Genomic DNA, 288358 nt, shown 5'->3' with positions numbered 1-288358 from the left:
TTTACAATATGTTTCACCTTCTATCTCCATCTGTATACGTAAAATTGCACTATTTCTTTACCTTTTTTATCAAGCCATCCCCTTTCTAACTACTTATTTATATCTATGCTTTTGGTTTACACATTTATTTACTGGTGTCAGAATCTCTAGATTGGAAGCCCTGGATCCCACTCCTAGTCTTTATCTTGCTTAATCTTTTAATAAATTGTATAAAATAACCTAAAGAGCTGTTAATAACATATGTGGAGAGGAAAACAGATGGGAGAGTGTGGTAGCAAGAAGAGATTGATGTGAATTCAAGTCACAGTCCACATTCAAATCTAGAAGGAGCTGTAAAAGTGAGTAGAAGGATGGATGCACTAATAAGAGGCATACATGGATAGGTAGCATATCACAGTGTGTGTTATAGAATAAGCCTCAAATATGTGAAAAAAAAAATAACTTACTTAACTTCCTACATCACCTAGCCTGAGATACCAAGCGGGGAGAACTGCCTTTGCTAATCTCCTACTGATGAAGGTATAAAGGTCCTAGTGCTACCCAAGCCCTAATTTTCAGATTTCCCCTCATTTCTGCCATCCTAGGAGTAAGAATCACCTACCTACTCCACACAAAACAAAAAGATACATTGAAAAACCAAAAAACCAATGACAGGATATATTGTCCTGCCTCATCAGTGGATTTCCTACAGACTTAATTTCCTTATCAGTAAACTGAAGACACTGGATAAAATAATGTGGAAGGCTCACCCTCACCTTGATATGCTGATTCTCTGGGCTTCTGGCTGTGACTCAGCTGTTAGTGAATCTTTTTGCTAGTGTAGCTTCCACTAGATCGACCTCAGAGTATCATGAATCACTTACTGAGTGGGTAGGATGGGTTTCAGTAGATCACCTGCATCTATCCGAGCTTCCCTTGGGTAGCCCACCTCTCCGCTTCGTTTCTATTGCTGGTTTGGTCCCCTACGACAGAGACTAACGTTCCAGGAACTTTATTATGGAGCTCTCTTGGGATCATCACCAGTGGAAGGATAGGGAAGGAAGCAGGATTGAATAGATGGAGAAGTCAAGCGCACTGTAGTCTCAACAAAGGATTTCAGGGACTTCATGAGGAGCTCTGAAACTTGAAAGTTGGAATAGAGAAACAGGCCTTTAAAACACTGTATCAACCAGACCCTGGTTACAGGTTGGTCCAGGTGAGAAAGGCAGTACTCTTCAGCCAAGACACTTCCAGAAGAGGGCTGACTGCTGAGAACTATCTGCCGGTGGCACTTTCAGCAGCTGGGTAATACGCTCTTTACTTCTAAAAGAGGGTCTGGATGGCCCACGATAATGATGGATTCTGTTCCCAGGTAAAACATGGTGTCTGGAAATCAATAATGCCTGGTAAAGACATAGGTAGGCTTCGTGCGGGCAGAGGCATCTTAGAGAGTGGTTGGAATCCTTGTGCCTTTCTCACTGTGGAGAGAATGCTCTGGCACTAGTTACAGCTATTTACAAATCCTTCAATATGTTCATTGTCATTGCCATAGGTAGAATCATTTATTGGCTGGCCTGTAACCACTTTTTCCCAATCTTTTATTGCCTGGCTACTTTTATTCTCCAATTCTCAATTCACATTTTGGCCAGGTGACATCATTTTTCACTCTTCTCTGAATTAGGTACCCATTGCTCTTTTGGATGGGTTGATTAAAATAGTTTGAATCATATAAGGGTGGCTTTATGGGTAAACAATTTGATGGGATAAATGGGGAAAATGGATGGATTTATGGATGAGTGAATGGATATACAGGTATCCTCCACCTTTTGAGAATTTGCATTATGTCATTTTAGTTTTATGAAAGTGCTACATTAGTACCTGTTCTGCTAACTGAAAGAAAACTGAAAACAGCATTCAGCATTTGCTTTGCAGCGGACTGTTATGGAAGCAGCACACCTCGAGCAGTGAGATGGCACCGCCAAGCTCTTTCCCCGGGAACCACACTCAGCATCTCGGCATCCAGCCACCAGAGCCTTGAATTGTGTCTGTGAGCATCTGTGCTTTATATCAATTTATTTTGTATATCCATTGTCAAGCTGTGTCTTAAGGTATCATAAAAGCCTAAGAGAGTTATTTTTTGGGTCTGGGAATGCTAAAACTTTTTCCATATGGATTAGTGGTAATTACTCCCTTGCTTCACGCCATTTTGGCTTATGAAGGATGTCACAGGAAATCTCTACTTTCAGATACTATGGGATACTTTCATTTGATGAAAAACAGTACTCTCTGGCCAATTATCATGAATTCCTCCCACTCTCCTTCACTTGCAATATCTGGGAGAAAGAATGAGGTTGAAACTGGAACTTTGGTTGGAAAGAAGAGAAGAAAGTAAAATAAGGTACACCCATGCCAAAGGGGATCAATCCTGCTGATGTCAAGTGCACCACGGTCAGGTACGTCTGTTTCTCGGCGTATGCAGTTCTCTCCACCTCTGATTTCCTAGCCTCTGCTCTTGTTCCATTCAAATCCCATCCAACCTTCCTGATCCAAAAGAATTCCCCTATACTACTCTGTCTTTCAACAATCTACCTTATTCTCTGAACCAATTTAATACTCTCTGCCTTAAATAACAGAATTCTAGGGAAGAAAAATTCATTGATCACATATTCTGAGGGGGGGAGCAAGTTATGCCTTCAAGATTATAGAAAAATGACCCAAATTCAGTTCTTCTCTTAAGAAATTTGTTTTCCTTGGGGCAGCTGGGTGGCTCAGTCAGTGGAGCATCCGACTCTTTGTTTCGGCTCAGGTCATGATCTCAGGGCCCTGGGATGAAGCCCTGCATTGAGCCCCACATCAGGCTCTGATCTCAGCAGGGAATCTGCCTGAGGATTCTCTCCCTCTGCCCCTCCCCCACTCTCTCTAAAATAAATAAATAAATCTTTAAAAAAAAGAAGTTTGTTTTCCTCTTTTACATATTCAATAACAGTACTATAAGATATTACTGTAGAAAGTGCAAGACATGTTCACAGCAGGTGTAAAGTAAATGCTCACTAAATTTCTTAAAATAAATGAATGAATAAAAAGGCTTGCATTTTTTTTTTGATATATAATATTATCTTTAATCATGCTAAAAAGGCTTGCATTTTAACAAACCATCTGGGATGGATGGATAAAGTTAGATGAGGAAGACCAGGTTGCCTGACATGAGATCCTGAACTAGGATAATGGCAGAGAAGTCAGAGAACTAGCTGGATAGTCAAGAAAATAGTCCCCTACTTAGGGCCACACACAGCAGCCGTATCAGGAATCTGTCATCAGAGCTTGTTGGGTCAATGAATGAATGATGACAAGGTTTGCACCCTGTCACATCCAAAGTAATAAATTCACATATCTAAAGAGTTTATTTTCTTTTTCTCACTATTTTAAGTTTTCATCTTGAATTTTCACATTTCTCCTTTTCCCTCAGTTTGTAGCAAATGCATGTATACTTCAGTTTAAGTAACAGAGCATTTTTATAGTGATCTTTTCACATTTAGATAATCACTCAGTTGTTTTCCCCAAACATATTTATATTAAGACATTTTCGAAGCAAATTTGTAATTAGCCAAATACCAAACACATATGAAAGGTGAATTTTAGCAATTTACCAATGAAATAAAACAGGTTGAAATCTGAGTTGTCAAATTGTCATTTTTGGTTCAGGAATGACCAACTGAGGAAGTACAGGCCTTCACCTAAGCTCAGTGCTATAGCATTAAGCACCTCATTTCTTGCCAATGTGTTTCATACACATAGTTTAAAATTTTGGATTTTGAAACAATTATGTCTCTTACCCTTACCCCCACCACACAAGCATATGTTCACTGGGCTCAGGTTATAAAAGACAACTCATTTCCTCCCAAAACACTTGTGTTTTTTTTCATTTGTTGTGCTTTTGTTCATAGGCTTCTTCAGTGACAAATGCTTTCTGTAACACTTCTTTCCCTATTGCTTAACTCCCAGATTTCCACTGTGAGAATTAGCCATTGTCTTCTCTGTCTAGCATAGATCATATTAATACATGTTATTATTAATGTTTGGCACAAAGGATATGTTTGACAAACATCTATTGAATTAAATAAATGCAGAGATCAGAAGAGAAAATAAAAGACCAGGAAAGAAATGCATTTATAAAATTTCAATGAATGTGCACTTCAGATTTTTGCATTTCATTGTATATAAATCTTGACATGAAAAAATAATTTAAATAAATATTAAACTCTAGTTAGTAATGTGCATACTGAAGTGGTTATGGGAGGTATATAGGTATTTACCATCTGCTTGAAAATATGTAAAGAAATAGATGGATTGATGATGGACAGAGGGATGGATAGATGGACAGATATGTGATTTACAAAACAAGTAAAATGATCATGGTGGAAATTAGGTGGTTTGTATGTGCGTGGTGACTATAAAATTCATTCAACTTTGCTATATACTTAAAAATTTTTATAACAAAATGTTGGGGATAAAAAGAAAGGTGAAAATGAAAGATTAACCAAAGAATGCACAAACACAAACTAAGTAATCAGTATGATCCCTGCTGACTCTGACAATAATCAGCATTAACTCAATTTTTTTCATTAACTTATTTTTAAGCATTCACTATGGTTCACATAACAATGTTGTGCCACAAGATAGGAAGAAAAGAATCTTTGCAAAATATTTTCATGGGAGAAAGAAACCATGAAAGGTCACCCAGGTGGTCTCTGTCTTCATGCACACTTACCCAAAAATTTATGCATCAATCTGAGATGATAATACAACTCATAAGTTGAGAGACTGATGATGGCTTATGTGTGTTTTTGAGGCATGGGCAGGGACATTTTATGGAAACAATCCACCCAAGATTTGTAGTCAGATCACAGGGAACTCTGGCCTGAAGCCATTATATCATTCATATATAGTATTTTATTTATCTGGATTTCAAGGAAATAAATTAAGGATACATTTGAGGGGTGAGAATGAAGCTCTGGAAGTCACATATATCTTTCTTCCAACTTCAGAATTTAGAACAGATTGATAAATAAAAGGCTGTGGCTTGGTTAGATCTAAGGGAAATGGAGAAAACACTGCATTATTGGGAACCCAGATTGAAAGCCAAAGGCAGCTAGTCCCTTGGGAAAAACACCTAATTCACAAGCTAATTCACTGACCTCATACCTTAAGTATGCTACAAACTCCCCTTAATTGCCTCCTCTGTGAAATGGAGCAATAGGTTCTATCTGTACTTTTTAAGGACTTCCTGCTGAACATGGTGGACCAAAAGTGTTGGTTGCTTCTGATCCCTAGTAGTTCACTAAAATCAGTAAAACTAAAAAAGGCTCAAGCCTAAAAGGGCAAGGAGAACAAAGGAGGAAATAAAAAAAAAAAAAGGAAACAAGTTTGGAAGGCAGAAAACACATGGAAGAGTGAAAACTAACTAGAATGCGGATAGCAGGGGGAGCCAATGGAAGCAAGCCACACTGTGTCTGAGAATGTGAGCAGGTTCCAAAAATGGACGCTGCATTTGTCTCAGAAGATGGAACAAGTTGCAAGACAGAACTTAGGAGGGCTTCTTGAATGTCTTTAGGAGGTTGCTCAGATCCTCAGGTAACCTCTTTCACACTGTGGGACCAGAGAGCCACCATTCCCCAACTCCAGTAGAAGACTGTGAGGTTAATATTTAAAGAAAGGGAATCAAAAATGCCAGCCTCAGGCCACGAGACCCAGATGATGATTTAAATGAGACAACATAACAAAAAAAAGAGAGATTAAGTGATTGTCTACAGACTGACAAGTGGGGCTCCACCTCAAACCCCCTTGCTTTTTTTTGACTTCTGTAATTCTCCTGAGTAATTTTAGGATTGTAGGAGATGTGAAGGTTCTTCACTGGGAAGACTTACCAGTTCAACATAAAGGGAAAAATAAATATATTAATAGATGGATGGATAGGTGGATGGAGGGAGGGAGGGATGGAGGGAGGGAGGGAGGAAGGGGGGTAGAAGAGAGGGAGGGGTGAATGGAAGGAGGGAGGGGGAACACAAAGAGAAATATATAAAGATTGTTTCGGAATATGGAGAGAGGGAGAGGGAAATGGGATGTTTGACGAGGGGAAACTGGATATAAAAGAACTGGATCTCATCTTCATCCTAGGAAGTCAACCTAAAGATGAAAAAGAGACAACTTAAGCAAGAGCATATTATTTAGAAGTATAAAGGTGAATACTTCATGAAAACAACCAAGGGATTTGAGAGCATTTTTTCTGGGAAGAAGATACAAATTTGGGGAGACTTTGGGTAAAAAATTCCTAATTTTTGTTATCTATGTTATAGAACTATGTGATTTTGTAGAAACTATGCAGACTTTTACAAAAATCTATTTAGCATAAGCATTAGGGCTTATCAGTAACAGATTATTGCATATGGGGAGAGTGGGGTCCTAGTGGTTAAGATGTAATCACTGAGCTAGGTTGTCTGGATTCTTAGTCTGACTCTATTCCTTACAAGATGTGTGGCCTTGGGCAACTTATATACATTCTCATTGCCTTAATTCTCCCATTTGTAAAATGAAAACAACTTAATAATAAAATGCAGGATGTATATTATAGCTTTGTTTTGGGAATTAGAGAAAATAATTTTGGTGGATTAGGATAGTTTCCAGCAAGTAGGAAGTATAGTGTCATTATTATGTAGAGCCTTTTAAGAATGATGTTTACATGTAAAAAGGTATAGTAATTAATAAAAGGATACTAAGGTCTATATAGATGTTTGTTACATTTTTAAAAAATGGGATAATCCTGGAAATACAGCAACATGTAAACAATGATTTTCTGTCATGAAGTTTTCTGAACTTTCAAGATTTTCTATAGTGAACATATCTCACTTTTATAATCAGAAATAAAACCTTGATTTTAAAATGCAAATGAGCTTTGGAAGATAAATCTGGCTGTCGTAGGGAGAAATGATGTGAAGATTAAAAGAGAAATGGTAACATCTGGCACATCCAGACAAGATATTGGCTTTGTCCAAAGGTAATATTCTGAAAACAAGGTGACTTAACTGGCTTTGTCCAATCTGAGTTCCAGCTGTGGTCTGGGGTCCTGGCAACAAATATACCCATCTCTACCAATATCTGGAGCAATTCCTTTATTCATATGCGTGCAAGAGTGATAAAATGTTTAGTCAAAAATTACTTAGGGGCTCCTGGGTGTCTCCATTGGTTGGAACATCAGGCTCTTGGTTTCAGCTCAGGTCCTGATCTCAGGGTCATGGGATCAAGCCCCACAACTGGCTGCACACTCAGCTCAGAGTTTGCTTGTCCCTCTCCTTCCCCCTCTGCCCCTCCTCCTGCTGGAGCGTTCATGCACACTCTCTCTCTCTCTCTCATATAAATTAATTGATTAAATCTTTTAAAAAATTACTTAAAACATTAGTCTTAAGCACTGCTATATACCCATGTTTAACAGGTAGAAAACAATTTAAAAATATTTATTGATTGGACAGTTAAAGACTATTGAGATAAGAACTACATACAGCTTACTATATCATTATCTAAAGTGCAATTATGTAAAACACCCTAAGAGTTGCTGATTGTATTCCTGATAGAATCTTTTCATTCCCTATTCATTAGGTAACAATTCAACCCTGTTAACAACACTGTCACGGGGCAATTGTATTTGTTGAAATTTCTTCTGGCCTTCTTTTTTAAAAATAAGTTTCACGTGTACAGCTTTATAATTTGACATCTGTATGCACTACAAGGTGATCACCACCAAGTCTAGTTACTACCCACCACTGTAGTTTACTCCCTTCAACCATTATGCCCACCCTCCAACCACCTTCTCCTCTGGTAACCACTAGTCTGTATCTATGAGTTTGATTTTATTGTTTGTTCTGATTTTTTTAGATTCCACATATGAGTGAAATTATATGGTATTTGTCCTTCTCCATCTGACTTATTTGGCTTAGCCTAATACCCTCAAGGTCCATCCATGGTGTCACAAATGACAAGATTTCACTCTCTTTTATGGCTGAGTAATACTCCATTGCATAAATATACTACATCTTTATCCATTCATATATTGATGGATATCCAGGTTGTTTCCATACCTTGGCTACTACAAATAATGCTGCAATGAACAGATGGGTACATATATCTTTCCAAACTGGTGCTTTTGTACGCTTTGGATAAATATCCAGAAGTGGAATAGCTGGATTATATAGTTCTATTCTTAATTTTTTGAGGAATCTCCATACTGTTTTCCATAGTGGCTGCATCAATTTACAATCCCACCAGCAGTATGAGGGTCCCCTTCTCTCCACATCCTTGCCAGTACATGTTCTCATTCTTTTGACAATAGGCATTCTAACAGGTGTTAGGTGATATTTCACTGTGGTTTTGCTTTGTATTTACCTAATAATCAGTGATGCTGAGCATCTTTTCATCTTCCTGTTGGCCATCTGTGTGTCTTCTATGGAGAAATGTCTATCCAGATCCTCTGTCCATTTTTCAAACATGCTGTTCGTTTTTTTGTCATTGGGTTGTAGGAGTTCTTTATATATTTTGAATATTAACACCTCATTGGATATATGGCTTGCAAATATCTTCTCCCTTTTCATTTTGATGATGGTTTCCTTTCCTGTGCAGAAGCTTTTTAGTTTGATGTAGTCCTATTAATTTTTGTTTTTGTTTCCCTTGCCTTTGGAGTCAGATCCACAAAGACATCACGAAGACCAAGGTCAAGGAGCTTACTACTTATGTTTTCTTCTAGGAATTTTACGGTTTCAGGTCTTAACGTTGAAGTCTTTAATTCATTTTGAGGTAATTTTTTATGCGGTGTAAGATGGGGAAGTATATTACCTTCTGTCCCACCTCTCTAAGCGGAATGCTTTTCATTGTTCCCAACTCATGCTACATTTTAGCCCTCTGTTCTTTCTGGGACAGGCACAGTTTTCTGATGCTAATGTGAGTTATAAATGGATCTTCCATTGGTCTGAAAAATGATCTTCCTAACACATCAGTATCGTCAAATAAGCCCTACATTTATAACAATTCAGGGTCTTCTGTTTAACTGTTTCTCATTCAATTATTCTAAGCAAAATTTTGATTTCCATAAGGGCTTACAAGCAAATCTGTCTTAATGTTTTAACACAAGTGTTCACACTATTTCTCACACAGTAGGTATTCCATGAATATTGGTTTAATGAGTAAATAAATGAATGGACCATATAAGATAGTCAATGTTCATTCATCTTCCAAATGAAAGGGCTGGATGAAGTAATTGCCAAGTCCTATTTTAGCTCAGGAATGCTTTAGTTACATGTCAAGTGAATCTTTTCAGAAGAATGTTGGACCCTCTGGGCTTTCCTTCAACTTGCCATCAGGTGCTTCAAAGAAAATACTTCAAACAAAAAATCAAGGGGTTTAGAACCAAATGCTTATAAACCAAAGGTATGGCAGAATGGACATAGGCCCTGAGTCAGACAGACCTGGGTTCTGATCCTGATGCTGCCAATTACTAATTGTAAAGTCCAGGATCAATTCAGACCCATTCTCTGGCTTTAGCTTGTATCATTTTCAAAAGAGAGATAGCAATGTGTGCATGATATATAGAAGGCACTCAATAAACTCTTGTTGAATAATAAACTCCACAGAAAAACTAAATGAAATAACCTATCTATATCACCTGATATAAATGTTCAAGTGTTCAATTCCTCCTTCCATGCATTTTACAATCAAATACAAGTAAATAGGATAATGGCAGGAATGATGAGTCCTCTGACCTTGAAAAAAAAGGTATGCATCATGTCAAATTTTTAAAGGAATGAAACCACAAGACTTTCCTACTTTCCCACAGAATTTAAATAAAAAAGAACAAGTGAAACGAGACAAGCAATTTATTAATCCATTTCACAATGGGCCCATATTACATTGTCTTTAGGGTCCTTTAACAAACAAAAATTAATTTCTAGACCCACAAGTTGTTGGCACATGGATAGACTCCTTAATTACAGAGTCTTTGGTTTAGAAAATAATGATTGATTATTTTAAACTGTATTTCACTTAGTTATGGATGAGACCCTGAATATTTGCACAGAGAAATTATTTCAAAGTTATTATGATTAATAAGTGTTATAGACAGGATGTCTGAGTTATTGTAAAATCTGAGACAATGAAAATAATTTTCCAGAGTATCTGAAAGGGTTTTTCTGAGGTAGATGACAGGAAATTGGGAAAATGAATTGTGCTTCTAAACAATTTATTCCACAAATATTTACTTGATAATTTCTAAATACCAAACCTTGTGTTGGACACGGAAGATACAAAGTTAGACAAGGTATGATTCCTGCCCCAAAGAGGATCAGAGTAGAATGGAGGAAACCAAATCCCAAACAAATAAATGCAATGTGGTGATGGAAGTGCCCTGATAGAGTTTAGAGAGTGGTATCCAATGTGCAATTTTATCTGATGTCCTAAACAAACAAACACCACCTCACAAAGATGACATGAGCTGATGCTGGAGAGATGAAGAGGGCCTTCCTGGGTAGTGAACAAGGGCAAGAAAGATGTGCCAGATTGATGAAATAGCATGAGTAAACCTATTGTTATGCTTAGAGAACACTTCCAGGGACTTGGCTATGGAGTAGAAGATACCAACCAGTGAATGGCAAGGATGAGGCTAGGGAGATAAATTGTCCAGTGGAGGTTTGCAAACAAGCAAGGAAAATAATCACATCACATTTTAAAGAGACCATTCTGTGTCAACAAGAAGCCTGAAAATGGCTAAAACTGGCTCCATGAGGCTCTTTGAGAAGGAACATGGATAAAAAGGGGAAGGACAATGCTGGGGTCCAAACTGGCAGTGGGATGCAGTAAAGGTAAGATGACCCTCAGGTTTCTGACTAAGGGTACCTGGTGTGGGGTAGGGAGTGAGGTCATTCATAGAGGTATGGAACTCAGAGACAGAAATATATTTGATGGGCTGGATAGATTTCAAAAAAAATCACAGGGATCTGAACTACAGGTGTTTTTTGTTCACTTGAGATATATTCTTAACTAGATGTGATAAAGTATTTAATATAGAAAAGTCTTTGTTTTCAAAGTAGGGATTCAGGCTCTCTCAACCCTCTTGTTATTATAATGCTAAGCAATGTGAAATGCTTGATGTTTTAACCTTGCCAATGGAATATGAGAGGAAAGCAATTCACAGTAATTTTTGTGGTGATTGTTCTTTCTTTGAGATTCATCACATGTTGTAAGGAGGAGAGAGACTCCTACCTGATTCACAAGGCAAGGATATCAAGAAGGTATGGCCAGGTGTGAAGAAAAATATAGAAACTCATGGCTTCTCTTAAGCTTGGTTCCAAGACCATGATTGTGTGTTTAGTTACATAGGAATAAAAATTATAGGAGAGTACAATCTAACTCCAGGGTGACTTATGTGACTTCCATCTTCTCTCTACAAGTAATCCTTGAGATGTGGTTCTGTCTGTATTTTGTCTGTCCCTTTTGTGTTCATCTGTATCAAATCCCTTGGCAGGAGGAGCTCAAGGAAGCAGTGGGGATAAGAGAAATAAGATGTCGCTGGATGGCCAGCTAAGAGAGCACCAAGACAAATACCATGAAAACCAGTTTAACTTCTATGTGTATAGATAATATAAATGGGAATTGTTCCAGGAATTGAAAAAAGCAAAAATTCAGAGAACGGAATATAATGCCCTGGGCAGACAGAGTCTTGTTATTTTCACTTCCAACTTTTCGGTGCAATACCCCTTAGACCAAATTCTCCTGGAGAAGCAGCCTTGTGTACTGGGACCCCCCCCTCAAATGGGTTGGAACGCTGGCTAAACCACTTGCTACCTATACAATCTGGGGACAAATTATTAAATCTCTCTGATTTTTACTCAGTAATACATTCATTCATTCATGGAGGCAGGGCAATACAATTGTCATGTATTAGGCAGTGATTAAATGAAAGTGAATTCACATTTTATAAGTGAGGAGACTAAAATATATAGAGAGGTTACAGGGGGTTCACAGTAAAGACTTGATCCTGAGTCTACTGACAGTGACCACAAGTATTTTCCATAGGAGATGGTAAAGGAAAACATTATTCTGCTTCATAGGAACTCGATTTGGGTTCTTTGGAATCATATCAGCATTTTCCCTCTGTTCTCAGATCTATTTAGGGTTGTGGGTCTAACTTGAGCAAAAATATTTGAGTAATTTATCAACTCTCCACTTTGCTTAGGCTGTGCAGCTCTGGCCTAAGGGAGTCAAACCAGGAGCCTCGCTCACCAATGAAGCCCATCAATCATTCAATCCATCCTTGTCCCCAACCCACAGAGAAGAGCTGGAGTTGCTAAAGGGAAGTTTGCTATCATTTAGGGAACAGCCAGCACATAAATATGGTCATTCAAGATGCATACCTTTAAAAAAGAAATTGTTTTGCAATAAAAAGAAGTAATGATTATCAGGGCAAGAACCATGAAATAGCAGATTGGAAATAAAATATGCTTTTATTAAGTCTCCATTTCTATGTGGCGGAAAGGGAAATAAAGAACAGAATACAGAGCTAGGGGCTGAGAAAATACTGCCAAGGGTGGAGTCTAGTGACTTGACTGTGGAACAAAGACCCAGCTCTGGAGAGAGTTGAATATGTTGGTGAAATCAGAACGGATTTTCAAGTTCTCCACTGACCTTACATGCAATGCTTCTTCATTTCCTGACTTTCAAGCTCAAGATGGACCCTTTCTTTTTTCTTTTTTTCTTTTTTCTAATCTCTCTTGATTTCATTTTAAGAAGTACTTAGCCATTGTCAGGCTCAAATAAATCCTCTGATTCATTAGGATTCATTGAGATTTAATAATATGGTATTTTAAATAATACCGCAATTAACATTCTTTGTGCTCTGTGTTTTTATTCTCTGATAATCTTTCTTTTGTCTCACCTCCATGTGCTGTCTTGAAGCTATCATAGTCAGTTTCATATATATGACATTATATACACACACACACACACACACACACACACACAAACACACACACAGTTTTGCTGGTAGGTTGTCCAGGCTAGATTCTGACTGCTTTTATTTTGTAGGTCACTGCAATGTCATATTCATATTGAAGTCTTTAGTAAATTGTGCTTTGTGCTAGGAGAAAAGTACAAAAATGTTAATTTTCCTTCTCTCCTATCATTAGAAAAAAAAAACCCCTCATTTTTAGCATCTTGATGAATTTATAAATCAGGCTTTAAGGTTTTATTAAGTTTCAGGTAACAGTAAATTAAAATCTCATTCACAGATGCTTCATTAATTTCATTTGTTACCAATAAATGCATTTACATTTCTTGATACATTTGAATGTGTCCTATAAATATATATTAACAATGAATTCCCAGCAAGAAATATAACACATTGTTGTGTAAAGCGTATTATAATGACAAGTATTTTTAAAGTATGTGTTTAATACATAATTCAAATTACCAAAATGTGGGTGTATAAATCACAGCAGAGTTTAGAAATGAACTTTTCAAATTTGTATATGTAAATTTCTAGCAAGAATCTTCCTATTTTTCTTGTGAATGTGTGGGTTTGAATAATTACTTGATAGGCATCCACACATATTAATGGTTTCTAAGCATGTCATAATTAATCTGTCTTCCTAAATGTAGTGTGGAGATATTTTTTCTTTAAACTGCCTTAGCAGCTGCAGTAAAAATGCCCCAGCTTATGTTTACCCGATAGAATATCCTAGCTCTAGACCAAATATTCTCCTCTTGGTTCAATGAGCAGTTCAAACACTAGATAGGGTGGGTCAGTATTTTTGCTTTTGTGTGATTCAGACTGAGCGCTCAAGAACTTGGAATTAAAACTGAAGAATTAAAGAGCCAGAACCATCCAAGCCATCTTCTCTCCCTGGATGCTGTTACTTCAAATATTTATCCCGAGGGTGTCAAAAATAAGAATCATCTGCAGGGAAGGGGGCTGGCACTGGCTCTGAGTAGACGACATGAGCTCAGTCTAGTCACAGAGGATTAAATTTGAACCTCTGGGTGAGTGGGATTGGCCCAACTTGAGAAGGAACATCTGACCAGCTCAAAGTATCCTACCATGAGGAAGACAGCCTAGTGGGAATGAGTTCCCTGCTACTGGAAGTACTGATGCAAAGGCAAGAAAACGACTTGACAGGGAAGGCGATTTCCTCTAGTTGGCCATGAAAGGTTCTTTCAATTGGGTCATTTTATGATTCTTCCTGAGGCCAAAGTCTTCAGAGGGAGAACAGTAACTCTCGTGGATTCTTAAATCAACAGGTCAAATAGTTTTTTGGTCACCTGGGTTTTATCTTCTGTGAAATACATGTGGAGTCTGGTACCTCAAGATCTTAGAATCTTAGAGAGTGCTTCCAGACATTTTCTGGCAAAGAGAGGTCAAGTTAAAGAAACTGGTGTTGAAGGATAGAGAGTAAAAACGATTTAATTAAAATTACAAAGCAAACTAAGGTAAAGCCTTGTTATGGGTTGAACTGTGTCCCCAGAGAGTCACATGTTGAAGTCATAACCCTCAGCACCTCGGAATGTCACTTTATTTGGAAACAGGGTCACTGTAGACATAATTAGTTAAGATGAAGTCATTAGGGTGGGTCTAATCCAATTTGACTGATGTCCTTTTTAAACAAAAAAAGAAATTTTGGAGACAGAGATTTAAGTGCACACCAGGAGAAGATTGAAGGTATGTTGCCACAAACTAGAGAACTACCAGAAACCAGGAAAAAGTCCTAGAATACATCCTTTCCTAGCATCTTGAGATAGAGCATGGCCCTGCCGAATCTTGATTCAGACCTAATGGTTAGACCTCTACTTTAAAATATATCCAGTTCCCACTCAAGTCTAGAGACAGATCAAGAACAGACTTCCTTTTCACCTAAAATGATATCCTTTTTTAATATTTGGAAATCTCTTTTTTTTTAGTTTTTTTATTAACATATAATGTATTATTTGTTTCAGGGGTACAGGTCTGTGATTCATCTGTCTTACACAATTCACAGCGCTCACCATAGTACATACCTTCCCCAATGTTCATCACCCAGCCACTCCATCCCTCCCACCCCCCTCCACTCCAGCAACTCTCAGTTTGTTTCCTGAGATTAAGAGTCTCTTATGGTTTGTCTCCCTCTCTGGTTTTGTCTTATTTCATTTTTCCCTCCCTTCCCTATGATCCTCTGTCTTGTTTCTCAAATTCCTCATATCAGTGAGATCATATGATACTTATCTTTCTCTGATTGACTTATTTCGCTTAGCATAATACCCTCTAGTTCCATCCACATTGTTGCAAATGGCAAGATTTCATTTTTTTAATGGCTGTGTAATATTCCAGTGTGTGTGTGCGCGTGTGTGTGTGTGTGTGTGTGTGTGTGTGTGTATCTTCTTTATCCATTCATCTGTTGATGGACATCTAGGCTCTTTCCATAGTTTGGCTATTGTGGACATTGCTGCTATAAACATGGGGGTGCAGGTGCCCCTATGGATCACTACATTTGTATCTTTGGGGTAAGTACCCAGTAGTGCAATTGCTGGGTCATAGGGTAGCTCTATTTTCAACTTTTTGAGGAACCTCCATACTGTTTTCCAGAGTTTGCATTCCCACCAACAGTGTGGGAAGGTTCCCTTTCTCTGCATCCTCGCCAACATCTGTCGTTTCCTGACTTGCTAATTTTAGCCATTCTGACTGATGTGAGGTGGTATCTCATTGAGGTTTTGATTTGTATTTCCCTGATGCCGAGTGATATTGAGCACTTTTTCATGTGTCTGTTGGCCATTTGGATGTCTTTGGAAAATGTCTGTTCATGTCTTCTGCCCATTTCTTGATTGGATCATTTGTTTTTTGGGTGTTGAGTTTGATAAGTTCTTTATAGATTTTGGATACTAGTCCTTTATCTGATATGTCATTTGCAAATACCTTCTCCCATTCTGTCGGTTGTCTTTTGGTTTCATCCACTGTTTCCGTTGCTGTGCAGAAGCTTTTTATCTTGATGAAGTCCCAATAGTTCATTTTTGCCCTTGCTTCCCTTGCCTTTGGCAATGTTTCTAGGAAGAAGTTGCTGCGGCTGAGGTCCAAGATGTTGCTGCCTGTGTTTTCCTCAAGAATTTTGAGGGATTCCTGTTTCACATGTAGGTCTTTCATCCATTTTGAGTCTATTTTTGTGTGTGGTATAAGGAAATGGTCCAGTTTCATTCTTCTGCATGTGGCTGTCCAATTTTCCCAACACCATTTGTTGAAGAGACTGTCTTTTTTCCATTGGACATTCTTTCCTGCTTTGTCAAAGATTAGTTGGCCATAGAGTTGAGGGTCCATTTCTGGGTTCTCTATTCTGTTCCATTGATCTATGTGTCTGTTTTTGTGCCAGTATCATACTGTCTTGATGATTACAGCTTTGTAATAGAGCTTGAAGTCCAGAATTGTGATGCCGCCAGCTTTGCTTTTTTTTTGCAACATTCCTCTGGCTATTCGGGGTCTTTTCTGGTTCCATACAAATTTTAGGATTATTTGTTCCATTTATTTGAAAAAAGTGGATGGTATTTTGATAGGGATTGCACTGAATGTGTAGATTGCTCTAGGTAGCATTGACATTTTCACAATATTTGTTCTTCCAATCCATGAGCATGAAACGTTTTTCCATTTCTTTGCGTCTTCCTCAATTTCTTTCATGAGTATTCTATAGTTTTCTGAGTACAGATTCTTTGCCTCTTTGGTTAGATTTATTCCCAGGTATCTTATGGTTTTGGGTGCAATTGTAAATGGGATCGACTCCTTAATTTCTCTTTCTTCTGTCTTGTTGTTGGTGTATAGAAATGCAATAGATTTCTGTGCATTAATTTTATATCCTGAATATTTGGACATCTCTTGAAAACAATACCGTTTATTAGTACTTTCCCAAGATATAAAGGATGAAGTATGTCTTTCCTTCTTTTCTTGCTCCATGTTGCAGACACTGCCAGGTTATGGAATATAGGCTCTCTCCATTTAGAACAACTCCTGACTTGTGGGGTGAAAAAACAATGGTGGCATCTGATACCTGGGTCCCTCTGAACTTTTATTTATTTATGTTTTGGATGATTTGCAAAACACTTTGACACTTCAGTGACCTAATCCCTTCCTATTATCAATTCCAGAAAGTAGGCAAGGGGGCTGGTATTTCTATTTTATATTAAAAATGGCCTCACTCATAGAAATATTAAGTGGACTGCTTATGATCCCACAGCAAACTAATGACACATTAGGGATGAGAGTATTGGCATTTTGTGCCACATGATTTTCATCCAGTAGATGTCTGCACATGTTTTAATCTTCTCCTCTAATTCTTCAAGATGTTTGCTTTCTTTGATACAGGATTTTCCAATACCTATTGTGTCTGCCTTGGAGAGGGTTTAATATCTTGGCCTCATTGCCCTCTGGTCTGGCTGTGTGATTCACATGGTGAATGAAATTATGAGTGGAAATAACATATGCACATGAAAGCAGAAACTTTTTTTTTTTAAAAGATTTATTTTATTTTAGAGAGAGGGTAGGGAGGGGCACAGGGAGAGGGAAGAAGACTCCCCACTGAGCACAGAGCCTGACACTGGGCTTGATCTCACAACCCTGAGATCATGATCTGAGCCAAAATCAAGAGTTGGACGCCCAACCAACTGAGCCACCCAGACGCCCCTGCAAGCAGAAACTTCTAAGTCACTGGGTGGTCATAACATGCATGGTTCCTCTGGCATAAGAGTGGCAATATTCCCAAGAAAAACCTCTCTCAGCTTGAGGTCTGGCATAAAAGTGGTATGGGGCAGGCCACATCCAACACAGGATGGTCATGTTGAGTGGATGAGAATAATCCTTGGTTGCAAACTACTGAGATTTGAGGGTACTTCCTTAGCATAACCTAATGTGAGCTACCTGACTAATACAGACTTCAAAGAAGTTGCCTTCTCTATCCTGCCTCTAGAGGGAAGAAAAGGTTTTACTGTTATTCAAAAATCAATATAGTAAAAATAGATATTGAATGTATTATGCAAGCTTTTAATTTATGATGTGCTCTAATATATTAATACAGATAGATTAAATCCCTGTGTGTGATAAGACCTAAAATCAATTGAGTATCTACTATGTTTCTAAGTACTTTATGCCTCATTTTCTCTAATACTCTCACATCAACCCTGAGATGTGGTGTGGCAGATGATAGAAAGGTTGATAAATTCTTCCCCTTCCTACACCACGCCTTCGCAATGTAACACAGCAGGTCCTACATATGATGTAAGAACTAGGAAGTTTTTTTTTTTTCATCATGTTTCCTTCTTTTGAAAATGTAAGAATTAAATCTCAAAGAGAGGAGGATGTTTATTTAATATTCCTTATTGAAGGTGTGATAGAGGCAGTACTAAAACCCAGTATTTTCTACATCCATGTTGCATAACCAACTACTTCAGGAGAAAGAACTTTTTAGAGAAGTACTGGGTTTGTGTTATTTCCCTCTCATCTTTAACAGTATTTATCTCAAGTTTCTCCAGGTCTGGAATGCTGAATTTCTCCCACTTTGCACAAAAAAATTTACTTTTAAACCATTTTCATGATTGGTATCATCAGGGCCTAAATTACAGACCCATTTTATGATATGCAAACAAGAAGGAGCCCAGGACCTTAAACCAAAGTTGGAGTAGAAAAGTTTGAGACAGGATTCTAGTGAATTCTCAGTCGTAAGTGTATCTGTGAAGATAAGTATGTACGTGTGGAACTAGGCCAAAAAAACCAAAAACCAAAAAACAAAAAAGTATACAAGGCCAGAGACAAAGGTGGAAGGTAAAATCTGGTGGAGTTCCCTGAGGACCCAGAGGGTCATCACACTCTATTTTTTTTCAAAAAATCCTTTTCTGTGGATGTGGACACAGGTGCTGACCTGGCCCCACCAGCCAGAGGTGGGAGATGTGACATCAGCAATTCAGGGGTAAGGGAAGTGCAGGGGGCTGTGGATTTGTAGTGGTGGCAATTTAAAGGTCACTAGAGAAGATGGTCTCTTGCAACATGCCTCATAGAAAACTACAAAATAATCCAAGAAGTGAGTGCAAGATATAGCAATGTCATCACTGCAGCTTTGAGCACAGAGATGATGAGGAGCACCTGTCCTCACATCTCACAGAGGGAAAAACAGTACTTGTGAAAACATGAGAGGCCTGTAAAAAAGTGCCCGGAGCAACTCCATAAGTGGTAAGACATCAATCACTGTTGATATCTTTTTGGGGGAGGGAGGGCATCAATGTAAAACTTGAACTATTTCAACAAGAATGAAAAGCAAACAACAGGGAAAACCTGTAATGACCAGGAGAGAAGGAGGAGGAAATTCAGGAGAGCAATATAAATGTCTTAGGTTTAAGAACAACATGGATGAGCATATGTGTATTCTGGCATACAGGTGAACAGGAATGCTTGTGACGGCACGGGGCGCCAGAGGATGGGGAAGGACGTGCAAATATTTTAGTACCATTCAGCCCATGGCCTGGTGATTATCACCACTTGCCTCTGCACCCCTTCTTGCTAAAATCACAGTTCTTTCTAGACCAGCCACTCTAGAAGATCTGTATGATCTCATATAATGAAAAAAAGAGGCATTTGCAGGAATCCTTTCTGCCTCCTGTGGTTTCTCATTCTAATGAAGCTCACCCACAGTCCCTAAGTAAAATCCTAATGACTGAGGCCTTTTGACTCTCTCTTTGAACATTTAAAGCTTTGCTGAACTGTCTGAAAATTCATTATACTTTATTTGACTTCCTTTTATTGTACAGAAATAAGGAGTCCCTGATGGAATTCTGGAATCAACATGTTTCAGGAATTGCACACAGCAAAGGAGAGGAGAATCTTTAAAAAAATGATGCTGTCTGGAAGGCAGTTAAGCTTTTATATACACTTCTATGTTCATACACATGTACAAGCATATGCATCACACACTCATGTGTGTATCACTCGTGACACAGTTACATATTTCCAGGGAAGCCAACATAGCACACCTTGAAAATGAAGTCTACTCATCTTTAAAATAAAGCATGCATGTGGCAAATTACATGGGAAAAGAAAAAAAAAACAAAAAAAGTCAAAAAGAAAGCAATTCAAAAGGGCGATAGAATAGAAAGTAGTGGTTAATTATGATTTATAAATTTATTAACTTGCTAAGCATTGTAATGAACCAAAGAACAAATTTAATTTTAAATAATGTTAAAGAAGCAAAGTTGCCTAGATGAAAACACAAACCAAGGAAATGTACTTCAAGACTAAGAAATCACATTTTTTAAGAAAATAGCCCAAATGTCACCTTTTAATTCAGCTTTCATCCATTTAACATGAACACAACTAGAACTAATAAAGAATAATAACGACTCAACATTTCCTAGATAATTATTAAGTGTAATAATGTGGTTTTTTCTTCCTTTGACACAAGTTAGATAATATTTGCAAAAACAAATTACCACGGCAGTTTATAGTTTTGAATTCTAATGTTCTTTGTGTACCTACTCTGTACAAAGCATGGTCTATCAGTCTCTATATAATACATGTATAATTAAGCAGAAGAAAGCATCATATCCTCTACTTTGGAAGCAAAAAAATCCCAGTAAAATAATATAGGTATTTTGACATTATAGAAATCACTTGCATAATATGTAACGGCAAAGGTAACTTAGTTACATTTGATTACATAATATCATACCTAAGTTGCATTATAACTTTGAACTTCCCTGTGTTTGCCCACTAGCATGTGAAACCAGAAGAAAATTATAGTAGAAAATAAGACAAAATGTACTTCTTTAGGCATAACCCACTTGCCAGTGCTCTAGCACCTGGGAAGAGATTCTTTTTCTACACCATTCACTCCAATTTTAATGTGGATTGATGATCAGAGATAAAGAGAATAATGATGTCTCTCTATATACTTCATAGTTTTAAGGGACTAAAAACTTAACATACTCTCACCCTTTATTTAAGGATGAATACTTTTGTACGAAGCACCAGAGTTTTAGGTTCATTTCCTCTTTGTTTTTTTCTGAACTCCCCAGGCAGAGCTAATCTGTGACCGCATTGAATCTAGCTCTTTCCTTTTGTTTACATAATAAAATTGGACATGTGTATATTGAGCACTTATTCTGTCAGGCACTGTGTAAAGGGTTTTATAGAGACAATCTAATTCCTCAAAAAAAAAAAAAAAATAAAACCCCAAAAACTATTCACTGATGGAGAAACTAAGTATTAGAAACTTTAAGAAGCCTTCCTAAACTCATCAGGTTGTACTAGTAGGAGCTGAGAGTGGATCTCAAGCAGCCTAATTCCATATGGTGTTCTTAAATCTCATGCTATTGCTGCAGTGGGACCCATTTGGTGGATGGGTGGATAGCTGCTGAATTAGTCAGTTGGTTGCTTTGTCCATTGGTTTACATGCTGTTCCCAATAGACTGGGAACTTCCTGAAAGTACAGATGATAATTTATTGATTTATTCTGGAAGCAGCGATTATCTACTACATACTAGACACTTTTCTGCCCAATCAAGGTATAAAGAGGAATAAAATAGAAAAAACACCACAGCCTATTGGAGCCTGCTTTCTGGTAGGCGAAGAAAGACAAATACAACTTTATAAAAAGATAGTGTGCTTGGTATTATAAAGGGCTATGGAGAAAAATAACCCATGACATGGGATAGAGAGTACTAGTGATTAGAAGGCAGAAGACCTATCTTATAAATGGTTGTTAAGGATGGCTTCATAATAATGTGTTACTAACTGCAGACAAAAGATAAGTTATTGCAAAGACCATGAAGCACTATGAACTATGAACTGTGAATATGAACTATATAAAAGAAACCCCAAAAAGAGCAGGTGGTAGCAGGTGAGGTCAGCAATTGAAAATGAAGGAGGGCTCCATTAGATAGAACCTGAAGGCCATTTTAAAAACTTTGGTTTATGTATACAGCACCTGATACAGTTACCGTTCAATAGGTTTTACTTTATAATAAAAACAAAAAAAGACTTGACCTTGACCTTGACCAATAGGTCATTCCTTGTCTCATTGATGTAGAATCATCATCAGATAAATGAGAGGGCTGGCAATGGATTCCTCGACCTCTGCAAATATGATTTTCAAGTTTCATAAGTAAATTCATGTTAGTATAAAAATTTCTTCTTTAATGACTTAATAAAATAAGTAATTTTTAATCAAGATCAATAAAGTCCTATGAGAGAGATGACCCTAGACCAATCATAGATGAACTATACTGTGCTCAGGACTATGGTTTATAAGAATCTGGCTATTTATGGGATAATTTAAAGTGTTATATGAGGAATTAAGCTTAACTAATTGGCATAGGTTATTACACATTCAGAGCAAAAGTATACGTGAGGAAGAGAGAGAAGTAAAAGGAAGAGAGGAGAAGGAGGAAAAGAAAAATGGTAAGAAATGATTTTCCTAAGGACAGAACCTGGACTTTGGAATCAGTCAAATCTGGGTTTAAATCCCAGTCCCTTCATTTGGACATAAGATGATGGGCTGCTACAACAGACACTCCCATCCCCCTTCTTCCTTGCTTACCTTGATCTTGTCTTTTTTTTTTTTTTTTAAGATTTTATTTATTTATTTGACAGAGAGAGACACAGCGAGAGAGGGAACACAAGCAGGGGGAGTGGGAGAGGGAGAAGCAGGCTTCCCGATGAGCAGAGAGCCCGATGCGGGGCTCAATCCCAGGACCCTGGGATCATGACCTGAGCTGAGGGCAGACGCTTAATGACTGAGCCACCCAGGCGCCCCATTGATCTTGTCTTTATTACCCACTAAATGGACATGTCCTTAGGGAGACTGAGCCCGTCTCAACTTCATGATCTGAATCTTTCTTGGTCTAAGGTCATATCAGGATGGTCTCACTTATCTTGCCAATTCAAATGTTTAGGTGTGTCTAGGTATAAGATCTATATGAATCTATAGTCAGGATCTCGGAGAGCTCCTAGAAAAGTTTTCCTTGATCTTAAAGAGATATAAGACAGGAATGTTCGCTTAGTTCAGCCTCCAAACAGGGCCAGCTTCATGTGCCAAGCTGCCTTATTTGGACAAGCTACAAGTTAAGGGTAGCAAAATGTGAAACTGGTGGAAACCGAGCCCACTCGGCTGGATGATGCCGAGTCATTGAACTAAACTCTCTTGGACTTGAAACAACAGTAGCGTCATTAAGCCACTTTCAGATGGGTTTTTTGTTTGTTGCAACTGAACTAAATTCACAAGATATCTACTAAATTTCATCCACCAAATACTTAGCCCGATTAACCATACTAGAAGTGGGGGTACAATGGTAATAAAGTTTCTTAGTCTGGTTGAGCCTTAATTTGCTAATTTTAAAGTAGTATTACCAATACTGACCTTATGAACTTGCTATGGACATTAGGTTACTACTTTTAATCTTGAGCTTTAGAAAGTTTAGGAAAATCAGCTAAAGGATTACTATTGTACAAGTGGAAAGGTTTAGCGGATGCCTCTAGCCAATAAAAATAGTTCCAATATGAACTTCAGTAATCGAGTGATAACCTCTCTTCAGAATATTAACAGAAACGAGGATGTCTATAATGTAGGTAAGTTTTAGCTTTGTTTTGCTTTTTTACCTGAAGATTAGGCAACACCATTGCAGTGTGTCATGGAAAGAACCCAGTTTGGAATCTGCAATCCAGAGGTCTCTATGATTTATTGCTATGTGACTTGGGAAAATAACATAATTTCCCTTGATTCACTGAGAAAATAGAAGCTATATCAGAAGAGAAAGTTCCACCTGCATTCATCACCAATTACACCCAAGTCCCTGCACCTAAATCCACAAGGGCATGTGTTTGCTCTTGTTATGATGAGTGAACTCAACTTGCTTCACACACCAACTTCTCCCCCCAGCCAAGGACATCTCTTTTGCTGTTATCTTCTTCCTTTCTTGGATTTTGAAGTTTCCCCTATTCATTCAATCATTCCCATCATCCTACAAAAACACTGCAGTATTTCCCATCTCACCAAAAGCTTTCTCTTTATCCCCAAATCTCCTTAAACTGTTGTCCAATATCTCTGTTTCCCTTTACAGGAGAGCTCCTAGAACAAGATGGACATTCACTGTGTTGAAGTCTTCCCTTCCCATTTCACCTTGTATCAACTCCAGTTAGGCTTTTTTTTTTTTTTTTCCATCTTTGTTGACCATTGCTTCAGGTCATTATAATTTATTTTTTTTAATTTTATTTTATTTACATTTATTTACACTCAACATATTATTAGTTTCAGTGATTCATCACTTGTATATAACACCCACTGCTCATCACATCACGTGCCCTCCTTAATGCCCATCACCCAGTTACCCCATCCATTATCTCCCTCCCCTCCAGCAACCCTCAGTTTGTTTCCTATAGTTAAGAGTCTCTTTTGGTTTTTCTCCCTCTCTGATTTCGTCTTGTTTTATTTTTCCCTCCCTTCCTCTATGCTCCTCTGTTTTGTTTCTTAAATTCCACATGAGTGAAATCATATGATAATTGTCTTTCTCTGATTGGTTTATTTCAACTTAGCACAATACCCTCTAGTTTCATCCACGTCATTGCAAATGGCAAGATTTCATTTTTTGATGGCTGAGTAATATTCCATTGTGTGTGTGTGTGTGTGTGTGTGTGTGTGTGTGTGTATACACACACTACATCTTCTTTATGCATTCATCTGACAATGGACATCTGGGCTGTTTCCATAGTTTGGCTATTGTGGACATTGCTGTTATAAACATTGGGGTGCAGGTGCCAATTAGGCTTTTAATCTGACCTCTCTGCTGGAACCACTGTCAATTATTTGTCCCCAAATACAATGGCCATTTATTAGTTCTCTTTCCACATGTCACATCAACAGCCATTGACATAAACTCCCTTCATCTTTAAATCCTTAACTTGGCTTTTGAGACAACACCCACCCAGTTCTCTTCCTGCCTCACTGGTCATCACCTTTCAGTTTCCTTTTTCCCTTTCCCCTCCTCTTCTCCAGCTCTAAGTAGTACTGAAGTGCCCCACGACTGAGTCCTGGAACCCTTTTCTTAGCTAACTATACTTAACCCTTAGGTTATCTCATTCAGCTGATGCTGAACTCATGTATTTATTTGCCTATTTGACTAAATATCTCAAAATTAATCCATCCCCAACCAAACTCCTGATTTCTTCCCATCCCATGCCCAAAGAGGCTCTTCTACAATCTTCTTTCAATACATGGCAATTCTATCTTCCCAGTTTCTCAGTGCACAAACCTGAATGTCATGACTGAGTCTTCTTCTCCCTTCACATCCCATTTCCAATTCATAAGTAAACACTGTCAGATTTGTTTCCGGAGTATTTTAAATCAGAACATTCTTCATTTTTCCTGCTGCTATCTCCAAGTCCAAGCTACTGATTTCTTATCTCATTTTGTTTGGGCTACCTTGCTTTCAAACTACTCCCCTCACTGCAGCCAGAATGACCCTTTTACAATAGATCATACCACACCTTAGACCAGAATCCTCCAATAGCTTTTTATCTCTTTCAGAAGAGCCACAGTCTTGACAACTGTCTATGAGGCTTACAGGAATCCCCCTGCCACCAACTAACCCCCCACTGGCTGCCTCTCTTCATACTCCCCTCTTCCTTACTTCATTCAGATCATAGTTGCTTCCCTTTTTCCTGAAAGACTCCAAGTATCCCTAGGGTCTTTGTGTCTGGTGTTCTTTCTGCCCAAATATTTGTCCCCACTTACCCACCTGGATAGCTTCCCCACTTTGTTCAGGCCTCCACACAAATATCATCTTTTCAAGAGACCTCCCATGATCAACATATGTGAACTAATCCCTCATCAACAGCACTGTATTCCTTTATTTTATGTAGGTTTTCCCAAAGGGTTTTCACCAACTAACATACAATGTGTTTATTTTTCACATGCCCTGTTCTTCATTATAAGGAGGACAAGGTAGCAATTTGGTTGATTTTGTCCACTCCTGTGCCTAGAACTATATCAACAATATTGTAGTCTCTCCACAATGTCTACTGGGAGAATAAATGAAAGAAGATACTAATAATCTATGGTCATACAGACTACATGCACAAATAGTTTTGTCATATATGAGCAGATTTAACATTTGTATGTATTTCTGTATTATCTTTTCCTACATATTCATGCATCTTTTTCTTTCTTTTTTTTTTTATTTGACATAGAGAGAGAGAGAGAGAGGAAGAGAGTGCACGTAAGCCCAGGAAGCGACAGGGAGAGGGAGAAGCAGGCTCCCTGTGGAGCAAGGAGCCCAGTGTGAGACTTGATCCCAGGACCCTGGGATCATGACCTGAGCCGAAGGCAGACGTTTAACCAACTGAGCCACCCAGGCATCCCTATTTGTTTTTCTATTCATTTGTCTTACAGAGGGGAGATACTATAATATACTCCATTTTATATTCTAATTGTTTCACTTAACATGAAAGCCAAATCATCTTTACACGTGATTTTGAACTTTGTGTACATGAGTCAGATTTTACTTATCTATCTGCCCATTACCGGACATTCAGGTTCTTTCCACATTTTCTTCACGCTTCTTTTTAATAAGATGAAAAGCATCCGTACCAAGTAATTTTTTTACTATTTCAAATAACGTCCTTGGCATCGGATGAAAACAGAATGGGGGTGGGGTTGAGTTCTCTGAGTGAGATATCCAAGACTGGTTGTACAGCCTCCCAGAAGGGTTAAACTTACTTGTACTCCAACAGTGGTTTCCTTGGCCAGCCTTTAACTTTATGCTGATGTAAATGCATTGTCTTGGTAAACTCTTTTCTTATATTATTACTGAACTGATTGATTTCTCCATTTCTACCCATTTCTAGAATAACATGTTTTGGTCTTATTTCTGATGCTCCAGAAATAGTGATTTAAAATAAATATATTTCTTAAAAGAGTTGGATCACCCATATTTTGTCGGTCAGTGAGACTCACATTTTTCCCTACGGAAAAGGCATAATGTGGAGTAACTTTGCTATTTTTAGTACCATTCTGCTTCTAAAAGAATTTAACCATTTATATCAGTCTTTCCATGCGCTGCTTTCTATCTGCTGAATCAGTTAATATGAGTGTTCATATTGGGTCATGTTATTTAAAAAAGTGACTTGCACAATAGGGTTTTTGGGCTTCGCTTTGTCCACATGTGAATGTGGGAGTCACTACGCTGTCTTGGGGGTAGCGCAGACTTTGAGTTAGCTGGACACAGATGCAAACACCAGCTCTAATACACAATAACTCTGTAACTTCAGGTAGGTTACTGAGTCGGCCTGAACCCAGCTTCCTCAGCTATAACAAAAGTAGAACGATATGTATCTCATAGGTTGTGGTCAAGATGTAATGACAGCTAAATGAGAAAGCATATAAAGTTCCTGGTAAACTGTAGAGATATTCACTCTCCTTCTCTTTCTTCAACCACCTGCAGAGTATTTCTCTTTGCCAACAATTCCAGTTTCTTGTTGTCATTATGGGGGCCCTCTCTAAAAGAAGACTATGCAAAACTACACTGTCAAACTTGAGGGGACATATGAATTGCTTTTGCCAATGAAATGTGGACAAAGTGATGAGTCGTTTCTGAGCAAGAGCAGCTTGGTCCCTCATGCTTTGCCGTATTCTAGGTCATGACAATGATAAGACCTCACCACTAGCATGGGGCCCAGAGTGAAAATGACAGAGGACGGAGCTACACCTGACCTTCAGTGAACATGCAGTACATAAGAGAGCAATTTTTTGAGTCATTGGGGTTGGGGTACATTTATTACCACAGTCTACCCTGATTACCCACCGCACCAAAAAAAAAGAAAAAAGAAAGAAAAGAAAAAAAGAAGCATCTGGTATATTCAGATGAGGGAAAAGGTAAAAAACAAACAAACAAACAAAAAAGCTATACTTAGAAGCTAAGTAAGAACAAAGCTCTTTGTGAGTAATTAAAATTATTTATAGATGCTATTTGCCCTCAAAGAGATCACAGTCCATTATTCAGCATATGTTGTTATAAATTATCTCTTTTCCATTCACATAAGGGAAGATGTTCTCTGACCTGGAAACATGAAGGAGATGTCAAAAAATGTCCTGCCAAAAGGGTGTGGAATGAAGAGAGATTTTTCTCATTGTATCCACATCTTTTTCTACATATAGCCCAAAGTAACTAGCTTGCTGCAGTGTCTGTTATTGTAGAAAGACAAAAAGCAATTCCACGAGCTATTTTAGTTTTCCTAATGGAAAAACTAGATGCTACAGATGAAAGAGTTATTAGAAAAATAAGTCTTAGCTTTTCTATAAAAGCATCCGAAATGCGCGGCACGTCTCGGCCAGTCCATCAGCACTGTGAAGGTGTACATTAACAGACAGGATCTCTAATCAAAATCTATCTTATATTTAAATACCTCTTTTTCCCTAGAAAGTAGTCTAAGAAGAAAAAGAGACAGAAAAGACACTTAATGTTGAATGAACATGTTTCAGCCCAATTTCTGATGCACCCTGTTCCCAATGAGAAGCCTTGTGGCTGGAAGTCCCCCAAGCCACTCACCCTACTCCGTTTTCTCTCCTCCCATTCCTGCCATTACGGCTCCTCATCTCCATTCTCAAGTTCTGCTTTTGATCATGTGCTTCTCTATCCCTGATCCTTGTCATTTCTTCTTTTGTCCAAGTTTAATGGTGATAAAACACATGTAACATAAAATTTACTGTCTTAATAATTTTTAAGTGTACAGATTAGTGGTGTTAAGTGTATTTACATTGTTGTGCAACCAATCTCCAGAACCTTTTCATCTTGCAAAACTGAAACTCTGTACCCATTAAATAACAACTCCCCATTCCCTCTCTCCGTTCCCTGGCAATTGCCATTCTTACTTTCTGTCTCTTTGACTTTGGCGACTCTTGACATGGTGTGTAAGGGAAATCACACAGTATTTGTCTTTCTGTGACTGATTTCACTTAGTATGATGTCCTCAATTTCTATCCATATTACAGCATGTGTCAGACTTTCCTTCCTTTTTAAGACTGAATAATATTCTTGTGTGTGTGTGTGTACACACACCACATTTGGCTTACCTAGTCATCAGCTGATGGACATTTGGGTTGCTTCCATCTTTTGGCTACTGTAAATAATGCCACTATGTACATGGATATGCCATCTCTTCTTACTTTCCACTTTGTGCAGAACCTCAGCACAAGATAAAATGAGTTTTCTTTTCTACCTCCAGTTGCATTTGGGCAGGAATAAAACAGCAGAGCTGGGAGTAGAAGTAGCTGGGACATGTGTCTTGGGGATAAAGTTTAAAGGACTCCAAAAAAAATCTCAGCAATCAAGGGCCATGGTATTTCAATGTACTCTTTTTAAAATATCAAAATTAATGCAAAAAATCCATGATAGACAAAGTATAAAAATTTTAAGTAAAGAAGGGAACAAGAATGGTACATCCGCAAACTGTCTACAGCCGTAGTAGAATCAAAGGCAAAAGAAAAAATTAGAAACACTGATCCTGCCTTTACTTAAAATTCGCCATTATTTTCATAATGGAAATTTGCATTATTTTTTAATTATGCATCAAAACATTATTTACCTTGATTACTGAGCTCTTTGGAACCTCCTTTAGATAGTGTGACACTGGTGACAAGAGCCTCACTTTCCCCACCCTAGTCCCATCCCTTTGACAGGTGCTTATGTTCCCCATTGGCTTTATAAAACCAGATCAGGCCAAGCAATTGCTCCTTTATTATTATCTTTCTAAATCTGAGAAACGGGTCAGGCTCCATAGTGTAAGTTATCATCAATCTGGCCCATGATCCTGTCAAATATATAATTTTTTGAAACACACCTTTTGGTGAAAATAAATTTTTCACGGCCAAATTAGTTTTGTAAATGATCAAACAGAGCAAAACAGATATTACTTGAGAATGTCTAGGAATACATATGCTGGACGTGCCAATGTATACTGATGTGACATACATAGTATGAATCTCAGAGGTAGGTGGAACCTGCAGTATTTTCATATTTGAGTAAGAAAGCACCATTTTTAAGGGCAATCCAACTTGGACATCCAGGGAAATGCCTCCGCAATCTTGGGAAAGGGATCTCAATAAGCTCTCTTGGAGAAGAAGCACACAGCTTATGAAAAGGGAAATTGATAACAGGCATGCTGACACCACCTAAGAATGGTGTCACAACAGAAAGTTGAAAATAGCTCACTTGCCACTCTGGGAAAATAAAGTTTACGTTACATGATTTAACATCCTTCTGTTAGATAACACGCAGCTTCATGTAGAATAGAATAGGAGAAATGTGAGTTATTATTCACAACCCTTTTATAGCTGACATACTTTCATTGACAGAAAAGCACCATTTTGCTAATTTCATTTTAACTTTCATAAGATCATCATTTAGAGTTGAAAGACAGGGTCATAGCCAGCTTTCCAACAAGGTAGGAAAAGAATTGAAAGTGATTAATTTGAAGGCATGGAAAAAGGCTTCTCTTTCAGCATTGCAATGGTGAAATCCATTTCTCTGGGTGAGACAATGCAGAGGAGTTTCCTTTTATTAGATACTGGCAGATCAGTGGTCTTAAAGACATCCCATTATAAAGAGCAGACAAAGTTTATTGGTTGCTCTCCATATGCCAGACCCTATACTAAGCACTTATGTGGTTATCATTTTTAACACGTATGACACTCTCATGAGGTAGAAACTATAATTACCCCCATTTGAGTCAAGAGGAAGTTATGTTCAGTGAGGTTAAGTCATTTGCCAAACTCACATACTTAGTAAATGATGGAGCTTGGATCAGAAGCCAGGCTGGATCAGAAGCCAGGCTGATTCAAGTTGGTCCATAACCACTAGAGGCTAGAACCTTAAAATCTTTGCCTTCAAAGTATCAGCTGACATTAAACTGGCATCCAGCTGCAGCAAGTTCAGGTGGGAATACAACCATTCTGGCTAGGAGCAATGTAAATAATGCTATCTTGAAGGAATGAAGGAGCAACCAAGGGAAGTGGTGGCAGGACTGTCAGCATAATATAATAGCTTCTCACTTTTCATGAGCACAGTAGTCAAAGACAAGGAAAAGTACTCCATGCCAAGGTAGAGATATCATGGTAAAGGTATTACTTCTTAGGAAATCAGAAGATTAAATCTACTTCAACTGCATCAAATCCACAAACTTCTAGAGAAGGAAACATAAAGGAGAATGATTCTCAAAATTTGTCTGTGACAAAGACATTGACTCTACTCGGAAAACCTCTGTTCTCCTCCATGTTTTTCCATTCCCTTCCAAGAGGGTCATGTGATTCGTTCTGACCAATGAATTTGGCAAAGATTTAAGAGCTAGAGCATGACCTTCAGCTTTTCTTGCCTCCTGCAAGGACGTAAACATTTCAACGACAGAGCCAAAGATAGAGTATCTTAGATTGTTACTGCAAAGAGGACATTTTCTGAATAATATTCCATTGTATGTATATACCACATCTTCTTTATCCATTCAGCCACTGATGGATACTTAGTTGTTTCCATATCTTGACTATTGTGACTAATGCTGCAATAAACATGGTAGTGCAGCTATCTCTTCGAGATCCTGTTTTCATTTCCTTTGGATAAATTTCCAGAAGTGGAATTGCTGAATCATATAATAGTTCTATTTTTAATTTTTTGAGGAAAACTCCATACTGTTTTCCAAAGTGGCTGGACCAATTACACTCCCACCACCAGGCACAAGAGTTCTCTACATCCTCATGAAATCTAAAAAAGCCAAACTCATAGAAATGGAGAGTAGAATAGTGGTTACCAGAGGCTGGGAGGTAGGGGAAATGGGGGGAGGGGGGGCAGTTGGTCAAAGGATACACACTTCCAAGTTATAAGATAAATAAGTTCTGGAGATCTAATGATTACAGTGATTAGAGCTAATAATACTGTATTATATTCTTAAAAGTTGCTGAGAGTAGATGTTAAATGTTCTCACCACACACACACACACACACACACAGATCATAGGTCTACACTCCAGTCTACTAAATCAAACTTCCAAAGGTGGAGCTTGAATCTCTGTCCTTACAAAGCTAGGATATTCTAATGATTATCAGTTTTGAAAAACAGTGTCAGAAACATTGTTAGACATAATTCCACTCAGCCTTCCAATCTGTTTTCTCTCCAAAAGCATACCATTATCAATATAAAAAGAAACAAAAGGAAATCCACAGATGCTGAAGCTAAGTCTTGGGTGCCCCAGCATTGTGTGGCAAGGAGCATGGGTTTGATGACCAACTTTGCTATTTACTACTGGTGTGACACTGGCAAATTATTTAACTCTTCTAAATTTCCTTTTTTTTTTTCATCTGGAAATTGTAACTAAAAATGGCATAGTTTTCTTCTTTTTTTTTTTACAACATTTTCTATCACATTTATATTTTGTGAGTATGTGGTTAATTCAGCAACATTTTCTTTTTTTTTTTTTTTTAAGATTTTATCTATTTATTTGACAGAGAGATAGAAGAGCACAAGCAGAGGGAATGGCAGAGGGAGAAGGAGAAGCAGGCTCTGCACTGAGCAGGGAGCCTGATGCAGGACTCGATCCTAGGACCCTGGGATCATGACCTGAGCCGAAGGCAGACGCTTAACCATCTGAGCCACCCAGGCGCCCACAACAACATTTTCTATCACATTTATATTTTGTTAAGTATGTGGGGTTTTTTTTATAATTATTTTTTATTATTATGTTGTTAGCGAGCATATAGTACATCATTAGTTTTTGACGCAGTGTTCAATGATTCATTAGTTGCCTATAATACCCAGTGCTCATCACCACATGTACCCTACTTAATACCCATCAGCTGGTTACTGCATCCCCCTCTCCCCCTCCCCTCTGTAACCCTCAGTTTGGTTCATAGCAGCAATGACCACAATAGCCAAACTGTGGAAGGAGGAGAGAAGCCCTTCAACAGATGAATAGATAAAGAAGATGTGGTTCATACATACAATGGAATATTACTCAGACATCAGAAAGGATGAATACCCACTATTTGCATGGATGGAACTGGAGGGGATTATGCTAAGTGAAATAAATCAAGCAGGGAAAGACAATTATCATATGGTTTCACTCATATGTGGAACATAAGAAATAGCACAGAGGACCACAGGGGAAGGGCAAGAAAACTGAATGGGAAGAAATCAGAGAAGGAGACAAACCATGAGAGATTCTGGACTCCGGGAAGCATGGGTATCTTCTTGATTGAAGTATTAGCTACACAAATGCGTACATTTGCCAAAACTTATGAAATAATACACCTAAGATGTGTACATTATGGAATGTAAGTTTTACCATAATAAATAGTAATAGTAACAATAAATACAGCACCTACTTAGCAGAGACATTGTGAGAATTATATCAGATAGCCACAGAGAACACTTAACACGGTATCTGGCATCTTTTGGATGTCTGGTTACTATTAGAAAATGTGTTTTATATTATTTATTATGTACCATTATCAGAATATCTTCCAAAGCTACACATACCTAAAGCATGGCAGATTTGGTTAAGTTGGGAGGAGAACTCCGACTATGTTAGATTGTGAATTGCGTTATCAAGGTATATTTCTTCATGTTTTAAGTGCATAAATTCTCTTTACCAAAACTATTTCATGAAACAAATTTCATACTTACTGTGTGAGTTTCTTACAGAATGTTTTGGATTCCAACCTCAGCTTATTCATGATTTATAATTTTGCAAATGGTGCATGCTCCAACACACAATATATATTTTGTTATGCCTTTGCTATAATTAATCAAGCAAAAAATGAGTATTATATTTCCTAATGACAACTTTGTGCCTGCAAAGAAAAACCCTGCCACAATGTTAATACATCTATATGGTCGCCTGCATAAAAATGTACAATCCTTAATTCTAATTTCAAGCTTTAATTGCTATAGGCCATAATAATAAAGGATTTTTGTAAAAAATTACACTTCGTGTAGGCTTTCTCTTTAAGAAGTGCAACACAGTATAATGATAGATGACACACAGAAAACCACAGGATATTCCTAATATCAAGCATTGCAAATGTGTTTGGAGAGAGAGATTAAGTTGCTACAAATTTTAATTTACTGGAACCCAAGAAAATACACTTAACAATGAGAGACTTTAAGGCACAAGTTTTTGTTGTAAGAAATGTGTAAAATGTAATATAAGCTCTTCCATTAAGAGGACCCCAGGAAATATCTGACTGTTTATTGAGCTTCTATCCTGTGCCTTGTTCTGTGCTAGAAATTCTAGGGATGATATCACTGGAAAAAGCAGGATGCCTTGCCCAAGAAATGTATACTTTGTATAGGAAATGTTGCCTATAGTTGGGGTTTTGATAAATTGCCAGTGTCCTGTCTCTGGAACTCAGAACAAAAGCAACAAGAACAACAAGCTGAGATTAAAAACCTTAAAATAAAACAAATGATAAATATGATCATCACAAAGAGACAAATGACTCCTGAACAACAGAATCACCTGGCTGTAGCAAGATTGCTTATATTAACATATCTGAAGAAATGTATGGCTATCAAAAGCAAGAAGAGCAGGAGATGAGACAGATTTACAGTGTATCCCAGCAAGGTATGGGGCGGGAGGTGGGAAAGAGAGGCCAGACATGCTTCTTTCCCCTTTGACAGGGCTAGTCCTATTACAGGAAAGGCAAACAGGCTACAAGTGTGAGGCCACTGACAAGTTGGCTGGATCATCCCTGTGCTCTCCTTCATTTGTGAGGCTTCCCAAATCAGTAATTTAACAAGTCTTTTCAGTCAATTCCCAACACACATGCACACATGCACACACACGCACACACTTCCTAGTCTTCTCATTGTTACCAACTTCATTCACACGTTTAGTTTCTTATGAGCACTTGATATAAGTTGGCTTCCCCATAAGAAGATAGAAAATACATGTTGAGTATGTACTATTTCCATATAGTTTACATTTTGTTTTTGTTTAATCCTCTTAACAGCCCCAAAAGCTAGGTATCATTACCCCATAGTTACATGTAACCTAAATGTCCTCTCCTTCTTTAGTTTATAAGGTGCAGGGAAAGTACCAGACTCATAGCTCACTCAGTCCCTTTAAATACCCCACCCCCCAAAAAATAATCCAGTGTCATAAAAGCATTATCAAACATGATAAACCTTACTGAAGGTGTTCGGCAGGAAAATAAGAGGACTTACATTGCATCTATAGTGGGAAAAAAATCTCCATTACACATTCCTCTTCTCCATAGTCACTTCCTAGTTTTGATATCAGTGGTACACCTGCATGTGAGATGTAGCAGCCAGGTACAATTTATATCTACCTTGACTCTGACTCCCAATTTTATACCTCTCAACAATTCAAGATGCTTAATCAAAACCAAAAAAATATGGAGCTATCCTGTCCTTGAGAAAGTAATTTGGGAACCATTCTTCTCCACCTGAACGTTTTCTTTCTGCTCACTATTCATTCCACATATTATTTATTTGTTCGGAACATATATGGGACTCCTCTTAGGAGAAATTCTGGTGAATGAAGTTGTCTTCATTGCTTTTCAAGTAATTGGGATTGTGAGCATCTGTTTTGTCCAGATCTCCTCCACTTAACATTGAGATAACTCAAGTGTTAGGAAAGTACAATAAATGTTCTGATCAATCATCTCTGGGACTCAGACAAGACTGAATTCTTGGACTTGCAAAGCTAAAGGTTAAAGTCAAAGTTAGTTTACCCCGTGAAGTCATCTGAAGATCTACAGTTAGCATTTCCCCAGTGATACTGCAAACTGCTATGTGCATCTCCTCCCACTTGCATGGAAAAGAAAAGTAGACACATAGAACATGATTCTGAATCTAATTTTGTGATGCAGAGGATAGCTTCTTTAGAAGCTTGAAAGAAAACCCTAGGAATCAGAGAAGTGAATACAGACCTCATAGTGGTGGTAGCTCTTGAAAGATGGTGAGCAAAAGGATGACACATGTGAGAAAATAGGCACAAGCACTTGTTATATGCTTTCCATACATTGATCCCAATGAGGCTGGCTGTTTGTCTGAATCAGCTCATCCACCATAGGTTCTTTAAGTACCTTGGGGGGAAGAAACTCTCAAAATTGCTTAGTACCATTTGTCTTTGGATACATGCTTAATTTTGTTATTCTTGATACACTGATAATATCTCAAAATCTTATCTTTGATCTTCCAATCCTATTCAAATTCTTCTTCTTACCCTACCTAAGTCCCTCTTGATTTACCCTTTTGAGAAGATGTGTATGAGCCACACACATAAATTGATCTGTTCTCATGCAATTGTGAGGCAGCTCCTCCTATGAAAGTGGCCACAGAATCCAATGGATTCATTAGAAAAAGAATTAAAAAATGAATCTGTCACTGATAATTGCAATCTATGCAACCAGCAATGTACAGCTAGACCACACAAGAAATTAGAACATTTCAGGAGCAGAGTATCATCTTTTCCCAAAATAAATCTGACTCAAACCTAGAATTACTATATATTTTTCCCCTCCTTTGATCTCCTCTCTTCTCCTGTACTTTCCTCTTTTTTCTTCTCCCCTACCTAAAACAGAGAGACAATTGAGTTTATGGTCAGACACACACTGGTTGGAGTGTTATTATCTGGCCAACCCTGTAAAGATTGCTTCATCTCCTAGAGCCTCAGCGCCCTACAACTGCAAAATGAAATTGATAACACTGCCCATTCAGGATTGCTATGCAAGTTAAGTGACATGGTGTATGCAAAATGCAAAGTGTCTAGCACAGGGACTATGCACCTGTTACATAGTAGCTACTCTCCAAAGGGCACCTATTATATGACTATTAATAGTAATTGCAACAGTAGTAGTAGTTTTAACATTAATAGAAACAAACTTTTGTTCAAGGCATATGGTACTCTAACTAGACCTGTTAAAATTTCTATGAAAAACTGTACTGAAAAGAGATGGTGGTGCTGTAATACCCGCTCCCACCCCCGCCATTTACAGCACAAGACCCCTGTGAAATGTGAGGATATCTGCCAGATGGACATACAGTCTGGGTTCCTCTGCCTGAAATGAACCAAAGCTCTCTATTCCGAGGAGCACAACATCTAGTGGCAGAGACATTTTCTGGCCAGAAATTCTTCCGGAAACTGAGCAGCATTCGCTTTCCCTCTCCAAAGCCTCCATCCATTAGTCTCAGTTTTGTACCCCTTGGGGCCAAGCAAAATAAAGCTAATCATTCTTCTTTATGACAGCCCTTCAGATATGTGAACAAAGTGATCATGTACCCCCAGAGCATTCTCTACTCCAAACTATACATTCTCAAATCATTTCTCGATGTGGCTCACATTCCAGGCCCTTCAATGTCCTGATTGTCATTGTGACATCCAGGACCAAAAACTCTGAACAGCCTGTGGCAGAACACAGAGGGCAAAGAAGCACCTGTTATCTGTGCTGGGTGTTTATCAATGTGGTGGCAGTCTCTTTGTGTTAAAACTTATCAAGTGTATGATTAAGTAAAATATCCAGATCTATGATGTGTGAATGTTTGCATAGGTAAGCTGTATATGTATTTTTGTACACATTCCTCTCCCCCCCCATACCTTCCTCCCTCCCTACCTCTTGTAGAAAAGATCCTTTTCAATAGTTTCAATCTCACATTCGTGCTATGAGAATTAGATGAGTCTACATGTAAACTACTTAGAACAGTGCCTGATCTATGTAAGCACTAAATGAATGCTAGATATTATTCTTATTTTATCCTCACATGCACTGTGACCGGCTCTAAGGATATGTATATATCTGGGGATATCTATCCCCAAATTATGTATAAAAAATGGCTGCTACCCTTAATGAATAAGAGCCTTGGGAAGATTTTTTTTTTTTTTTTAATAAATGACCAGTCAAATGCTATATCTGAATTAGGCACATGGTGCACAGAACATAAAGGAAGGATATTAAATTAATACTGTTGGCAGGAGAGAGGAAAGGGCAAGGAGAATCCGGAAAATATTTCTGGAGGACAGGACACCTGAGCAGAAAGTTTTCAAAGAATATATTGGAATTAGCTGGAGCACGCATGGGAAAGCTTATTCCAAGCATACCAAGTGGGTATGCAGAGACTACGATGCTATGGGCATTTGGAGACAGAGTTTGACAGGTTTGGCATTCAGGATATAGATGCATTATAAGATGTTAAATGTCCAGTTTCTAGGAAGTGTTCATCCTATCAGACTGAATGCTTGTCAGTTTACATCTGAGAAATACCCACATGAACTGGAATGAGAAAGCTATGTGAAGACACCCACGCTCCACAATGTCTAAGTTGTACAAACTTAGACATACAGCTTATCACCTAGCATTGTAGTTTCCCAAAATGGGGGTAATAAGATTGAGCAATAATATGGGGAAGGCACCTCCCTTCTCCTAACTGATTAGGATGCTGCTGCCTTTGCTACCTTTCCATTTAAAACATGATATTTAAAACAGATACTGGCCAAATAAAACATGTAAGTATTCTAGGAGCCACACTGTTAACAAAAGAAAAGTAAAAAATGTTTATCATGGAAAAGCAATTACTGGGTGTTGGCATGAGGGTGAGGGATAGGGTTAGGAGGAAGAGGATAGAGAGAGGACTACTATTTTCAGCAGCTTTCCTGCTTTGAAATCATACCCCCATTTAAGTGATGGTTTGGCTAAATCTCTCCGCGCCTTCTACCAGAATCTTTTGTAAATACACAAACTTTTAGCTGAGAAAAGATAGCCGTACTTCATTTTATACATCTGCCACATCCAAAACAGTTTTATCTGATGATTGATTATTTTGTAGCACATCTTCCCATGTTTGCTTCCGTGACTCATCTGACTTAAAGAAATTAGACGGCCGGTGCATTTTCCCCCTTCCGTTGATGTAAGCAAAGCTATAGGAGGAGAGCACTTCACGCTGTAAATACACATGGTAAATTTTGCTTCTTTTGATAAACATTTCTTAGTCAATCAAGACTTGCTTGTACTAAAGACTAAATGATGAGTATATGTCACAAAGGAGAGAACTGTTAATGCAATTTGGGCCGGTTAATGGATTCTGCTTTTTACCATTTTTCCTTGATACTCTATACCAAAATCTCTTTTGAGGAGTTGGCATGACATGTGGGATTTTTTTTTCCTCTTCTCTGTCATCCCTCTTCCCAGCCATCCTTCTTAAAACATCTTCTTTGGCAGTAAAGGTTAGCCCACGTTTATTGAACACCTACCATATGCTTGTATGCTTGAGATACAGTGATGAAGTATCAATAATTATTGGTCTCTAGATATCTCTCACAGAGAGATGGGAGTGAGACAAGGAAACGGGATAATATGCTGTGGCAAGATCAAATTATACACAAGATTCTCTGTGGCAGGGAAAGGTCAGGGGATATTTTCTGAAATGTTTGATCCCTTAGCTCAGTTCTGAAAAATGTAAGATAATAAGGAAGAGAAGGCAAAGGAGGGAGGAGCGGAGGGAGAACCACATTCACTGAATATTTACTATTTTTCAGGCACTGTGAATTGTCACCTTTCTAACTTAAAACACTTCTCTGAAGTAGGTACAGACGTCATTACAACTTTATAGATGTGGAAACTGACGCTCACAGAGGTAAGATTTGCCCACAGCCAGGAAGGGTCATAACCAGGAATCAGACTTGGGCAGCTCAGTTTCCAAGCCCACTCTCTGTGCCGAGGAATTCTGCTCCCTCCCCTGAGAAGAGCAGAGAAGGAGGAAACTGGAGGGAGCAAAGGTGTGGACACTTTAGGTAGGAAAAAAAGCTGCTGAAAATCCTTGGATGCCATGAATAGCAAAGAATTGTTGACAAATGGCCCTACATGGTGACATGAGGGAATCTGACTGACCTCTGCCCTGAGCTCTGGGGTAACATGAATGCCTCTGTGTATCTTCTGGCCATTACCACTGCCCCACGTCCTATTTCACCTATATCTCAGGACAGGCTTTCAACTGCACAGAGTCAATATAAATGTATCCTTCAGACATAGTTTTGAAAAACTGTGCCTGGACTGACCATCATCAGTAATCATGGGCTTTTATAGAGAAACAGGAATGTAGACATCTTTTGGGCAAGCCTCCTCATTCTGGACAAAAAAGAAGTGGCTCAGAGTGAGGCAAGTATTTATCCAAAGCCAGAGTTCAGAACCCAGGCCTTCTGCTCACAGCAGAGTGATTTATATTTTTAGCTAATTAAACATCAGGTGACACTGCCTTCCTGACCCAGGAGGATATTTGTGGGCACAGGAAAGGAGAGCAGCCTAGTACCCAAAATGGGTTCATAAAACTGCAGGTTGGGGAATCTTACTTCCCACACCTGGTCTCATACTCACACACCTGGTCATCCTGCAGACTTTTAGTCAATAATAAGCACCTATATCCACTCAACTGGTTGAGTCACTCACATAAGAATGATCCTTGACATCTTTCTCTCTCTCATCTGCCAATACCAATTCAACATAAAGTCCTGCTTCCATTTCCAAAACACACGTAGGGCATGCATCCCTCTTTGCTGCCATTGCATCTTCCAAGCCAGCAGCCCTCTCTCCTGTTTAACTGCAATGGATTGCCATGCATCCATTCTTGCTTTCACTGGCTCACAGCCAAAATATTCTTTGTCAATAAATACAATCAGATCACTCCTGCTTTAAAAAAAAAAAAAATCACATTGCCCATTGCATTTGGGGTACAATTTCCGTGTCCTACAAAGCCCTGGATTATTCGTCTCTGTGTACTTCCTCAGAGTACATTAAGCATCAGGGTTATGAATCTTTTTTAGGTCCTCAAATGCCCCAAATCCCATCTTGCCTCAATGCTCTTACACAATCTACTCCTTCTATGCAATGTTCTCTCCCTATACTTATCTTAACTCTTCTGCATATTTTAATTCTCAGCTGAAAAAGAATACCTTTAACGAAAGCTTCACTCACCTCCCCTTACAATCTCTCCCATATAAATCATTCCCCAATGATATTCCCTTGCAGACTCTGAGCAATTACGTCACATTTAATTATTCATTTATTAGCAAACTGTTTGACTTTGAGTAAGCCGTTCAATTCTCCGAAATTTCTCGCCCTCGCCGATAAAATGGGCATACTTTGTAGAACAGTTGTAAGGACCGGAATTAAAGCACTTAATAGGCATTCAATGAATAGCTATGTTATTCTTAAATTCCATCCATAGCCCAAAACAATACTCTGTACAATGGAAAATCAATCATGGCTTAAGACCCAGAACTAAGGTGACTATCAGTCAGAATAGAGAGACTTTTCTGGAATACTGTCTCCAAGAAGAAAGCTCTGGGAACCACCTGTACATTCCAGTCTGACCTATGGAAACACCCCTATTAGCTCTCAGCCATGAAAGGGGCCACTGAAGAGGGAGAGGAACATACACAACTGGGGAAAACACTGAAATACAGCTTATGCTGTGTAAGTTCAGCTGTCTTAAGCTGAGGACACTAAAGAAAGATTTTTGTAAAAAGCTTTCTGCATTGGGTAACAATGATTTCTGCCTTTTCCCTCTCAACACAGTCAATGTTCCAACGTTCATAAAAATTGGAACACAGAGCTCTCTTAAATCCTGTTGTCCAAACCATAGACTATTTGCAAAGCAAGCCAGTACCAATCTTGAATAACATTTCCAATGGTTCTCCTAGAGCACAAACACATTTAAATGTGCCTATTCACAAGTTTAAAAGAGAATGTAAATGTATGCACATAGGAACATTGAAATAGCCTTCTGTGAGGCCATTTAATAAGCCAGTCTCTTAGCCCACACAGCAAACAAACTAGAATTAGAAATCAGAAGCAGAACTGTCATTATGCATACCTGTAATTAATTTTAGGAAGTTCATACGTTCCAGAAAAGTTGTCTGCATACCACCATTTTGTAAATTGGATTATATTTTTAAAAGCACTAAAGGAGGTAGCTGTTTTAACTAGCATTCAAATGAAACCTTCAGTAACGTGAAGAATCATTTTTTGTAATATGAATAATTGGCATCATTAAATTCACTTTGTAAACAAGGGACACTTGTACCATGTTTAGATTCAAGCAGATGATCCATCTGCTCTTGGTTTTGGGATTCATTCATTCAGTTAGCATTTTTCATGCATTTGCTATTCATGTATTCATTCTACAAATATTTACTGAGTGCTTACCATATGCCTGGCACTGTATTAGATGCTGAAGATTCAGGAATGAACAAGAGAGACGATATCCTTTGCCCTCCTGAAGCTTGTACCCTAATGGGGCAAGGTGATGATAAACACAGATAAATAAAAATATACAATACAATCTCAAGTAGATATATATGTTACAAATAAGAACAGAGCAGTCTCAGGGGAAAGGGATGGACTGCAGGGGACTGGAAGGTTGGGTGGGTGCTTCTGCTGATGGAAGAGCCAGGGAAGTCCTGGTTAAACAGGCAAAACGAGGGAGCAAGCCAGGAGAAAGACTTGGGGCAGGGTGCTTCAGGCAGAAGGAACAGCAAATGCAAAGGTCCTGAATCTGGAGTATGTTTATGTTTGAACAATAGCAGAAAGTAAAATGTGGCTTGAGTGATCCAGGGAGTGGTGGGAAGATCAGCAAGGTACTCAGAAATCACCTCATGATGGACCTTCTGGCCTATGGATGGAGGTAAGCATGAGGCAACTGTTCTCAGTACCAGTAGGCAAGGAACAGAAGACTCAGAATCCCCAGATTTCTGCCCACCATGGGAGGGATGGTTTTCCAAATAAATTAACACGCTTATATCTTTTTTCTTGTATCCTCCTAATTCTGCTCTTACCTCCTCTGCCTCTATTGCCCTTCCCTCCCTTCCTTCCTTTCACCATTTTATAAATATTTATTTTGTACGTATTGTGTTTCAGGCAATGTGCCTAGGGATCTGATGGATGCCCTCTGCCCTGGGCATAGAGAAAATTCTCCCTTTTCCCCCACACACTTCCCATTCATATCAAAACTAGAATCTGTTCCATGAGCTTCTCCACTGGTATAACTTGTGACTCAAACACACATAGGTTGGAATCCCAGCTCCAATACTTACCTGCTGTATTATATTAGGCAGTGCATATAATTTTCCTGTTGTCTCAATTCTCTCATCTGCAAAACAGGAATAATAATACACACTTTGATGGAATGTTTTAATAATTTCTAGTTTTATCTATAAGCCAGTGATTATCATTATTACATTACTATTTCTGCTTGTTTCTTCCTTTACAACTTGAGCCTCAAAGTTAAAGGAAGGACATAGTTATGAGGTTTGGTATGAGGCTGAAACTGTCTTCTAATCCTGTCTCCTCTAATGTTCTAGAATACTGTATTCCTGATTATAGGATATAACCCATGGGATCTGACAACCCAAGATGACCCAGCATGGAAGCAGGCTGGAAAGCCGTGCCTGTGGGAGATTGTGTTAACGGCCTCAACTCTTCATCCTTCCCTGTATCTATACCCCTTGCCATACAACTCTGAAGTTCCTCTCACTAAAAAAGCAGATTATATTTTTCCACCCCTTATCTTTTGATCTGGCTATGTAGTATGCTTTGGCCAACAAAAGTGTGAGGTAGAAGGGACAGTTTCCAGTCCTAAGCCTGCACCCCAAGAGGCCATGCATATTTCTGCATGACATCTTGTGTAACTGCCATTGCCATGAGAATATGTCCAAACTGGTCCCAGGAGGAGGATGGGAAATACAGGGAGCTGAGCAGTTACCCTGGCCTAGCTCAGTCTGGACCAGGCAACCCCAGCCAACCCACGGAGGAGAGCAAATAATTGTTATTTTAAGCCACTGGATGCTGGAGTCATTCATAACCTATTATTATTATGGAGATATTTGAATTACTGTCTTAATTTAATAAAAATACTTATTAATAAACATTATCATTTAATCAAACATATTTATTGGACTTCTATATTTAATACACCAGGTGCTGAGGATACAGGCATAAATCAGAAGGATATCATCCCTGCCCTTGGGGAACTTACAGTTTAGGTGAGGGAGGAAAACAAAGAAATGCTACTGGTCAGAGTTGAAAAGGGTCTGTTTCAGAGAAGGGGGTTGCCTGAGATGACTGGCTGACTACTCCTAGTGGTGGAAAGGGGAACTGCATCTAAGAGATGCTCTCACTCTAATTAAGAGTAGGACTTAAAAACCCCAGAATGTCAGCTTTGGAAGGATCCCTCCCTGAACTTATCTTGGGTGAGCTCTCATTTACAGCTAGGCTCAGAGAAAGGGAATGAGTTATTCAGGGTGACTCAGGGAATCTGTGGCAAATCTAGGACAGGCCACCTGTCCCCATAGTAGACACATCTAACTCTAATACGACCTCAAATGGGTCTTACAGTGTTAGTAAACTTTGAACTGCCATAAAATTCTTGGCCAGAAGTTTTATTACTAACACCATTTAAAATAAGATTAATCTCCACAATTATTATAATTCATAATTGTAACATGACTCCTTTCTTGCTCAGGGCATTTAAGGTATGATAATAACTAGACCTCATAATTAGTAATAGTAATTAATAGCTTTCATTTATTGAGCCTCTGCTCTAAGCACAGTTTTGATGGCTTTAGATATGTAGGCACATTTAATCCCTGCAACAATCTAGGCACAGATAATAATCTCCATTTTATAGAATTGGAAACTGAATCTCATGGAGATAAAGTCTTTGTCAAGTCACACAGCTAATAAGAGGCAGAACCAGGAATCAGACACAGATCAAAGGGCTGTGGTTTTTCTACTTTGCTCTGCAGACCCAGCTGTGGCAACCTTTATCTGAAATGCTGGTTCACAAATGGCATTCCTGTTCCATCTTTCTCAATGGTTTCCCTCTGCCTAGAGAAGGCATGATTGAAACCCACTGCAATGTGATAAAACCATCTTCCTGCTTGGATCTTGCCTCACTTTTTACACCTTATACCAAAGGATACCTCTGGAGCAGGAAGCTTTGAGAAGACCTGGGGGAGCCTGGAGCTTCTAAGTGGAAACAAGGAACTGACTCAGCAGGGCCTGGCTATCTTCAGAGTCTGAGGAGAGGCTCATCAAAGGGAGGACAGCCTGGTACCTTTGATGAAGGAACCAACAGGAAATTATTAGCCTCATGCTGACAAGGACAAAGACAAGAAAAGGGCCATTTGGGCCTCATCTCTGTCTGGACTGGAAGAGGCAGGAAGCATAAGGGGTTGTTTAATCCTGGCTCCAGAGCAACGTGAACCCTGGTTTCCTCCCTTGAAGAACAAGGTGAAGGAAAGGTGAAGCAAGTTAAGATAAACACCCAAACTTCTGGCTGCCTGGATGAACTGAATCTTTTAATTTAAGCTGTCAGTGGGTTCTTTCTTCTCTCTTTTCCTTTTTTAATCTAAACTGTAATCACACAATACTCCACCCAAGTGCTTGATATGGATTTCTAAGACAGATCCTAACATAGTCATAAAAAAAAAAAAATCCCCTCTGAAATGTGCACTTTGTACTGTGTCTATGTGTAGGTGTGTTTAAAATGTCACGAACTGGAATACCTAACTCTAGTTCCCAGGAATTAATCACTTAGAAGAGTGAAAGGGGGAAATTAACTTGCTTTAACACTTACAAGACTCTCCAAAGCAGGCGCCAAAATAGAACTTACTGAGTAGACGTATGGTTATCTTTCTATAAGAACTAAAACTCTTAAAAAAAAAAAATTTTTTTTTTCTCTAAAATTGCCTTGCAAAATCCCCCCTCACCCCCCGCCAAGTTAGGGCTCAAATGCAGGTCACAGACTCTCACAGATTCCTCATAGGGAATAAAGGTGTAAAAAGTTTTTTGGGGGATGGGGGGGTGGCCTTTTTTAAAGTAACAATTCAATGAATTTTAGCTAAATGTGTAAATTTGTGCAACTACCACCACCATCTGATTTTAGAACATTTTCAACACCAAACAAAGTTCCCTCATGCCCATCTGTAGTCAATTCCTATTTATACGCTGAGCCAGGACAACCACTGATACGCTTTCTGTCTCTATAAATTTGCATTTTCTGGACATTTATATAAAAGCATCATACAATATGTGGTTTTGTATCTGGCTTTTAGCATGTTTTTAAGATTCATTCATAATGTAACATGCATCAGTATTTCTTTTCTTTTTAATGCTGAATACTACTCCATTTTGTGGATATACCACATTTGTTTATTTGGCAGTTGATGGATATATGGTTTATTTCCAAATTCTGGCTGTTAGGGATAATGCTGCTATGAACTTTCAGATACATGGCTTTGTGTGGGTATGTTTTCCACTCTCTTGAGTAGAATCAGAGGCACAGAATTGCTGGGTTGGGCAAAGGGCTATTGACCACTGTTAGACACTAGGTTTCATCTGATTCAGATATGCCATGTCAGTGGAAATCTACCAAACAATTCTTAACTTATCTTTAAAATCAGCTGATACTATCTTTCATGAGTGGGATGGTCTAAAAAAAAGTCCCAAGAAACAAATAACAACCAACCAACCAGCCAACCAACCAAACAAAAAAACCCCAACTGCTCTCATTTGATGTATTCTGAACAGAAAGTGGAGGGCAAATTCCAACTAATATCAGATCACATGTGCCCAGGCTCCGTCTGTGGACATGCCTCCAAAACGGAATTAATTGAAATTTTTCTCATGGATCAAGAGATGCCCTCGCCATCACAGATGCTGGACATCTTTGTGTATGTGTAATTAGACTGACGATGGCTTCACGGTCCCTTTTATGCCCACGCGGAAAGGATGAGACAATCCTGACAATAGTAGCGGAAGAAGCGCAAAATCCAGGTATCTCTGAAGGAGAGTATAACTTCTCTCCGGTGTAACTTCATTCCCGGACGAAGGGGCGCAGTGTGAGCACCCCATCATCGCCGCTACGCCCCGCCGGTGTGAGCGGACTTGCGGCGGCGGCCTAGGACACACTGAAAGTTTTAGGGCTTAGGGCACACGGGAGTGGCAGATGAAAAGACAGCACCAAAGGAGTTGAGAAGAAGCTAGAGTATGGAGGGGCTAGGGTCAGGGCCCAACCTGAGGAGGCGGCAGAGACTGGTACCGCGTGCGACTCACCCGCGCGCTCCGGAGAAGCGCTGGGCCTCCTTGGCCTCGCCAGTCGCTCGCACCTGGGGTGAGTGAGGCGGGGGAGCGCGGCGTCCAGGGTCCAGAGGCCTGTCACCTTGAGGCCTCTGGGACGTGGGGGTCGGGGGGGAGCAGTGGAGCAAAGGAACCGGGCAGCGTAAACCTAGCGCCCCCTCCCCCAGCCGAGGAATACGCAGTCTAAAGGCCACCGCCCCACGAAAGGCGCGGGACGCGCGCTGGTGGGGCGGGGGGATCCCGGAGGCCGCGAGGACGGCGGGCGCGCCGAGGGGGAGGGGCGGCGTGCCGGGAGAGCCCGCCCCGCCCGCTGCCCCCGCGCACGCTGCAGCGCGCGGATCAAACCCACCGAGCCTCGCGCGCTCGCAGCCCTCGGTGTGGCCGTGGCCTTTAGACTGCCAATTCCTCCGCTGGGCGGGCTTCGGCCGCCCTTTCGCTCCGCGCGGCGTTCCGCTACCTTCCCCTTTCGTGGGCCGTCCGAGTCTTTCTTTTTCTTACTCGTCCTCGTTTTCCGTTAACTCCTCGGCTCCTCTCCGCCCCGTCGCCCCGCTCTCCCTCCGCGCCCTGCTTCCCCTTCTCCTACGCGGGCCCGTCACCTCTACCCCAGTTTCCCATCCTGATCCCCGTCCCTCCTCGGGATTCCTTTCCCCCGTTTTCCCTTTGCTTCTTCACCGTCCTTCCGCCTCTTCTTTTTGCGCCACCCCCCACCCTGGAAACTTGTTCCAGACAGGGATCCCCACCAGGTCATAGTCGTTCCCCTCCACCACCAGGCCCGCGGAGTGTGTGGATCCCCACACCGCTTCGGGTACCACAAACGCCCCGCCCAGTCCCCGGCGTGATTCCGAGGCCCCGACCTCGGCTGCCTTTTCTTGCCGCGGCTCCGCGAGGGCAGCAAGCGGCCCGGGGCTCCCTCCCTCTAGCGGGTCCTCCCCGAGGGATAAAAGAGAGGACTGAGGGAGGATGCGGGCCCTGCACCCTCGGGCCGTCTCCCCCGCAGAGCCGCACTTCCCGCAGAGCGGTGGTGGGTGTGCGGCGAGGGGGCCCTGGGGCAACAAGTGAGGCTGCCTGAGGCGGGGGCCGCCGGTACCCGCCTGAGGCGGGGGCCCAGGCACCCTCGGAGGTGGGTGGCGGGCGCGAGGCCCACTCTGGCGAAACGTTCCCTGAGCCCCCCTCCGCACACGAAGCAAGGCGGGGGTGGGGGGACGGAGAGAGAACAGAGAGACTTGGCTCTTCCCAAGTCCGAAGTCTCCCTCCCCAGGTTTCCCTACCCGTGCCCAAGCAGAGTTTGCGAGAAATGGGGGAGGCACAGGGCAGAAGCCGCCGACGTGGAGGGATTTTCGGAAGGTGGGGTGGTAGAGTGAGGAAAGACAATTCCCGATTGCCTCCCCCGCTTGGGCGATGCTTTCCTCCAACCCACCATCCAGGCCTCCCGGGCAAGGGCCCAGCCTGGCCAGCTGGAGCGGATTTGGGCGAAGGAGGAAAAAGGGGCTCCCAACCCCTCCCCGGTTTCCCTCCGCCGCCCTCCCTGATTGGCTGTGCGTCCCTGGAGCCCAACTTCAGTCGCTCCAGACTCTGTCTGAGCCCCAAGGGAGCCGGAGTGCAGCGACCGGGGGCAGGCCACGAATCCAGGGGTCGGCATCTGTGGGGCCCCCAGGGGGAGGGGTGCGGACAGAGTCGGCCCCCGCAGCCTCCGCCAGGCCCAGCTCGCCGCGTCTCGCGTCCTCGGCTTCTCTCCGCCCCCCGCCCTTTCCTTTCCCTCCCAGGAGCGGCCTCCCTCCTCCTCCGGCCCCCCCACCCCGCCCGACACCTCCCCCCGGTTTCTCATTCCTGCCACTAGCGCGCTCGGCGGCTCATTCCGCGGCCGCCGCCAGCCGAGGGGAGCGTCGCGAGCAGATGCCGCGGGGGCCGCTCGCAGCCGCCGCCGACTTGTGAATGGGACCCGGACTGGGGTCGGGGCTGACACCGCTGCCCTCGTCTTGTGCCAGGGACCGACGGCCCGTAGCTCGCGCCCACCCTCCAGGGCCCCAGGTGAGGCTCGCCGCCAGTCCCTTCCTCTCGACTGGATGGGGCTTCTTGGGGGGGGGGGGTCTCTGGAGGAGCATGTCTAGGGGTGGGGGAAGGAGGTCTGACTGGAGAAGGTTTCACTAATGCAACGCAGAAACGGGGGGGAGGGCGGAGGTAAGAGATTTGTTTAAAAATCAAAAAGGGAGACGGGAGCCAGCTGTGGGCGCGGGCGGCGCGGAGCGCAGAGGCGCCAGATGTGCGCTCCAACCTCTCCCCCGCTCGGGCCTCCTCTGGGGTCTGCGCGGAGGCCGCGGGAGAGGGGCTTTGCGCCGGGCTGGGGTAGAGGCTGCAGAGCTGCGCCCCGGACGCGCCGACTGCCCGCGGTCGGGTCTCGGGGGAAAGTCGCCCCCGGCGCGGGGCCGGCCCGCCTGCCGGCGCTGCACCTCTTTCCGAAAGCGGCGACGTGACCGCGCTCTGCAGGGTTCCTACCCCTTCCTCCAGGTCCCCGCCGAATGCTCCCGGGGCTCAGCCCTCCTTGCGGGACCGCCGGGGAAGCCCCGGAAAGCGGAAGGAACCCGGGTCGGGTCGGCTGTGGTCCCGCACTTTAATAGCCGGTCTTTGGGTCCGCTGACTGCGGCTGAGGGGCGGCCGACTGCGGTGCGCGCTCCAGACCTCCAGCCGGAGTCTGCTCGGGAGCTCGGGGGGCCGCCTGTTACCTCCCGCCAGCCCAAGGGGAGGTCTGCAAGCGGCTCAGACTCAGGCTCGGCTTGCCTGGGGCTTGCGAAGCCTGCCAGGGTCAACGTTAACTTTGCGAACCAAGCCGTGCCCTAAGCCTGCGCCTCCTCCCAGAGCGCGCCAAGCCTCTCCCGCTCCCCGCACGCACGGCCCTCCTCCCCTAGCTTTGCCCCGGAACGCGAGCCGGCAGGATGGGAAGGGCGGCGACGAGAGCACCCTTTCTCCCCTCAAGCCGGACAGAGCTGTAAGGAGGGCCCGCTTCGCTCTGTGAAGAAAAGAGTCCCCAGAGAAAGTGGGGTCGGGGAGTCCCCCCCGGTCGCACTTCCTTATCCCTTTCTCGCCAAGGCCCTTCTTTCGCGGGAGCGGGAGGGTGTGTGTGGGGGGGTGGGGCTGGGGGTGCTCCACACGCCTCCCTCTCCCGAGTGAAAGGTTTTCTAGGTGCTAGAAAAAGCCCTGTTGCTTTTGCTGATAATGCAGCAAGAATTTCATGGGCCATCGCACTGCTATTAAGAAATTGCATCTTTTAATTATTTAATAATGCCATCCCTGCATGACGACGGATTGTCCCTAAGGGATGGAGATGGAGGGTTGTTCCTGAAACCCTGCTGTAGGGGGTATAGATCTGTCTAAAGTCTTCCCTCCCGTTTCCCCCTAAAGAAATCTTGTTCGGGTGGTTCTGAAATCTTTCCTTGTTTTCCTCTTCGGATCTTTCCTATCAGGTTAATATGAGGCAGGGAGTAAGTTTTCGGTTTAATCAGAGGGAAGACAACGATAATTAATCTGGCAAGAGGATGGATCAATTCTTTATCACTTGGGCTTGCAGCAGACATCGATGGTTTTGCGGGGTGTCTGGCTTTCTGGGGAATGGGAATGCAGAAGCATTCTCAGGAGCGAGGATCAACCAGCATCGCATCAGCACATTTTGCCAGGCTGGGCTCCGAGCGCTAGAGCTTAACACCATGGGAGAGTTGAAGAGAAGGGGCTGAGCTTCATTTCATTAATCCAGGAATTATTTTTCCTATATACGTGAGATGCAGACACCAGAACACAGAAGTAGTCCCAGCCCAACCCTAGCTGCAGGGAGCCTGGTCTTCTTCTAACAGAACAAAGGAATAAAAGTTGCAAAACAAAGGGACAGAGTTGTGGTCAATACCAGAAGGATCCTGAAGCTCCTGGTCACTAGATTTCTTTACTCCTGAGCTCTGATTCCAAGTTTTAGAGTTGGCAAGTGGGCCCTGGAATTCGAACCTCCCTGCAAAACTGAAATCCTGCCTAGTACAAAGAAATGTAAGTAGTTTTCAAGTATAGACCAGGGAAGGGCATCTGAGAAGCCAGGAAACTTTGCTTGGGTGAGAATTATCTTTACATCTTAGTTTTGAAACATTGCAAATTAATGCATTAAAAATGTGTTGCAGCCAGGCTTTATTGTTAATAACAACTATTACTATCATTTTTGTTGTAATTTCAGCATAAGCTGGCCATTTTATTACATTGTTCGAAAAAAAAGGAATAACCCCCCCAACACACACACACACCCACATCCCTGGAGTGGGGGGTGGGAGGGAGAATGAAGAGGACAGAGATTCGATCATCTGTTGAGGCCCAAACATGTAGATTTACTCAAACTGGGTTTATTGCTTACTAGAAAAAAATAGGCTTTTAAAATAGTTCTAATTGAAGCATTGGACCATCTTGATAGCACTTCAGAACTTCCATTATGTTCAGCATTCTTATCAGAACACCAGACAGTAAAATTACTAGAAACCTAAATTCTGTTTTCAATTAAGATGCAATCTTTTGTTAATTTGAGAATTAAAAAAAAAAAGTCACGGCTCTATTTTTTTATGTCCCAGAACTCTTCTTTCCTCTTTGCAGGGGTGGCAGTGGATGTATATGTTTGTTTGTTTATTTGTGAGAGGAGAGGGGGTAGGGTTGGAGAGCCATGCCATGATTTGGGGGAATACAGATCAATTTCATGCTCCTTTAATGCACTTGTCTTCATAATTCATGGCTTTTCTTCCTCCTTGAATAGAATTACATGGCTGCCTTGTAAAGATTCTGGTTTTGGGGACCCTCTATGGGAAACGCCATGACTTTGACCTCAAGGCTTGATTTACAATGCCAGAGCTAAACTCCCATGAGCATAGTGTGTCTCAGAACCTTGCCCATGAATGTCTGTGACTTATGAAGTTGACAGTTCACATAAACTTTGATCTGTGATATTCAGATCTATTTTCAGAACCATCCAAAGGAGATCTGCAGGTCTGATTTTAGTTTTCTTCCATTTTCAATACATTTATATAGGCAAATGTTCAAGAAGCATAACCATTTTGTTTGTTTATTTTCAATATTTTTTTTTCACTTTGATCATAGGCATACCTAATCATTAATAATGGTAAAACACTGGTCTATGGAGTTTGAAAGTAGGTAACAAACATTTTCTCTTAAACTATCAAGTTTGCAGAATGACTGTGAATTCCTCAATGTTTTTCCTAGAAAATCTGAGCACTGTGTAAATTCATATTTCAATTTAAGGGATTGAAATGTGGTTGGGATGTTCCCCCCCCCCCTTATGAAATTGGTCATTGTTTCAGGAAAAGTTACCTAGTTTGTCAGGAGCCCCCATTCTAGATCTCCCAAGCATTTGGGTTGTCAACCTTTCCAATCCAATGTTATTGCCCCTAAAATATGTAAAGATCTTTGGTCTATGTGGGCTAGGGGAGAGACATCAACAGATATGTTAAAAAGAAAAAAAAACAAACAAACGTAAAGCTAGAGAAAGTTGGACAAATTCTGGCACACCAGTAGTACTAAGAATCCATGAGGATTCCATCAGGATTACTCTGATAGCCATCCACAGCCTCTTCTATGGGCAGGAAAGACTAAAGAAAACACTCGAGGAGGATAATTAGACATCTTTCTGCTATAATTTTACCCTGACATTGAGAGCCTTGTGCATCTCTGGAAATGGGCTCCTTCGCGGAAGATTGCACTTCTGGCCACTAGAGGGCAATGGCGCCCTTCTCCAGCTTTCTGCATGGGGCCCATCTGCTTTTGAGGGCACCATGAAAAGCGGTTTTGTTAGCACCAGCCTTGTCTGGCCCTCTCAGGAGAGACCGAATTCAATCTAGCTATGGTTCAGGCTACCGCCTGAGCAGTTTGTCAGGATTAACATCTTTCTAGTCGGTGGATCCGTTACCTTCAGCCTCTTCTTCCCATCTTGGAGTTTACTAGAAAGTTGGAAAATCTTTTGTAACTTGAGATTGTCTGAGCAGGAGATGCGTGGGGGCTGGGCTGCATGATACACCAGGTCAGCGCTCAGTGAGGCTGTGATCTGGGAGAATTTCTGGCCTTTTTTTTTTTCCTGCCAGAAAGAGCATCATTTGAGACTCCGAGGGGAAGCGAATGAATAAAGAAGAGAAATAAATATTAGTGAGATTGCCGTGGTATCATTGCCTATTCTTTCAGGAGGTTTTGAAGAGGTCTGCAAGACATTTCTAATTTGCAAAAAAAAGAATAGCAGTTGATCTTTGGTAAACACTTTGGGGCATGGAGTTTTAATATAACTGTAAATGTTTTACTATTACCTTTAAACCATTCTTGATATTGCTGTAAAAAACCCTAAATTTAGCAGAGAGTAAAATTTAATTCAAGATTGGTCCTCACGTACTGGAGTTTAATCATTTGACTTCTTTTTTCCCTCAGTGATATGGAAATTACTGCTTATGATTAAATTGCTTATTTCGGGCTGCACAAATTTATATTTGTTACTGTTTGATAGTGTCATTATGAAAGTTCAGAAGAATAATGTAAAAAAAACACTAACGCTATATTATAATTAAGAGGAAAGCTCTATTAAAAAAAATAAGTACTGTCTTAAGTGGATTCTTGTTTGTATTTTTTTTAACTGAATACAATTGCCTCCCTGGTGAGTCAGCAGTGCAGTTCCTTGCAGCTCTGAGTGTGTTGGAATGCAAAGGCCGTTGATGAAGAAGGAATCAATGCAAATGGATTATGGGAAGGAGTATTAAGTAACTCAGTGGAAAATAAGACAAAGTGTTTTGTAAACCAATGCTCACTCACCACCGGACAGTTTATTTAACTGAAAAAAAGAAAGTGCTTTTAAATTTTAAGTGCTTGTGAATAATGCATGTTTGTTAGAACTGGAGGCAAAATTTTATTGTTATTTGGTTTAATTAGTTATCAGACTGTTGCAGAGTTCCAGAATTCTTATTGAGATAAATCATTGTTCTCATGGTCTGTCCGGTTTAAGTTTCAGCTCAGGCAGAGAATCTGGTACCCCAGGATAGTAAGTGAGATAGGCGGATGAGAGAGAAAGGAGGAAAGAGGTAAGGGAGGGAAAAAAAAAAAGTGTGAGAGAGACTAATGGTGCTGTTGCTCACGGTGGGCCAAATACTGGTGTCCCCCTCCCTTTCTCTCCACTCCTTGAGACTCATGTGAGGTCCTGAATCCAGAAAGCTGGCATAAACAGGTTTATAGTCCACAGTAAACAGTGGCCAGGGTCTTATTCTATTGCTTTCTGGCACTGAGAACGTCTCACAGGATACTGTGAATTTTTCTCGAATTTTTCTGGTTTTTTGCCGGTGAGGAAAAACCTACATTCACTTCCTCCACGAATTCCCTTCTTTGCCAGAAATCCGCATGACGTGGTCCTCTGCACTCGCATGATTTCACTAATTAAGAATTTGTAGGAATTTCTGGAAGATACTGGCTTTCGGTGCAGTGCCTTCCACACTGATGATTACCTAACATAGCAACAGGAGTGGTGGAGGCTGCTCCCTGGTTTTAGTATAAGACGCATGAGATCTCTTTTCAGCCATCATTAGGCTCCATCAGTGAGTGCAAACAGTGAAAATTTGGAGTAGCATCCCCGCCACCAGTGGTGTTTATCCTCAGTAAGAACCAGTGTGGATGCAGGCAGGGATAGACGTTCAGATATCATACAGTGCAAACCACCCCCACCACGGATCTCTGGGAAAGCATTACCTGTTATCACATCCTAAACGCTCAGGCTACTTCCATCATCCCCGAGGCTGAGGCTTGGACCTGTTATTCAGACAGCAAGAAATTAGGATGAGGAGTGTGAGGCCAAGGTGTGCAAGGGCAGAATAAGATCCCTGTCTTTGTTTAACATTTTGATATTTTGTTCATCATGGACTTTCTCCATTCAACATGATTTTTAAAATATCGCATTACAATATTATTCATCTTGATTACTGAGTTTTTTGGCAAGCCCTTATATTTTGTGCCCAAGGACAGTGCCTCACCTGACTCACCCTAATTCCAGCCCTGCCTAGTACTTTGATCCTTCTCAGCTCCAGCCCCAGTGCTTTGAGGGTATGTGACTGAGATTAAGCAACATAACATCTCTAAGACTCAGATGCCTCGATCTGTTAAAATAGAAACCGTAATAATACTCATGTCCTAGAATTTTTGTGACGATAAAATGAGAATGGAGTGCAGTGCCTGATTCATGATAAGCACTCACTAAACACTCAGTCCTTTTGTCCTCTCAGACCTGGGATTCGGTTTTATAGAATAATAGTGGCAGGTGGCAGTTCTTCCTTATAATTACTAGGCCAAAATCCTGCACTGAACGTTCTACTTTAGATTGAGGCCTCTCCCAATTAGGGATGAATTGTTTATTAGTGCCTCCCTTTTTCTGAATTATTTCATAAGTTTAAGTGACCCATCCCTCTTCCATTTAAAATATTCAAGAGGCAGTTGTGATTTTAGATATAATTACAGCTTTTGAAAAGTGCCTGCCTCCTTCTCCTACCTTTGCATTTTCTCTCTGTTCATTTTACATACAGTTTGCCGTGGTTAAGTTGCCCTGAAGTAATATCTTACTGGGAAAGTTTGCTAAGCATGTGATGTTGAGATATTCATCATAAGGTTTGCTTTCATTTAAAAGGGGCTCATTACTATTCCAGACTAGCTTAAATGATAATTAGCCCCATGATAAATCATCTCCATTTCAAGCATATTCCTCTTTGTTTTTCAGGTAAATGTAGTTTGGGAATTTAAGGGGGTTGAGCAGTGACCATTTTGACCGATGGAGAGACCACAGCTGAATAAGCTCGTGCCCTGCTTCTGGTCTTCCTCAGGTCCAGGCAAAGGCACAGTGATTTGGTACAGCATTGAAAATAACAGGAGCCCTTACCACCTCACCCGCACCCCCCGCCCCAGCCCTTAATGGTTTTCCAACTGTTTTCACACTCAAGGGCACAGTCAGCCTGTGCTTTCCAAGGCTCCTGGACCTTCCGGGTTGTCCTGCTATGGCCCTTCTGCAGCTTTCTTGTGTCATGTGTTTCTACCTCAGGCCCAAAGTCCCTCCTGAGTGCCCCTTGCAAGGAAAGGAAATATCTCCCTGTGTTTGCCTGTAAAAAGGAAGGAAGAAGAGCCAAGTGTTCATATCCTACCATGTGCAAGGTGCTGTACCTGGCACCTCATTTACTCTATGCCCTCACCTTGTGGGGAGGGTATGAGCATCTCCGTTGTACAAACGGGGAAACTGACTCTTGGGAGGATTCTGGACCCTTGTCTAAGCTCCTGGGGCTTGAGGAAGGAAAGCCGGATTTCCCAGTATGTCCTGAATCCACATGCCCAGAAGCTTTCTACTGTGTGTGCAAGCTGGGGCCTCCCTAGATTTCTAGAGAAAAATAGCTGGACCGAGAACTGAGCTGACTGCTCAGACCCCGTGCCCCTGTAAGATCCCAAACCTTATCTATAAAAGAAGCTTCTGAGATCTTCTGGTCTGACTATTCTTTCCACATGTTTTCTGTTTGCCATTAATCCTGCAGCTTCTTACATGTCCTGATGACAGCCTGCTAACTACCTCTCAGGGAACCCATCACACTAGCCATGACCCATTAACTCTGTTCATTAAAATTCCCCATCATAGGAGGACCTAAAATACCCCTCTTTTGTAACTTTCTCCCAATAGTTATTCTTTGTCCCTGCTCTCCATCACTTCTTCCTCCTCCTGACAGTCCTGCAAATCTTTGAAAATCAGTATCAGATAATAGTTAAAATCTAGCATTTATTGAGCATTTAGCTAGTTTCAGGCACTGGGCTAGGAATATTCTATATGAGACTTACCCATAGTAACTCTATGAACTGGTAAAGATTATTGCTAGGCTCTTACAAAGAAAAACAAAAAACCTGAAGAAAAAAAAAAAAAACCAGAATTCCCCATGTTCCACAACTGGTAACTGAAAAATGCAAGCCCAGAGCCTTCCATTAAAGTAGGTGACAGAGAGCTTGGACCTGCTACTTCCTGAGTAAGGAGTGGACATTCCACTTTATCAAGGAGGAATCAGATGTGTGAAGTCATTAATGGAATTATCAGCTATTCCAGTCAACCTTCAGTTAGAGATGAGGGTCCAGAGACCCAGAGAGGAGCCACGACTTGCCTGAGATCACATGCTCATTTAGGGCAGATAAAGCAAGAACTGGGCAATCTTGGCTCTTAACTCAGTCTCTCACCAGTGCCTATAAGCAAATTTATTTTTTGTTGTTTTTTTTAGACTAGATTTACTGGTGTTCTGATTTTTATTTAAACCTATCACTAGCTCCGTTATCTATCTATCTATCTTTCTATCCACACAAAGATATAACCTGTTACATCATTAGGCAGTTAAGTTGTGACAGCTATATATGGGGCTTTCTGTGAATCTCTATTTGGAAGTCATAGTCAGCCAATGCAATGTCATTTGATAATATTTTGAAAACTGTACCATTTGACCTTGGCCTTCAGGTCTGTTACCTTATAGTCACTATCATTAATATCTCCATTCCATGTTTGCCTAGATAACAGAGTAGAGTGGCATCTCACCTTGCCACCTCTTGCAAGCTTTCACAGGGCTCGCTGGCAGGGTTTGGTTTGAACTCGATTTCAAACCCATTTCTTTGTCACCTGCTTTAATGAAAGGCTCTGGACTGGGCACACAGAAATAGTCAAATCATAAGGCCTTCCCTCAGGGAGCTGTTATATCAATGGTGCAGGACATACTATGTCTGTAAAAACTCAAGGTTGCAAACAGTTAGTGCAGCAAAGGAAGTACAAATAAATGAGGCCACAGGACTGATGAGTCACAACCAGTGCAGTGATCAAGGATGGTCTGGGGAAGGAAGGCATTTGTGGCTACCATGTACTGATGATGGCTGGGCATCATTAGTGATATGGGGTGCATTTCCCCTGATGCATATCATCTCGGCATTGAGAACTTTCCTTACCAGAAATACTTCCTTCCTTAGGCAGAGCCAAACTGTCTCTCCAGAGGTCACATTCTTTGATTCAAGGCTTTGGTGCCATACAGAACGGATGTAGTTCTTCTTCCACATTTGTTACTCAGTATTTATTGTCTTCCAGGATGCCTTCTCCCCAGGCTTAACATCTCCAGAGTGAACACCTCATTCATTTTTGCTCCAGCCCTCCACAGAGGGAAGGACTGAAGACAAAAATCTAGGCAGCTAAACACTAGACTATCCCCTCCTTTCCACACACTTCTTTTATTGCAGCCTGAGGCTACATTACATTAGCTTTTATTGCCAGTCACATCACCCAGAGGACTTATGCTCCACAGTTTATTTGTTTATTTGTTTTTCCTTATGTGTTGCTGTTAAGTCACATTTCCCCACCTGTCCCTGGCACGTAAGACATGACAGGCACCTTTAGTGGTTGTTACCACAGGCTCTGGAGTCAGACTGCCCTGCTGCAAATTTTGGCCTTGTCACTTCTTAGCTGTGCAAATCACTTTAACCATTTCTCCCCTTCCCCATACATAAGCTGGGTTAGTAATATGTACCTTATAGGGTGGCTCTGATATTAAACACTATTAATATATAAACATGCTTAAACCAGTGCACAGAATGGGATTGCTGTTACTATCGTCTCCGTTCTATTTCATATTGTTAGGTTCAGTCCACGGATCCAGTCTCCCAAAACATTTTTAAGTTTAAATCTTTAGTCTCTTGTCCAGAATCTCTGTCATCCCTCATAGCCTCATGCTATGAGTTGCTTTACTTAGTTACCAACCTTGCTTGGTAAAAACAAAACAACAATAGCAATAAAAATAACCAGAAAAGGAGCAGGGGCAGAATCTTATTAAACAAGACACTTCCTTTCTAGTAATTCAACAGTTTGGAATACACTATACTACATGTTAGTCATTCCTGGTATTGCATATTTGTCATCTTGTTTGCTTGTTTGTTTGTTTGGCTGCATAGCAGTGGGACCCCCTCCTGTGTTTGGAGAATAGCTCACAATAAGTTTCTCAGTAGAGAGAAGAACCCTCTCTCTACTCCAGAAGCTTGAAGGGCCGGAGAGTTGTTTCCCTAGCCCTCCTGGAAACTAGAACATGGACTCAGCACCAACTTCCCAGTGTGCTTTAAATTTGGATTCAGTATCTTATATATATGCAGACATGAACACACACATAAGCATAACCACTGGCCATGAAGCACTCATTCTGGCCATTGTGGCTGTGGTTGTCCCAGCATCTGATTTCTGAGGCCACCGGGGTGGTAGAGTGAAGCTGTGAGTGCCCATGTCCAGCACAGACTGCTGTGGTGCCCTCACCCAGCTGTTCCATGGAAGTGTCTGGTCTGTGGCTCTGAGTGTCCCAGACTCCTGACATCCCTCTCCAGTTTCCGAGCCTGCTTCTCTAGCCTTCCTGGCAGAACTGTGCTACCCTAGGTCTGTTTCTGTTGCTCTGAACTAAGAAACCCAAAAGACTTCATTTCCCTGCATATTTTTGCAAGACTACTGTGAGAAATCTTATCTACTGCAACACTGAGTGGGGTATCTGGCTTTTGAGCTCCTTTTGAATGCTGAAGAGAATGTTGATAATTAGATGCTAGGGTGTGAGGGTAGAACAGAGGGAGCCTTTATGAAACATTGAATAGTTTAATTTGGGCAAGAAGTAGGCAAAACGTCAAGACCTAGGCTGAAGCCTACTGATATAGCTTAGTAAGATGTGGTGGGATTTCCATGGGAAGCTATGGCAGACAGCGTAATAGCTAGTCATGTGGATGGCAAATGATCTGTTGGAAGGGACAGGGCAGGTTGTGTGGGCAAGTGGCCATGGATACTGGCCAAAGAGCCAATGCAAAATTCCCAAAAATATTATCCAGAGGAAGCTAAGGCCAGACTTAGGGACAAGAATCCAAATTAGGTGGCACCTGGGTGGCTCAGTTGTTAAGCGTCTGCTTTCAGCTCAGGTCATAATCCCAGGCTGCTGGGATCAAGCCCCATGTCGTCAGGCTCCCGGCTCAGCAGGGAGCCTGCTTCTCCCTGTCCTCCCAGCTTCTGCTCTCTCTCGCTATCTCTGTCTCTCTCTCTCAAATAAATAAATAAAATCTTAAAAAAACAAAAAAAGAAAGAAATCAGCATTACCCTTCCAGAGAGGGAAGCCTTCGGGGCAAGCTCAGAATTTCATAACTGTCTAATGGGCCAGGTAGTTGAACATAGAATGGCTTTGATTTTGTGGCTGATGAAGCCCCTTGCCCACACCTGACGCTGTTATTACCAAGCTGCCTGGGACTCTTGGAGCCATGCATTTCAATTTCTGTGTGATACTCCCTGACTGGTCACCATGGACACAAATCCAGACCACAAACCACAGATGACTAACTAAACAGGTGGAGCTGGGTGGGCAACTGTGTTAGTAGGTATCAACTTTCTTTCTTTCTTTTTTTTTTTTAAAGATTTTTATTTATTTATTTGACAGAGAGAGAGAGAGTTAGCGAGAGCAGGAACACAAGTGGGGGAGTGGGAGAGGGAGAAGCAGGCCTCCCGCTGAGCAGGGAGCCGGATGCGGGGCTCGATCCAAGGACCCTGGGATCATGACCTGAGCCGAAGGCAGACTTTTAACGACTGAGCTACCCAGGCGCCCCCCTCAACTTTCTATTAGCTATTAAAGCATGCATACTTAAAGGTTTTAAATATTTAAAAACATATTTAAAGATTTTATAAAATATTTCATTGACAATAATAGCAAAACTGTATTTAAAATCCAAACCAAGCTGAAAAATCAGAGGTTATTTCTGGCAACAATTCCAATTCACAACACTTTGACCTCAAGTATCCCAATGGTGACAGGAGATTGCTCTTGAACTGGCTTACTCCCCTATATACTTCACATATAGACACGGCTGTACTATAAGATATAGTTTTCATTGTTCTATTATTCTTGGGAACCTAAGGAGCAGTATATAAATGAAGTGTCACTATAAGTATTATTATCCTAGAGTAAAAATTGCAATGTAGCAGTTAAAGCTGGGCACACTTGCCTTTGAAATAATGCATTGGTGATTCTTGTGTTTTATTCATCGCCGCTCCTACTGCAAACATCGCAAAGAATCTTCAACTTCAGCAAATCTCAGCAGTGCATTTGGGAGCATTAGTCAGGAGACTAATGCAGCCGGAGAGGATGTGTCTTTGAAGTGAGGGATGGGTCCTATGGAATTATTTCAGTTGCCCTCTCCCCATCAACCCCATTGCTGTCGTGCCCTGCATTACAAGACAGAGAAGCAACCAGTTTTCACTTAGAGAATCATGCCTTGTGTCCTTTTCTTATTGGCTGCATAACATCTCATTTCTCATGAACGGAGAAAGATCACCTGTCAGCAAGCTTGCCGCCAATTGCTGACGAATTTTCCCTAATAGGCTGCCAGGTGATTCCCTCCCTCAAGGAGGACTAGCCTAGTACCGCCCTGACATTGCTGATAAATAGCTGTGTGGCCTTGGGCAAGCCAATTAACCTCAGTCTTCTCATCTGTAAAGTGGCCTTTGTGGTCCTTTCCAGCTCTAAAATAGTCTGGCACACAAATCTTCCACAAATCCCTTGGCATGGTGCTTTTCGACTGTCACATCTCAGCATTCTATAGAAAGCCACGCGAACAGAAACACCAGGAGGGGAAGGCACAGACTGGGTTTGCCTGAGCAGAGCATGCCAGCAAGTGATAGTGGACAGAGTATGCCTGCAGGGTAATAAGTTTAGGACTCTGTGGAGTACACTGAATGCCAAATTCAGGGCTTTGGACTTCAATCCCTAGGCCCTAGGGAAACTTTGAAGGGTTTGGAGTAGGGGTGTGAGGTGTGGAATGCATTATTAAATGATTTCTGGAACAGCATTGAGGATTACTGATAGAAAGAATAGAGACCCTAAACAGGGAAGCCAGCAGGAAGGGGATTACAGCAGAGATGATGAAGCAGGGACTAGGGTAGCAGCATTCTCACAATAGCTGATGTGCACTGAGCATTTACTATATGCACACCTGTGCACAGTGCTTCCCATAAATTATCTCAGTCCAACCTCATTACAACCTCAGGGAGGTAGAAGCTATAATTATCCCCATTTATAAAACATAGAAACCAAGACTCGGGGTACTTAAGCAACTTTCCCCAGTGTTGTGCGGTTAATAAGTGGACAAGCAGGAATTTGAACAGAGATTCCATGTTCTCCAATGCTCTGTTGTAGGTACACAGAGGTAAGAGGTTTTGAGGGGTTCATGAGACTTGCTACTGATCGTCAATGAGGAGTGGGGATGGATATTTGGTGAGGTGCATATGGAGTGCCCTGGACTTGACCTTCCAGGCATTACCTCATCCCATCTTCCCAACCTCATAAACAGGAGCCCCAAGGGATCACACAGATAAATTGTTGCAAAGGATTTGAACTCAGGACTGAAAGATCTAGAAAGCATTTCCTGTGGCTCTTCTAATGTTTCTAGGATTGATGGGTTCTTGGCTTTCTCCCTACCCAGGATGATTTGAAGATGACACCGGATGGTTGAAGATGCAAACACCAACATGACAAAGTCTTGTTCAGAGAGACAAAGGCCTCAAGGCCTCTGTGCTTGGCATTTCTTTATCTGATCTAATATTCTTGGAACATTTTCATTTCTATATCCCCTTCATCTATCCTTTTTACCCATTCCTTCTTTGTTAACCAACTCACTGTGAGACAAGAGATGGAAACTTGCTTCCTTTGCCTGGACTCAAGTTTCCTCTTTGGTAGAAGAAGAGGGTTAGAATGGAAAATCGCCTTGCCACAGGAGGGATCTGGGAAGAACAGCTGAGTTCTATTTTAAAAGTCAAAAAAAAAAAAAAGCTCTGGGTACCCAGCTTGACCCAGAGAATACATGTATTATTCTCTTAACCCAGCTCCTGTGGTTCAGATTTTTATTTGGACAATAGAAACCAAATTGATGATAGGCTGTTGGGAACTTAGGACTTAGTTCTCAGTTCTGGCCAAGAGCCTCCAAAACCTGTCCCCTGACTCATTTAAATTAATAGATGTAAAAACAAAGGCAAGTAAGAAAAGCTTTGTGGATAAGAATGTGAATTGATTAAATTCATGGAAATAGCATCACTCTTCAAGGATTGCCTGTCTTTGCTTAATGTTGAAAATATCGATACCATCTCCAGTATTGTTTCCCCTATTTTTACATTTGCATGGGAAACGATTTGATTAACATTTTCTCTGAAGATGGTTTCCTTCTGAGAAAGTTACATTGATTGTATCAGCTTGGCCCACTGAGCCTGCCTTCCCAGGCAGGGCTGATTTGGATGCAAAACAGAGCTATTTTGGAAACAGTAACTTTACCTGTATTGTTGAACCTCTTTTCAAGGCTCAGTTGGGTTTGCTACAGTAGGGCATTGAGGATGCTTTTCACGTGGCACACATTGTGCTAATACAGCTTTAATTTTCATATCAAATTGGACAAGAAATGAGTTTGTCAGAAATAATCAAGCCTATTACAGAGGTGCTGGGTTGGATAGTTACTGAGATGTGACTGTTACTCCGTGAAGTGACCTTGTGTTGTGGGATCTGTAGATGGAGGTCACTGGGCAGGCTGGATCCAGTTACACCCCTTGGGAAACTCCTAGGGGCCATTCCTGGCAGTGGTTCGGTGAGTTAGGAATATTCCCTAATCTTTCACTATTACTTGGCTCTGCCTCTGTCTCATTCCCAGTGCCCTGCTGGGCTCCTTACAGAAACAAAACCAAAACAAAATGCTTTATGTAAATAGTTCAGTCTCTGTGAAATGTATGCTCTACCTTTAATAAAAGATATTGTGACTTGATGCTAGGTCCACATAAGTGGACCCAGAAATCCAACAGAGTGTGAGGAAGAACTGGGAAGAAAACATACAAGTGATTCCTTATACTGAGCATGTAGGAACTGATTTTAAGCCTTTTAGTTATCTATCCTGTTGACTTCATATTTCACAGGTGAACTTTGGAATCTATTTCCCCAGAACACTCAACAATTCTTACAGGCTCCAGGATACTACCAACCTATCAGAGTTTTCAGAGTCCACTTAGGTTCCTCTTCATCTCTTTGGGTGTTTCGTTTGAGCTGATGGGGCACAGAATGACTTGAATACTATATCCTGTCAGTGCTCTGTTGTGCCTTTCAACAATAGACATGGATGTTTCCCATGGCTTTGGCATGTGCTTTAAATTCATTGTCTCAGGGGCTCCTGGATGGCTTAGTCGGTTAAGCAGCTGACTCTTGATTTCAGCCCAGGTCATGATCTCAGGGTCTTGGGATGGAGCCTCAGGTCCTGCTCCACGCTCAGTGGGGAGTTTGCTTGAGATTATCCCTCTCCTTCTGCCCCTCCCCCAACTTGCTCGCTTGCTCTCTCTCAAATAAATAATCTTTAAAAAAAATCCCTTTGAAAAAATTCATTGTCTCACTCAGGTCTCATGACAGCAGTGAAACCTGATCTGAGTGATTAAAAGCTCAAAAGCGGGGCACCTGGATGGCTCAGTCGTTAAGTGTCTGCCTTCGGCTCAGATCATGATCCCAGGGTCCTGGGATCGAGCCCCACGTCAGGTTCTCTGCTCAGCGGGAAGCCGGCTTCTCCCTCTGCCTCTCCCCCTGCTTGTGCGCTCTCTCTCTCTCTCTCTCTCTCTCTGTCAAATAAATAAATAAAATCTTTAAAAAAATAAAAATAAAAAAATAAAAGCTCAAAAGCTGAAGGGGTTCAGACTAAAAGCTTTCGGATTCCACCGCCACCAGTTTTGAGCAGCGTGGCCAGGCATATATGAGTTCTTTCTGCTTCAGTTTCCTTATCTGCACCATTGGTATGACAAGGACCTGTGCAAAGCCAAGGGAGTACTTGATAAATGCCAGCGACAACCCTGTGAGTTAGACGTGTATTGTTACTTCTTCTCTGCAGAGAGGAAGCGAAGGTGCAGTGAGCTTGCACATCTTACTCGGGTTATATAGCCAGCAGTGACAATGTGGACTTTGTATCCAAGTTCAATGGCTCCAAACCCATTTTCTCTGCTCTGTTCCTTCCACTCAAGTTTGCTAAGCTATTGTAAAACCTCCCCCCTTTTTTTTAAGATTTTATTTATTTTAGAAAGATAGAGGGTACATGAGCAGGGGGAAGGGAGGGGAGCAGAGGGAGAGTGACAAGCTGATCAGAGCCCGATTGGGGCTCAATCCCACAACCTCGAGACCATGACCTGAGCCAAAATCAGGAGTCAGGTGCTCAATGGACTGAGTCCCCAGGTGCCCCAAGCCTCCCCTGGATTAGATGAGAGCTAGCTTTCAATCACTTGTGAAGGTTTCATGCTTTCCTTTTAAAGAAATTGACATAAATAGTGGTCTCTTTCCCAGGATGAATCATATTTGTGTAACTGTGAAGATGTTAAGAACTCAATTTTCTCCAACAAATCCTTTGTTTTTAAGCTTTTACATGTTTATAATTGAAATTCTAGGAGGATAGCTCTCCAAGCAAATGTTGTCCTTGAGACATGTGACACAAGTCTCAAATGTGAGCCATATATGCAATTTTTAATTTTCCAATAGTCTAGTCAAAAAAAGTAAAAAAGGAAATAGGTGACAATGTTAATGATGCAGTTTATTTAAGCCAATATATCCAAAATATTATGAGAGGCAATCAATATAAAATTATTAATGTGCTATTTCTCATTCTTGTTTCATACTAAGTCTTTGAAATCTGGTGTGTGTGTATATGTGTAACACATCTCAGTTGGGACTAGGCGCATTTCAAGTGCTCAGTAGCCACATGCACCTAGTCGATACTGTATAGATAGTGCAAGTCATGATTTTTCAAAGGACAATTTATACAACAATTTTTTTAAAGATTTATTTATTTATTTTAGAGAGAGGGGAGAGGGAGGGACAAAGGGAGAGAGAGAGAATCTCCAGCCGACTCTGAGCTGAGCACAGAGCGGTGCTCGATTCCAGGACTGCAAGATCATGAGCTGAGCAGAAACCAAGAGTGGGATGCTTAACTGACTGAGCCACCCAGGTGCCCCCGTCTCAGGACCTTTTAAACCACAGCTGCAGAAGCCACCTTCTTAGCTTTATCGCAGCTTTCCTGAATCTCCACCCCAAAGCTGGATCTAACAGAAGGATCCATAGAAAGGGGATGACCAAAATAGGGTCATTCTTATCTACAATCAGAGATAATCATGACTTTCAAAGGTATGAGTGAGCTAACAGTGACATAAGCTTTAGACCTTGCAACCTGACTTTAAGATGTGGGATACCTGTGAGTATAGGTGGCCCTGAAGCAAAACACGTTACACTAAAAATGTGTCATCCATCCATCCACTAAGCAAATATTCATGAGACACTGATAAATTAATTAGGCTGGAGATACAAGGGTGGCCACGGTAGAGAGTTTCCACTCTCGTAGACCTTATATTTTAGTTTGAGGGAGCAGAAAATAAAATATAAACAAATGAACAAAATATTTTTCAGTAGTGGTAAGTGTGATCAGTAAAACATGACAATGCTTTGTGATGTATTAGGAAGTAACTGACATTTGAGAATGATAGCCACCGTCTCTGACCATCCCAGCTGAGTACTGCTGGTACAAATGAGGAAGACAATTGTGAGGATATTTACCATTATTGGGGGCCTACAAAGTGATGACCAGGAAGGGAAGAAGGAAGAAGGAAAAAAGAAAAAAAAAGAGGAAAGAAATGACAAGGAAAGAAGGAAGGGAGAGATGGGGGAGGGAGAAAAGGAGGACAAGGTATTAGTATCATGGCTGATACTTTTCGTAAGTGATGACAGGAAATCCTAACAACTATACTGAGAGCTGGATTCCCTAAAATTGAAGGGGAGCCCCACAGAGGGAAAGGACCTTGACCAGCATCACATGTGAGTTTAGGGCTCTTCCAAGAGCAGAATCTGGGCCTCTATGTCATGGCATCTGCTTGTTCACGCTCATGTCTCCTGGTGGGCGTTCATTGCCTTTATTCCAGGGAAAGTCCTTCTTAGTGAGAATGTATTAGGAGAGTAGTATGCATCTCTCGGGGGTTCTGAGAAATCAGTGAATGTGTAGAACAAGCTTGTATAAGTAAATGGTTGGAATGGATAAAATTACTAGAACATAATTCCTTTGGTTAATGGATAGAAGCTTGGAGATGATGCCTGATAGAATATAGCCCACACATATCTGAGGGATTGCTTTTGGGGAGAAAGTGATCAGATTTTCACCTGTGACAAGAAAAAAAAAAGTGACTAAACATCCATCTGAAGAAGAGATATTTACATGAAATCCCTTGATAAGAGGTATAGGCTGTAAGTGGAAGGACAGGAGATGGTTTTCTCAGGGGGCATTAAACATAGCAATTTGCCTACCCATCTTGGGTCTCCCAATAGATGCCACTGTGGTGGGAGATCCCTCTCGTTGTCCTCTCACTTCAGCCTCCCCCAAATTCAGTCTCTTAATTTTTCTTAAGATGCTTCTCTGTCTCAGAAAAAGAGAAACTTTTTCTGATTTACCTTGGTTGGACACCCATCTCAGCCTTTTCTGTTAAATATTGGAGATTCTTAGTGCTTCTTTCTTCAGTATTTTATTCCAGACATCTTTTCTTCTCCTATCACACTTGTTCACTGGGATGATTCACAGACTTCATAGCTTCACCTACCGTCCTAACACTGGCGAATCCCCAGAATGCATACCAAACTTAACTTAGCAAACCTTTAAATGTGATCATTTTCCTGTATTCCATATTCCAGTGATATCAATATTATCCACCAAGGTATCCAAGCAGAGGCAAATGAAAATACAGACATAAATCTCAAGGGGCCTCATTTCTGAGACCTCACATCTAGTCTATGGCCAATTACTATTGATTTGATTTCTGACTCCTCTCACAATATGGCCATTTTTCTGATTTTGCTCTTGTCCCGATTTCATCCTTTGTCATTTCTCTTGTGACATTTAAGATTCATCCTTCTTCTCTTTCCTCCTTGCTTCCTGCCTTTGGTCAGAGCCCTCTGAACTTCTTTAGCTCCAACACTCATGGCTTCTTTAGTATTTGGCACATAGCAGGTTGCAGGGGCTACAGGTTACAGACATCTAGCTCAGAAGAGTTTAATAGGAGAAGTTTGGGGCTGTGTAAATGGGAAGTTCATGAGAGGTCTAGCTTCTGGCTGGACTAGATACAGGGCTTCACAATCTCGAGAAATCTGTCCTACATTTCCACACGGTGACCTCTTCATCTCCTTATCTCTGCTTCTCTTTGAGTGTTAGTCTCAGACTGTCTTGCCACTGAAAGGTTTTCCTATGTGACATAAACAAGGACACCATGACCACTGGCAGGCTCAGAACATGTTTATACTTGAAGTTTGCAGGAGCAGGAAAGAGCTGTCTCTCTGCCTCTGTATCAGAAAATTCCAAAGAAGGACTGAGATTGCCTTGCTTGAGCCGCATGCCCATTTCTGAGGCCATTTTCTATTTTCTGTGAATATGCTTAAGGACCCAACTTGGGCCATGTGTTCATCCTTGTGGTTGACAGTGGGGTTGGGACAGAACACAAAACCCCTTTAACACATAGATGCTCAAAATTGTTACTGGATAGATGGACAGATGAATGGATCAATGAAATGGTATTTGGCTTCCCTAAACCTTTACTGTATTTTAGTCAGTTTATGTCTGCATTTGTGCTATTTACTCTCTTTGAGAGAAGATTCGTGTCATCTTCCAATATGGAGTTCATTATGGTATAGCTGTCTATGTGTTGTTTCTCAGTGGCTGTGGATTCCATGAAGCCTAAACCAGGATACCATCTCACAATTCATGGTACCCATAGATGGTTGAGTAAAAGAGTAAGTTACTGAAAGTATAAATGAGTGAATGAGAAAATAGATGGTTATAAGGCATTTCTGTAATGTTGGGAATTCTGCTCAATATATCCTTTAGAATCAAAGCTCTGAAAGTGACCTTGAAGGGCATTTGATTCATTTACATTTGATACTACATTTTACATTTTCAAACAGATTTAGGTGCTAATATTTAGAGAGATTGGAGGATTACCCCTAAAATCACATGACATGATGATGGTGGAGTCAAGAACAGGGCATCAGCACTTTTAACTTCCAGTGAGATGCACTTTCTATTACATAATTTCTTTTTTCAACTAATACACATTAGATAAGCACCTACCACAGCCCAGGCCCAATAGGAGATGCTCTAGGGGATAGTAAAAATGAAAAGACAGAGCCCCAATTCTCCAGCAGCTCCCAGATGAATGAGGGCAATTTGGTAAATGCCCAACAGCATGACTATTATATATCCAGAGAAGGAGTGTCATTCTGGCCTGCTGCCTCGATATTTTCTTGCTGAGTAGGACTTGAATAGCTCATGTAACTGGACGACAAAAGTGGTTTCACAGAGCATCCGAAGTTACGTCAACTCTAGTATGTTTGTCTGCCAGTCCCTTGCATCCAGGGAACTCAGGCAAACAAGAAGACTGTCATAACACCCGAGGACACATCGCATTTCTCAGATGCTCTGAAGAAACCACATTGGCCAGTTTGGTTCTCCCCATCTTACGATCCTCTCTTCTCCATTGATCTCTTTTGACAAAATTTCTTTTCTCCAATTCAGACAAGCTGAATTTTCAGGTTGGGAGGAGAAAACCGTAAGGGTTGCCATTCTTCTACCAATATTCCCGGAAATCCTCCTCTGGGTTCGGGTGGCTTACCTGCCATTTTGTGATGATTTCTAGTTAGATGATTATTCTAGCACAGCTTTGTTACCTCGGAAAAATCACATAGGAAACCAGTTTACAGACTCACATTCTGAATTTCCGCTTACGATTTAAAATTTATGCCTCAATTTCACTGACCCAAAGTCCCCAGTAGTTACAAAAGGAGAGCACGTCAGGGGCTTCCTGTGGAGGGTGGAGGAGCTCGCAGCGTTTTGTTCTTTGTTATAGGGCTGATAACAGGGTCATGTTCCCTTAGTGCAAATTCATAGAACTATGCTCTTCTATATATATTCGATATTTAAATTTTTAAGAAAAATTTAAAAAGCAAAAGCAAAAAAAAAAAAAAAATAATAGTAATAATTGCTCCCCTAGAGAGCAGTAGTTATCAACCTGGGATGATTTTTCCACCAGGGGACATTTTTCAAGGTCTGAGACATCTTTGGTTGTCACCACGGGGTAGGGGTGTGCTACTGGTATCTAGTGGGTAGAGGCCAGGGATGCTGCTAAACATCCTATAATAATACACAGAGCAACAGCCCCTCCCCCCAACAAATAATTATCTGGCCCAATAGTGCTGACATTCAGAAGCCCTGCCCTAGAGAATGGAGATCAATCTGAAAGATTAATTTTTGAAGGGCCATAGTAAGCACCATTCATAGAAACTTGTATGGTAGATCATATCTTTATTTCACAGTCGGGGAAACTGAGGCTCATAGAAACTAATCCATCCAGAGTCATTCATTTAAGAACCCATGAAGCTCAAACCCTTACCCTTTACACCAATATATTCTCTTGCCTATTATCACTTCTCCAGTGCAAAAAATCATAATTTGAAAACTGACACATATTTTTCTCCATAACTAAAATGCTTTTTGTGTAGAACAACCAGATAAAGGCATTAATGAAAAGAGGCTTTACAGAGATATCATCCATATGATCTTCTGCAACAATGGCTTTGTAATAAACTACTATGAATTACTTTTTCCAAGAACTCGTAAAAAAAAATGTGCAAACTGGAAAGCATAGCGTTCTTGTTATTGAACCAGTTGAAATTTGACCTTTGGACATAAGTAAGAAGACTGTCATTCAGGGGAATTAGAATGCATTCCTGGCTGCTATCGGGAGATTGCAGAGCCTCTTCCATTCCCTTGAGTATGAAGTTGTTTGAAGTTTCCTATCTGTAAATGCTGATGGACACATCGTGTATCAGTAAGGATACACTGAGGGTAATAGAACCAGTAGGATACACGTATATTAGGAGATTTATTGGAAGTAACTGACTCAAGCAATTGCAAGGGTTGACAAAGCAAGTCTGAGGTCCTACGGGACAGGTGGCAGGAAGGGCAGACTGGAGCCCGAGGATGGGAGCTGTAGCTACAGTCCACAGGTGAACTTTTCTCTTCATTAGAGTAACTTCAGTTCTGTTTGGAAGGGTTTTCAGCTGGTTGAGTCAGGCCCACCCAGACTATCGAGAATAATCTTTACTTAACGTAAACTGATTATAGACTTTAATGACATCTACCAAATATCTCAATTAGCGTTGATGTAACAAACCTAGCCAAGTTTACACATAAAGCTGACCACCACGCACAGTAAGTGTAATTTTTTTCTAAGCCAGAAGTTATTTTAGATGGTGTAGTTCAGATATGAGAAAGTATAATGAGTGTGAAGTAATGTAAACTACACTATTTCTCTTAACAGCTTGAGGATATGGTTGGCCCTCCCCATTTCGCTATATCTCAACTATTCTCCATATGGAGACATCTTTGTGTACAACCAATTACTTGTGATTTGGTCTTGAGACTCACTATGATGTCCCATTGAGAAGAAATACGGCAGACTGGAAAGAGCTGGGAGTACGGCAGATGTGGACTCGTACCCCAGCTCTGCTCTGTAAGAGCTCTGTGAATGTGTGTATTACTTAACTGCACTACAGATAATAATAATAGACTGCCTCACATGTTCTGGGGAGATTTTCTTGAGAGACTGTAGTGGATGGCAATATAGGTACATGCATGCATAAATATATATGTATATGTGTACAGACATGCACACATTTGTGCTGTAGTTATTTTAGTAAGCATCCATTTATCCAACAAAATATCTACCATGTAATAAATAGCCACAGTGGTAGGTACTAGGCACACAAAGATAAAACTCTCATAGTCCTTACCTTCAAAGTCCTAATAGTCTGGAGGAGAAGGATATAATTAAATTGGTAATTTTAATGTGTTCTGATACATGCTATAATGCGCACATTTAGAAACATTAAAAAGGCCTCTTGAATGTTGAATAACTGAAAGCAAAATTAATTAGTTAGAAGACTGTTCTTTGAATATATGCTCCTTGGATGGATGTTAGGACCAACTCTTCCTTAATAAGGAATTACTGTTTGTTAGGGTTTAACTAAAGCTCTGGGCAGAGTGCCAGGAGAAAGGTGATTGGATTCCCAGCAGTTGGCCATGTGAAGAGCTCAAACAGTATGGCCTATTTACTTGTCCATTTATTTATGGCCTTTCCGGTTCTCAGGAGGTGTTGAAGTGGCCTTCATAAATACCAGAAATGTGCTAAGATTTCAACAAAGGAAAGTTTTAAAGAAATTAGGATGAAGGGAAAGTAAGAGTAAGGTTGAAAGAACAAAGGACTTCATTGAAGACCATACCATAATTTATGACATAGAGCATTGTTTCCTAGTAACTAAGTAACTGGAGAAACAATACAACCACCACAAAATAATAATACGGTAGTGTCCAGGTGAGACAAAACATTTCTTGACACTGAGGCCAGTAGAATTCCTCCCAAAGAACCTTATAAAGAGACCAGTGCCTTTAACAATTACCCAAGCATAAACAAAATGCTACACGTGCACATGGTGCATATGTATTTCCATACAGATGCATGGATGTATATACATGGTGCATGGTGTATATACATGGTGCATCTCTAGGGTTGCTTAGTTCAAATAGGGGCCCGGGTACACGAGTCCAGCTCAGTGGTCAAGATCCTTAGATAGTGACACTTCTGTGGGATTTGTAGGGTCATGTCTCAGCCCAGGCTCTCCCCTGTCTTCCTCTCCATGTTCCTTAGGCGCACTGCCCCACGGCTTTCTGCCAGAAGGAGCCAAGGTGATACGGAGTAGAAATAGAATAATATAACCCAGTGAACCAGAGCTCTGCTGAATGTTCCAGAACCACACCACTCTCAGATCCACTGAGAGCCCTGAGTTCGGGGAACCTGTCACTTGCCTCCTGTAGTAACTTCAGAAAGGCCATTCTCCTTTGTGGTCTCAGTGTTCACTTACCTGGGAGTGGGTCACTGGGCTTCTAAGAGTCTTAGGGTCTCAGAAATAAATACTGAACAGGTACAGCATCTGAGATGGGCTTTGGCCTTAGGCCTCCCATGAACCCTTGATAAAAGAGAAACAGTTTTCTGCTGTCATTACTGGAAGTTTGATGAATCTGTTAAAAAAATACATCACATCACTACAGAAATGACAGTAACACAGGGTTCTTTTTTATTTCTTTCCTTCTAATTAAATTCTCTCAAGGTGAGAAGAAACCACTGTCCACTGCCAAATCACGGTTCATGGGTTTGTGCATGAATGAGAAAAGGAGTCTGTGATTTGAACTGGTACAAGAGAACTCAGGAGATGCACTTTTGGACTTGGTGAATGGATACCTGGCACCCGGTCTGGGCGTGGTCACATGGGTATGGCCATGTTTCTTAGCTCCTTTGTGTCCCGGGTGTCTCTATCAGTAGGAAGAAGACAGTAATAGCTGCGCCATCTTTATTAAGGTTGATGTGCTAATGGTTGTATAAAGACACTATTATACTTAGATAGGGGTTGGATAGTGCCAAAGACAAAGAAGAGAGATCCTGTCACTTTGGTTCAAAGCATGGTTTTCTCTGTGGGCTCAGTGGGAGTGAGGGCCTCCTTCTCTGCTCCGGGCTTGGAGATGGCCATCATTGGGCAGCTTGGTAGGAACCCTGGCCTGGGAATTGGGAATTGTAAATTCACATTCGGATTCTGTCATTTTACATAAACCTTGGACAAATAATTATCCCTCTTGGGGTATCTGTTTACATATATTTTTTTTAAATAACGGAGCTAAACTTGGTGACCTCTAAGAACCTTTCCAATTCTGAGGGGCTACAGTGTACCATTTACAGTGCTGTGGAATAGAGACTTATGAATGAATAGGACAGACCCTGACATCTGTGAGAGCTCTGTTGGAAGAGGCAGAGAGCATCTGTGATGGGACAGTCTCAGATTGGAGTAGTTGTAAGGAAATAAACAGAGTTGTGTAATAGAAAAAGAGGTGAAATGGGTCTTTCTTGCTAAAGAGAGGTGAAATGGGTCATTCTCCCAGGAATACTTCTCTGAGGAGGTGACATTATTTGATCTTCTGCTTTATTCTTGCAGAGTAAACAGGTAAAATGACATCTGAAAAAACAGCTTTGTCCTTTGCAAATCCATCTCAGCATTAGCAGTAGAAGACAGAATGGATTTAGGAAAAGGTTTCCTGTCTTAAATTTTTTGTGGAATGTGTGAGGTATGAATAAAGGAAAGTTAAATAGAGAAGGATCTTTGCAACGTGAGCAGGAGATACATTTATAGTTCTGGGGCAGGGATAGGATTTGGTAAATAATTTTCAGGATATATTAGTCAATTCAATGAATGTTTATTGAGCACCTACTAGGTGCCTGACCTTAAGCAGAGAGCTGAGACTAGGGTGTTTAATCATCTAGAATCTTCCTGAAGAGAAGCCTAGCTTGGAGGGAGAAGAAGCATATAGAAATAAATATCTCTGTTCCATGGTAACAGTGGTGGTGGGAAGGATTCAGGATAATTCAGGACATTGGTAATGGGGCTGGCTTGAGGAAGTAGGAAGCAGTTCACAAAAAATGCTAAGGATGAGTGTTTAGGTGAAAAATAAACCACCAACATTATTTTGAAATAATGATGTCATTTCTGCTGACATTTCTACTGAATATTTTACAATATTCATCTCACTTTTTTTGGAACTAATACTAAAGAAATATCTTAAAATGTTAAAATAATTACATGCATCAAGTATTCAGCATAGAAAAGAAAGATAGGAAGAAAGAAGAAAGAAAGAAAGAAAGAAAGAAAGAAAGAAAGAAAGAAAGAAAGAAAGAAAGAAAGAAAGAAAGAAAAAGAAAAAGAGTTCTTAAATATCTAACAAGAGATTGGTTAAATAAATATGGTATATTTTTATGATGGGCTGTAATTGTCACTGGTCATATTAACAAAGAATCTGTCACTACATGGACATATGCTTAGGATAAAATGTTAAGAGGTGCAAAGTAAGCCACTGAATTATCTATTCAGTGTGATTTCAACTTTCTCCACGCATAGCAGACTATGGAAGGGTATTATTCTGAAATAGCAATCATGGAGGGATGGTATGATTAATTATTTTAGTTTAATTTTAAATTTTATTCTTTTTTGATTTTTCATTACCACACATTCACACTTGAGAAAGAAGCACACAGAAAACTACTGCAAATCTGGGGGTATTTGACGAAGAATGGAAGAGCAGTTCCTTCTAGTTCAATCTGTTTCTGATGAATTAGTTATTATTCCTCTGGAGTAGAAGTAAACCTTGAATTTAAAAATAAACTTTACATTTTGTCTTTAATTCTAAGCTTTTGTGATACTGCAATTCATTTTTACTGTCCACAGGTTTGTTTTTTTTTTTTTTTTTCCCTCTCCACATTTAAATGAAGCAAGACTAGAAAGCAATGTGAGTTTATAAAACCTGGTTTTGTTGTGTATTTCTGTTGGCACTCAGGAAGAGCCATGGAAAAGGATGGAAGTTCTGTTGGAAATAAAAAGGACTTTAGCAGAGTCATTTCATGGCTGAGAGCTCTAAAGGCTTAAAGATGAGGAGTGATTTGCTCATGGTCACGTGACTGGTTTATAGGGACATTAAGCATCATCACGGTGCAGATGGGGAGAATAAGACTAAAAAGAAATTGGCTCAAGATTTGTTGTTGTTTGGGTGGTGATTGTGGTGATGGTGGTATTGGTGAGGCAGAAGGAGGAATAGGGCTCATGCTCAGTTCAAAGCTACAATGTGGTTATTGTAAGAATGTAGAACATTCAGGATACATTCTTTGAAAAGTGGAAGTACAATGTCAGAAAGGGAATTATAAACCCGATACTAAATCAGCTAGAACTTAAAGTCTGGGTTTTAAGCTTTGCTCTTCCATGAAAACTCAGAACATGTCAATTTTCAGAATAGAAATGTTTCTCTCCATGTCTGAATTTTAAAATTCATTGTGCATATGTTCTGCGATTTAAAAGTAACAGTCTTTACCATTTTTCTCATTCTGTTGCAAATTGCAATTGTACCATGTCATCAAAAAGTTATTTAGTGACAACTTATGGGAAGCCAAAAAGTTTCCTATAATTTGCATATATTTTCCACATTTGGAATGTTAGTGATTAAGTTTTTTTGTGTTCACTTAAAATAATATATTATTATTGAAAATAAATATAATAATAAATGCAAAATGTTGGCTCTAGCAGCATATGCTAAACACTTCCCCAGTGCAGCACAGCATATGCTTAGTTCTTCATTAAGAGATTTTAAAATAACTTGTATTTAGCAAGAATACATTATCTTTTATTCAGAATTAATTATATGCTGTTTTGTGTACCATAATTTAAAGTGCTACCCACTTCTAATATGTAATACGCAAAAGAAACTATGGTTACAATTCATTAGAATTGGCTTCTTTCCTTTGCAATTTAGTGACATAATGAATACATAGAGCTGAAATGCTATTTGTTACTTGAATCAAAAGTTACATGAAGTCCTGGTGACTAACAGTTACAAATCCTTCATTTTTTTTAAATCACAGCATGCCTCAGGAGAATGGAATAAGTCATGAGAGTAATTCATGCATAATTAGTTATTTTACCATTCTTTGATAGTTTTAAGAACAAGTTTTTAGAAAGGCTATTGGAACAAGAAGGTAGAGGAACATTTAGAAATCATTTTTGTATTATGAAAACACCATGTTACTTAATTGTTTGGTATGCCCAGACAGACACTACTTTGAAAGCAAACTCTGACTTGTGTAAAGGGCTTGGTTCTAGGTGTCTGTTAAATCAGTGTAACATACCTTCTTAAAAACAAAACCCCTGTCTCAAAAAATGACCTGGAGATATGTTAGTTGTCTGGTTAAGTGTCTGCAACCTTTGTTTGATCATCTTCTATCTCAACCATGTTTTTAGTGATGAGGAACATGATGCCCCGAGATGCTAAATCCTTAGCTGGGGTAATATAGTACATGACTGGGAACCTGGTGTTGGAGTCCAGCTTTCTTAGCTTAGGTAAGACCGTTATTTGGGGGGCATGCAACTTGCTTATATTGTCACTTTCAGCCTTAATTTTTACCAAAGATTTCGATAAGGGAAGTCCATTAGAATAATACGTTACCTTAACTGAGCAGAATGAAAGGACAAACACAGCCAAGGTGCATCAAAAGTGAAAATGAAAATTCTTAAATGCAGTTTCTATTTTTGAACTATATGATGACATCTTGATTTTTTCATTAAAAGTGACAGAACCTTAAATAACAATACTAATATTCATGCTGACCAGGGTGGAACGAGGAGGTGAGCACTTTAATACTTTGCTGATGGGATTATAAATCAATACCAGAGGGCATTTGGCAATGTTTTTCTTGAAACGAAACATTTACTGGCCCTTTGTCTTCTTTGTTTTACCTCTGGATATCTAGCCTTAGGAAACACTCTGAAACACAAAGATTAAATCATGAAAACATGTTTTTCCAGGTAATTTCTTACAGTATGTAAATTGTACCTCGATAAAGCTGTTAAAAATGACTCATCACATTTTTTTTTATTTATTGGAGGTAAGCATAAAAACATGCTAAATGACTACCCTTTCAAGGAAATCTTTAAATAGTGACAGTTCAATCATACAACCTAAATTTGAGAAGTCACTCATCAGATTTAGGAAGAAAGTCTCAATAATAGGGAAAAATACTTGCAGTAGAGTATTTATCATCAGAAGCATGATAAAAAATTGTGTGTAAACCACAATTTCTCCTTTGACATTTTTTTAAATGGTTAAAATCATTAGAAGGTAATAAATCAGCATGGTAACTAATGATAGTTATGATGGGTGATAAGATTGTCCATTCATTATCCTGTCATTTGTTTATGTAGTCAGTCAACTTTATGTAGTTTATTTAAAACCCCTACATTTTCAAAATGTTCTTCCTTGAGGATTAATTACTACTAAAAATCAGAAAAAAAGGCATTAATCAGTGCCAAAGTGAGGAGACCTCACACACAGATAGCTTGGCTATATGAAAGGATGACACTGCACACTTTCTAGGAGATTGAACTGCAGTCTCAAGACTGTCCTTACCTGGCAGAAGGACCCAATTAAATAGGATTGGCAAAGTTCACCAACATTTCCCTTTCTCAGTCATGGTGATTGTGGATCAGCCCTGAGAACACCGTGTGGAACAGGTTGCATCAGGAACAATCCACCTAATGCCATCGATTTACATAAACTCTAAATTTCTTCACGTTTAGCCAGCAGTGGGGTTGTTAATTTCCACCATTTTTATCCACTGTAATCAAAGTGTTAAGAGCTCAGAATTCAGAATTTGCGCGCTACAGCAGCATGTGGTGAATGATTGGCATTAATAATCCAGGCCTTGCTGCTCGATACCTTCACATGGTCAGGCCCTCGGTTCCAGTCCAGGATGAAAACGTGTTTCCTGCAACTTGTTAACTCAATTACACAGTCCTCTGAATTACAGCAAACATTTTTTATACAAAGTCACTTGCATAGTCTCTATGGTAGCTGACACTTTGTAATTCCTAAGGGAAGATATGAAGAATTAGACTAAATTCCCTGGATTCTGAAAGAAAGGGAAAGTGATTAAGACATCGAAATTGCTCCAACTACGTGGCTGTCATTGTTGGGAGGAAGCGATACTGTGTCAGGTGCAAAATGTAATAGCTCTGATTACCCAGTACCTATCTTCTGGGACATTTCCAATTCACACCTAACTCTGAAGGCTGCTCTAAATTGAAAGATTCCAGAGTATGCTGGTCTAGGATTTCCTTTCATCTCAAATGATCTCATTTTTTTCTCATTTAAAATTCATTCTGAAGATCCTGAAGTCGAATATTTGACTTAGATGTTTTCATGAAAAAAAAATTTTTTTTAATGCACTTTCTCTGTCTTACGGTCTGTTTTGGAATATCTAAGCTTATACAACTTTGTGGGATACCCAATCTCTAGACAAAACCCTGGCCTTCAAAGCCAGGGGTCGTGGGACATATTTCCTTTTATGCTCTGGGACTTGACTGTGTGTTACAAGGTTTCGTAAGAGGTGGTCTGCACGCCAATCTACGCCCATGTTACCTGGGGATCTTCTTTCAAAAGAAGCATCCACAATCTTCACCCAGGCCCCTGCAGCTGCCGGTGGGCTCTGAGAAGCTGCATTTATAACAAGCTTCCAGGTGATGGTGAAGCCCTCTAAAGTTTGAGAAGTGTTGCTTTAACTTGCTTTTCTTTTCAGAAAGCCTCCACCCTCACTGTCCCATTCTTTACTTCATAACAGCTTTCTTGGCAGAGGCTCGTGAATTCGCAGCAAGAGTGAATAACCGTCCTAATATACCAGAGCCAACAGGAGTCTAGACTTGACTTTCAAGCTGTGCTTGACTTTCAAGCTGTGCTCGGACCGGCGGCATCAGACATCACCTGGGGCTGTGTTAGAAATGCATTTTGGGGGATCTACCCTGTGATTTTCTGAATCAGAAACCCTTGGGGTGGTTTTAAGAAGCCAGCCAGGTGATTCGGATGGTTTGTAAAGTTTGAGGACCGCTGGTCTGACGTGTCGGTTTTCAGTGTCCTGTGCTAGCTAGCTGCGTGCCTCCACTTACACAGTTCATTCACCTTCCTGATTTCTATAAAGGACGAGACAGTTCTTTCCTTCAGACCACGATTCCTTTTAGAGAATCTCACATACTAAGAGATCCAGAAATCCAGAAGAGATTTTAGAATCAATGTCCCAGGCAAATGATGCCTCTAAAACAGGTAATGGTCCTACTAGGGAGAAAATGGTTTGGTCTCTTAAAAGCAGCATCAAAATAACATGACAAGACCTACTGGGTTTTAACTGGATGACAGGCTCCTATGTTAAAGCTAGTTCGGTTGAATCTTGGTTTTGACATTTACCAGCTGTGTGGCTTTTGGGAAAGCTAAAGATTATCTGGGAGCCTTACTTGTCGTATGCGAGAAAGAGTATAATGATAGTTTCACATGGCGATTTTGAGCATTAAATGAGGCACTGGAAGGAAAGTGCTTTGCTGAGGGCCTGGTAATCAGCAAATGCCCGAAGAATGTTATAAGACATGTAACCATGGGTATGCATTGTAGTCTTGTGACCTTGAGTTCCCTCATTTTAAATTGAGAGTAATTGTCATGCCTAAAAGTGGTGAGTTTCAGCCATAAAACGGAACTGAGTGAATCTCTGAAGCTATAGAATCTGAGGTTTTCCTGTGAAAGATGAAAGGATGGAGTCTGGGCTCTCTGTATCCCCAGCTTCCAGGACTGGCTTTGGCACCTCTTCAGCACTTGATAAATAGATTATGTAAGCAATTATTCAAGCTATTTTCAGAATCCAGTTTTACAATCTTTGGCTAATATTCCCAACAAACCCAATGAGGAAGGCCTAGTTACTTATATCATTTTATAGAAGAAGCACCTCCAGCTCAGAGAGCTGGAGTAAATTGACTAAAATGGCACTGGCTTATCTGACTTCGGGGCTCCTATGCTTAATTATTCCGCTATGCTGTTTTAACTTCTGTGAGACTCCGGCTGGTAATCTGTAGCAATAAGCAACATGGATGGGCAAGGTTAGAAATAATTTTTAAGCACCTGTGGAAAATACAGAAAAAGAAATTAGGCACTTGGATGAATCAGCAACCTTTTTTTTTTTTTTTAATTCAGTAGCTATAAGCTAATTAACTCCTAGCCAAAGTGAGGAGAGAGATGCTTTTTATTTTGTTGCTAATAGTATTTTAAACTATGTTCTTGTTAGATTTAATACAGAAAACACATAAAAACAATTGTGCAGCTGAGTGTGTTCTTGTCAGGTGAACACCTTTGAACCACCCCCTCTTGAGGAGATAGAACCTAGCCAGACACACTGGACACCCTCCCAGTGTCTTCCTTCTGAATGAACATGAACATTTCCCTCACCTCCTCATTGCCAGGGTGTACAGCCCCAAATCCCATAATTTAGTTTTGCCTGTTTTTCTTTTCTTTTTATCTTCAGAAAGACCTTTTGAGTTTTTTTAATCTGTAAGTGTCCCTCATCCCTGTCACTGAGGCAATGGAATAATTTATCTTATAATAAGGGTTTCTCAACCTCAGCACTGTTGACATTTTTTTTAAATCTTTTCTTTTTTTAATATTTTATTTATTTACTTGACAGAGAGAGGCACAGCAAGAGAGGGAACACAAGCAGGGGGAGTGGGAGAGGGAGAAACAGGCTCCCGGCGGAGTAGGGAGCCCGATGTGGGGCTCGATCCCAGGACCGTGGGATCATGACCTGAGCTGAAGGCAGATGCCCAATTACTGAGCCACCCAGGTGTCCCAGCACTGTTGACATTTTGAGAAGGATTATTTTTTGTTGTGGCAGTTGTTTTGTGCATTGTAGGTTGGCTACCAGCATCCCTGGTCTCTACCCACTAGATGCCAGTAGGATCCCCCTCCCCAGTCATGACAACCAAAAATGTCTCCAGACACTCTCAAATGTCCCCAAGGGGCTAAAAGTTCCATTAATATAGAGTTTCCTTTCATCCTCTTAATTTTCTGGAACTGGATCTTGCATGAGAGTCTTAATCAGATTCAGATTCAATTTTTGTATTTGTTTTATTTATTCATTGCTAAGACTACTTCTTAGGGGGTGGCGTGTACTTCCCTCTGAAGGCCCATAATGTCAGGGATTTCTCTTTCTTGTGATGTTACCCACCACTGATGCCCAGGGCCTAGATCCTTTATAAGGGGTTGCAGCGTGTTGACCTGCCAATTCTGTGAGGCCTTCACCATTGATTTGTCAGAATCTGTATCAAGAGAAGTCTGCCTCAGCTACGATTTGGTTTCCAGGATGGTTTGAGTGGGGAAAATTCCCATTTTCCTGGGTTATCTTTAATCTAACAGCCAACCTTTTCCATTCTTGCCATTTAGACACACACTCGTCTCAGCTCTTAAGACCCAGCTTATCAAACGAGTCAGGACCAGTGTGGCTCCCTGGCCCCGTTTCATGGAGTCAGTCACTGCAGGACTATTCAGGCTGTGTATGAAACTTACCAGGTGGGGGATAATAATTGGTTATAATGGATTCCCGTCTCTTCTCTCCCACTGGTCAGTGAGTGAGGAAAGCAAGATTGTCTCTCATTGTTCCTTCATTTCACTGCCTAGATTTGAACCAGGCATCCTCATACCTTGGAAAGAAGATCAAGCTTTGCAGTGAGACAAACCCGGACCCAAACTCTAAATCCGAAAAGTACCTGCTGGATAATTCAAGTTTTGGGGCTTCAGTGTCTTCACTGTCAAAATAGAAAAAGTAAGATCTCAAAGAGCTGTTTTTACGGATCAAGCCATTTGGAAACAGTGCTCACTGGAGACATGTTCAATACACATTTACGATGCTCTTTCCTGTTGTAATAGTAGCTTCTATTAAAGGAGTACTTGCTATTTGCCATCCTCTACCATGTAGGGCTCCATGTGTGCTTTCTCATTTGATCCACCTGCAGTGTCCATACCTTGTTGCACAGGTAAAGAAAATGAGGCTTATAGAGGTTAAGTGGCCTGCCCAAATTTCCAAGCTGATGTGAGTTGACTCTGGACTTAAACTCAGACCTTCCTGATGCCAAAATCCTTTCTATTATCCACTAAGCATTCTGCCTTTGAGTGTTAAGCTTTGAGTGAATGAATGACTAAATAAATGGATATGAGAAGATGATACCAGAAGTTTATTAGCAAAGAATTCTTTCCTCCCAGAGGGCCTTGTTTCTCCTGGAATTCAGTTCAATCTGGACTTTGCGTTTCACATTTGGGTTGAGGCAAAAAAGAGTAGAGCCATGACTTTGTTGTGGATTTGGGGGTGGGGGGTAGTGGAATGTCAGGTATCCATTCTGGCTTCTCTGACTAGCCAGGGGTTTGGTCTGTATGTTCCTCACCTGTGCTCAGACACTGCTTGGCCCTTGTTTTTCTAACCAGCTGCTCCCCCTCTCATGATGAGGGGCTCACTAGTCTACCCTGTCCTATGGGCAGTACAGCACCCTGGGTGGGGCTCGGGTCCTTGCCCCTTTTTTTCTTCCTCTCTACATAGCTATCACTTGTTAAAGTGTGAGGGTCCTAGTTAGCACCTGGGTATACAGAGCTCAGGTGAGTCCTCCAGCTGGCCAGATATCAGGGTGCCATTGGGAGGAATTTAACCTGGTAGAGCTCAGGAAGCTGAACTTTCTTAAAAAGGTTGTGGGTCAACCAGCAGCTCTGTGGTTTACTCCAAGGGGTGGGGAAGGTGAGAGACTGTTACTTAGCGAGCTCTGACTGAAATGGGAAGCAGTAAGACTGGAGAAAGCATTGGGCACAGAACGTGGACTCGAGGGGGTTGTTAGCACCTTCTCCCTCCTTTGCTCCCCTCCCTCTCTGCATAGATTTTGTAGGACATTTCCTTGAATCCATTCTTTGTCTCACTACAAGTCACATCTATATTTTTCGTAGATTTCAGAACACATCTGGAGAGTACATAGCTATTTGAAATCAATACCTTTTGTTTCAGAATATATTCAGAGTGAAGATTTTTGAGTGATAATGATGTCTTTATGGTTTGAAGAATACAAAAAAAAATATTCAGGCTCCCTTTGGGGTGTTCTGGGTTTTGATACTACAAATCACATTCTACACTGATAGATAACCAAAGTAACCCACCATTTGATAGGCTCTACTGCATTGCAATCAACAGCAGATCCTACGTATCTTGTGTGAAAGCCATTCTATCATTACCACTACACGGAATGGCGCATCCTTGGAATACCATTAAATTTTTATACCCATTCTCAGAATATGTGGTTTGATGGATCAATTTAAATATTTAAGAGAAATATTGAAATATAGAATATAGAGAGGTATATATATGCAGTATTATCCAATAGTAAATATATTGAATATATATAAATTATAAATATGTGCATTTTAATATATAAAAGCAAATCATTTGAGAGATTACTTTAGTAAGAAAATACAATACACTACAATCTGGCAAGGATTTATTGAGTGATAATTCTATTCCGGGTACTGCCATTCCATAAAATGCTATAGACACAAAGATGAATAAAGTAGGACACCTGTCTTAATGGAGGTCATGGTACATCAGGGAGCCAGGCAAGTGAAGAAACAATCATTAAGGAAAAAAAAAAATCACAGAGAAAAGAATGGACAAATTAAACTGCCAACTTTTGTACATCAAAAATATCATAAGTAAAATTATGACTAAAGAGCACATCTGGGAGATACTCAAAACAAATAGGACCTAAAGAAGTATTCTAGTATTTGAACAAAGAGCTCTAGTAAAGGGATGCGAAAAATACCGTCACCCCATGAAGAATTCAGCTGTGTTGCTATTCAAAGAAAGAGAAATTCAAGCAATGATGCCTTTCACCTGTTTAAAAAAAAAAAAAATCTGTGGGTAGACGGATTGTTACCGTGAGGGGACAGGGAGAATGTAATGGACATTTCATTATCATGTTGGTGGCTGTGTTAATTAAAATATTTTTTCTGGAATTAATCTGCATTATGTATATTAGAAGTTTAAAATCTCACCTCTTTGTATCCAGTAATTTTGCTTCTAAGCATCCATTCTAACAGAATGAGTGGGTTCATGGACAGAGATTAATGTACAATTAAATTTGCTGCATTGTTACTTATAATAGGAATTTTTAAACTACCAAGTAGCCCAATAGTAGGGGATTGAACGGTTAAATAATTTGTTGTATATCCTCACAGGCCATTATGCTGCCATTAGAAGCAGGACTCCTAAAGAATGTTTAGTAGTGGCAAAGTCAGAATCAATAGAAGAAGATCTCAACTGTGTAAATATAGGAGAAAAATAGTGAAAGGAAATCCCTACTTTCTCATTTATGCATTTCATTTCCCAAAATTCTGACACCGAGTATGCATTATCTGATAATCAGAAAAATATCAATAAATAAGACCTAAGAATTGTATGGGTAATTATAATGAAATGTGAAGTCAGAATTACAAAAAGCAAAGAGAAGTTTCCAGGAGCTTGATCAATTAATTCCACTTGATGAGTCAGGCAGAGCAAGCTGGAGAGAAGAGATGGATTTTAAGGACTGAAATAAAATTTGCCTCATGGATAAGAGAAAGAAGGTCATTTCATTTCGCATTGTGCAAATGATAGAAGCATAAACATACCTGGCATGGTGAAGGAATGAGATTGATCTGGTGTGACTGGACCGTGCACTCGGCAGGGCAGAGGGCTCAGTTGAATCAAGAAAGGTGAGAGACTCCAGGCTGTGAAGGGCTTTCCATTTTCAGGCCATGCTAAGGAGTTGAAGCATCAAAACCTAATCACAGAATCTGGGACACTCACAGCTGAATGCTGATTGGAAAACACAGACACACAAATACACATAGGCACACATACATAGGGTGAGATAAATTTCACTACAAGTATCAAAGTAAAAGCATACATATAAATATATATACAAAAATGTATTCAGAAAACATCTTGGGGGAAAATTGATGTTTTTCCCTATGATAAAATTCAAAGAAAACCATGGTAGGAAAAATAAATAACAGATTTAAAAATACTATTTTTTTCCTTAGGGCTCATTCTTTTCTGTCCTTCAAGCCTTTTCACCCTTGAAATAATCTGCTGGGGAGGGTTTTCTGACCAACTATCCTATAACAACTCTTCCTTCCTATTTGTTATCTATTAGTAGTCACTAATTAGATTATAAACTTCATGCAGAAGCGAGATTTATTGTATATGTCATTGTATCCCCAGCTCCTAGTATACAGTGCATGCTCATTAATAGTTGCTGCCTGAATACATTTCACAATGTCCCTGTACATGGAAGGCTTTGTCCACATTCATAAAGTTGATGATGATGTCTGAAGCTTCACATGACTGGAGCACTCCTCGTTTTTCAGGAATAAGTGCAGGCGTATTGCACTGGGCTGATGTCACTTTTCACTGACAAGGTGGTATTCGTTTTGAATCATTGTTAGGCTTAGAAACTAAGAACAGCCAGTGACTACATTGCTTGAGGTCAGGCAGTCAGCAGCCCTGGGTTCTAGGTAAGCCCCTGCCCCCAATTCCCCAAGTGGTGTTTGTTCTGCTTGGTCCCTTCAGCTTTCTCCCCTGTGCAATGAGGAGCTGAACTCAGTCTGAGTTGCTGATTCCAGGATCCCCCCACAGGAACCTCTATTTCTTACCTGCCTCACGACTATGCAAAGTTCAGCAGAAAGCAGCACCTGATAAATGCTTGATGACTTATTGATCAAAATGTCTGTTAGATTAGAATTATTTATATTTTGAGATTGATAACACCATTGTAAAAAGTTTCTGGAAAAAGAAACGTCAGTTTCTCCCAGTGCGATGGGAGATTTTTTCCAACTGTGTTTTAGTAGGGGAATCCGTGCTTTCCTTTGGGGATCCTATGCCTTTATTAGGGTAATGGCATAATACGAAGTAGCGTCTTCACTGATGCTAATATCAGGGATACTCTATCACTACTGATACATTAAATATACCTACTGCCACCAGGAACATTAATGTATCACATGTGTCAAGCATAGGACAGTGGTTTTAAGCTCAATAAACACACGCATGTTGACTCACTAGGAGGGATCTGTGGACCGTTTTTTTACACAGGAAAATAACAGAGTGAGAGCAAGAAACTGTAAAGTCTTGAGGACAAACACCATCACAGATTTAGCTCTCTAGATTTCACTATCTGCATCAGGGAGAGTGGTTTGACTTTCATACATCATCCAGATATGTACAGGAAAGAAATGTCCAGAAGAATGAACGGATGATGCCATAATTTGCTTTCAGTCATAATGCATCCCCTGGGGGTGGGGGAGGGACAGCTAGAGCAAATGATCATAGTCCGAGGATCAGAGGATCATCATAATTGCCACCTTCTGCTTCAGAAACACTTAAACTAAATATCTTCATGTTTCCATATGAATGAATGAAGCCAACATGGTGTGTTAAGCACACAGAACATACAGATGCATTTCTGGCTAATGTAAATTGAAGCAAAAGTATCTGAAAAGAGTCTGCTTTATCCTTGATAGGCAGAGGTAAGATGCTGCAAAGTCTTGAGGATGAACAGAATAGCAAACTCTATCATGTTAAAGCTCTTTTAGATATACCGTCAAATATTTGTGAAACTTGATATGGCTGAGTTCTGTAGCTGTGTAATGGCTTAATATTTAATTTAAAAGGATTTCCTCCTTTAAGCATATTGTGTTGATTGTCAAACCTGTACATTTTAAGGTACCTCATAATTCACTTTTGCCTTGTCTTGGCTACACGGAACATGTTAGGAGACTATGTGGGTGAGACTCAGCCTTCGCTAATTTTCTTTTTTCCTTTGTCTTTTCTCAATTGCCATTGTGCTTTTGCATTAGACTACCACTTGTATAATTAGTCTAAGCAATATCCTCATTTCCATTATTAATTATTCTCTTTATATTAAATTTTTACTTTTCTGCCTTATAATAAAAATTTTTTTTATGGAGCAAAGAAAGGAGGATACACACCTGCAATGAGCTTCTATGTGGTGCCAGGCTCTTTGCTTCATTATCTCATTTTATCCATGTGTAATCATCAATAAAGATGCTTATACCCATTTTTTTTTTCTCAAATAAGGAAAACTGACATTTAGAGAGATTAAGTGATTTCCAAGTGTTCAGAGGTCGGAATGGTAGAGTCGGAAGTTACGCCTGCTGGCGTCCTTACTTCTTAGTGACCTTTGCATGGAGTGTTTGCTTAGGCATGAGCATCTACGGGATTTTTTCCCCAGTCACAAATAACGCAGTACAGTGAAAAGTATACAGAACGTGCGGTTAGGCAGGTCTAGGTTCTATTTATGTCCCTGATAATTCCTTTCATGCCTGTTGCCAGGTTACTTAGACTCTTCAGTCTCAGTTGCCCCTCAAAAAATTGGGTTGCACCAGAACTCTTTTCAAGTGTCTATAGGCTTAGAAATACCACACACTCCCAGGATGGGCTGGATCAGCGAGAGCTGTTCTTGTCTCTGTCTTTTTCTCCACCCGTCCTCCGTTTTTTCAGGCTGTGAGCCATTGATGGAAGTTATTGATGGCTTCTCCAGGTGAAGAAGCAGCTCAGCGAGCCTCAGAGAGGGAGGGTTTTCTTTTTTGGTCTGCTGGCATCACCCTGTGAAAGAGAAAAGAACAAGCAAAGACAGCCATGCCTTTCAAGCTGGGATGCAGGAATTGGAAGAGGGGTTTGTAGGAGATAAATCAAAGAAAATTGTCTAGAATTGGTACAAACGAAATTTGAGCTTAACAAGTGGTGGAGTGGTGAGGCAGGATTTGTGCTCCTTTTGCTGAAACACAATTACTCTCCCTCGCAGGGGAAGGCAGCTCGTTGGCAGACTCTCAGAGGCGCCGGCACACTAATCGCATTCTGCCCGGGACCAGAGACTCCTAGCCCTTCCTGAAGGCAGAGCGCTAGGCAGTCTCAGTCAGTGCCCCTTCCTTCTTATCACACCTCCTTTACCAAAAATCAGAGGTACTGTGTGTTGAGGTCCACCCATAAACCAGGTGCAGGGTACACGAGGTACTTGATTATACCGGGGCGGGGGGGGAATTACAAATAAGGGTACATCCATGGAGCTTCTTATTAATGTCCAACTTCATAGGTGCTATTTTGGGACTTTGGGAAAAGTACTGCTATTGTTCTTGTATCATATATTTGTATTATGAATTATCTTACAACAGCATTTCACCCTCCTTAGTGATCTTCCTTTAAACCAACTTTCATGATAGCCCCAAGAATAAGACCTAATCATCTCCCTTTTATAGAAGTGACAGCTTAGAGACAGTTTATTCAGAGAGGTTAAATAGCTGCTCCGAGGTCACACAGCTAATCCATTCAATGCCACATCGTCTACACGGGCTTTGCGGCAGTGGCCACTCGTCCAGGGACAGCATCCTGGGAGCATGGGGCTGTGTCCGTTTCATCAAAACAGATAAATCTTCAGGGATGCATTGCTTGTTCAAGGTAGATTCTCCTGAAATACTCTTTTACTATACTGTGAAAGGCAGTGATTCAAAGATCCTTGCCAAGGGATCATCATAAATCCTGTTTAGACAGAGAAATCCCTAGAGGAGGAAGGGTTCTGTGCAGTGGCCCACTGCCTGGAGCAATAGTCTCCAGAAGAGGAAAATTTGCAACAATGCTTGAATGGGAGCCGAGGGGCTTGTTTACATGGGCAGTGGCACAGATGTCCTGTAAGTAGGATTTGATGAAGAGCCCCCCTCGCCCCACATGGAGAGTGGGAAGAGGGCTTTCACATGTGGATTCCTGTGATCCTCTGCCTGAGTGGCTGTCTCTCTTTCAGAGATAAGCAAGCTTGCTGATGTTCTGCCCCTACCACAGTGAAAATTAAAGGCCTGGCTGATAGCCATTTTTTCAGTCCTCTTTCCCCTTCCCTTTATCACTCCGGCAGAGCAGTCTGGCAAGGCTCACCCCCACATCGTGGGGAGATGAGCAGATTACCAGCCACACGAGCTAGGATCCACCATGTGGAGGACATGGGGCTGTGGGTTGCAAGGGAGGAGAGCAGGAGGCTGCGCGCGAGTGCACGTGTGTGTGTGTGTGTGTGTGTGTGTGTGTGTGAGTCTACAGGGATGCTTGATTCCTTTCTTAAGAATAACCCTAGGTACATGCATTTTAATAAAAAAATATTAACCATTTCTTCCACCCAAGGATAGAAGATGATTTACTAATTCCCTAATAATTTTTGCAGCATTCTGTACAATAATTAGGAAAAGCTTATAAAGAAAAATACTATTTTGACCACACACACAGATTCTGAGAAAGGCGTGGACCTGGAAATAGAAAATTACAAACAAGGGTACATCCACGGGAGCTTCTTATTAATGCTCAACTCCTCAGGTGCCTTTTTTTTGACTTCGGGAAAAGTTATTTTTAATGTATCTTACATATGTAGGTATGGATTGTCTCAGAGCAACAATCCTGTAAGGTAGACACCATTAGGATCACATTCCAGATAGAGAAACCAAGGTTCAGAGAGATGAAGTCACTTGCCTGAGGTAGCATGGCTAGTAAGTGATGGAACCTTCACCGGAACCCCAGATCCCTAAAGTCCAAAGCTCTGTGCTCTTGCTTGTCCCTTGGAGTTTTATTGAAGGGCCATGGAAGATGGCTGATTCAGGTATATTGAACCGGTGCTGTTTTATTCCCCAAAACTTCTTCCTTTTGGAGCCTGGGTGTTTTTGCAGTGCTAACCAATGCCCAGCTCCGTCCTCTGTGACGCTCCTGCCCCTGCTCTCTCAGCCAGGCAGAGGAACAAGGGAAACAGAAAGTTAAATGAACTCCCCAAAGGGCAGTCACTAGGAGTCAATGGGTGTTTGCTTTATTCTATTTGTTTGATTTAGAACAAAACAAAACAACAAATGTTCCCTGCCTCTGGGTCCAAGGACTTAGCTGCAGATTTAACAACAGCAGTTCCCATGAATAATGAAAGAATTTCCAAGTTGTCTGCAAACAACCAGGACATTAAAGGAACACACCAAAACCAAACTCAGGTGTTTGCTTTCTTCTTGCCAGTGTGGCAAGTTTCAGCAGCCCCTTGGCCATCACCTGGGCACTTATTGGAGATGCAGGATCCCAGCTCCCTTCCCTAGCCATCCTGGAGCAGAATCTGTATTTTGATAAGGTCCCCAGGTGACCTAAGAGGGGGAGCAGACTCTCTAAGGAATGTTGGGAAAGAGGAGGCCTTCCCTCCCAGCCAGAGCCAGGGCTAATATGAGGTGAGTGAGTCACTCCAGGTCCAAAATTGTAAGAGTGCCAAACGAGGCAGTCATCAGCACAAGCAATATTTAATGCGATATTTTCAAAATACTTTGTGAGGTTTTTTTGAAGATACCTGGAGATCTGCAGTCTTCTCCTTTCTGGTTCCTTGAGGGAGAAGCCTGGAGAAACTACTGGAGGAGGTCTGGGAGCTTTGGTTTCCATTTTCTCTAAATAGTCTAAATTTTCAGCAAGTGAAATTGCATGGAGTTGTTTCCATTTTGATCTGCATGCCTCTATTTATATTATTGGACTTTCAACAGCTGTGATTATACGCAAGGAATGTTGCGTTATAACCTGAACGTTTAAGCTCCAAGTTCAGTTCAGCTGCCGAATATACATCATGTTAATGATGATGCTAATGATCAAAGCAGGTAGGATTTATCGAGGGCTTGCTAGATGCTAAGTGTATTACAGACATTAACTTATTTAATTTTTATAAGAACCCTATGAGGGAGGTACTGCTTTAATCTCCATTTTAGTGATGAGGAGATGGAGATGTACCCAGAAGTGAGATAACTTGTCTAAGGGTAGAAGGAGGTAGAAGTCAGATCCAGGCAACTTGCTCCCGGAGTCTACCCTCCTTACTGCTTCACAAATCTATAGTAGAATAGTGTAAAATGAATTTACATGATATTCGAAGTTCTAAAGCAAATGTATGCACACTTTTTTCTTCAACGGGTAATAGGTTGCCAAGTTTTTTAATTCTGATAATCTGCCCCTTTTACTTTTTTTATGTTAAAATGCTCTTTAAAACAATGCAGTGAGAGTTGATACATGATGGTAGTTGCCTTTTAGAAATATCCGTAAAGTTTTGGCTCCCATTTTCTTTTGAACTGGGCCAGGAGGGGAGGGGAGAAGAGGCTTTCAGTTCTAGGGAAGACACACATCTCAGGATCCTCGCTGCTGTGCTGGGAGCACCTGTGAGCGCAGGTGGGCGACATGGGTCCCGCCCTGTCCCTGTCTTCGCTCCTGCTCAGCCTGGATACAGCAGTCCCTGCCCTTGCCCCTCGGGCTGGTGTCTGTGTGGGACTCATTAGCAGTGGGTGTGTGTCTCACCACAGTGGCTCATTCACAGGGCTGCAGGCAGCGCCAGGAGCGGGCCGCCCCTCTGGCTGTCCCGGGAGGCTGCTGCTCTGGGCTGTCCAGAACAAAGCAGGGCTGCACCCTCTCACGGCCACCCCCCTCCCCCCCGTAGCGTCTGGTGTCCTCCCAGGAGATGCCCTAAGATCCAAGAAGAAAGCAGGCTTTTGGAGATGGCCTGTTGTCACCCTGGATCCTGCCTCTCAAGGAAGACTGGAGGCGGCCAACGGCTCAACAGAGTGAGCAGGCACTGGATTTAACCAGCCTGGCCTCTCCATCTGCCAGCCTGAGTGCAGGTGCCAGCAACACCGCCCAGCCCAGACAAGGGACGAGGATGGTGACACAGAGATCCCGGCAACGTGCTTTTGTGGGCACAGCTTTAGGTCCGGCGGTGCCGTTTTATTTCTGTCTTGCCTGGGCCGTAGCGCTCCGTTCCCCGGTGCGAGTTTGCTATTCCTGCACTTGCGCTCAGGTCCATCTCCAGCCGATTCAGGGGTTGCTTTTAATTCCGGCTTGGTCGCTGCTGCCAGAGCCGTGGCTCAGCAGCTTGGCATGGACTGCTGAGCCTATCTTAGGAGTTTCTGAAAGTTTGTTCTGGTCTATCTGAGAGAAAGAGCGTGGACTGGGCCCCACTGCCAGATTGTGGAGGCTGGGGACACGTGCTTGGGGCACTATTTCCATCTTCCGCCTTTGTCTCATCCTCTCCTCATTAAATCTTCCAGGTCTGTGGAGTTGACTACCAATTGGTGCCTGACCTAGTTAACAGAGAACCACGATGGTACCCCTTGCTCATCATAATAAATAGATTGTAACAGTTCACTGTGATTCAAAGTGGACTCTGTTATTTTAGAGTCATTTCTACCTCCTTGGACTGAGTGTGTGTGCATGTCGATGTGTGTGTGTGTGTGTGTGTGTGTGTGTGTGGCAGTTCCCTAAATGAAGGCTGACGTTTCCTGTTGCTCTGTTGGGACTTTGCTTTCGGACAACAGTCCTGTGGCTTTGCATGGAATAGTTAATGGGCTTGCTGGTTTTCCTGAATTGATCCCCTTTTATTTTCTCCTTGGGGCACTTTCTCTGGAGCCTCGGTTCTCACATCTTCTGCTCTCGGTGTCAGCTCTGTTTGCCTCTCTTCTGCCAAAGGGCACCACGAAGTTACTCAAAGGAACCTTGGAACTGTTTGTTCAATGAATGAAGAGCTCAGTTGGGACCGTTCCTGGGACAGCACATGCTTCCAACTGGTCCCTGCTACAGCATTGCTGGGCTATGACTCAGGCATCTGGTTTTGCCTCTGCTGATCTCAGAAGCCACGTGGGAGGTTGGTTTTGTTGGCATGTCCCAGAGTCCGTGACCTTTTCATCATCATTTTACCTTGCATTTTGAAAGATACTCCCCCCAAACAAGCTGTATTTTTATAAAGTAATAACCGATCTGTGTTCTCACTTTTAAATTAATCATATGTACATAATTGCCAATCAGAGCTTCTAATCAGTATGAGTTAATCAGTGTTAACATTTATTTATTTTACTAAGCACCTTCTATGTGACTGACCTATGCCAGGTGGAAAGAAAAGTGAGCAAGATTCAGGCTTGGCAGGGGCTTCCAGTATATACTATTCTTGTTAACTCATCATTTTAGTTTGGCTATATTGAGCACCCTCTGTGTGTTTGGAGTGGTACAGAGTGCCTTGCATATATCATCTTGACTAACCTGTGAGTTAGGTTTCACAGATGTCACTTTTCAGATGAGGAAACTGATCCTTGTAGAGTTGAGTCACTTGCTCTAAGACATACATTTAATATATATATATTTTAAGTAGGCTCCACAGCCAGTGTGGAGCCCAGTGCAAGGCTTGAACTCACGACCTTGAGATTAAGACCTGAGCTGAGATCAATAGTCAGACGCTTAAGGAGGTTTTAAGGAAGAGATTATTGTCACAACTCCTTGCTTCCTTCCTCCTCTTTCCTTCTGGGTAGGTATTAGCTTTTGTAAGCAGGAGAGTGCCCTATGTTCTTTCCATGCTTTCCAGTTTCTGGCTTAGTTTCCCCCTGCCCCAGTTTTACTGAGATATAATTGACATATAACATAATGACTTGATATACATGTATTTTGTGAAATAATCACCACCATCAGTTTAGTTAACATCAATCGCCTCCCATAGTTACACATTTTTTTTCCTTTTGTGATGAGAATCTCTTGTAAGATTCTCTCTTAGCACCTTTCAAATATACCATATATTCCTGCTTGAAGTCTCTGTTTATAGCTTAGTTTGAAGTCTATGAAAACGCTGAGTACAAATGAGCGTGTTGCCCCCTAGAATAATGGAACTTTGAGCTTTCTAAGACATTCAGCTTACTTGCTTCCTGATTGTTTCAATAGGGGAACTGGGGCCACGAATGGCTGAGAGATTTGCCCATGGTCCCAGTGTAAGAGCCTGGGCTTGAACTCAGGACCCCTGACGTGAAGGCCAGTTGTGTTATTTACAGCCCATTATCTTGTTCCTGGATAATTTATTCTGGGCTAGATGGCAAATCTCAAGAGATCTCCTATGTAACTCTATCCAGGCTAGAAGTAAGAGCAGCCAAAATTAGGTGATGATGTAAGCTCATTAAGGGCAAGGGTCTAGCTTTGTTCATCACTGTGCTTCTAATCCTCAGCACGGCCCCAGGTAACTACAGGTGGTCAGTGGGTATGTCTTGGATGAAGGAACTGGAAGAGACAAAGGGGGCCTCCAGGGATAACCATCTCATGTTACCTGTTTGGTAGTTGCTGTCCTCCCTTCTTGGATTCTCCCGCACCAGTGGATATTTTAGAATGAAATTGATGGTATCGATATTTCAGTTGGCACTTCAATGATTCAGTCATTTAGTATCATAAACTATTTTCCTGTTTCGATTTTGGAATAAATTAACTGGTTCTTTTGCATCTCGAAGCAGAGTAGTTTTTTAGTGTTTGCTTTTTTGTTTTGTTTTGGGGTTTTTGTTTTCTGAGGGGGGCGGTTGTTCGGCTGTACAGGAAGTGATGAAGGCACTCGGTTATCACAGCACAGCTTCACGTTGGGTGTGTGCCTGGCTCAGGTGTTTACCTGCAAAAGAGACACTTCCAGTTGCATGATGAGAATTTATGGAAGTAAAAATTTGTGTCCAGGACAGATAATTTTTAAAAAAATTATGTAAGCAATGAGGAAGAAGAAAAGGGAAAAATCACCCACGGTTCATTCACTCTGACTCATAGTCCTTATTTTTCTCCTCCCTTTCAGTATTTAACTTGGGAATATTTTTACATTATTGTAATTGGGGTAAAGATTTTCTTTCCTAATGAACGACGTTGAAATGGTCCAACATATTTTTCCACATTGCTTTACAATTCACGTAATTGTGACTTTGGGAAAGAACTGCTATCCCATGCAGGGCGTGTCCAGTCTTACACATTTTCCTATTACAACAAGGCACTTTTGACTTTACAGGAATAGAAGGATATTATTCCTACTGGGAATTTGGGTGAAGCAGAGTGGGATCATAAGAGATTGGCCATACCTAGAAGGCCCTGTGCTTAAGTCAGTTACTCCATAGGAGTCCATTTCCCACAGCCCTAGGGCCCTATTTCCCTAATGAAAAAAGAATGTTTGAGATATGCACATAGAGAAACCTGGAATTAATCAATATCATAACTTTTTGGTTACTTTTCTATTTTTTTTGTAATTTAAATAATTAGGATGATTTACAAAGCAAGCCTCTTCCCTAATTGCGAGAAGCGTTTTCCTCATTTCTGAAACTGGGTGGCGTTGAACCGGAAGGCAGAACAACAAAAACAGTACAAATGTGAGTGCAAAGGAAAGTGAAGGTCTTCAGGAACAAACAACAGGAAAGGCAGAGAACTGTTGAAGTGAATCCGCGCGCTCACTTGTAGGTCAAACCTGTTAGGATCAGTCCTTTAATGAGGTCACCGTGTTTTAGGAGTGGAGTCGGCAGAAGGGTGCTGGTAAGAGCCGACTTGGAAGAGAAGGCTGAGAGAGCTTTCATTAACTCTGCTTGCATCATAATTTGGCAAGGTCACTGGAGAGAATCTTCTTGAGGCCACTAAAAATAGGCAGTCTCATGGATCCAACTGTGCTGTCATCACTCCTTGCCTGCTCTTTAGTCACATCTTATTTGGGGAGCTCTCTTCATTTTCCTCACCCACCTACATCCTTTGTAACTCTGCATTCACTTTAGATCAGCTGCCAGACCCCTGGTGCTGGGGAAGACAGCGGAGGCAGGACGTTTCAGGACCTCCTGCTCACCTGGCTGCTTTACCTCGCACTTATATTCATCTTCCTTCCTTCCCTCCTTCCTCTCTTCTTTTTCTCCTTTCCTCCCTTCTTCCTTCCTTCTTCCCCTCCTTCTTCTCTTCCTTCCTTCTTTCCTTCCCTTCCTTCCTTCCTTCCCTCCCTCCCTCCTTCCTTCCCTCCCTCCTTCCTTCCTTCTCCCTTCCTCCCTCCTTCCCTCCCTCCTCCCTCTGTTTTATCTTAACATGGCCCCCAGTTCCACACATTGCTCTCTGCAAAGAGACTGGCACATAGAAATTCTCTACATGTCACAGCTGGGTAAGTGAGAGGAAGAATAAATGAATGCACGGTCAGATCTCCAAGAAGGCAGAGTTCCAGTGAGAGATCAGTGGGGCTGGGAAGATCTCTGCCTCCCTTGATGGCACATCCCACTACTGATCTACTATCCTCCTTTTTCCACACTCTTGTACCCCCAGCCCTCATATATAATCCCTTCACTTCACCTGTGCGTTCTGTCACTGTCTAGCTGTCTGTGGTTGTATACATCTGTCCATATCTTAATGTGCACATCTGTTCACAAGGAGGTTCTATAAGAATTCATAGGAGCAGTTTAACTCTTAGATTCTCTAGTTCTATTTTTCCTCTCTTGATTCCATGGATTTCATTCAGATTTTTGTAAATAAAATTGGACCCCAAACCCTAATATGTATAAAGTGGATAAAACATAGCTGTGGATTGAGTAGAAGAAACTAGGAAGAAGGTGGGGATACCAGAACTTCCCCATACTGCCCTCTCACCTACCATAGCCCCTGCCGTAGCCTCTGGGGTACCTGGAAAAACTCAGTCTTATGACTTGTGATGTCCCTCAAATTTCAGGTCTGGGTCTCTGTGGTTATGGTTTGTAGTAAATGCAGATGATTACGTAGTAGGTACCGCAGGATCTGTAACCAGTGTGAAGACAGAGTTTCTGCTTTTCACCAGCTCACAGGGATTAGGGTGGCAGACAAATGGCTGGGAAGGTGATTCCCTAGAACAACAAGGTGTCTGAGGCCTTGAGGCCTGACTGACTGATAAAGATTGTAAGCTGTAGGTGTTGCCTCTCATCCTATCAAACACTGAGCGTCAGCTCTGAGCTAGGCCTGAGAGTGCTGACTGAGGAAAAAGTCATGATCCAGTCTCTGTTTTATTAACCTTTATAAATTTCCTGTGTCCTGTATCACTAATTGTTGACTGTTTATTTTTCTGTTTGTTTTCTAACTCTACCACTGGATGAATGCTCTGCAAGAAAAGCAACCCCATCTGTCTGCTACTCTAGTGTCTTGACCAGTATCTGGCACAGAGTAGATGCGCAAGAAACATTGATTGACAGGATGAGTGGTTGATAGAGATGATGCCGTGGTGAGTTGAGAGAGAGAGAGAAAGAGAGAGAGAGAGAGAGAGAGAGAGAGAGTGTGTGTGTGTGTGTGTGTGTGTGTGTGTGAGATGTTGGAAAAGGAAGGTGGATTATCAGGGGGAAATAACGTGGCCAGGGCCTTAAAGGACAAGGAACATTTATGAAGAAGAGAAGGAGAACATGTATTCTGTGCAAAGGCAAAAAGTAGGAGTGAAAAGTCGGGAAGAGTGGGGCAATATGGTAAGTTGAGCAAAAATGGTCATTTCCAGGAAGGGGCTGCTCCAAGTGAGGCTGAAGGCCTGCTGGCTCCCTAATGAGGGGCCTGCCCTGGGGGAAAGGCAGGTGATGATGAGGGACAGCAGTCAGAGTACAGTCGGGGGTACCTGGGGGGTTTGCACCCTGACAAGCGGGGTGACTGGGGTATGTTACCCATCCTCTGTGTCTCAGGTTTGTCCACTTTCAAATAGAGGATATGGCCATTTGAGCACAGGACCCAGAACAAAGCAAGGCTTGGTTATTGTTAAAAGCAGAGGAGGCCAGACTCAGGAGCCCTTCAGTGTTTTGAAACCTGGAGCACAGAGCAGTGTGTGGAGGATGGGCTGGCTCCCATGTCCTCCTGGGAGAAATATGCTGCCTCCACCCTCCCCCACCTCCTTCCCTCACCTGCTGGAGACTCTGAGGGTCCTTGCTGTGCTGGTGCCGCTGTAAGCTGCCAAATATTCTAGTTCTATTATGTTTACACTAAGGATGTTGTTCACTGCCTAAGGCAGGGTCGGGTAATCTGGGGTGGGGGGGGGACAATGGGATAAAGAACTGTCTAGCATCAGTCCCTGGAATGGCTGCGATGGAGCTGAAGACCAGTTTTGTCTTCATGGGCTCTGAGTTCCTGTGCCTGGTTGTGCGTCCTTGTCCCTTTGTGTGACACAGCCCTGACAGGTATAGGACTTCTCTGCTTGGGCTCTGCCTATGAACCTTCACTCAGATTGTGATACTGTGCTGTTGTTTCTCCTTTTCTCACTTTTATTATGTGAAGCAGCGCTATTCATTTCTGTAGTGCCTACATCTTTGCAGGCAGTCTTAAACTTCCTTTGGAATAAAACTGGCTCTTTGTAAAATGAGTGCCATGAATTACAGGGAGAGGTACAGAGGTAGATTCTGTGCCTGTGAGTTTTCAACCTAGTTTCTTCTCCACGAAGACCTAGATTCCTAGAGAGCTGCTAGACTCTGCACCCAGCTCCGTCACCAGCTCTGGTCTGGACTGACTTTTGTCACTTCCTTTGAATTTCATTTCTGCCCTTGGAAGAGGACGATAGTCTTTCCTCACAGTCCTGACCACACCTGCCCCGGCGCGAGGTATGGGTGAGGATGCTGCAGAGACACGGGCTGCCAGAGGCAGCGTCCGCGTGGGCTCTCCTCTTCACCCACTGCCCACTCAGGGCCTCGGTCTCTCCATCTGTAAAATAATCATTAAGTCATTCATGGTTGTCTTCAAAATATTGGGGAACAACCCACACGGTTATTTACTTAATATTTTCTTTTGACTCATTCTGGTTCTCTTAAATATTTTTGAAGAAGATTATATTACTATCATTGATGATGGTAAACTAGTACCTCTTGTGATAAATGGAGAGTAGCCCCAAAATTGACATAATTAAAAGAAACAATATAATTGAATCTTTTCCGAACCTGAGACTACCTTTTCTAAAAAGAGAGGTTTATTTGGGAATTACTACAAATGGAGACTTTCTTTGTTAAGATCTGGATTGAAAGAGAATTACCTATGTCCTGACTCATTGTCATTTAATGCCAAAAATAATCACAGTAATTTGTGGGGCTCCTATCGTGTCAGACATTGCACTCATTTCTTTAATATTTCTTTATATCGAGTCCTTATAACAGAAAACTGATAAATTCTTTAATCATGATGATGTTGACTAATAATATTTAATGAACAGTGAATTAGTGCCAGAAACAATAGCATAATTTGTGCGCATTATCTCATGTGTCCAAAGAATGTCCATTTTATAGGTAAGAGTCCTGTAAGAGTCCTAGGTTATGGAACTGGTGAGTAGTGGAGCCCCAAATGGGAACGGGCCTGCCGGACCTGAATTCCACCCCCTAGCAGAGGCTCTGCTTCCCTTCATCTGTCTAACTCCCTTCCTTTGCTCTCCCTCTGTTTGCTTGCTGATGTAACCACTTGGTTTGGCCCCTGGACAGGGTGTTCTGGCTTTCTTCGAGGTGACCAGACCATCTTGTCAAGGACTATGAAACCTAGCTGTAGCTTCTTATCACCACCCCAGCAGCTACAGGGAGACCCCTGGTGTCCTCATGGTCTTCTGCACATGAAGTGTCCCTGTAAAGATGGTCTTCATCATGGCATCAGGTTGGGCCCATGAAAGACCATTAGAGAGGGAATAGTTCCTAGAGATCCTTCTAGCTCAGTGTTCCCCTGGGTGTGGTCAGAGTTCTGCAGGAGGATGGCGGGCTGCTTTCAGCGAGGGAACTGATTATTCCGATTATAGAATTCTGTAGACTCAGAACAGGAAAGAAACTTAGTGACCATCAAATCCACCCCAGTACCTGATGTCAAGATTCATTTTGTAAGTTGCCAGATAAGAAATGTATTTTAAATATTTCCAGAGATGAGCAACCAACAAGTGAATAGTGTGTGTGTGTGTGTTTGTAACTTTACACACTTACAGTATCAGACAACCACGGATATCAAAGCCAAGAAGGTATAAAGTAAACCTGCTTCAAAATCCAGCCTGGTTTTCTTGGATGAAGTCATAAGATAGAGATTTAATAAGTGGACGTTGCAATGGCAGATGTCCCAGAGCCTCTGATTTGAGTACTATTAATAGGATATTTGCCTGTCACTTCCCCACCATTGACCCAAACTTAGTCTGGGAAGATGACCCAAGTCTTCACAGCTGTTGATAATGCTGTTTTTGTCTTTATTCTTGGTTCTTATCAATGGAATTAGTAAGAGTAGACTTTATTTGTAATTATTTATTTTAAAAAAGATGAAAACAAAAGAAGGAAAGAAATGAAACTTCGAGGATGTGTGTGCATCTATGAGTCTGGGAGGTGAATTCTGGGGGAGCAGCCCAGATAAAGCTTTCTAAGGGGATGCTAAATTCTTGATATTGGCATGTGGATTTCCCCCAGATCTTCAAGAATGTCAAAATTTGTGCATACAAGTGAAGAATTTTATTCCACCAATAAAGTGCAGCAAACTATAACTGAAACATTTTAATGGCCCACTTCCCCTGCTGCCCCTGAATGAATCCACTGTACCTAATGAGGTGCAATGAGGATGCACAGTGCCTGCTAGACTCACTTGCTGGCTCATGTCAGCCCCTCTGTGGTCAAATTCGAATTTGTGCCTGAAGAAAAGTATAAGGCACCACCCGCCGTGGGTCTTCAGTGCGCTCGCAAATAGGTGAGACCTCAGGATCGAGGACACAGTTCTTCATTTACCAGCTCGATTTTTCCAAAGCTACCTGGGAGCATGTAGCGTGCACCTTTGTAACAATGGATATGTAACGGGCAAGAAAACATACATGCTTTTTCCTTTGTGATGCTTATGAATGTTATCAATGTGTACAGTTTATATCTTCAAAATCATTGTCTCAGAAGAGGTAAATAACAAAACGGCATTTTTTTTTTCTTAGCTTAATTTTACATTGCAAAAGGACGGCCCCACTTAATTTTGAGAAAACTTGTTTTGTTTCTTTCCAAGCATAATGGTCCCAGAGAGAATGCTCTCCTATTATATCATAAATCATTCTCATTGCTATGGACAGTGCAGCTTGCTTTTCTTACTTTGAGAGGTGATAGCAGACGGTGACTACTTCCAGCACACAGCAAAAACTGCTGTGTGTGTGTGTGTGTGTGTGTTTGTGTGTGTGTGTGTGTGTGTGTGAATACTTCTTTGACTCTATGAATATGGTGTTTTGCAAATGAGTTGATTCCTTGGTTGTATGGAAGTTCCCCAAATTTGATAAACTGTTCAATATAAAGTCTCAGGCTTTGGGTTATATACTGTTCATCATTTCTTTGGAGGGCCCTCGTCAGGGGCTGCTCTCTGTCTTTCTCTCTCTCTCTCTCTGGATAGTTCAGTAGTCTGGTAAAGTGATGTAGTCACTGGTCACTTAAAAAAAAAGTCACTGGACTACTTCTCTAAATTAGTGCCCTAGTTCATGTCTGCTGAGAGCAGTTGAGTATGGCCATTGGATGAATTGCTTTGGTTTAAACTCCATGTGTCCAAATCCTGGCCTCACTGCTTTATAGCTCGGTGAATGAGGGCAGCTTTACTTCACCTTTTTTATCATCAATTTCCTAGTTATGAAATAAAGAAAATCATAGTACCTGATGTATAAGATTATTATACACACACACACACACACACACACACACACTTAACCCAGTGACAAACTCTCAATAAACGTTAGAAATCATCTTTGCCTGCTTGGATTAAGTTGTGTCTACATAACACCTGGCTCCTGGGGGTATAGAAGAGCTGAAATAGTTCACATCATGTGTACATGACTATAACCATGCCCTTAAATCCTCAAAGATGATTAAATGCTTCACTTGGCATCTGAAGTATTTGGGAAATATCGATCACGTTTTTCAAACTCAGTTCTTACACAAACACATGGATTTGCCGTCAGTCAGTCAGGAAGTACCTATTGGTTACCCAGTCTTGTTAATAGCCAATTGTTTGCAAAATGATAGCCTATTTTTAGGTATAGATTTTAACTATTTTAGAAAACAAATCAAAACAGCTTTTATCTAGGCTGCAGAATTTGGGCCAAGTGAGGACATCATTACAGTCCTTAAAAAAAAAAAAAATTAGAAACTATACCTGTGCTTTGACATCAAGTAGATAAAAAGGTAGATTTTCGTGTTTTAAAATTTTTAAAATACAGTTTTATGGTTGTTCTCCATTTAACTAGTACCATTCATCTATTTGTCCAATAAGCCAAGCTCTGTAGAGGGTTAGCCTGGTATTGACCCGGGCCGGACAAAAATGAGTATAAGATATTACATCTCATCTTTCTGTCTTCAAGAAGCTCAATGTTTCCTTGGATGCAACATTGGAAGAGGCAGACAGACACAATAAAAAAGAGCTCTCCTTGGGGGAGAAATTTAGAGGAACAGAGGTGCACAGCCTGCTGGGATCGGGTTATAGCAGGCCTGACTTGGGCAGGAGGTGAGGCTGGGGTCAGACTGGGGAGAAATGCATAAGCTGTGTTAACCAGGGTAGACATCTCCTGACCTGACAGGGAACCACTTAGAGTTTTAATATTGTCATATTTATTTAACGTAAAGATTGTTGTCCTCTAGGAAGTGTTTCCATCAAGAAAGGAGTTTCTGTTTTGCCGTGTGCATTACTGTCAAATGCTGAGATACTTGTTCATTCACAACAAGGAGACAGATAACCAAAATAAAATAAACTGCAGGAGGAGACATAAATGTTGTTCTGAGCGTTTGTGATTGCATGTGCTCTGCTTGCTTTGTTTATCCCAGCGATTCTTTCTAAAACTTTACCAGTTGACCGTATGGACATCCCTGAAACCTTCCTGAAGCTGGGTTGTGTTCATTTTTATTTGCTTGCCACTTCTCCCTCCCCTCAAAAGGTTAAAATGTAAAATTGCTGGCATTCTAGGGCAAAAATAAAATATACTCTCTTGAAGAAAGCCTCTTTCTTTTCCTTCTCTTCTAAGTGTTCTCAGGTTCTATAACAGTACATAAACAGACTCCATGTATATTTGTGACTTTTATGGTGGATGTGCTTAGATTTTCCCTTATTCTGATGTTTTATTCCTTTTTTATTCAGTAGAGAAACCACCAAGGCATAGAGGGAAGGCAGAGCCTTAGGAGCCAGGAAAATCTAGGTTGGAGTTCTTATTTTACTATTAATTAGCTTTGGTACGTTGGGTAAGTTATTTAACTTCTCTGAGGTTGCATTCTTTTCTCTTTTAGGAGGTAGGAACCAAATAAAACAAGCCCCTCCCCCCCCCCCCGGGGTTGTTGGCAAGACCAATGAAAAGAAAATTGCATGTAGAAGCACCAAGGCAAATGTATATGGGGGGTATGTAGTAGGTGGCCAATAAAACTGGTTTCCAGCATCACAGCTATTGATATGTTAACGGAGAGAAATCGAAACGACCGACATCATTTGGGCAAGAAATAGGGATAAAATGTAGAGTAGCAGGAGGCTTGCTCATATGCTAGATGACTGTTTGTTTATTCATTTCCCAACGATATTACAAAGGCTGTGAATATTTATTTAGTTCTGCTCCCAATAGTCCTTCTAATAGGGAATTATTTGGGTACAACGAAAGACATTTGTAAATGCGGCTGATAAGACCGGCATTGGACAAGGAGTGTTTTGTTGGACACAAGAATTCTATTGTCCCTGGCTTCAGTTGTCAAGTGCTCGGAGAACCCAGAATTTATGGTGGTAGCACAATGGGCCTTTCAGGGCCCAGCGAAAGAGCTGTGAGATCCCGCTCCCCGGCTTTTCAGGGCTTCTAATCTTTTTATCGGGCCCGGACAATGCCGGATTCAGCCGCTGCCTGAGCCTCCTGACTGTCCATTGGCCGCCAGGTATTGTGCGGTAATTACCATGGTGACAATGGACTCTCTCTACGCCCGTCCATCGGCGCTTTGGAAAACGGGGAAGGTTGTCACTTTGTATTAGGTGCCTCTAAAGGCATGGCTTACTTAGAAAAACTGCTAAAGAGAAATAAAGATAATCATGTTAAGAGTTTGATTTAAAGGGCCACTGTGTCAAATCCATTTGGAGCCCAGGACATCTTTTTGGATGTTTTCTTGTAATTACGGTCAGACATGGGGCGTCATCCCTGTGCAGGGGATGAGGAGCCAGCCTTGGAGGTTTTGCAGGAAGGCATGAGTGGCGGGGAGCTGGCAGCCCTTAACATTCAGTGGGAGCAGAAGTCCAAGCTGAGCTGGTAAACTTTGAGGGATCCCTGAATTTCTTTGAGACACAGCTTCTTCATATGAAAAAGACTGGTGTGGGAAATGCTTACAGATTAATACTCAGTATATGTTATATACGATATAGGCAAAATACATGAATACGAGTTCTATATAAATGCTTGTACCTCTACCAGAGGGCTTTATGAATAGCAAATAAATTTTAAATCATGCACAGTTCAAAAAGCACAATCTATACATTTTTGTAATCACAGCTACTGATTATTGAGTGCCTACTCTGAGTGGGGTAGTGCATTTATTATCATTATTCTTCAAAGTCATCCTGCAAAATAGTTGTTATTATCCCCATTTTCTAGTGAGGAAACAGACTCGGGAAGTTCTTGCTTGCTCAAAGTCAAACTAGCTCGGAAGAGACAAAGCATGGATTTTAAATCGAATGTTTCCTCACATTCAATAGCCTACTGCCTCCCCCGCTTTCTTTTTTTTTTTTTTTAAATTCAAAATCTATAAACCTATCTTACAAAATATGTTTCACCATATGGTTTTGGAACTTTGGCGATAACAGGAAAGAGAAACACCCAGTGATGATTATTAATTGAGTGTATTCATTCCTTCAGCAATGTCAGGAACACGTTCATGTACCATAGGAAGAAGCCCCTGTTACAGGGTGCCCTCAGTCAGCTGCCTCTCTGCTGCCCCTTCTCCCGCCCAAGGAGCAAGAATACACAGCGACATCAGCAGAACGACTTGGTCTTTCCATTACAACAGAAAATCACATGGCCTTTGCTTGACTTCTTTGCCATAACACAGCAGTCTAAGAAGCCTGGTATTCATTTGTTTATTTAATAGTCATCTATTTAATCATAGTTTGTTTCAGTCAGCCCCCTACCAAAGTACTGGAAATTCCCTGTTGCATTGTTTTAGCAAAAAGTAGAAGTTTTCCAGGGTGATGTGCTAGAGGGGTAGGCATGATTTACCCCAGGAAATAGGTTTCATTGTAGGTTCTTTTTTTTTTTTTTTTAAAGATTTTATTTATTTATTTGAGAGAAAGAGAGAGAGACAGAGAAACAGCATGAGAGGGGAGAGGGTCAGAGGGAGAAGCAGGCTCCCCGCTGAGCCGGGAGCCCGATGTGGGACTCGATCCCAGGACTCCGGGATCATGACCTGAGCCGAAGGCAGTCGCTTAACCAACTGAGCCACCCAGGCGCCCTCATTGTAGGTTCTTAAATCTGGCAGGAGAGGAATGGATTGTTGGTGATCCAGTCCAGTCAAGCTGCTTCCCTGCTCTAAGCACTGGGCACTTACGGCTTAGCCGATTTCTTCGTCTGTAAAATGGAGCTGTCTCTGTGTCCTTGGGCTCCCCTGCTCCGCTCAGTGACAACTCTTTCCGTTTTCACCTGCCACCCCCACGCCCCACCTGCACCAGCACTGCATACACCATAAGTGTCCCAGGATCGTGTTGATGGGAGTCAGTGAGGTGGGGACTGTTTTAATCGAATGTACATATACTTTCAGCCCTTACCCTTCCCCAACCCCAGAACTACATATTGTTGTTTTTGTTGCCCTTGTACTCTAAATAGTGATCTTAGCCCATGCCTGGGCTGGCTGAGTCCACATTCTTGAAAAGGACCCATACATGTAGATCAATAAGCCAAGGCATTTGATTTGGAGCAGAGATCCTCAGAGAGGGACAGCAGTGTGACTCGTGGGTCAAAGGGAAGCCTATGGACTTGCATGTACTGAGCCTTCTAAACACTCTGAGCTCAGCAAGAGATATCTGCCACAATCATACCCCCATCCTTACCCTGGCTTTTCTCCTTGCTTTTTGTAGGCTCGCTAAAGATTTCTCCATCGCTGCTTCTCAGTGTTCTTTTTCCTGATTTCTCAACCTCTCTGCAGTTATATATGGCTTCATGTGTCTGCACCCCTAGGAGGCTCAGTACTGCAGGTGGTTGAGCACAGCCCTGGACGGAGCTGGGAGAAGGCGGTGACCCTGTATGGGGAGCGGGCCAGTCATGGCACGCAGGCCTTGAGAAAGGAAGGGGAGACACCCTGAGAGTAGGTAGGGGTAGATGCCACAGTGCTGGGCTGGATTTCCGTGGCTCAGAAGGGAACACGAGATTCCAGGTCTTGCGCAGTCATGAGAGGAAAAGAGGGAAAACGAACGTTCCAAGCAGGAACTCCAGTGCGGAAAGAGAAGACAAGCATCGTACATGCATAGGCCTCTCAGACCCAACAAACTCTCTTCCCATTAACTCTGCTGAAAGTACAGAAACAGCTAAGATTTCTTCTGTCGTTGTTTTCTTTCCTAAGAAGCATGGTGCGGTTGTATATCAACATTTTCTGCAGAACCTACATCCCCTCTCTCTCAAATGTTTGCAGTCATTGGAATTCATAGACAATTCACCCAGCTATTTTTGCTTTCCTTCCAAAGCTCTTAATTGTCTGTGCAGGCTTTTGGTGAAAGGAGTTTTATAGGGGATAGTTTTCAGGGAGGTAAACAATGCGAGGCAAAGTGGGAGTTCAATTAGTTTTTATGGATTTGAGAAGTAAACTTTTAAAAGTGCACTGGCTACAGATACAGCTGTATTCTTAACTGACTGGAGACTGGGGAATGCAAAGAGAAGGAGTGCAGGCTGTCACGTCTGCGCTGCTGAATTCGGGTCCCACCTTGGTTGTTATGGGCTGCACACCTTGGGCAGGAGTCTTACCCTTTGAATAGTGGGGGGAGAGACCCAGATGGGCTCATGACAACCAGAGTGGCGATGCATTGGTGAGGCCTGTGGCGACGTCTGTTCCATTTATGGTGTACTAGCTGTCCCCTGCTGAGTAACATACTGTCCCCAATTTAGCGGCTTATAACAATTCACTATTACTTTTTATAGTTGAGTTTAGTGAAGTCATCTGGGTGGTTTTTACTTGGGGTCTCTCACGCTGTGTTGTCAGATGGCTGGTCACATGAAGGTTTGACTGAGTCGGATGTCCAAGATGGCATCTTTGCTCACCATCTGGCACCTCAGCTTGGGTGCCTAGAATAGCTAGGTATGGCTGGGCATCTCTCTCTCTATCCACGCAGCTTCTCCACATGGCTAGCTGGAGCTTCCTCACAGCATGCGGGTCTAGAGTATTCAGACTTGACATGACAGCTGACTTCTCCCAGATGAAGTTTTCCAAGAGCACAAGACAGGCTCTAAGGTTTCTTATGACTCAGCTTCTGAAATCTTAGAGTGTCCCTTTGCTATGTTTCATTGGTGACCCAAGGACATCTCAGATTCACATAGAAGGGGTCCTGGGGCATGGATATCTGGGGGTATGGTTCATTTGGGAGGGGGGCATTTTTGGAGACTAGCTCAACATGTAATGTGGTTGCAAAGTGGGGTTCTTGGGGCGCCTGGGTGGCTCAGTCATTAAGCGTCTGCCTTCGGCTCAGGTCATGGTCCCAGGGTGCTGGGATCGAGCCCCGCATTGGGCTCCCTGCTCGGCGGGAAGCCTGCTTCTCCCTTTCCCACTCCCCCTGCTTGTGTTCCCTCTCTCGCTGTGTCTCTCTCTGTCAAATAAATAAAATCTTAAAAAACAAAACAAAACAAAGTGGGGTTCTTCATCAATTATGTGTTCTATGAATTGTCCATGTGACTTTTTCTCTGACTCCATGTTCATCTAGGAATAACCCCATTGCTGTTCTGTCCTCAACATCCTGGGAATAGCACACAATAGGAAATTTTCTTGTTCTTGCTTCAGTCACCAAATCAAGATGCTATGGACACATTTGAGATTTATAATTTATTTCAGCCCTTCACCAAGAAGGGTTTTTGCTTATTGCTGTTGTTGCTGTTGTTTGGGGAAGGTGTGGTGTGTGAGGAATAGCTGTTGGATGGAACCAAGATGAGATAAGGAAAAGTATATTTGGAAACAAAAAGAAAGAATAAATAAAGTCAAAAAAGAAGTTGTTTCACTTCTTTCTTTTAAATATTTTATTTATTTTAGAGAGAGAGGGAGAAAGCAAGGAGGGGAAGGAGCAGAGGGAGAGGGACGGGGAAGGGGAAAGAATCCCAAGCAGACTCCACACTGAGCGCAGAGCCTGACACGGGGCTCAGTCTCACGACCCTGAGATCATGACTTGAGCCGAAACCAAGAGTTGGACGCTTAACTGACTGAGCTACCCAGGTGCCCCAGAGCTGTTTCTCTTCTCAATGCTGGCTGGGTTGATCCTAGAAGGTAGAAACCCTAGAGATGAAGGACATTCAAGAAATCCTTTATGCCGTTGTGTTACAGCTATGCCAGCCACCACCTTCCTTGGATCAGTGCCTCAGTTTTTGAAGACAACAGCTGTTCAGACACTCCATATTCCTCTCTTCATTCACTGAACAGATATACATTGAACAGCTGCTCTGGGCTAGGAAATGTGTTAAACACTTTGGGAGATATGAAGATGCATCAGACCAGAATCCAGGCAGAACACAGCCCCCACACAGAAATCCAGAGTGTGCTGTAGTGCGGGAGGGGGTGGAGAGAAATGCAGTCTTGATGAAGAATTGCAGCTCTGTCAGCCCAGGGCTCAGCTCCGCTGGGGTAGGGATGACATCTCCTACCACCACCGCCACCCCTGTCTCTCTTTGCCCTTGAGACTGTCACTCCACGAGGCTCTGGCAGCACCAGAACAGTGCTTGTCCCTTGCGAAGGGAAGGTACCTACTTTGGACTCAGATAGAATGTGTGTTCTCTCAGAAACTGGCTGCAAGAGTTGATATCCCCCCTACAGGTTTGTTGCTAGTGCTGGAGCAAATGGATGTGATGTCCGTAGCATGGTGTAAGAAGTTGGATGGATGGCTGCTCTTATCTTTTTGTCAAAATACCAAAAGCACATATAGTGAGTCATATCACCTTTTGGTAGCTCTAAACCCATGGCAAGTTTTTTCCCACTTTTCACACAAGTGTGAGAATTTGTTTACATCTCTCTCTCCACACCTGGACTATTCTCCTCTAAGGAAAAAGTCTATTTATGCAACTGTGTGTGCCCAGTATCTAGGAATGTGTCATTTTATTGATTCATGTCACCTCTAGGTTAATAATGATCCTTTCACTTTTTGCAGAAATCACTGTATTTTCGGCTCAGTGGCCCCGTGACGCTTATTCCGGTTGTCATTTGTTGAGTGACCAATCAGATGGGTGGAGTGTGTTATAGAAATTGGCAGCAAGTATCCAATGGGTGAAGAAGGTAAGATGGAGCTACTTTACTGTACTATGAATGTGGAGATGGAAGTGATGCCCAGCAGGCCCCTTCCTCCAACCTGCCTTTGTTTGCATCTGCACCAAATCGAAAGCAGAATCTTAGAGGGAAGTTGGCCTACTTACTTAGGCTTTGAGGAATGTGATTATTCACTGCTGTTCTTGGGTTCTCTTTATTGAACACCTGATACATACTAGTACAAGGATGATCGTTTTTGTTGTTGTTGTTGTTTGGTTTTTTTTTGGCGGGGGGAGGGATGACTATAGAAGGTTCGGAGTAGAAAGAAGGAACTAAAAGGGATTCTTTTTTTTTTTTTTTTTTTTTTTTTTTTTTTTTAAAGATTTTATTTATTTATTTGAGAGAGAGAATGAGATACAGAGAGCATGAGAGGGGGGAGGGTCAGAGGGAGAAGCAGACTCCCCGCTGAGCAGGGAGCCCGATGCGGGACTCGATCCCGGGACTCCAGGATCATGACCTGAGCCGAAGGCAGTCGCTTAACCAACTGAGCCACCCAGGCGCCCCATGAACTAAAAGGGATTCTTTAGCAAAGACTCAGCTAGACAGACTAAGACAATGGCTATGTTGCTTCTTCCTCCTTTTCTTCTTTTGAAGAGAATTCTATAAATATGAACAAGGTGGCTTATATCCCATGGCCAGGAGGCTGAACCTTTTAGACCTCAAAAGGCAGACCACAAGATCATAAGCCAAAAGGCTGATTTCAGCTCCCAGGCCCAGCTCTGCCATTCACTGTCGCTGTGCCCTGAGATTAATGAGCTCTTTTCTGAGCCACAGGGTAGTTGGACCTAGGGTCATTAACAGTTCTTAAGTTTTAGGATTTTATGAATCCATTTACCTCCTATCTTCTCAGCGGTAACTAGAGCTATTTTTATAGGACATCCAAATATCCAGATAGAAATATAAGAATTAATTCTATTGGCATGACTCCCTACATCTTAGGGTTCTAGATCCATCTATCCTTGCGTCTGTGGCTCATCTCCATGAGGATGTCCACCAGGTGCCTTAAATTCAGAGGCCAAATACAAGTCATGGTTTTCTCCTCTCAACCTTCACTTTGTCCTGTGTGTCATATTTGAGGGTAGCATCAAAACTCACCCAGATCAGAAACACGGGAGGGGTACCATATGCCTCTCAATCCCTTACCTACAAGAGCAATTTATTCTTGTTGATTCCTACTGGTGCTACTCTGATTATCTCTGAGATATTTTTTTATTTCTCTCTCTCCCCACCACCATCCTCCAAACATAAGCCTGGTCCTCTTTCTCCAGAGTTACTGCAATTGCTGCCTGACAAGTCATTTTGCCTCTGGGGTTACTTCATCTACGGCATGATACATCTTCCATACAAATACTAAACAATGTCCCTACGTCCAGGTATTATGTACTTTCCTACTTAATCTTTTCAGTGTCAGAGATCTGATTCCTTAATAAGTCTCTAGGACCCCTTCAGGGATAGGGCCACTGTTTTGTTGTCTAGACTCATCTCTCAGTCATTCTCTTTGCACACTCAGCCCTTACTAGACACATCCACTGTGGGATCTACTGTAGGGCACACCTGTCACTTCCCCAAAGCCCCATGATCTCTCTCTCTCTTCACAAGCCAACTCTTGCTCACTTTATATCTTAGCTTGGAACTCACTATCTCTAAGGATTTCTCTTCAATCCCTGAAGACTGAGCTATGGGTATCTCCTAGACAATACTTTAGTAGTCTGATATTATACCATTTACTGTGATTTTGACAGTGGGCTGTAATTGTCTGTTTAATTACCTATCTTCCCGGCTAGACCTGGAGGTTCTTGAGAGCAGGACTTATTTGGGGAGCACTGTGTTCCTAGTTGCAACCACTGTATCTGGCCCAAAGTAGATTCTCAATAAATATTTATTAAACATGAATAGAGACTTTAAGAATACTTTGAATAGAATATGAGGAAGGGGAGTTAATGTTACGACAGAGAAAAGTCATAATAATGACAGCTAACAGGTATCTAGTGCTTAGTACACGTCAGGCAAGTAAGATATTTAAAGACATCGTCTCCCACAATCCTTGCAAAAACCCAATGCAGTGGGTACTATAAATGTCCAAGATTTGCTAAATAAGAAAATCAAGTCTTGGAAAAGATAAGTAACTCGCCTATGGCTGTATTGGCATAATTTTTGTCCTTGGAAATTTTTATCTTTGAGAAGTCTGATTTTAGCTAGAACTAATGGATTTTACCACTCCCCTCTTTTCTCTTACCCCTGAATAAATCTGCTCTGTTATGGACCAAAAAAAAAAAAAAAAAAAAAAACCAAACAACCAGTTCCTGCCCAGGAGGCGGGACTTTTTCCCTGAATCCCATGCAAGCTTTTGTGACAAAAAAATGGTCGTCCCTGTGACTAGACTCGTAAACCTTTGGTGATTTTCTAGGTGTTGTACACTCATATGTGAATGTGCACCTGTTTGAGGACAAAATTTCAATTTGGGGAACTCCTCAAACTCTTTCTGCCATGCTCTGGTCCATGTTTGTTACGGGAATAAGCTGATGAGGGAGCAGAGCAGCACTTCCCTGCAGAGGCACCCATAAGATCTGGAGTGTCTGACTGGCTGCCCTCAAATTAGCATATCTTGCACTCATTTGCTCCAAAGCCTGACTCAGCATACGAGACGCAGCCCTCCTGTAGACATGTCTGAGAGTGATGATCATCTCATTGCTGCCAAGCCAAATGGGTTTCTTCATTTCATCGGCCCTGTGAATTCTTCAATAGAACATGCAACTGACATTTCCTATTTTTCTAGATAATAGGGACAATTAGAATGAGGTATCAGTGAAGCAGTCAGAAGCTAAATAGAAAGCACTTGAATTTAATTTATCTTCTAGGAAACATGCTAGTTTTTTTTCTACTTAGAAATTAAGAACGCTTATTTAGAAGAGTTCTGCATAGCTTTTTTCCAAGGAGAGGAAGGTAAACTATTCTAATGCTTGTAACATTAAAAAACACACAGCATGGTACAGACAGAATGGCCGTTTGATCTTTCTGGCAAAGATTCTTGTTTTACAGAGAGGATTTTTTTTTCCTTCAAGAAAGGAAAGACTTGTTCATGATTATACTGTTAAGGTTTTGGGAAAACAAAACAAAATTAACCAACAACTTAGGCTCCAGACTCAGATTCTTGATTCCCCCATCAGTTCACAAGAGTAGTATTTCTTTCTCTTTCTTTCTTTTTTCTTTTTTTCTTTTCTTTCTTTCTTTCAAGATTTTATTTATTTATTTGACAGAAAGAGAGAGAGCACGAGAGAGAGAGAAAGCGAGCACAAGCAGGGAGAGCAGCAGGCAGAAAGAGAGGGAGAAGCAGGCTCCCCGCTGAGCAGAGAGCCTGACATGGGGCTCGATGCCAGGACCCCGGGATCATGATCTGAGCTAAAGGCAGACGCTTAACCAACGGAGCCACCCAGGTGTTGCAAAGGCAGCATTTCTTGAAAGAACCTGTGGTGTGCTGTGCACACAGCCAGAGTCAAAAGGGCACTTCCCTTTTCCTCGAGGAGCTGACCCAGTTTCACTTGGGTCCCTCCTCAATGCAGGGGAGGACTTACCTGGGGATTAGCCACAGGATAGGGCTTCTCAGCCCTGATAACTCACTGGGCTTTTATAGTAGGGCACTTGGGCACAGATAGGAATGTCTTCAAGTGAAAAGTTATTTGCCCTTATGTTCATGAAAAGCTTCCACACATGGAGATCCTCCTGAGTGATCATCAGCAGGGGCTAGTGGTCACAGGTCACCCAATTATCTTTCAGTTGCATAAAAATCAATCCCTAAAAAGCCGCTTGGTGCGGGGGTGGGCAGCTCACCTGTGCTGAAGTATCCACCAGGCTCTGCTTTGTCCCTGACAGTTTGAAATGTTGGCAGCCCGCCTTCCAACCCCCTGTACCTGCTGGGTCTGTCTGTGAATGCACATTTCCTATTTCAGGATGTAGGCCACTGTGGAGAAAGAGGCCAAGTATCTGTCACTTGGATAAAAAAGCAGACACTCAGTCCACTCGCTGACTCCTTTGCCGATCTTCAGTGTGTACGATGTGACTATCAGTCCCGCAGTCAGCTAAGAATTACAGGAAGCTCTCATGGGCCAGGCAGCACGAGGGTCCTATCTTTACCTGCATCAATACTGAAGGGAAACACTTCAACCACAGTTGTGGATCTTTCATCTTGCTTTATTTAACTAATGATGAACAAAATGCAGAGGCCACTCCTGATAATAACGGTGAGAGCTGATACTTAACGAGCACACCCATGGGCAGGCACTGGGCTATGTGCTTTACATCCACGATCCTGTGGGACATCACCAGAACTTTGAGTGGTACGTGCAGTCGTCGTGATTCTTTTATAGATGAGGACCCTGAGGTTCGGAGAGGTTAAAATCAACTTGCTAAGGGACACGTGCTTAACAATGGGTAGAGCCAAGGTCTCTCCTCCTGAGCACTGACTTTTCCAGTTCCTTTGTAGCTTGCCTTCCAGTCTTAACAAAGTTGGAGGGCAATTATAATTCTTTTGGTATGGCCATGTCCTAAATATCCACTTGTGTTATAAAGGAGACCTAGCAGCTTCTGGCTAATGCATTAGAATGCAGCTGAATGTGTACACTGAGCGAGAGGTAACACATTGGGAGAAGCAAAGAGAGCCCTGGATCTGTTCACTTATCAGCCATCTCTTGAGAACTGTTCTTGTTTTAGCCATTGGACTAGGTACTGGAAATAAAACAGTGGGCCAGATGCACATGCATCTGGGGATACAACAGTGAAACTAGCCATGCCTTCGAAGGACCGCCCTTCTTGTGATGGAGCCCAGCAGGCTGTCAAATAACCATGGTGCATAGTTCCTTCTAGACAAGTCTAGGCTTCCATAGCAGCACAGAGGGGCTAATTCTGATAGAGGAAATCAGGAGAAGCTTCAGTGGGGAGGTGACCTTTGGGTTTAGACATGGAGCATGAGTAGGAGTTTACCAGGAAAAGATCAGCAAGGATTTTGCAGTACAGAAGTTCTAGAGAGAGAGAGAGCAGTACCTAAGTTCTTGAGCCAGTGTTTTGTGACTAGGTGGTTTGTTTTCTTCTTTATTATCTTTAAGTAGATAAGACAGTTAAGTGGATGAAGATGGTCTGAAATTCAAAAGGTGACAAAAGGTCTACAGAGAATTCAGTCTCCTTCAGTACCTATCATCTCATCCATGAATTCCCTTACCCGGAAGCAGCTACTATTTTTGGATTCCTATGTGACTGTCCACAGATTTTCTGGACAGTTACAATCACACATATCCAGAGAGTCACTTTCTCCACATCTGTATATGTAGAGGGTCTCTAACTATAGACACTGTTATGCACACTGTTCTAGAAAAATAAAACTTTGTTTCCCCTTATTCGTTTTACTTGCTCTCCTTTGATTTTAAACTTTTTTAAAATTAAGAAAAATTACAAACCTGCAGAAAGTGGCAAAAATAATACAATGGATTCTTAGAAACCCTTCATCTGAAATCAGTTGTTTTTTTTTTTTTTTAATCATTTTCCCATGTTCTGTGCAATGATTGTACAGATTTAATCCCTAATTAAGATACAGCCTAGATGTCAGTTTCCCAGAGACCTGTGTAAGCTTCCTCTCTGGAGCCCTTACTTCCTGAGACAACCCAGGTACAACTTGAAATCTAGAACGTGTTCCAGTCCATGTCAGTCGCTCTGAGATGCCATGAGCAGCAAATCCCCCTCCAGGATGGAGATGTCAGGAAGGGGCCTCCTTCGGGCCACTTGATACCCACCTTGTGCTCAGCTTTGGGAAAGGTTTTGCCCTGTCTTGTTAAGTGCTCCCTCAGAAAGACGTGAGTGTCTCTCCGGCAGGTGAGAATGCTCTCTGCACTGGCCTTCTGGGCCCAGTTGTCCAGGGTGGGAACACACTGCCCCGTTAAAATCTGATCACTTCGTTTCCGACAACCAGCCATTTAGATAGTGACTCTTCTCTTCTGTTTGTCGGCTTCAACACGGCCACCCCAAGCCTGGGGTAAGATTCCCTCCTTTCAAAGATCAAAGCCCCTGAGCACTACTCAAGTTATCTCTGTGCTTCCTCTATGCATTACATGGCAAGGGACAGTTTGTATTCTCCGTGAGAGGGACTGTGAATACTGTGACGGGCAGGAAGTAACCCAAGAAGACAGTGTGAGATGGTTTTCCCGTCAAGGGCTCTGGGCCTAGGAGGATAGTTTTCAGGTATTCATTCATTCACTCATCAAATAATTACTGAAAGCCTTCATGGCACTCTTTCATGCTTTGTGTCAAGACCTGTGCATGCTCTTTGAAGACTGTGATGGTGATCTGTGGGGTGGCAGACATATAGACATATCACGGCGGAAGAAAGCAGGTGAACCTGAGAGTGATGGGGTGAATCTCTAAGGACTGACTTCCTGGCCATCCATCCATTCATTCATTAAACACATATCTATTGACTGTTTGCTTTGTCCTAATTCCAACATGTGCCCCTGTGAATAAGACCATCATGGTTCCTATTTTCATGGAACTCATATGCCCATGAGAGGGTGTCCCCTGACCTCCCTCTAAGTCTACCTGTTTCCTTATGTTCCATCAGGAAGGTTCCGCTGCTCCCACTGTTTCAGGACAAAAATCAAGCCATTGCCTGTCAGCCCTCCCTGGCCTCATGTGGTTCCTAAGCCAGAGATTCACCATTTCCTCTGGAGGCTACTAACCCAAATTACCCTGTGCCCTGCGGGGGACTCAGAGCTCAAGGAAGTTTGAGAGAGCAGAGGAGGAAAGGTAACAAGCCACACCAAAATCTGCCACCAATTAATTTTGTCTGCTGAGGATCTAGAAGGCTGCAGCCTGACACCTGGCAGATGCCTCTATTTGGAAGCTTTAGAAAAATTGTGGAGGGGCCAGTGAGTTCATCTTTTCAAGAGGCCCTGAATTTTAGAATCTAAGTACCATTCCAAATGCGGTTAGGTTGCCACAGCAACAGTTCTTATACATTTTTTTTTTTTTTTTTTTAAGAAAATGAATTGTAAAAAATCCGGCTATAGACTTGCAAGGAAGGGCTAGGTGAGAAGGTGCCTCTCTAAATGAGTATCTAGTAAGTTTCCCCAAGTACTGTGTTCCTGTCCAGAACAGATACTGTTTTGGACCTCTCAACACTCCCCAATTTCCCTTCAGAATCTCCACTTGAAAAATGGACCCAGGAGGATTGTTATTCATTGTCCCTCACCCATTTACATCTGGCTTTGGGCAAAGAAAGAAAAAGGCTTTATCGCTGGTGTGGTTTTACTCTAGTCAAGGGTTGGAGCGGGACCCGCAAAGGCAGCGAGCAGCCTGTGCTCACACGGGACCCGCCGGGGTGGCTGGCACTCGGGCTCCTGGGAGCTCGTCCAGCTCTGTGCCGGCTTCCCCAGCACTTCTCCTCCAAGCTGCTGCAGGATTTCTCCAAAATCCAAAGTTGCTTAAGTCTAAAACCTTAAGCTTCAGAAGACCGTGGTCCCTCGCAGGATAAATTACAGGACGCTTTGCTTGTAAGACTGCCAGGATCCAGCCTCCACTCCCTGTGTCATCCCCCTTTTACTCTCCATCCACAGCTTATTGCTGGCAGCCCTGGGACTCACTGGGATGCTTCCCTCCAGATTCCCTTGCATGGGTTTTCCTTCTCTGTCCCCATTTCTTTGGATATGCAGAGAAGAATCCTCTCCGGATGGGGTTCCCTGACCCCCGCGAAACAGATTGTCACTTCTTTCCCCCGAGTGCCTTGGTTTCTTGGGGGTCTCAACATGCCTTCCATGGGCCCCAGTCACCTTAACCTTCAAGAGCTCCTATTACCATAAAAAAATAAATATATTTTATGATTGCTTTGGTATAAAGATGTATATAATCTTCTACCCTAAAAGGCCAATTAATTTCCCTTCTGACTTTAAAAGAAATTATAACATTGCTGAGGATGTGGAGGAAAGGGAACCCTGTGCACCCTTGGTGGGAATGTAGATTGGTGCAGCCACTGCAGAAAACAGTATGGAGGTCCCTCAAAAACTCAAAAATAGAACTACCCTGTGATCCAGCAATTCCACTCCTGGGTATTTACCCAAAGGGGACAAAAATGCTAACTTGAAAAGATATATGCACCCCCATGTTCATTGCAGCATTATTTATACTAGCCAGGGCATGAAAGCAGCCCTCATGCCCATAGACAGATGAGTGCATAAAGACAATGTGTTGTGTATATACACACACAGACAAACACAATGGAAGATTACTCAACCATAAAAAAGAAGGAAATCTTGCCATTTGCACCAACACAGATGGACCCTGAGGGTAAGAGAAATATGTCAGAGAAAGACAAATACCATATGATCTCACTTATCCGTAGAATCTTAGGAAAAAAAAAAAAACACAAGTAAAACCGAATTTACAGATAAGAGAACAGATTGGTGGTTGCCAGAGGCAGGGGATGGGAGGTGGGCAAAATAGGTGAAGGTGATCCAAAGATACAAAGTCCCCATTATATAAAATAAATAAGTCCTGGGTGTGTAATGTACAGTATGGTGACTATAGTTAATAATACTGTATTGTATATTTGAAAGTTGCTAAGATAGCAGATCTTAAAAGTTCTCATCACAAGAAAAATAATATAGCTATGTGTGGTGACAGATGTTAACCAGATTTATTGTGGTGATCATTGTGCAATATATAAAAATATCAATCATTATATTATACACCTGAAACTAATATAATGTGATATGTCAATTATATCTCAATTAAAAAAACATGCAGACACAAAAACATTCCTGTGAGCCCCTAAAGTATTATGGGCCCCAGGCACAGTGCCTAATGGAGAAGTCTGTGTGGTATTCCTTTGTGACCTCATTGCTATTTTTTTGTCTACAAGTCTGCAGGATCTTTGAGGGTGGAATTTGGATGTTTAATACTGGGTCTTCTATCACAGTGTGTGGGTTATGTGTGCACGCTTGCTGAACAGGCCTTCATAGGAGGGAGACATGGTCTCCATCCTCCTGGGCCCTCTGCTGCTGAGATTTTTGGCTGGCATTCCCAGATAAGGCAGTGCCTACTGTCCCAAGTCCATTTTGAAAAGGCACAACGTCTTCCCTTCCCACCATCGGTACAGCCCTTCCTTGTGCATCAGCCACTTTGATCCCTGTGCATGGACATTCTCCATCTCATTCTCTGGAAGAATAAACTGAGGCTCAGAGAGGTTAAGCAGAGTCTAGGAAACAGAGCTGTCTCCTGCTCAGGGTCACATCCAGTGTATGGAGGGAGCCATGATTCTGAGTCCCTTTTTCCCCTAGGACTCCTGCCATTGCTCCATCACACTACAGGCCTACCAATCCAAATTGCCACCCCTTCCTTTTCCATACCAGGACCTGTAAGAAACAGTAGATCTCAGCGTAGGTAGAATTGCTTCTGAACTCCATGCTCCTGTGCACCCCCCACCCCCCATCTTCTCTTCACTGGAGGACTGGCCGTCCCAGCTAGGGGGCGTGCTCTTGGCTCAGCCCCTTCCAGACTTGCCTCACATGGCAGCATCAGCCAAGATCGTCGTGGCCCCTCCTGGGGCAGCCCACATCTGATGACTGGATCAGTAGGGGTTTGACCATCTCGGTTCTCCTCGAGATCACTGAGAAGGGCCATCCTAGCCCAGAGCACGACGCAAGGTTACCCGAGGCTGCTGCCAGGACCCCCTCACATCTCACCTTCTTTCTCCCTCTGTCCACTCCTGCTTCCCTTCCCTCATGTTATTCTCAAGGGTAGCCTGTAATAATCACCCCCCCGGGAAACTCCATCTCAGAGAACTTAACCTGCCAGAAACTCTATGGAATATTTTGCAGCAAGCCCTCTTGTGTCTGCATGAATACACCAGATTCATTTGTACCTCCATTGTTTTCATTGAATGTGTATTCATCGGATGCTTAGCACTGTGCTCAGCACCAGATACTGTGGGAAGCAAGACAGAAAGGGACCTCTCGTGACATGGAACTTAAATTACTTCTACTCTGAAGACAGATTTTAATCCTGTTTCTGCATTTAAATCGTGCTTCTGCCAGGGCCTTCTGGTTGCGCCTGCACTTAGGTGGAGGGCGAGAGAAGTCTCCCATTGAGCCTTGCTGATTGCTTTGCAGAATAAATCCTGCTTCCAAGAGTGTGTGAATAGCCTTCTCCTTATCCACCATCAGACTCCTCTGCTCCTTTCGCTTGGCCCTTTCAGACGGCCCAGAGTGAGGTCTAGGTGAGGGGCAGGAACTTGAACAGGAGAACCGGGGCTGCAGTGGCTGCCCAGAAGGAGTATTGAGAGGGAGGACAGAGGTGCACAGAAGAAGGCCTGCAGGAATCAAGGTCAGGATCAGAAGCTGAATTGAAAAGATAAGATGGAGGGGAGGCAGGGCTAGATTTAATTTGCAGCAGAGTGGAGTAAGGGCTTGGAGAGTGATTGCCATTGCCCTTCCTCTTGCCTTAAAAATATTTCACGACCTTCCTCTTAATCAGAACAAAATGTAGACCCTAACTGCGCCATCAGTGCCGTCCCTGACATGATCGCTCCCTACCTCTGCGCCCTCGCCTGGTCCACTCAGCCACGTATCACTGTCCCTTGAACTGGCCCAGCCCCTTTTCAGCCTCAGGGGCTCAGCACTTTGTGTCCACTCCGTTCGGGTCTCGTCCCGGGCCTGGCCCCTTGTCATCATTCAGGACCCAGCTTAAATACCACCCCCCACCCCCACCGGAGACCATTCCCTACACCAGCACTTCACCTGCCACCCACGCCCACCTATTCTACCTTTCATCGTTCTGTCTAATCCTTCAAACAGCCATTACCATCTGTGAATGCTGTATTCTTTCGTAGGTTTACATTTTTACCGTCCTTTTTCTCGATGAGATTCTAAGCCCCAGTGCTTCAGAGACATGGTCTGTCTTGTCCACCCCATATCCTCAGCTTCAAGCAGTGCTGTTCACCCTAATCGCAGTTTAGTCCATATTTCTTAAGTGAAGGGCTAAGCCAATATCTAAGTTCCCAATGTTTCCCTGATGGGTTAACAGGAATATAATGGTTGCGCTGCCTGCTTTAGATGGAGGGTTGGAGCGTGGGCTCCTCCACGCTGCTGAGTTGAGCAGAATTTTCAGACATATCTCTCTACCCCTCATTCTCTCTCTCTGCCCCCCTCTCCCTCTCAGTTCCTCCTGGGCCATCAGTCAGATTTGAGTGGCATCCGTTCCCGGAGCACTCCACTCTTGGGAGGCCAACAGCTGCATAATGGCTTCCCTGTGTATGCATCTGTGCATTAACACAGGCCTTTCGGGCGTGCTCCGGCTTGCCTGACCCATCTCCCATCAGGAAAGAATGTGCATCTGTAATACTCTAGAAAATTAGGGCTGACATGTAGTTTGGTACCCAAAGTGGTTTCACTCAAGCAAACACAGAGGAATAATAGCTGGGCACTTAAATGCTTGAGCAGGTATCAATCAGAGAAACTTTCCAATAATCCATGTTTATAAAGCTCGTTAGTATGAATTTTTGAAATAGCACTTACTCCACGTCGTTCTTGACAAATGGTGTTTGTCGCCATTGAGATAGTTTATTTCAATTATGCGCCAGTGTTGGAGGGAGAAGCTTTCTGACAATAGCAAGGCAGAAGACATTCTTCTTGTGCTACTATCACTATTCCCATTGCTAAACTCGACTGGACAGTTCATTAAGATGAAAAATTAATAGCACATGCTTTGGGGAGAATAATCATGGAACATGACAGCTTGCGGAGGCTTCGGCATTCAGGGAAGCAGAGAGATGACAAACATGCTGGTCTTCAGAAGAAGTGACGATTGGCCAATCGGTCAGAAGCCATGTGTTTACCAAGCACCTACGTGTGTGTTCAGCCTTGAGCAGAGGTGCCGGGGGGAAGGAAAATGCAGAAATCATGGCCTTTGAACTCCATGAATATACCATCTATTTGGAAAGGCTGGGGAGATTTCAGCTGTCAATCTGGGAGCCCCAGAAGGGTATACATCAAACGCCTGACACTTTGGTGCTGACTGTAAGTCCAGGAGTAATGCAGTGTGGGTCTCAGAGATTTCTTAGACCTTGAAGAATAGCAAGATGTTGATTAGCAAACTATATTCTAAATATAGTAGCTGGCTCGTGGCTATGAGTTTGCTTTTGGGGTGATGAAAATGTTCTAGAACTAGGCAGTGGTGGATTGATGCACAACTTTGCAGATACACTAAAAAAACCCTGAATTGTGCATTTTCAAAGGGTTGACTTTATATCTGAATTTTATCTCAAGAAAACTTATTAAAGTATTCTACAAATTCTACACAGCTAAATTATAGTAAATTTGTTATATGCTCAGAGAATTGGGCTTAGTTCAAACAGATAAAATGGGGCCAATTAACATCGATAGGAAGCTCGTACCCATTTTACAGATGAGGAAATGAAGAGTCAGATCAGTTCATGCTTTGCCCGTGAAGCCCCATGGATGGCAAATAATGGGGCTGGGACTTCACATCCAGACTTTCTGGCTCCAGAGCTCAGATGCTTCCCACCCTACCTTGCTGGTGCCCAGAAAAATAGATCTTGGAATAAAGCCATAACATGAATGGCAGCAAAGATAAGACTGATTTGCCTCAGCAAAGTGCCCTCCCCATTTTCTCTCTCCTCAGTTCTTACAGTATCCCTATGAAGGATGATCAGGCATGAGTTCACCTGCAGCCGCGGAGGTGGGGTATGTCTCAGGAGAAAAGGGGGGGGGGTGAGAGCATGGAAACCAAGCCTGTTTTCCCAGGCTGTGTAAAGAGCACTGCACCCCCCTTTCCAGGCATTCAAAGTGCTCCTGCCTCTGCTCAGGTCTCTGTCTCTCCCTGGACTCATTCTCCAACGCAAGCCGAATGTCTTAAGTGAGACCATAGTGATGTGGGATCCATGGATGTTTAGAGACAAGGCTTGGAATTAGGTATCCTGTCCCTTGCGTAGAGACATGAATGCTGTTTCTTTTCTCCTCTGTAGAAGCAGCAGATGCACTTTTCTATTGTAAAGCACATGTCTAGATTAAAGCCACTTAAGTCATTATCTCCCCTGCAGTTAATAAGAGAGCTTTTGATGTCATTCTCAGCTTACTAGTGTAAATAATGGGTCAAATTCTCATCCTGTTAGACAGGATGGAAATCTGACTCAAGATTTGTAAATACTGCTGCATTTAATTCATTTTCACGGGGACATTTGCTTCCCCAGCAGACAGTGTGGGAATAACAGCATCCTGGGAAACAGCCTGTGGAGGAATCAGGATGCATTAACCTAAGCAGTGAGATCAAAACAAAAGCTCTGTTTGCCATCTCCCGCCAGAGCCCAAATCCCGGCAGTCCCCGCTGTTTGGCTGCATTTAGGAAGCATAAATAAAATTAGATCCTCACACGGTATGGATGAACGGGGATTTATGAAAGGGAAGTCTTAGGCAGCTGACATCCTCTTTTCCCATTTCAATGACTTTTTTTTTTTCCTTAGCTCTAAAGGAGTTCAAAGAACAATAAAATAATAATAGTAATAATAATAGCAATCATACTAATTAAAAGTTAATACTTCCTACAATATATCCTTGCTTATTTCAGAGTATTTGCTCTTTTCCCTCATTGAAGGTTGGCTCAGAAGTGGGAATGCCTGGATTCTGATCTTGTTTCTGCCTGCCGCTTGCCGGGAAAGTTGACGGCTCTTGTGCTTCTTTTGGCTCATTTGTCAAATATCAGTGTCATTTCAAATGTTCCAAATGTGGGGCTGTGTAGACAGAGGTTCTCATGGATTGATGGAATCCAGGTGATAGCCAGGTTGGTTTGTTTTCTTCCCAGCGTGTGCAGGCAGTCTTATGGGGAGAGCCGGCTTCCTGCTGAGCTGGCCAGAGTATCAGCTTATCAAGCGCGCAAACGGCAGGCCTTCCCCCGGGCTTGCTGGCCCCGCACGCTGGTTACGTGGGCAGGGTGCTTGCTTCTCCTTGCAGAAGGACAGCAGCTGGGCAAATGCCCCACGAAGTACAGAAGCAGCACAGTTTGTGAGGCAGGAGTGGTGTCGTGGAAAGAGACAGCCCACCCTGGTCGGGATTTCAGTCCTGCCTCTACCTGTGCCCTTGAATGGAGCAGCTACTCTCTCACGCTAGTGGCTTTGTTGCTGTTGTTTTAATGGAACAGGACACTGCGACTCTCTTGACTATCTCACAGGGTTGAGGAAGGCCTTGCATTTTTTAAGTAGTGACATTGTACTGGTCCCCCTCCTTCCCCAGCACGATATGGTCCAGATATAAGAGCACGAGCCATGGAATCACCATGAAGTACCCCATTTCTGCTTCCCGTGACCTGGCTACCCGTGACTGCAGCCAGGTGATCTGACCCCAAGACGCTTCAGCTTACTCAGCTGTTAAATGGGTGTATTAGTTTGCTATTGCTATTGGAACAAACTACCACAAACTTGGTGGCTAAAAACAATACAGCTTTATTATCTGAGAGTTTTGGAGATCAGAAGTCCAGAATGGGTCCTCTGGGCTGAAATCAGGTTATTGACAGGGCTGGTTTCCTCCTGGAAGACCTAGGGGAGAATCTTATTTCTCGTCTTTTTCAGAGTCTCAGGACCTCCTGCACCCATCCCTTAGCTAATGGCTTCTTCCTCTCTCTTCAAAACCCATCACAACACCCTCTGCTTTTCTCACCACATCCTCTCTCTCTTTCTTTGTCCCTCTTGCCTCCCTCTTAAAAGGACCCTGTGGTTACATGGAGCTCAGGCTAACGTGCCCATTTCAAGGTCCTTAAGGTAACCACATCTTCAGAGTCCTCTTTGCCATACAAGTTGGACGCATGCATACCGAGAATTAGTATGTGGACATCTTTGGGGAAGGTACATTATTCCTATTCGTGGGAATGTTGAAAAATCAAATGAGATAATGCACGTAAAATACCTAGCACAGGTTCCTAACTCAACAAACATTTATGCTCCTCCTTAGAAGTAGTGATAATGGCATAAGTTTACATACCTCCAGGAGCTGGCCCGGGATTACCACAGTTGTAAGTCCCACAGTTCTGCTCTCCGGCGGGAGCGGTGTCCCTGTTTGGCAATGGCCGGAGGCTTCCACCCATCTGCGTCCGGAAAGGGAGCAGGTCTGCAGAGATAGTTTTGTCTGCAGAGCACGCCCTGAAGCAGGGCTGGCTTGGCCAAGGCAAACCTCCTTTCCAAGCCTCAGCTTTCTTATTTGTAAACTGAGGTGAGGGCCAAGGGGCTTGACTCTGGGCTTCTTACTTCCATTGAAGATGTATGAACTACAGTAATTGAGCACAGGTGAATCAAAAAAAAAGCAAGTTGGTGTTAAGGTATGTTTACTGGCTTTTCAGGGAAAACAGCCCGTTGCGAAATAGCAGTGGTGGAAACAACTATCACCCTCTCCAGCCGTGAGCCTTCATGAGGCTTCCTAACTGTGGGTGCTTCTGGCCGAGGCCAGGCTCTGCAGTAACATATCTGGGAGGCTGGCACCGGCAACATCCTGTAATGAGTGTATCAGCAGACAAGGGAGGATTTGAGCTCCAGCTTCCAAGATTCAGGTGGGGGCTGAATTCTTCCATGTAAAAGTCACGTTGTTCACGGATCAAGGATTGAAGAGGAAAAATGTGGAAAGGGGAAGAAGCCTACTATGTGTCCCAGGCGTCTTCCTGTCATTTAATTCCACCACTTTGCCTTGTGCAGGGGAGCATTTTATCTCCATTTTTCAAGTGAGGAAACAGAGCCTGAGAAAGATTGAATAATTTGCCTGACGCCTCACAGCTGGTAAGTGGCACGAGGAAAGGGAAATTGAATTAATACTTCAAATCTAAAGCGGAGCTTCTTGGCTGTCACAGCAGGCCCTGCCTCCCCCTGAGCGATCAGGTCTGCTCTCCACAGGACAGGGCACGTTGCAGGCCGCTGGGGCAGCCCCCGTGCCCGCCCCCACTCTCCCTAATGGGCCAAAAGCTAAGGCCACGGATACTGTGTTTCAGCATTTTCTCCTTCACCCAAAATTTTTGCAAAAAGCATCACCATCTGCCCAGCCTCCTTCTTTTCAGGCCTGTCTTTCCATCTCAAATTCAATCTTTTCCTAGTTATTTTGGGCAGAGAGTTGAGTGATGGATGTTCGCAGAGTGACACTTAAGCATCCCAGTGATCCCTCTTGCCTTCAGAGTTCATCTCCCGAGGGGCGCAGGACCCGACCTGTGACACGGACTGTCTTCACTCAGGATGCCTCTGGAGCTGTTTTGGGGGGTCTGTGTCTTGAATTATTTTAGAAATGGCAAGTGTTTGTTTGGAGAGAATATTGGAAGCTCGTCAGATTTACCCAGAGACAAGATGGGTGAGATTATGCCACCAAACGTGGGTTTGTGGCTCTAATGAGTTGGATCTGCAATTCTTTTGGAACTCAGAAGATTCTCCATCAGGACTTTTGGATGCATGGGTTCAGGTGTTTGCACCGAATCAATCTCTCTAATTGCAAACCACAGTTCCTACCGAGGGGGGAGCAGAAGTACCTTAACAAGCAGGTGCAGTTTTAGATCCAGCACTCCTAAGAGTCCTGAGCAGAAGGAAGCCAAGCCTTGAATCAAGTACACATCGCATTTTTAACCTGGGGCAAGCCACGGTGAAAGTCAAGAGGCTCTGGGAGCAGAGAAAACAAAACAAAACACCATAGAATTTTTTTTCTCTATGAGAAAGTCTGTACTCATGGGGCAGTACACCTTAAAATCAAATTATTAAAAGTTAAACCTCTAAGATTGGATGGGTGGGGGGGGGGTCTCACGAGTTGTTTGACCTTGGGTGAGTGACTTCTCAGAGCTTCAATTTCTTCATCTCTAACCCCATTGGGCTGTGCCGATTAACTGAATAAAATAAAGTGTGCAGAGTGCTCGGCTCAGTGCTGAGCATGGAATAAGCGCCCAGTAATTGTGAGCCACCCTCATCATGGGCTGCTATTAATCAGCTGTGTCCTTCTGAAGGCGAAGCATCCAACTGAAGGCTGAATTGGGGTTGATTTTGGAGCTGTCCACTCCCAAATGGAAACTGTGTTCCCCACTAGGGAATATTTTTTTTCCTTTCCTGGGTAGGATTTTCAGCCTAAGCCCTCCTCTCAAGATTTCAGGCTTCATGTGCACTAGCGTCTCTGAACATTAAGGAGTATGACTTATTCCTTCATTCCCCATCAATAAAATGAGGGTAATAATAACCTTTACCTTTGTGGGCTGATGTGTAAAATGAGCTAATGTTTGTGAAAGCCCTTTGTAAATTACAAAGTGCGATAAAGTATGAATTATTATTGTGATTGCTCTATTCCAGACAATTCATAAACAATGCAGAAAATTAAGGATGCGTACTACTAGCATTCAAAAGGCATTTATGCCTTTTTAAGGATATAGCTATAAACTATCAGCAGATGGGTTTGACGATACAGTCTTCAATCTGATTTAAATACTGGTAACCGCCCACTGAGAGCGACTTTCTAGCAGGGACAGTGCAGCAGATGCTGGTAGGCGGTGGGGCACCCTGGTGAGCTCTAACAGCTCTGGTCTCACCAGGCTTGTGTACCAGCAGCGGATGCCCTTTGTGACTTCGTCCTGAGTTACCAAAGGTCGTCTTACTCTTAACTCTTTCATAAAATAGAGACAGTAATACCTGTCTCACTGCGTTGTGGTGAACAGTCAGTAAGATACTGATCACAAAGCCTTGGACGCAGGGGACCTGGAAAACCTCCTAATTGCAGTCCCCTTGCCCCTGTGATGGACAGGTGTTCTCTCTTGCCCCTTGGGCCCCTCATTGAAATGCTAATGAGGGTTAGAGCCCCTGCCCTCAGCTGGGCTCCCTCCCCGCAGGCTCCCTGAGATCACCGCCACCTCAGCTCAGCAGCCCACCTCCCAGCATCTTACTGGCCCTGCTGACCTTCAGGCTTCCAAGGTCAGCTCCCGCAGGGCCAGATCTCTGCAGATTCCAGTGCCTCCTCTTGATAATCATCTGTGTGGTGGGGGTAGGGGAGTGCATGGAGTGGAAGACCACATGTTAAAGCCAGTGTGAACAGCTGGGCCATGTCCGTCCCATGATAAGGGGCCTCTCTGGCCTCCAAGGGCCTTAAGTTACCAGCCGACTCCCCTTGGACAGTCCAGGTACAGCCATGTCCACATGGCTGTGGGCAACAACCAGAGAAATGTAAAACTGACCTTAACACTACTCAGTTCTAGGGGCCAACGTTTTAATGCTGATAAAAGTAACAGGTAGTATTTATTGAGCGCTCACTATATGCCACACATGGTGTCCAGCAGGTCACAAGAATTATCTCATGGAATCCTCATGACAAGGCAAAGAGAAATGTGCTGTACTAGTACCCCTGGTTTTCAGAGGAGGCCATGAGATGAGCAAGAGCAGAGGTCAGCTTTCAACCCAGGGCTCTTGGTGGCAGCAGTAGGGCCAGCTCACTGGGACAAGTGTCCTGGAAGAAGGGTATCAGGGCGGAACTGAGAAATCACCCAGGTCAGAATGCACTCTGCCCTTCCCCACCTGTGTTAGTGTCCTGGGACTGCCAGAGCAACGAAGTGCCACAAACTGGGTGGCTTAAACAACAGAAATTGATTGAATCACAATTCTGGAGGCCAGAAGTCCAAAACCAAGGTGTAGGCAGAGTTGACTTCTTCCGAGAGCTGCGACGGAGAATCTCTGTCATACATTCCTCCCCGCTTCGGATATCCGTAGACATTCCTTGGCTTATAAATGGTGCCCCCACCCCATGTCCAAATTTCGCCTGTTTATAAGGACATCAGTGATCCTGGAGTAGAGTCCACCCGAATGACTTCATCTTAACTTCATCATTTGCAAAAACTGTATTTCTAAATAAGGTCACTTTCACAGGGACTGGGGTTAGGACTTGAGCATCTTTTTGGGAGACATCATTCGATGATAATCCCGTCCCAGCTCTGCTTCCCACATGCTCAATATCATGCGACCTTCTGAAGATAAGGTGATAAACGGAACATACATGATCCCCATTGTCGTGGAGCATTGGTGATGTACTCCTAGAGAATTTCTACCACTAGCCCCTCCTGGTACTGCAGCGAAACCTCTTATCCGCAATTCCAAATGGCTCATCTAGGGGGACAAGAGAATGTAACTTCATCACTCTGAGTAAATCTAAAGACAGCGTAATTGGAGGCAAAAAGTCATCTTTGATTAACTTTATTTGCATGTGTACATCTCCAATTCATCCACTGCTTTGCAAAATGACATGTCATTTCTTGAAGTCTAAAACTGTTTTGTTATTTTTTTCCCCCTAGTTTACTGATGGGTGTCATCCTAGCACTTCCCAGACCAAGTGCTGCAAGCAGGGTGATTTTACCAGGGTGCTCCACATCTTAGATGGAAGAACGATTTGCCTGTGCTCTGTTTAATTAAGCCTCACTTAATAGGCAAACGTTTTCTTTAACAAGCTTGCTGTCACCTCTTCAGTTATTTAAGGCAGTTCACTTCACATCAGGAGGAAAAAAAAGAGAGAAAGGAAAAAATTTCTCATTTGCTCGAACTCGATTGGTCTAAGGAAAAATGTGGCTGTCGAGAAGGTGCCTAATTGCCACTGTGATCGTGCACTTATTCTCTATTTAGTTTTAGGCTTCTTATTGAAACGCTAATCAGGGTTAGGTCTCACCTCTTGATGAATGATTTTGTAAAAACTTGATATTCCTCCGCTTAGCTGGGAACGTCTGCATGCAAGTGTAATGCCACTCCGACTGAATGGGGAGATAACTAATGCCCTTAATTTTGCAAAGATGGCTCTGATTTGGTACATACAGTACAGATCAGGGGAATCAGAATGAAATTAATTCCCTTCTTTGCATAAGCACCTCCTTGGTTATATCAGGAACCACTTTGCCTTAGCTCTTTTTGCTGGGGGTTTGGAGAACACGTGGCACGTGTACGTGGGCTTATTTCCTATAGCTAGGGTCAAATGGAGGTTACGCCATTTTATCTGATGTGAGAACGTGAGGACTCAAGTTCTCTGATTTTGTTTCATTCGTCAAGTAGGAGTCATTATCCCTGCCTCATAAGACCGTAGGGAGTATCTTGTTCTCGCTCATGGTCTAACATTATAGGTACATAGTAAGTGTTCTTTCCTTTCTCTTTCTTCCCTGCCCCTCCCCCATCCCCCAGCCCTTGAAAGTGGGACACAGGTTGTTGTTGGGGGTTCTTCTCCCCACCCCCCCATGGAAGTCACACACTCATTCTGCGTCTGAGTCTTAGGCTGCTTCTCAGTTCTAAAGCTTAACACATCCTGATGGAAAATGAATAACTGAAGCAGACACCCATTTATTTTGACGGAGGGACACTGCATTTTGTGGCTATTTCTGCACGGGCACCTGAGTTGCTCCTGGCTTTGCGACTTTGCATGCAGCGGGACAGGTATGAATCCAAGCATTGGCCCAAGAGTGAATGTTATTATTGTAAGTGCTCTTTGTTATTTTCGTACATGTGGTCTACCACCCGCCTACATTTCCTGCCCCACCACTTCCTCTTTCTTGAGCAGCCTTTGCACTTTCACTCTCCCAAATTCCTAGCATTACCTGGACACAGACTCCCATTTCTTGTCTTAGATGTTGGCTCCTGTTGTTTCCACTGGCTAGATTGCTGTTCCTACGCTGAACATCTCATCCAATCATATACATCCCTTCACGACCTCGTTCAGGTTTATCAAGTATGTCTTCCCTGAGCAACCACGTCCTTGGACCCTGGTTTATGTGAGTCTCCACTGAGCTCTCTCAGCAACTCATGCCCACAGCAAAGCACCTTTCATGACATGCTTACCATTTTCTGGGTTGCCTCCCAGCCTGCCACCCACCGTGCCACTCCCAGAGTTGTGAGCACCACGGCAGCATCTTCCAGTCATTGCCTCTGCTTAGCTCAGCATCGGATTCCCACCTCATGCTCTGGGTATGTTTGATGAATGCATTTTTACCAACTTTTTGTGTGTACGTGAACAAACATCTAAAAGTGCTGCATTCTTGAAAGTTGCCTACTAATCGCACATGGTATGTGCTCCTAATATAAATGATCCTGACTCCAAGATTTGGGTATTGGTTGTTTTCTGAGAACTAGCGTCAACTCAGGATGAAAGAGAACATTATTCCTAATTCCTCGATCAATTAGTACTGTAGATAATCCTCTCATCCTTAGGCCTTTTACATTGTAGGTCATCTGTCAATATCCAAGGGCCTATTCCATCTTCTCAGGGGAAATCAAAGATCCTTCCTTGGTTTTCTCTGACCTCAGTTACACGGATGGTAAAAGTTCCCAAACTGTCAACATTTCCCCAAATGTGATCTCTTCTGCCCAGTGATGTTGCTTCCCTGAGGACTAGGCAAGAGCATTCTGAGTTCCCATAGAAGATATTTGGAGACAAAATGATTCTGGGATTTCAGGAAAAAAATAACTTGAGGCTTGGAGATTGGCTTGCCTCGTCCAGTTTTTTTATTTTTACAAGTGACTTTCCACTTTATCAGACAAACATATGGGACTTCCAGTTAAATGGGGATTTCAGATAAAAAAACAGTCATTTTGGTATAAGTGTGCCCCCCCAAATTCTATGGGACATAGTCTTACAAGAACTGTTTACAAGATAAACAGAACAAGTGCTGTTTATCTGAAATTCAAATTTAATTGGGTGTCCTGTATTTTTATTCGCGAGATCTGACACCTCTAGTTTCCACAAAAGTAAATGACGTGGCCATTATGATTTAATAGACTTGACATGGTAGGAATGATAGGGTTTGAAACACACAGACTTTCTGAGTCTCAAGTGAGTATTCAGGCCTAAGTCATATGATTAGGAGTGGAAATTTTTCTACTTTAGCACAAAGTGCTTTTTGCAAGCTTGAGATGATTATTCCTAGAAATCCATCTCATCTCAGCAAAGCAAGCGTTGCTTTAACATGGGATACAACTCAAGAGAAATGAGCCATATTAAGACAGCTTTCAGGGAACTTGCAAAGTAGTCTTGTCACTTCATCACACCACAAGCCTGCCTGCAAATGCCAGGTGAGTTCCCATTAAGGCTAGGTCCTCTCTTAAAAAATGCAGGGATTTTGTGTTGTATAGGATATTGAGAAAGTGACAAAGGAACTGTTTTGAGGAGAACCGAAGGCACACGATGGAATAAGGGCACAAAATTTAAAGTATCCATTTAGCTAGCATAGGTGATGTCCACATGTCTTCAATATAAACTTTCAATTCCCCATGCTTACTAAGGAACTGATAGAAAATTCTGTAGCCAGTTAGAAAGAATTGCCATTATTCTGCTGTAATCTGAATTTCTCCTTTTTATCATGATTTTCTTTTCCAAGATGGCTTCACTGGGGAAAAAAAATCACATCTTTATTACATTTTGCAGGGGAAAAATGTATCTTTTTATGCACACATTTCGATCTCCATGCCAAGTTTGTGATTTGTGATTATTTGAAGAAGACTTTGCTTCTCTTAAATATGTTCAATCAAATGTCTTTTTTTTTCTTTTTCTTATGACCCCAGGAACATTTTTTTTTTTCTGTTTTGATTTGGGTCCCATTGGTGTTTCACTTTGAATTTTCCCAAAGCGATACCTCCATCCCCTCCTCCTGTCAAAAAACCAATATTCTGCTTACTTTATGGTGGCATCACTTTTCAGTTTGAAAAGTCATTCCTTTTTTGTGTGGAGACAGAGTCACCAGGACACAGCCCTGTACCACTTAAACCTTCACTCCTCAGCAGTAAGATCTTAATGTTGACCCAGGCACTGAAGGTTGGGCATCTGTTGGAACCCATGTGCAAACTAGTAAAATACTGACAGAAGAAAAGGATATAAATTATGTATCAACCAAAGGCTGGCTCAGTTCACTCCGAACAGGACAAAGCAGGATTTGGCGTCACCTTACCAAGACTCAGCCCTAAGTTCTGTAGGAGTATCTCCACTGCAGAGTGCAGAAGGGAAGGGTGGTGGGGCATAAGCGTGTGTGAGTGTGTTGGGGGTGGGTAGCTAGAACAGCTCTAAGGCAGTAGAAACTATTAAGACCCCAGAGTCCTTGATCTGGGTTGGTGCAAAGAGGGTCCGCGTGGAGGAAGAGCGCAGTCACTGCCAGAGATACATAGATACAGGCAGGAGGCAGGATCGTTTACTGTCTCCTCTGTGCAGATAGAAATGGGACCTCAAGCAGGAGGTAAACATGCCAGAGGCAGGGGCAGACCCCAGGGAGAAAAACCTGGCATGGTCTTGTGGAACCTCAAAGCCCTCGGCAGTCCAGCTGGGCTTCTCAGCAAAGCAGCAGTCACAGGGAAGATGAGACGGGGAATGTCCCATGGAGCCTTTAGAAGAGGGCTGGAAAGGAGGCTATGGTGCCCTCCTCCCATTTCTACTGTGCAGAAATCTACCCATCTTCTATCCAGATCTAGGTCCCGTCTCTGTGAAGTGGCCATGCCATTCTGAGTATATCTTGACCCCTCTTCATGTTTATACTTATCATTGATTTTAATGAGCTAACTTGATCTGGATCTGTTAGTTATTTTCTGAGTGTGTCCATTTGTCAAATCAGCTAGCTTTCAAATTTGGAATCTCTCCCTGACCCCTACCTTGTGAGTGCTGGGTGGGCTTGGTTAGATTGCTGGACTTTAGATCCAAAAATGTCTAGGTGTGGAATAGATGGAGGATTGGAACTAAGACCTTGGGGGTACCCAGGGCCCATAGCCTGGGATACCCAATGTCATGGTTGGATTAAGAAGCAGGAACAGGTTCTGATCCAGGAGACCAAGCCATATTTCTGTGGCCTCATGGGCAGCCATCTTTGAGATGCGAGGGTGGGCATTTCCATCATGGATGTCTTGCCAAGAAGGCAGTAAGTCCTTGATGGCAAAATTCATGACATAGAGCAATCGCTTTGTTGTTCCTTGTTCATCTGCTCTTTGGTTGACTGAGGCAGCTGTGGTCTAAAAGGCCTTTCCCTTACTGAGTGATTCTAGAGAGTACTTTCTATGTTACCAATGGTACCATGGATTGCAAATTTGCCCTTCCAGTAAAATCTTTTTGGAAAGAGGTACTTAGTCGATTGATGTAAGATGCCTGAGAGCAATGGCAAAACTTACTCCTGGCTGCACAGGCTTCTCCGTAGGGAGACGTGCCTGTCTGGGGACACGTCCAGTTGGACTTAGTCACACCGGTGCTCTATAAACTGATTAAAGTTTTATATTATTTTGCTTGTTTATGTAATTTTATAAACAAGCAAATGAACAAAAACAAGCTAATGTCACCTCCTTTCCTGTTGAAAACAGGACTGAAAACAGGATTGAATCTCCTTTGCAGTGTGGGTACTGAATTGACCAGCAGTATGTCGTGGTTGGGTAACAGCCACTCTTCCTGTCAGAGAGTAATTCTGGGCCTCACCTTCATGCCCTCAGATGAAATATTGATGTGTGGGACTTGCCTCTGCCACCGTGTAACTCCTCATTCCCTGAGCAGCATATCCTCTCTTTCTAACAACAATTAGCTCATGAGATCTCACAGAGCTACCTCATGATGAGCTGGCTCCTTTGTTAGAACACATTTATTGTCTGGCTGCCTTCCCACGGTTCCCTGCACCACTTGCCTTTTATTAATCATTAGCACCTCCTTTGGAGGCTGAGGCAGTGAAGAATGTAGAGCAAAATTTTGTTCTAATGTGGAAAACATTATGAGGGAGACGTTTAAAAATCATGCTTCATTCATTCAAGGACTATTTGGAAGAGTGTGGCAAGGCTGGAGAACATCAGGGGTGGGGGGAAATCTTCTAAGGAAACATCAAAGGAACTGGTGATGGTTGACCCTTGGGTGAAATACCCACTTTCTAAAACTCCCAGTAACTTATGTGTTTCTTGAGGGCAAAGAACATGTTTCACTAAATTCATAGTATTTAACTACTGCAGAAAATCCTAGTCTCTGCAAATATGTCTTAAATGGTTGCTATGTGGAATAAAATCTAGCTGAGTTCTGACCATCCATTCCCCCCACCAAAAAAAAAAAAAATTAAGACCTCCATAGGAGAATTACAGAGAAGTTCAATATGAAAGGTAGATAGGCAAGAGCTCCCAAATGGACCATATACTTAAAGTCCCCTTTTTGGGGCTAACTGGTCATATGAGCTAAAGTGAGTGCTCTGAAAGTGAAGTGTCCCAAGCCCTTGTTTCCTTATCTGGACAATGGACACGATGACACAAAACTCCTAAGGATGCTGGAGGGAAAGAGGTGATAAAGAATGTATGTGGAGAGAAAGGGGAACCCTCCTACACTGTTGGTGGGAATGCAAGCTGGTGTAGCCACTCTGGAAAATAGTATGGAGGTTCCTCAAAAAGTTGAATATAGAGCTACCCTACGACCCAGCAATTACACTACTGGGTATTTACCCCAAAGATACAAATGTAGTGATCCAAAGGGGCACCTGCACCCCCATGTTTATAGCAGCAATGTCCACAATAGCCAAACTATGGGAAGAGCCAAGATGTCCATCAACAGATGAATGGATAAAGAAGATGTGGTACACACACACACACACACACACACACACACACACACACACAATGGAATATTATGCAGCCATCAAAAAAATGTGATCTTGCCATTTGCAACAAGGTGGATGGAACTAGAGGGTATTATGCTAAGCGAAATAAGTCAATCAGAGAAAGACAATTATCATATGATATCACTGATATGAGGAATTTGAGAAACAAGACAGAGGATCATAGGGGAAGGGAGGGAAAAATGAAACAAGATGAAACCAGAGAGGGAGACAAACCATAAGAGACTCTTAATCTCAGGAAACAAACTGAGGGTTGCTGGAGTGGAGGGGGGTGGGAGGGATGGGGTGGCTGGGTGATGGACACTGGGGAGGGTATGTGCTATGGTGAGCGCTGTGAATTGGTTAAGACTGTTAAATCACAGACCTGTACCCCTGAAACAAATACTACATTATGTTAATAATAAAAAAAAAAGAATGTATGTGGAGCACCTAGCACAGTGCCTGCCACATACTAGGTGCTCAGGTATGCCCTCCCCCGACCCCAAGCAGAGGCTGAATGGAGAATGAGTGCTTTGCCAGGATGGGCTCCTGGTACTTCTCTAGCCAGGAAAGCCCCTGCCATCTCATGTGACAAGTTCCTGGCAGCTTTGGCCACACTTCCCATGATTGTTCCATTCCCGTCCCTTATTACGGATCATTAAAAGGCCCCGGTCTCTGCAGAGGGCCTTCTGGCCTCGATCCCTATTGAGTCTGGGGCTCTAATCTATTTTCACAGCTTTTCTTGTTGGAATCAGCCCATCCCTCCTCTCATCACCACACATACCGTCCCCCAGCCGAGGAGCTACCCCCAGGGTCTGCGTCCTCACAAGTCAGCATTACGGAATCCTTTTGGGTCCAGGAGCATACAGAAAGGGTGCCCAGGTACGAGAAAGGAACCCATTTGCAGCATCTGACAGAGTTTGTATCCCCATCAGAGAAAAGGAATGTAATCACATCTCCTTCCTATAATGCTAACAGGTCATCTGCATTTATTTACAACCTACACTACTAAAGACTAAAAGTCAAACCTTAAAAATGACCCAAAGAAATGGAAGTTGTTACTCCTGTCAGCATTTCATCATCTCCTACCTCACCTGTTATGCTTTTATGAAGAGCTTCCCTACCTATTCTCTCTTTCCACCTTCAAATTAATTGGGAGCCGGGGAGGTCAGGCATCTTCCTACTATTTTTGTCATAAGAGAAAACAGACTCAGGGAGGTGAAGTGAGTTGTCAGTTGTCGGTAGCCCCACAGTTACCTGAGCTGGGGCCTCCATCCCTAACCCAGGAGATCCTGGGCACTGAAGCAGGAATTTACTAACCTGCTGATGGGCTGAGGCAGTGAGTCTGTTAGGTATCAAGATCTCAGAAGTGGTTTCTTTTCTTCCTTTATTTTTTGAATGCAGCCGAACTGCTTTTCAAGGACACGTTTTGCTGAATCTGGCTGTGCTTCTGTTTGCTATGGGATGTGGGGCCAATCGGTTCAGCTGTCCCCACCCGTTGCAGCCCCTTCCCTCTTAATTTTTTGGGGCGTTCTGCTGGCCGTCTTTGGAGAGCCATTCACCCTATCCAGCCCTTCATTTCACCGATGGGAAAACAGAAGTCTAGACCACTGGACAGTGCACAATGAGTTTGTGGCCAACCTTGGAATGCCTAGTACAGTGTTCTTTGTATACCTTCATTCATTCAACAGACCCTTTATGCTTCAGATGAAGATGTTTTAGAGACTAAGACCAACACAGACTAATAGAACTCTTTTCTATGACAAAAATGACCACTGAGCACTTGAAATGGGACTAGTATATTGAGGAAGTAAATTTTTAATTTTATTTAATTTAAATTAATTTAAACTTAAAAATTTGTGCTAGGTTGCCACCATATTGGATAGTGTAGCTCTAGACCAGTGGTTCTCACCTCAAATGTACACCAGAACCACCTGGGGAACTTAAAAAATAGTGATTCCTGGTTTTCATTGATTTTGCTTGGTGTTGAATAAGGCCTGGTAATGGGATTTTTAAGACTCCCCGGTTAAGTCAAATGTGCAATCAAGTTCTAGGGACACTCGTCTAAATGTTAAGCTTCATAAAGGACAGAGGCCATGTCAGCTATGTGCATCATTATACTCAGTTGCAAGGAATTCAGTAAGGAGTTAGGTATGTTCCCAAATCTTAGAGAACTTCATATACCTTGAGGAAGAGGAAGACATAATCAAGGACAAAAAATATTAGAAGTGCCTTATTAAATTGCTTAAAAGGCCAATATGGTCCAAAGGAGTGGAAATGGTCACTTCTACCAGGGCAAGGGAGAAGAAGAGGCAGTCTCTACAGTAATGATTCTGGTAATGAATTATAAATAAGGTATATTTTTTTTTTTTCCAGAAGTGCACTTGTAGCAATAGATGTTTCTGCCAGGCAAGTCAAAACTCACGTCTGTAATTCACAATAGGATTAACCTGGGATTATGGAAAATCTAATTAAGTGAACCATATTATCTGAGACCCACAAAAGATACTTAACGTTGCCTTTGAAAGTTCTGCCTGTCTGAAAGTGTTCAGCATATGCTTCAGAAAATGCTCTGCACATGTACAAGGCACTTGACTGGTTTGCTGTATCCCATTACTTTTCTTTTATGCTTAACTTTTTTAAAAATCCCATTGCTTTTGATAAATGACGTTAATACATCTGAAAAGAAAGAATCGGGCTTCAAAGATTGGATTATTTGAAACTGCAATGAGATCATTATGAGGCTATTGTTGGTGTCTGCTTTCTAAAAATAAGGAGGGGGAGAAAACCTGTGGTATATGTAGAGATACCAAAAAAAAAAAAAAAAAGCCATTAAAAAATGTGGCAGAGTTTAGTCTACTCTTAGTGTGATAGCATCGTTTGGGGAGGTACGTTAGAAAGAGACCTCCAGAACAGCCCACCCACACTCTGGTAAGAATCAAGCTTCTGATAATTGAAAGCAGCTTGACTTTCTGCATTCCTCACTTCTGTTTGGAGGCTGATTACGCCAGACGGATGCATGTGGACCACAGTGGATTGGGGTCACGGGCTGGATGTCGCAGAATTCTGAAGACTCGGCAGTGGTGATTTGAGGCACTCTCTCCCCTTGTTTTAGTAATTATTTCAGAAAAAACCACATCAAGCCCTCGTCAGTTATTAAGACCACCTCAGGATAATTCCTACTCTTCTTGTTTATACTTTTAAAAAACATTCTTTGTGGAAAGTGGTTCCCTGCAGATTCCGGTGATAATATGCAGATTGTTTTCCCTCTTCCTGTTCTCCACTGACAGTCCTTAAAGAGAGCTCCCAGGTCCTTATTTATGAATGTCTTTTCCGTTATAGAATATGGACTGGTTGTTTCCATAGAAGTAGTTTGCAAGGGAGGACTGCTTTTATGCTGGGTTTGGGGAGCAAGAGGGCAAGGTAGATGCTGTATAAATTATCTTCTGCTCGATGCTTTCTCTTTAATTTTTCCTCTACAGAGTGAGGACTTTAGGTTCTGTGCACTTTGTTGTTGTTGTTGTTGTTGTTTTAATTTTTCACAAGTTGCTTGTCATTTCTATATCACCCTTTTCCTATTTGTCCACTGAAGAAAGAACAAGAGTGGAAGGTCTAAGGGAGGGTTTCTTCCAGTTCTGAGACTCTAGCGGTGAATAATGCAGCAGAATGCCCAAACTGGAAACAGAAATGGTAACGCTGATAATACCTACACTTGGAAGACCTCAGAAACCTAGCTCAGCTCTGAAACTTTTCACGTGAGCATCAGTCCATTGGCTTCACAAGCTTAACACGTTTAAAACCAAACACATGCGCTTTATCCCCAAACCAGCCCCTCTTCTCTTGAGGCCAGGATCCGCAGCGCCATCTTCAGACTACAGCCTCATGCTCTGTCCTTCTCGGTTTGCCCAGTTCCCCAGGCCCTCCACATCTGCATGGTTTCCAGAAGGGCCCCCTTTCCTCTACCAGAGGCTTATTTTTCCTATTTAGAGCCATGTTACCTCTCTACCTGAATGACTGTAATTAATTCAGGAAGTCTCTGTTGACCACATCCCCTTCCCTCTCCAGATACTGTAGAATCCTCTACTGTGCTGTCCTAGATGGTAGCCACTAGCCACATAAGGCTAGTGAGCTCTTGAAATGTGGCTAGTCCAGACAGAGACGTGCTGTAAGTTTAAAATACACACTGGGTTTTGAAGTCTTAGGACCAAAATAAATAAATAAATAAACAACCGGGTTGTATGTGTGTAAAATATCTCAATAATTCATATATTTATTACATTTTGAAATGACACCATTTGGGGCATACTGGATTAAAGAAAATATATTGTTAAAATTAATGTACCCATTTTTTTAAACTTTTAAAAATGTGGCATCTAGATAATTTAAAATTATACATGTAACTCACATTATATTTCTTTTCGACAACACTCGTCTGCTTTATCTCATTTCCCTCATTTATTTGTGTCATCGTATTTAACAGTTCCCATTCTAAGTATTCTTTTGTTTATCTCCTCTTAATGGACAGCCTCTTAGAGGCTTCTGTAAGGTTTGCACTTTATTGCATGTTATATGTAAATGGTATGTCATATCAGGGTATCCAGGGCTTAGAGTACATATTTATGTATTCTTGTTGAAGGAACAAAACTCCTCATTTATCCTCTTGATCACCTGTAGTGTGTCAGGCCATGTCAAGTTCATACAAGTTTCTCTCCCTGCATCATCTCCTTTCATTTTTTTTTTCTCTTTTTTTTTTTTTAAAGATTTTATTTATTTATTTGAGAGAGAGAGAATGAGAGACAGAGAGCATGAGAGGGAGGAGGGTCAGAGGGAGAAGCAGACTCCCTGCCGAGCAGGGAGCCCGATGCGGGACTCGATCCCGGGACTCCAGGATCATGAGCTGAGCCGAAGGCAGTCGCTTAACCAACTGAGCCACCCAGGCGCCCCATCTCCTTTCATTTTAACTCTCCCTCTGAGACCAGTCCTCCTGTTTCCACATTTTCAACATGGCGGCATGGAGATTCTTGGAGGCTGGCTGAGTCATACACCTAATGAACAAGCACTAGCTCTTGAGCTCTAACCCTCTAACCCCACCTGACTGCTGAGCCCATGCTGTTAACAATTGTGTCAGAACTCCCAGTTCTCGTGCCACTTTCTCCCGTATAGCTCTGACAGCTTGGATTCCATCAATCTCTGGATCAGAGTTTTTAGTGGATTCCCATTGCCCATTAGGTGAGTTCTTATTCCTAATGCTGGGACTCAAAGCCTGTCACATTAACAGGGGTCTGCATTGCCTAGTCCCAGAGGACTCCACTGCCATTATATCTGATGTTAAGTGCAGCCTCCTGGTGTGCATGGGGCAGTCCTGCCAGCTAGGACCCAGAATTTCTAAATTAAGTGAAACCTCCATCCAGGGAAGATTGCTCTTTCTCAGCACAGCACAAACTCACAGGCTCCGGTAGACACGGAAAACCTTAATAAGCTACTGTCAGCCTCCTATTTTATGGGAAGGTGAAAGTCTCAGGAAGGAGAATTTTTTTCTAAGATTACGTGACTGTTCAATGACAGAGTCTGCTAGAACACAAGCATCTTGACTTTTGTTGTGAAAGTCTCCCTATGGCTCCAGTGTTTCTTGGATATTCAGAAATGAAGAAGGCATTTTCTATATATGAACAAATGATCTCCACAGCTATAGTACTTTACCCTTTATCAGAGGAACCACCTAACTTTTTCCTAGTGATTATTGTCTTTTACTAGGTTTGCTGTCTGTGGGTAAAAGAAAACATTCAAGTTGGCTCACTTACAGGAGGCCTATTGTCATTCGATGTATGGAAACTCAGGAGCAGAAGATCAGTATGTGGGGGGTAGGGCATGGAGACAGCAGGTGGAGGGCAGTCCTTGATTGCCAAGATTTTCAGAGAATGGGGCCATGTGTTGTGCCATTTACCTGGCTTGGGGACAGAGGCCATGTTTCTTTCTGTTTGGTTACTAACTGGCTTGTCATAACCTTGATTTCACCAAATCTTTGGCCATGGAGGATGACTACTCCATCCCCCAGGGAGCCCATCATCTTCCTGTTTCAGTTCCCTCACTCACGGAGACATGGTTCCTGTTTTCTTTCATTCAAGTTCCCAAGTGGACCTTATTTACCCAGCTTGTCCTTATGAGCCAGATGACACAGGTTAAAGCAATCAGTGATCAATTTAAGATTTGGTTATTGCTGGACTAGATGCAGTTCAATCAGCCATGGCTCAAGATGAGAATGGAAGCTTCACGCGGTGGAGATTGTGGAGATAGGTGTTTACTTGGTAGAAGCTGGAGTGGGCAAGGACCAGAAGACCGGAATGATATGGTACAAATTCATCTGCAGAGATGTGCTCCCCAATTCCTCGGTGCTGTGTACATAAGTCCTGCTTGCACTGATCCCATCATACGATTATTCATCTGGGTAGATGACTGTCTCCCCATTGATCGAGTACAGTCTACATACAGATCAGAGATACACAGCAGCCTATGGATCCCTGGGGTCCAACCCAGGCCTGGCACTGTGCAAAGTTACTGCTGAATGAAGGAACTGGCAAAGAAAGAAAGCTTTATAGGTATTTACTGCTCTGAGACAAAGGGAAATTTACATACAGGCCTTTGATGCCACAAATGAAGTTACATCATGTTGAGCATCTGTTTATCATTGCCATTTCTGCCCTAATTTTCCCTCAGGTATTTTAGCTCATGTAAAAAAAATTTTTTTGAAAATAAAATCTTTCTCTCTCTACACGTTCATATACACTGTTTATTCACAGTCTGAGATGACACAGCTGACTTTATGTCCTGTACGTCTTGACATATTTTATTCATCTTAATGATTAACATTTTAAAATATTACAGTGTCTTAAGGATTGAGTAGAGCACAAATAATAAGTTCTTCATTGCACACATTGTATTTAATCATCTTATTAATGGAGGTTTACTTAATTATTTGAAGAGTAAGTAAATAATCACAGAATGATTCTACATGTTTGGGGTCTGGGAACTGAAGTTGGAGTCCAACGGTACTTTGTGGCCATGAGAGCCTGATAATATAAAGGCTGGTTGTGTGTACTTTAAAAATAAATGAAATTCATATCTAACAAAGATTATTTTCAATATCGAATACAATTTTGGAGCTGAGATGATCCTTGAAGGTGGATCATGCAATCTCCTTATATCGAAGATGAGAACATGGACTCCCAGAGTTTGGGAGTCAGGTAAAGAGAAAGCATGGGTTTTGCTGTCACATAAACTTGAATTTGAATTGCAGCCTTGCTAGTGATTTAAGATGTACCCTTGGGTGATTTACTCAACCACTCTGAGCCTCACTTTCCTTGTAGATAAGATTTGGGTGATGTTTACATAATACAAGCTGTGGTAATACGATTGTGGTAAACAAAATTAAATAATATGTACTAAGCCCTGAGTTTACTGCCCAGCACTGAAAGATTCAGCACCTGGTCAAGGATAATCTCTCCTGTCATTACCTAATGTTATGGAGCTGTAAGTAATGGAACCAGGATTCGGACACAGGTCTGCCAACACCAGGCAGGGAGTGATCTTTTTACTTTCGAAGCTGACACTTGCGTGGTTCTCTATTTCTCTAGAAACAGAGGATCAGACTTACACTGCAGCAGTTCTAAAATTTCCACTCTCCCCTAGAGAACGTTATCGTCATTGATAAGGGGCCCTATTTGCTGCATACTTTGACATTTGAATTTAGTATTAGAGCGTGGAATAACAATGACCCTTTTGCGGTCTTTCCTGTGTGTTTTGCACCTGAGCAGAAGTGATTATTACCCCAAGCTTATGCTTTGCTCCAAGTGTAGAAATCAGGGGAGAAGAAATATGATTCAATAGTTCTTATAATACTTCCTCTCCCCATTCTCTGTGATTCCCACAGACATGGCACAATTCCTGTGATTTGATTTGAAACTAGAGACCAGCTCAGTGCTGAGTGATGAGATCTGAACGGGGAATAAAATATGCTTGAATTAATTTGCATAATAGAATCCGATTGGTTACAAAGCTGTGTTTGTTGAAGTGGAGAGCAGAGCCCCTGAGCTCCCCCACAAGGGGACACTGCACAGGCAGAATGGAGTTTTGAGTTCTGGTGTGGGCCTCGATAATATTCTTAATGTAATGATAACCTGTCTTTAACTGTAAATTAGCTCCCTGGAAATGAAAAGAACGGGTCAGCCTGTCTGATCCTTCCAGCTCTGTGGGGAGGAGAAAGCTGAAAAACCAAAGCCACTTGCTTTCTGCTCAGCGCTTTCGTCTTTCTTTCTCTACCCGATAACAATTTCCAGCAGGAGTCCAAATATACTTAAACACCCGTATATGTCATTTTCTTTTATGGAGACAAAAACAGGCACAGCAAGAGGGTTTTATGCTCAAGGCGCAATAGCTTATGACGGGCTATCTGCTCTCAAGATAGAGGGGCAAGCCTTCCACTTAGAGCTGGTGGTTTTGCAAATCCATTTTCCTGTCATGTTATTACTCCTGTGACTTTCAACAACATTTATTTTTCCTTCCAAGCAATATGCTCCCACCATAAAATAAAGTCAGCCTATACGTTTTAGTGGAACCCCAATGCTTAGACATCCTGGCATACTGCTAGAAAGTGCTTTAATGGAAGGATTGTTGGAGAGTTGCCTCGGGGGTCTTTATTAAAACCAATTAGAACATTGATATATTTCTCTAATTATTACCAATGTCAAGGTCTTCTTAGGAGGGCCGCCTATTAATTTTCATGTGTGTTCCCTGCAAACTCTTTACCATTGAATACATCAATCAGATCTCTGGATTTTATTTTATTTTTTAAAAGATTTTTATTTATTTATTTGACAGAGAGAGACACAGCAAGAGAGGGAACACAAGCAGGGGGAGTGGGAGAGGGAGAAGCAGGCTTCCCGCCGAGCAGGGAGCACGATGCGGGGCCTGATCCCAGGACGCCAGGACCATGACCCGAGCCGAAGGCAGACGCTTAATGCCTGAGCTACCTGGGCACCCCAGCTCTCTGGATTTTCGAAGCATTTCTTAAAAAAAAAAAAAAAAAAAAAAAGAATCTCCCTGAACACATTTTTGAAACTTATACATTTAGAAATTCTGAAACAGGGCATTTAAAAATAAAAAGCAAAGATTAACTTTTGTGTAATGTGTTGTTTAAAGGCCTGGTTGTACTGTGCTGTTGATGGACTGATGTAATTACTTCCTGTTCGTCTTCACATTGGTCTCCGCTATAAAATGCTTTATCCTCCTCTTTCTGGTTTGGTTTTAGTATTTTAGTCACCACCAGTGCCACCAAAACTTAAATTATCATTTTAAGACTGTTATGTGTGTATCGAGATGTGTGTCTATATTTGCTCTGCCACCTTCTCTTAGAAAGGTACAGGATTGGGGCACCTGGGTGGCTCAGATAGTTAAGCATCTGCCTTCGGCTCGGGTCATGATCCCAGGGTCCTAGGATCAAGCCCCATGTCCAGCTCCTGGCTCAGTGGGGAGCCTGCTTCTCTCTCTGCCTCTCCCCCTGCTCGTGCTCTCTCTCTCTCTCTCTCTCTGTATCTCTGTGTCTCAAATGAATAAATGAAATCATTAAAAAAAAAAAAAAGAAAGGTACAGGATTATAGGAGATGAGGATACAGGTCTTGGAGCCAAATATCCAGTGTTCATGTCCCAGATCCTCCACTTGCTGGTTCTGTAACCATGGACAAGTTATTTAATTTTGCTATGCCTCAGACTGCTTACCTATAAAATGGGAATAGCAATAATACTATTAGTGTAGGGTTATTGTGAAAATTTGATGTCTTGACTCATGGAAAGCATTTAGAAGAGTATTAGGCAGATCATAAACCTGGATGAATATTAACTATTATTACTATTTTTATCAGTCATATTTTTAGGATATACCAAGTTCTAATGTTGGTTTACTTCTGGTGCCCTCTGGGGTACAGTATTCAGATCATAGTAACCATATCATTTCCTTATGAATTCAGACAGAAGCAAATGGCAGGAGTTGGTATTGTTCACTGATTAAGAAACAGACACCAGAGCCAGAAGGCATGGGTTCAAATTCCAGCTCTGCGATTTCCCAGAAGCATAGCCTTGCACAAATTGCTTCATTTATCTGGGCCCCAGCTTCCTCATCCTTTATAATAAGAATATTGATAGTACCTATTCATAAGTTTGTTATAGAAATAAATAGCTGAATTACTATTTGTAAAGTTATTAGAACAATAGCTAGAAAAAGCTTTTGCTCAGTGAATTTTCATTCTGAAAGTGAGTAATTTTTTAAAATTATGTCTTAAAATTCATCTTATACATACCTGAGGCTAATCATTAAAATAACATTACATATTACATATAATCGTATAAATACTTTCAAATAATGGGTCCAATGAGTTACTTTTAAAAGCAAGATGGTTTTGCTATTTCCAAGAAAAGAAAATAGATAATTTCATCTTTTCAATAATGGGCTCATTGTTTTTGGGTCATGTGGAAACTCTTAAATTCATTACTATCAAGCTAGAATTTTTTTATCAAGGGAAAAAAGTTGTCATCTAGTTTTAACACTTCTGGTGTCAGAAATAATTGTGCTTTACAGCAAAATGGCAGCCAGAAGAAAGAGGTGCAGAAATATGAACTTTAATTAAACCCTTTCTTTCAAATACACTTCACAGTTTATATGTAAGAATAAGTTATCACCATGTGAATGAACACTTAATACTTGGCATGGTGCAAAGTGGGTAGGGATCTTGTCGCACCATATGGTCTTTGCTGTTTCTTCTTGAGATTCTGTGGTGGCAGTATCAGGTTTGAACTTGAAGTATGTGGTTCAGATCATACATTCAACTTTTATTGATGGCTTGCTTTCCAAAGCACAGGCACTGGGACCTATAATCATGTACAACATATAATCCCAATCATGAAGATGCATCCAGTTTAGTAGAGGGACAGTGTATGAATCAGAAGAAATCCCCAACAGTCTGTCACTGGAGCTCCAACCATGAATATGAAACTGGAAGCCATTTGTAGAAAATGTCACCCAACGGTTTCATTTTGGGGAGAATGTACCAATACAGGAATGATGAGGTCCCATGACAAGCTACTGGCAGATTCTTGACCATATATCTGGCTTTCTGACTTAAGCCCAGCGATCTTCCTATTGCTTCACATTGACTCATTTTAGGATCTGACTCTGCCTCGGTCGCCCTCTGTGCTTTTTTTCACACAATCAGTTTGGATGGCAAGAAACAGCATTTGATGTATTATTAGCATGTCCGAGTCTGAGGATGAAGCTGTTGAATGACGACACTGTCTGTTTAATCTTTCTCTCTCTTCCACACAGCCTTTTCCATACCCTGAGATGTCTGTCTACACCAAATATTGGACTCCCTATTCCTTGAAAAGAGACTAACAGAGTACATCATAGAGTGTACTGGGGGCAGTGATGGACACCTGAACTTATCTGCACATCTGTGGCCTCCCTAGATACATTGCCATATGACAAAGGAAGCAGAAAGGCTTGGGTTGGTGAAGTCAAAGACCATCAGAAGGAAAAATGTTCTGCTCTAACAAATTAGAATTCCACCAATTCCCTTATTTTCTAGACTACTAAGACCAGACGGCTGTGGTATCCCCATGTAACTCTTATTCCTCAGTTCCTCTCTTAGAGAAAGTACCTCACCATCCTTTTTTGGGCATCTCCATCTACAAGGCACCTCCTTCTACTGAGTGAGACCTGCAGGCTTGGACTGTGACACTCTAGGAAGAGAGGAAGAGACCCAGTCTGTGCCCAGTTCCTCACCCTGTATGCAGCCCCATATGAGGGCAGCAATTCTTGTCATCCCCACGGTTCAGATGAGAACACACCTAGAGGCTCAGAATGCCTGACTGATAGGCCCAACGTCACCTATATTGTAAGATACAGAATTGGTACTCCAACCCAGTTCTCTCTGGTCTCCAAATCTAGGTACATTCCACTATGCCAAGATTCATGCTTCTTCCTTTATGCTCTCCTCCCTCCACCACCACTACATTTATACCAAATAGTTAAGAATTAAATGACTTTTTTTTCTACAATGCTCAAGAAGCTCACCAGTTTCATTTAGACCCACCAGTGCTGAAATGAAGTGTCATCCTAGTGTTACCCTCTATGCCCAAAATTCTTCTGAGATTCTCTCCCGTTGGTGGTGGGCATGGTAATGGGGATTGCCTGGTTCTGGGAGCTGGAACTCTAGCTGAAGTCTGGGTGGCACACCAAGAGAAGAGGATAATTGTTTAGAAGAAATTGCAGGATGCTAAGAAAGGGGAGCAAGCAAGGGAAGTTCCATAGGGCATAATCAAGTTTCCAGCAGCAGCAAGACTCAATTTAGTGAAGAAGTCCAGGAACCCAAGGCAGAAATTAAAGACCAGAGTAACTGTAGGTTAGAAATCTACAAGGGGTGTGGAAGGCCCATTCTTATACTGATGAGTAGCTGAGTCATGGCTGGGTGCCAGGAACAAAACCTTTGGACCAGTTGGTGGGGTATGCTCTTTTATTTTGCATATTGTGGTTGGAAAAAACTTGAAAAGTATCTCTTTTAAGACTGCCAGGTTAAGGAAGGATCTTCAGGTTCTTGAGTGGGCCTTTGATCAAACAAGAGTAAATCTTATTCATTAAATCACACCATAGCATTCATTGATCCACCATGAGGACTTGATCCGTTATTTCACTGACAAGCGTTTTAGTGACCATGAGAGGTTTCTCGGGATCTGTCCCAACCTCCTTTCTCTGGCAAGGGTCCATTGCTGCCTTTCTCCTCCTTACGCCATCCAGTCATGCTGACCACTGTTGGGACATGCTGTGCTAATGAGGAGTTCTGGGGCATGCTGTTCCCTCTGCATGGTCATTCCATTCGCTCCCTTCTGATCACAGTAACTCTCACTTCAGGGTGGAGCACAGCCATCCTGCACTCAGGAAGTCTCCCATAACTGTCCCCACTCTCTGCCATGTCCACCCTTAATCCCCGTCCGTTAGATGTTCCTCTCCTGGACTCCCATGATGCCCTAAGTTTCTCTAGTATGAAAACATAACCTAGTACAATTATGATCAATAATAATAACAGATAAATATGGAGTACTTGCTGTGTACGAGACATTGTGCTAAGGGATTTAGAGGCGTTAGTCATTTAATCCCTGTGCCAACCTTGCAGTGAGTATGATTAGCATCCCCATTTCATAAATGAGCAAGCTGAGCTCAAATAGCTCTTGTCTTACCCCAAACCCGTAGTAAGGTAGTTAGTGGTAAAACGGGCACTGAGACCTTGGCGGCTGGATTCCACAGCACACACAGCACCCTCGTTCATCCTCGTATAGACCTTGAGGGTCATCTTTGTGTATGTGTTTATTCCACCGGCGCCCTGGCAAGTTGCAAGAGAGAGCAGGGACTGTTTCTTGCTCCGCCTTCCCCCAGTACCCAGAATGAAGTGCTCCTGCGGGTCCCCTGTTGATGGGGTGGGATTGAAATGAATTGGGGGCGGAGCCTGCAGCTAATCTGACCTTCCTCTCTTCCTGCAGAAGCCGACTGGGGAAGTGGGCAGCCCTGACGTGATGTGCTCAGCGAGCAGAGACATTCCATTCCAAGAGAGGTCTGCGTGACGCGTCCGGGAGGCCACCGTCGGCCAGGCCGCCACGGGGTTGGTGAAAGGGGTGACAGCCGCATTCTCCTGTGCCTACCACGTAACCAAAAATGAAGGAGCACTACTGTTTACAAGCCGCCCTGGTGTGCCTGGGTGTGCTATGCCACAGTCAGGCCTTCTCCACCGAGCGGCGGAACCACCTGCGACCCTCGTTCCACGGGCACCACGAGAAGGGCAAGGAGGGGCAGGTGCTGCAGCGCTCCAAGAGAGGCTGGGTCTGGAACCAGTTCTTCGTGATAGAGGAGTACACTGGGCCGGACCCCGTGCTCGTGGGCAGGGTAAGGCCCCTGCTCTACAGTGCTTATTTCTCCCTCTCCTACGTCCCAGTAGTAGGATATGGCCATGGAAGAAAATTTCTAGGAGGGGGGAAAAAACACTAATGGCCCTTCAACAAGAACCATGAAATCATTGTTCAAACATCCTTTCAGCCTTTTTTTTTTTTTTTCAATTCATAGACTTAATATTATACCATTAAACCCCATTTTTCATGACTGCACAATCATCTACTGAGTTGAAACCATTATTTAACCATTCTCCAGTGGAGGGCATTTCCCTGACCATGACCTACCCCCAACATGGACGCCCCTTCCTTGTGTTCTCAGAACCCTCCCTGCTCCTTATGAGAGCTTTCCTTTTCGTATTACATGTGTCTATCATATTCTCCCTCACTGGACTGGACCGGTGTCATTCTGTGTCCTGAGGTCCTGGTACTAAGCCCAGTTTTGGGGAGGCTTTTGTAAATATTTGATGAGATGGATGTGTCTTAAGAATGGGTGGGATTTTATGTGCTTTGGCTTAGGGATGGCAACATCCAGTTAGGATGATTTTAGAGTCCTAGCAAGTACTTGGACTGCATTCTCTGTGTACCCCCTCCAAAAAAGTGCAAAGTGTAGGCAGTCCAAAATACGTTAAAAAATGTATTGCCCATTATCATTTATTTTAAAATGTGCAGTCATCTTTCAGAGGATAGTGGCATTAACTACAAGGAGACAGGTGTTCACTGGCATAAGAAAGAAAGCCTACTATGCTCTGGGGAAGAGCTAGGCAAATGGTAAGCTAGGGTAAAATATTCCTGACTTCAAAGAGTTCAGAGACTAGTGGAAAAGACACACTTATCTAAGCAATTAAAACACACACACACACAAAGAATAGGATAACGAAGAGATTCAACAGAAGCGATTATACATTTACATGGGAATGTTTGGGAAGGATGGAGGAAGGTTTCACAGAGAACATGGTAATAACTTGTGACCTGAAAGAAGACTTGGAGTTAATCCTGTGAAGGGGGAAAAGGCCAAGAGTAGATCCAAGGGGTGCTAATTTGTAAGCCTCCTATATTCCAATGAGTTATTTCAGTTGTTCTTTAACATGAGAACAGCAATGCATATTTATGTAATTGACATATTTGGAAGAGGTTCGTATTAGCATCTCAATAATGTTGTTGGGGGGGGTTGGGAAAGTGCCTTTTCAAAGAGATGTACCAAAAGAATTTCATTCATGTAGGCTCGAAAATGGAAAGATTATACCCCAAATAGAAGTAGTCTGGGGGAAATGGGAACCCAGGGAAATAATTGGCATGTGAATTCCCTACATGAGGAGATGGGCTCTGTGCCCAGAGAGGAAGACGAGACTTCAGTCAAGGCAGGGGCTGTGCAGCTTGAACAACATGGGAAGCTGTGTGTGAATTGTTCTTAGAATATAGAACCTCAGCCTTGGGGACTTTTTCAGTGAGGAACTGTGTGTGTGTTAGGGTGTGAGACTGCAGAAGAGACAGGACTTGGAGAACCCTTTCCTTATCTCTGTGGAGCAAGCGGTTGACATGCCCACTAAAAGGGGAACGTAGGGAAAAACATGGAGAAAAAGTAAGCAGTGAGTGGCCTTTAAAATATAGGCACATGGGATTGAGTATGAGATGTCAGACTGGATGGGGGAAGAAGAAAAAAGTGGCTGGATCCTGTGGATCTTCCTTTTGAGATAATGCGGATATATAGTTCCCCATGAATAGAGGGAATAGACTAGATGACCTTTGATTTGACAACATTCAAGGTTGAGTGCTTTATGATGCTCTGAAAAGTAGAATTTGGCAAGCAATGGACTTTCAGGTTTCTTGTAGGAAACACAGTCTGTGTCATGCTGTGCTCTGCAGAGGGGGAAGCCATCAGTCTTTGGCGTTAGGAATTGGCTGTGTATGCCTCCGCAACTGGATCCCCTGATAGGATTGAATGGTTTCCCAAACTGCTTTTTGTGTGGAACCTAATAAATATCATTGTCACTTGTATAGGTCATCTTTGTTGAAGAGGGAAAAAGAAGGAATTTATATCCAACTTCCAAATCTGAAAACAAAGTACAGGAAAATAATGAGCACTATGGTTTTACCTTTTTTTTTTCAGTTATTTGGTTGATCATGAACTAGAATCTGTGTAATTCTCAAGGAACTTGGCCAAAGTCACATGTAATCCATGAAAGTCCCTGGAAACTTCCCTTCTAGACGCTCCCATTAAAATAAGCATTGATTTCCTTGTTTCTCATTCACAAGACTGAGCCCCTAACTTTTGCCAGGTCTGAGACAGAGAAAATGAACAAATAAACTGTGTGGGGGGTTGGGGAGAAAGCCAGGGGAATGGCAGCAGAGATCCTGCCCTCACTGTGTAAATCAAATGAAGATTGGGGCAATTCTGTTCATCCTTTGGAGGCCATTAAGTAGCTTCATATTTTACTCCCAAACTGCCTTATTCAGGAGAAATGTATTAACTGTCATTTCATGACAATATGTAGCTGGTTATGAATAACAAGTTCTGAAAGAACTTTTTTTTTTTAATTTTCCTGAGAACCACTGTGAACTGAAATCAAAATGGTCTTCCTGATTTGTGCCTACAGGTATCCCCTTGAACTGAAATATTTGGTGCTTCTCTGAGGTGCTGCAAATCAATTAGATACTTTTTGGGAAACCGAAACAACACAAACACTTTTAAAAAGCAGTGTGTGCCACCTTGCTTTGTGATTCTGCACAAGCTCTCTGGGCCTCAGTTTCATAACAATAATAATTAAAATGGCATTAATAATATTAAAATGACATTTACTTATAATATCAGTATTAAAATGTCATTGATAATAAGAAAGAGCATTATTATTATCAATGCCATTTGAATAAAGCTTTTTTGTTTTATACTGGGGCTTCTTACGTAGTAGGGTAGAACCAAGGGCTTTTTAGCCCTTTGACTACCCTTAAAGCCTACGGAAATGGTAAAAACAATGTCTATCTCTTCCGACAAATGGCATAATGAGGGCAGAGGAACTCAGATTAAGATGGAAGCTTCAGACATTGAGGTGACATCAAGGGAAGGTGAGGAATTCATTACTACAGGAAAATGAGAGGTGGTCTTTGGGTGAGTTCCACGTTCTGAAACACAGAGCAGAATTAAGACACAGGATGGGTAGTCAGGACAACTGGATCCTGCCCTGGTCCAGCCCATTGTGTATTTAGGCAAGTACCATCATTTCTCCGGGCTTTGTCAAAGGAGGAGAAAAAAAACCTAAAGATATTTAAGGTTCTCTCTATTGTCTAAGAAGCTGCATATCTATCAACCCATCCTACCCACACGATGCCTATGATCAGAATGGGAGCTTCTTCCAGGCAGGCTGCAACCCCAGACCCTCATACCTCATGCGCCTCACAGAGGGTCTTATGGAAAGGTCTGATCCATGAATTTCTTGTAGTAACAGAAGCCTGGAAGCAACCTTAGTGTCCTTTGGAAGAGGACAGCTAGAACAAGGTGATAACATCCATCCAGTGGGTGAGGTCGATCTGTATGTACCAGTACGGAAGGCCACCTGAATTTACTTTCACAGGAAAACAGAGGTGGAGAGTGACGTGTGCACTATAGCACTTTATTGCATAAAAATAAGCTGGGACATTTATGTATCTCACTGTACAGATATTCTAGCATATGCATAAAATATATCTTAGAGGATTCACAGGAAACTGGTAACAACTGTTGTGTGTGAGCAGAGAAATTGAAGGAGCAGGAATCAGAACTGAGAAGACTTACTTATGGCATAAATGTTTGTTTTTTTATTTTTTATGTTATGTACATATTTCTTTCAAAATAAGTCTATTAATATATGTGCATATGTATCTATATTTTGTTTGGGTGATGTTTGTGTGAATATGTGCATCTATTTTGTATGTGTGCATATTCGTGAGGGAGAGCATGAATCTTAGAATTGGAAAAACTCAGGGTTCAAGTTTGAATGCTGGGTTCACTGCACCCAGCTGTGTGCCCTTGGCCAAAGCAATTATCTTCTCTAAGATTTCATTTCTTCATGTATAGAAGCAGGGGAGCGCATCTCCCTCTCACGGTGTATGCGTGTGTCTGCGTGGGTCTGCGTGAGTGTGTGTGGACACTGTCCTCCAGCAAACAGCATGCGAGACTCTATCTCCCCAGGGCCTCCCTCACAGAATTAAAAATCTCGATTTCTCTTTTCCTAGCTTCATTCCGATATTGACTCTGGTGATGGGAACATTAAATACATTCTCTCAGGTGAAGGAGCCGGAACCATTTTTGTGATTGATGACAAGTCAGGGAACATTCATGCCACCAAGACATTGGACCGAGAGGAGAGAGCCCAGTACACGCTCATGGCACAGGCGGTGGACAGGGACACCAACCGGCCGCTGGAGCCGCCATCGGAGTTCATTGTCAAGGTCCAGGACATTAATGACAACCCTCCTGAGTTCCTGCACGAGACCTACCATGCGAACGTGCCCGAGAGGTCCAACGTGGGTGCGTAGGGCAGGGGAAACGCTCCGTCTACAGGCCTGCTGTCCCTTTTTGGGGTGGGGGCAGGGGCTTGTGCCTATTCTCCTGAATCCGGAAAGTCGAATTTATCCTGCCTCTTCTGTGGCATAATGACAAAAAAAAAATGTTATCTGTGTAGTTGAAGTTTAAAATATTTAAAATGGACCTGAGATTTTGAAACCGAAACTTATAAAACATAAGGAAGTGTGGCCGAGGGGCAAGAACACGACCGCATCCAGGGAATCCTGGCTCTGGTACTCATTAGCTATGTGACTTGGATCCGGGTCTGTCTCTCGTAGCCTCAGTGTTACTTTCTGTAAAATGGAATGACCATTTCTAGTCTTGCTGGATTAGAAGCAATATAGTTCAGTCACTAGCGCACATTGATGTCTATTGAAGTCAGAGGGATGGTAATATTTGTTGCATGTAGACATCATGCTAATTAGTGATTTCCATGGCATTATTGCACTTAATTTTTGCAATGATTCATCTTTACAGTGAGGTAGGTCCTATTTGACATATCTTGCAGATGGGAAACCCAAGCTAGAAATAGGTTAACTAATTTATCCAAGGTCATCTGAGCTATTAAGTGGCTCCAGAATATACACTTAGTCATGACACTATGTCACGATCTGTTAGAATAATTTAGAAGTAGATACGTCTTTTCATCAGGGTTAAACACACACTGCATTGTTAAAGGATATTTCTCTGAACGATTTCTTCAGATGGCCACATTTTCCTGGCAGCAACTTTTGTTTGGCTTTATAGAACACATGCAGTCGTGGGCTTTTGAGAAACATGCCTCATATTGAGAAAGGTTCGTCTTTCAGGCAGTGATCAGGGCTGTTCTGATCAGGGAATGAGTCTGGTTATATGAATCAGAAATTTTAGAGTCCGAATGGACTTAAGAATCATCTGGGCCAAACTGCCCATTTGACAGATGAGAAAAGCAAGCAGCAAGAATAGGTACCAACCTGCCCAAAAAAGTTAAAGGCAGAAGTGACCCCCAAACCCTTTCCACTTTGCATGTAGAACTTGGGATTAAAAAAAAAGTCTCTTTTTTCCTCCTCCAGATAAAGTCAGGCTCTTCTCACATTTTATGAAGGTCAGGCTTCATTTCTTGATTCTCTTCCCTGGCCATGACCGGTCCTTTAGTCTCTCAGTATTTGCCTTGGGATTTTAATGAGAAAAAAGCGGACATGAACCAAATCGTTAAATAGGGGACAGTAGCATCAGCAACTGAGCCAGAAGGAAAGGCCTGTCATCCAAATGAATACTCCAGAGGAATTTACGTTGTCCCCACCTCAAGGAGCCCCGTGATGCTTCAGGCTAGCACCCAGACCTTCTGTCACGGCTTATAAGAGTAGAGTCTCTTGTCACAGTACTGGGGCTGTGCCCCTCACCAGCCAGCGGAACCTGGGCAACTTGTCACATCTTGCTCAGTTTTCATTTTGTCATCTATAAAGTGAGGATAATGTAAACTGTGATGAGGGTTAAGTAACATAGATGTAAAATACAAGGAGTCGTAATGGATTTAGTGGAGTTCCAGAAGCAAATGAAGCATAGAGATTTAATAATTTCCTCAGCTCAACCACAATGGTAGAGAATAGAGCCTATTCTCCTTTAGAAACCCCTACCACCTAGAATAGAGCCTGATTGTATGGGAAGAGCTCGAGAAGAGTCACTTGCATGAAATAATGAATTACAGAAAAGTAATTAGAAAAAAGCAAGATTGACTTTTACACCATATAAGAATTACAATTGTAAATTAAAGGGTTGACGGAGGCTATGTAAAAGGGCTCCCTTGCCCCCCACACAGAACCTTGCCCCCCTGCCAAAAATGTCACCGAGAGACTGTGGGTTTGGTTGGTTGCTGGATGGGGGTTAGACTCCTGACTCTGGCAATAATCCACTTTGCAAAATAGATGGCAAAAGTTCCTACCCCTCACACCCAATTTCTCAAAATGCAGTTGATGTAAAAATGAGGAGCTGAGGGAGGCTGGGGGAACCCACAGAACATGCCCGAAACAGTGCCTGGCTCAGAGGCACTAAATGCTGTTTCGCTTCCTCCGGCACCGCACCCCGTTCTGTAGTCCAGCACTCTGTGCCCTCAAGTCCTTGTGACCATCAGGGAAGAGAGGCTCTGCCAGGAGAAACAGAATCCCACCTTCCTTCATTTCCCTGGTTTCCTCTCCTTCAGACCCACCGATGTCTACGGGTGGTTTCTGTTAAATGACTACCAGACCCGTTAGAGGTGGGAAGAAGCAATTTTCATGTCACCGGGGAACAACATTCTGTACAATATTTATAGCCATAAGTTAATTAAAATGTAGTATTAGGAGCTATTTTATTACATGCAAAGCAACAATAAAATGATGTATTTATTGCTCTGCTACAGATGCTAGACTGCTCTCTGTCCTTTTACGAAAAGCAATTCATCATTAATTATCCTTTATTATACTCTTCGGGAGGATTTTTATTTAATTATTTGATATCTTGAACATTTCAATTGCATGGGTCTTAGAATGTTTTTGCAGTAATGTTCATAGTATTATTTTAACTACTAAGCATAGCACAATGTATTAGGAATTCAGAAAGTTCATTTTTAAGCCAAGGGAGGTTTTTTTTTTTTAAGGAAGGAAAGAATGAAGGAAGAAAAAGAGGAAGAGAGGAAGATTTTACATCTCAAACCCAGAAAAGCAAGCATGTTACGCAATTGTGGGGCTTTTCTTAGTTTTTAATTTTAAGATGGAACTTTGTAAATTAGAATATAATTCAAAAAGCCGAGAGGGTGTTGCTAATGAATTTATTTCGTTTTTAAGGGACATCGGTCATCCAGGTGACCGCTTCAGATGCCGATGATCCTACCTATGGAAACAGCGCCAAGTTAGTATACAGCATCCTGGAAGGACAGCCCTACTTTTCAGTAGAAGCACAGACAGGTAGCGTGCAATGTCATTGTGATCCCTGAGAATAATGAGGTTATTACTTGCAGTTACAATGCAACATATAAAGCACATACAATTTTAATGCTATATTAATAATTATGACAATCTGCTGAGAAAGACATCTATCTATAGAGTGTTCCAGGTATGGCTGCTTTTTATTATAATTAGCATGTTGAAGTGACTCTTCTGTAAGGGCAGGTTCTATTTTATTCCTCTTTGCTTCCCCTGTGCCTAGAACTTTTTTGTTTTAATGTTGTTATCAATGAATATGTGTGATGTTTCCCTCCTGCCTATCCAGGTATCATCAGAACAGCCCTTCCCAACATGGACAGGGAAGCCAAGGAGGAGTACCACGTAGTGATCCAGGCCAAGGACATGGGTGGACACATGGGTGGACTCTCAGGGACAACCAAAGTGACGATCACACTGACCGATGTCAATGACAATCCACCAAAGTTTCCGCAGAGTAAGTAGGTGGGCTTGGCTTTCACATTTTAATGGGGCCACGGCCAGCCCTTCTCTGACCCGTTCCTGCTTTACTCAGCTTTCAAAAAGAAAGCTAGAAGAAGGGTGTCTCTTTATCATTCATGCAAAAAATGAAAACCAAAACAATACAACAGCTACCGAAAAAAGTGAAGGTGGAATACAGGTAGTAGAAGGAAAAGGAAACCTAAAAAGTTCTATGACCCTGGAAACAGAAAATCTATTTTGCTAGGTATTTCACTAGATACTGGTGACACAATCTAGTAATTAATTAACCTCTCTCTGTCTCAGTGTTCTCATTTCTAATCTGGAGGTAATAGTACCTGAGTAGGTTGTCTTGCTTTAAAATAGACTGCCCAAAACCTTTGTGGTTTAAAACAATAATAATTACTTATTTTTGTCACAAGTCTGTAATTTGGGCAAAACTTGGAGGAGACCCCTTATCTTTGTTTCCATAGCATCAAGTGAGGATGGCTTGACTGAGGCTGGAGGATCCATTTCCAAGAATGCTCACTTACATGGCTGATGAATTGGTGTTGGCTCTTGGTTTCTCTCCATGTGGGGCTCACCAAGGAATGGCTCGGATAGGTTCTGAAAGTGAGAGCCCCAAGAATATCAAGCAGAAACTGTACTGTCTCTTATGACCTAACTTCAGAAATCACATCACATCATCTCCACTGTAGTCATAAGACTGCCCAAATTTAAGGAGAGTTCTTGTAGACCAGGTTTCTCAATGGAAAGACTGTCAAAGTCATGTTGAAGGAAAAGCATGTGGGATGGGAGATATGGCTTTGGCCAGTTTTGGAGAATACAGTCTTCTGTAGATCTTAATTAATAGGATATTTTTAGAACTACATAGGCTTGTATAAAATCTTATATCTGGCGTAAGTTGTCAACAACAGTATTTTTATCTGGGGGATTGTGATCCTTATACAAAATTGATAGGATTGCTGAGGGAAATAAAAGAAGAAATGATTTTGTAAGATTATTAATCATCATAATTACAACATCTACCATCATTTAATGAATCGTAACTATTACTGAATATCTCTACAAGAGCCTACATTTTACAGGTAAAACTGGATTCTGTGAAAGGTGCAATGAGTTGCCCAAAGAATGTAGCAAAGCCACCCCCAAAAAAACAAAAAATATCCAGGTAAAAACAGGCAGAAGACAGGAATAGAAGACATACAGATGGCCAATAGACACATGAAAAGATGCTCAACATCACTTACCATCGAGGAAACGCAAATCAAAACCACAATGAACTATCCCTTTACACCTGTCAGAACGCCTAAAATGAAAAACACAAGAAACAGCAGGTACTGGTGAGGGTGTGGACAAAGGGGAACCCTCTTGCACTGTTGGTGGGAATGCAAACTGAGGCAGCCTCTGTGGAAAACAGTATGGAGTTTCCTCAAAAAGTTAAAAATAACTACCCTACAATTCAGTAACCACATTATTGGGCATTTACTCGAAATATACAAAAACACTAATTCAATGGGATACAGGCACCCCTATGTTTATAGTAGCATTATTGGCTATTACAGTAGACAAATTATGGAAGCAGCCCGAGTGTCCATCAATAGATGAATAGATCAGGAAAATGTGGCACATATATATACAATGGAATATTATTCAGCCACAAAAAGAGTGAATCTTGCCATTTGCACCAGCATGGATGGATCGAGAGAGTATAATGCTAAACGAAGTAAGTCAGAGAAAGACAAATTTACCATATGATCTCACTCACGTGGAATTTAAGAAACACAACAAACTAGCAAAAGAAAAAGAGAGAGAGAAACCAAGAAACAGACTCTTAACTATAGAGAACAAATTGATGGTCACCTGAGGGGAGGTGGGTGGGGGATGGGTGAAATCGGTGATGGGGATTAAAGAGTGCACTTGTCCTATGATCACCGAGTAATGTATGGAATTGCTGAATTGCTATATTGTGCACTTGAAACTAATATAACGCTGTATGTTAACTATACTGGAATTAAAATTGAAAACTTAGTCAAATTTAAAAAACAAGAATGTAGCAAAGCCAGAACTTGAACATAAATCTGTTTATGTATATATAGATATAGACAAAGGTACAGTGTGCTTGTAATGTTGCTGATTCTGCTAGTACATGGGGGATTCATCACTAGATTAGGAGAGTAGCTGGTAGAGCCTGGGAGTTTATTGTCAGAGAGATGGCACTTTTTGCAAACCTGGGAACAAGGCAGGCAAACAAATATGGTCCCAGGAAGGCACCATGGCCATTCAGAGGAATCCAAAGACAATGGTCTGCACAAGGGAGATACTGAGATAGGATTACCAGGCAATAAACAGTTCTCGTAAGGTCCCAGAAGAGCTGAAGAAAGACTGCTTTGCCCAGTCGGGCACAAGGTTCAGCACCCCCAATAAGCTTAAGGCTTATATAGCATTCTAACAGACTGCATGCTCCATTGTCCACACTACAAAATTGTTTGGTGCGTAGAAGGAAGAAACAAACAGGATTATTAGCAGGCAGCCATTAATGCCCTTGCTCACATGCGACCATATAGTAAAGTTACATTGCTTCGGCGCAGATACTAGTTTCATTGCCATGAACTCGAACGAGATTTGGAGAAAACCATAACAGGTTTCTGTAAACCATCGTGTAAATTGGTAATTATCTACAGAGACTTATCAGGGAAGACTACACCTCCCAGTTGTCCTTGACTATGCAGATTATGGTGTGATTAAGTAGAATATGGGTCAACCTGAAAGCATTCAAAGCCACATTATATAGATAAATATACAAACAGTACTGGAACTCATAAAATCCATGGAAGGGAACCTAAACCTTAAAAGAGTTTAAGTGACTTGTCCAAAACCACTCAACTTGGAAGTGGTAGAGACAAGGTTTCAACCCTTGTTTCTCTATATTGTTTCACACAGAATATTTTTAAAATGCAAAAATGCAGATAAAATCATCTCAAATCCGGCTTCTCTACTGAAAACCTTCCAGTGGCTTCCACCAAGCTTAAACAAAACCTGAAGTCTTTCCTATTTCCTGCAATGGCCTTTACACAGATGGGCCCCAGCCCACCCATGCCCTCACCTTTTACAGAAAGCTCCAGCCGTACTTGAATTCTTGCTTCTGTATGTCTTCAGTATGTGCCCATTTCAGGGTTTTTGCCATTTGTTCTTTGCTCTGTCTGTAATTTTTATCCCCAGAGATTCACATGATTGATTGCTAACCCTTCAAGGGAGTTCAGATGCCTTCTTCTGAGGGACGTCTTCTCTGACCAACTAATTCCAAATCAATCTTGATTCTCCTTCTTTCTTCTTCTCACACAGACATATTTAACACAAGTGTACACACTCACACACACACACATTCATATACACACTCACACTCATGCATGCATATGCGTACCAGACACTCATACACACCCAGACATGCATTCACACATGTACCATGCCCCTCACAAACCATGTACGCTCACACAGAGTCACAGGCTGTCTCATTACCCTCTACCCCTTACGCTACTTTATTTTTCTTCTTTCTGGCAATGACGTCAGAGTAGGTATACATTTGCTTTTTTTCTTCTCTTCAGTGTGCCTCAGTAAGGGAAGAAACTTGACGATTTCATTCACCACTGAGTCTCCAGGGGCTAAAGCAGCACCTGGCATTAGGTTCCCAGTAAATATTAAATAAGTATAAATGGACAGACCACACTGTGGGAAACCTTTCCAGAGAAGGCAGTGCTTATTGATCAAATGGTGAAGGAGGTGATATAAGAGGAGAGTCAACTATAGAGTTAGAAGAGTCATAACCTTGAAGGATAGAATTTGCTTTTGATTTTTTAAAAAAAAAATATGGAGCTGTGGAAGTTTTTTTAAAGAGAAGGATGTGTTTCTGGGTACCTGGCAGTGCTTTGGAATTAACTTGTGGACCATCCTGAAGACAAGAAGTCTTTGCTCTTTGAACGTATAAGGATACATATGGTCCTCCATCACTGCCTGATGGGAAATGGAACTGAGTATTGTTTTCCTTTCTCTCACGTGGCAGGTGACCCCACCACATAACCCTGGACCCCGATACTGTTTCATCATCCTTTGTAGAACACATTTCTTTGACAAGCAGGCCATGTGGGATCTTCCTTCCTGTCCATTCACTTCTTTCATGTTTTCAATCAATAGAGAGTTCAATTTCAAACCCTTTGAGAAATTTATTGGGATTCAATGAAATCTAAAGTCTTACAGCTGTCAAATAAAAGGGAAAATAAAAATAGATGTCTTCTTCTTCTAGGCGTATACCAGATGTCTGTGTCAGAAGCAGCTGTCCCCGGGGAGGAAGTAGGAAGAGTAAAGGCAAAAGACCCAGACATTGGAGAAAATGGCTTAGTCACATACAATATTGTTGATGGAGATGGTATGGACTTGTTTGAGATCACGACGGACTATGAGACACAGGAAGGCGTGGTCAAACTGAAAAAGGTGAGTTAGGGTGAGGACGCAGGTGTGTGAGTGGGCCAGCCAGCCCTTCCAAGGCAACACTGCAGCGAATGCAGAGCGGAAGGCTAAGCAACAAGAATATGGACAACTGGGAGCTGGCCTGACTTTGCAGTTCAGCTCCCAGTTCTGGGCCATAACAGAACTGTATCCCCTTCTGTTACTGCAGAGGGAGCTAGCAAAGGGGCTGGGGATGCCAGCCAACTGCCTGTTAGTTTTTCTGTGATTTAGCACCGTTTTCACACAGAAGGGTAGATAGGTAGATAAATCTAGAATTTGGACAAACAGCCCTGAGCATGTAAGGGGTTCCTCCTTTGGCTCTGCCAAGCTGACTCTATTCATACTGGCTGCTCAGAGCATTTCCCATCTGAAGCTTCCAAGGGCCACTGCACTGCTGGGCCCTATGTGAAACTTGAGCCAATCCACTGCTTGATTTTCTCTCAAAATTGAGCCTGAGAAACAGCAATGATGGACTTTCCCCCACAGTCAGCTAAATTGTCCCTAAAAATGTGTCCTGGAATTAACTCACAGCAAAGAGGAGTTTATTGTTTGTCCTGGTTTTATTTTAAAAATCTAAAATTTACTCAATACTCAATATAGGCTAAATGAAGTCTGAGCATCTTACAAACATTTATTTTTCAGAAAAATAATATAAAGTAGATAATATTGTCCCGATGGGCAATGGTATCTCAATTTAATTATGAAGAGATTGGGGCTCAGACAGATTAGGTAATTTGATCCTGTCATAGTCACATGGCTAGCAGCTCATGGACATGAAATTCAAACCTAGGGTATTCTGGAACAACTTCCCACTCAAAACATTTTGGAAACAGCTGGGCCAGGAAAGGATTGTAAAGGAAGCCAGATAGGATTCACTTTCAAGTGAAGAAATAGTTATGGTATTTTCTAAAATGGTTTTCCCCCCTGATTTACCACTTGAGAAATCAACACCTCTCCATCATCAAAGTGTATGGAGCATTAAATCTGAATTGGATGATGGGATTACCTTGGTTTTAATCAAGCATTCAGTTTCAGCTTGGTTTTGTAGCATGAATATTAAGCTCCTTGGTGTGATGGGAAAGATTGGACTGTAACACTGATAAAAAATTAATTCGAAGAATCAATAAAGAGGCCAGTAGCTGGAGAGCAGGCAGGAGTAGGGTTGGGGAAATTCCTGGGAGGAATCTTTTAGTTAGGGAAGCAGAGAGAGATGTGCTCTCGGAAGCTGACTTTTTGCAATACTTGCAAGCGTTGTTGGGTTTGGGAGATAGTCTATGGGACACAAAACAAAGAGAAGGTAGGAGGTGACTCTTTCGTAAAAGAATATGGAAGTTGAGGTGAACTTTGGATACTTGGAAAAGTCAACATTAGTGACAAAGAATTAGTGGCCGTGGCAGCCTAATCATCGACAACGGAGGGCTGGGGTGATCACTCCCTCTGGTTTTCTGCTAGAAAAGTAGCTGAGTGACTTATGTGTTAGCACAGAGTTGTCAGCTTACCTTGTTAATTAATATTACTTTCCCTTCTGCTTGACACTGACATATGAACATTGACATCAGCAATTCCTGCCTCCCACCCTTTGCTGTTCAAGTAATTGGGTAGTTGGTTATGCTAAGGTTGTCACCTGTTTTCAGTGTATTCAAGGTATAAACATGTACTGTGTCTCTAAGATCCTGAAACATTTAAATCACCCCATGGAACTCACACATCACAAATGAGCTCTCTGCATATGATTATTTTGCACATTTCCCCCCAATTCAGTGTGTTTATTCCAGGCAAAGGAATCATCTTCTATAAAGCACTGAAGTCTAGGTTTAGGGCACAGTATGATGTTATTTCATTTGTAAAAGAATGTTTGCTTGAACTTGTAGCACAAAGTTCTAAATGTCCACCAGGAAGGAAAAGAATTTTGAGGGGTGAATGTAGTTGTATAAAATGATGAATCCTATGGAAGTCATTATATGTGATTTAATAATATAAGAGAATATAGAGAGATCATGGACGTATTTTTCTCTTAAAAGATTCTTTAATATGGTATTTTTACTCATTTCTTAATTCATTCACCCATTTTTCTACCAAGAGTTATTGAGTTCTTATTCTTTGTAAGCAGGCCCCTTGTGAGAGGCTGGACATCTAAAGTTGAAAAGACAGAGTCCTGGCTATAGGGAGGTCACAATTTAACAGGACAGTTGAGTGAAAAGACAAAATAGAGCAGGTTTTCTCAGCCTGGGCATATTAACATTTCAGGACCGATGATTCTTTGTTGCCCGGGCTGTTTTGTGCATTGTAGGATGGTGAGCAGCATCCCTGGCCTCTCCTTGCTAGATGTAAGCACACACACTACAGCACCCCACCTGTTGTGATGATTTAAAAATAGCTCTAGACATTGCCTCATATCCCTGGTGGACGTAGAGCAAAATCTCTCCCCAACTGAGAACCAACTGTAATAAAGTGTGATAAAATCTATGAATATGGGTCATGAATGACTTCTTACACAAGTAAGGATTTACTCCTAGAGAAGTAGGAATTTACCAGATAGATAAGGAGAGGAAGGCACCCCCCCCAAAAAAAGAGCTCCTGAGGGGCTGCTATTGTAGAAACAGGACACATTTAAGAAACTTGAATGAGTTCAGTCTTGAGAGTTTGAGTTGGATACCGTGGGACCAACTGAAACACTGTTGTTGGAATCCAAGGGAGAAATTACAAAGAACTGAAGAAGACAGAACAGGTTAGGGTGAAGAATTTAAGAGACATGTAGGAGGTGGAGTCATTCATGTATCAAGTAGCTTAGGAAGCAATAAATATTTCTTGAGTGTTGACTCTGTGTCAGACACAGTAAGCGTCGGAGGTGTAATGGTGCATAAGAGAGAACGTGCCCTCAGGATATTCAGACAGTCTCTGTGTGGTTAGCTGAAGAACCAGTGCGAAATAAAAATGAAACCTGTCGGTGGCTTGGTGGACTTGGGGAGGAAAATCCAATCTGTTCATCACAACGCCCTTGATCAAGTGGGCTCCTATTTATGGCACAGAGATCCTGGTGCAGTTTCTGAGCTATTTCCTTTGTACCAAATAAACTCCTTGTAAAGCAGTGTGAGAGCAGCATTAGAAGACATTTTAAATATCCCCTATTTTAAAAACTACTTTTATGTCCAAGTATTTTTTTATATTCTTTGTCCACATGTATATACGTATGGGTCTATAACATTTGACACAGTTGCAATGCTAGAGTGATCTGATTTGTTAACTTAATGTCATATCATAAACATTTTACATGCTGTTATATAATATACATAATCATTTTTAATGACTACATAACATCCCATCCTATTGATGGACCATTATTTCCTTAATAAAATCTCACAGTTGGATTTGGTGTTTTGTGTGTATGTTTCCCCTGATTAGATATAACCCTTTATTAAATCTGACAAACACCATGCATTTTTGAATATTGTTTGTTTTGGTTTTCTGTTGAATTAATCCCTCAGGGAGAATTCTCAGAGGTGGGATTAGTAAATTAAGGGGTATTAAGATTTTTATGGTTTATGTAGTGTGTTGCCTCATTTAGCTTTATTTCAACTACTCATAACATGGATACAAATGTTCATAGGGGAAACTACCTTAAATCTTTTTTTGGAAAGAGTCAAGGTATAAATTGTAGGTAAATGTGTAAAGGTCATTCGTCCATCAGCCTTGCTCCCCATTCACTCGAAACAACTAGTGTAGACGCTCACTTGTTACAGTCAATCCTGGGGAGCGGGGAAGCAAAGATCAACAAGACTCAACAAGGTCCTTTGGGATGCCCCCCACCCAACCCCCACCTAGCAGGGGTAGGAATGAAGGACTGCAGAAAGGCAGCTCAGGGAAGTTGATTTCACAAGGCAATGAGGATTGGGCTGACCACCTGAAGACTTAGTCAAATCCCACCAAACTAGGCAAGGGCATTCCAGACAAATGTTTGCAAGGATTTGGGGAGTTTTGCTTGGAATCTGAAAAGTATCAGACTGCAGTGTGACTATAATAGCCTCAGCATCAACAGTGCTGTCCATTGGGAACATGGCTCTGGGCTCTGGGTCCCTAGCCATATGCCTAAATTGAGTTCAAAAAGTTCTGCTCTAAAAGCATCAACAGGCTACCTGAGGTTAGAAAGTTTCTCCTTACCTGCTCTCAGAACTATCATATTCCAGTTTTTTATATTGTGTAATAATGGGAGAGATTTTTGAGAAATTGCAGCAATCTTGTACCTGCAGCCCATAAATAACATTCCTTTCTGCTGCTCAGTAACCCAGAGGACAAAGAAGCTGCTGAGTCCCAGAAGGGTGGATCGGCTGTGTCGGATTTTCCTTCAGGAAGAAGAATGTTCCCTGAGTCTGGGGTGTTGGGGTGGGAAGATGATGGGAAAAACTTTGAATGCGTTTCTCCTTCCTGAAACTGGAATCGTCCTTAGTTTTGAGCTTTGTAGAATTAGGTCAGGACTAAACCCTATGATTATATGCCCATTCACAATAAGTGTTTGCCAGGCAGTTGACAACAGCATGGCAGGCAGATGCTAACCTTAAAAGACCCAACTCTTTCCAAACATTTTGTAGTTCAGCATCATCCTGAGTGCTAATTAGAAAGTTCTGTTTTCCTAGGCATCCGGGCTTGTTTCTCTGCCACAGTTGTACTTCTCACCTTTGGCTGATTGATTCATTTGTACCTCCTCTCATTCAGAAAGAGGGAGTGTTTACCATCAATTTCTCAATAACTGCAGTCATTCAAATACTACTTCTCAATTTTTCTTGACTCTGTGTGAAATCTATACTGTTGATAATTTTTTTCTTTAAGTGGGCTTCTTTTAAACATATATGCATTCTTTTAACAGGGAAGCATTATTCTCACTGTCCTATATCACTTGCCATAAATGGAAGGTAACCTAGAAATGACTGCAGTCAAATAAAATGATGTCATTACATTCTAGCTAGACAGTTTTATCACAGTCTCTCAAAAGGAGATCAGGAAACATATCATATATGTTAAAAAGTAGCACTATACTGAGGTTTACTGATGTATCCTTGACCTGTTTGGTAGTGGAAGAATTAGAAAAGGAATACTAATGTCAGTAAGTAACTTAATAAGTAAGTTAATGTCATTCAGCAAATCCATCCACCAAAGTTACCCATGAATTACCTGAAGTCATCTTAAGGGCCACTGTTGGTCTGGGTCCCAGACTTTGGGAAGTGCTACATGGTCAGAAAATTTAAAATTAGGTTGTCAATATAATTAACTGTGTGTGTGTGCGTGTGTGTGTGTGTGTATGTGTAGGAGAGGAGTCATCTAACAAGACATACTTGTGCTGAAATTCAGTGGGTGTTTTTATTACCAAGATTCTTAGTACTTTACAGAATGGGCTACATCATTTACTTTTGTAGTGTTTTAATTCCCTTCCTTAGATGATTTTAGTGAGTGATTCGGACAGCTTTAGTGTTGTTATTATACAATGAAGTTCATTTTCGATGATGTGGTCCTCCTGTGTCTGTTGGGCTCCTGGAATTACCCACGGAACACAGTCCAGCTTTCAGCAATTGATTTGTCTGATTTTCTGACCAAATGGCTCAGGTAATTGGATATTGAATAGACCCTGATTTTCTCCGTTTGAGGAGCTATTCACTCTGCCCTGTAAAACAATCTGGTCTTTCTCCTCCATAATTCTTTCAAGGAATTGGTTGTCAATCTTCCCTTCTTTCTTGCCAGCCCGTAGATTTTGAAACCAAAAGAGCATACAGCTTGAAGGTAGAAGCAGCCAACGTGCACATCGACCCAAAGTTCATCAGCAACGGGCCTTTCAAGGACACCGTGACAGTGAAGATTGCAGTGGAAGACACTGACGAGCCCCCCATGTTCTTGGCCCCAAGTTACATCCATGAAGTCCAGGAAAATGCAGCTGCAGGCACGGTGGTTGGGAGAGTGCATGCCAAAGACCCAGATGCTGCCAACAGCCCCATAAGGTACAGACATTTATTTAAAAGGCGTGGATGAGGAATTTTCGAGGCAAGAAGTTTTAGGAAAGCCCTGAGGGAAGCACATCCTTCAGTTTCAAAAAGGGTCCAAGATGATCTGGTTCAATGCAGTGTAAACAAGATTAAGATTCAGGAGATGTGAGTTTGACTCCCCCTCTGCCACGAACTTTTTGGATCGGCTCTTTCAAGCTACCTAATTTCTGTCTGCAGCAGACTTGACAACATGTATGAGGGGAGGCAGCTCTCAGCGGGGCCTGTCTTAGGGAGCTGTGCTGAAGTAGGAATAAGGATTATGAAGTAATCATCGTAATTACAATTTATGGAACACTTTTCTATGCTCCAGTTACTCTACTACGTGTTTTAGACATAGGATCTAATGTATCCCAGCAACTTTATTTTATAGGAATTATTGTCACTTAAATTGAGGGGACATGGAGTCTCCACGGGGCAAAGTGACTTGGCCAGAGCGACACAGCCAGTGAACAGGGGGCTAGGAGAGCAAGCTCTGTCTAGCTAATGGCTACTGAGCACTTTGAAGAGATAACAAAGGGCCACGCAAACTTAGAGTGCTTTTATTATTATGGATCTATCTTTATAACTTAAAAAACTAGCTAGAAAAGTGATTCAGAACCCTGCCTTCCCCTCTCCCCAACCTGTGTTAATGACAGATGAGGCCGATGAGGAAGAGGATGGAGATGAGAAGGGAGGAAGATAGCCAGAGAAGGCTGGTCTCGCATCGGAGACATGGATGGGACAGGAATACACAGCTGCCTGAAACCTGCCCCGGGGTTGGATTCCAGAAGCTGGTTATTTGTCCATGGCCCTTCCACTAATGCCATTTTTTAAAAAAGATTTTATTTATTTGAGAGAGAGAGCAAGAGAGTGGTGGAGGAGCAGACAGAGAGGGACAAACTCTGCGCTGAGTGGGGAGCCCCACGCAGGGTTCAATCCCATGATCCTGAGATCGTGACCTGAGCCCAAATCAAGAGTCAGACGCTTAACCGACTGAGCCACCCAGGTGCCCCCGCACTGATTCCTTTCTCACCTGGACTTCTTCCTCTGCCTCCTCCTGGTCTCCCTGCCTCCAGTTTCTCACCCACCTTTCTGCTGTCCTATAGCCAGACTGAGCATTTTTAACCACACATCCAAACATCATATCAGACTTCAGACTTCAGTTATCAATGATCAAACTGTTCCCCCTTGCAGCTCCCTCCAGAATAATCCCAACTCTCTTATTTAGTGTCCGGCTCTTCTTGGAGCCTCTCCACCCCGATTCCTGCTGTGTTCTACTCATCTCTTCCCTTTTCAGTCTACTTTCCTTTGGCATCAGACCCTGGATTGCAGCTAAATTGGGCCACTTCCTATTCTTTGAATCAAATGTACTCTTTCCTGATTCCTGACCTTCGCATGTTCTTCCTCCCCAGGGGAGCTCTGCTCCCCTTTCTTTCAAACTTGCTACATGATACTCATTTATCCCACCTCCACTTGGGTGTCACCTTATCTAGAAATTCTTCCAGGGCACCCTACTGATTGATCAGATGCAGTTTCCACCTCACAGTGCTCATACCACGCAAAATCACAGTGACTCCTTATGTTATGTGTTGTCCTTGGCACACACAAAAAGGGTCAGGGAATGTCTGTCGGGTTCCAGGGTTGATAAGCTATAGCCCACAGGAAAAATCCAGCCACCAGTTGCATTTTGAGGAACCTCTATACTCTTTTTCATAATGGCTCTATCTTGAAGAGATATCTTCACTCCCATGTTCACTGATGCATTATTCCCAATAGCCAAGACATGGAAACAACTTCAGTATCTATCAATGGATGAACAGATAAAGAAAATGTGATGTGTGTGTGTGTGTGTGTGTGTGTGTGTGTGTGTGTGTGTGTATTATAAATTAGGCTTAAAAAGACAAGGGAATCCTATCATTTGTGATAATTTAGATGAATTTGGAGGGCATTCTGCTAAAAGAAATTAGTCAGACACAGAAAGACAAACATAGCATGATACTACTTATATGTGGAATCTAAAAAAGTCAAACTTTGGGACGCCTGGGTGGCTCAGTCGGTTAAGCGTCTGCCTTCGGCTCAGGTCATGATCCCAGGGTCCTGGGATCAAGTCCCACATGGGGCTCCTTGCTCAGTGAGGAGCCTGCTTCTCCCTCTGCCTGTCGCTCCCACCCCTGCTTCGGCTCTCTCTCTGACAAATAAATAAATAAAATCTTTAAAAAATAATAAAATAAAAATAAAAAAGTGAAACTTCGAGAAACAGAGAGCAGAATGGTGGTTGCCAGGGTAGTTCCCACTACAGGGTGGGGAAATGGGGAGATAGTGGTCATAGTGTACCGCTTTCAGTTATGAAATGAGTAAGTTCCAGAGATCTAATGTACAGCCTGTTAGCTATTTTGAAAAATGTATTATATACTTGCAATTTGCTAAGAGAGTCCATCTTAAGTGTTCTCACCACACACACAGGAAATAGTAACCAGGAGAAGTGATAAATATATTAATTAGCTTGAGCATGGTAATCATTACATAAACTATACTTATAGCAAAACACCTTATTGTACACATTATATATAGACTTTTTATTATTTGTCAATCATACCTAAGTAAAGCTGGGGGAAAAAAGTAAACAAATCTGAGCATCAAAAAAAATTTTGCCATGAACAATGGAGTTTTTCTGTTGACACCAAAGAAAATGCTGAAAGGGCAGGAGGAAGACCCAAATGACAATGTTGTTAGTTGCCCTTTAAATCCTTGAGTGTTGTCCCTTTTGGGAGAAAGGAAGAGAATTGCCCTTTAATGGGCATCTTCTTAGCCCCAGACAATGTGTTGCACTAAGTTATTTAAACTAATCCTCAGATAACCTTTAAAGCTATGACTGCTTTAGGATGCAATAGATGGAAATACTTAGCCTCAAATGGGTGACATGCACTCTTCAGAGTCACCTAGCCAGTTGAGTATAGAAGACTGGGCTTCAGTGCAGATCTGCCTTCAGTCCATTTTGAGCTTCTTACTCTAGCCAAACAGCCTCCAATAAAAAAATTTCCCAAGAAGGTTTGAGTACCGTGTTCTCTCTATGCAGGAAGAAATATTACATAATGACTAAGGACTGGCATAACAACACCTTTAAACTACTCAGAAATGTCCATGGCATGGATTTTAAATGAGTTAGCTTTGGCCTTAGAATATCGAGGTGCATTAGCAATGCATTGGAAGAGTGATGACGTAAAAACACTTGAAACAACTGCTCATTTCCTCTGTGCCTCTTGTCTCCAGGACCCACATCTGCGATTGGTTATTTGGGTCATGTTCTCAGCGGTAGCTGTTCTGTGCATGTAGGCAATTTCCGTGTCTATAATTATCCAAAGATGCTCAGTACGGCCCTTGAACCCCCCCCTCCTTAACCACTCAGTCCCTGTTCCTCAAATTATAGAACATTCAAATCTTTTTATGTGGTTTGTCTCCTGTCCTGCTGTCCGCACTACCTAATTTCCTGATTGTTTATCTTCCCCTGTACAGGAATTCATGTCCTTGGACACGTGGGCAGGACACTATAGTGTCAACCAAACTCTTAGCTGCGTGGAAATTTTGCAGATCTTTCTTCTCAGACTCTGTAGCATGAGATACACTTTTGTTCACTGTTGGCTTTTGGAGATATTCTCTCTTCTTAGGTTCCTTGGCAGTAATCTGTTCATGCCTGAGACAGCACCACCCTGGGGTCTTCACTAGACTTTGATCCCTGTCCAGGCAGTGGGGGCTCCCTGAGACACATCCTTTTGACTTGGACGTCTCTCTCTGTGTGTCCCCTCATCTACAGCATTCCTACCCCTGCGTGACTGAATTGAGTTAATGCTCCAGATTCTCGGCCTCAGGGCTGATCTTTCTCTCTAATTCCATTCTGTACCTATCCTGCGGTCTGCTGTGAATTTTCACACACTTGCTTTTTTCCTTCACTGGCTCACTCATTTTTTTAAAACTTATTTTTGAGCTCATACTTATTGTGACACCCTTAAAAAGAAATAAACCTGACTCCACCTTGATTCTGTGAAACCTGAGGCAGAGCTGACTTGTTACTCTCTCAGCGTGGCAGCATATCTCTAGTGGAATTCTGAACTCTCCTTCTTGCTAAGCTGCCTTTGTTTTTGTGTTTCTCAATGTCTCCTTCTCTGACACTCAGGCGAGGAACTCTCTAGGACTCTCCCAGCCTCCTGCTGGTGCTCTCTTCATCACACAGTCTTCTGTCCCCGCTCTCACTCCTATACCAGCTCCTGTACCCTGTCACCTCATTCAGAGCCTAACCATGACTCTACCCCTCCTCTACTCTCTCTCTTGCTTCGACCATCTTGCCCATCCTACCTTATTAATCATCCCCATGGCCGATTCCATTTATTTGTTCCTCTGATCAAAAGCTTTCTATGATTTTTCACTGGCTGTAGGATGAAGGTCACACTCTGTAGACTGACATCTGAGAACTTCCATGGTCTGTCCACAGTGTGTGACAGCAGTCACAAGAAAAAGAAGAGCAACTATGACTTGTTGTACTGTTTACAGTATGTGCGGCGCTAGGTTATATACTTTACCATGTATCATCATTTCATGTAATTCTGTAATTCTTACAGATAGGCTAAAAGCTAGGTACTGTTAATATTCCCGTTTAAGAGATAAGTCAGCTGAGATTCAAAGAACCTAAATGGCTTTTCCAATATCACCGAGCTTATATGTACTGGAGCATGAACTTGTATCTGGGACTTTACAAAACCGAAATTCATGCCCTTCGCTTCTAGAGAATAACACTTTGCATTGTTAATTATCTTTGTCCCTGTGAATGTGTCTTGTCATGTCAACTAGATAGTAAACTCCCTGGTGGCAGGGGAAAAAGAAATTCTGTTATTTTTGCCTCCTTTTCACAGAGGGCTATCTGCTGAAAGCTATGTTCCTGAGCCTCTCCTGACAGTTACGAGTTGTAAATGGTTTATCTTCAGTTTCCTGACTGGGGCAGGGGATTCATCATTCCATTCCCACAGGGAGCTTCAAAGTTGAATGATATCGTGGATGAGCTTTTGTCTTTTATACTGTGAAGTGCAGCTCCACGTGGGGGACCTCTGTGGAAACAACATGATCTAGAAGTGGAAGATCTGGGTTCTAATGTTGGGTCCCCCAGGAACTAGATAATCGGCCATTTGCAAATCCCATCATTTGTAAATTGAAGAGATTAAATTCTCTGACATCCATGGTCTTTGCCACCTTTAATATATCTTGGCTTTTATGACCCTCAGTGAACGCCTTCAGACATATGTATTCTGTAAACTTTAGGAAAGCACAGCTAAGCCCTCCAAGAGCAGGAAACCACCCAATTATGAAGCCCAGTATAACTCCCAGAGTTAATCTAACCACTTTTGCTCTGCATTTTGGAGACAGTATGGCAGAGTGAAAAGGAAAGGGGCTTTGGAATTCAACAGACTTATTAAAAGCCAGCACTCTGTTACTTACAACTCCAGGTACCCTGGGCAAGATATTTTACCTTACCACACCTCAATATAGGCCATTCTTCTTGTCCCATCTCCCTCTTCCCTTTGCCATAAATACGATCCAGTAATATTCTGGAAATTATTTTGTCTTTTGTTAGTAAAAAGCAAATTTTCTAGTGGACAGGAGTAGCTAAAACCTTCCAGTTATGCTATTAGGCACAGCCCATCATGAAAGTATGGGCAGAATGCTCTACAAATGAAGGACTAAGGCTGCTTTGCATATTTCACCATGGAATTCAGAACCAAGCTCCCTGGGAACCCCTAAAACCAAATAAATAAATAAATTCATTCAAAATAGAGTTAGCATTTTTCTTTAAATAAGGAGAAAACTGATTTTTTAGGACCATAAATGATCCTTGATGATAAATTTAGATAAACTTAAAACTATTTACTATTTAATAATGCAAAAATCTAATAAAGGTTTGATACATTTGTGACTTTCTGAGTAGTTTGGGAGCAAGGCAATCCCACTTCCAAAATGCAGTTTCATAAATATTCAGATAGTGGGTGATTGTAGTAAATATGAAGAAATATGCAACATGTCATTATGCTTCTCAATCAAATATATGCTAAACAGCTCTTTCATTCATTGTACTGAATAAAGAATTCCAATGTGGCAAAATGATTTCTAAAAAAGATTCATGTATGAAGTTTAAAAAGTAAATTTGATTAAAAAGGAAACCTAGCTCAAGCAATTCATTGAAAAAGTTGTTTCAAATATAGCATGGAGAAAATATTCAAATATTAAGCTGCTCGGAATGTCTCTGTCTAATTGCCTCATTTGCATTCTGCTTAGGTATTCCATCGATCGTCATACTGACCTCGACAGGTTTTTCACTATTAATCCAGAGGACGGTTTTATTAAAACCACAAAACCTTTGGACAGAGAGGAAACTGCCTGGCTCAACATATCCGTTTTTGCAGCAGAAATCCGTAAGTATTCTCCTAAGGATTCTGATTCTACTTTACCAAATTTTATTCCATCAGACTCTATATATATTCTGGAAAATGACAGACAGCGGAGATAGAATATATTTTTTAGTCTTAAGCATATTTTTTCAAGCTTTAAAATTTATTATTGGTCATCTATTGAAGATGACATATAAACACATAGAGATATTTTCATTTTATTTTTTATTTTTTTGGCAGAACTAGGTATAGTCTTGGCAAGTAAGCTGATAGCCCTCAGCCACTTGGAACTCATGGCCATCACCGAGGGATTCCCCACTTTATCCTGCCACTCAGGATTGTCTAAACCCAGAGCAGCAGGGCCCTAGGAGCCAAGATTTGTAGGTGCTTACTTACCTATAGACCAGTGGTTCTCAAACTTGCTCACACACTGGAATATCGTGGAGGGCTTGTATTTATTGTCTGAATTCTCTTCTTTCAGACAACCGGCATCAGGAAGCCAAAGTCCCAGTGGCCATTAGGGTCCTTGACGTCAATGATAATGCTCCCAAATTCGCCGCCCCTTATGAAGGCTTCATCTGTGAGAGTGATCAGACCAAGCCACTTTCTAACCAGGTAATGATGCTGTCCTCTTCCCTGGCTATAAACGAGGCATTTGGAAACGGAGTTTGGTCTTGAGAGCTTCACGTAGAGATACTTCCCACTGCCCAAGAGGGCTTCAGAGCCCTAACTTTAGCTCTGTAGCTATGTTCTCTTGTTAAACCCAGGCTTCTTAGCCAGCCAGGAATTTTTGAATAAATGATGTGTCAATGTCAGCATGATTCATTTATGGACCACCTTTCTCTTTCAGCCAATTGTTACAATTAGTGCAGATGACAAGGATGACACAGCCAATGGACCAAGATTTATCTTCAGTCTACCCCCTGAAATCATTCACAATCCAAATTTCACAGTCAGAGACAACAGAGGTTCGTACCAAGGTTCCTATGCATTCAGAGAAGTAGAAATGGAGAATGAATGGCTTTTATATTGCAGAGCACAAGTGTTTTCCCTAATCTTAATAATACCTCTCTGTTGAAGAACAAAGAAGAAATAATAATGCCACCCTTATTTTTGAGACATGTGGGCTCATTTGGTGCCTATGAATAAGTGAGTCTAATTTTATTTCACTCTTTTTGTTGGCTTTGATATTCATGAAGCAGTGAGAAAACCAAGTGGGGAAGCTTACAGGGTCAATATGCAAACAACTTCATTTATCTTTTTTTAAGAGATTGATAAACCCTTGGGGGTAAGCATGGCTCTATGAATATTGATATCAAGTAAAGCATTAAAAAAGATTAGTTCAACTTTGTAAGGCAATGTAATCTTTCAGCTGGCCTTCCCTTCCAAGCATGGTTTTAATGCAGTGTGGTTGGGTATAGAGCTTGAAACCTAAAGGTGGTTGCAGAATTACTGCCTAAAGGGCATGAACAAAGCATCATTTGGCAACCGTAAACATGGCAGAATTTACTATCATTCCTGCTTCTCATTTCATCAGAGAGCTTCTAGACTCACGAATTATTTGAAATAGTTGTTCTTGTTGTAAGGACCAAACTGATAGAGTCCCTTGACAAAGTTGGTAGCGAGCCAGGATCAAAAAATAAGTTTCCTGACTTGTGGCCAGGCTATTTTGGTCTGCAGCTGTTCCTATAAGCTGGTGACAATGCAGGTCTGTGGAAATGGGAAGATGGATGCCATCATTTGACATAGGAATAAAAGGTGGTCCTCCTGAGTATATAGGCTTTCATTAGCCACACACTTGCTGTGCACTAGGTTATAGACTGATTGCTTTCCCAGTGACTGAGATCAGGCTTAGAGGAGCTTAAGTTAACCTAATAAGTATTATCACTTTTCCCATCTCTGTTATCACTATTATCAGTACCATAAATCCCAGCACTTATGCTCCAGACACCACATCCAGACCCTCCCTACACTCTCTAATTTCATACTCTCAGCACACCATCAGTCAGGATGATTATTAGCCTTCCCATGTGAAGGTGAGGAAAAGGAGGCAGAGAACCATCAAGTGACTTGTTCAGAGTCAATCAGCCACCTAGGAGTTAGACCTAGGTCTTAAACCCAGGCTCTCAGAGGCTAGAGGTTACAGCCCTAACCACTGGCTCTACTGGGTTGATTAATATTAAAGTAAGGGAATTCCCTATGCTGCTTGGATTTGAGGGGATAGGATCTAACATACTTTATTATTTCTGAAACTCATTTGAGCATTTAATTATGGCTTTTTTAAAAGCACATATCAAGGGCCACCCAGGTGGCTCAGTTGGTTAAGCATCTGCCTTCAGCTCTGGTTATGATCCCAGGGTCCTGGGATCGAGCCCTGCATTGGACTCCCTGCTCAGTGGGGAGTCTGCTTCTCCCTCTCCCTCTGCCACTCCCCTGCTTGCTCTCTCCCTCTCTCTCTCTTTCTCAAATAAATAAATAAAATCTTAAAAGAAATAAATCAAGCACATATCAAATGAGACTGTGGGATAAAATGTCCTAGATGCCATGACAGATTTTTCTTTCCTGATGCCTTGCTCTCCACAGTGGTCGTGCTCTTGAAAGCCTGGGTGTGAAGGTAGTTATACGAGAGACCTGTGTTTTCAAGGAACCCTATAAAACAACCTGTCCTTCACTTTGTCAGTGATTCCTATCATTTTGAAATAGAAACAGTACTTGGAGGCTTTAATTTTCTATTTCATCTAGGATTTTTCTTTTACTTGTTGGCTTTGGTTGATGGGCACCTGTGAGTGCCTTAAGCACCTTTAAGAGAGAACTCTACTCAGCACTGAGATAGATGAGTAGTTCTCAACTGGGAGCTCATGTACCTCTAGTGCTACACGTGTATGATATAGGAATTTCCTTTCGTAAATGTACATTTCTCCAAAGCAGGGAGACCCTGACATGTAGTGGCCATTTAATAAGTGTTTCCAGAGCTGAAATGAAGAAGTTAGCACACACAATGTTTTCATAATACTTTCTAAGATATGTGTACACTTTGAGTGCATGAGAATCCCTGCCTCCACTCTTGGATTTTTCTTAATCCCCAAACTCTTTTGGGATCCCACCCTAGGTTGATAGATTGCTACGCTGACATAAACCTAGGCTTTTGTCAGTTTTTTGATGAAGATACTTCTTCCGAAATATTTCAGCATACATTTAGTTTTATCAATAGCGAGGTGATTGACTTATTTGTCTGGAAAACACTGCTGTTCTCACACGCGTCTTATGCCACCCCCTCTTTTATGATCTGTCGACTCAGATACTTGTGGTCAGCAGGTCAGAAACACCTGACGCAGCAGGTGTTTCTAGGTTTTTCTCACTGTGCCAACTTTGCCTCTATCACCTGCTGTGTCTTCTTTGTTTTTATGTGTGCAATAATATTTAGTTGCTGTTAACCCTCTGAGAACATTATACGAAGACATATTGTTCTCTAGGGAGTTGTAAGTATTTTACTTTGTCACAACACTTCGGGTATGCCATCAGTATTTTCAAAGAGATTCTATTACCATGGATGAGCCAGCCCAGTGCACAGTCTGTCTCCCCTGCCCTTCCCTGTAAGAGTCTAATCCTATGCGGAGCCACCACTTTTGCAGGGAATTGCTACTTTTTAAGAAAAATGACTTTATTAACTATGGCAAACAGTTAATGAAAACTCCCATGTTTAGAGCTATTACAAAACCTTAAAGCAAATACAGTCCTATAATTATCGTTTAATAGAGTCTCTTTCTGCTAGCTCCTAGAAGTAATTACATATTGAAGTAGTCCAAAAGGAGTAATCACATTCCACATCCTATTAATAGCCTATTGAGTTACCAAATTTCTCGGCTGAGACTGTTTTCCATAGAAAACATGAGATAATGGTTTATATCACGCTGAGTAAAAGCATCAGGTTTCTTTCTCCTTGAGTGTTTACTTCCATTATGCCATGTAAATAATCAGGATTGCGTTTGCCTAAACTCGGCATAAGCATTACAGTTCTTTAGAAATATGAGGAGGGAAGCCATCTTAATACACCCAAGCCTTCTATTTCATTTTCCTTTACTCCATTCTGTAGCCCAGCTTCACATATGACTCAGCAGGCAGCAGGTGAGTCCATCTTGGGCTGTTAATATCAAGAATGGTGCTGTTTGGGCACCATTTGGGCACCAGAGCTGATCTGCCCTGGTTTTGAAATGCATTTACTTTGAAAATATCAGCCTTATGGCATCTCTAAAAACACAAGAAATGTGTAATGGATGAAAAAGGGCAAAGAAAAAAATACTGAGAATAACCCTTCCCATATATCTAGCTCCTCATTAATTTATAAAACTTTGTTGTGGCCATTGTTTCACTTCATTCCTCAAATAGCTCCACGAGGTTCAGCATGAATATTTTTATCCCCATTTTCTGGATAAAGAAAGAGTATGAGACATCAGGAGCTTGAGACTTGCCCAAGGTCACACTGCCCATCAGTGAAATAACGAACAAGCTTGGGTACTTGGAGGGTTCCATCAGATGTACACACTATACTATGAATATAAAGTTCATGTCTTTTCTACTTAATGCTTTAAAAAAAATCTTTGTTTACCATGTAGTCAAATAATAACAATCTTCAGAAGAGGAAAAACCTAAAATTCAATCTATCTATCTAAGGTTCCAGGGGAAAGTGAACAGGGGACACACTGCACTTCAGGTTCAATTTAAATCACAGCCATAATAATTGTAGTAATGTATATTTTCAGAGTTTTATGATTTTCTTCTACTACATAATTAACACATATTCTTAGTAGGAAAGTTAGAAAATATAGAGAAGCAGAAATATTATTATCAATAATAAAATAACTTGATAATATGTTGTTCAGAAATAATCACTGCTAGTTTTTATTTCTGTCCAGACTTTTTCTTGGCATATATGTATATATGATCTCTAAAAAAGGGAATCATAAAATTCATGTCCACTTTTTTCCCACCTAATAATATGTGATATGCACTTAGCAGCATCAATATGCTTTTGTCAACATTTTCTTCTGAATATCTTCCTAACCTCCCCTGTAAAGGTGTCTGATCTCAATTGACCATTATGTAAGTACATCGTTTCTACACACCTTTGCCGAATATCTAATTAGTATTTTAGGATAAATTTCTAGAGTGGAATTACTGGATGAAAAGCCTTTGATACTTAATTGACAAACTGCCTATCAGAAATATGTATACTACCAGAAATATTTATAATACCATGAGTAAAATGGTATCATATGGTATCTCATTTCCTCACATTCAAGCCAACTCTAGATATTATTACTCTTTTTAAATCACTGGCAACTTAGTAAGTGAAATATAATCACATTTTAAAATGTCAATTAAGAGTTGTGTTGTGGGGTGTGTGTGTTTTAGGAAATTTCCTTTCCATTATTATTTTATTAAAAGAATGGATGTTCAGGGGAGCCTGAGTGGCTCAGTTGGTTAAGCATCCAACTTTTGATCTCACTCAGGTCTTGATATCATGGTCATGAGTTCAAGCCCCACGTTGGTCTCCACACTGGGGATGGAGCCTACTTTAAAAAAAAAAAAAAAAAGGATGTTCAATTTTTAGATTCTAACCAGAGGAGGAAATATGGTTTTGTCCTTTGACCTAATGATTTGTTAAAGTAATTAAATTGATAGATCCTAATATCGAATCTCATATTTTTGATTTCCAAACCTCTTCTTCCAAACAGTGATCATTTGATAAAATATAGAGGAAGAGCAAGGGTTAGCGATTAAATGCTTGGCTTTAATCTTTACTGCTAGAAGGGGTTGTTTGTTTTATTTTATTTTATTTTTTTAAAGATTTTATTTATTTGACAGAGACACACAGTGAGAGAGGGAACACAAGCAGAGGGAGAGGGAGAAGCAGGCTTCCCGCCGAGCAGGGAGCCCGATGTGGGGCTCGATCTCAGAACAGTCCTAACATGAATATTTGACACATAATTAATCCTGTTACTGTTTTATTTTTTAAAATTGTCAATTATTACATCAATCCTAACTCATAGACTGAGCTGCTGTTTTGAGAGAGGAAAGCACCAAATCACTGGAAGGTGGGCACAGTTGGAATACATCCCAGGTTCTGAGAACCCCAGGGTTGCATGCTCTCCAATAGGCCATCTCAATTCAAGTTGGAGGCCTATCAGATCATGGGGTTATTTAGCTACAGAAACATTGCTTCGTCATTTGAGCAACAGAGGACCATTTTAGGAGCTTGCAATAAGTTCCTATTTTAACACCAACAAAAATACTTAGGATTTTCAAGTCAACAAATTGACAGAGCAGCCCTTTAAACATTATGAAGCAACTTCCCTATTTCAGTTGACCTTCTTCACCCTTGATGTTTCTTCCATATTTTGTGTCAGCGTGACTTCCATCAAAAACCAGGTAATTTCATAGTTCCCCAGTTAGTCTCCTCTTTCCATCTTCCATAATCATGGGAAAATGACCTGTCTCATTTACTTTGCTCTGCCAGGAATGGACTCCTTCTGCCTATTCTTCCTCTTTCAGGTCTCCCCATAAATGAAGTCACTGAAACGCTTTCTTTGCAGGGTATCCCCAGCCCATCTTGAGTGTTTCCTCCTCTGAGGAAGGAACACTGCAATAGCTTTTCTTATTTTTCTTTATCTTGCATGCTAAACACTCATTCCCTGTTTGTCTCCCACTAGAACATGAGCTCCATGGGGGCAGTGTCCCAGCACTTAAAATAGTGGGTTGACCAAATGCAAGGATTAAAATGAAAGAATGGGGGCACCTGGGTGGCTCAGTCGTTAAGCGTCTGCCTTCGGCTCAGGTCATGATCTCGGGGTCCTGGGATCGAGCCCCGCATCGGGCTCCCTGCTCTGCAGGAAGCCTGCTTCTCCCTCTCCCACTCCCCCTGCTTATGTTCCCTCTCTTGCTGTGTCTCTCTCTATCAAATAAATAAATAAAATCTTTAAAAAAGATGAAAGAATGGCTGGGGAAATAGGTGATGTGCTTCAGAAATTTCAGGGATCCGTTATTATTAGGGGAAAAATGATTATGTTATGACATAAGCTTCAGGCTTAAAAAGACACCCACCTTATAATGTCGGAATATTCTGAGGAGTCAATAGCACATAATCCACCTCTTCTTTCCATTCATTATTTATTATCCCACAAAGTTAAATTGGACATACAGGGTTTGGATCCAGGAAGAGATGACCTTGAAATGTGCTTATTTTTCATGTATATTATCTAAGATGAGCTAAGTTGCAGATCAAATGAGCTCTGATACCTGATGCATGCAGAGTTAAGCTTGAAGTGCTCAAAAAATTCAAAAACCAAACCAAAACAACAACAAAAAGTATGCATGAAAATCAGATTTGGCTGAGTAAAGGGATATCCAAGACAGATTCACCCCAATTAGGCCAATTGGCAAACTTCTTTTTTTCTCCCCCACCCTGCCTTTTTTTTTTCCCCTAAGCTTAGAACATTTTTTTTTTTTTTATGAGCAGCATCAGATAGTATCCAAATATGCTTCTGGTTTTTTACTTTTATTATTTAAAGATAGCCAAATAGATTTCTATGGAACTTTTTTCCCTCTTAATTGCTTCAATATGGAAGATGCTCTATTGGCAGATCAAAATGGCAGATGTCTTTTAATGTGCTGCCATTTTCTCTGTGTAAATAATTATGTTCCTTTTCTGCCTGAATTTCATTGCAGCAGTTTGTCCATTACAACACAGCTTATCTGGGAGCTTACTCCCTCCCCAGCCCAACAACAACAAAAAAAGATAGGTCATTTTGGTGGAACAGACATATTCTTTCAGGGTTTCCTCTGGTCACTGATTTAACTAACTCCTGGGATTTCTCAACTCACTAAAAGACCCTAAATGTTTATATCCCACTGAATTCCTTGGTAGTTTTCCTTGCTTAAACTAAGAAATACTTAGGGAATATGTTTCTTTTTCCCTCCCTATCACCAAGGAGAGAATTATTCTCATACAAAAATGGAGGAAATGTTAATTTCAAGGGAAGTTGTAAATTACAACAAAGAAAAATCTATTAACACCGACCAAAGGTGCACACTTAGATGTCTTATACACACATACACATAGACAGTTATTCCTACAATGTTATTTATTATAATTCATGTTTTGCCAATCTCTCAGTATCAGAGGTGTTAATTAAAAGATCGTGATGATCTCCTCTTAGTGTGCAGCTCCTTAATTCAGTTGGAAGACATTATAGCCATCGGAGTCTTGGGTCAGGCAATTTTCTTCGTTAATATGTATACACAAGCTATCAGTATTTGGGGTCAAATACTGACCCCAAAGTCATCTTTGAGCATAAGTAATACCAAAAATATAAATGCTACAAACTTTACAAGTTTTATTTGAAATTTCTATTATTTCAGCCCCTCAGGTTGAAGATGGCAAATATGGCATCAAAAATTTCAATTAAGTTTTGGATAATCACAAATCTAAATGAGTATAAAAAAATCTAAATAACTAGGGGTACCTGGCTGTCTCAGTTGTTAGAGCATGTGACTCTTGACCTTGGGGTCGTGAGTTCAAGTTCCACATTGGGGATAGAGTTGACTTAAAAAAAATTCAATCGAAATAATTAAACTTTCCAGTGATATCTTTTGTAATTGTATAGCATATATACTTCTAAAAGTATTAAAGCTTAAAACTCCATTAAGACTTCTGACACATATACTATACCTATATATATATACAGATATAGATAAATACACACTTATATTTCACATGCATGCATATATTTTTTTTCCATTATCCTGATAGAGCTATTGCCACATTTCTTGGGAAAATGGAGAGGGCCCAGAGGAAAGTAATCAAATAATGATTATTCTGCTCACGACTGCATAACTAACTCTCTTCAAGTGTGTGGGAGCTATTTAAGTGGTAGATAGACCTACTTTGTCTCACGTGTGAGCAGTAAGGGTAGAGTAGGTAGATATGGGTCAGAAGTGAACAAAATAAGAGCAAGGTTTGGCTTTAATTCTCTAGATGTTTAACAGTCTCCAGAGAGGGGCCCTTATCTGGTCAGGTTGAACAATGACAGAAGGATGTGTGGCCAAGGAAGGGCATCTTCAGAGCTTTAGTAAAGCTGCTGAGGTGACTGATTCCTTCACCATAGGTCAAGCCTTTCTCCTCACGTCATGGTGAGACCACAACGTGTTAATCCTTTGCAGCAGTGGTTTCTCTTTTTCAAATTTTTAACATGCAGGGTCTATGCCCGTATGCTGCCCATTTTGCAAAATCTTGTATCAGCAAAAAACAAAACAAAACAAAACAAAAACACTGCTTCCAGTGTTTTGCAAAATCTTGTATTGGCCAAAAAAACACTGCTTCCAGTGTGGGAAGATGGCACCCAGTGTGGTCTATCAATCGAGGACTGGTTACCCATCATAATTTCCCCTTTTAATGTCAGTTATATGTATACCTCCAATGGGCTACATCATCATCATAACCCTATGTTTGCATCCCCAAACTGGTACCATGGAGACCATCATTATCAGGTACCTTTACATTTTGTTAGTGTAATGACAAAGTGTGCAGGTAAAAACAGCATGTGATTAGGAGTCCAGGTTGTAGACATAAAAATTTGAAATCTGAATTTATTTTCCATTAATAGAAACACTACAATTTGTGCATGACATATACTGGTAATTAATGACCCCATTTGCAAGGTTTTGCCTTAGTGGGGGGAAAATGAAACTGGTTATGTGTCTGTGGCCAAGGATGAGAACACTGGGTGTCAGGATGAAAAAGCGAGGTGCCTGAAAAACATTTTCTTACCATGGGAAATACGTTGCCCAGGACTGAAGAGCATGAACTGTGGTCTTACCTCTGGATGATGAGCCCTTCTGCGGAGGCAGTTGCATTCCAAGCTGCGATGACATTTCCAGGAATTCACTTTCCTCTCTTTGCCAATAAGTTTCTCTTCCTCATTAGTTTATTGCTCAAAGAGGATCGCTTCCAGGAAAGAATTAATATTTACTGAGCATCTCCAACAGTCTGTTGCTGTGCTCAGTACCTTTATGAATGAAATCATTTTACCATTTAAAATTATTAGTTTCCTGGGTGAGACTAGAGAAACAGGACATTTACTTAATATGACTAAAGTCAAGCAATTGATATGTAGACGATTCAAGATTCAAACCCAGGCCTGTTTGACCCCAAATACTGAGAGACTTGCCCTTTGGACGCTTTATAAAGGAGAAGGATCTGCAAAATCTCCTGATGGAAATTTAAACATTGAGAACATTTGCCTTGTTCTGCCTCATCTTATGAACCATGGAACCAGTTTGACACTTCCCTGAAAATGTGTCCTCGTGGAACCTCTTTTATCCAAAGGCCGCCCTAAACCGAGGAATGTATATGTCCAAAGTGAGGGGACCCTCTCAAAAACAGATAGGCAGTGGTTGCTAATTTGGATGAAAGGAAATCTGTAGTCAAACTTAGGATGCAAAATTGATTTCCAGAATAGCCATAATAATGGCTAGTTTGTTTGTTTTTCTAGATTTTTTTTAATGAAGTTCCTGCCCATAGTGGTGGCTTTTTTTGTTAGTAGATCAGTGATCAGAGTGGACCACAAGAAAGACCATTACAGGATGCAGCACTGACTTCTCCAAAATGGCCATCCCCCAAAAAAGCTCAGTCTCCTGCTGGTACTGGAGCCACTTGGATTTAGAGGGGAGATATCTTATTCATTCAAACAACACCAACCACCTAGGTGCCAAGAGCCAGGCTGGTTAGTCACATTTCTATTCTACCACATCTGTCTCCCCTTCTCCAGGTCACCAGCCCTGGACGATGTCAGTACTGGGTGTAAAGTTTTCTGGTAGAAGGATTCCCTGAGCTCTGGCAGAACCATGACTTTTATTATGTTATTTGATTCCTGTGAGGTGCACTTGATATCAACCAGTGTCATTTTAAAAGATGAACAAATGAGGCTCTAGATAAGACAAATGACTCATTTGAAAGCATGCAATTAGTATACGCCCAAGGAGAGATACTCAGTCCATTTCTTTCCCACCTTTTAAACTCATCTTAAAATCCATATGTGAGGGCGCCTGGGTGGCTCAGTCATTAGGCGTCTGCCTTTGGCTCAGGTTGGGATCGAGTCCCACATTGGGCTCCCTGCTCAGCGGGAAGCCTGCTTCTCCCTCTCCCACTCCCCCTGCCTATGTTTCCTCTCTCACTGTGTCTCTCTCTGTCAAAAAAAAAAAAAAAAAAATCCATATGTGAAACATGTTTGGCTAGAGGAACTTTTTTAAAAGTTCTCAAGATTCTACAGGTCTGTCACTCAGAGACTGTAAATGGTTCAGTCATCTGGGTACTTTGATGAGCTTTTATGTAATAGTTTGAATGTGTCTGAGGGGACTTGCTTATTCAGAATATGAGACATCCTACATTCACAGGTTCGTGTCCTGCTCAGATCCATGGTTCCATTAGTGTTTGATTTCAGCTACTGTCACGTGTAAGCCGGCGTGCTGTGATCTGGAGGTCCCGTTTTTTGTGGATGGCACATTGAAGAATAGATTTAAAATTATGCCTTCTACAGGTTTACAAAAACAAAACACTCAGTTTACATGCCCTCCAAACCAATACCCTTGGTGACAGGGTGTGACCCAATAGATAAACTAATGATCCATTGGGGATGTTGTTCACATCAGAGAAGTGTATTTGACCAAGCAATTTAAATAATTTGCTTTTCTTCTTTGATTTTTAATTTTTACTTTTATTCATAGTGGCCTTGTGACATTTCATATCATTAAAACGGGGTAAATATTGTCACCTTTAATTTGTGAAAGTCTTATTTGAACTCAAAAAAATGTATGAGAAGGGAAAAATAACATTTTCAAATAATTTGTTATAGATATGTACATTTTTTTGTAATCCTTAGGCATGGAACAATGGTATAGGCTGGAATAGGAGAGAAGAGTCAGGAAACTGAATTTTCAGTTAACAGTCTATTTGGCCCATTTTATTTATCTTTTTTCATGATTTTCCATAGTATATATAATTTTTTCCAGTGATAAGCACAATTTATACTAGTCATACAATATTCAGAAAATACAGAAATGAGAGTTAGGTGTTCAGCCTGGTTTTGTTTGAGATGTTGGCAACGAAGGGCAGAGAATGTCATTGTACGGCTTGCCAAAAACCAGTGCGTACACACACCTTATCTTCTGCAATAATCAGAATATCTGCTCATCCCTAAATCAGACTGAATCTACCTTTTATATTTAATAGATTTTATCTCACAGAAAATTCATTACATTTCCTTTCACCTAAAGTATATCAATTTACTCTCTCAAAAGAGATTCTAAGATATTTCTTCTTATGACAAGAGCTAATTCAGGGTACTGTCAATCCATTCAAAACCTGCTAGCTATTGGACGATCATGTTGGTCATAACATTCATATTGCTATAAGTTACTGACTGTAATCACAAACAGAGGCAAACCATACTGAGGATCTGTGTGTGTGTGTGTGTGAGTAATTTGATAGAACATACTAAAAACTTCACCTATTTTATAATTTTCCCCCAGAGCATACAGCATGGAAAGAAATATTGTTGGTTGGTACAGATCTGCAGAAAACATGATGAGGAAGTAGTTGGGGGCTTAGGTGACAAAAGATTATATGGAAGCCAACATCTGGAATCTTAATTAAATCTTTCCCAGAATACAGTTATGCCATTTGTTCAAAAAATATTTATTGAATGTCTATTACGTGTGCAACACTGGAGAGACTGAGATGAATCCCCTAGTCTCAGAAGTTCACACTCCAGGTGAGGTCAAAGTGGTTATGTCAACATTAATGACACAGCAGTGGGGTACTAATTTCTGTAAGAATATACAGTGCTTGGGGTCACAGAGCAGATGATGGGAGAGGTCTAGAAAGGCCTCCCCGATGTGATGACTTTGGGGTTCAATTTTGAGGCTTGAGGAGTTCACCTGTCATGCCACCAGGAACAGCTTCCTGGGATCCTAGGGCAGTGGCTAAAAAGGCATGTGGGAAGTGTGGTGTGCTTGGGAAACAGAAGAAAGTTCTGCATGTCAGACTGAACTGGGACATGTGGAACGGATGGGATGTGACCCTTGAAGGCAAAGTCTTCAGATGAGGGAAAAATCTAGTGATTCACTGTGTAGAGGTGGGCTGTGTTGTGTGGACCACAGAGAGAACTTGGAATTATTTTGAGCAGGACGCATGACATGTTTAATCAGGTGGTGGATGGTGCTTGAATTTCAAAGAAACTATAAACCTGTTAGTGGTTTTATAAAATATTTTCTCTTCAAGATAATATTTTCCTTTAGGACTCACAAGTGGATTTACAGTTTGCGCAAGGTTTGAGTGTGGACTGGAAATCTTTTAAACACACACATAGAAACTGGCCAAAGGCTTGTCATGAAGTAGGAAAGTACAAGCATGAAAAAGATTTTTCTGTTTGTTTTTTCTCACACCCACTTATATATTTAATTATCTGCCATACTCACATAGGGTATGTGGTCCAAGCCCACACTTCGTTGTGGTATCTGATGAAGGGGACACCCAAACAGAAAGCAGTGTGGTGAGCTTGCCAGTGGGGGCCTTTGTATCTACGAAATAAAAAAAGAGCCAATTTCTAAGTTTGGTTCCAAAATATGGAGACACTATTCTGCAATGCCAGATGACCGCGGTCTCCGTAGGTACCTAGATTAAAGATGCTGGTTGTTGACCCTGGTGATGAGAAAGAGCACCCTGACCTCTGCCAAGCCGAATGCATGAATATTCATGCCGTGATTCCAGTGGCCCTGCCCTGAGAAGAAATGTCTCTGCTCTCCCAACAGATAACACCGCAGGGGTGTACGCCCGGCGTGGAGGCTTCAGTCGGCAGAAGCAGGATCTGTACCTCCTGCCCATCGTGATCAGCGATGGTGGAATCCCGCCCATGAGTAGCACCAACACCCTCACCATCAAGGTGTGTGGGTGCGATGTGCACGGTGCACTGCTCTCCTGCAATGCCGAGGCCTACATCCTGAACGCCGGCCTGAGCACGGGGGCGCTGATTGCCATCCTTGCCTGCATCGTCATTCTCCTGGGTAAGGGGGCTCCGCTGTCACCTGCGGGAAGGGTTCTGCAACCAGATGCCCATCCTTGAAATATATATTTCTGGAGCGCAGGCTGGTCACCAGTGGCTACAGCTGGAGACAAGGCAGGGGTGGGGCCTGCGCGGTGCACGTTATGGTACCGGAGAGACAGGGGGGAAACTTAACAAGCATTCGGAGCAGAGTTGGGGGAAGGTTCTGATGAGCACATTGCCGACAGTGCAGGACTACACAGCAGCAGCTGTCTGGGGCTGCTGCAGGGGGACATCTGACAAGGTTTTGCAGAAGAGGAAACTAGGCAGAGGCCTGGTATATGAGCAACGGTTTGCTAAGAAGAGGAAAGAGAAGTGTTGGGGACAGAAAGAATAATCAGGAGGCCAAAGACATGGTATGAAGGACTCAAGGAACTGGACAAAGGTTGGCCTGGCCAAGCTGGATCTTGACTCCTCTGATTAGCAGAGGTAATATCTGGATGCAAGCCTCAGCTTATGGGGACCCTTAGGAGGCTTTTCCTACACTTACATCTCATCTCTGTAAGAACAGCGGTGTGCGCACGCTAATAACAACCACTGCTGGGCTTCAGGAAGAGATCACGTAGGAGAAAAATCAACCCATCTGGCATTTCAAACCCAAGGATTTCTGACATCAAATTTATGCTTGTTCCATGATGTTTGGTTCTCCATTGAATGAGTTGAGGGGGCCCAAGTGCATAGGGAAGAGCCAGTGAGTTCAGGTCAACAAAGAGTTCCTAAGAATTTTCTGGGTACCGGGTTGCTGTGTCCAGCCCTGGGGGAGAAAGGGAGCTTCATCCTTGCAGCTCCCGGTGATGGTGGACCCAGAGGGGCTCTCAGACCCCTTGCCAGATTCAGGCACAAACATTTTCTTTAGTCTAGCCACACATGTGGGAGAGTGTTGTCATGGAATATTGTAGAAGCTTCTTGTGGAGGTGGAACATGGAGAATTAAGCACTGTCTTGGCTTTCCTTTCAAGTGTGGTTCTGCCCACTCATCCTAGGTTGTCTGAGCGCAGTGGAATCGCCTCTCTCAGGAGGAACTAGAGCTGCTTCCTCTGGGGTTCAGCTGATGCTACCTTCCTATGTTTAAATAAATAGAGGAGATTTGTCTCCTGGGGGTCATTATAAACTTCCCCTCTTCTCTACAGTGGTTTGAAGAGAATCCAACCACTTTTATGATAAGATTTCTTATTAAGGTAGAGTAGGATCACTGCTCCTCCCCATTCCCCCCAAACCCTCTGGTCAGGAACAAGCATCACCTCCTATAGAAAGGTAGGACCTGAGGTCTTGGAACATTCTCATTCATATGCTTTGGAGAGATAGCTGTCTTCCTTTGGAAAAAGAAAAAGAAAATACAACATAAGGCAGTTTTAAGAAGCTGCAGACCAGTCTATTTAGAATCTTCCTAATTCTTAGACAGATGACTTCCAAATAATGTCAGATTCATTTTTAAAAAGCTCAGAATAGTTTCAACTTGCTGGCTTGTTTGGATATCATATTTTCCTGGCAGCGTTTTGCAGAGGAAGAGCCAGGTGGAGGGCGGTTTTACACATCTTTGGGGATTCCAGGTAAAACTCTCATTTTGTAGACTCATAGACCGGTTCCTAGTCTGAGCATGAGCACATCATGTCTTGCAGTAAGCAGAGTTCTCCTCCGGGAGAAAGCTCCAGGAATACTGGGCTTAACCTGTGCTCACTTTCTTGTGCTTTCCTTGTAGTCATCGTAGTGTTGTTTGTGACCCTGAGAAGGCAAAAGAAAGAACCACTGATCGTCTTTGAGGAAGAAGATGTCCGTGAGAACATCATTACCTATGATGACGAAGGGGGTGGGGAAGAAGATACAGAAGCCTTTGATATCGCCACCCTCCAGAATCCAGACGGGATCAATGGATTTATCCCTCGCAAAGACATAAAACCCGAGTATCAGTACATGCCTAGACCTGGGCTCCGGCCAGCACCCAACAGTGTGGACGTCGATGACTTCATCAACACGAGAATACAGGAGGCAGATAATGACCCAACTGCCCCTCCTTATGATTCCATCCAAATCTACGGTTATGAAGGCAGGGGCTCGGTGGCTGGGTCCCTGAGCTCCCTAGAGTCTGCCACCACAGATTCAGACTTGGACTATGACTACCTACAGAACTGGGGACCTCGTTTTAAGAAACTAGCAGACTTGTACGGTTCCAAAGACACTTTTGATGACGACTCTTAACAATAACGATACAAATTTGGCCTTAAGAACTGTGTCTGGCATTCTGAAGAATCTAGAAGATATGTAAACAGGTATTTTTTTAAATCAAGGAAAGGCTCATTTAAAACAAGCAAAGTTTTACAGAGAGGATACATTTAATAAAACTGCAAGGACATCAAAGTGGTAAATACTGTGAAGTACCTTTTCTCAAAAAAAGGCAAATATTGAAGTTGTTTATCAACTTCTCTAGAGAAAAACCACTTGGCGTACAAAATATTTAAGTGAAGGAGAAGTCTAACGGTGAACTTACAATGAAGGGAAATTGTTTATGTGTTATGAACATCTAAGTCTTTCTTTCTTCTTTTTTTTATTTGTCAAAGAAGCTTCCACAAAATTAGAAAGGACAACAGTTCTGAGCTGTAATTTCGCCTTAAACTATGGACACTCTATATGTAGTGCATTTTTAAACTTGAAATATATAATATTCAGCCAGCTTAAACCCATACAATGTATGTACAATACAATGTACAATTATGTCTCTTGAGCATCAATCTTGTTACTGCTGATTCTTGTAAATCTTTTTGCTTCTACTTTCATCTTAAACTAATACGTGCCAGATATAACTGTCTTGTTTCGGTGAGAGGCTCCCTATTTCTATGCCATTTTTAATGTATCTATTTGTACAATTTTAAAGTTCTTATTTTAGTATACATACAAATATCAGTATTCTGACATGTAAGAAATGTTACGGCATCACACTTATATTTTATGAACATTGTACTGTTGCTTTAATATGAGCTTCAATATAAGAAGCAACCTTTGAAATAAAAACAGATTCTTTTTTAATTCTGGGTTTCATTCTTAACATTGAAAAAAATTAAGTATTTCTAATGACTCATTTATATTTCTCATTTAAGATAATTGTGATCTTTTCATAACCCTATTTATGAGCTGTTGCGTGCTGCTTTTATTGTTTATTTAAAATCAAATCTGTTTTGCAAATGTTTTTTCAGACAAGATTCTGTAACGCCATGTAAAGCTTTCTTGTACGTCCTCAGTGTTAGCGTCCTGGCTTCCCTCCGTGTACATCTTCTGAAAAAGAAGGATGCTAAAGATCTAGGTCAGTCTCTGATTTTGCAATACTTGATATATAATAGGCGTTTATCTTGCCTATCAGTAATTCAGTGGCTATGAGAGATGAATCCATGAGGAAATGAAAGGATCGGAACTCGAAACTTCCAAGATGTGGGTTTTCTGCCCCATACTGAACATTTGGGGGTTGCGGGAGTGAAGAGTCAAAAATACAAATTTGCCACGTGTAGTTATCAGACATCCGATGTTACTCTGTTTTTCCCTACTTTGATTTTGCCAGGCTATCATAATGACTCTGACACTTGAAACTGCTTATTTTTTCCTCCTGTGATTATAACTCCTCATAAAATAATGTGGCATTTCAAATTTTGATAAAAGAAAGAGCAATTCATTTCCAAAACTCAGTTTTAAAATATGCTTTGGGCAATAAGCTCAGAATGAGGGCAGGGACCATGGTGTATTCTGAGGGTCAATTCCAGTATGCCTACTGTCTCTGGAAGTCCCATCTAGCTGCCTGGGGATTGGGACTTCCATGAAGGGCATTTCACCTGTTCCTTTAGGCCAAAGGTCAAAATGTAGCAATACTCGGGGAAAGATCACACAAAGTCATGCTACAAGTGTTTTCCCTCTTTCCCCCTAGACACAGGGCACATGCTTTCTCCTGGATTGCAGACAATTTTTAGATTTATCTCTTTTTTATTTTTACTTTATTGTGAAAGTTTGTTTCAAGCATTTCTTGATATCCTGCTACATCCTATTTTTATGACTCAGTCAAAATGCATAAAAAGAAAAATGTTTTTATGAAGTGCTCACTTTCATTTTCCTTTGCATTTAAATCAAATTGTCTCAACCCTTCAGTGGAATAAATTCTGTGGACAATGTCACTTTGGAATCTTTCATTTCAATGAAGGATTGTACATTCTCAATACTTCCATAATTGCAGGTTTTGTTCATTTTTTATATAGTTTTTGTAATCCAAAGAATATTTTGCTAGATTTGCACAGATCTCCAATTGAATTTGAAATAAAGAAATAATTCAAAAGGAATATGAATAGCACTTAAACAAGAATACAGCTGTAAGTAACCCCGTCACCATGGATGATCCTTTTTGTCTAGGAATGTATTTAGATTAGATTTGACAACTACATTTTTACATTTTTATGTTTAAGTTTAAAAAAAAAGGCTGTCTAATTTTTAATAGTTAAAATACGTGTTTTCTTTTTTTTTTTTCCTTTTTATCTTCTCTTTTTTACTTTAAGCCTCTATTGTTTGTAGAACCCTCTTAGAAGCTTGGAAATAAAATGTCTTTCCCGACTAGTGGAGTCCTCTTTCATTTGGAACATATTGCCTTAAAAGCAATCTTCGTTTAAGTGGTTCTTCTTTATTTCGATATAGAGTAATTACTGCTTTATGACATTGATTCAGCTAAAGAAGGAACACTTTTCTGTTCTTCTTGTCCTTGAGTAGTGGCTTTTGTTTACATTCATCATTCATTCATTCATCCATTCATTCATTCAATCATTAAAATCTTATTTGGTAGACCCGGCTATCGACTTCAGGATGCACAAAGAATCTTGCTACCTTCCTTGATATCTTTTGGTCTTCCCAACCCTGTTCCAAAGTATCTATCCTGTTGTCTTGTAATCACCTATTGATCTCTGTGCCCACCCACCTTCCCAGACAGTGCAACAGGATACTTTCTCTCCCTGAAGGTTGAGGGAACAAAATATATAAGAGATACAACAGGAGATGGTGAGATGTTGACCGTGTATGAGGAGGGTAGGCCAATTGCAGCAGTTCTGAACAGATCTTGTGTTTAGCCAAATTATATCTTATATGCCAGTGTTCCTGGGGATGGTGGGGAGGAAAAGAGAGCAGATGACCTACATGGCTTGGAGAAACTTACTAAAAATACACATTCATGGTGCCCAGAGAGTATCACTCTGCACAGCAGGGGGGACCCAGTCCAAAATATTTTCAGTTGTTCCTAGGTGATTGTGAGTATAATTCACCTCTTTTTGAGAGCCTCTGTAGGACAATGGTGGTGAGTGGAAGGGAGGAGGTGAATTGGGATCTCTGAGCACAGGAGTGGCCAAATCTATGTGGCAGGCAGTATGGAGGACAGATTAGGAATATCACCTACAGGCAGTCCAAGAGGGTTTTTATGAAAGCTAAGATAAGATATAATCAGGGCCTAAAATAATTCAGTAAATAGGGGATGGGAAGGAGGCGAGGCTTCTCCACTTCTGCACTGCCATTAGCCTGGTCTAGACCATCCTCACCTCTGACTCGGAAGGACTGAGACAAACCCATAGCCATTCTCTCTGACTTCCAACTTCTTCTCCACAAAAAAGCCAGAAAGATACTAACACACAACTCAGATCACATGAGTCCATAACCAAAACCTCTTAACTGGTTTCCAAAAGTCTTGAATAAATTCCAACTCCCTTACTTTGTTGTTTTACATGACCAGGACCCTGCTAACCTGTCCGACTTTATCTCAACCCATTCTCCTTCCAGTGCACTATGCTCCAACCACGCTGGCCATCCATCAGTTAGTTCCTCTACACACAAAACGGGCTCCCTTTCCATTCAAAGTAGGCCATGCTTTGTTGGTTTCCTTTGTATCAGCTGCAACTCCTTGAACTTAGTTTACTTACTGGCTTTTCCTGTGGGTATAGGTCTGACTGCCACAGCAGAGTATAGGCTCCAAGGACCAGGGATTGTGTTTTCTTAAGGTATGCCTAGTTCTTTGCATGGTGCCTGGAACACAATACGTGTGCAAGCAATATTTCTTGAATGAATGATGGCACATCAATAAGGCAGATTATCCAGATGTGATGGCTGATTGGAGAATGCCAATATGATTTTAAGCTGCTTTATCTGAGAAATGGAGTGAATTGTGATCTTGGTGTCTGTGGTGATGAATCCAAAAGGAGAAATGAGTTTGTGGGGAAAAAAGTTGAATTAAGTTTGGGTTGGACTTATAAACTGGAGGTGCTTGTGAGACAGATGGGACACTGTCAGGTAGGTCATCAGAAATTGGGATTTGCTGCTAGCACCCTACACAGGTGGGTTGAGTACGTAGAGTAGAAGTCATCACAGGACCCTGAAAGTCTCTGGAGTGACTGTTTCTAAGTAGAGCTCACTGTTCTCTGCCAACTGAAAGGCGTATTTCGATGGTGAAGTAAGTCCGTCCCTCTGGTGCTGACAAGTAATGCTGACTTTAGTTTTATTAATACAGATAATTAGTAAGCATAAACCTTATTCATGTATGTCAAATGCTTTGAAAAATAAGAAAGGCGTATTAATTAATTCACTAATTCTTTTCTTCAATCAGTGAGGCCTTTTTTTTTTTTTTTTTTTTTTGAGCTCTTGCTGTGTGGGAGAGCACGTATTAGGCGTGAAAAACTGATCTCATTCCTGTGAGAAGGCAAAGTATGGGCTCTACTGGCAGAGATGGTGAATGAGAGGCTAAGTGTCTCTCCCAAGCATCACAGGAAGTGGTTGTCAAAGCTGGATGCGAACGGGTCCCATTTCTGCCACCTCAGTCCAGGGGTTTATCCTTTAAACTTAGGTTAAAGAGCCAAAAACGTCATTCTTCATCATCAGTGATTCAGCTGAGACAGTGGTGGTAATGGGATGCACATTTCCTCCCTCCATGGGTTTGGCTTCTTACTTTGAATAGCCATTGGCCGCAGAGCTGGACAACGGGATCTAGTCAGACCTCTCATTGCCTAACCTGCCTTCTACGTCCAAAGATAAATGGGACAAGATCGCACATTGTTTCAGCTGGGGTTTGCATGTTTCTACAATGTGAATGTTGAAAATCAAATATAAAAAAAACTGATTAGGCATTTTATAGTTGTTTGTATTATGCTTCATACAGAAATTTGATATTTCATCCTATGGGATTAAAATTGTGTTTTTTTTTTGTTTTTTTTTTAAGTCAATGTCAGGAACCTCTGTCAGGTCCCAATGGCCTAAAAGTGAGAACTGAATTTTTATCTTGCAGACTAACTCAACTCATCATTTTTTTAATAATCAAAGGCTACCATCTCCAAAGGGCCTTCTTCATTCCAGGTGTCCATACATTTTAAACATGATTTTATAGTTCTTTGTCACTTTAATCACCTAACTAACTGCCACTACTTAGCTACTCGTCACAGGCTCACAGAGCCAATGCTCCCCTCGCACTGCTCAGAGCTCAGATCTTCTGCTCAACAGTGAAAGCAACGTACCCCTTGTTGGGTGTGGCACTCAATACACGCCTGTCTGTATATGGCTCCAACAATGACTAGCTGTGTGACTTCAGACAGTCATCTTGACCTCTCTGAACTTCATTTTCCACAAACATGCAAAGCAAATAATTTCCACATTGCCAAGTGGTGGCAAAGGATCAATGAGCTCGTTTCTAGAGTTACTACCAGTTCCTAGAACAGAGGAAACACTCAATAGAAGGGAGTGATTTTATTGTTAGTGTCCATATTTTTTTCCCTGTTCCAGATTTCAGGACAAGGTAAGGGAAGAATTTGCCACCTCCTGCTTCCCATTTCCTCTTCAAAATCAACTTACTCTCATCTCTCTCCTGAGCCAAGAACAGAACATAGCTTAGCACATGGTAGTTTAGTTGAGGCAGAGAACGAGCAAGTTCCCTACCACCAAACAGAATTTTTTTTAAATTAAACTAATTATCTGATCAATGAATTCACTTCTGTTTGATTGCAATATGTAGCATAAAACTGGCAAAGCAACATGTAAAATAGCTTTTAAATATTTTATTAGAAGACAATAAGTAAATTCACATGATTATGAATTGTATTTAACTGGATAGAAACTATGTATCATATGGTATTTGAAATTTGGATGAGCTTGTCAAGAATTGCAAAAACTGACATTTCTAATATAAGGAATTTCATATTTGATATATTTTTGTTCATTTGTTAAAAAAATGGTCTCCTTTTTTATAGACATAATTCTCTGAAAATATTTAGATTCAAAGACATACAATTTCATTAGAATACTTTTCTTTCATAATAACTCTGATGAGTTTAATTTAACCACAATTTTTACTTCATTTAGCACTCAGAAAATTGGAAATTATTTGATGCTATAGTAAACTTCTCCTTTTTAAGTTTTTTTTTTTTTTTTTCAAACACTAACTGGCATATGGAAGAAATAGTAATGCTTGGAAGTACAATTTTCAAATAATTTTCTGTCATGAATTAGTAATGAGGTGGTCAGTTTGATGATGCTGACCCACCAAACTAGATTAGACCTCCTGTGGGGCACCCACCTTTTCTTTTCTACATTTTGGATTTTCAGCACAGAAAAGGCACTAAGTAATATTAGGGGCAGGAATATAGTAATGGATGGATAAAGGGAAATAAATTCTTCCTTTCATGTTCTAGATTTTATAGAATTCTAAACTCCTAGAAATGGATAAGAGAATTCATCTAGGTATCCTTCCTTGCTCCCTACCCGCATGTTTTGATAGTATCATTATAATGATTTGGATTTAGATTTTACGTGACTTGATACTCCTCCCAGGACAGTCACCCAACACACAACTCAGATCAATTGGTCCAATGCCCTGAATGGACGGAAGTGCTGTCAGGTGATGTATCTGACTTGCTAGCCCTGAAAAAATTTGCTTAATTTCTGTGGGTCTCATTTTCTTTATACAATAGGGATATGTAATCTCTGTCTGGCATGGCTCCAAGAATTCCAGAAAAGGATGACCTAGAATAGGCAATAACCTAAATGTATAAATTGCACAAATGAATGATTTTATTGTTGCTGTGCTTGCTGTTATTTGGACTTTTTCCTACTGTAAACTGGATCTTTCCAGCATCTGTAAATGCTTCTGGAGTTAACCTCAGATCCAGAAGCAAATTTAAGGGACTCTGGATTCTCTTTGTAAGACCTGATCTGTTGGCCCCAGGGTAGGCTTTAAAATGGGGACTGCATCATGTTGTGCAGAGATTATGGCCCCAGGGGTTCTTCCAGCCCAGCAGCCTCAGCACCAGCAGGGAAATAGTAACTCCTAGGCCCAGGCTAGGAGGGCTCCTGATCCCAGTGGTCCATTGTTTTCTAAGTGTGGAATATGCATTTCTGAATTTCTGATGGTTGGAAGAAATGGTTTTAAAGCGACATTGAATAACAATACACTTTAAAGGGAGAAAGGTATTCCCTTTTAAATTACTAAGCAGATAATCTGCACACAATTCTCCCTCTGTCTGGAATCCACTTCCCCCTAAGATGGCTCATTCCAGCCTCCTATTCCCTGTCCACCATATTGCTCGTCTGTCATTCTCCTCAGAGTGACAAAGACTGTCTACTTTGACCAAACTTTAATCAGGCTCCTCTGAGTCCTCTGTCCCTATAGGCCTGAAATTGGCCATTCTTCTGTCTTTGTAGAATCTGCTTTGAGCAAGAATCCTGCTAAGCTGGTGTAGTGAAAATTCCCTACCCTTAGTATCTGACTACTCTCATTCTTAATCATCCAAGTCTATCTTCAGCAAGAATCCTGTTGAGTAGGTCTAGCAAGAATCCCCCTTACTTAGATGTTTCCTCTTAGTAATTTTCTATCCACTGATCCCCATCTGCTTCTGTGATGGAAATCCCCACTTGTCCCTGTCTAAGCTGGATTTGAGTTCTTGCTCTCTCTCCAACTAGAAAATCCCATTGTAGTAGCCCTACTTGAATAAAGTGTGCCTTACCGTCTTTAACAAGTGTCATGAATAATTTTTTCTTTAACAAGAGCACATATTATTTTCTGATATTTTTATCTTTTCAATGCACTGTTTACTTTCAGTAAATGTATTTACTCTCTAGAATGTAAGCTTCATGGGGAGCAAAGACTTTATCTTTTTTACTGTGTATCCTGGAGCCTAGAACAGAGCCTGCTATGTTGTAGATATTCAATAAATAATTTTTGACCTCTTAGGGGTGTTGGTTAAATTTTTATTGCTCGTTCTAATGGAGTAAGGGATAGTTTGAAGTTGTGTGTCTAACGATTATAGATTCCCTTTTTGAAAAGGGAAATAAAATCTCAAGATTAAAGTCTGCAGCAGCAAATCTGTAGCTAGAATTTAATAAAATGGTTTTCTTTCCATGAATTTATTGTGCAGTTACCTTCTGTACTATGGAGAGTTTTCCACTCATAGCCAATAACACAATGTTTCCTTTTAAAATTGTGATACTGCAATTTATAATGAGAAATACTATGTTTAATCTTCTTCCCCTTTCTGGCAGCATTCCTAAAACCCTTTGGATTTCTTAAGTGATGAAAACAACCAAGGTGGCTTGTTCAGTTAATGAGATGACTTTTGGACCCCACTTAAGGATGAGGGATAATTGCCAGGAGAACCAGCTATTTGATTAGAGGGTTGGAAGTTTAAGGCCCCCTGCCCAGACCTCCAGGGAGGGGAGAAGGGCTGGAAATTGAATCAATCACCAATAGCCAATGACATAATCAATCATGCCTATATAATGAAATAAAAAACATAAGGACAGGATTCAGAGAACTTCCATAAAAATAAAAGGACAGGATTCAGAGAACTTCCAGGTTGGTGAACACATGGAGATTTAGGCAGAGTGGCCACTCAGAGAAAGCATGGAATTCCTGAGCCTTTTCCCCAGATCTTGCCTTGAGCATCTCTTCCATTTGGCTGTTCCTGAGTTATAACCTTTTATAATAAACCAGTAATCTAGTAAATAAAATATTCTTCTGAGCTCTGTGAGCTGCTCTAGCATATTCATTGAACCATGGAGGAGGGATGCTGGAACTTCTGATCTATAGCCAGTCAATCAGAAACACAGGAGACAACCTAGGTTTGTGGTTGGCATCTGAAATTGGCAGGGTGGAGTGGGAACAGTCTCACAGGACTGAGCCCTTAACATGTGGAATCTGACACTACCTCCCAAGTCAGAATTCTTAGTGTCAGAATTCAGTAGGACACTCAGCTGCTGTCCATAGATTGCATAGATTGGGGTAATCTTCCTGTCCCCCACATTGGAATTGGCTGCAGAAACATTTAAAAGTACATCTGTTTAGATTTAAAAAAAAAAAAAAAAGCTACTTAAGATAAATATATATTACATAAATAGCACATCTGTTATTCAGGTATGCTGATTGGGCAGAGGGTAGGTGGTGAAGGGCAATGTTGAATTCACTGGTACCCTGGGAGTTTGGACAACAAAGATGGTGTCCAGCCAACCCATTTTACGGATGAGAGAACTGAGGTTCTAGAAGATAAGATAACTTGCTTCAAGAATCAGAGCACTGAGAAGAGGATCTGGAAAAGAAAATGAACTTCTCCTACTTGTGACCTCACTCTCAGTTCTAGGAAAACTAAACTCCAGTTGCCAGCCATCAAGTCATTTCTTACTAAAGGAAAGAAATGCCCAGATACAAGAATGACCTTCCCTGCATACCCACCATTGCTCTACTTAGATGCCACCTCCTCAGAAAGCTTTTCAGTGATCACCTTATATAAAACGACACCTAGTCCTTGTTACTGAGTCTCTTTCTAGCTATTTATCTCATTTTTTCCCTTTCTTTGCACTTACCACTACCCGACATTATAATGAATGCCCGTGTATTGTTTGTTTGTGTCTCCCACCTCGCTGTAGTGACAGTCCCATTGAAGACAGTGGCTTTGTGCTGTTCACCTCTGTTCACCCAGAGTCCAGAACAGTGCCTGGCATATACTGGGGCTCAATAAATAATTGTTGAATGAACCAATAAATAATGATAAGCATTATCAACACTAGGCTTTTAATTTGTAGTTTTGAGTGAGAATTTTTCATTCAGCTTCTTCTTTCAGTCCTATTTATTAATAGCAATGATGTCAATCAAATGAGGATCAGAAAGGATATAACCACATCACTCCTTTAATACAAGGATTTCGGATACTGCTGGGTAGTAGGTGACCAGCAATTGTTAACCCTGTATGAGGGTTGCCCTCTAGCTCTTCTAGCATCTGAAAAGCTACAGCACCAAAAGCTAAGCATCCCCAGTGCCAAAGAAGAGACTCTAAACGAAGGGAACACAGCCCTATGTGAGTTGCACAAAGGGATCTTCTGGCTGTTTTTGCTCAGGGTGACAATGTCTAAATGAAAGAAAGTGTCAAAATCCCATTCTAATGACCCACAAGGATGTGGAGAGCTTTGCCATGAAGTGAGTTTCTAGTTAATGAGATAGATTTTTTTTTTTTTTAAGATTTTATTTATTTGTGAGAGAGACAATGAGAGACAGAGAGCAGGAGAGGGAGGAGGGTCAGAGGGAGAAGCAGACTCCCTGCTGAGCAGGGAGCCTGATGTGGGACTCGATCCCGGGACTCCAGGATCATGACCTGAGCCGAAGGCAGTCGCTTAACCAACTGAGCCACCCAGGCACCCAGATTTTTGTTTTAACTATGATGGATTATTAAACCCAGACTAGTTGGCAGAAAGGAAGCTCCAATAGTTGCTAGTCATTCTGCTAAATATTTAACATCTGCTCTTACGTAATGGTGTGTAACACGCACATGATTCTCACACTCAGAGATCAAATGGTCTATTTATTGGCAGCCTACTCTGTCCTAGAAATTGGAGCCGTTTAATATTCATAGTGATTCCCTTTCAATTATTCAACGTTACAGATAAAAGTCCAAATAAATAATGTACTTTAGATACCACTGATTACGTGGGATTTTTTTTTTAAATTTCCAGCAAGATGACTGAAGTCCTAAAGATCCAAATGTCCCCTAGCCATTCTTTTGTTTCTTTGTTTGCTTATTAGAAACAAGTAGAAGCAGGGCTCTCATGTGGGGTATTACTAATAAACATGGTGACCACATGTCCTGGTTCTTCCCAAGACAGTCCTAGTGTTTGTAGTTGTAGAGTAATTTTGAATAGTGCCCCCTTTCATTCTCCAAAGTGACCAATTATGGGTAATCATTTTTATGGTCCTCCTACCAATAATTTTGTCCCAGTGTGTTAACAGCATGATAAGGTTCCAATGGCCTGGAGAGACTTTTCCCACAAAGGCAGAAAGGTGATTAGCTACTCTAGGAAGGAAAGAAAAAAAAAAGGAACATAAACTTTGATCTTACTCATCTTAGAGAAATATTCCAGCCTATCAACTTCTCTTTGTAGGTTTAAACTTTAAGGCTGATTAAAAAAAATAATAATAAACTTAACCCTCTTCCACAGGATATAGAAATACTAGGGAAAAAAAAGAATATTGTGTTCATATTGTTTATACAGTTTTATACTTCCTATATTTAACATAGAAGGAGTATTCAATATCAACAATAGGCTTTTTAAAAAAACACTTAAATTGCTACACAATATTACATTATATGGATGAATCACCACTTATTTGTACACTAAATTAGCAATATCTATTCAACACCTTACTACAACCTGGGCATTCATCAGGGAAAACAATAATAGTGAAATAGACCAAGTCCCTGCCTTCATAAGGATTAAGTTCTACTGGGGATGATCAGGCAATAATTAAGTCCTGACACAGTTATATAACTTGATAGGAAACCTGGTCCTTGATAGGACTTGCTTTCTCCAACTAATAAATGTTCTTCTGGCTTTACTTTTGTTCTTGTTCTTGATAATATCTTGCCCTTATCCAAGACCAATTGATTCAGAGTAGAATGGTATTTACACATCTGTATTTTTTTAAAGCAGTGCCTTATCTAGCAGTATCGGATCCAGAGGTAAAAGGAAAAATTAGTAATACCAACTGTATTTTAAAAGTTGGTATTTTTTTCATCATGCATTTTTTGCATTAATTTTGATTTTCTCAACAAATTTGGGTTAGATTCTATTTATCTTGTTAATTGAGTTTTTGGTGCTCCCTTAAATTTTCCACCCAAGGCCAGTGTCTCAGGGGCAATTCCTCACCCATGGGATTCTAATGCCCTCGTTGTAAAGGCTGAGCAACCTGCTCCAGTGACTGGTGTAGGCCAACACATCTCAAATTTTCATGTTCATGTGAATCAATTGGGGATTTTGTTGTAAACTGACTCAGTACGGCTGGGGTGAACTGGAGGTCATATGTCTGTAACAAGCTCCTAGGTGATGCTGTTGCTTCTGGTGTATAGGCTGCATCTGCATAACAAGGTTCTGAGCTATTCTGAAAGGTGTAAGATAGAGCACACATCATATGCACACAGAACCAAACTGAATGTATCCCACTGAAGGCAATCCCCTTCCACATGGAGTAAAGGTAAAGTGGACAAGGGAGCTCTCTGTGGTGAGTCATTTCATAACCCACAGGACTCCCCATTAAGTAAATTGAGATGTGAAAAGCCAGCAGCTCTATGTCCAACACTCCTCTGGCCATTACTATTGATCAGGGGATGATATCATTCCTGCCAGAAGGTGACCCAAACGCAGTTGCTTGGAAATACCATCGGCTGCCTGCCTTACTTTATGGAAATACCATTGGTTGTCTGCCTTACTTTATATCCCGTTAAAATATTTCCTTCAGGTCCCCAGTCAAGCCTGCCACTTTGGGATGAAAAAGTTCCTCTCGGGCAGCTGTCCGCAAGCAGGACATCCTACCTGGAGTAAGTACCAACCAAACTCTGTTGCTTTGGTGTGATTCCTTTAGCCCAGGATGGGGTGAGCTGCAACCACCAACTCTGACTGGGAAAGTGTACAGGTTTATATCTCAGACCACAATGTTAGTCCTGCAAGAAGTACTATTTTCTTTTTTTCTTATAAATCTATCTATCTCCATGGGGTATGTCAATTCTGCCAAAGTGGAGGAACTGAACCCCAGCTGTGGTTGCCCCTGAATTTCCTACTCTAGGTTGCACTGGAATCCAGAAGCCTTCTGGAAAATGGGGCAACGACCTTTGATCTCCATCTTTATGTAGTTTCAACTTACATCTTCCTTGTGCAAGCCACACTGGTCTGAGGAACTGGAATTGTGACTTCCTAGAATATAGAAAATATCTAATGTCCAGGGTCTCACTTCCTTACTCACCCCATAACCCATCCCCTCTGACATATGCCCAATTCCTTGGGGTCATGGCAAAGGGTAATCTGTGGGTCAGCTCAGTCTGATGGACATCACACCTTTTTGTCCTAGTCAAGAGTGGAGGTGAAATGTTGAATGTATCCCTGCTTGCTGTTATTATTTCTTCATTGGGTTTAATCTTTTATACAATAGTTTGAAACAATATTTAGCTTTAGGCTATGTCTACTTTCTCCACGGCAAATATCCTTGAGGCCAGAAGCACAAAACATTTTGGCAGCCTCTTTAAAATATGATAAAGTGGGGCAGAAAATATAAGGAGAATCAAGTCTGATTAATATTTAGCTAAAGTATTCTACTATATCATTCTGGTGGTGGGAGGGGGCAGAAAATAAGCATGATAAATCAGCAAATGCATATATGTGTGTGTGTATATACATATATGTATATTTATAGTTATAGTTACAGCTAAAGTTATAAAGAGTTATGCAGTGACAAGTGGTAAAGAGAAAAAAAATAAACTAGAGAAAGTGGAAAGAAATTTTCAGGTGGAAGAGAAGATGCTCAAATTTTATATGGTCCGGCCGGGGAAAGCCTCAATAAGAAGGTGATATTTGAGAAAAACCCTGAAGGGCTGAGCAGCTAATCACACGGACATCTGGTGTATGAGTATTTCAAGTAGTGGGAACACCAAGAGCAAAGGCAACTGAATAGAGAAGGGAAAATATTTATGTGAAATAGGGCAAATAAAGGGATCATATATTTAACATCCAAACAACTCACATAAATCAGTAAGATACTTATAGATACATGAGTAAAGTTTATGAACAAACTACAAAAGAGGAAATATAACTTAAAAAACATAGAAAAATCACGTATATATCCCCAATTAGTAATCAAAAAATATATACTAATCTAAGGTAGAATTTAAACTGCTCTATTTCAGTGAAAACAAGATTAAAAACAGAAAATGTTAAAATTATAACAGTAATACTGGCAAGAATTCACAGAAATAAATACCTTAATGTTTTGACAATGGAAGTGTAAATTGGTATACTTCTTTGGAAAATTAATTTGGCAAATGTCTTCGTGAACCACATTGTCATGAGCAGGCATTCTACCTCTGAAAATCTACCCAGAAATGTCACCCAAACATGGACAAATAGATGCTTGTATATATTCACAAGAGTGGGCAATGGTTTCGAAAGCAAATTAAATGTCCAGCAGCACGATATGAGCTCAGTAATTGTGGCATGTTCTCTCAATGAGATAATACGTAGCTATTAAACCTGATGATTCAAAAGTGATTTAGTAACATGGTGACATGACAGATGGTTTTGACACGTTAAATGGGAGTGGGTGGAGTCAGTTTATAGGATTATATGTGTATATTGATTAGAGTTTAAGCTTATAAACCACTTTCACTTGTGTGCATGTTCCTGTGTTTGTAGGTGTTTTATTCTTCCTCCATGTGGAAGAAATGATGGTCTCTCCACTAGTCAGAGTTGTTTAGAAAAACTGAACCAACAGGATGTAAATACACACACATACATATAAACACACACACACAGAGAAGAGAGATTTATTGGCTTGCCTGACTGTAGAGGCTTGGCAAGTCTAAAATCTGCAGGGCAGACTGGCAGGCTGGACACCCAGGGAAGAGTTTCAATTTGAATCCAAAGGCAGTCTGCTTGCAGAATTCCCTCTTCTTCTAGAAACATCAGTCTTTTTCTATTAAGTTCCTCAACTGATTGGACTAGACCCACCACATACTGGAGGGCGATGTGCCTTGCTCAAAGTCTACTGATTTCAGTGTGAATCTCGGGTTGCCTGGATGACTCAGTCGGTTAAGCAGCAGACTCTTGATTTCAACTCAGGTCATGATCTCAGGGTGGACCTTCATCAAGCTCCCTGTTTGGCAGGGAGTCCGCTTGAGGATTCTCTCTCCCCTCCCCCGCTCACTCTTGCTCTCTCCCTCCCTCTCTAAAATAAATAAATGTTTTTTTTTTTTTTTAATGTGAATCTCATCTAAAAAATACCTTCATAGACATGTCTAGAATAATGTTTGATTAAATATCTGGGAATGGTAGGTGACCTAGCCTAGTTGATATATAAAATTAACCATCACATCCTGCAATAGCTTGAGGTGTACATAATGCTTTAGGTCCATAATGCTAGAAAACAAAATGATGGTTCCAGCAGAATCCCACGGAAGACAGGGCTGGCTTGGAGAAGATGACAATCCCAGAGCCCATTCCAGTGGGCAGAGGTCAGGGTACTATGGAGGAGCCCACGTCACACGGTGGGTGGGAGAAGTGGCAGCCCCAGTTACACTATATAAATTGCTTTTTGGAGAAAAGTGATACAAGAAGAAGGAGGACAAGACAGTGCTATTGAGGAACCAGGAGTCCTGACTCGAGTTTCCTGCAGATGTCCAAGCCAACTGCACAGAGTTTTCATTATGGCATTACTGTCTTCTCCTTGTAATCCTTTTATTTTCCAAATACAGACCTTTATTTGTTCAAAAGAATAAAGGGGGAGATAAAAGATTTCTGTCTGCCTTGGTTGTACTACAACTGTAGAATTGTTTCTAGACATGAAAACCCCAGTTACCCAAACAAAATAAAACAAAAACAAAAACAAAAACAAAACACTAACAAATTGACACCTGTCTAAGTGGTAAAAGATTTTCAAGCCATTTCAAAAGAATAAAGGCGAAAGGTTAGAGTCTTGTTAGATTAGAAAATAGACCTGTCTGGACATGTTTAGGACTAATAATAATCCCAAAGATTATCCTGTGGGGTGGGGTGGGGCTTCCTCTAGTAGGTTGATGGGCAGGAATAATAATAAAAAATATATATTTTCAGTGTAAGGAAGGAATGAGGACTATGGAATTTATGTCTTTGGAAAACAATAAGCTCCTCATTACTGGTAGTATTTAAAGAGATGCTACAGAATCACTGGTGAGGAGTATTGCTTATCCATATTGTCTGGGATGAGGAGAGAATCTAAGGGTCCTATTTTTTTTTTTTTTTTTCTAGTTCTAAATACTCTTACCAAGCACAGGAATGTTAAGGTTGGGTGGGGCTACTACGAGGGTAATACAGGGGATATTACAGAGCCTAACACCTATATTTCTCCTTGTAGCAATGAGTATTTTTATATAGCCCCCTTGTAAGAAAATCCAGCTTTTTTCCTCCTCTGCAAAAAAAGAACCCCATGGAACTTTAATATCAAAATATTTCATGCTTTGCCTTTTTGTTTTTCTTGCAGAATATATTTGAGTATCCAACCTTGCATTTTCAGAAGGTATTGCTCATTTTGACAAATTGCCAAAAAGGGGGGCATTTGAAAGCTAATTTCAAATTGTTTTTCCATAAGGCCTGGACCCATAACTATTCAGTGACTTCATCTCCCCATGATTTATGGGCAGAGATGAGTCAGTGGTGTTGTCCAACTAAATGATGGTCTCTTGTGGATTTAATTCTCACATATTCTTTCAAAATGTGTACCTTTAAGTCTTGACATTTGTTAAATGCTAAAATCACATTACTCATTTACAATGAGAACTTTTTGAGAAAAATAAGAAATTGAAGGCAGCAGACACAAAAATCTATTTATAACACATATGAAGAAATGTTAAAAACCAGTTTGGCAAGAAGGGACCTACCAGCTTCAGTTTCTGCTTTTATAGGTCAAAATAGCCAAGTATTGGCAATTTCAATATAAAAAGAATTAGGAGGAGGAGGTGGGGGAGGAGGGGAGACAAAGATGAAGAAGAAAAAGATGAGAAGAAAAACAGTAAAATTAAATGTTAATTCAATAACAAATTAAATGATACATATTTTCAAATATATAAATTGAAAATATGAGCAACAATAATGATCAAAATCTCAATTGTAATGAAAATATCCTTATGTAAAAAAAAGAACCTCAACCTGTTCTTCACACCTTATACAAAAATTAACTCAAAATGGTTAATACATATGAATGTTAAGGCTTAAAACTATGAAATGTCAAGAAGAAAATATAGGAGAAAATACTTGTGACCTTGGGTTAGACAAAGATTTTTTAGCCTGATGTATAAAGGAAAAATCTGATGAAGTTTTACTTTACATTTATGAACTTCTGCTCCTAATGAAAGGACAAGTTTCAGACTGGTTAAAAAATAATACTCACACTCACATATTTTGTTAAGGGACCTGTATCCAGAAAACCTAAACACCTCTTAAAATGCAATGATTGTAAAACAATCAGATTTTTTAAAATGCATGAAAGATCTGACCGGATACTTCACTAAAGAAGATGTATAGATGAAAAATAAACACACGCAAAGATGCTGAACAGAATTCATCGTTAGAGAAATACAAATTAAGCCGCAATGAAAACCACTACTACACACCTATTAGAAGAGAGGACATAAAACACACACAAACAACAAAAATACCAAGCAAGTGTTGGTGAGAACATGGACCAACTGGAATTCTCATTCAGGGCTAGTTATGTGCAAAACAGTACAACTGATTTGGAAAACCTTTAAGCAATTTCTCATAGTTAGATATACCAACTCCGAAGCATTTAAACAAGTGAAATAAAACCTATGTTCACACGAAACCCTATATGCAAATTTTACATTGGCTTTATTCATAATCACTATTCTAAAAGGAAAGAGCTTAAAATGTTCATAAACTGGGGAATTAGTAAATAAACTGTGCTACATCCAGTAACAAGAAGGAACTATTGACACACTTACCAACATGGATGAATTTTGAAATCATTTATGCTCAGTGAAAGAAGCTGGGCTCAAAAGGTTACATTCTGCATGTTTCCATTTATATAACACTCTTGCTAAGGCAAAACTATAGGGAAGTAAGCAGACCAGTGTTTACCAAGGGTCGGGGCTGGGGGAGAACTTGACTACAGAGGGAGATGGGGGAATTTCCTTCTATGTCTTAATTACAGTGGTGGTCACATGCCTGTATTTGTCAAGAGGAGCAGAACCATGTGGTTAAAAGTGTGAATTTTACTGCACATAACTTACACCTCAGTAAAATAAATGGGGAAAAAAATATTAGGCTACAACACTTGTCGGCCTTAGTAAACAAGAGCATCTCTACCCTGTGCGACCCTCCCAGCAGGCTTTGTGGTCCAGATCGGAAACCCCAGAAGGTGGAGACCCAGCCACTAGGCATACCTATGTGTACTTAACATCGGGTGGGCCTCCCGTCAATGCCAGACAGCTTCTCAAGCTGCCATCATGGATTCCTCAACTCCCATTAATCCCATTAAGAACAAGCCGATGACTTTAATTTGAATTCCTGATTGAACTATAAAGAGCACTCCATCTGCTTTGTAGACTAAGCAACAGACAGGCCAACACTTCCCAGAGAGGAATTCGCTTAAATGCTCAAATTGGGAAAATGGGAAACAGAAGATGCTGGTGCCAAACCTCTGGTGAGTTAGGGAGGGCTCCTTTAGGCCAAGCGTGAGACAGAACATTTTCTTGATATACCCATTTATCACTTCTAGGCCCATCTGGCATTTGTGGGGCAGGGGCTGCAGAAAGGTGACTGCATCTGTGAATACGACCAATAAACGTCATTTCCATCATCCGTTCATGCAGTTCCTCTCCAGACTTCCAGGCTTGCCCCAAGCAGTCCTGTTCACGGACTGCTTCTATAGTGGGCAGAAAGGGGTGTCTTCCAACAGGTAGCTGTGTGCTCACATCTTACTTGCTACTTTTCTTAAATTAAAAAAATAATAATAATACATTGTTTTGGTAGGAAAGTAGAACTTGTAGTGACCTAGGGATACTAAAGAACTCTCAAGTCCAGAAAGCTGTGTGACGAAACCAACTATCAAGCAGGTAATCCCAGCTACACGGATTCTGTCTTTGCTCGCTCAGTTTCTTTACCTCGCACATCCTCAGAGGCAGAGCCTACATGGCCAATCTGGTTGCTTGCTGCCTTTGAGGTCCAAAGTAAGGAGGAGAGTGGGAAATAAAATACAAATGAGGCCCTTAGGATGGTACTAGGAGAAACATTGTTCAGGGACAGGCAGAGAGAGGCAGGCGAGAAGTTACACTGTGTGAAGAAAATGGACAGAAGAGAAAGTAAGACTTCACGCTTCATTGCCGTGATCCACATTCAAGATAAATCAGAAAAAAAAAAAGGAAAAAAAAAAACCCTGAGTTGGCTTGCAATTAATTTGGGTTACTCAACTTTTGTTGCTTTCAATTCTTTTTCTTGTTCTGCTCTAAATTTTACCAGCTCTCTGAGCTCTGGTCACAACTCTGATGGACTTTTTGCCTTAGACTTGGTCAATAAACTTGCCTTTCCCCTATTTCTTACTCTTTCAAATAATTGGCCATTGAAACACTGGTTTTGGGGCGCCTGGGTGGCTCAGTTGTTAAGCGTCTGCCTTCGGCTCAGGTCATGATCCCAGGGTCCTGGGATCAAGCCCCGCATTGGGCTCCCTGCTCCGCGGGAAGCCTGCTTCTCTCCCTCCCACTCCCCCTGCTTGTGTTCCCTCTCTTGCTGTGTCTCTCTCTGTCAAATAAATAAATAAAATCTTAAAAAAAAAAAAAAAAGAAACACTGGTTTTACCTTAGAAATGATTCTTCTTCTCCATACAGGTGCCATCACTGTTCTATGTGAAGAAACTTTTGAAACAGCCTCCTCAACCATCTATCTACCTACCTAGTCTATCTTCATTAATCCTTTCCCTACAAGAGTGCCCCAAAAAATCTTCCTAGAATGCATATCTGATTAGGATTGCCAGTTGCTTAAAAGTCAACACTGCTTACAGAATGAAATAGAAACCAACCTCTAGCAAGGTATTTGAGATCTTCCATGATTTCAATCCAGCCCCTTCCATCCTCATCTCCCACCCAGCACCAAGAAATGCTGATCTAGCAGAAGTCCTCAAACCAGATCAGGCTCCATTTATTGCTTCTCACTGTCTTTGGGCATGTAGATCCCATTGCTTGGAACATTCTCCCTGTTTACCTGATCCTCCAATTTCTGCTCCTCCTTCCTTATCACTTCAAGGCATCATCTCTTTTCTGGAATCTCTCCTCTATACTTCTTTGGCATCCTAAGTTTCTGATCACCCTCTCTCCCACAGCATAAATAAAAGAGGGCATTGGACTAAATTAATATTAGAAAAATATTTATCCTAAAAGGATCATTATTATATGGAATACATTAGCTTCTCTTTGTTTTAACCCCTCATTCCAGAATAACATCTTAGTTCTTTTAAGAAAAGGTAATTTAAAAGTTCTGCTTGAGTTTACTTTTCCTTATCAACTCTCCCCCAAAACATTAAGTCCCCAACTCTACCCCCAGTGAATTATGTAGCCACCTTATAATGAATACCACTAGCACAAATTATAACCTACTTTTTAGACAAGTGTATAAATATATAATTTATATATCATAAGATATGAATTTAAAGTGTACAACTCAGTGTTTTTTAATATATTGACAGGGCTTTGTGATGATGAGCACAATTTAATTTTAGAACATTTTCAGCCCCCTTGAAAGCAGCACTGTATCCATCGGCAGTCACAACCCATTGCTCCAAGCCCCACTCCACCTCCTGCTACTGATCAATTTTCTGCCTCCATGCATTGTCCTATTCTGAACATTTCATATAAATTAATTCATACAATATAGGGTCTTATGTGACTATTTCTTATATGTCCCATATTTCTTCATTGGAAATAGGACATTTAGATAACGTATTATAGCAATATATTGTTTCTTGCATGTCTTGTAATTTTTTGGTTGAAAATTAGACACTTTAAATAATATGTTGTAGCAACTCTGGTAACTAATCTCTCCCAGGGGGTTATTGTTGTTGCTCATTTGCTTGGTTATGAATTTGTTTTGTGACTTGGCTGAATAATTCTGTAAAGTCTTTTCCCCAGTAGTGTGCAGTTTCCAATGTCCTGCTCAGACTCCCCCAGCCGCCCCCCCCCTTTTTTTTTAATCTTTAGACAGGCTGCTAGTGCTTGCCCTGGGTCAGTATTAACCATGTACTGGTCAAAAGTTGTGCATAAGCCCCCTGGGCCAGTTGTATTTTTACCCTTTTCCACTGTATGTGTGTATGGCTTGGAGGCTGCTATCAGAGTTTAAGGAACTTATGGCATTTTGCTCCATGTTCAACCAGGTACTCGTAGATGGGAGGTTCCCTCTCTCAACTCTCCTGTGAAGGTACTTCCATGGGCACGCACACAGTCTTCCAGAATGACAAGGTTGAGCATGGCTTTTTTTGTAAGCCTTGTTACCTGGAGTTGCCTCTGCATCAAAGTACGTAGTGTTTGGTCAGAGGTTCTGTTTAAGCCTCACATTCCAGACAGGCTTCTCTGCTCTGTGTGGATGGGTCAGTGTGTGGTTTGAAAAATTCTTTCAAGTTCTTTCCTGCTTGCTCCTGAGTGGGTTTAGCCTAACACAGGTGCACAGCCTTCTGGACTTCCAGAATTGACTCTGACCTTCCATTCTGTCGGTTTCCTGGGTTCCTTCTATTAAGCTTCTGTCAGCTCTGCCATTTTGCTTCAATCATGGAACTACCAGCCACCTCTGAATTGTTTTCCACAAAGATCCCCTTTGTTTTCTGCAACACTCGTTGTCTTAGTCCTTTTGGGCTGCTTAACAAAAACAAACATTGATTTCTCAGTTCTAGAGGCTAGGAGTCTGAGCTCTGGGTGGTGCCAGCATGGTTGGGTAAGGACCCTCTTCCTGGTTCATAGCCAGCACTCTCTCACTGTGTCTTCACATGGTAGAAGGGGCTAGACATCTCTCTGGATCCTAGTTTGTGAGACACTAATCCCATTCCAGAAGGTTCCATCCTCATGACCTAAGTACCCCCAAAGTACCATCACCTTTGGGGGTTAGGATTTCAACATATGAATTTTGGGAGGACACAGACATTCAGACCATATCACCCATAGGCAAGGAAGCAGAGTGTAGAGCTCTTGTCCATACTGTCTGCCTTTCCTCCAGGACACGGCACGGGAACTGGGGATGGGACCCACTTTCCCCAGAATGACACAAATGCTCTATTATTGAGCACTGTGGGAAAGTGGAAGCCCATGGTCTTCTCAGCTTGCTTCTCCCAGCCTGGAACCCCTCTCTAGGACTGCACTGGGGTGGAGGTGATGGAGAGTAGTTGATGGAGGGTGGTGTGGACAGGAAGCATTCTTGACCCATCCACCTGAAATAGAGCTTCCCCACAGGAGTAAAGTTTAGGTAGAATACCTCTCAGTCACTAGTGACTGGAATAGAGCACAGAGCCTTTATGACATGGGGCTGGGGATAAAAACCACAAGCAGCCTGTCCCTCCCAGGTAGGCTGGTAACCCCAGACTGTGAGCCTTAGAAGGCAGAGACTATCTTCTTGGGGTCACTTGTCCAGAGTAGAGTACCCGGAAGAGAGTTTCTGTTATATGGGGCTAGGGGGAAAGGAAGCCGGTCTTGGCTCAAATACCACAGACTCTTGCTTTTCGTGTTGAAATTTAGTAAATTTTGTTAAATACACATTTCTTCATTTGAGTATGCCTTTGGGAAAATTCTACACACTTTAAGTGATTGTTTTTGTTTTTTATAATTTCCATCAATTAAATTGTTCTTTTGCTGGGGCATGAGTCCACTGAACTACTTACTCCACCATTTTAGAAGTTCTAGAACTATTTTTTTTCCATAACAAGTGCATAATATACCTAATTGGGGAATGAGTGAATGCTTTTGTCCATACATGATCTCTATTTGCTTACCTTAACACTTTGATTTTATCTATATAAACTTCTCTCTTAAGCTTAGATTCCAAATTTACTCCTCTCCCAACACATTCACTTTCCATATATCATTCTGTTCTTTCTATGAAAATAAATATAGTTGCAAGTGTTTATTGAGTTCTTTCAAATCCTGGCTTTATTTCTCTGTAACAGATTTTTATGGGCTTAGCATATGGAAGGAGCTTGATAAATTTTAGTTTCCTCCTTTCTTTCTTTCCTTCCTCCCTCCCTCCCTCCCTCCCTCCCTCCCTCCCTCCCTCCCTTCCTTCCTTCCTTCCTTCCTTCCTCCCCTCTTTCCTCTGCATGTCTTATCTGCTACACTTTAGGTTTAGGTGCTAACCAAACCTATCTTGTCTCTCTTGCTAGACTATTTGATCTCAGAGGGTAAGGATACCTATTTTTCTTTCTCTGGATTCCCCATAGGCATGGCACTATACTTTTCAAGTGGCAGGCACTCAATACATGTCTGTTTATTGATTAATTATACAAAGTGGGGGTGCTCATGCTGGCATTCTTCCAGAGGGATTGAAGAAAGACAGAAAGTGGTAAGAAAGAGATCCCCCCATGAGATTATGTATGTTTTAGCAGCAGATACAACTGCGGAGGAGGCTACCAGGCAATCTCAGTTACCTGGACTAAATGTCATGCTTGATCAGAGGTACATGAGAGGTGGAGGCAGTGGGAGACCTGGGCAACAATAAGTATATCATCATAAAATGTGGGAAGATTGAATGCACTGGCGTTACTAAACACAGATTGCAGGAGTTTATGGAAATCTTGCCACAAAACTTTCTGGGGTAGCAGAAAGGCTTACAGTGAAAGGTGCAAAGACCTTTCAAAAAGAGCTGATATTTGCACTTATGGAAACCAAACCATGGGGCTTGCCAAGAGAGAGGGTTAGGTAGGAGTAACAGCTGGATCAGAGCAGAGTTTGGATTGAACACATTGGGATGGTCTCCTGAGCACAATGCAAGGGTCAGAATCACCAGACAAGCTACAGAAATACGTATGTTTATTGTATATTAAAATAGCCAGACTCTCCGTGCTCTGTGGGTGGGCTGGATGGAAATGACCCTGACCAGGAAGGGAGCGAGTTGGCCTTGGAGTCTGATGTTGCATGTGTATGTGGGCTGAGAAGACTCAAGCACAAGTAAAATTTATGGGGACCCAAGTCTGATAACGAAGGAAAGCAAATGGAGACATCTGGGCTGTGCGCTTCTATGCACAAAACATGGCCCTGGCAAAGAGGAATATAAACCTTTTGATGAGAAGCTTTTCTTACAAATGTACTGCAAATATTATACATCAAAAAAATAATGCTTGTGCATTCAAAGTACTTAGAATATTCAGTAAAGTAGAAACAAAAGACTGAAAACAATCCACACAGAATCTGGCTGTCAACATTTCTGCTCCCTTTCCTTTCCCCCACCCTACTTCTTTTCACTTTTAGACTATTTCATATGCAAGTTTTACCTGCTCATGATCATATTTGATGCACATTTCTACACCTGGCATCTTTCTCTTCACAATACATCAGAAGAACCATTTTAATGGCTGCATTACAGTCCATCACATGAATGTGTTATCACTTAATAATTTCTTTCATTATCTATTTAGTTTTTTTTTATTGTTATACCAACAGGATGGGAAACTATGGTTTGATAAACATATTTCTGCAAATACATTTATGCATATTTATTTTCCCCTGTCTTAGTTATTTCATTTGGATGGATTTCCAGAAGTGGAATTGCTAGATCATAATAACCCTGTATGAACATTTTTAAGACTCTTGATCCATTAATGCCAAGTTGCTCTGCAAGACTTCCACATCAACTTATATTTCAATGCAGTGTATGGGAGTTCTTAGAAAGATAAATATTAAGACACAGAGAGAGTATACCAGAGTTTCTAGATAAGAATTAATGGAATGAGCTGCTGGGTATCACCCAAGAGATGAAAAGGGATAAAATCACATCAGTGATGTACAAATAGAGAATATTCCTGACATACACTTGAGTAATAAATGGTGCTTGTTCTCAGATAATCACCTTTATTCAAGAGCCAAACTCTATGATACCACTTCCATGACACCTCCCCACATTACTCTAGTCAAAATGGCTATTCTCACGGATATTCCTTCAGAACTTTTTTTCTGCTCCCTCTTATTGAAGTTAGCTCTGCCCACAGCACCTACTCAAGTCCAGGTTAATCACAGGTATACATACAATGTTTGCTGAATTTAATTTGTATGTTCAAATGTCATGGGAATATGAAAAGGAAGAAGGCAGGAAGCAGGATGAGCTGGGGATGCGTATGTGGGGACAGGATGAAGTTAGTGAATTAGTTTATTTTGCAAGGTTGGCTTTCTCTTTGGTCATGATAAGGAGACTATTGGCATCAAGATTTTCTGAAGCCATATGGGCACCTGGGTGGCTCAGTCGGTTAAGCGTCTGCCTTCGGGGTCCTGGGATCGAGCCCTGCATTAGCCTCCCTGCTCAGTGGGGAGTCTGCTTCTCCCTCTCCCCCTCCTCCTGCTCTGCTCTCTCTTTCTGGCTCTCTTTCAAATAAATGAAATTTAAAAATCTTTAAAAAGATAAATAAAAATAAAGATTTTCTGAAGCCATTAGGGAGGAGAGACTAAGCAAACCAGTGTAGGCTCAGGTCATCTCATGTATGGAGGCATAAGACTGAGTGAGTAACTCATACCTTGAGAAGGGTGCTGATGTCTGTGCACCATGTTAGGGTCTCATGATAGTCATAACCAGACCAAACTTCTGTAGGTGGTGCTGGCGATGGGGGTGGGTCAGTGTTTCTTAAAGGGAATAGGTACTCCAGCTATCAATTGCCCTGGGAAGAAGTCATCCTTCTTAGGTAGGAAAGAAGCAGAACGAGAAAATCTTATTTCTGTAGAGGCAATCAGCATGGTCTGTGTCCTGAGGAGGAAAAAAGGTAGGCTGTACTTTGCTCCACTATAATAAAACCTTCAGTACAACCTTCATACACATTGCTAGCCATGTCTGTGCACCCCTTTGTGGATCTCAGGGAAGGGGCTTACCCCAGGACCAGAGGAAAGGAAGCTAGAAGAGCACAAAAAGGGGACATGCCTAGAGTCACCATCAAGACACAGCATTGCCCAGGCAAATGGTGACTTCTTCAGCGTCACTTCCAGAGAGTGAGCTAAGGTCAATGAAATGAGGAGCTACAGAAAAGGCCATGGGACCTGCTCTTGAGCAGACCTGAAGCACCACCTTGGGGACCCATCAAGAATACTTCATGACTGCATTAGGCACGACCAGTTTGGTGGAAGGAGCTGTGATCACTATAACTCATGTCACGTAGCAATACAATAGAGACAAGAAGAGCTACTCTGCTCAGGCTCCTCTCCTCCCCGCACTGCAGGACTTCCACATATGTAGACTTAATAATGTCTCATGATTACCTTATATATCCACTGTATATTTATACATTTTTCTTGTAAAGAGATGACTTACATATGGTTTATATTAAATATAGGTATTAAATTCTGGGTCAAGAAAGTCAGAATCTAGCCACCTATAAAGAAAAGTTCAAAGAAAAGAGGAATAAGAAAGCTTAAAGTGGGAGAAGTTGATCTCTCTTTAACAAGCAAAAAAAGTAAAATATGAAACCTATGAACTTAATTAACCAAGATGCTAAAGATATAGAGGTGCTGGAGATCTATGTACATTTACAAAATAAAGTGAAGGCATTTTACTAGAAGTTTTGTAAATACCCCTTGGATCAGGGTGATATGGTTATGGGTGATTGGATCATTTTATGTAATGCTGATTTGATACATTCACTGCTAGTGTTTAAAATTAAAGCAGGTGATCTTGGAATGGAAAGACAAAGGCCAACTTGGAAAACAAAGACTTTTCAAGATGTCAAGAAAGCTTTACAAGGTATCTTTTAGGTGTGGGGGAGGAGGTGTGGATGTGATCCACTAAGAGGAAGGGATGATCAAGCTTCAAAAATATGGGGCTCATTAAAAAATTGATGAATAACATCTGTTGTACACCTTATGCTGTTTAGAAAAAAGGCTTACGTGTGTAATATAATATATATAATGTGTATATGTATAAAAGATATATATATATTTATATATATATATAAAGATATAAAATATATATCTTTTTTAAGTACAAACATTATCGGGAGCAATTAATTGCCATAAAAGTATATAAAAAGTATACAGTTATTTTGAGAAGTTGCTATCATTATTAATGTAATTTAGGTAAACTATTCCCAGATGGACTATCCCTTCTTTCAGGAGCATATTCTTCATCTTTGCATGTGCAAATGCCACCAATATCTGTTATGTTCCAAACCAAGACCGCTTTTCCCTGATAAATGGTGTTTTATATTTCTAAGTCACTTAATCAAAATAATTTCTTTTAGACATATTTAGTGTCTGCTCTGGAATTCCCAACTGTAGCATTTTTATGTTTCATGGGTGTTTGGTAAACATAGACCTAATCCATGCAGGAAAAAAAGTTTGTATTCTTCATGAATTTTAGTTTCAGTAATGTATCAGTTGTGAAAATAAGTCTCATCTGCAAATGTATACTAAAGTAGAATTACTTTGGTCCCCTTCAACTTCAATATTTGATAGCCCTGTGAATCAAACAGAAAATACATAGCCCCGCTGGTGAGCTTTGACTGACATAGCCCGTCTATTTTGGGCAAAGTTCTGTGCTCAGCATGGGGATGGCAGAATCAATAGAACTCTAAAGCCTCAAACCCATCTTGGAGATGTTTGAATGCCCGAATGGAAATGTTGACCTTTTCTTGTTGGAAACTCACTTCCCCACTTAATGAAGTTGTAGCTGCAAAGGAAAATGCATGGTCAGCTGGAGTCAGAAAATAATTTCATATGGATTGGATGTTGATCATTCTTGACATCAAATTCCATACCCGGAACCTGTTACTCCAGACCCTCATTAGAGGGCATAACCTTGAATGGCCTGGTCTCTAGCTCCTCTCTGAAGCAGAGCCAAGAGAAATGAGATTTCAGGAATACTCACTAAGGGGCAAGTCACCCATCCCTTCTCCACGGGATTCAAAGGTGGATCAAACAAGATGTTGAAAAGCTATCACCCGAGAGGTTGCGAAGGAAATAAAGAAAAATGATTTAAAATTCTCGCTTCCCTCCACTTTGAGGAAAAGGAAAGGTGACATGTTCTTGAACACACCGATCTTAGAAATGGATGTTGAGGACACAGCTTACCCTGGGATCAGGATCAGGTCCAGAGATTTTTCAGTGGAAACCCCGATAGCTGAGGGAAAGCTAGATTCCCTTGATACCCCAGTATGAAGGCTGTGGTCCTTTTAAAGTTCCTAACTGTGAGGATACCAGAACCGGTACCAGTTTCTCTGTCTCTGGATATGCTGAGTTTGTCACTGGTGGGAATGGTCGGCCCCTCCAATCCCTTTGTGTTGTATCTGAGCAGAAAGGTAAGAACTTCTTTTCCCTGAGGTCAGAAGACTTCAACAAAGCCTAAGGTCAGAAATGGTAAGGACACTGGATCTAGTTTAATATAAAGAGTGTCTTTCATTTGTTTGTTTTTAAATGGTCAGACCAGAGTTGACCCAGAATGAACCAAGCCATATTTGGAGGAAGAGGCATGAGCATCTTGTCCTCAGAGGTGTTCAGACATGTATGTTCAGAAAGACTTCTTTAGAATGTTATCAAGATACGCCAGTAAGCAAGAACAGGCAAAACAGTGGCTAAGATGTCCATTATGGACACTTCAGTCTCCCAACTCGGAAACTTAACGTCACCAGCCATAAAATGAGGATTTAGAAATGTCCCTCCCTCAGAGAGTTCATGAGAATTGAATGTGGTGTTGTATGTGCAGCGCCTACAAGGGCCACGCCTATGGCGGGACCTTAATTAAAGTTCATCCTCTTCTCATCAACTATCCAGGTCTAACCAAAGCTTCACTGTTCCTGGAGTTGTGATTAAAATTTTAAATGTACAACATCCTCCAAGGTGTCCACCTGAAATGTCTCAGGAAAGAAAAGTTTTAATAGGTACACATGCTTACAATGGTGATACGCTGACATTTAAAAGCAGTAATACTTGAACTGAGCATAGAAAAAAGGCTGGTACCCCAACGTGACTGCCCTGCATAATTACCCGACCCTTTTCCTGTTCTCAAGGCAAGATTATGCACCCAAGCTCAGCATGGCATAGCCAGTTTTGTTTGCAGGTAAAATCGAGGTCTGCTGCCAGTCATTGATTTGCTATTGCTCTGTTTGATGAATGTCACAGTCAGGAAGTAGAAATAAAAATCTTATAACACATATAGACCTCTGGTAGGCAAAACACTCAGTCCTAAGGGAGCGCTGTCAAAATTAAGTCCTGAGTAGAGACACAAAATAATCACCTTTCCTTTGATTCCTAAGGGGCATTGGGAATATTATGAAATTTCACTATAAAGAGTCCAAGCCATTCGCTTGACATATCTTCACTCTACAAGTTAATGCATATATTTCATATAATCCTAAATAAAATATCAAAAGGAAATGCCCTGCAACACAGTGAAATTTACTATAAAATGTATTTGGACATATGCATGTCATGTAATGGTTTAAAGAATTAGGAGATGCTAGCTCTTTTGGATATAAAGATATAATATACAGCAGCAAAAATTAACACAGCGTGGTGCTTGTACAAAATCAGACAAATGGATCAATGAGACAGAAGGGAAAAAGTATATGTGTACTTACCCATATGACTTCAACTTATCATTGTGTAATTGGAGGGAAGGGACCATTTTATAAATGATGTTGGTAAAACTAGCAAATCTTTGAGGGGTATAAATGTCAGTAAATCTTTTGCATTGACATGTGATTACAGATTCCTGATGGGTAAAGGGTTTATGTATAAAATAATCCCCAAGCATAGAAAAGTAAAGTAAAATTAACACTTTATGAGGTCTTTCTGGGAGAAAATAATTGTAAATTTTGAAGTGGTAAGTCTTAAAGGAAAAATCCAACAGTTTTATCCCCCATAAAATGAAAATTTTCTCTAGAGTAAAATAAAACAAAACAATAAAAAGTCAGATTCAGAAAAAAATTGCTTAAAATCGTCAGTGAAAGTGATATCTAAAATACTTGTAGAATTTATATTTTAATAAAATGATCCCAGATTATAATAGATATGTTAGTAGAGAAAAATTCTCAAGTGAGGAAGAACAAATGATAAGCAGAAATGAGGACACAGATGGAATGTTTTTATCTGCTATACAACCAAAAAAACAGAAAAGAAACCCAGAGTAATTTGGTGTTTTAAATTTGTGGTCAAATGGTAAATTGTCATGCTATGGGGGGATGGGAAAAATCAATGAAATCTTTTGGAAAGTAGTGCACAAACCATCAAGAGTCATAAAAATATTCAAGCCCTTTGAAGGATTTAACTAAAGAAATAATAGTAAGAAAGTTTTTTGATGTCAAACCATACATCTATTAAGGAGTTAATGTCCGAAATATTTACAAAACTCCTACAACTCAATAACAAAAAAATAAACAATCCAATTTAAAAATCTATCACCAAGACCATTTCAGACAGACAGGGTAAGATGTCATCCTCACAGAGAGGAAGCTGGGCTATCAGTTATCAAACTTCTTTTTCTTCTTGAATATGATTTATTTCTCCATTGACTTAGGTATTTCTTCATTTCTTTCTTTTTTTATAGTTTCTAGTGTACAGATCTTGCACCTATTTTTTTAAAACTTACAGTTAACTATTTCCTGTTTTCTAGTGTTATTGTAAATGTATTTTTTAAATATTTTCGTTTGTTTTTGCTAACATGTAAAAATACATTTGATATCTTGGCATCCTATGACCTTATTAAGCCCACATATTATTTCTTTTCTTTTTTTTTTTTTTTTCCAGTTATCAAACTTCTATTCTTAGCCCCATGTGATGGTGGGCTTACTATACATCATCATTTCACTTTCGCGCCTGGTGGCAAGAGACGGGTATCACCATCACCATCTACAGATCATGAAACTGACTGGAGTTCCAGCTGTTTCTTCTTACCTTGATTCTGATTCCCTCTGGCTCTTGACTATCTTATCTCTCCAACCTATAGCAGATTACGGGCCCCATCAGGAGTTCATAAGTGTCTTCCTCTTCTTCCTTTATTCCAAAGCAAGACTAAGAGATGCTTAATTGTTGGGTTTAAACTATCTGCTGCTACAATTTAGTTTTTTAATTGCCTGTTTTCTTTGAGCAAAACCACTTCCTAAAATTACTCTCTGCTTTCTAATAGCACACTTGGCATATACAAGAGAACATGCTTTTGGTTTTATTTTTGTTTGTATGTGTGTGTGTGTGTTGGGGGGTGGGTAAGTATCCTGTGTACCTCTCGGCTGCAAAAATTACTCCATTGATCTGCCCATCCACTTGCCTCTCTCTTCCAGTAAACTGCAAAGCTTTCGGATAGATACTAAATTGTTCTGATAATTTTAACTCTAGCATCTCACTCAGTGCCTAATCTGTAAATAAATAATTATTGAATGATGAATGAAGAGACACTGCTTACAGTTCCAGTCCTCTGACGATAAAGTTAAAGGTCAACGTTTTCTCCCTCTGACAAACAGGTATCCTCACACAGATAAAAAGGTCTGAGACAGAGCTAGGAGGGACCTTTAAGAAATCCTAGATCAGGACCTTTGTTTTTATAGATGTCTAAGAATGATGGTGAGAAGCATCTTAAGTCACAGGGTGCCCTAGAGGGATAGCTAGATAGCTACATAAATACTGTCTTTCTATATATTCATATCACCACACACACGTATCTGTCAGTGTGAACACACACATGGGCTTTTATGCATCCTGTAGCATGTGCACATAGAGATGTGTACATGTATACATACCCACACATATATTTTTAAGCTGGTTCACATTTAAAGAATGCTCACTGGATGCTAACTTCCTCTCCCCATCTTCCCAGTCCCTCACTCCGCCCACCCCGACACACACACTTTGTTAACATCTGAGGGTCACTGTTTTAGAGACTCACTGAGAATAGTAGGACAGATGCCACGGAGACCACACAGAGAGACACCGCGGTAATGGAGAGGCTGAGCGTGACAAAGCCCCAGGCTAAGGCAGCAGGGCCAGAAGGGTTCTGATGTACGGTGGGGAGGTCATTCCAGAGGTGAAATCAAGGGGACAACGTTCTTGTGCCTCCACTTCGGGGAGTTGATCGCGCCTTGGGTTTGTCAGTGATAGCACTGTCCCGGCTTGCGGTGTACTCTTTAGTGAGAGACCAGAGGGGCCTTCCTTAGTGAGGACACATACCACGAAGAATATTGTTTCCAGCTCTTGAAAACTTGAAGCTGCAGTTTATCAAAAAGCTCTGTAATTTGAGGTGTTCCTGCATTGAGCAGATAACCCCCCCCCCCCAACCAAGTAAGCAGACCCAATGGCTGGTGACACAAAACAGTCCTTCCTCTGATAAATGAAATCATGCATTCCAGAACAAATCCCTAGGCGCCTTCTGCCTCAATTATCTGTGGATTCTTCCTCCTGTCTCTGGTCTCCCCTTTAACACCATCTGTCTTGTCTCTTGTTTGTCTTTGAGTAGACAGAATGATCTTTAGCTCTCTTCCTGACCTTTGCAGGCCAACACACTGCCCCAGAGGAAACTCTGAGCCTTGTGTTTCACAGAGGACTTCCCTGATGTTTTTGACCTTGGCCTGTCTCCTCTAAAGCAGGGCTTTCTGACAGCCGTGGCCAGGCTCTTATCTCTCCAGTCCAAGTGAGGGTGTCAGAATGTCCCAGGGAATCATTAATCAAGGGCCCCATCCTGACATCTGCTCGTTAGAAGCTCTCCGGGAGCCTTGAGTGCATCTGGAGGTCTAGGCCGACCGCACTGGGCTGCTTTCTATCCACAGACCCATCCCAGAGCAGCAAGCCGATTGATGGCAAAATGGAGAATTAAACATTTATGTGTGGAAGACCAGAAAGGCACAGGAAGAAAGAAATTTAAGTGCATGTGCCTGCTTGGGAACATCATCCATTCCCCTGAACAATGCCCATTTCTCTCATTACTATATTCCTGTAAGGAAAACTCACTTCAGTGTAACATCTGTCCCAGGATGACAAATCATATTAGGTAGTTGAGTTGTTTCTCCATCCAAACAATTGAAAAAGGCCAGTAATCTTTTTCTCTTCCTTTAAGATTTGTTCAAGTACTTTCTTCTCCAGTGTGTTTCCTGACCCCTTCTCCCACCTAGACTCCTCCACAGATCTCTTCTCCCAAAATAGTTGAGAATCAGCCACCTTGCTTCAAATAATACTCTTGAGGGTTGGGAGAAGGAGGATGATGCCCACTCTGAATGTGTGTCATGATCAAGAGGGGTCCCACTTATTCTAGGTGGGGTTGGAACAGGGAGAGGCAAAATTCATCTCAATAAAAGCAAGAACTTTCTAACAATGTCGGTAAACAGATCAAATGCACATGATATTTTTCCAACTAAAGGGTCCATCAATTTTATAAATTTGATAGAGAGGTGAGCTATTTATAGGAACTGAACGTATGAAGCTGATGTGTAGAGAAGAAGTAGAAAGGGTTCACATTTTTAGCAAGGGTGGCTCAGTAATTCTCCACAGTGGATATGGTAAGCTGGTGACATAGGCTTAGACTACAAAGGTTGAAAGGGATTTTTTGTTGATGTAACTTGATTTTTATGTATTTAAAATGTCAGAAGGGTCGGAAAACACTAAAGAGCTTAGTTCTCTTTGAATAAAGACCCCAAAGGCTTAGTTTCACTGTGTGAATAGCAGAATAGGTTGAGGGATCCCAGGTGAGGAGGTGAAGTAAACGGTACTGGTCATGCACTACCCATTAGACTTGGGTCTTATACATGCTTCCTTCTGCCTTCACAACAACTCGAGAAGAAGGTGCTATTCTTATGAAGCTTTTTCTATTTTCAGGAAGCATTGTATTTTAGAACAAAGAATCTTCTTAAACATTGCTAGCTGTTTTATGACACATGCCTTCCTTTTATCTGTTCTAAAATATTTCCATTGAGCATCCTTGTCTTGATGTAGGGAGGTTTGGTTCATTCTGGCCAAAACCTCAGCGGCTTCATTGTCTGTGATCTTATCTCCTTTCATCCTTTGCCTTTTAAGATAAACTTTGCCATTCTTATCAGATATATGCACGCGCACACACAGACACACTCAGACACCCACACTATAGAACTAATCGTATTACACCATAGCTGTTGATTTATGGGTCTTCTCACTTCTTGAGAGCACCGAGCAAAGTCTTAATCATTCTTGGATTCCTAGATCTTAGCATAGTTCTTGGAAAAGGATATATTTAAATTGCTGAATGAATGAATTCATAAATGAATTTTAACTTTTCTCTTTGGATCTTCTGGGCAATAATTAGCTGTAGTGTCAGGCATAGATAATACTGGGTAAAGAATAACAGGATTGAAAGGTCCATCATTCCGTATCAGGATGAGATGATCCTTTTGATTTTTGTTTTTGAATTTTCTTTTAAGGAAGCAATTTCAGATTAATGGAATTCCTTTCTGCCAACTGGTGCACATCATAAAATAAGCCAGAATAATTTATGAAAGTTTTCTCTCAGCTCTAACCTGTCATTTGAAACACAATCAAATATGAGGGCATTTCTTGATGATAATGAGTGTGGGTTAAGGGGGGAAACTGGGTTTCTGTAACTCAGGCTCTCTCCAGGATAAGGTAGTATCACCCTTCTCGGAAACTACATCAACAACATTATCATGGGGGTCCCCTTGAGACATACCTACTCATACATGCATTATAAAGGGTCTACTCTATCCTGCTGTCTGATGGGCTGGTGGTTAGTCATTTCAGTCTTAGTGAAAACAACTCTTTGGTGTGTGATCTCATATACAAATGGCTATTTATTCTGGGCTTTCCTCGATCTCATATACAAATGGCTATTTATTCTGGGCTTTCCTCTATCCCAACCCATCAAACCACATTCCTTAGAGATTTCTCATTGAGTTTTAATGTATTATCAAAGCAGAAGTTACCACGCTGGCAAAGGAATTTTCCTCTGCACGCTACCATCTGTCATAATATGTAGTCCTTCCCTTACTATACATCAAGCTACTCAGTATGACTATATTATATCGATGTTTGTTTCTCTTAGAGAGTTCTGAAACAAATGATACATTTGGAAGATAATGTTTTTTCTCTTTTTTGAACAACTTCATGAATTTAGACGTGGACAACAGGAATGACTAGGAGTTTGGTTTGTTCTCTTCTCCTGCTGGAATTTCTAATCAAAGAGACCACACTGGACATCTCTGTTTCAGAATCTCAATTGTGGTCCCATTCATATAGGGCTAATTCAAAAAGATGGTGCGCTTTGCAATCCTGATCAATCCTGGTATTTCATCTTGACTCTATCTCCGACTCAAATGGTGACAGTATATAATATGTTCAATAAATAGTAAATGATATTATCACTGTGGTCAGGTCAGTTTGAAGCTTGGGGACATGACCATAAGTCTCAACCACTTCATGCTCCACCTGACTTACATAATAGCCCCTCTTGGATTACCTCTAGTTGGATCCCATTATCTGCTCTTATACTGAAGCTGAGCTCTTTAAACTCATGTTTCTTATTGCAGTGCAAAAGGTGCTTTATGTTATATGACTATTGCTTACCTCTTCAGACTCAACTTTGACTTTCCCTTCTCTAGTTTGCCCACCACCTCAGAGAGGTATCTATAGGCAGAATGATCTTAGACGATTTGCCTAAATTCTCTGAGCCTTCTTACCTGTAAGATGACAATGATCATGGTACCTGCCTAAGGGCTGTTGGAAGACTATTTGAATTCATGCCCACACAGTGCTTATAAGCATTTCAAGCCTATCTATGGTGAGGAGAGCCTGACTCAACAACAAGGAGTCCAGGTAGGAAGAAATTATATCAGAGATGATGAGATCCCAGACTGGAGCAAGAGCAGCAAAAAAGATACCTAATGTGTATTGGCAATTACTGTATGTCAAGTACAAGACTAAGCATTTTACCTGAATTGACAAATTGGAACTTGGGAGAACCCTGAGACACAGGTATCCCTATTCTGAAAATGAGGAGATAATGTTTCAGTGAAGTAAAAATAAAACAAAAAAACCTCTTTTTTAAAAAAGATTTATTTATTTATTTTAGAGAGAGAGTATGTGTTTGTGAGTGGGGGGAGGGACAAAGGAAAAGGAGAGGAGACTCCCTGCTGAGTGGGGAGCCTGCTGTGGGGCTCAATCTCAGGACCCTGAGATCATGACCTGAGCTAAAACCAAGAGTCGGATGCTTAACCGACTGAGCCACCCAGGCACCCCTCAAAAAATCTCTTTTCATTGGAAGAGCCAGGATTTGATCCTGGTTTATGTGAAACAAAATTTTTGAAACAGAAAAGAAAGAAATATAATTTTTTTGCATTGTGTTTGCACTGTGTTCATAGCTTACAAAACATTGTCAAGCATTTTGCTTAACATGCTTCCAAATCATAGAGTAAAATCACAAAGAACCATATTTAAAATCAGGGATAATATGATTGAAAGAGATAAAGAGCTGAAGACTAGTGGAAATTCATGCAATGAATTACCATGCAGCTACTGGAAAAAAAAAATGATGAAGCCTATTTTGACGTTGGAAAATGCGCTGTGCTTATTGATGAATTCCGTGAGCAGTTTAGAGAGCATCATGCATGGTGTGATGCCATGTTTATGAAGGAGCACGTAATGTTTCTATGATCAGCAAACATAACCATACTACCTAAATCTGAAAATCAAAATAAACTCCTTTCCCCAAAGTGGCCAAAACAAAACCAAACTCCTCGTATATTAGTTTCTAAGGACTGTCTACTCTAGTAGCCTGCAAAATCCATGAGGGCAGTCTCTCTCACTTTGCCCAGCACCTAGCACAGGGCCTGGTGTAGAGGGCGTTCTCAAAAAAAAAGCTCGTGTTTGTCTGTGTTAATAATTGATGTAAGCATATATAATGTAATGTGTAATAGAAGCCTCTTCATTTAGACTCATCTGTCCTTGGTTTTCCCAGCTGTAAAGTGCCAGCTAATAATTCTTCATTCACTAGTCTGTAGTCTTGCAAACTTTTGCTCATCTGGTAATCTTTTACTTTCCAAGTTCCTTCTTCAAAAGAATGAACTACAGAAATTACCCACAGTCCTGAGTTCCCACCTACCCTCCACGGCAGAGAATAATAAGCCTTACGGTTACTATGTCAACACAGAGGACAGCTCTGGATGTCCCAGCATTCTGGGGCAAGGAGTGCTACATTCTGCCCTGACTTCCTGTTTGGTGACCAGAGGGCTCCTGCAGCCCCTCCCCCCAAAAGCACAGCTTTTAGTGCTCACAGCTGACTTGCCCAACTGCATCTTTTCCTAGTTGTCTGCTAAACCTGTTTTCCTTACCCGCTCATTTTGACCCATCTCCCTTTTACTTCCAAAGAGGATGTGAAGGGACTTTATTTTCACTAGTCCTTGTGTCCGTTTTGTTCTCTGATTCACAAACCAGGAAAAAGTTCCTTCAAATATATGAGCAAAAGCAGGAGTACTAAAAGCAAAGGGATTGAGTGGAACTCGAATCTCAGTATAGAAGTGTAGCAAGAGATCACAACAGAACATTGCAAAATTAAGAAGAAAATTGTTAGATCATACACACGCCATCAAATGATTGGAGGGATGACAAAGGCTTGGAAATACTGTGGGGGTTAAGCCAAAAGAAATCATTTAATGTAAACATGTATCAGAGGAGGTCTTTTATGGGATGCTGTCAGGAACAGACTTGATAACTTAAGGATTCAGAATGAACAAAAAGAGCTGAGAGCAGGCAAAGCCATTTTTGGCAAATGCTTAGTGGCAGACACACCCTTCCCCCCAAATCTATTTTGGATATGTCAAGCTTCCTAATGCAGAGACTTACATATCAGTGTTCAGCTTTTATATCCTATTTCATCCTTCTCCAGATTTCAAAGGAGAAAAAAAAAAAAACAGTATGGGGCAGGTAAATTCTGGACTAGAATTCATCTAAGATCGTTTTTACTTTCTTTTATCTTTTCAATTCACCATCTTTAAGACCCACGTCAGTTCTGTCCTCGGCTCAGAGTTTTACAAGAAAGGCACACTCACCGGTGTTCTTGGTCCGGCTTGACTGCCTTCCTGCTCCACTTGGCTAAGTTTGCAGATGCCAGTTTGGGGACCTTCAGAGGGAATACAAACGGCCACCAGAATTTTTAGTGATCAAAAGGAACATGTTTAAACAATCCTCAGTAGATTTACAAATTAGCGAACTCCCCACATTAGAATTTCATTCCGTGAGCATTTCCTTCCCTTTAATTGCTGGCTTGCTCCTTCATTACATTGGCATTCTCAGTCACTGTGTAAATGCTGCAGCTGTTTTAGCCCGGTGTTCCTCTCTTTTAGAGTAAACCATTAACTCGCCATTTCAGTCTTCTATAAAAATGCTTATGATTGACAAAACTTTATGAAACAGTGGCAAATTGGAAGAAAATTAGTGCCACGAACAAGGAACAGCTAAGCTGTATTCGGAGAGAAATTTGTCATTGTGGGCTAACAGTGTAATTGGCTGGTTAAATATGTTATAAACAGGCTCAGCTTTATACCCCCCCCTTCTTTCTTTCTTCCTTCCTTCCTTCCTTCCCTCCCTCCCTCCCTCCTTCCTTTCCTTTCTCTCCCTCCCTTCCTCCCTCCCTTCCTCCCTCCCTCCCTTCCTTCCTTCCTTCCTTCCCTTCTTTCCTTTCTTTCTTGTTCCCCCATCTTAAAATTGTACAATTTCATGTCCTTCAGCATCATAAGGGTTTCCTTTTGGAAACCCTTTTGGATGGGTTCTTCGAATTTTTCCAGAAATTTGAGACATTTTTGTTTGGTTCATTTTAAATTGTGTGCTGTGAACGTAGAAGGTACTATATGATAGTAAGCTTTTTAAACATGAAGTGGCAACAAACAAACAAACAAAACCTTTAGCTTTTGGTTTCCTCCCAAGCAATTAGTGTCTCTCTTAATCAGTAGACACCATGTTAAAATAGTCAAGCAGACTAGGAATGCAGGCAGACTGGATTTTTGTTTTCTTTCTAATACTTGTTTATTCTTAATTGAGGTATAAATCACACATAGTAAATACACTTTAAGGGACAGTGGAGTGACTTCTAACACATGTGTATGTCGCTGTAATTGCCACCTGGATTAAAAGAAATCAGTTTTTTTAAAAGTAGTCTTTGAAGCATTATTTGCATTGGTTTTCATTCTTCCTCCCCATGAGTGATATACAGAAATCCCTGTAAAATATGGTCCTTTAATTCTCTGTAAGAAACCCAGGATTCCAGATCTAAACTAAGCCTTGTCCAGAAGACCTTGGTTTTGAAACAGCAACTGGGCAAATGGATGGAGGAAATTCAGTGGGGTATGATAACTAGGATGAAAAATCAGCCATTTCCCTGGACTGAAGTCTAAGTCCAATCAGAGGTGCTGGTTTTAGTCTTTCTGCCACTACCCCTCGAGCCCTGTTCACAGTTCAGTGCTCTGAAGCAGAACGTCGCCATCAGACAGAGCTGATGGACACAGATCATTTATGTACTTACTTTTTCATGTATTTATTTATTTGCATTGTGCCTGCAGCAGCCTGTCTGGTAAATGCCTGTGTAACAGCTAATTAAAATAGCTTTTAGACATATATTTCAATTAAGATGCAGTTCACTAAGCCAATCAATTATAGGTTATTATAAAATTTCAAAGGTGACTTAAAATGCAATAGTACAAAATTAAGAAATCATAATTTACCCAAAAGGGCCACCTTGATTTTGAAGTGTCAACCATCGAACTGTGTATAATCTCCAAAAAGTATGGTAATTATGTCTACTCCCTTCCCATGTCTGACTAATGCATTACAATAAATTAAAAGGGCAATTTAGAAATATGCCTCTGAAGTTGCCCCCGCATTATTAAATCAGGGACAAAGAATTATATTCTTTATTCCAACTTGCCATAATTTATACTGCCCTTGAGATAAACACAAATGGGGAATAGCTAACATTGGTTTTTAGAAAAGAAGCCTGTGTCATTATGAAGGTTTGTCCTTTCAGCTTGGCTAACATATCCCTGTATGCACCCAGATGTGGACATGTGCATTGTTCTGGTGCATTCTTCTTCCGACAGAAGCTCATAGTGGGAAAATTTTCATTAGGCAAGAGCTGTGGATGTCATTAAAAAGGAACAAGATTACTATTGACTGTGGGAAGCAAAGGTCAGAGAGGGGCCTGCCTTTCCCATTACTGCTTTTTTTTTTTTTTTCATATGTATCTAATCATATCAGGTCCTGATGAGTCCTTTGTGTGTGGAATTCCTGCTTTAAATGTTGTAATACATCAAGCCAAGGTTCATCTCAAAAAATGTGCTTCGAAGGCTGTTCCAATTTTGCTGCCATAAATTTATTATTTAAAGAAAATGCTGTGACATACAATATTTTAGTATCTTAGAAATGAAGGAGGGCTATCACAGAGGCAAAGACGGGAAGGGAAGATGAGCAGTAACCATCCGTTGTTATTGGAACTGGACATCCCAGCATGGCCAGAGATCAAAAGTGGGAGAAGATCCAGAAATAAGGGAATAGATCAGAGGAGGCCTCTTTTCTTCCAGCATTGCCCTGCTTCTGGGGCATGTCCATGGCAGAGGCTCCAGGAGACAGGAGCTACACGACAAGGCCTGATAAAGACACCATGTCTCCCCTTAGACTTCAGCAATGCCAGCCTTCAACTCTGGCCACACCACCTCCTTCCCCACTCTCTGCCCAGACGTGCACACCCAAAGGCCCAGGCAGTCCCTCACGCCCACTTCCCACCTTATCACCCCAACAGAGTGGGGTTATTGTCTCCAGTCACTTCCCAATCTGCAAGGAATTAAAAGCCAGGGTAGTCTGCTTGCACCAAGGCCTGGGGTGCAAGGGCACCCCTGCCCCGAGGAGTCTGCAGCCCCAAGGAGCACATGGGTGATGTCAGACCACCTGGGTCCCCATCTTCCCAGTCATGCATGAGGGGAATGGGAAAAATCTCTCTCTGTACTTTAGTGGCCTCATTTGTAAAAACATAGATCCTGCCTCCTGATGTCTCCACACATCAACAATGCAAGGCTTGCAACATGCTTGACACGGCACCTGCCACAAAATAAGGGCTCCATGTGCTAGTTCCTTCTTCTTGTCTTCCACCAGTGCATCTCCTGGGTACTCGCACCTTCTGCCTTTTTATTGTGCTACAACGCTAGACAATTTGTGGGTGCCATCAAAACTCCCCTGGCGGCAGAGATTGGTTTCTTCTGCCTCAGTCTTAAGAGTTCTGACATACAAGGGAGGCAGCTCTGTGCCCCTGTCTAGGATTCAGTATCTGATGCTCCCACTTTCTGCTGGCCTCCCTTGCAGGGGAGATTCTCCTTGAGTCCCCTGAAGCTGCCTATATTGGAACACCTGGAATATTGCTAGGACATTCCAAAAACTGTTCCTTGACTGCGATCATTTGTCCATGTATTAACATAAATTTCATTTGTTTAACAAGTATTTACTGAAAGAAAACTTCCTCCGAATCCTCAGCTCGGGCTCAGGCACAATCTCCTGCCTCTTCCGATGGGTAGATATTCTTCTCCCATTTCCCCATATTCCTTCTAACTCTAGCAACTTCCTCCTCTCCCAGACTTAGTTTCTTTTATGCACAGTATATTTATGGTGGTGCCGACCCTGATGCTGACTCATGGTTAAAAGACAGATGTTCCTCCTGAGGATATAGAATACCTTTCCCCAAAATTGACCTGGCATCTGATGAAATCCTTCAACTCTGCTTATGAAGAGATGTGTGACCTTGGCAAGTCACTTGGCCTCTCTGAGCAGCTTCATTCAAACTACAGCTAAAATAATACCTCTTCCTCTCAGGCTTTTGTGAAATATTCACAAAGGAAATATCCAGCATGAGCTAGTGTAAGCTCAACATGAGAGTATGATCAATTTCCGTGTCTTCCGTTTAGTCATGGATCCCATTTGTTTTTTCCGTTTTTTCAAATTGTGGTAAAGAACACATATAAAATTTACCATCTTAACCATTTTTTTAAATGTATAGTTCAGTGGCATTACGTGTATTCACGTTGTTATTCAACCATCACCGCCATCCATCTCCACAACTGTTTTCATCTTCCCAAACTGAAAATCTATAAACAATAATTCCTCATGCTTCCCCTTCTACTTTCTGTCTCTATGAACCTGATTACTCTAGGTACCTCATATGAGTGCAGTCACACTGAATTTGTGTTCTGTTGACTGGTTGATTTCACTTAGCATAATGTCCTCGGAGGTTCATCCATGTTGTAGCACATGTCAGAATCCCCTTCCTTTTTAAGGCTGAAGAATATTCCGTTGTCTGTACATTTGTTTAACAAGTATTTACTGAAAGAAAACTTGTACATACCACATTTTGCTTATTCATTCTTTCGTGGACACGTGGGTTGCTTTGTGATGAATGCTGCTTTAAACGTGGGTGTACAAATATATCTTCTAGACCCTGCTTTCAATTCTTTTGAGTATATATCCAAAAGTGGAATTGCTAGATCATACAGTAATTTGATGTTTAGTTTTTTGAGAAACCCCATACTGGCTTTGACAATGGCTATACCATTTTACATTCCCAACACTGGTGCAAAAGGTCATTATCCCAGATCTTTGCTAACACTTGTTATTTTCTGTTTTGTTTTGCTTTGCTTGGTTTGTTTTTTACTAGTAGCCATCCTACTGGGTATAAGGTGATATCTCATTGCAGTTTGGGATCGAATTTCCCTAATGATTTGTAATGTTGAACATCTTGTCATGTTGTTACTGGTCACTTATATATCTTCTTTGGAGAACCCATTTATTTTAATTTTATTTTTATTTTTTATTTTTTTTTAAGATTTTATTTATTTATTTGACAGAGACAGAGACAGTGAGAGCAGGAACACAAGCAGGGGGAGTGGGAGAGGGAGAAGCAGGCTTCCTGCTGAGCAGGGAGCCCAATGTGGGACTCGATCCCAGGACTCTGGGATCATGACCTGAGCCCAAGGCAGCCACTTAACAACTGAGCCACCCAGGCGCCCCCCCATTTATTTTTAAATGTTATTATCTGTAATCCAGTTTGGTGGAGTATTCAATGGCCCAGAGCTGAGTTTGGCCCTAGTGCTGCCACTAACCAGCTGTGTGATCTCAAGCAATGTGAGGAATCTCTGTGAGACTCATTTTACTTTCATATAAAATAGGGATAAAAATCGTACTTCCTGGAGCACCTGGGTAGCGCAGTCAGTTGGGCATCCGGCTCTTGATTTCAGCTGGGTTTATGATCTCGGGGGTCGTGAGATCAAGCCCCACGTTGGGCTCTGCACTCAGAGGGGAGTCTGCTTGGAATTCTCTCTCTGCTTCTGCCCCTCTCCCCTGCTCACTCTCTTTTGCGCTCTCTCTCTCCCTCTCTCTCAAGAAAATAAATCTTTAAAAAAGAGTACTTCCCATATAGGAATGCTGTGATCTGATGACCAAAAAATGCTCATCTGAGTCTCCTCGCAATAGGAACAAGGAGGGGGCAGGACTATTGTTACATCATCAATTTCATCCCCGCTGTTATTATAGGAAAGTAAGCTCCTCAATTACTTTGGTTAGTCACAGCTAAATGGAGTGAAGATGTACCTTTTTCACTAAAGAGTGCTGGACAGCTGTCTATGTGAAGAACAGTATTCTCAGAAAGACTGAAATGACTTGCAGTGCAATTTCCATGTTTATAGGACTCTTCTTCCCACCTCTGCCAACCACCATTCTTTCCTAAAAATCTTCCAGTGCTCAGGAAAGCACACGATAGAACCTCCTTCTGCCGCCAAATGGTGTGTGCTAGCTGCATAAGTGATTCTTCTGGTTTGCTGTTTGGATAGTGATTAGTTTAGATGAAGTCAGTGTCTGTAATGAACATACACTTCTGGGTGGCTCCTAAAGATGCATCATCCAGGGGTTTTTCCTATGTCCACTCAGATATACTAACACCTAAGAACCAGTGTGAACTGCCTAGGAACTACTTACCATGTGATTACTGTATGCTAGAGAGTAGGGATTCTGCATATGTCATCCCTTTGGATACTGAAAATGAAGCCGTGAATCAAATAATGTCCCCATTTTAGAGATGAGGAGACTGAACCTCATGAAGGTGATCTAACTTGATGATTTCAGCTCACACAACTTTTACAGGAGGAACTGGGATTCGAGTGTAGCTCTGATTGAGTCTAATCTTTTCTCTGCTCTTCTTCCTCTACGGCAGTTCAGAAAATGTTGGGGGCGGGAGGTGACTATCTGTTGTTCACTTATATATTTCATAGCAAGTGGAAGGTAAGGGGCACTCTAAGCATGAATTTTTAGGGAATCAAGAATTCAAGATTCATTCTGCTGTTTCCATGAGATGGAGGAAGGGTTATATTCCCAGTGCTAATGTTAAACTTAATAGACTGGATCATAAATGAATTAGATAGATGAATAACAAAGAGAGAGAGAGAGAGAGTGCTCTCTTCAATATATAGCATTATCCTCATCTGTACAGTGTAAGTATTCCCCTATTTGAAAGTGTGAGTAAAATGCTCTGACATTGGAAAGGGATGTATAGAAGCTTTAAGACTCCTCCAGCGCTTACATACCTTTCCACCGCATCTATTCCCATGTCACAGATGAGGAAGCTGAGGCCGAGAGAATGAGTTGCCTGAAGTCAGCAATTGCTCCTCTAAGGTGTCTTCACTCTGTATGGCTTAGTGGTGAGATTACGGGCCCCAGAATCCGTTAGACGCTGATTCTGATCCCAATTTCTGCTTATATCTAGAGGACCTTGCTAGGCCCTACCACCCCTGGGGACTTCATATTTTCCATCTGGAAAACAAAAATGACATCTGACTCATGAGGCTTTTGTGACTATGAGATTTGATAGCATTTGTGAAAATGTGCTTTGCCAAGTTTGATGCACGCTTCATGCTTTCAACAGATGCTGCTTTCACTTCTTTCCCCATGGACAGTACTTCTGATAAAGTAAACCTTACCCCATTTCTCAGATTAGGATGCCCAGGCCATAGCTGCTGACAGCTTGCATGGCTTTATGCTCAATAAAGAGGCACGTAGAAGATTTATCACCCAGATGTGACAAATGGGCCCTTTCCTATTATGGTGTCAGGCCACATATTGAAATTACAACCTGTCATCTGTCCTGATGACCTTTCAGCTCTCAATCCTTGCAATTTTCTTAAATGAATAATCCACCTATAGGACACGTACCTGCCAATTTCAGCATTCAATACCATCCTTTTTGGTGGTCATTATAGGAACTTGTTATGTTACCCCTCAAACAGATGCTTGAGTCAGAGGGAAGCAATTCATTCTGTCCAGTGCAAACAGATCTCAGCATTTTAGTTGGGAAATACAACCACCTCAGAGAATCACTTTCTCTAATGAGGAATTCTTAGTGGGAAGGATTCTATACTCAAGGGGAGTTTAAGTCAGTCACTTGTATGGTCATGAAACATTCTTTTATTTTTTAAAGACCTACAATGTGTCAGACTCAGTACTAAGCCTATAGTTGGTATTACCTAGCATGTACACACCTAAGATGTGCATGTGTCCATCGTAGGTAATATACATTATACCTATAGACACATATGTGTGTATGTATGTGATAGGATGGTGATTTGCAGAGATGGTGTGCATATAAATAACTACTAAATGACCAAATGCATTATAGGCCAAAAGAGAGGGCTAATATGCTATGAGAATCTAGAAGAGAAAAGAAAACACCATTTCTACATTGGATATCTTAGAGATGACTTCATAGGCTGTGAAGTTTGGAAAGAATTTGGACAAATGCCCATGAGGAGACGGAGGGTCCTGAAGAGAGAAGAAAAAGTATACACAAAATGTGACTGTAAAATGGGCCATGTACAGTATAAATTAAGAGTGGGGACTTGTCTCATGTACTCCTGTGTTCCTGGCACCTTGTGTCAGCATACAGTAGGTGATCATTAAAGCTTTGTTGAATGAGCTGTGGATAGACTAGACAAGATTGGGGACAACTGATATTCCAGAATAACAAAGGTTATAGATCCGATCCCAAGGAAGTTTAGAACAGGAATGGAAGATGCAGATACAGATAGAGATGTAGATGTGGACACGGATATGGACATTAGTCACACACACAGTCCTCCTCCTGCGTTAATGTATGCCTGTCAGACCTGGTGAATCCTGGGCTAATGATTGACCTTAGGATTATATGGTATTTGAATAACAAAGATTACTTCATTTCACTTAAAATATGGTGCAACATTATTCTTATATTGTAGAGAGAAAACTGCCGAGATGGTCTACCTGCTTCTGGAGGAAGAAGCTTGTTTCTGAGCTGTAAATCCGACTCCTGGAGCCCACTGGTTTGGAAGAGGCTTAATTTATTTCTGGCTGTCCTTTGAATATGCAAAGGCCTCGGCGCTGAAAGATGCTGCAATTCTCCAAGGCTGATCCCCTTGGAATTCATCAGCAAGCACACAGCAAGCCCCTGAAACAGCATCCCATCTGGTGTGCTCAGGATGTACGTGGCCGGGGTGAAGGGAGGCAGCACCCATGGGCATTCAGCATTTGACCTTCGTATGTTCCCATACAACTGTGCACTGGGGGCAGCCCTATCTTTGGAGCTGGTCATGTCACTGTTGAAGAAAGATCAGGAATTTGAAAGAAGGCATGATAAAAGGAGTAGACAGTACAAAGGAACAGAGAAAAAGTCTTTTGGTAGCAAGTAGAAGAAATCTGACTCAAACTAACCTGGCAGGGAGAAAGTATTTACTTTCTCACTTAATGAGAGAGTCTGAGGTGGGAGGCAAACATCTCCAATGACTTCAAGAATATTGCCATCTCTGCCTCTTTCCCTCTGCATCTCTTCTCCTTCTTCGCCTCCCTTTCTCCATGTCTTACTTAGCTTAGATGGTCTCAGCAGGCTGCCCTCAGTCCTTCCTCCCAGAGTCAGGCATCCTTCGGAGGATGACAAGAGAAGGGCAGGCACATCCAGCTCCAGGCTTATGCTGGCTTAACTTCTGGAGCCTGAAGGAAGTGGAGAGCTTACTTAGTCAATACACAATCCAAAAACAAAAACAAAAACCGAACCAAAACCAAACAAAAACAAAACAAAACAAATACACAATCCAGCCTGGTGACAGACGCATCATTGTGCAGTCACTGTGGCCAGAGGGATGGGGTGCCCTGAATGACCATATCTGGGTCACAAGTGCGCACTGGGGGGACAGGATACTGTGATTGGCAGCCAGAGCAGAACCACCATTAAGAAATGGAGGAGAGACAGGTTCCAAAAGGGATGTCCGGAATGAGAGGCTGTTAACAAAACACAAGATGAAAAGGATTTTGCCAGTTTAGAAATGGGGGAAAGACTCTTTTAGGCAGTCTCACACACTGATCAGTGAAGTAAACAGCTTTTTCAGAGTCCTCATTAACTCGGTGAAGCTAGCAGGATAAAAACTGAGGAAAGAAAATAAAGCTTTGGGCATATCCTCAATAGTCCAGCATGTGTTGGAGTCGTCTGATTCTGTAACAAAGTCAAACTAAGACCCTTTGAAATGTTGCAGCCCATCCTCAATATTAACTTTTTTGTTTCTGTTTTATTTTTTAAGTCAAACTTAATGGGTACAGCTTTGGCTATAGGCATAGTCATGTGTCATTACGTAAATAATGACGATGAGGGTGCTAGTGATGATATTCTCAGGTCAAAAATATACCATAAGTCAGATGGGCATAATCATAAGGACTGTGCATTCTCAAACCATACGGTGACCCATGACTGGAGGTAAGGAAGTTACCTGGTAGGATCGGGGTCCAGGGAACCGACGTGGCTCTTGGGAGTGACATTCAGAATATAACACTGAACATCAACTCTATGCCAAATTGTGTGCAGCTCCTCTCTATATTGCTCTCTTATTCCATCCTTCAGAACTTCCACCAGGGAGAGGCGATTTATTATCATTTCTTCATCCAGAAGAGCAGACTGAAATAAAAAGAAGATTTTCTTGTACAAGGTCAAACAGTGCCCAAGTTCAGCCCTGTTGTTGCTACAGTGCCACAAATAAACAGAAGCCCACAACAGGAACACACAGTGTCACCATGCTTCTTTCCAATGCAGTTAGTGTTATTAGGATAGGAAGACAATGCTTTAGGAACACGAAGGAGTGAGCAAACAATGCTACTGGTCTTGAAGGCTGTATAAGGTTAGCTGGAAGGAGTGTGGGAAAAGGGAAGCGGCACACTGGGAATGGCATTCCAAAGGCCTAAGGTTTGTAAACATCAGATATGTCCATTGGGAGCACCTGACCCAAAGGCACTTGGGAAATACACACTAAAAAAATGAGTGAATGAATGAATGAATGAGTGAATGAATAAATATTTATTCATTCAGCTTTTTTTATTTATAAACCTTCATTATTAATTCACATGATATAGTATGTCTGCTTGAGTCTTTGAGGAGTTGAACAAATCAATATGTTCATCGTCTCATTTCTATAAAGCTTTCCACAAGAACGAAATTAGGGGTGGGGGATCTTTTCCCTGCGCTCTTCCTACTCATCCCCACCCCTAGATAGCTCTTCCTGAGGGGTTTGTAAATCTCTGCTTATGCACCCAAATCCTGCTGTCTGACAAAGAAAAACTCCCTGTGAATTATAATTTGGATTTTTTTTTTTTTAATATAGGGCAGTCAGAATGAAGCTTTCTGGTGGCCGCTTAATTTGGAGGGCATTATTTTTAGCCCTGCAAAGGACCAGTGGCACGAAAACAATTAGGATCTTTTGTCAAGTTAATTAAATTTTACTAAGTGTAGTAATCTCAGTGGGCTTCGTACACCAGAGGTAAAACTAATTAAAACGCAAATTCTTCCTAGTCTAATAAGGAGTTCTGACTTGGGTAGCTGAAGAATGTTGTGCATACTGAGAGATATTCAAAACTAATTTATAATGAGACGAGGGCAAACCCTTAAATGGCTCAGTTCTGTTGAAGGCTCACTTGAGAACGCCAATAAGTATGTTAAATTGGAGGCGGCCACTTAAAGAAGGGAAGGCAGATTGGCAAACTTTGCTGGGCTCAGGAGAAAAATGGATCCAGCTCAGACAAGTCAGTATGGGGAAGCCGGGGGAAATGAGGTATCCAGGTTTTATCTGAAAAGCGCTATTTTCTCCCCAGGTTCCTTCTCTTCATTAAATTCTCCCAGGGCAGGCTGAGCTAATGGCAATTGCTTTTCCCGTAGTATCCTTTTCTTGGAAAGCTACATGGCGCAAGAATGTCTAGTTCACAAGGATTCAGATCAGTAGTTAATCCACACCAGGTCTCCTCCTGCGCAGACAGCCCCATGTTTCAGGTGAGGCCACTGACTAAAAAATTCACTGTACTCTAGAAATTAGCAGAGTACTAAACTGGCAATCCAAAATGGCTCAGTCTTAGTCCTTTCTTTAGTACCCACTGACACCAATTTCTACCTCCTGTCAAATGTGTGTGAATATTTGCGGTTGAGAAATTTGAAATGATTGTTGAATCACAATGGGCAACCTTCATATCAACTTGGGCACACTTCAATTGACATGCTATTACTCTCCCACTGATTGAGGGTGGCATACACCTGCTGACACTTTCCTCATTTCTCTGTCTCATTTCACACCCTGTGGTCTGGCTCTGGCCCTGGTAGCCCACCGACTTTGGCACGTGCTGCCCATACCCTTCTAATCACCAAATCTAATGGCCTTTCTTTGTTGCTACTACGCTCAACCAGATTGGATCATTTGTCACATTGACCACCCCATCCCTCCTGACCCATGCTGCTTTATTTAGTTCTGTGATGCTGTTATAAATGCAGCAGGACCTGCTGGGAATGAGCAACACTAAAGTCTCTTTCTGAGAAAGGGGCTTCCTGACTAGTTTTGCTCAGTAGGTACACAAGGATTCTGCCTGAAATGACAGGTGGGTGCCATCATATTGGGTATCTATCATGAAGCTAGAATTTTTCTTTGTCCTATATTATTTTAATATTTGCATTATGTAGGTAAGGCATGCTCATTGTAGAACACTTAGGAAGAGCAGAAAAATAAAAGGAAAAGAAAAGATGCATATAACCAAACCACAACTTTATTATTTCCTTCTTTTTTTTTTTTCTATTTTCCCTTCATGGTCTTAATGCAATTCATGTACCCATGATTATCTTTGTCACGTAACACTCTAGCCTGAGCATTTTTCTGTGTCACTGAAGTATTATAAGCAATTCAATAAAGTTGGAAGAACATGGGCTTTTTAATTTGGCATATCTACTTTTAAGTCCCAGCTTTACCTAGCTATGCAATGTTAGGCAAGACTTTACTTTTTTTTTTTAGTCTGGGTTCCTTGTCTATAAAATAAGATTGATAATGACTATATCATAAACTTGGTAATAGGATGAAACTGGCTAATGTTTAAAACTTGTTTAGCTGTGTTTTTTGTTGGTGGTATTATTATTTTGAATTAACAAATACAGTGTGTAATGGTTCATAATATGTGGATATTTCATAATTTACTTAAATTAATCTCTATTATTAAACATTTAATTTCTTCATTAGTTTTCTAATATCAATAATTCTAAAGTGACTGTCTTCATATCTTTATTAATAACATTTTCTACACACAGATGTACATGTTCCTCCCTAGAAAGTTGGTGCCAGTTTCTGCTCTTGTCAGTTGCGTATGAGAGAGTTCCTCTCCTCTAGCCCTTGTAGCTGCCTGGGTGCCTTCATCAGGAAGTTGGGGGCCCGATCTAGCACCATAGCCAGTGGTAAAGCACCGATAGCCTTACCACACTCAGAAAACTTTACCCCAAACAGGGTTGCTTACCAGCCTATACCCTTTAAGAAAATTCTACTTCTTGTAAGATTCCACAAGCAACACTGATAAACTGCCCCCAGTTCTTCAGTAACACTTCTTTCTCCCCCTGTGAAGTGCTGAATCCATAAGGGAGATGCTCATCTGTGTAAACCCAGGTCTCGACTCGCATGCACATGAATAGAGAGATTTCAGTTCATTCCCGATGTATTTAAGAAGACCTCGGCTCTGGTCCTGGAAGGATGAGAAGGCTCAACCTGAAAAAGGGCAGCCAAAAAAGAGAAAACACTTCAACCAGTGTTGAAAATATAAAGGGGTCAAATGCTCTATGCTGTGTATACATCAGCTATTTGATTCACTGAACATGACGAAGCTGCAATGTCCCAAACACTATCCTAGTCTCTGGAGGTGCAAAATAATCACAAAAAGTATTTTTCCTTTGAAAAAGTCACCTTCTGATTGGGTGGGGATCTACAGAAATAGGCTCATTAATAATGACACTCTATGGTGACAGGTGATGTAATGGGGAGACACTGGAACACAAAGGGAAGAGGTAAGAAAGCTAATGAGATAGGGACGATTTTCACTGAAGTGGGGTCTTTAATATTGAGTGAAAATCCACCATATAGCCTGGGAAACTCAGCATTGGAGACAGTCTGGATGGCAGGCCATTCTGGGGAATGGATCTCCTGCAGTTTGTGAGGCTGGATTGGACATGGTTTAGAGGAGATGGGATGGGAGATGAGGCTGAAGAAATGGGGAAATCATATTATAGGGTAGGGCCCAAAGGCCATTCTAAAGAATCTGGATTCTATCATCTGTGTGTTGGAGGATCATTGTAGATATTGATCGAATTTGTTTTGTCAATCAATGGCTTAAATTTCCCGACATGTTTCTGCAAACGATGGGGATTGCTGGGAACCTGAGAGACTCAGTTCATTCATCTTAAACTAAGGGGATGCGTGCTGCTTCCTGTCCTAACTCACAGTTTGGTAGGAGAATCATGTGACTTACCATAAAACTAGTGAAAGCCAAGCTAAGTACAAGGTAACATTTCCTTCCAAAAGTGTTACACAAAAGGACGAGTCCTATGGGGACTGCCATCATAGGCTTTTAGTAACTGCAGGGCAATAAGCTAATTACTGTGTTTTATCTTCTTCCTTCATAGAACTCCAAACTGAATGAGTAAACTTGGAAAAAATTAAATTAGGGCCATTAACAAACAAAACAACTTGTCCCTTCCCCGAAGGAAACCAATAGAAGAGACATATTTAGGGTCCTCAAAATTTGCATGTTCAAGTCTGCTTTCCTTGCTTAAATCCAGAGCTCCTTTATTTGTGCTCATGGGGCATTCCTGGGCAACTGTGAAGGAAACTAATACCATATACATCACTACAATACAAACGTTCTAACTCTGTGACTTAGGCAGATCATTTGGCCTCTCTTAGACTCAGTTTCCCCCTCTGGCTTTGATGGTTTGGGTTCAGTACTAGGGCCCAAAATTTAATCCACTAGCCGCTTGTAGCCTTTCTAATGGGAGCACTGATGAGTGTAGTTATTTTGAATTTTATTGATCCACTGCCTCTTTTTATAACAAATATTTTGTAATAGTCCCTTTATTATCCTGAAATGAAATTCATAGATAGTATAAATTATCTACATAGATAATTTTTTTAAATCAGTGCAATGCCCTAATTGCAATACAGAAGAGAAATTAAAGAAAATAGACTATAATAAAGTAATAAGTACTTCCCGTAAGTTATAATGCATGACATGACATTCTAAGAAGGTATAATGAAGGAGCAAGACACCTACCACCATATACAAAATCACCATGAATGGGATGGCTAAAAATGCAGACTGAAACAGATGTATTATACTGGCAGCACAAATAGGGGTATTTCTGTAACTGATACGACTTTCCAAAAAAGTACGGAGCTTTTGGTAAGATTTCTTTTTAATTGAGGTGTAATTGACTTGGTAAAACTTTAAAAAGCTATCTTCCCCAATTTACACAGAAGTTGTATTCCTGAAAAATTCAGTGCATTTTAAATGAATGAGATAAATTCCATACGCTCAAATGTAAGATAGACTTGAATCTAGGTGCATATGATTATAAAGGGTTTTTAATCTACCTAAATACGTGGTGGACTTTCAAATATCACATGGATCGCAAGGTCATTTTTGATTGTACAGGACTATTCTTGCATTGCTTCCCTGACCTCCACCCATTCAAATACTAGGATTTCCTCATCCCCATCATTATCAAAACACACACTCTGTGATACTGTCTTGGTTTGAGAGTCTTGGGTCCAAACTCTTGCTCAAATCATTACTTAGGCCATTACTTCTGAGGTTGAGTGTCCTAAATGCCATAATGTTCAGCATTCTGAAGGACCCCTAACCCACAGGAAATCGGTATGTATGTGGCTTACTATTTTGGGCTGAACTTGCCCCCTGCCCAGAACTTATATATTGTAGTTCTAACCTCCAGGAACTCAGAATGTGACTGTATTTGGAGAAGGGGTCTCTAAAGAGGTAATTAAGAAAAAAATTAATAAATATAGAGGTAGTTAAGTTAAAATGAGGTCATTAAGGGCGCCTGGGTGGCTCAGTTGGTTAAGCGACTGCCTTCGGCTCAGGTCATGATCCCAGGGTCCTGGGATCGAGTCCCACATCAGGCTCCCGGCTCAGCAGGGAGCCTGCTTCTCCCTCTGACCCTCTCCCCTCTCATGCTGTTTCTCTCTCACTCGCTCTCTAATAAATAAATAAATAAAATCTTTAAAAAAAAAATGAGGTCATTAAGGTGGGTCCTAATCCAATACAACTGCTGTCCTTAAAATTTGAAGAGACTGGGTCACAGACACAGATGGAGGGAAGACCATGTGAAGACACAAGAAGACAGCAGTCTGCAAGGCAAGGAAAGAGGTCTCAGAAGAAACCAACTCTGCTGGCACTTCGATCTTGGACATCTAGTCTCCAGAATCATGGGAAATAATTTTCTATTGTTAAAGCCTATGGTATTTTGTTACAGCAGGCCTTGCAAAGTAATGTTTGCTACATTTACAACTATAATCCTGATTACTACTGCTATTATAACTCTTACAACCACTACTGTGACCCCCACCCTCACAATTAGTTACATTTATTGAACTTTGTATTATTTTTATGGTACACATCCTCCCCATAACAAGCAGACAAGCAAACTAAGCCTCTGCCTGGGTCACTCAGCTACAAGGAGGCAAAAGGGGCTATAGACCCAAACACAGCCCAGATGCAAAGTCCACATCCTGGCTTCTATATTGCATTTTCCCTCATCCTCAGGTGAATCACGCTAGAGGCCCATCAGATGTTCGGATCACAAGTCAGAAACCTCCTGGGCCACTATTAGGGATTACACCTGCATGTATTCTGATTGAGAGGAATTTGTTAAGAGAACTTGGCCAATTCTGCAGGCATTTCCAATGGCAGGCATTTACAAATCAGTGGTGACAGCTAAGAGGCAGTACTATATAATGGTTAAGAACATTGATGTCTGGGTCAAGTTGCCTGGGATCAAATCCCAGTATTGGGATTTATAAGCCATACATTTTCACCTCTGTCAGACTCTTTTCTTGTGTGCAAAATCATAGTTCCTATCTCATAGGGTTACTTTGTAGCTAAACTGAGTTAATTCACATAAAGAGCTTAGGACATAATGAATCATGGAACATTATATCAAAAACTAATGATGTACTATACCTTGGCTAATTCAATTTAAATAAATAATAAATATGGAGGGGGGAAAGATGGCAGAGGAGTAGGGGACCCTATTTCAACTGGTCCCCGGAATTGAGCTGGATATCTACCAGACCACTCTGAACACCCACGAAACCAGCCTGAGATGTAAGAAGATCTGGATCTCTACAAACAGAATATCGCAGGCAGTTGGTTTTGAGGTTCGAAGCAGAGAGCCGTGATCCTGCGGGCAGATATCGGAGGATAAACGGCGGCGGGAGGGTGCTTGGACATGGGGATCCTACACCGCCGGTGAGTGACAGCCTCGCACGCTGCGGACGGGGCACAGACTCGCAGACCGGTAGCGTCGGCAAAGAACTTTAGGGCAGCCCCCGGGGTGGAAAACCAGACCGGCGGGGTCGCGCGCACAGGAACTACAGCCCCCCCGGACAGAAACCGGAGCGACGGTCGCGCGCACGAGAACTGCAGCCTCCGAGATGTAAACCCGGTGCGCTGGGGTCGCGCCGGTGAACTGCAACCCCCAGGGGTGGAAACCCCAAGCGGCGGAGTCCAGCGCGCACGAATTGGGAGCGGCTGGCAGTTTTAGAAGCACAAAGGGCAGAGACGTGCCCCGACCTGGAGGCAGGACTGGGAGCACTGTGGAGGGGCGCACAACCCAGGACGCTGCAGTTTATAGCAGCACGGACAGAAACGGAGACAGTGTGGCCTGGAGAGCTCACTGAAGAACAGACTGAGGTCTCTCTGCTCTGAGGCAGAGGGTTGGAAACGGTCTCTTCTGCTCTGACTCGCGGAAGAGACGCGGAAAGCCGCCAGGGAAAGGCGCCAGAGAACAAAAGCCCCAAAGACTGATTCCCACTGAGCCCATCCCCCGCCACAGGGGCGCAGGGCAACTCCGCCCAAACAGGGTTGCCTGAGTAACAGCGTGGCAGGCCCCTCCCACAGAAGACAGGCTGGGAAAACAAGAGGCCAGCAACCCTAAAGTCCCAAGAAAACAGGTGCATCTTGCTTGGGTTCTGGTCAATAATTTCGACTCTATACATTCCCTCAAACACCCATCAACAGAATGACTAGGAGGAGGAGCCCCCAAAACAGAAAAGATTCAGAGATTATGACTTATGCTGCAGATTTACAAATGGATGCAGATATAACCCAAGATGTCAGAGATGGAATTCAGGCTAGCAATTGTGAAGACAATGGCTAGAATGGAGAAATCAATTAATGGCAACATAGAGTCTCTAAGGGCAGAAATAAAAGGGGAATTGGCAGAACTTAAAAATGCTATCAATGAGATCCAATCCAATCTAGATAATCTAACAGCTAGGGTAACTGAGACAGAAGAGAGAATAAGCGATCTGGAAGACAGTATAATAGATAAAAAGGGAAAAGAGGAGGCCAGGGAAAAACAACTCAGAATCCATGAAAATAGAATCAGAGAAATAAGTGACACCATGAGGCGTTCCAATGTCAGAATAATTGGAATCCCGGAGGGAGTGGAGAGAGAGAGAGGACTAGAAGATGTATTTGAGCAAATCGTAGCTGAGAACTTCCCTAATCTGGGGAATGAAACAAACATTCGAGTCCTAGAGGCAGAGAGGACCCCTCCTAAGATCAAGGAAAACAGGCCAACACCCCGGCATGTAATAGTAAAACTTGCAAATCTTAGAACCAAGGAAACCATCTTAAGGGCAGTTAGGGGGAAGAGATTCCTTACGTACAGAGGGAGGAACATCAGAATAACGCCAGACCTATCCACAGAGACCTGGCAAGCCAGAAAGGCCTGGCAAGACATATTCAGGTACTAAATGAGAAGAACACGCAGCCAAGAATACTTTATCCGGCAAGGCTTTCATTTAGAATGGATGGAGAGATGCAGAGCTTCCACGACCAGCAGAAGTTGAAAGAATATGTGACCACTCAGCCGGCCCTAGAAGAAATATTAAGGGGGGTTCTATAAAAGGAGAAAGACCCCAAGAGTGATCTACAACAGAAATTTACAGGGACAATCTATAAAAACAACGTCTTCACAGGCAACATGATGACAATTAATTCATATCTTTCAATAATCACTCTCAACGTGAATGGCCTAAACGCTCCCATAAAACGGCACAGGGTTGCAGATTGGATAAAAAGACAGGACCCATCCATATGCTGTCTACAAGAGACTCATTTTGAACCTAAAGATACATCCAGACTGAAAGTGAAGGGATGGAGATCTATCTTCCTTGCCAGCGGACCTCAAAAGAAAGCTGGGGTAGCAATTCTTATATCAGACAAATTAGATTTTAAACTAAAGTCTGTAATAAGAGACACAGAAGGACACTATATCATTCTTAAAGGGTCTATCCAACAAGAAGATCTAACAATTGTAAATATCTATGCCCCCAACATGGGAGCAGCCATCTACATAAGCCAACTGTTAACCAAAATAAAGAGTCATATTGATAACAATACATTAATTGTAGGAGACCTCAATACTCCACTCTCAGCAATGGACAGATCATCTAAGCAGAAAATCAACAAGGAAACAAGAGCTTTGAATGATACATTGGACCAGATGGACCTCATAGATATTTACAGAACATTCCACCCTAAAACAACAGAATACTCATTCTTCTCAAGCGCACATGGAACTTTCTCCAGAATAGACCATATACTGGGTCACAAATCAGGTCTCAACCGATACCAAAAGATTGAGATTATTCCCTGCATATTCTCAGACCACAATGCTCTAAAACTGGAACTCAATCACAAGAAAAAATTTGGCAGAAATTCAAACACTTGGAAGCTAAAGACCACTCTGCTCAAGAATGTTTGGGTCAACCAAGAAATCAAAGAAGAACTTAAACAATTCATGGAAATCAATGAGAACGAAAACACATCAGTCCAAAACCTATGGGATACTGCAAAGGCGGTCCTAAGGGGGAAATACATAGCCATCCAAGCCTCACTCAAAAAAATAGAAAAATCCCGAATTCACCAACTAACTCTACACCTTAAAGAACTAGAGAAAAAGCAACAAACAACGCCTAAGCCACGCATTAGAAGAGAAATAATTAAAATTAGAGCAGAAATCAATGAATTAGAAACCAGAAACACAGTGGATCAGATCAACGAAACTAGAAGTTGGTTCTTTGAAAGAATTAATAAGATTGATAAACCACTGGCCAGACTTATCCAAAAGAAGAGAGAAAGGACCCAAATTAATAAAATTATGAATGAAAGGGGAGAGATCACGACTAACACCAAGGAAATAGAAACAATTATTAGAAATTATCATCAACAACTCTATTCCAATAAGCTGAGCAATCTGGATGAAATGGAGGCCTTCCTGGAAACCTATAAGCTGCCAAGACTGAAACAGGAAGAAATTGACAACCTGAATAAGCCAATAACCAGTAACAAGATTGAAGCAGTGATCAAAAACCTCCCAAAAAACAAGAGTCCAGGGCCTGATGGATTCCCTGGGGAATTATACCAAACATTCAAAGAAGAAATAATACCTATTCTCCTGAAGCTGTTTCAAAAAATAGAAACAGAAGGAAAACTTCCAAACTCATTCTATGAGGCCAGCAGTACCTTAATCCCCAAACCAGGCAAAGACCCCATCAAAAAGGAGAATTTCAGACCGATATCCCTGATGAATATGGATTCCAAAATCCTCAACAAAATCCTAGCTAATAGGATCCAACAATACATTAAAAGGATCATCCACCACGACCAAGTGGGATTTATCCCCGGGATGCAAGGGTGGTTCAACATTCGCAAATCAATCAATGTGATAGAACACATTAATAAGAGGAGGGAGAAGAACCATATGGTCCTCTCAATTGATGCAGAAAAAGCATTTGACAAAATACAACATCCTTTCCTGATTAAAACTCTCCAGAGTATAGGGATAGAGGGAACATTCCTCAAGCTCATAAAATCCATCTATGAAAAACCCACAGCGAATATCATCCTCAATGGGGAAAAGCTGAGAGCCTTTCCCTTAAGATCAGGAACACGTCAAGGGTGCCCACTCTCACCACTGTTGTTCAACATAGTACTAGAAGTCCTAGCAACAGCAATCAGACAACAAAAAGAAATAAAAGGTATTCAAATTGGCAAAGAAGAAGTCAAACTCTCTCTTTTCGCAGACGACATGATACTTTATGTGGAAAACCCAAAAGACTCCACCTGCAAATTACTAGAACTCATCCAGCAATCCAGTAATGTGGCAGGATACAAAATCAATGCACAGAAATCAGTTGCTTTCTTATACACTAACAATGCAACTGTAGAAAGAGAAATTAAAGAAACGATTCCATTTACAATAGCACCAAAAACCATAAGATACCTCGGAATAAACCTAACCAAAGAGGTAAAGGATCTATACTCTAGGAACTACAAAACACTCATGAAAGAAATTGAAGAAGACACAAAAAGATGGAAAAATATTCCATGCTCATGGATCGGAAGAATAAACATTGTTAAAATGTCTATGCTACCCAGAGCAATCTATACCTTCAATGCCATCCCGATCAAAATTCCAATGACATTTTTCAAAGTGCTGGAACAAACAATCCTAAAATTTGTATGGAATCAGAAAAGACCCCGAATCGCCAAGGAGATTTTGAAAAAGAAAAACAAAGCTGGGGGCATCACGTTGCCCGATTTCAAGCTATATTACAAAGCTGTGATCACTAAGACAGCATGGTACTGGCACAAAAACAGACATACAGACCAATGGAACAGAATAGAGAACCCAGATATGGACGCTCAACTCTATGGTCAAATAATCTTTGACAAAGCAGGAAAAAACATGCAATGGAAAAAAGACAGTCTCTTCAATAAATGGTGCTGGGAAAATTGGACAGCCACATGCAGAAGAATGAAACTCGACCATTCTCTAACACCATTCACAAAGATAAACTCAAAGTGGATGAAAGACCTCAATGTGAGACAGGAATCCATCAAAATCCTAGAGGAGAACATAGGCAGTAACCTCTTTGACATCGGCCACAGCAACTTCTTTCAAGATACATCTCCAAAAGCTAGTGAAACAGAAGCAAAAATGAACTTTTGGGACTTCATCAAGATAAAAAGCTTCTGCACAGCAAAGGAAACAGTCAACAAAACAAAGAGGCAACCCACAGAATGGGAGAAGATATTTGCAAATGACCTTTCAGATAAAGGGCTGGTATCCAAAATCTATAAAGAACTTCTCAAACTCAACACCCAAAAAACAAATAATCAAGTCAAAAAGTGGGCAGAAGAGATGAACAGACACTTCTCTGAAGAAGACATACAAATGGCTAACAGACACATGAAAAAATGTTCATCATCATTAGCCATCAGGGAAATCCAAATCAAAACCACACTGAGATACCACCTTACACCAGTTAGAATGGCCAAAATGGACAGGGAAATAAACAACAAATGTTGGAGAGGTTGTGGAGAAAGGGGAACCCTCTTACACTGTTGGTGGGAATGCAAGTTGGTACAGCCACTTTGGAAAACAGTGTGGAGGTTCCTCAAAAATTTAAAAATAGAGCTACCCTATGACCCAGCAATTGCACTCCTGGGTATTTACCCCAAAGACACAGATGTAGTGAAAACAAGGGCCATATGCACCCCAATGTTCATAGCAGCAATGTCCGCAATAGCCAAACTGTGGAAAGAGCTGAGATGCCCTTCTACAGATGAATGGATAAAGAAGATGTGGTCCATATATACAATGGAATATTACTCAGCCATCAGAAAAGATGAATACCCAACTTTTACATCAACATGGATGGGACTGGAGGAGATTATGCTAAGTGAAATAAGTCAAGCAGAGAAAGTCAATTATCATATGGTTTCACTTATTTGTGGAACATAAGGAATAACATGGAGGATATTAGGAGAAGGAAGGGAAAAATGGGCGGGGGGAATTGGAGGGAGAGATGAACCATGAGAGACTATGGACCTGAGAAACAAACAGGGTTTTAGAGGGGAGGGGGGAGGGGGGATTGGTTAGCCCGGTGATGGATATTAAGGAGGGCACGTACTGCATGGAGCACTGGGTGTTATACGAAAACAATGGATCGTGGATCACTACATCAAAAACTAATGATGTATTGTATGGTGACTAACATAACATAATAAAATTAAAAACTACAAAAAAATAAAAAAAACATTTAAAGAAAACATTTAGGTCCCAACCTACAAAAAATAGTGTCTCAAAATACTTATTTGCAAGTGAGTTGTTTGAAACTTAGAACATGTTTTCCCGCAGAAAGGGCTAGGTAAATCATAGTTTAGTCCCTGACTAATCCGCACATGTTATTTGATTTATGATATTGTTCAAATAATGTGCATTTGCAATGAAAGAAATACAGCTTAAAGCAATAATTTTGCAACACTTCATAATTTTAAAAACAAGAAGGAAAACCCTTTGGTATCCAGCAGATAATTCTTCATGAATGCTGGTACTTAAAAGCAGGTTTTAAGGGCCGAGGATGGAGAGTTGGATGGAAGTTGCGGAGCTCAGGAGCGCACAGACGAACGGGTGGGTGAGCGGGAAGCGGCGCCCGCCCAGCCGTACTGGAGCCTGGCGCCACGGCGGAAACGTGCCTCCTTCTACGGACACGGATCAAAATATCCTATCCTATTCGGAATCAGTCGGGATAAGTTAATAAAAGCCCTACGACTTGGAAAAACACCTACACATAAAAGCCCGCGTTGCCAATGTGTTCGCACACCCCTGTCAACCTTCACAACGCGCCCTGCTGACAGCCACGCGAGCGGGAATCGCGGGCGGATCGGTAAACCACTGTTCCTGCGCACAGCGATGCGGGATTGGAAAACACACAGGCAGCTTGTCTTTATTAAAAGGTTGATACTGTACTTTGTTAGGACCTTAGGCTTTTTTTTTTTTTTCCATTCATTTTTATTTAATTTTTTATTTTTAAAAATATAGCATTAAGATTATTAAAAAAATAAATAAATAAAAAATAAATAAATAATAAAATAAATAAATAAGAGCTTAGGACAGTGTTATAAAATGAGGGGCCAATACAGTTACCCAGGGTTAGGGAAGACTTTACAAATGCTGTCTTAATGAGACCTTACAGCAACCAAGAGCATTTTACCTTCTGACACTCAAAGTTCAGGGAGGTTTTGTAATTTTCTCAAGGTTACACAGCTAGTAGATGGAAGATCTCTGTGACTCTTAAGTCCTCCTGCTTTCCAAATGCTCTGTTCCATTTCTCAAGTATTTCCATACTTTTTCTACATATTAAAAAGAAATAACACTGTCCCTCCCCAGCAACCCACCCTACAAACCTCTATTCTTTCTGCTAAATAACATACCTATCTTTTTCATGGCAAGGTGAGATACAATATCAAGCCCTGAGATTGTGTGGTGTATGGCTATTTTTTATTTTGCTGGAGAAAATAGCAAAATGCTCATGGGTTAGTTTATTCATTCAGACCAGAAATAGATCCCTACAGCACACCATTCGATACGCTCCACAAAAATGTGTAGATGTAACGGGGAAAATGTAATCTATCACCTGGATTTTTCTTTTGCTCTATGGTGCCAAATACCTGAAGATATTGAAACATCTATATGCTCAACAAGGAGAAAATACCTGGAAAAAGCACCGTATTTTTTACTTTCCATTCAGATGCTGCAGAAGCATGTGTACATATCCAAGTCTTTAAAGAAATTAAAGCCTTTTACCTTAATCTAAAGGTCATGTTGCTGATGGAACTTGGCTGTGTTCACACCAGAGTGCAGGGAATCACTGTATTTTGGTTGCATGAAGGAACTGTCTCCCCCCGCTCCCCCAAAAGAGCTTAGGAATGTATTCACCACCAGATTAAAGCCGGCATCAATTTGAATCTTTGCTCTACTGCACTCTAAGTTCTGTGAATATTAATGGAAATTTCTTTGTTGGATGGTTGGCTGCTTAAATTCATCTGCCATTCTTCAGTTGGAGTCATTCAGGCAATTAATGTTGAGCGTGTGCCCACTCAAATAGGGGCCAGGGGTAGGTCACAGGCATGCCAGCATTGTATGTGGCTAAAGGTCAGACTGGTGAAATCCGGCACAGGAAAGATGGCAAAGCACCAGCAAGATCGATGATTGTGAGTATATTTTATTTTAGGTGCAAAGTAAAGCAGAGGCAGCTACTTTTTCAGTCTTATTTGATAACCTTCAAGTCCCAGTTCTAATAACCACCTGCCTGGGGTGGGGGTGGGGGTGGGGGTTCGCCTAGTGCCCCTGTGCTTCCAGCGCAGTCCAGGTGGCTCTCAGAGGCTCTTTCACTGCCTCCACAATGGGATGCGATATGTTACCACAAACACCATTGGAACAGGATAGAGTTATAAAGATCGGGGTGAGAAACCCATGCAATCGCTGTGCAGCCATATGCCAATTTCTTAAACTCTCTCTGCTTCTGCTTCCTTGTTTGTAAGATGAGAACAGTAATGGTAATCTACTTGGTAGGGGTGTTTGATGTTTAAATGTTCTCCCAGGAGTAAAGCTCTTGGAAAAAAGGCCTGGAACAGCATAAACACTGAGCTATCAATTATTATTTTCAGAGGGAGTTGGACCAAATAAAGTACTTCCGAGAGAACGTGAGGGATAAAAATGTGATTTCAAAACAATGTCAAGATCAAAGGCTTAAAAATATTTACTTGCTAAGCCCAATTATCCAAATTACTTTGCCTGGTGCCAAGGTACATTTTGAGAAAAAGAAGATGATCGTAGGGTCAGGCTGGGTTTGAATCCAAGTTTGGTGGTCCCCTAGTTGATTATTTTGGGGGCAATTTCTAAACTTCTCTGAACCTATTTTCTCCTTTAATATGAGGATAATAACACCTGCCCATGGTAGAAGATTTCAGTAAGAGTTAATGAAAATATATGCACTTATTCGATGATAATTTAAATAAAAGCCTCAGCTCAACCCTTCCAACCACTTTTCTCATTACTCCCTGAAATGCAGAATATGTTTGTTTGCTTGTTTGTTTAACTAATTCCCAGGACGTTCTTGTTCTTTTATGCAGCTGTATCTTCACCCATAAGGTCGGCTTTCTGTAATGCCTTTCCCTTTGCTTTGTGCCCAGCACAACCTACTCACTCTTTAATGCCCTGGTTTGCTTTTGAGAGAAGAACAGAGAAGCAAAACTATGAAGAACTCCCTGCTTTTCAGGCAGATCCAGGAGCACTATAGCCCCAGGGATGGAACAGAAGTAGGGTGGGACCAGGAAAACAGGCTGGTAGCTGAGAAGAGAGCCATCTCAGGCATGAGAAGGTTTGTCCCTGGCTAAATAACTTACGGCCCAGTCCATTCGCTTGACTGCCAACCATCATAAGGTGCAAATGTCCTCTTGTGATATGCACACTGATGCACCAGCTGCGGCTAATGTAAGCTGGTGCAACTTTCCTGGAGAGGCATCAAGTGTTCGTGGCATTTAGTCCATAATTCCGTTGATAAATATTGATACACAAACAAACAAGTGGACTGATAAATGAGGACAAGATTTTCACCAAAATACTGTGTGACAGACCCTTATTCACAACCCAACAAAACAAAATTCATTGGTTATGCTACATTTATGAAATGACCTTCTTTTAAGCCATTAAAAATACAGTGTCAGAACATTTAATGGCATGGTCTAATAGTCATGATGCAATCTTATGTAAGAGACGAAAGCGAAATCCTTACACCAAATGCAATCCAAATTATGTGAGGATGTGAGGATGTGTACAACTAAGGAAAGAAAAACTACCCAGAAATTAACAGTGACTCTCTGTTGTGGAATATTGGTTTCTTTGTTTTGTTTTGTTTTTGCTTTTGTTTTTGCATTTCATGTGCTCCCTAAAATTAACTCAAATGAGCAGAAAAAGTATTTCAAATGTTATTTTGGAATTTCTTTGCTTTAGTTCAGGTGGCTCCCTGTGGAGTGTGGGCAGACTGGGTTTCCATGTCTGCCCCAGGGGCACCATGTGCTGCTGTTTCTTCTGGGTCCCAGCATCCCTGCCCTGCCATCAAGGGCTGCCTTCTGTTGGACCCCTGGGTGGTCATGGACACCCACCTCATCCTAGCATGGAAGGGGACCAGGTGTAACATCTGGATGCAATTCTGGCTGCAGCAAGCACACTTGCTCCCATACTTGTGAAATGTCCAGGTTAGAGGCTGCCACTTACCAGGTGTCTGTGCTGTGTCGTGCAGTGGGTGCTTTAAATACCTCAATTCATAAGACTCTGAAGCTCAGAGATAAGGCCAGCAAGACAGAAAGGCAAGCAATATGCCTAGGATGCAAAATTTAAAGAGATGCTCAGGGTCATGCTTGCCTCCTTAAATTTTGCACCCCAGGTGTCACCCTTATACCACCCTCATCTTGGGCCTGGTCAGGCAAAATAACTTGCTCAAAGTCATTGAGCTGGTAACAGGTGGAGTTTGGGATCAATTCCAAGTCCAATTGATTCTGAACTCATGTCTTTCCCATTGTATCAACCTGTAGATTTAAAAAGCCCAGTATAAGTACATAGGGCACGGACGTGTGTGTGTGTGTTTTTACATGTATACCACGATGCATCATTCTTCGTATTTAAAAGCAAAAAAGAAATCATATATTTGCTCAAACGGCAAGCACGGCGATCAAATATGAGCTATTCCCCCATTTCAAAGGTGGGCACCGGCAGGCACATCCCAGGCTCCAGCCAGAAACTGACACACGTGGAAAGCAACCGCATGCTCAAAGAAACAGGACACACAAAGGGATCTCCCAGCGGTTCGTGGATTCTGCCATCCTGTCACTGGCACTCAAGACTAATGTAATTACACAACACCTCTTCCCCCACTGAGCTGAGTCTTCTAGTCAATTTCATCATGTGGTGGACATAGAGTTGGTTTAGGTGTAGCAGAATCACCCAGTGCCAGGGATAGGAGTGCTGACTCCCCCCTGACTGGAATGGTGTTCCAACACCTGGCAAAGTAGGACCCACTTTTTGATTCCACTTCATAGTCCCTGATACGATTTTACAGTAATGGGTTCATTTTGCTGCCTTCAAGGAATAGACGGGTTCTGTTTTACATAGATCTCCAAGTAGAGAAATACCCAAATACCCAAAGTATCCGCAGGAATAGAGAGAATGACCAAAAAACAAAACAACAAAAAAGGAAATCCCAGAGTGTTTTTTAAGTCATTCATGCATTTAGGAAACATTTCCTAAACACTTACGTGCCAGGCACTACATATAACATGACCTCATTTACTCTTTCCCACACATAGTGAGGTCATTATTGCATACTGTCCTCCTTTTGCTGATGAGGGAATGGAGACATATGGAGGTTATATGTGTCACCCGACATTACAGCCAGTCAGTATTGAATCCATGATTCAAAACTGCATCTGGTGTGCTTTTTTCTTCCTGCCTTCCAAATACTTGTAAAAGTGAATTGCATTTAATTGAATTATGGTGCTGTGCATACAACTGATTAATACATGCCGGCTGAATGAATGGTTAGTGACTGTATTTATACCTTGTATCCATAAATTTAATATATGTTGGGCTGAGGGAGATGCCTCAATGGGAAGATGACAGTTAACAAGGTCATTTTCTGATACGGAAAATACATAAATGTGTACGTGCCTTCTGCATTTAATTTCCTCACTGCTTCTGAAATGGATATTTGCCAGATGACTGAGAGCTGTTGCTCTTTGTTATCTGAAGGTACCATATCATCTTGGTTGCATACAGTGCAGAATGAAGAGGGAAGATTAATCCCCCTGGAAATTTGCTCACATCTCCCTAGAAATGGAAAGTGCAAAGGTAGCCAGAGAGATTGCCCCTCCTGATTCTCACTTGCTCTGTGAATTCTGATAACTCACTTTGCTTATCTGATAACTGACCTTTGGTTCCCATGCCTATAAGGCAAAGGGCTAGGACTCAAGCTTTTCTAACATTATCTCCACTCCTGAAATGACAATAAGTGTCGTGGCCTTACCCAGCCTTTTGTACCATGACATTTGGGTCTTTATTTTAAAAAAAAAAAAAAAAAAAAAAAGGTTGTTTTTGTTTTTGTTTTTTTTATCTGGCATTGCTTAATTTTAGGGTGCAAATTTTAGTTGAAAATTTGGTGGACATATCATTAGCTACCTTCAGAATATCCTAACTCATTAGAGTCTTCTTTAGATTGCTTGTCTACCATGTATTCACATTATCCTTCCCCTGCCCGAGCTGCTAAAACCCTTTAATCACTGCCCACTGATCCGGGGAAATAGAGTAAATCCTCATGGTATAAAGGGCTGGTCATGGTCTGACTCTAACTATTTCTCCATCCTCAGCTCTTATTACTCATGTCACAGGGCCTTTGCACCTTCTTTGCAAAGGCCTCTTTGCCCTAGAACATGCTGATCAATACATACATTCTTCAGATCGATACTAAATTGTTCTTATTTGTTCTTAATTGTTCTTCCTGGTTCCTTAGACCTGCTTTCTCTGAACCTTTAGTCAACTTCTCACCTGACCATCTTTCTAAAATCAAGCTGTTTTTATACAGATATTGTTGGGGTTGTGTTGTTTAACATTCATCATCACCCCTGGAGACTGTGACATACTTTCTCAAGATAGCATTTCCAATGCCCAGCACTGTCCTGGGCACTTATGTGTCTGCTTAGTAAAGGAATAAACAATATGCAGAACTATGAGCCAGCATGAAGTCAAGAGATCAAACTGTTGGGGCTCTTTGTGGGCAGTTGTGGGATGAAGTTGTCGCACTGGACTGGGTATGAGAAGATGAGCATCTTGTGAATTAAAGCTTTTCTACTGACCAGCAGAGTTGACCTATATGGTCAGAGTAAGTCTCTGGGTCTGACTTTCCTCCCTGAAGGACAGTTTTTACCCCTCCTCAGGTGTTTGTGAGCACTAACAAAACCGTGGACTCTTAAAACTATAAAAGCACTACAGAAATCTCAGGCATTGTTACTCTTTTTTTTTTTTTTTTTAATTTCCTAAGGATAACTATGATCCTGATTGGCTTACAAGAGCAATTCACACAGAGCACCCAGTTGGAGTAGGGATAGTGATGATCTTATTAATCTATTACGTGTTTATAAGGTTACAGAGTCGTCCCAAACCACTACAGTCACATAATCATTTAGCTGTTCTCCTAAGTTCCATAAATGTTTTAATTTCCTTTGGAATTTCATTTTTAAGTTTCTAGAGTGCTATGCAGTTCTGCCCCAGAAGAAAAAAAAATTCCCTTATTAATGGAAGATGGTTGCCACATAAACTCAAAATGGTAATGTGAAGTTTCTTTGCATTTTGAAAGAATACTAAGATTTAATTATATGTCAAATCAAAATAAAGAATTTACTACTATTGCCTTGTTAACTGATTACACCATTACTGATATTAAAAGAATAAATGCCTGCATATATGCATAATTCATCACTTTAGTTTTTCACCATGCCTAATTTGAGTGGAGAAGAAATAGGGCCCTCTCCTTCCTCCATTCCTCCCTTCCTCTCTTTCTCTCTCTCTCCCTTCTTCCCCCCCCCCTTTTTCTTTTCCTCTGTAGGCTCCATGCCCAGTGTGGAGCCCAACATGGGGCTTGAACTCACGACCCCTAGATCAAGACCTGAGCTGAGATCAAGAGTAGGACAGTTAACCAACTGAGCCACCCAGGAACCCCCAGACACTTTTGTTTTAGAAGCAAACATCATACACTCCCATACACATACATGCTCCAAAGTAATAAATGTACTGAGAAAGATATCAAATATCCAGAAATAAGAATTATATTAACACAATGGATTATAGTTTCCAACTTAAGAAGAGAGGAAAGGCTGACTGTTATATTTTATAGGACATTGTTTAGGGAATTAAGTTCCTTTCCATCAGATTATGGGTATATATATATCACTGATGGTTTGTATTGTATTTTTCCAAGTTTCTTTTGTTTGTTCCTTCACTGAGAAGGATTATGCCTGAAAAAGTAAGCACTGAATTTTGAAACTTGAGGTTTCACTCCCAGGTCTTCTCCTTTTCTGGGTCTACAATCACATTACTTAGTGCCACTCAAATTTGGTGGCTTCACTTGAAAAATCGGGATATAATTAGGCTCACACCTCATGGGGGTTTTGAGATGGTCACCAATGATTAAATATATTAAACACATGGCACAGTATTTGGGATACAGCAGGTACTCAGTAAATGTGTTGATTTCTTTCAATGAAACATGTATCACTCTCTAAAAGCGTCATAGGAAATTAGAGAAAAATTTACACGTTTCTTATTTTCTTGGCTCCACTTAAAATCATATAGATAGATAGATATAGATAGATAGATAGATAGATAGATAGATAGATAGATAGATAGGATAGATATTGTGGATGACTTTTCCCTAAACTATTTTATTCCTGGCAAGAAACAATTTAATTAAAAATTAAAGTCAAAAAATTTCCCCTGGGATTCAAAGTGCTCCTGCCCTCCTCAGCATAAAATGTTGGCTTTTAGACAAGAGTATTGATAAAAAGAATTTGTTCTTACTGCTAGAACAACCCAGTCAGGGTAATTCTTCAAGAGGTGAGCTACAGTCTTTTATTCATGATTAGATATTTTGGTTTCAAAGTTCCTACTTTGAAAGGTATAGGTTGGAATTAAGAGAAAAAAAAAAAGACCAGTTATGGCTTTAGGGACATTTTCATTTCCTTGGGATATGTTATCTGAATGCCTGTGAAAAAGGCCACTGAATCTAGAATCGCTCTTCTGATCACCAAAATCTTAAGACAGTAGCCATTTTAGGCTCCTTTTCTTGTAGACATCATTTCGTGCACAGCCAGCCTGGGTCACTGTGACTCTCTTTTGAGGTCCCCATGGTAGATCACTTCCTCCCACCTTTATGGTAGATCACTTCCTCCCACCTTTTTGGATGGATGTGTTCTGCCTTTGGATAAGTTACTCTGTCAACCAGGTTACAATCCAGTCATGGTGTCTAGACAGCTAGACGTGTGAATCCCCATGAGCCTTCAGACAGGCATTTCAGCCTCCCTCACAGAACACCAGCTCATTTAATTTATTTTCTGGTTTGGGGAGAATCTCATGGTAGTCCTTATTAATAAACAAGGTAGTCCTTATAAATAAATCCTTATTTATCTGACTTCAATTCCTAGACTCTTTTTTTTTTTTTGCTAAAGTGATGAGTATATGGGGTTCATTGTACTATTCTCTTTATTCTTATAAATGTTTGAAATTTTCCATAATAAAGGTTTTTTAACCCTCTTTGTGATCTTTAGCTCTCACCTCTCAGGCCCCCCACCCAAGTCTCAGATTCTTTGGTATCTGGTCATAATTTTACATTCTTTACAGTGCCATGTATCTCTCATATTCGTCTGTGATTGTGGGTGATTCTTTCATTCCTTTCCATATTTATAAAATTAAGCACGTTAGAGACTTTTACTTTTTCTTCCTCATTGGATACATTTGATGCTTAGTCAAGCTTATACTAAAAAAACCCATCCTCATCCTGTTCTGTCCCACAGATATCTATGAATTTATCCTTCCTTTTAGAGTATAAGCACACTTTGTTGTTGTTGTGGGGGGAAAGGGCAAGTAAGAGTTTTTAAACAATGTCTAGGCTCTTTTCATGCCCCATGGTACCTCTTCTGAGCTCAGAGACGAAATGAAGTTGCAATGTTTCTTTACCTGGCTTTCTAACACACTGCATGGTCCCCGTGAGAAGCAGCAGGCCCTAAGGTGCCAGGTGGGGATCCTGAAGTCAGTCTGTTGACTCATTAACACACACAAACACTGGCTTCCTTTTTTAATCAAACATCTACTGCCTATGTAACATTATTATTAATTCCCCCATCTTATAAATAGACCTTGAGCTTCTGAATGAGATTTTCTTAGTAGAGAATTTTCTCAGGTCTTTATATTTTTACAGTGTCAGGACGAAGGGTGTTGAGGTAGCTATATCTGGATAGAGAACTGCAGAAAATAATCAATTTCATGAACACTTTTTCAGGGCTTGGTGCAGGTGTTCTCCTTAAAATTTTGCAGAAACATTTATAGTTTTAGATTTCCATAAATAAGATACCTTTATAAAAGTTGTTTATTTCACTTTCAACAGCATAGACATGTACCTTTTAGGTGGAAAGTAAGTTTCATCTTACATGGCCATTCTGCTTTGTTAGCAATGGTTACTAAAGCCCTGTGTTGGGAAGGATCCTGAGGCTAACCCTTGGTTGAGCAGAACAGTGCTGTACATAATCAGGGCAGGGTGACATGAATGTAGACCTAGGGAGTGTCACAAATGACCAGCCTGCTTTAGCAAATATAGTTTCACTGACTTAAATAAAATCTGAAAAATAAATCTTAAAAAAAAGGTTCAGAGAGTATTTTGTGTAATTTCTTAATTTCTCCTATTACAAACCCAAGGTCCAAAACCCTTGAGTCACCAAGTCAAATGAAGTTTGAGGTAGAAATAAAATTGATGCCCACCTTTCCTCCTTTCTAGCCCCTCTACCCTCCTGTAGCCTAAGGCTAGCAAACTCATTTTTAGTCAGACTCTAAGTCTGAGTTCACATGTAAATTGTTCCTTGACAAGGAATTTTTTCAACTGCAAGATTTTTTATGGGAAATCAGTTGGTCTTATCCATAATAATAATGCTAAATATAGTACCTACCTCATAAAATTGTTACAAGGATTAAATATGTAAATTCATATAAAGTAAGAACAGTTCTGCCACAGATAGTTCTGGCTATATTATTACTACCCATCAAAAAGTGCTGGCTTAAAAAAAAAATAGTGCTGGCTTTTTGACCACAAGTGTAATAAATAGGTAACTTCCACACCCCCATTTCTGAATCAGAAGGTCTATTTGGGCCAATAATCAAACATAAGGGCAGTAGTGTTTGCCTTCTTGATAAATTTCAAATCCCCTGTCTTTTCCATCCACACCCTAGTCTGGGCTTCTGCAAACTATCTCCCTACTGAGCTTCCTACATTCATTCTTCCCACCCTCTGAGCCATCTTGTCTAATCTGTCTTGTCCACTGGATAATCACCAATGGTATGTCTAAGACACACACTGAATTACATCAATGTTTAGCATGCTCTGTTGTTTACCCATTGCTAACATTAGGAAGTGATGGGGAAAGCTCCTGACACAGGCTGTTGTCCATATTTCCTGCCTCAGGTATCCCCATATACATCTGTGTGACCAGATACAGAGAAGTCTGTAGGGTTCTTCCAATACATCAAACACTCGGTATGCAGGGACTGGAAAACCAGGTCTGGTTTCAGATCTGCATACTTGTGTCTCAGAAAGCTTAATTACCAGTAAAGTGTGGGGAGGATAACATATGCCACAAATGTGTGCCTCTGGGGATTGCAATAATATACATGAAACAGAAGTGTACATCACACATTTACATTTAGTGGGCAAAAAAATACAAGAATAGGTGGCATAGTAAATACTGCTTGATAAGGTGTGAAAGATCTATCTAGTTTTCCTTGTTTCTTTGACCATTTATAATTCCTAGTACTTGTTGTTTCTCAGAATGTCAGACATATTGCTGTTAAGAAAATAGGAACAAGAAAAAGAGAAGCTGACTACTTGTCTGTGCCAGTTAACCCAAAAGTACAATGACACGTTAGATATTTTTAGATGAGGAATTATATGGATTATCTAACACACTGTGTCAGAATTTGTTGTTCTCACCAAGTGATTAAGTTTAGAATGGAACATTAATTAATTTGTACAGATGTTTGTTAATGTGCCTTAAAGAGCACAGTTTCTCTAGGTTGTACGAATGTGAGTCTTTATAAAACCAACATACACACATCTGCACACACAATCACAAAGCAATCACATCAGACATTTTCATAATCTGATTTATATTCAACTTCACAAAAATCTTTCCTTCCCAGCAAATCAGGAACTCTCAGCACTTTTGTCTCTGCATCGCCCACATCACCTGACACCTTTATTTGTTCACTGGGGCATTCTGAAAATGTGTGGTGAATTGATTTGTTCACTGATTATTTCAAACACAACACCAGGAACAACGGGAATAAAATGGCAGTGGACGCCACTGGGTGAATCCTGCAGTTTGCAAATGCAAAATATGCCTGATTAAAGCAGGAATTCAGAAGTACAAATTCCTGAGCTATTTTGTGCCGGCCAGGAAAATGTCCTTTGCGCCATCTTAATGGCATACTGCTCCAAAATCTTAACCCTCCTCATATGCTCACAACAAGGCATCACTTGTCACTTTCCTCCAGACGGTAAAAGTGGATTTTAATGGCAGAAACAATTATAGGAAGTAAACTAATATAGCCATTATTAAACTTTTATTAAGGTCCCCCTGTGTGGGAGCCACTGATGTGTTTGAAAAATAACTTTCTTACCATAATACTTGCACTATAACCTAACTTATTTTGCATTTAATTTTTTAATGTATATAGGAAATTATAATAGTTAAGTTTCTGTAATTCCCATGGTGGCCAGGGCAGAGGGAAATGAAAAGACTAAAGTGATATTCTCTTAGCCTTAAGAAGTAATGCCCCACTGGGGTCATGCTGACAATCAAATCACAGTACGACTTGTACCTCAGGCTCCTCCTAACTTTGTGGTGACAAAATATATCTAGGGTTGCTCAAAGCCTGAGATATCTGGGGTTTTAGAGTGGGAGGCCCATATTAATTGGTTAAGGCAAGAGAAGTGGACAGTTGCTACCCCAAAGTCATTGAGGTTTGTTTGGTGTAGAAATTCTTATTGCTTGTGAGGAGCACACTGTAGTAACGATGACTACGTATGGTAGGTACTCTCAGGGGATATCTGTTGTCTTTGTCCTGTTCCAGTGAGAGCTGTGCTTGCCACCCAACTTGGGTCTCAAGGTTCGATCTCACATGCTCCTTCTGGCATACACACTGCCTTGCAGCATTCGCTGCCCACAGAGATGATGAGCACACATGGTGAACCTCAGAAGCAAGCAGGTACTTCCATGAAATAAGGAACCTATCTGGGGAAAGAAGGGTAGCGTTTCCTTCTGCTTCATCAATGTGAGCACAGGGGTTTGTTGCTGGCAACAACTATTTCTCCAGCTGTAGGAAGAAACCATATCTGAAGCAGGAGATAGTCAGGCTGGTAGTTAATCAGAAGTAGAGATACAGAGAGTATCTGTAATGAAGTGATGGAGAACGGGATTTGGGAGGGGAGGGAGGGAGAACAAGGAGAGGGGAAAGAGAGAGAAAGGGAAAGAACATGAGAAGGTGGTGAGGGTGAGGGGGATGCTGATGAGCAAGAAGTCATATTTTCATCTCCTGTGACTGAATTCATGTATACCTACAACCTTCCTGATGATGGAAGTCGGTAACTTACTTTTCTAGTTTAAGCTTGACTTCTGTTTCCACTGCTTACAACCAAGAATCTCAATAAATACAGACTTCACAATGATTTTAAATTGAAAAAGCATTATTATTTAATATTATGATTTCTTTTCAAGATTTTATCTATTCATTTGAGGGAGAGAGAGACAGAGAGAGCACAAGCAGGGTGACAGGCAGAGGGAGAGGGCGAGGCAGACTCCCAGCCGAGCTGGGAGCCTGATGTGGGGCTCGATCCCAGGACCTGGAGATCATGACCTGAGCTGAAAGCAGATGCTTAACCATCTGAGCCACCCAGGCGCCCCTAATATTATGATTAATAAAAAATAATACCAAACCAAGTGCCAGGTACTAGGCAACTAAGTTTAACTCATGTAATGATTTCATTACCTTGCACATTAGTACTACTACTATCATCACCATGTTACAGACGAAGAAACAAGGGCTTAGAATGGTTGAAATGACTTGCCCCAAGGCACTCAGATATCAAGGAATAGATCGTCAGAACTTGAACTTGTATGGGAAAGCAAAACCTAAGTGCTGGGCTCTGCTTCTGGAAGTCTGCCATGTTACATAAATGCCCCAGTCAGTACGGTACGGCTCTTCACAGCCCTCTGAGAAGGTAAAGCTCAGAACTTAAAATCTTATGGGAAAACCAAACAAGCAAGGTTGAGGAGAAATAGTTTGGGTAGATACATTTTATATGCATTTTGCACACATTACATTAAGAGTAATATTTGATGCTATGTTATAAATTCCCTTCGAGAATGAAAAAAATAAATTTTCCTTCTACTGTCCTAAGCTCATTGGAGACTTTTAAGACCTTCTTTCCCCTTCATCTCAATGAAATATACCTAAATGTGTCTTGTTTTGTCACAGGTAATATACCCAGTAAAACAGCATTTTGGGATATGGATCTTCAATCAGACAATTCATTTCTGGTTTCATGTGCCAGCTGAGGGAGTTCCGATACCCACATCACTTTCCCTTTTTATCCCCCGAGGTTGTCAAAATTAAAATCTGTTCAACTTCCTATTTTTCTACACTTCTCTATTCCCAAACTCCAGTTTTTTTATGCTAGAATTTTACTCAAATAGAACTCATGTTTGGGAAGGGATTGCACCGCACTTTTTTTTTTAATGTAGATAAATTTGGCTATTTCTACATACCAAATGGCTTATAAAAGAAAGTTTTGATGGCTGCTCAATATCCTAGTGGAGGGTGAGGGCAAGCCAGGTAGGAATTCATGGCTGGATGAGCTAAGGAGATCCTGAAGTTTCAGTCTGAGCTGAGTGAACTAGTTATCCGGGTTGACTGGACAGAGAGGTAAAGAAACAGGGTCTATTTAGTGTATGTTCTTCCTATAGCCAAGGGTAGGTATGCAAGAAGCAAAGTCAAACCGGACACACAGACACACAGACACACACAGACACAGACACACACACACATTTAAAACCTTGGTTTAAATGTGGCACATGCTATGTTCAATCACTTCCACTGGCAAGCAACCCACAGACAACGAGTAGCATGTGTGACAGATAAAATTGTGGTTGTAATCCACTGAGATTTGAGTTTCTTTGTGATACCAGCCAAATCCGCCTCATTAATACAAATAGCAAACGCGCTTTTCATGCTCTTACAAGTTTCTCATGCATATTGTCATTTGAGTCTCATATCAATGTTCTAAGCAAGTCAGATGGATTCTTACTCCCATTTTAGAGAATGAGAAGTTCAGGCTTAGCTGGCATGCTGAAAAGAAAAGAAAAAAAAAAAACAAACAAAAACAAAACTTCCTCATCCAGGAAGTGGAAAAAATAGTCAGTGAAGTTCTCCTGATTCCTTTTTTTAGCTCCCCGCCCTTAATCACATCCTGCCACATAAATGAGCTACATCCAGGCAGTTCCTAGACTTTTTGGAAGCTACATTAAGCCATCAGGATACTAAGTGCACTTACTGTGAGGAGAACATGAATTATTAAACATTATCCTAGTGACCTGGAAAGTTCATGCAAAGAGACTTCCTTACACCATGTTGAGGTTTATTCACCTAAGAACCTTGTCTCAAGGATGTTAGGCCAGTCTTGACATGGTGCATCTTATGTTGTGGAAGTGGGTAAGGTCCCTTTCCGCTGCCGGCCCAGCCACAGATGGGACCAGCCAGGCAGGTCAGCAAATCCCTGTTTTTAGAGTAAGAGCAGAGTCAGAGAAATGACAGGGTGGGTCCAAAACTGAGCTGGAGGGGACAAACCCAAATTTGAGCAGAGGGACACTTGGGAACAGGACTCTGTGGACTAGGGAAGAACTGAGCCTGGGTTGAGTAGGGAGATCTATTACCAAGGAAATTAGAGGTATCTTTTCCAAATCTAGAAGAAAGGGACCAAAAAGTGTAATCTCCAATCCCATGGGCATTATGATGACTCTTCAAGCTTCAATTTTCTGGTTAAGAAAATTGGACTGCATATTTGCATTTTAGATATTTCAGTTAAGCTATAATTCTGCTCTTTGCTTTTTTATAAAATGCAGGTTTTTTGTTTTGTTTTGTTTTGTTTTTTGCATTCTGGTAATGTTACCTCAGAATAACCACTTCTCTTTCCCTCTTTCAAATGAGATACTATGAATACTTGCCAGAAATATCAAGTTAATGCCCAAGCCAGCTCTATGTTCTGATTTATCTTCCACATAGCCAGCTCTATGTTCTGATTTATCTTCCACGTTGACTCCGAGTAACAGAGCCATACATTAAGGAACAAAGCTCGCTGCCGGGGTATTTATAACCTTGTCTTTTAAAACATTTGGCAGACGTTCAGACCCTCCATATGTTCACAGTATTAAACTTTACCATAAAAGGAACTTAAGAGTTACATTTGAAGAAAGCTGGTATTGTATGGTCTGAAAGTCTGGCGGTTTAAAAAAAAAATAATCAAGTCCAACTTGAAATAACAGATGTTCTGTGATCCTGCTGAAAGTTTAAATGCCACACAACAAAGTCCTGCTCTCCCTAACACTGCAGATGTCATATTTCAGGAGCATTTTCAGTGATGCAGAGCAGACACATTGAGCTTCTGAGACTGGTTTAATAAGGATGCATTCCTGAGTGGTGAGGACTAGAAAAGAAGACTGTGGGGGGTGGGGGTGACAGCGGGCCAGCCCCAACGCTGCACTTCTACCCCCTCCCAGCATCAGTAAAGCCTACAGAAGCCAGGCAGCTTCCTATGGCGACAGAATCCCTCCCATGGGGGAAGCAAATCTATAGAGATATGGGGAGTAAATACTGGAATCCATTTTTCTATTCATATATCTGCAAAGGACTTAGGTTTATTTACCTAAAAAAAATAAGAAAAAAAACACCCAATATTTTTTTTTTTCTAATACTTGGCACTGATTGAAGCCAGTGCCAGATCCTGAGCAATGTTTGACGCATCCCAGGAAAGGGTAGGGATTCCGTAACTTGACAAGGTTGGCAATGAATCGACTGCCACTGTGTTGTGAGGTCCTGCAGTATAGGGCAGCTCAGTGAAGTAGATTTATGGAGCATATAATGTGGGCTTGACTAAATGAATCCATTCAAAAGGAAGTAGATATTAAAAATTCCTGAAAAGAAAACATGTATTGGAGATAATACTAACAAGGCAAGCAGGAGAAACCGCCACTCTGAGGATGAGCCTTCATCAGCCACATTTCAAGTTACATAGCAACACGGTCATGTCACAGAAGAACGAGATAACCCCAAAAAGAGACTAAATGCAACTGTTTAGATTCCATAGTATTCGGATCCTAAAACAGAAGAAAGACAGTAGCGGACAAACTGGTGAAATTAAAATGAAGTCTGTAGTTTAGTTAATAGTATTGTATTGATGTTAATTTATTAATTTTGATAAATGGTTGTATACATAATTAACAGCAGGGGAAACTGGGTGGAGGGTATAACAGGAACAGTCCGTACTATCCTCACAACTTTCCTGTAAATTTCAAATCATTCTGAAATTATTATTTATTTTTAATTTTTTTAATTTTTCTAAAGATTTTATTTATTTTTTTGACAGATAGAGACATAGAGAGAGAGGGAACACAAGCAGGGGGAGTGGGAGAGGGAGAAGCAGGCTTCCCGCTGAGAAGGGAGCCCGATGCAGGGCTCCATCCCAGGACCCCGGGATCATGACCTGAGCCGAAGGCAGATGCTCAACGACTGAGCTACCCAGGCGCCCCTGAAATTATTATTTAAATAATTATTATTAAAATAATTTAAGGTGACCTGAGGATGACTCAGTAGTTATAAAATAAACTAAAAATCTTGGAAATGAGAAAAAATGCCAATTAACTATAATGACATTCAAAATTCTAACCAAAGAAAATTATTTATTTTTTTGTCATTTTTCCGAGTTTTTTCTCCTCTTGAAGATCTTAATTATATATTCACAGGTATCTTAGACAAAATATTTTAGATCTACTTCTATTTTTTCCAGCTTTATTAAGAAACACTTAACAAATAAAACTGTAAGATACTTGAAGTGTAGCACGTGCTGATCTGACACGTGTATACATTGTGTAAAGATACCCCCATCGAGTTAATTAACAAATCCCTTATTTCATATATTTACTTTTTTTTCTTTTTTTGGTGAGAACATTTAAGTTCTCCTCTCTTAGAAATTTTTTTTTCTTTTTTCTAAATTTTTTAAAAGATTTTGTTTATTTATTTATTTGAGAGAGAGCAGCGGGAGGAGCAGAGTGAGAAGGACAAGGAGACTCCCCACTGAGCTCGGAGCCTGACGAAGCTTGATCCCATGACCCTGAGATCATGACCTGAGCCAAAATCAAGAGTCAGATGCTTAACCGATTGAGCCACCCAGGTGCTCCTCTTAGCAAATTTCAATTATACAATACAGTGTTGTCAACTATAGTCATCATGTTAAACATTAGATCCTGAGACCTTATTCATCTGATAAGTGAAAGTCTACCCTTTTACTAACCTTTTCCTATATCCCTCACCCCTAAACCTCTGCAACCACTTTTCTACTGTCTATTCCTATGAGTTGAGCTTTTTAAGAAAATGATTGTAAAAACAGATCATCATTCTCTGCATCTCTAGTAAACCTCATTCTAAGTATACAATTTTTCATTCATGAAGAAATGGAGATAACATTTTTGCAAGAAGCTAATGCTATGGAGAGGGCATTTTGAGAATTCTTCCAATGTTATGAGATTTCCTTGCCAAAGATGATTTACCTTACCTACAAATTTATCAAACATTCACAGTTAAAACATATGTTTTCAATAAGTAAAAAGTAAATAGAGATTCTCAATTAAAGAAAAAAAGAGTTTGCAATAATGGATTTATGGCCTTGGATGGTTCTGTTTCTCAAATAGGATTCATTGTGTAAGACAGCATTACTGTCAGGTGATGATGGGAAGAAAAGGCCAGTGGAACCAGCAAGAAATGTAACTGAGTGTATTACCAGCTCTTCTTTCATTAACCAAGCAACTCTTCCTCCAAACCTGTTTTAAAACTATGATTAGCCTACAATATCACTACGGCAACACTATTTTTAGAAACTCCAAAATTTAGAAAATGATGCCATGACTAAGACATGTTCATACTAGTAAATCTATTTCTAGGATTCATTGCAGAGGAAAATCAGAGTTGTTTTTTGTTTTGTTTTGTTTTGTTTTTTTTTGTAAATAGGGATGTTTGTCATACATTATTTACAATACCACAAAAAAATGGAAATGACTTACATTCCTCCAAATAAATGATGATACATCTATCATCTCTTTGATTAAATATTATTCAATCCTTATGGTTGTGTTTCATTTTTATATAAGGATGTGGAAACATACTCAGGATCTTTTTTTTTTCCTTGGAAATACTAATGTGTATATGCAAGATGACTTAAATAGAAGAAGGCAAAAAAAGAAAAAAAGAGAGAATGTGAAATTATTCTAAGCCTTGTTTTCCTCATTTGGAAAGTGGCGATAATAATACTGATTGTCTCATGGAGTAGTTGTGAGAATTGCATGAGGAAATCCCCACAAAGTGCTTTCGAGGCCAGTCTGAGCCTGCATCTTGCCCATAACAGGTGTATGCTGATTGAGGATGATGATGATTGCCTTTTGCAAACCTCAGTGGAGCCTGCTGGCAGATGGGCTCTGGATATGTGATTTCAGGGTAAGAACCTTAGCTGGCCAGGGCTTTCAGGAAAGATTTTTGTTTAAGGTAGATGCAGGATCTCAAAGATGTAGGTGATGTTTCCCATGAACTACTCCAAAAACACTGCCTGACACTAATGTGCCTGCCACTTAAATGCTTGCCCTGGGAACACCTGCTACTGCAGTGTCTGCAGCTTGAAGATCTGGGACAAGTTCATCCAGAATCCCACTACTTCCTGGAGCTTTGATCTGTCTTTGTAAAGAGAGTTAAAAAAGTAAACTTCTTTGTCCCCCAAGTCTTCCATGTAACATTCCACCATTCTTTCTCTTAGCCCTCTCTTCTTCCCTTCTCCTTTCTTCCTTCTTGCCCCATTTACAACTGCCTTCGGTCTGCCCTATTGTCTCTCTCTGAGTCTATGATAGTAGCACTCATGGTTTTATCCCTATCCCTATTCTATTTCTGCCCCACCTACTAACAAATCTCCCCTTGTACTACTGGATGTAGCTTTTAAAATTCAAATTTGAGCAATTCTGTTCTTATTTTAAAAACCTTTTTTGGCTTCCTCTTTTTCACAGGGGTAAAATTGATTGGTACAGCATCAACATTTCTTCATCATTGAACCTCAATATGCTTCTCAGATGCATAAACCAATCTTGCCAGCCGATGCTTTTCTGACTGAGTACAGAAAAGCCTCTTCTTCCTTGAACACACTATTTGTTATGCCTTGTCTAAATAGCAAGCTGATCCTGTCTCTAGAAAGCTCTCGTTTTCTTTGCCTGTCTGTGAACTCTTGCTTCATCTTCCTATGTCAGAGATGTCATCTCCTCCAGGAAGCTCTCCTTCTCTTCACCCAGAAAGATTATTTCTCCTTCCCTTTTGCCACTACTAAATTTTCTCTCATCTTATCGTGTGGCATTGTGATTGATCGCTTCATGCCTGTCTTTACCACTGGGCTGTGAGCTTCTTGAAAGGTTCTCTGTTTATTCCCAGGCTAAACAGGAGTATTTCATACATAATAGCCCCATAGCTGATGGTTGATGATTTGACACATACTTTTTGAATGCCGATTGTGGGTACAAAAGTCTCACCAGTAATATGCATGAGAAGGTACCTCTAGGAGGTCCCAGATAAAATGCAAATATGTTACTGAAGTAGCATTCACTATATTAGTGTAGAGTATCTATCAAGTTTTAATTTAATTGGTTAATTTACCCATGGAATAGAGAGGTGTTACTGGTTTCAGACACAGATAGATATGGGTACTTAAAAAGTCATCCAAACTCTTTCTTTTGTGCTTGCTCTAATTGACTTCATTCTCAGGCAAGTCTTGTCTACTTGGTGGCACATATGAAGGAATGGCCCCTGTAGATTTACATCTTCCTAGATAACAAGCCCTGAGAAAGTCCTTATTTTCAGAGAAAAAAATAATGCAAAAATTATGGGTATGATTCTTACTTGATCAAACTTAGGTCATGCCTCAACCCCTAAATGAATCAATGTCTTGCTCTGATTTACTAGACAGAGATCAAAGACAAATAAAACTTATGGATGGAGAGAAGAAGAAGGGTGGTTTTCTAAAGGAAAGTTTTAATTCAAATAGGAGAGGGAGGAAGATGAGAGAATATGATATATATGATATGTTAGACAAACAAAAAACCTTCACCCCTATAGAGAGGTTAACTAACACTATAAATCCATGAGGTCTCTCTTTCTCCATCAGGCTTCAAAACCCATCTCAAATACAACTTGTGTTGTGAAGTCTTCCCCAGAACCCTCAGGAAGAGTGAATCTCTTGTTCCTCAGCTCCTGATCCTGCTTCCATTATTGTATATTATCATACTGTACTGTAACCGCCTGTTCACCACGGTCTTCCCCAGTGGAGTGTACATCCCTCAGGGCAGGGCCAGCCAGTATATTCCTCTTCTGCTTGTGCATCTTCAACCCCTTATTGAAGTAGAGTAGTTTCTGCCTTTTTAGAAATGTTTGCTAATTGTAGGCAAGGAAATGCAAAGGGATACAAATTGAGAGAAAGAACAAGGAGCTGGTCAAGAAATAATACTGCCATCTCATGAAAGTGAGCCCATAAACACAGGACACGTTCTTCTAGCCACCTACTAACTCCCTCCACCCGGCATTGGTATAGTAAAGAATGTATTGGCTAGAATTCAGATAAATCTGATAAAAATCATTATTATTTATCTTTTCTAAGCCTCCAGTTTATCATCTGTAAAACAGGGATTATACCATCCATAAATACAGCAATTTAAAAATAAAATTAGAAAGTGTATTTGAAAGTGAATGGTGCTGGGCCCTCAGTCTGCATTAATTTCACTTTCCTTCTCTGTAACTTCCATATCTTATCTTTCCCTTGAAAGTCCTCTTACGTAGCCAACTACCAGGCTAACTTATTTTCTAAGCTAGGCTATCCATCCATGGCATTTTTTTGCCTGAATTCTCTATTTTGACTTTCTCATGGTTCTTGTGATTCAGCTTCTTTGTGGTAACAATATTCTTTCATTTGCTTAACCTGTATATAGTGAACTTTTTTCTGCACATGCCTTTCCAGTAGGCATAATGCACACATTTCTTGCACTTTGCTAGAGGCAGAAAGTTGTGAGTGTTCTGACTACAGAAGGTTGGAATGAAATCAGGTATCAGTTCATGCAGGGATCTGACATGGGAAGGATTTAGGTAATGATGCACACAGGGAATCAAGTCCTGCCCACTGTGTTGGTAGATTACAGCAAATGATATAACTCAAATCTAGAAATTAACGGATTAAAGAAAAAAGGTATTGGCTAAGGCAATTAGAAAATTCAGAGTGATAAAAATTGTATGATTTCTTTCTTCTCTCCCTCTCAATACCTCTCATCTCTCTTTCTTCATTCCTCCCCATCTTTTATCCATTCTTATTTGCTTTATTCTCATTCACACTGTCCATATAGGCAGAAAAATGGACCTGGTTGCTCCTTGCTTTCAATGTTTTTTTAGCTCTTTATCTCAGGAAGAGAGCTCCCTCTTTCCCTTTTCCTCTCTCTTTCCCCATTGTTGCCCATTCCTTTCCCCCAAGCTTATGTCCCTCAACCCCATCTCCTTTATAGCCTCTCCCTCTTCTGCTCTCAGTTTTCTGTATTCAATGTAATGGAAGATAACCTTATAAATCACTCCTGCTTAGGTCAGTGGCTACCCCCCTGGACAACCTCTGTGCACAAGGAAAGGGATGAAGCACCATGATGGACCAGGCCTGCATGGAGGGTCCAGATGTGCAGCCAAGTTCATCAAAGTTTCCATGGAAGATAGATCTATCAGAATCCTAGGCCATGAAGAAGGGTACTGGAGAGACATTTAGCCGATGTCTGCTAACCCCTGAGAAAGCTCGTGTCCTCTGTGAAGTAACTTAATCCATGGTTCTGCATATTTACATATATAATATATAATATTTTGACAATAATATATAATGACAAATATATAATGACACCTTTACAGTATCATAGAGAGTAGTTTCACTGCCCTAAAAATCCCCAGTGCTCCATATATTCATCCTCCTCTCTCTTTCCCCTATAGCCCCTGACAACCACTGATTTTTAGTCTCTCCCTAGTTTTGCCTTTTCCAAAATGTCAGATAGTTGGAATCATGCAGTTTGTAGCCTTTTTGAATTGGCTTCTTTCACTTAGCATCAAACATTTAAGATTCCTCCATGTCTTTTTGGGGGTTGACACCTCATTTCTTCTTATTATTGACAATATTTCACTGTATGGCTTCACCTCAGTTTCAAGACTCTGAGCCTCCAGTTCCTCATTTGAACCATAGCTCTAATGCTACCTACCCCAAAGAGCATCTGAGGGGATTGAATGAACTAGCCATCATGAATTTTCTTGAGACAGAGACAAGCAGACACAGCTGTTCAACCAACTGCTTCCTCCCTTCCCAGTTAGTTGGCTTCCACATAAACCTGGGCAGCTGACCATGCCACTGCCCAGTCCTCATAAATGCATAACCTGGGCCCATCTGAGTCCATACTCCTTCCCTCTTACTTCCAAGATTAACCAAGAAGAATGCAAAGGGGGAAAGGGTGAGAACTAATCACAGCTGACCTATGTGAAACATGCTTGGTTTTTCTACATCTCTACTTGCTTTACAAAAAGAGATTAATGAGCTCAAGGTAAAAACCAAGTGGAGAGCTATTATTTCTATCACACAGGAGACTTTATATGCTTGTATTATGATGTTTGTGCATCATGTATGTGAGACAAAACTTACAGAGATCCCAACTTAAACCTTGAGTCCACATGATGTTTTCAGCTAGAAGAGATCAGGATGATCCATCCCTGCCTTACCATTTTGGGAATGAGAAAACTGAAGTCCAGAGAGAAGAAGCAAATTCATACTGCCCCTTGTGCAGAGCTGGAATCTAAAACTCCTTGACTTGAAGACTTCATTAAAATAATACAGTAAAACAAAACCTGTCTTTGTTTCCTTTTATGAGCTTATCTCTAAGTTTTGCTTCTATATGACTATGCTTTTTCTTAGTGCCCCTGTAGTCTCATGCCACCTCTACCTCAATTACCTGACGAATCACCTGGTGACTCTTCAGGTTTCCGTCTCTGCTTCCTGACTTCCTATCTATCTCACTTGGGTTCTCCAAGGATCAATGATGGTCAGTGCTATCTTCCCAGTATTGTGGCCCTAACACATCTGTGTGCCTCTTTCCATCAAAACTCTTGACTCCTTGAGTCCCAGTTAAGATATTCTCTCTCCCCACCATTTTGCTTTAGGACAAAGCTCTCTGTACTCCATCTGAGAAAATGATTTTTCACCCCTACTTCGTTTTGAAAGGGTTAACTTAAAATTATATTTTTATATTTATGTCCAATAGCATTTATACTTTTTGATTTATAACTCAATGTGTTTTGACAAATGCATAGATACCACCATTAGTAACCACCATAGTAACCACCCGTGCGATCAGGACAGAACAATGAAGACTAACTTTTAAACAAATTCTATTTGTTCACTGACATTTATTTCATTCCTTATTTATTATTCCTAGTAGTTATCTTCCAATTGCAGCTTCTGATCGGGGTGAGAGATCAAGTGTAATTAAAATGACTTGTAATTAAAATGACATGTTAAAGTTTTCCAGCGGTTAAAGGGTTAAATTTTAATTGTCTTGGGCAGCCCAATTGCCCACAGATATTCTTTTTTTTTAGGCCATTTAAAATAGTGGAAACATTTCATGGACTCCTAATACTCTCTTCAATGGAGTCTACACTTGGATCTGAGGGCTATGAGTTGTTCTGGTCTAGAACTAGGTCGGAATGCTTTCCTTAAATCTCTTGAAGTTATTCCAGGGGATCCCCCTGTGGGGACACTCGGAAATTGTTGCAAAGTTTATAGCATGGGTCTTGGAGATATGAGGTATTATTCCTGGCACAATATTAGAGAGTCTCTTATATCAAGTCATTTTGACGGCTAAGTCGGTATTGATCTCTACATTCTCAAATATCAAAACCAAGTTGTCAGCGATAAAAAGAAAGTGGCCAGAGACCTCCCAGGAATTTCCTGCTAGGGGAAAAAAAAAAAAAAGGAAAAGAAAAGAAAAATTCTTGCTCTTTGCTGTCCAAATGCTCAGCATGTTAAACCTCACTTTGAATCAGTCTCTCAGACAGATAATGAGGTGGTAACACAATACAGGACTGTAATAGATTGAGTGAAAAAGAATTTCTCAGGATATGAGCTGAGATATGTATACAAAACCAGGCAGCAATCATTAATAAAATTCATTCTTTGGCCTCACTCTCAATCTGTCTTTCCTGTCTGGTTGGAAACTGGGATTTTTTAGAAGGGAATAACACATCAAACAACACATCTGCGTGGTTAATGAAGGTGTCAGACTGGAGTTGGGTTTTAAAATGGAAATCCTTTGGCAAACTGCAATACGGAGATAAGATACTTTTTATGGATTGCAAGAATTTAAATACTTTGAGTTGCTTTCACAGAATGTCCTTAAGTTTTAATAATATCCAGACATTCTTATTTTGCACTGAATGAATAAGTAGAAAATGTGTCCTACATTGCCATAATTATCGACAGACTGGGTATTTTGAAAATAAAATAATGTAATGGGATCATAGTTTTAAGAAAGTTTTAAAATGGAAATAAAAGGGGATATGGAGCTAATTTCATCCTACTCTTTCTTTTCACAGATGAGAAAACAAAGGTAAATTTATTCTTTCTAGATAATCAAATAATGACAAAGACTAGCAAGGGACCAGGATATTTTGGAACCATGACTTAAAATTATGTCATAAAAGTGATATTACATGTATTAGACATGTGACCCTGGGTTAGGGGACTGAACTTCTTTTGACATCTCTGCTTTGCCCCAAATATGATAAGAAGTTTAAAGAATAGGGGAATTAGAAGTGGTTTAGATCAGAATGGAGGTCAGGAAATACGACCTTAACTGACTTGGTGAGGCTGTTTTGACTGGAGAAATCAACGCTAAGAACTAACGTAATTGTACCAGTAAAAGAAAGAAGGTAGCAAAGTAGATTCTAACACTATAACCAGTCTCCTCTGTACTAGATGGTCAATCTTCAGCAAGTTCAGCCTTCTCTTTAGGCTTCATTTGATATATATATATATTTACATATGCTATATATATTTATTATTTTTTAATAAAGTATATAATTTTAATTAATTTTTAATGAAGTATATAATTTTAAACAAACTATACATATTAAATCACACAATTTTATAAAGTAGATAAATAATTTTAATAAATATGTAAGAAATACTGATTAATGCATTTCTTACCTATTTCCATTACATATATATTAATTATATATTTTTTCATTATGTATATATTTCATATATATACATATATACATATACATACACACATATACATATATATATATACACATATATGAAAGGAGGAACCTATTGCATGCCATACAAAAAAGTGAAATAAAGTCCTATCAGATAGCCCACCTCAGTGTAAAAGATAAAACAATAAAACTTTTGGGAAAAAATGAGGAAGTCTATCTCTATGAACTCGGGGTAGACAATTCTAATAATTCTTAAAAAGACATAAAAATAATAAATGATAAACTGGACTACATTAAAATTAAGAATTAGGAATTTCCATTTAAAAGATAACCTTTTAGAGAGTGAAAAGGCTATCCACACAGTCAGAGACTATATTTACAATATGTATACCTAACAATGGATGTGAATCCAAATGTAGAAAGGACTGCTATAGTAAGCAAAAGGCAGACGACCAAGTTTTTAAAATTGGGTGAAAGACTTGATCAAGCACTTCATAGAAGAGGATACCAAAATAACCAAAAAACATAAGAAACAGTGCTTAACTAGTCATTAGGGAAATGCAGTTAAAATTGCAATGTAATACTGGTACACCCCAACCACAAGGGGTAAAATGGAAAAAGACAGATGGTATCAAATGAGGGGATGGAGGATGAGGAGCAACTGAAGACTCACACCCTGCTGGTTGGAATTGAACTTGGTGCAATCATTTGGAAAGAAATACAACAAACAAACAAACAAGCTGAAGAAAAAAAGCATGTTTATGATCTAGCAATTTATTTTATCCCTAGGCATGTGTACATATGTGGGCCAAAAGACATGTACAAAGACATGTGCTCAAAGCAGCATTATTTGTAATAGCTCAAACCCACCCACATGTTTATGTACAATTGAAAGGATAGTTAATTTGGTTTGCCCATGCAATGGAATGCTTCACAGAAATATCGGTAACAAACTACAATAAGCCACAACAGCATGAGTGAATCTCACCAAATAATGTTAAGTGAAAAAGGCCAGTCACCCCAAAGTCACATTATTTGATTTCATTTATATAAAGTTCAAAAATGGGCAAAACAAACTGATGATGTTACAAGTCAGGATGCTGAGTATCCTCAGTATGAGTAGGCTAGAAAGGGGGGTACAGATGACTTACTTCTGGGGTTCTGGTCTGGTTCTGTTTCCAGATAGAAATCCTGGTTATGCAGATATACTCATTCTATTGAAATTATGCATTTGTATTCTCTTCTGTATACGTTATTTCTCAAAAAAATTTGAAAAAAAAGTGATGGCATCAGAGTAGAGAATTTAAGAGACAGTATTTATTAGGCTTTAGTTTACAAGGAGTAATTCTGAGGAGTTTGCAGAAACAACAGATTTTAGCGCTCTATCGCCAGAGAACATTGTTGTTAGGACCAAAGCAGGGCTGATTTCAAAATAAGCAGCTTGGGTAATTCCTACTCAAATGGGTTCTTGGACCACATTTTGAGAAATGTTGTAATAAGGAGTTTTTTCAACTTTGATATTTTGAAGCTATGTGGGCAACCAGCCAAGCTCAATCATAAAATTATGAGAGTATCTTCACTAAGATTTTTAACTTGAGAAGTTAGCATGGAAAATACACTGTCATGAGGCCAGCTATAGAATTTGCTGATTTCAAGAGAGTCGTTGTTCTTGGGATGTTTTCCACTTAATAAACAGCTTTCTAGAGATCTTGAAAGTAGAGACTAGGGAAGAGGGAGGGAATAATGGGTGTGGAACACTTGTTGTGCTCAAGGCACCACTTCCAATCTGGTAGCTGACAAGTGTGTGCCAAAGTCATTACAATATGAGCACTTTTATGGCATCTCTAGAAATGAGTTTGGGGCCCAGTGATGTATATTGCTGGGACTGTTTTCACATAAAAAAGCCCCAGTAGGGAGAAGTGGGACACTTTGTATGACTTCACTAAAGAGGCATGCTTCCAGAACATTTGTCCTTTGCAATCTCCACGATAAGAATGTTCCACAGTCCAGTGGTGGTGGAGAATACAGCATTTTGTGTAATTCTCCTGAGACAATCAGTAATAAAGCATGCAACAGATTTTGCAGTAAACCATTTAATATTATTTGTCTTGTGGAACAATTTTTTCATGTAACTCCTTAATATGCACACCATGGAAACTGCTGGTTTAATGTATATGCCGATGAAAAAAATTTCTCTGTTCTACATTGGTTCAGGACTACCATCAATGGTAGGAAATGATGGAGATGTGCAAGGCAAGAGACACAGTAAGGGGATGTGGCTACAGTAAGCTTGTGGGTGAAATTGGGAATATGTTTCCTTTGGCTGAAATTCTATCAAATCAATGAGAAAACATTACTAATGTTACTATTTTTTAAATTTTGATTTTGTATACTATTCAAGATCTCTGATGAGAACTAATATGTGTCTTGAATTAATTTTTAAAAATAAATTATTAAAGATGTTTAAATAAATTCAACAAATGTATGTGCATCTATACTTATCTCTACCTCTCACTACTGTGTCTCAAGACAAGAGTAAAGTTTGTTCCTTTCATGATTCATCTGTCCACTATATTTTCCATTCTATTTTTTCTTAGCCCTTGAGTGATCTTGCTTCATCAATAAAACTTCTTTTTCCTCTATCTTAAAACTTTTTCTCCTCATGGGCTCTTTGCTATCAGCATATAAACATACACAAGCATTTTTTATTAAAAAAAAAAAAGTCCTCTCTATTCTTCTTTCCATTCCTTTGTTCAACCTTGTGTACCCTTCCCTGCTAAACTACTTGAAAGAAATGTCCAGCCACACTGGAATCACTTCCTCACTATTCAATTCCCAAGTCATTGGAGTCTGGTTAATGCCTCCATTATATCTCTGAAGCTGCTCATTAAAACTCATCAAAGCCCTCCTAGTTGGTGAATCCAATAACTAATTTTCAATTGCTATCTTAACTTGAGGTTTCTGGAACATTTAATCTTATTGGTCTCTCCCTCTTATCGAAGTTCACTTTCTCTTTGGACTCAGCCACACCAGTTTTTCCTGTTTCCCTAGTTACTTGTAGGAAAGAATTAATTTTCCAGACCATAGCTTTCAATAAAGGGAAAGTGCTAGCTACTCTGTTCCTTCAAAAATAGTCTGGTGAGAGTGAACATCAAGTACCCCCTTCCCCTGTGACTCAGTCCTTCACAGGAAGGGCCTGTAGGACTAATCCACTCACCTTGGGGGTGACTTATCTCATTTTGGAGATAGTTGAGACCCTGGATTTTGTTTATCAGAGGATAATTTATCAGCCCAGAAAGGAAATCCATGGCTCTTTTTCTACCCATAGATACTGACTTGATTTGTACTTCTAGTCTTCAGGTGGGAAATAGACCTGTTGTCTCTCCTCCCTTTCCTGAGGTTTTGTTTTTTTTTTCCCCACCAGATAGGTATGACAGATCAAGTTTGTTAAAAATAGTGAATATTCCGTTTTTGTTTGGGGTTACTGTCTATGATAGAGAGCTTGTAGGAGGCCTCTAAGTTTTTGGTTTTAGTCTCCATATCTGCTTTTCAAATATGTGAGTCAACGTCACATTAAGTGAAGAAAACAGAGAACACTCTAGGTAATTCAAAATGAGTACAGGTTCATGTATACAGGTTTAATGGATTACACAAGTGGTGAAGAGCAGAGAAGCCAACTAGGACATGGGGAAAAGTAAAAAAAAAAACAAGAGATTTTGGCAATGTTGGGAAGCTCCTTCTATCTGTGGGGCTGAAGGGAAAAGAGAGGATGGATGTATTAACAGAACCCAGAAGCTTAGCCTTTCTTGAAGGAACTAAAATCAGAGAGAGGGCTACCTCATTCCACAGAGAAAGGAGTACTCAGTTAGAAGCTGGAACCACTGGGGATATACAACTATTTTCATAAAATGCCCCTAAACCATCCCCTTCAATCTTCCACCAGTATTATCAATTGAAAAATACACTCAGAAACTCAATGGCATGGTAGCATGCAAAACATAGTTTACAGGAGACTTTGAGGGGTAGGGTTTTAGGTAAACACAACTTTTCTAAGGAGTAGTATGTTTTAGGAACTATTGGAACATAATAATGCTGATCTATTGATCCCCACACAGGATTTTTTCTCTACCACTTACAATCTGGAGAGGACAAAAGGTAACTAATTTGTACTCCAAACTTCAACAGCTTCTTCCTGTCAATTTTGAGTTTGTGATCCTCTATTTTTATACCTATATGTTGATATTTCCAAGGCTCTCTTCATTATTTCAATAGCCATCTAAGCTGACTCCCAATATCTATTATGTTCAGCTTTGATCTATTTCCTGAATTTCAGACCTGTAACTTCAACTGCCTGATTGACTTCTTTCTAAAATATCTCACTTGCTGATAAGCTGGTCTGTTCAAGCCAACACATCCCCAATAGAAGTATCTTGTTCTCCGATTTGTTCCTCTTCCTTTATTGCTTATCTTAATGAATGGTGCCCACATCCTCTTTGTTGTGTAATCCAGAATCCTGGAAATCCCTCTTATTCATCTTCTAAAGAAATCATTCAATTACTCAAAGGACTAATTATATACATGTTAAGTATCTCTCAAGCTCAGACCACACCACACTCTGATTGTCTCCTCCTATCTCTGTTGCTGGGGCTCTTTTTTAGGCTTTCATCTTCGCTCATCTGTGTAACTGAAACACCTCTAATTATCCTCCTTTACTCCTGTATTTCACTCCCTTAGTCCATCTTTGATGTGAGCTATCAGCTTATCTTTTCAAAAAAATTTCTAATCATTTTACTTTACTTGAAATGTTTCAAAGGTTTTCTACTACTTTTAAAGAGACAGACATCCAGCCACCTTGCTATATCATACAAAGCCCTTTCCTCTGCTTTATCTAGCATTGGCTTAATTTTTCACCACTGATCCATACATGTGTTATTCTAACCTGTGTGCCAGAAATGGAATGACCAAGCAAGAGAGCATTAGATAATGAGGGCACACAGATAATGGGAAGTAGATCATTTGGGCCTTTTTGGCCATGGGAAAGGTTTTAATTTTATGCTTTAAGTGAAATGAGGAACCAATGATGATTTTTGAGCATAAAATCATCACTCCAGCTGATGTATTGGGAATAGATTATATATAGTTAAGAATAGAATTAGGGAGAGCTATAATAATATAGATGACAGATAATGGTGCCCCAGACCAGGGTGATGGGATTGAACGTGGTGGGATGTGGATGGATTCCTGCTGTATTTTGAAGATGGAGCCAATATGATTACATGAAGAAGGAATGTGGGCCACACAAGAATGATGGGAATGAAGAATCATCCCCAAAATTTTGACCTGACTGAGCAATTGGTAGGTGGAGTTGTCATCACTGAGATAAGGGAGGGAATGAGATTTGATCTGAACTTGTTAAGCTTGAGATATCTGTTCAATATTTGTGTGGATATGGTAGTGATTTTGTGTAGGCTTCTTGTTCTTCAAGACTCAGCTGAATTGTCATCTCCTTTCAGAAGCTGTAAGCAGAAATAAGTCATTTTTCTCTAGGTTCTCACTACATAAGAGGGATTCACAAATTTAAGGTTTTTAAATAAATGAATAGATGAATAAAGAAATGAATGAAAATAAAACTTTCATTCTCCATGTGTGCACTAAATGAGATAAAGCAACCAGCATAATGTCTGCAAAGAGTAACTCTGCTCATAGTCAAATTCTTCCTGGGGTGGCTCACATCCAATGTCTCATTGAGATGGGAATATAAAGGCTAGGCTATTTCAGCCCAGTGTGGGACAACTCTAATGGGCCATTTTAACTATAGAAATTCCAATGAGATTCATCAAGGCTGACACTGAGCCAGCATTTCAGCTTGACATCTTACTCTGCCCAATCCTGCTTCCTTCCTCTCTCTTTCTCCCACATTTGTTGATGCCAAGAGCATTGCCTAACAAAAACTGTCTTCCTGGAGAAACAAACCTACAAAGTTGGTAACAGGAATGGTCTGAGATAGCAGTTGATAAAGTGGTATTTTGGACCTAGATCACTAGCTGCCTCCCTGGTAGTGAGAACTTACTGGTGGTAAGCAGAACACAGATAGTCCCTGGCACGAAGTGGTGGTCCAATTGCTAAACTTTTAGTCATGGTTAAATGGGATTGTACACTGTTCAAAAGGAATGCATTAGCTCCTGCAGTGTATTGGGCTCTGATTAAAGTAGGGGATATAATAACCATAAGGACAGGAGAAGATGGTAAGCTCCTCTTCTTAAACAAATCCAGCAAAGGCTGAGAGTGATTAATGGACAAAGGAAAGTCTGTATGAAAGCCAGAGGGCGTCCTTCGCAGTGTACAAAGAGGTCCTCAATTCCTGTAATAAGACAGCAGAGAAAGCTAAGCAACACAAGGGGACCAGGATTTATTCAGCAGGTTAACTTAAAACTAGCAATACAGTAGAACAAAGATAGTCTTTTCAACAAATGGTGCTGTAACAACCAGACATCCACATGCAAAAAAAGAAAAAGAATCTGGACACTAATCTCACACCCTTTACAAAAATGAACTCAAAATGTATCATATGCCTAAATGTAAAATACAAACTGTAAACGTCCTAGGAGATAGAGAATACTTAGATGACCACGGGTATGGCAATGACTTTTTTAGATACAATACCATCCATAAAATTAATAATTGATACGCTGGACTTCATTAACATTAAAAATTTCTGCTCTATGAAAGGCAATGTCAAGAGAACAAGAAGTCAAGCCACAGTTGTAAAGGACTGTTATAAAAATATTAAAAAAAAACTCTTAAAACTCAACAATAAGAAAACAAACATCCGGATTAAAAAAACGGACCAAAGATCTTAAGAGACAGCTCACCAAAGAAGATACACAAAAGGCAAATAAGATTATTAAAAGATGCTCCACATCATATATCATTAGGGAATTAAAAATTAACACAAAAAGATACCAAAACACACCTATTAGAATGGCTGATAGCACAAAATCCTGACAATACCAGATGCCGACAAGGATGTGGAGCAATGGAAACTCTCATTTATTGCTGCTGGGAATGAAAAATGGTGCAGCTACTTTGGAAGACAGTTTGGTGGTTTCTTAGAAAACTAAACAAACTCTTACTATACAATCCAGAAATCACACTCCTTGTTATTTACCCAAAGAAGTTGAAAACCTATGTTCACACAGAAGTCTGCACATGGATGTTTATAGCAGCTTTATTCATAATTGCCCCAAATTGGAAGCAACCAAGATATCCTTCAGTAGGTGAGTTGATTAATAAGCTGTGGTACACCCAGAAAATGGAATATTATTCAGCACTAAAAAGGAATGAGTTATCAAGCTGTGCAAAGACATGGTGGGATCTTAAATGCATATTACTAGTGAAAGAAGCCAATTTTATAAAGCTATATGTTGTGTGTTTCTAATTATATGACATTCTGAAAAAGGTAAAACTGTGGAGGTAGTAAAAAGATGAGGGGTTGCCAGGGGTCAGAGGTGAGGAGAGATGAATTGGCAGAGTACAGAGGATTTTTAGGGCAGTGACAATACTCTATATAATACTATAATGATGGATACGTGCTCTTGTACGTTTGTCCAAAGCCATAGAATGTACAACACCAAAAGTGGACTCTAATGGAAACTATGCACTTTGGGTGATTATGATGTGTTGATGTAGGTTCTTCATATTCAACATTCCAATCTAGTAAGACATATTGATAATGGGGGAAGCTATGAATGTGTGGGGGCAAGGGGTATATGGAAAATATCTGTACCTTCCTCTTAATTTTGCTCTGAACCTAAAGCTTCTCTAAAAAAATAAACAAAAAACAAAAAACAAAAAAAAAGAAAGAAAGAAAGAAAGAAAGAAAGAAAGAAAGAGAAAGAAAGAAAGAAAGAAAGAGAAACCAAGGTAGATCTGCTATGTGAAGTTCAGAACACTGGTTGGGAAAAAATTGAATAGGAACCTCTGGGCTGATGAACCAGAAAATCTCGATTACCCACATTTCCCTGAGTCATCTGCATTTGCAGAAGTGGTCCACCTCTCCCTGTTTAAAAGCTAGCACATCCTCCTTCTTTGAAGGCAATTCAGAGACCTCTCCTACAAACAATAAAATGGTCCTTAGGGATGTTCCTTCACTCCCCTCCTGGACACTAGATCAGTAACTAGGTTAAGTTGCCTCATAGCACAGCTTTAGATATGCTGAGCCTAATAAAAGAAGCAAGAGACCATTCCCTAAAGGAACTTCAAGCATGGAACAATAGCAAAAGTTGGGTAGAATGTATAGAGTTGGATTCTGAGTTTGCTTGATCAAGGAGTTTGTTCACTTTTAGTTCCAGAGGTCCTTGTGGGGTCAGTTTTGTACATGCATGATTTCTTCCTCTTCTGAATCCTTTCCCACCCTTTCAGGGTTGTCAATTCCAAGGCATTCCCTAATCAATATCCTGCACACTAACCTCCATCTCTGAGTCACTTTCATGGAGAACACAATTTATTGCACATGTAATGAAATCTTTGTAAATGATTCCAAACAACTAACTCCAGTAGAGAATGTACACTGTTGAAATATATATTTTTGTCCAAATCACAAAAGACCTCTTAAGACCTGATGATAGAATTGACAGCTTCAAAGTCCTGCCACTTGATCAATTCCGGGAGATTGAGATAGTCTTGTGGAGGGAAGGTGACATAAGGGATTTATATTAGAAAACTAAATCAGAAAAAAAAAGTTTGAACATCTTCAGTTAACACAATTAGCTTTCAAATTTTATAAAAGGGGCTATTCAATTTGAAGCAGGTCAAAGGACTTGGAACTTCACTTACTTGGCCCTCCTTTTCTTTTTTGTGGTTCCCCTGAGTCATTTTGGGAAAACCTTAAGGTTCCACAGAGCACACTTTGAAAATTGCTGGAGTAGATGCTCTCACAGCTTCCTTCGAGTCTTGTAATTTATGGATTTATGATTTAGTGGGAAGTGACTCATCAGAAAGATTTGAAACAAAAGGATATTACTTGGGTATATTTGCTATGCCCTACATTAAAATTGTCTTAATTAGTAATTCATATATTCAGCATATGAACTATGATATAATCACATGTTTAAATATGCAATCATTCCTCAACTTGATTGTAATAACTTGTCTATAATAAAAAGAAGTCCCCCTTCATTGCTATGTTGAGTAAATGTTAAATTAATCATGGACCCATGCCAAATCTGCCTTTTAAAAAAAAAAGCAAATAAATTGCTTTTCCAAGACTGAATCATGCTGCCTCTCTTCCAAGAGCATTTTTGTAATTACTTCTTTGATTACCCAAGTGATAATATCAAGATGGATTCTTAACCTTTATACCAAGCCTTTGTGTGCAAATACATTGGAAGAGATGGCCAATGATTTAATACTCCATGCAAGGGGGCAACCCTAGGCGCTGCCCGACTTCTATAACAGACTGAATGGAGCCTCTGATGGAAAGATGAGATAACAAAGGGAGAAATCTTGGCAGGAAAATTACTTTCCTTTGAATCCTAATGGCAATCTTGAAAAAGCTAAGATTTCATATAGAGGTTGTTTCACATGTGAAGAGATTCAAAAGTAATACAAAATTCACTGCAACATGTAGCTATATGGGAATAAAGTATATAGATGTATGCCATGTACAAGAAAATTCATTAAAATCACACTGTTTTAGAGACTTCACAAATTTTCAAATAGTTCTCAAGGGAGTTCTTTAACATCTTAGAGAAAGAGAGTTATGGATTTTGGAAGGAGGGAACTTTCACCTAACTCAATCTGTCCACCTATTTGTACAGATGAGGAAACAATTTCATGAGGAAGTACTCTGCTAAGATGGATTGCCTTCCTCCAGAATGTGGTCTATCCACTGAATTAAATCCATTATTATTATGTTGTGCTCTCTATATGAAGATGACATGGGTTTGGGAGCAAGGGGTGCAAGTAGATGTACTTACTACCATCATTCTCAATGACCCACTGGGGGAGTCTGTGCTTCTCATCCCTGAAATTCAGAGCTCTACAAGAGGTCCTGGTCACCAAAGAGAGCAGATTCTCCCTGTGAGACCCAACAACTCTCATGTTGCCCTACGAGTTATGGCTCTTACCTGGGCATTTTGGGCTAATTGTGTCCAGGGACCATCAGGCAGTAAGAAAAATAATCACCTTGTCAAGGGTAACTGATCCTGATCAGCAGTTGGATGTAGGCTGCTGACACACCATGGGTGTAGGAGGGGTAGCTGTAGAACTCAGATGACTTATTTGGGTGCCTCTTGGTTTCTTCTTGCCTATTTGTGACTGATAATGGACATGAGTAATGACTCTGCCTGAGAAGGGTATAATCACCAGGAGCTCAGATTCCTACGGAATGAGGTTTAATTTAGCGGGTAGCTGAGCAAGAGGGGGAATTTAGAATGGATAGTTGAGGAAGGTGAAAATGAGTACCAGTTATAGCCCTGAGATGGACTACAGCAATAAGGACTATAATTCATCTGGCTAACCTCCATCTTCTAA

At 41.1% G+C, this 288358-nt stretch overlaps 1 protein-coding gene across 2 annotated transcripts; it reads left to right on the top strand.

Annotated features, from left to right (window-relative positions):
• The first annotated feature begins 49005 nt into the window (after positions 1-49005).
• On the top strand, positions 49006-191731 carry CDH11 (cadherin 11). Of its 2 annotated transcripts, XM_032424354.1 has the most exons (13): positions 49006-49223; positions 109945-110069; positions 149277-149676; positions 153888-154182; positions 157020-157139; positions 157444-157611; positions 161914-162101; positions 167847-168100; positions 174443-174579; positions 175037-175170; positions 175406-175523; positions 188422-188673; positions 190410-191731. In XM_032424354.1, the coding sequence occupies exons 3-13, from the start codon at positions 149449-149451 to the stop codon at positions 190904-190906; spliced, it is 2391 nt and encodes a 796-aa protein (XP_032280245.1). In that variant the 5' UTR covers positions 49006-49223; positions 109945-110069; positions 149277-149448; the 3' UTR covers positions 190907-191731. The 2 variants fall into 2 exon arrangements, with proteins under 2 accessions (XP_032280245.1, XP_032280246.1); XM_032424355.1 differs by lacking the exon at positions 109945-110069.
• Positions 191732-288358: the final 96627 nt, after the last annotated feature.

This window comes from Phoca vitulina, unplaced genomic scaffold (assembly GCF_004348235.1).
Source record: "Phoca vitulina isolate PV1807 unplaced genomic scaffold, GSC_HSeal_1.0 scaffold30, whole genome shotgun sequence".
Classification (NCBI taxonomy): domain Eukaryota; kingdom Metazoa; phylum Chordata; class Mammalia; order Carnivora; family Phocidae; genus Phoca; species Phoca vitulina.
Note: the sequence above shows the minus strand (reverse complement) of the source record. Positions and strands in the feature narration are given on the sequence as shown.

Coding starts and splice junctions, on each gene's coding strand:
- CDH11 (XM_032424355.1), top strand. CDS start 149,449: ATGAAGGAGCACTACTGTTTACAAGCCGCCCTGGTGTGCCTGGGTGTG. Junction 149,677..153,887: donor ACCCCGTGCTCGTGGGCAGG/GTAAGGCCCCTG, acceptor CTCTTTTCCTAG/CTTCATTCCGATATTGACTC. Junction 162,102..167,846: donor GCGTGGTCAAACTGAAAAAG/GTGAGTTAGGGT, acceptor CTTTCTTGCCAG/CCCGTAGATTTTGAAACCAA.